The sequence below is a fragment of the Anopheles merus genome, chromosome 2L, assembly GCF_017562075.2.
Source record: "Anopheles merus strain MAF chromosome 2L, AmerM5.1, whole genome shotgun sequence".
Classification (NCBI taxonomy): domain Eukaryota; kingdom Metazoa; phylum Arthropoda; class Insecta; order Diptera; family Culicidae; genus Anopheles; species Anopheles merus.
Genome location: NC_054083.1, coordinates 40,018,964 through 40,306,252, shown reverse-complemented (window position 1 = coordinate 40,306,252; position 287,289 = coordinate 40,018,964). Strand labels below are relative to the sequence as shown.

Sequence of the window (287,289 nt, the reverse complement as noted above, 5' to 3'; positions counted from 1 at the left end):
GGTTTTATGTGTTAGAGCAATTGGCATCAAATTAATAGCTGTTGTAGCGTTATGGCTGAGAATTACATGTATAAAAAGTGGATTTTTATAGTTCTCCACACTTTTACAGCAAAACAATCATCATCTCGAGCGCATTATGGTGAGGTGAATGTGACAAAATGTTTCAAACAACCTATCACCGCCAACCTCCGCCAGCACTGCTCTCGGTGCTCTGTGCGCGCGCTAGAGCGAGACAGCGAGCGGCGGGCGAGAAACGTGCGCGTTCCGCGAGAGCGTAAACTGCTCGAAACCGGTCGGTGCGAGAGCCGCTCGATTCGGGGCGGGCTCCCTTCGGAAACGGTTTGCTTCGTGCGGTGCGGCGCGATTCTTCCATTCATTTTGAATTTATCTCTTCATCACGGCGGACACGGAACGCACCGTTCGTGCGCGTTGTGTGTTGTGTGTGTAGTAGACGCGCGCTCGTTCCGTGTAAACTAAAGCAAAAAAATTGATTGTGACCAGTACGGCCACGACTCCGGCCACCATCGTTGCCGCCTGCAAAAGGGGTAGGCCAACCGAACCGAACCGAACATCGATTTTCTTTGCGTCGAAAGCTTTCGTTTGAGAACGCGGGTGGGTGAAACTGTTCAACACCGTCCCTGTAAAGTGAAAAGCTGTGTAATGGAGGCGTAGTGTTTTTGTTTTGATTCCTTTCAAACCGGTGATGGCACTGGCTCGATAGCTTTAAGGACGCCGACGGTGGTAAACATTGCGTAGCGTCGGTGGGAAAGATTGGATAATGCAGCAGTTGGTGTGATGGTTTCGTGTTGATATTGAAGCGTTTAATTAACAGTGGCGCTTTCCTTAACAAGTGAGCTGAAATAGATACTTTAAAAAATAATCAAACATTTCGCTGATAGGACGGGCAAAGCCTATCCCAGCGCCGGACACGAAAGCTGCACGCAATACGCGCACAGACCTGTTTGCGCCAATCGACCTGCCAAGCCCTGCAGGCCTTCCCTTGTGTTTTTCTTCTCTCGCTCCCCACTCGGGCGGCTCCGTGAAGGGGTGTTACTTTTTCCACCCTTTCACAATCACTCACACACGTGATCGCGAGGTTTCGAAGTTCGTTCGGCGCTAAGTGTTGCGTGAGTACTGCTAGTGTTTGTGCGTGTGTGTTTGTGAGTGCGTCTGTGTGCTAAGGTGATCTTTCACAGCCTCGACAAGCAACTGCTCCAATATCGGTTCGTTGGTAGGAAGTAAACTTAACCGCCTTTTTTCCCCCAATCGACCCATCGGAAGATCTAAACGAGGTCTCTTCGTTGGTCCACTGAAGCCTGGAACTTGCGTTCGGTGCCTTGTGAGAGGCAAATCAATTGCCAGCAGCCAGTCAGCAAACGGGCCCCAGAAGGAAGCCCAAACCGGCCAAATGCTTGGGGGTTGCTTGGGGTGGGGTTGCTCGCTTTAATGAAGAGTGACGTTTATTGACAGCCCGAATCCGTCCGGCCTGCCCGTAATTTTGATTGATTCTGCCCTGAATCTCTCCCTCCCGCCCCCTGCCGGTTAGCTCCACCGATCCGGGGTCATCAGGCGACGAACGGACAATTGGTTTGCGAGCTGCACGATTCGATTCGAGCAAGTGGGCAAAAGACGTTATAGTATACCTATTTAATGTATCTTCTATGTTTTCATGTTTCCAGCCGGTTACACACAGTGTGTGATCTTGCGCTTTTTGTCAGTAGTGAAGTTATTGTAGTTGCTGATTGTGCTCCCCTGTCCCGTGTGTAAATTTGTGTATTTTTTGCGTGCGTGCGTGCGCGTAAATGGGGAGATATAAGTGTAAGTGTGCTAGTGTGTAAAAACGAGTGTTTGTGCGTGTGCGTGTGTGCGTGTGTGTGTGTGAAAATCTACAAGTGATCGATTGTGCAGTGTTTGCAGCGGCAGCGAGTTCTCTCTATCAAGCTGCGGCCGCCGCCGCCGGTTGACTGCAGGTGATTCGGTTTTGCATCGCCGAGATCGCATCTGTAGTCTACCGGAACGATCCCTCGTACCGTACCCGGTTTATGTTTCTTCGTCCATCGTCTTCGCTCGAACGCTCTCGTCAACCGAAACCAAAGGTAAGTCACCCGAAAGGACGATTTGTGTTGGGTCATGTTTGACATGATGGTAATTGTAATCGTAGCGGCAGCTGAGGCACACAAACACTTCTGAGACCTTCGCATTAGAGCAAGGTGGAAGGAATGTATACCCTGTTGCAGTGAAGTAGGAGTGTGTGTGCGTCAGGTGCAATGGTATCCTTAAGTTGCTTTCCGGCTGCTCAATAGTACGCTCCGTTGTTCCCCGGGCGCGGGCGAACTTCATTGATTTGAAGGTGTTATACGTTAATTGGACGCTGGAACGCTGGAGGTACATCTTGCCAACACGAAGGGTACAGGTGTCTAGCTTTGCTCTGTTATCACACAGGTACTTGTTACAACTATTTCTGGTAAAGACTCAACTCCCAGGGACCTTGGTACCTGGTTCACACAAGAGCAGGTCACAGAACGGCAAATCCTTTTTCCCGTGATTTGTCTGTATGCTCCAAGCAGCAGAGCTGGTCGAGCAGTCTGTTGCGAAGTGCCTTCCCTGGACGGCTTAATTGCAGCAGGTGATCACGAGCAGCACGATCGACCTGCCACAATGGCTACGTGCGCGCGTGCGAGACCGCAAACGGCCCACCGATTGGCACAACCGCCCAGAGAACTGGGCAGCCCCTTACAAGGACTCGCGGGATCCCGCCCACCGTAGCGCTAGGGTCGCTGCCAACTGCTCCACCCCCTTTCAATCGAGGCGGGCCAATGCCGTTGGAGCAACTAGCTTTGCCGTGGTTTGCTTTCTGGGAGCGCGAGAGCTACCACCAGGACTCGGCGAAGACGGTAAGAAGCAAACAAAGTAAACAAAGCAAAAAAAGGCTCACAATTAGCTTCGCAAAGCACTGATAATACCTTACCATTGTCACGCACAAGTCATTCACTTGTTTGGAATATGATAACGAGCAAACAATACGGACAAAGGAAACAAACAAAAAACTAGTTTGACGCAACGATTTTTGGATTTTTGTCGCTTTTGAATCGTGTTGCGTTGATCGACCCGAGTTGCCGTCGGCTTTTCTGGCACTGACAATAGGCAGGTCATGCGAATTTGATAACACCGGCCCTGCCGGCCAGCTCATCTTCGATGGGTCACCCGCCCCAACTCAAAGCAGGGAAGGATGCCCTTCTTCCTGGTTGATTTATGTTTGTGGGGCGCACTGTAATCAACATCGTGGGCCAGTGCCCTTACCCGATTTCACAACCACCCAAAACCATTCAATGAATATGCCGCCTGAGGATGTGTGTGAGTGAGAGAGAGAGGCTTGGGTGATCTTGGCGCCCTCTGGATGCGATCGCCGCATCGAATGGTTTTTGAGGCGAACGCAAAAGATGAAAGCGTTGACCTATCCCTCCATCCTCTCCGAATAAGTGGTACGTACCTTAGAGAGTGGTGGAGGGTAGGGAGAGGAGATCTGACGGTCGTAAGGAGATGAAATATGGAAACAATCAATTTAGGTTCCATGGTGAACAAATTGTTTGGTGCTTCTTTGCGGGCGATTTGCGGGCCCGTTTGCAGTGATTTCGCCGTTCCGCAATCGGTGCGGTTTTTGGGTGCCCACTGACTGCCGCTGCTGCTGCTGCTCGTTGTTGGTTGGTGGAATTTTGTTTGTTTGTTTTTTTTTTGTGGGTGCTTACAGTTTCGTGATGTGTCGTTCGGTTTGCACTATCAAAACTGTGAAGCGTGTAACCGCAGTCAGGCCGAGCGTCAGGCAGGAGCCTTATCGCGGGCTTAATTTCTTTTCGCATATGACGAGGGAGACAAAACCGTCGAGATCGGTTGCTTGGGGGACACAAGATTTTGTGTGTGTATGTGTGTGTGTGTCCGCAAACGAGCTCCGATGTCCTCTGGAACAGCTGTTCGATGGCGTGGCTGTGGTATGACATGGGGACACAATTTATGCAAGCAAGACGGTCGCAAAATGAACGTTTGGCGAGGGTTGAGCGAAACGCGAGCGGGCAAAGGGTCCTTATCATGTGGAGGAACGCATCTGGACTTTCAATCTGCAGCTTCGAGAACATACGACGTTGAAGTATGATCGAGCAAATTGCTTGGTTTGGGATGATTTGAATGAGATTTCCGTGTGCCGTTGCGTTCCGTGAAGCGCCTAGCCTTAGAAGATGATTGTGCTGTCATTTTTGCGCTCCAAAACATGTGTCCACCGGGGAAACACTAACAGCTTACCCTTAATTTGGTGTATCGAAAAATGCCCCCATGGCTTCACCCAACTCCGGATATAATCGTGAAAATTATTCTCACACTCCAGAGCGAGTGAGAGAGAGAGAGAGAGGGGGAAAATAAAGAACCCGTTTAATCCTCACACGAACCACACCAAAAAATGCCCGGTCAAAAACGATCCCCCGCCCGTGTCTCTGATGTGTTATTCAACAAATAGAGCAAAGGATTAACGAACAACCCAGCCGACCCCGGAATTCATGTGGGACCACCGCTTTGTGGCTGGATTTGGCGTGGCGCTCAACGACCACACAACCTCCAGCCCGAGTCCCCCAGGGGCGTCAACGTGAAAAACGTGCCACGAGTTGCTAAGTGGTGGGACCGGCCACTCTCGGGAGCGTCACAACCGCTAGATGCGAAGTGAAACAAAAATGATAAAGAAAAAAAAAACCGGCTCAATTTCGGCGATGAGCACGACAACGCCCAGTGCGTACAAAGACGTTCTAATCAAATTAGTAAAGTGACCAAGCGTGAGCGTGGAGAATGTTTGTGCCGAAAACGAGTTGCCAGTCGCGGCACGGAAGCTGTGTGACAAATGCCTTGTGCAAGGCCCGTCCGGGTTGACAAGAAGAGGAGGGAGGGATTTCATTTTGGAGTGGGTTGGTTTTTTTCCACATTTCGCGTGTTTGTTGCGTTTACCCTTTTTAATTCGATTCCCAGCAAAATGGTGAACTCCTAAAGGGTCTCTCCGGGGGCACTAGCGAAACATGTTTATTCATGTTGCTCGGTGAGGGTTCTTTTTTGTAGTGAACTCTGCTGATTGTAGATGTAGTCTAGCTTTTGGATAGTGATAACGTAGCATTTGACAACAATAACAAAAGTTATGTGAGACTTTTTTAAGTTAACTGTCTATCGATGTAGAGCAAACATCCATATACTTCTTGAATATTTAAATGCATCCTTGAACCACAGACACATTACGGTCTTTACAACAGGAACTAAACATTTATACCTTTTGGATATTAAATTCTTTATTAATGAAAAACGTCCGCTATCATGTACATGACATGTATAGCTTACCAGGTTCGAGACATAAAGAATACAATTGAAAAATGGAACTATTTTCTCTTAAATTTGGATAAGTAATCCTCTTCTAACACATGTAATTTAAGCATTAAATGGTATTTAGAACTAACTAGATTGACTCTGAATGGCTTTTATTGCAATTGTAACTACATGCGTACCTGTGTGGTCTAGTGGTCTGTTTGATTGACGCGCCGGCACCTACAAGGCCGGACGGGATCAATACTCTCCAAGAGCATTGACTGTGTGTGTCTTTCCAGCTGTGGTGTGGTTCTAGGAAGGACTGTCTAGGACGACCATGATTTACGTAGGTCGTAAAGAAGTAGAAGAAGTCTATATTTGGCTAGTTTTAAAACTGCTCTCTTAATGTGTTACTGCTTTCTAAAGCCCCAGATGTCAACAGTGCAACAAAGATATTCACTCCAGAAATGATCAAAATTAATAAAGAAACCCCAAAAGCCCTACACAACTAGTATAACATACGCACACGGGGGCAGTCAATACCGGTTGACCGGTTCACGGTTCTAAACCAAGAACGGGGTGGACAGCAGGGTCCGTCCGTGATTTGTCTGCTTGTATGTGTGTGCTACTGCTGCTGCCGCTGATGGCCCTGTTTTCTCGCTCGTCCATTAATTGAAACTATTTCATTGTTAATTAGCGCCATCTCGATGCCGGAGTGAAATCAGTTCACCACATCCCAACATTTACCATGTCTGTGTGTGTGTGTGTCGTGCAATGTGCGCCATCCCTCAGTACACATGTACCACCATCCGAAGCGGGGGGAGATGTGGACGCCTCAATCGAATTGATTCACCATCTAACCATTAACGGAACGCGACACGCGAGAGAGTGTACCGGGTGCCTCCTGCCTTCCTATTCCGTTTCGCACCTCCTAATCGTGTCAGCCGCGCCAGCCGCGCATCTTCCCGACATGTTCTGGACGAGCGTGGCGTGTAAGAAGGGGGTTTGTTTGTTTATTTACTCATGTGTCACCGTGCGTTCCGTGTGCTTTGATTCTCGCATCTCGCAGCTCGTATTGTACTGGCTGAGTGGGGTGTGGTACGGCACACCAAGCCTCATGCCGGTGCCTGGTGCAGGCGGATCGAGATCGCTGGATCACATTGCACCCGCTTCACGCTGCCAGACGACGCTTCCTCGCGGTGGTGTTTATTTAATCGAACTGGTTCGATTGTCACGGACACGGATGATTCACCGTTCCAGGGGAGTTTTGCAAGATTGTAGAAAAGCCCTGGGTCGGTCTTCTCATCATGGATATTGAAATATTTGCGATTATGACTGCAAAGAGTGGCCCCCATTGGCAGTGCTTCGCAGCAAACATTCATGAAAGAGGATATCGCCCACATCCCACCCTCCTCGCCCCTCCTCTTGGTGCACAATGATAGCATTAGTATTTATATAACCCCTTATTAGCACGGCCAAGGGGACACATACATACACACACACACTGGATTCTTGTCACCCTAACTCCCCCGACGGCTGGGAGTCGATTCCACCGATTGGGAAGGACGGGGAGGTAGCAGAACCGGGCACTTAAAAGCTGTCACGCTGGTTGAGTTGGCGCCTGGCGCCAAACGTGAGTCCTACCGGATCCAGTTTGGAGAACTTTTGCCGGCGCGCGGTTTCATCTTCACCGCGACCATGGGGACGGCGGGGCCTGTCGGGAAGCGCCCCCCAGCGCATACAACAAAAAGCAAGCAACAACAACGTCAACAAAACCGCCGAGGGGGCGGTAGTGTGCTGGAATTGAGGTTGAAGCTTTTGTTTTGACAGTCGGACCCGATCCGGAATACTGGACAACTGGCGGGGAAGGTTAGGACGGTAGGATCGAGCTGGGATTAGGAAATCTAAACCCAACTCGTCTGCCGCCAGCGTTACGCGATGAAGCATTCTCTCTCTCTCTCTCTCTCTCTCTCTCTCTCTCTTTCTCACTCTCTGTGTATTTGAGTTTAAGACAGCCGCAAATGATGTCACGCGGGAACCCACCAGTGCTCCTAACCGCACAGGGCAGCGACTCGCAAGACGGCCGAAGATTGGAAAAGAATTCCAAAGCCAAGCCAAAGTTTAAAACAACTGTCTGTGTTGCCATCAGGGCACCGTTGTTGCTGTGTCGCTTTGTCCTGTGGCACTGCTGTTTGTTATGATTGTGTCTAGGCTTATTTATGTCCAAGTGTTTTCTGTAAATTCTCCTGAGCATCGTTGCACTTTTGCTTCTTTTTTGTTTGCAAAGTTTTGTCTTTCTTGTTGATTGTTTTAGGACGTGTCTTCCGGCCGTCTAACTTCCTAAAGATTAGCTTGGGGGCCTCTGAAAACGAACTTCTGTGAGATGCCCGAGAAGAGGTCCAGCTAACCACGGGGTAGAGCGCACTTAAAAAAAGCAACAAAGAACCTAAAAATCAAGACAAATCGTTCCAAATGATGATGCAGCAAGATCGTGTCCTCCCTGTTGATGGTTTTGCGTGGGCCACACAGCCTTGGGAAGCTTTTAGAGCAGGAAGATTTACATTACGCGAAGCTGCCGGCTTTTCCGTGTGCGTAGGCTTAGAGTTCCTAGGAAATAGGTTCTATTTTTGGAGCACTGGAGGGGCAGCAAACAGGAGCACACAGAGTGACCAGATGGTGTGCTTCCTTCCCAGCCGCTCGAGCTCGTTTATCATTCGCTTGTCAGTGGGATTTGTCGACTTGTGTGGTGGGGGGGGGGGGGGGGGCTACTCAATTCAGTAGCAAATCTTCCGAAAGGATGAGACATCCCTTTGCAATGCTAATCGTCAACAATGCTGAGAGCATTGCAGCAAAATTGCCTCCTCACGCAAACGAGGCGTGTGTGACGTCGTGCGCTGCCTACGCAGCGTCCATCAGTTCCGGTAGTAAACAACGGCCGTCATCAGTTTTCCACACAACTTGGAAGCTTGCTGCCCTGCTGAGGTGAAGGAATTCCCTTTTTGTGTGTGTTACGCTCGATTGAAGAAGTTTCGATGCTACCAATGAACATTTGGTGGCGCTCAAGAGGGTAACAAACGAAGCGAAGCAAAGAAAAAAGAAAACCCTCACTACAGGAAACTTTATCCAGCCGCGGGACTCAAATTACGGACTTTGTATTGTACCGACTGGCGGAGCGACTTCGCATGCCATCTTGGGGCCAGCCCGCTTCCGCGCGGGGGTTGCATTTTACACGCGCAAGTAATTGTGCTAACTTAAGGTTTTGTTGTGCGAAAAAGAAAACAAAAAAAAGCGCCCAATAAAGCGTTCGCCGTGGGTAAGAAGCAGGGTGACGTAAACTCGTACCGAGCGCTCAAATTACCATGAATTACGATTATGCGAGGGCTGGGGTCGGTTTTGGGTGGGTGCGAGAGAGGTGAGTCCTTTAGTTGCCCGATCGCTTCATTTTCGCTGGTTTAGATCGTTCAAATTGGAAAGTGATTTGGATCAGCTGTATTCTGAAGTCAGTCTCGTTTTGAATCTTGGGGCTCTTCCTTCTTGTTCCCTGTGCCACCTAATTGGAACAATTCGGAAGATATGCCTCAAACGTCCCAGCGCACAGCTCAAATGTCTGACGTAGTCTGGCGTCCTCGTGCGCTAGTTCCGATTTCCAAGTCAGCCAGCTCCAGCTGCGCTCTCCAGCTGATCGGTGCAGTTTTTCTGGCCCCCGGCTCCCGGACAGCAGCAGCAGTCACATCCGTAAACTTGATCGGTCCGCCAGTAACAAATTACACCACACCGCAGCAAATGTTACCGGATCTGGCACACGCACACTGTCGCCGCGCGTCATGCCCTCCCTCCGCGCAACGCGACGGGAGCATAATTGCACCCATGCGCACCAGGCTGCCGGCCGATTAGCACAGCTGATTTGCCGTCTCCCCGTCTGTCGTCCCGTGTTGTTGGCAACGGTCGAGGCAGAATGATCGAGAGCACCGAAATTGGGGTACCAAGCTTTGCTCGCTTGGTCGGAGAATTACACCGAGCGGGGTGAAAGGTTAATCATGGCAATGTGAACACAAACGACAAAAAAGGGCACGGTGGAAGGAACAAAACCAAATCCCGCGTGGCTTGAATGGCAAGCAAATTAAAACATGTGAAATAAAGCAAAACAACAAACACCACACATGCTCCGCGCTTTTACGCGCTCTCTGGAATGCCGCGCAAATCATCCGCACTGCGCAAGCTGCTGTGCCGGCGGTGGGAAACGGCGAACAGCCGATAGATGTCCGCCCCGAAGCGGTAAATAACGCTCATTAATCAGGGCCGGGCGGAGGGAACCGCACTCGAGTGCTGGCAAATTCAGAGCATTAATCCAGGCGAAGTGATTACACGCGGCAGTGAACACCATGCGTCGGATCCGCGTTGCGTCACAGCCTGTCCAAAAGAGCTCGCGTCCCGTCCCGTGGGGTGGTTCCAAAACCGGGTGCCGGGAGACCGTTTGAATTTTTATCGCTTCATTGTTTCTCGCGTGGTGGGTGAATTTTGTCACCTAACCGAATGCTTCCTCGATCGAACCGAAAACGTGCCATCGAAAGGGGGGTTGATGCGACAGGAGCAGTGCTCAAGATCCGTGCGTGTACGTGATCGGGCTGCTAATTGGATAGCGGGGCGGCAATAGAGCACCAGCTTGCCAGAGTGGTGAACAATTAGGCAGGCCGACTATCGACAGCTCACACCGATTTTGGATTCGGAGTTCTCGTGACCAGAACTTGCGTGCCGGGAGGTACTTCGTAAAGCACGATCAAACGTTTCTGTGTGCGTGTGTGTCTGCTGTATGATCAATTAACTAAATCAATAGTGTGCTTTGAATTGACCACATGCTAGACATTGTCACGAAATCGCACTTCCAATGGTACGTGCTTCGTGCGCGAGAGCTCTGTACAAACTCAAAATCATAAGCATAATTTCCCTTAGAAATAATTTCTTGCTCCTGAAAACATTAACAAGGACAGCATATTAACAGACCTACCTTATCGTATCAGGCCTTTGCTTTTTGGTTGATTAATTACCATTTGACTGGAATCTGAATTCTCTGCTTTTTGTTGAAGTTGGTGCTTCGTTTTGACGCTTTGTCGATCTTGCCTTTCTCCCCCCAAAAAACGCTTATCAGTACGCCCCGGGGGAGAGTTTTGTTTGCAATTAAACTGAAACATGAGCTGGTGTAGAGGGACTCAGTTGCCCTCCGTTCGCCAAACTCATCAACCACGCTCAAGTGCTGCCACAGGAAACGTCCACAGATATCGACTATCGACAGGATGGAATACATCGCTAATCGGTTCATAATTAAGTCACTGTCTTGTGTTGGGTTCATAAATTTTTCCACACTCAATGGCAATTATCGTTTTTCAAACCACAGCTTGCACACACGCCGACGAATGGAAATTTATGAATTCTCAATCTCAAACTGTGTGTGTGTGTGTGTGTGTGTGTGTGTGATGAAAAAACACGAAAAAAAACGAGGCACTACTAAATAAAGCGGTTAACCCTTATGAGGAGCAATCTTGAAGGGGCGTGCGGGTGAGTTTGTTATGGGGTTTGAGTTTCACACCTTCGTCCGTCAAATGTTGAGCATAAATTGGATGAAGAAAAAAAAAACACACACACACATCCACACGTACACTCTCTTAGACACACAAACATAACCGTTGCGTTGCAGCGTCCGATCGCGCGTAACCTGCCGGTTGCAGCAAATGTGGGTAATATAGCAATGTGTGGTCGATCAGGTGCCCTTGATCGGGGGAATACGCGATCTGTTCGAACAAAAAAAGCCGTCGGTTTCGCCGAGCGAAGAATCGTAAACAATCGTACCCTTCCTCCCTTGTTGGCTAACCGAGGTAGTGTATCCGCTGGCGTCAACGATGACGATGGATGGCTGGCGGACGACTGCGGCGACGACGACGACGACGACGACGCAGTTCGGCGGCTCGGGTCTGGTTTTGCTTGATGCGCGCACGGCAGAATAAATTAGTAACTGATCTAGAGAAAATAAATATCACTAATTGCGTTTGAAGTGAGACGATGCCGCGTCGGGCCGCTTTACGGATCCGCAGGTTCGAGCTCTCGCTGGTGGGAACGGGAATCTTTTGGGGGGAGCGAACGGAGTTTGGACCGTTTAGCGCTCTTGATCGGCTCCCTTTTGGTTGCCGCAGTCGATAGGAGTTGTTGTTGTGTTTGTTGCTAGTTTTCGCAGATATTCGTCACAGTGACGTTCGAGGGCCGGTTGGAGTTATTTTTTGAAAGTGATTACGTGACATCTGACAAGGGGTTAGACTTCTTTTATGATGTTACAAGCACTTTATGCGCGGATAAACTATTGCCATATAGGTGTTGTTACATCCAAAAGTCATCAGCCGTAATAGCGGCTGTAATAATTCAACCCCCCCCCCCCTTTACATAATGCAAAACATTAAATATATTTTATCGACCTCGTGCTAAAATTCCCTCCGCTCGGTCAACTGCAAGCGCAGGTGAAGTTTTTTTTTTATTGCGCGCCTCCCGGAGCAGATTGACTGCTCAAGGAGAAGAGCTCGAGGTAAATCTTCAGCCAGCTGTCCCAGGGAAGACGGAGAGCCCGAAGCGATCGTAATGGTAAATTGATACAACCACCACTTCCTGGTGCTATTTGCTTGTGGCTGGCGGGTGAAACACGGTTACTCGATCGTAGCTATTTTTGCTCCCTTTCTGCTCCGATCAAACCCCGTAAATCGTCGATTGATCAATTGCATCCATTGCTTGTCTCGTCCCCCCCCCATTAGCCTAGCGAACGTACCACTGCCACGGATCAGATCTGATCAGATCGTAGCTTTAGCTGTAGAGCTGTGTGAACGATAAAAAGTGAACGAGAGCAAAAATGATCAAAGGTGTACCGGAGCCACACGTTGGCCGGTACGTTCGAAAGTGTGTAGCGATTGAGATCAACTGTGTAAACCCACCGGGAGGGAGATCGAACGAACGGTTGGCCCCAGCATCATCAGGTGCACTTGCACCGTCAGCTCGCCCGACGCGAACGACGTCCCTTTGGCGCAGAGGGCAGGCTCGAGACTCAGCTTTCGACTGTCCAACGCTTGATGGGAAACACATCTTGGGTAGAGACCACGGTTTTTTTTGTTCGGTTTATTTACTCGATAAATTTCCCTCGCCTCAGCTGGACTATAATGTATTTGCTCTCTTTTTACTCCACGTTTGCTCTCTCTCTCTCTCTCTTCCTCCTCCTGCCAAAACTGCCATATCTCATCGGTGTGGTGCACGTGTGGTGCACCGCGTGCACACCGGGCCCTCCCTATATTGCGTTTTATAAAGTGTGATTATTTGAGTTCGAGAAAAGGGGGAAGTAAAAGCACAAGACTCAATTGCGCGCCGGTTTTGTGTGCAGAAAAGACCGAGAAGGTATGTTACGGGGGTTGTCAAGACACTTGAGCACTTACGAAGCGTGAGCGCGCGCCCGACGCGACCAGCGCACCAGAGGATGGATAATCGTCCGGAGCCGCGTGTACGTTCAGTGGACTTCTCTAATGCACTACTAATTTAATGGTGTAAACAAGCAATTAGAAGTGATTTACAAAAGTTCCGCCCTCGCGGGGTTTTGGCCCCGAGACACCCCCCCTCCCATCCAGATTTGGCTGGTTAGCGTTAGCTTCCCTTGCTGTGCGTACTCAGCGTGGCGTGTAATGGCGGTGCTGTTTACACGTGAGAAAGTTTTCTTACTACGAAACGGTAAACGGGGCGCTGTCCCCCGGGTGCACGGTGTGTGTGTGTGTGTTTCTATTTCGATTGTTCCGAGTATTTTATCGGCTTTTCGTAGGGCGAGTTCGGCAGAAAAGCCAACTGGTTTCCCGGTAGTGTGGCGGGATAGTTTATGTTGCTCTCTGTTGTGGTGTTGGTAGCAGGTTTTATTTTGGGTCGTTCGGACAGTGACGTCACAAGACAGTGCAATTCATTGGCAGTGGGGTAACACACCACGCAGCTCGGTCAAACATCCTTTGCGATTGGTAGAGCGTACGTTAGGTTGAGAAATGATGGGGAAGTTTTGTTTTAATGATTTCCTAGCAATTCTACACTCCCTGATGTATGGGTGGAGTTGGAGCTCCAACAACAAAGGATGTCTTTTTTTTGTGGGAATCGGTGGAATGTTTGTGTGCATAACATAATTCAGCAGTATCGCAAATTAAATGTCACACAGCTGCATGCATATATGCAAACAATAATCGATAAGAGGGTTCATGTCTAGTCTGGTATGTCCCAAAGTATGCCACCGTCTACCAAGCAAGAGGACTCTGTTCTCATAAAAAGATTTCTAATCTTAATCGAACAATATATCATGCGAATGTGAACCAAACAAATGCTCTTATCTTGCACAAAGTTGCACTCCAGAGCATTCCGGAGCCGAAGATATGCTGATGCGCTATTTCAAGCCAATGTTCAAACGCACCCCTCCACCCAAAGAGCAAACTGAATGTTACCATTTTCACCGTACAGCAAGTACGAAATAAAGAAACAGACACGCACACTTGTGCAAGCCACACAGACTAACGGCACAGGCAAAAACAATTCACTCCTCTGCACCGTTCGGGTCCGGCATTAGATAATTTCCATTTTATCTAAACATTTACACTATGCAGATAGGCAAAGCCCGGGCGCCAAAAATTGAATTCGCACCCGGGCGTGGTTCGCCCGCCGATCCGGACAGCCACTGCTGCATCCTGGGGGCCGTGTATCCAACTGCGCGATAACCTGTAAGGGAAAGATCAAATGGGAATGTGGGGGGAGGTTGGCAAAATAATAAGCAAAAAAAAAAAAACACTCACATACACACACAGAGCACAGAATTACAGTACTGGTGAAACCGGTGTGTAACGTAGGCGACCGTTGCAGACTTTGTTGCGATACACAATGTGTTTTCGCGTGGCCATGGTTTCGCCCCGTGAAGGTGTTAATCTGATACCATTAGGGCAGATGGGGGAGGAAACTAAAATAAACACAAGGCCTAGTGCAAATAGCAATCGGGAGCGGGAGCTCATATAAAGGTCATACTAGATGGGGTTGGTTCCCAGGTAACGCTAGGCGTAACTCTAGCGCACACTTGACCTCGGGCGATGCTCGGTGCGCTAATGGGGTTTGTTCTGGTTTGAATGGTCCGACTAGAGTTACTGCTCATTATCGGCAAGGCTTTACTTTGTAAGAGTTAGTGCCACAAGAAGGACAACCGGAGCAGGCGAGGTGTCATTGCTTTTGTACTCGATGCACGTTCTTGAATGTCCCGGGCAGTGCGGGTTTTGATGGTTTGGTGATATCCTTTTCACCTGCCCAGAGTTGCTTCCTATCAAACGGGATTGGTTTTGCGGTTTTTTGTCAATTCAGACAGCAGGAGCAACTCTCCAGTAGCAACCGGTGCCGGTGATGTACTAAAACCAGCTCGGTCCATGGTCTGCGGTTCGATGAAACATTACAAATGTTTCCCATCGCAACATCTCGCCTGCTGGAAGATGATCGGTTTTGATGGCCGGCACGAAGCTATGGTAACACGGTACTGGTTGTATTGAATTCCAACTCCACTCAGCAACGTCACGCTGTTGTGTAGTTACAAAGTAAAAGAGGCACTCTATGGGGCTAGGTTCAGGTGATACTGTCCTAGCAATGCGAAAGAAGCATTGCCCCACTAATGTGTCCCGAAGTCAGAACAGCGCATTGAAAAAGTCGTAGAAACATGCTTCACTGCTATCGATCACGGGCAGAAAGTCAACGTTTATCTTTACAAAGTGGCTGATGGCTGGTGTCTATGGATGGTGTGGTCCAACGAGTAGCGTGTCGCCCCTCCTTTTTGCCAAAGCTCCATAAATAATGTAAAGATAGTGCACAGCTCTGGTATTGGTGAAAAAAGGGACTCCGATGCGCTTGTAGTGATACTTTTTTTTTTGGTTCGAACGACGTACGTTTCAATTTACGAGCTAGCCCAACGGTTGACTACTTTGTACCGGGATGGCAGTGGACAAGGCTCAGCCAGCGGGCCAGCCAGTGCCAGCGGAATATGTCGTGTGGAATGTGTTTGCACCCAGAACGCGTAATTTATGGAACGGGCAAATGCATGCTGAAAGCGCAATTTATGAGCGCCAGTTCGGGTCGGTAGCGATTGTTCTGCGATTCGTTATCGACTGTGGAGGGGACTCCAGTTTTTTTTTTATATACTGGAATTGGTAACTATCGTAACCACCATTAACGACCGGTGACTTATATATATATATATATATATATATATATATATATATATATATATATATATATATATATATATATATATATATATATATATATATATATCGATAGTATTTTTGAGGTCCCAAATGCTCCGAAACAGTGCACTGCTTCTCCCCAACTTTCCGGATGTCTCACGTCCATTGACCCGATTGGAAGGTTCGGAGTGTGTGTGTCTGGTCATTTATCAGTGATGCGGTGCAGCGAAATGGGCGAAAAAGTTTCACCATCAATCTCGGGTCGGGGTCGATTATGGAGTTTTAGTACTCTTTGCAGGCACTGGCAAACAGCACGTGAGCACTGGTCCGGAGAGTGAGTTGTGTGTGACGATAAAAGTCTGATAAAAAGGACGCCAAACTAGTCGGTAGTAAACTGTGCGCGGTCAGATTTATAGCTATATCAAAGCTATAGTGGTGATGCGTAAATTTGGCCATTAAAAGATGTTTCCTCGGCCACAAACGACTGTCTCGACCGGAAGAGTTGGGGACTGACTTAACATGACCGAGACTGAGACAGGGTTGCTAGATGGCATGGCAGTGCACGCGGAATAACCTAACCGCGGAGCTACAACACTTCAAACGCGGATGTACCACGTCTACCACCTTGTTTTGGCGAAAGCCATGGGGATGGGCAGCTCGTGTTTCGGTACCTAATTAAGCGTAAGCAAATTGGACCGACTGGCTGAGTGAAGTGCTGCACTATTGCCTGCTGCCAGTGGGAGATCCACTCTTCGCGCAGTTGTTGCGAATTAGCAGCCAGAAGTAGGTAAGCCAGCCGCATTCTAAACACCGCCGTGTACCCCCATACTCAGCCCGATGATGTGTGTTGGGGTGCGCATCTTCACACACAGACACACACACACACACTCGTGTTCTCCAAATAAACATTGACCTTCTGCGGTTTGCCGGTGCCGGTGCTACTAGCTCAGCATCCGTCACGTACCGCACCGCAAAGGGGGCAACAGTGTGGCACTTGTTGGTCCGGTTTGAAGGATGGTAGGCACGGGTCTTTTCAATGTCTCTGGAGAGTACACTTTTCTAGCGTGTGGTAGAGTCTTTTTTCGACACAGGGGGAGCTCACGATAGCAGCAGTCACAATGTTGACCCCGTTGCGACGGTCGTCGCAACTCGCCTCGAGCTCGCACTGACCTCGACGGCACCGGCTACGCACTGTCTGCCGCGGTCTGTGCCACAGCAAGCTCGCCTATATCTAGCACCATCCTAACGTGCTGCGAAACGTGTTGGCCGAAGGACGTGGACAGCTCCGGATGGTGGCGTGAGCCGGAGTGCAGTGGCCGGGAGGAACCGCAACGACTGCTGCGACGTGGAATAATTAACAGGTGTATAAATATTTACTTCCTCATAATTCCTGCAGCCCAACTGTGTGCTCTGAGTGTGTGTGTGTGTGAGCGCAAAGGGAAGGAGATCGTGTTAGCGCTAGTGTGTTTGGATGCAGGGGTTCAGCTGCTGAAGAGGACGCGCGCTCGGTGCGATGATTCGCACGGTCAGGTGTTCTGCCGCGTCGTCTCGAGTGGTTACTGTTGCCTCTCTCTCTCGCTCTATCTCTCTCTCATTTCGCGCGCGCGCTCTATTCCCGATGATGAATGATCCTGTTTGCGTTGCGCTCGTTTCGTGCAGAGGTGACGTCGTGTCGTCTGCGTCTTAACGTGGCCGATGCGACCCTTTTACGACCGTGGTGCGTACAGCGTACAACAGTAGCACACACAGATGGCAAGCTAAATATCATCCGGCAGAATTAACTCCCCCCACCCCTCTCTCCCTTTAGTGTCACAAACTGGTGAGGATACGTTCGTTAAATATCGTTCTGGCTGGTGGATGGTTTTGCGAGCCGGCACTGATTTACCGTGGCCACGACGCACGACGCATTTATTTCACGCGCGCACGCTATTCGGTGGTATCATAAAACTGAAACCGGCATAAGTTATGATTCGATTTGATATTTCCTGATCGTTGCATGACCGCGATGAAGGAGGAGGAGGAGGCTGAGATTGTTGGGAAATGTGCGGTATCATCTTTTCATCTGCGCGATACGAGACGACACGAGCATGATGTAAAACCGATGCGAAAACATGGACCCAAGCGTATGTGCGTGTGTGTGTGTGTGTGTCTGCGTGTGTCTAATACACGCAGAGTCACCAACCCGGGCCGTGTTTTATCTGAATTTTAATGCAAGATGATCAGCCGCCTCGTGGCTGGCGGGCTGGCGGTTTTTGCGGGGAGCTACGTTTTGCTAATCGGTTAGATACGCCACCGAGGAGGACCGCACGGCTACGCTAAGCAGAGCTGACGGTTAATCAATGTAAATGATTTAGGGAGGGAACATTTAATGTGCTGTGAAGCGCAAACTTTTAGTGTTTTGTGGTATAGCACCGGCTGTGTTTGTTTTCATTGTGCACGAGTACGAGAGGAAAGAGTGTATTGATTTTCGCTTCTGGCGGAAGAGGCATCTTTGAATTAAAAAGGCAGAGAGAGAAGTAAGAATCAATAAACCGTGATGAAGCAATCAGTCTTCTCTGTTTCGTCGCGTTTGAATGCTCCAAAACCTGCAAGTCACCGGTTCTGATGATTGATCAGGCAAGTGTTCTAACAAGTGTTGTCAAATTAAGCATGCCCCTCGTGAGAGTGGTGGCTTAAAACAATCCACCTCGCGACCACGGCGTCTTCCTGTTCGTCCACAACGGGGCACAATTTATTACGTAGCGTGAGTGAGAAAATGAAGAAAATATGTGAAACATCAGCATCATCCCCCGTCGCCCACCGTACTTTCTCGCGGTCCCGGAAGATCACGATCAGGAAAAGAAAAGAATGGTGTGTGAAAAATGTGTACACACCGCCAGCAAAATAAAACCTCGCCTTGTTCGATGACTCCGTCAAAGCGCGCAAGCAAACGGTGGCCTTTCGCGGCAGTGCGGCGATGATGAACCGCCATGTGAAAAAAGGGCCGATGCCACTGGCCCAGGAAAATAAGGCCGCATACAAACTTATCAAAACGCTAATGCGTCGGGGTGGCTTGAGGAAGGTGTGGAACGTGTCGCCTGTGCCAAACCGAGACAGACTGCGAGACGGCGGTGTGCAGAGAAATGCCCGGGCCGTTTTAGCATTGCACTGTAGGGCAGCTATAGTAAAACCGCAGAACCCGTGGGCCAGTGAGTAAAAAACAGAAGGGAGGTTTTCTTTTGGGGTCCCAGCCGTAATCGCTCGTACAGCGACCGTGGATGGATGGATGGATGGATGGTGCGTCTCGACCCGGTTCAACCCCAAAACGGCAATTAAGATGATGCTTCAGAGACGAGATACATTTATGCATGCACACTCGTTCGCATTTAATGTCTTAATTAACGACCCCGACAAGCCCCGGTCGGTGAAGATGCGTGGTGAAGCGCGAGTTTGCGTTAGGAGAGTGAAGTGCTGCCGGCTGATGGCATGGATGGGAGAAATGGAAGCGAACCAGAGACGAAGCAGAGATTTTAATGCTAATTGTTATTTTTATTGTTACTACTGGCCACTATTGGTAATATGTTTTCCGCTCGTTGCACACGCGGCAGCATTCCATTCGCCCGTTGGTGGGGTAAGACATTCCCGGGCGTGGTAATCAGCTAAAGCAATACTTTCTTCACCGGCAGCTGCTGCTGCTCGAAAGCGTGGTGTTTTTTTTTGTTACGGTGGTGTGTGTCTGGAATGCTATTGCGTTTACGTTGGGAAGATTAGGAAATCTAATCCACTGTTCGGACGGTGGGCCGGTGAGCAATTTGTGTGTTTCATGGGACGGTAGGGAAAGAAAACTGATTTCCAGATCGACCGAAATCTGGGATGCCATAATCGTAGAAATTAATTCTTATTCTGTTACGATACATCTCCCTTGCAAGGCAACAATGCTGGTTGGGTTGGAATTCGTTGGAATCAATCTAGCGTTATTTTGTTTCAATGTTGTAGTACCAATTTAAGACTAAATTTAAGTCGTCTTCATGTCCATGTGTCTAAGGCTCGTCTGGGGAAGTCCTCAAGATGATACTGAAGAATACAGTGAACTCATTAGGAGGTGATCCTCGAATGCATCACCCGTTAAGAGCGGCTAACTCTACGTGTTGCTATGGAGCATCCAAGTAACCGAGTGTTTAAATATGACCTCTTTTGATCATAGAATGAAAGAATTCTTTAACGAATCGCATGTGCAACTTACAAGAGCTTATCTAGAAGAATAAATTAGAGCGACTTCACTGGCAATTCCCAATTTACCAAGATATCCCGTGTTTAATGGCACAAGGCACTAGTGTTACTGTTCAATGGGTCTTGTTGCTTACAGTATGCACCTTGTGGAAGCGACCACTTGCACAGCGTTGCGTTAGCTATTGGCCGTAGAACATTAGCAACACTTAATGTCCCATGCACATTCACCCAACAGAGGACCCAAGACAAAGGACATTAACCGAGCGTCGTCCGCAGCCCGCGGGGCATCGACGTGCCTTCCGAGCAAAACAGTGTCTTAAATAGCGTTCGTTGTTCAGCGCCACCCACCTCAACGCTCAGTTCCTCCCAGTCATTTGCTTGTAATTACCCTCCGGGCCACTTATCTGAAATGGTGTTTAGTCTACGATGCGCGCCTTTTAACACACGCGGAGCTCTCGAGACTAGAGGGAAAGAGAGTGGGTGTGTGCTGTGTGTGTATGTTTCGTTCTTTGTGCCCCAGTCGGGCTTTGAAACGATCTCTAATCTGTGCGCCGTGTGTGCGCCCCCATGCAGTTTGGTGTGTGTGTGTGTTCTTGTGTGCGCACTCGGTTTTGATGAGATAGTTGATTTGCTCGCGAGACTGTATGACTTCAGACATTGTGACCATGGCGCAGAAGGAGGACGGAGGATGATCGCGCAAAGAACACCCGGGGGGGAGGACACATGGCGCTGGTGGTTCGGGAGTATGGTTTCCTGTCCCGGAGATTAGTAGTCCGTGTCCGGGGCTCCCACGCTTTGCAGGCTGGCGAACGGACGACGCAAACGATGGTATGGTGTAGCGTGCGCAAGAGCCGCGTCTCCATTCCGGTGTTTCGAGCCGTGCGGTTCGTCGCTTAATAGCACGCTGAAACTGAGCCAGCACTGGGCAATCAAGGCTTAATTTGGCCATTGAGTTTGAGAGCCGCTTTTGTTTCCAAGCGAAGCATTCACCTGTTCGGGAAGGAGTTTGACTCTGCTTTCCTCCCAATCCCATCAGCTCGCATCGTTTCCATCAACCGGATATTTCGAGTCGTTGCCGATCGGCAATCACCGGCCAACTCGGTACGGCGGTAGTTTCAGGGCTCGCCAACCGTAATTGATTTGATTATTGGAACACCGATTGAGAAGGGGGAGGGCTAGACGATGGTCTTAGATTTTCCAACCCCCGCTGCTGCGCCCGCATCCGCATCGTCTAATCGTCGGCGATTTATTGGTCATCATCTTGAAAATAGGGTATGGGGAAGGCCTCGCGGTAAGCAAGAACAGTGTCGACAGAGGGAAAACAACACCTCGCGGCAGCCGGGTTTTTTTTGTGTGTGTGTGTGGCTTAATGCGCACCCTGCCTCTCTCATACCTCCCTCCGAACTGTGTTAATGCTCGCGTAGGGAAGAAACGCGTGTGAACGTAGAATTGGTCGGTGAGACTTGAGATTTGCCTGCCGAAACGGTTAGAACCACGGCTTGTAATACCGTGGCAGTGTAAAACCGAACCGTCGCGGTACGGTTTCTTCATCAAACACACACACGCACGCGGTGTAATAAATTTCAAGTGAAACAAGATTTCTTTTCCCATGTTCCCGTGTGTGTGTGTGTGTGTTGGCACCGCACACCGACTCCGCACGGGGTCTGCTGGAGCTGGAAATCGCTACTAATCGTTGCTTTCTGTGTGCCGACCGCCGACCGCGTGTGCACTGCAGCTCGTTTTGCGTTAGTAAACGATGCCTACTGGATGCTTACTACTACCTGCAGTGCAGTGCAGAAGTCACCTTTCGAGCCTACGGAATCGGTGGGCTTGAGAGATTATGTAAGAGGAGAGAGATTATTAGCAAATCCAACGGAAAGACAACGTGCTCGCTGCTAATTGCTTTTACGCTCAGTGTGGTATGTGTCGTGGATGTAACTTTGCCTGGTTAGAGACGAATGCATCATAATTCTCATGTACTCAAGCTACTTTGTACGTATAGTGCGTTGGACATTACTCTTTTACCTTTATTTCTCCTGCTGGTGATCGTGTGCGTGTGCATTCTCTTACCCTTGATCGGTGGCAGGTTTACAGCCATCCACACGTTTGATTGATTTTCCCATTCTAGGCGGCAATGGTAGCCTTTTTATTGGCACTGGTGGCACAGGTGTTTCCTCGTCCAACTCTTCGAAAGGTCGCGTAGCGTGTTCTCGCTTACGTAGGGTTGCGTTCGTTTCCATTAGAAGGGTTTTAGAGAACGGTGCAACGGACAACTTCAATACGCCAATTTTTGTGCGGTTTATTTCACTTGTTATCGCTGCGCCTTGACACTGATACGTCAATATGGTTCGAGGGCTGTACCGGCGGGCACTGTGAGCGGCTCAAGAGGTTTCTACGGCCTCAGGGCGGTACGGCATGTTTCGGTTACGGCCTATTAATCATCTATCGTTTCGATGTTGGCGTTCGGTTTCGGCAGCCAAATTAGACGGCCGCCGTTTGTGTGAAGCGGAAATAAAACACGGGGAAACAGGTCCGACGAAGACGACGGAGACGTTGTTGGAAAGAGGGTACCGAAGCCAACCAACCTCAAGAACCCAACGTCGATGGTCGGTTGGAGTGTTTGCGTTCGAAAAGTCACTCGAAAATCCTCGACACCCGCCCAGCGTTTGCTGACATCCGGTAGATCGGATGGTGGAAAAACCCCAAACAACCCGGCAACCAGCCGGCAACCGAAATCTCGATGAGTTCCTCCGTCTCAACCTCTGGCCACTTCAGAATCGAAGGCAGGCAAAAGGGGGGTTTGGTGGGAGCGCTTTTTTTTGGAGGATTTGTTTTGAATTCCAGGTTGTAAGTGCGCCCATAACGGCAAAGCGGGGCTGTTGTGGGGCCTGGATGGTACTTCTCGGCACGGTGCCGGCTCATCAGCCTCTGGCTCAAGCGTGCTCAATCTTCATTGACGGCGATGAAAAGTCAGATTTATGTAATTGTTTTTTGGGTTTTTTTTCTCTTGTTCGCTTGACGATGATGATGCTTGCCAGTTCTCGGACCGTGTTTGATGTCCAGAGGGAATTGCATGCAGTACGATGGCGGCATATAAAGAAGGCATACGGGGGGATAACTTCCGCTAATTAATGAAAAGAACAAGAACCGAAAAGGTGAACTAATCATTCCCGTTTTCTGCTCTATCTCTCTCTCTCTCTCCCACAGTGCGACGAGACGGCTACGACGACGGAACAACGGGTCATTAATTTCCAGCGTGACACGGCACACGGGCCGTGCAACGAGTGGCAACGAATAATTCGACCAGCGGCCACAAAAAACCAACACCCCTCTATAGCACCATGCGTCCGGTCGACGCATCCCGAAACAGTCGCATCCTGCTCGGTGCGATCGTGATCCTCGCGATCTCGATGCGACAAGCCACTGCCAGCGCTTCGTTGTGTAAGTATTTTGTGGGTTTTTTTTCTGTTTTTTACGGGAAGTTTTTGGGATCAAAAGACCCTTCGCTTGTGGTACCTGTTACAGTTGACAGTAATTTCCTTTTGGGCCCAAACGACAGACGGCGAACGGCGGAAGTAAACATTGAGACAAAAAATCCAAAGAAATCGAGACACGCGTTGCATTCCTTTCACTGCCTTGCATTGGAAATGCGCGAAAGTTTCAACAAGTGCATGAAAGTTAATAAGGTGAAAGAGAAGGGGAGAGTGAGAGAAGGAGAAAGATTGGAGGGGGGGGGGGGTTGAAAAAACATCATCTAAAAATATAAATAAAACTCCTTAATGACGTCTCCACGGACACAGGTACAGGTTCGTCGATGGATGTCGGTGACTCCCCATCCGAAGCGTAGTGTATGAGGGAAGAGGAACGAACCCGGAGTTGAAGGAGAATTGGGGAACCCGAAATTGAGCCCCTTGGCGGACAGTTGACGACAGTTTGTAGGTTTTTTTTGTTGTGCTGGATCCTGAAACCAAAGCCATTCGAGCACAACGCGATTTCGATATAACTTCGATGTTGGTGTGGAGTGTGGTTGGGTGCGGGGATTTGGAGAAAATATTGCCCTCACATACACACAGACACATACACACAGACACACACACACACACACACACACACACACACACACACACACACACACACACACACACACACACACACACACCACACACACACACACACACACACACACACACACACACACACACACACACACACGGATATATCCTCAAACAGGATCCTGTTGCTGCCAGCGGCCATTCGCTTCTCCGTAACCAGTACCTGGGTGCAGTTTTGTTGCCGAAGTCTGAGCGCAAGCGATTGCATGTTGCCTTTCTATCCTGGTGACAAGCGAACGATTGCGCACACCGTGAATCGCGCATGATGGTCCAATAATGTGTACGACAACAAGCGCAGCAACAAAACGAAGAAAAAAAAAACAAAGAAATGTACGAAACTGCGTCGGAACTACCCCCGAAAAAAAAAAAAACTCGTCCCGGATGAGATTCTCTCGTTGCCCGGGAACACACCGCTCCGGCATCGCGGGGCATCGTCATCGGCTGAAGAATGTGGTTTCTTACGCTCCTACGGTTACTGTGAATGCGCTTGTGGTGCAGCTGTTGTGCTGTGCATGAACACACCTGTGCCGTGTGGAGGACGCATTTGGAAGGAAAAAAGGACGCTTAAATTAATCACTGAAGAGGAAGCTGTACTTCGAAGTACCTTTCGTGGCTAGATGGAGGAGTCCGGAGAGATGACTATTGAAGAGAACTTTTGTTGGGATAGTTTTGGAGGAAGTTTGATGAGTCACGGCTTGCTCTAAATTGTCGTTGGTACGTTAAGATATGATGAATTAGTATGAGGTTACAATTCCAAGAAAATGTTTGCACTTCTGAAGTGATGAATCCGCTGTTTCAGTTTCTCACTACTAGAGAAACCTCTAGCGCCCAGTGCCACCAACTGGCTGCCTTATCCGTTGCAGCATCTTATCGCGAGCTGCATCCATCCGACGACCCGTAATGTGTCGTGTACGTGTATTTCAGCCCGTTTTTGTTGGCCGACTCATCCCGCCTCATTGGGAACCTGTGCGGAAACTACACGTAACCGCCGTAAAGATGGTTAATGTTTTTTGATTAAAAAAAAGGTACTGTACCTCGAGGGTTTTTGTGTCTGTGTGTGTGTGTGTTGTTTTTGTCGCCCTGATGGTAGGTGATGATGGAAGGCTACTTTTAATGACCGTTTGCAGTGTTGCATGTTGTGCGGGGTCTCGCTGGAGCTCGTTGTGCCTTTCTGCCAAAACCACATTTCGCATGTCCCGCTGACGCCCGTTTTCACCAGTTGCTGCAGGTCCTGCGGGCTGGACGGGAAACTTGGCAATTAACTTGCCAATGAGGTGTGTTTCCCCTTGTGCGGAGAGATGGCGAGATCGGGCAGTGATGATAAACAAGTACGAGTAGGTGCTGGATACTAGGATGTTGTTGCAAAACCCCCGCCGGGGTTGGTGTCGTCCGCGATGCTTATCTTGGGGTCCAACTAGCCGTAATTCAGTGTCTTTCGGTCGCTCTGCACATCTGCACCGGTGCATCGGTGACAGTCCATTGCACTTTGCCCAGTTCGTGTAGAAAAAAAGGGAGAAGACGATGATGCCACCCTATCACGATTTTCTTGCCAGCGATCGTGCACTATCGCAGGTGTGCGATCTGGTGTCTTCTGTGCCCTAGATGGCGCTGCACAAACGAGCATCGAACAGAAGCATTTTCTCACCACCTCCGGTGGATGAGCTCGTGACGATAAACGTGACCATTGACACGGATCAAACCGCGGCAAACATGTGCAAACTTCCGGCGCACGTTTGTTTGGGTCCTGCTTCCGGTTTGCGTCTTGGTAGACGTCCCGGTGTGTGGGAAAAAAGAAGCGGCCCTTGCCGGAGCTGCTTTTAAGCGCTCCTAAACCCCTTTCCCCGCTTAATAGGAAGCGTAGCAAGAAGCGGCCTGCAAAGAGGATGTAAATATTTGCCAAAAATGCCGCCAGTTTCTTGCTGACGACGCTGATGGGAGGCGGTGGTTCGGACGATGAGATCGCGCTTTACGGCGATGTGTGACCGACGTCCTCCGGCCAACGTCATCCACCGTCCCGTGAGTCACCACAGCGGCGCGATGTGTTGTTGCGCGTTATTTCACACAGCTACAACCAGAGTGTGTGTGAGTGTGTGGTTGTTATTATTGTGGCCGCGTTACTATTTGCCTGCCTTCACGCGTGTCCTCCCCTGGCCCCTCGACCGGGTTGTAGTCATCGCTTGGTGGGTTTTGTTTACTCCCCGAAACGTTGCTTGTACACCGACGACGACGACGACGACGACGTGCCGGTCGGTAAACATGGCGCTCTCTGTAGGTGTGTATTGACACATACATACACACAGAGAAAGAGGTAGTAGAGGAATGAAGGGGTGAGCGTTGGCGTCACCGGAACCGGAATTGAGGATGTCGCCCGGTTCATTCATTCATCTGCTGCACTTTGTTGCACGAATGACGTCGCTAATTCGCTGGGAAGTATGACCAGAGCGAAGAGATAGGTATGTTTAAGGGAGGTTCGTTATCAGAGGATTCAACTTCCGACCCAGTATAAGTATATCCCTCCCCCCCCCCCACCCGTTTTGCAGTGCGTTCCACCCGAAGTGTGAACAACAAATATGTGCACAAATGTCTTCTGGTGCGAACCATTGCTTCTTCCCGAACCGGGTCGGTGGCGTCTACCGAGGAGAATCCCGCCGGTTGAGGATAATCTTGTTTGCCATCGCTATCGCATCGCGCTGCTGGGCGTGCGTGCGTGATAGTGAATTTCTCGTACGGGTTTGAGTGGAGGGAGTGGGGGAGGGGGAGGAGGGGGGGGGGGGCAAACGTAGACCCGACCGCAAACAGGCATGCCGTACCGGTGGCGTCAAAGCTGTGACGAACCTTGTTGTGTTTTGTGTGTGACGTCAGCAGACAATAGGCAAACGGAATTGGCAAAACGGGTTAAACGTCCGGGAGTGTGGGATTACGCTCTTCCTGTGGGCTTGTAAACATTCCACCCCCCCGCCCCCTCTTCTTATTCCCCTCTGGAGACTGATTTTTAAGTAATCTTTCAAGAAACAAAAGTCCGTACGTGTAGCGAGCGTGAACGGCGTGAACTCAATCGACCCACTCCATGTATCGAAGAATGCAGAAGAAAGCAACAAACAAGCCGGCGAGGGAGGCACAAACTCGCAACAAAAAAAAAAAAAAAAGAACAGCAACCATAACGTCAGCAAACTGGCCACCTCCGCCCTCCGCCGTTCTCCCTATTCGAAAATGGAAACTAAACGCTGTATCATGCGCTAAAAATATCGACCACGGAGAATTAAAAATAAATACATTGATTTATTTTCGGAAAGCCGAAATATCATCGTCATCGGCCGCGGTTGGAATATGGCGAGAAGGCAGGTGAACCCAGGCCTACCTTTCACCACTCCACTACCACCACCACCACCACCGTTTGGTCTGACTTGTCGTGACAGCCCGTCACCAAAACCCGTACTGTGCGCTCCAACATGGGCGAGAAGTTGACAAATGGTCTCGACAGTACATCCATAACAGGGAACGCTGACCGCATGGGGATGGGAATATGGCATCGGGTCGTGTGTTTTTTGTTGTTGTTGATCTTCCTTGGATGCTGTGTGCTGTGGCCAAAACCGTCCAGCTGGGCCCGATGACGCCCAAACGGATTGAACTTAAACCCGATCACGATTGGACGACTCGGCTGGAGCAACCACACCTTGCAGACTCTCGGGGACGGTGATGACTTCATGGCGGGATGGGCCATCCGCTACCGATGCATTCCAATTCCACTCCAGTTGACGTGTTTGGCCAGGAGTTTTTGTTTTCGGCCGCAAAATGTGCTAACTAATACGCTAATACGCGGGTGCAGCTCGGGCGGCATTCGCTTTTTGAAGTCTGAACTCGGTCATTTGGTCACTGTCAGGTTGAAGTGGCTTTCGGTAGGATTGTCTGCAAATACGGAGCAAATTCGGAATTGATCCCCATGCTGTCAGCAATCATTTGCGGCGAAGGCGAATCGGGTGTGTTGCAGAGCGTGTGCTAATGTGCTAATGTGCGCACGCCCGTCTAATGCTCCGTGTCTACTTAGCGGCTCTGTGTAAGACCGGCTTTTGTGGCCAGGAGCACGGCTCTGTTACATTGTTGCGGCAGGCAGCTTTATTCAGAATTTTGAACCACGGCACGGTCAACAGTGAAGCTTTCGCTACGGTGCAAATCGTTCGTTGGTATGACGGAATTGTAGCGATAATTTACGAGTCGGCGTTTCGGGTTTTGATGCCTATTGTCGAAAGCAGACCTACCTTTTTTATGAATGAAGCATTGATAGTTCAGTACAAAAAAGTGCCCTCTGCCAACTCCGGTAGGAACGTCTTTGTTGATTCAAGTCTGTTTTTCTCCCTCGTTTAGGTTTGTTTATTGAATGTCCCAAGGGTTTATTTTTTTCGGGAATAGTTAGGATGTTTTCTAATGTCTTCGTTTGCTTTTGTTTCTCCCTTTCTTTCACAGCTGGATATCGGGAACCGTGCACAAACGAGGGCGAAGAGGTTAGGATCAGCATGCCGTGCTTCAAGTGTATCTGCAAGGTAAGTCTGGATGGCCGCCAGTGTTGATTTAACCATTTTTCCCGATTCGTTCCGGTTCGAGAGACAGAAAGAGAGAGAAAGAGGATTTCTCGGTAATTGCCAAAGTCAAGTGGAAAGTCCGCTGCTACTTACGTCGCATCGGGCAGGTTGTTGTTGTCCTGCTGTGCTTTTATTAGCTTAAGGACTTTCGAGACGATCGGTGTGTGACAGGTAGAGAGAAGACAAAAAGGATTCGCCTCAGGACGTCTCAGCGGGTGGCGTTTAGGACGGGGTTTTGTTTGCTGACGCCAGCACCCGCTGGTCACCAGGTCTCGATCAGCTTCGGCGCCAGCATCTTAATGACCGAAACCTTTCCTGCCTGTGGTCCTTCTCGCAAGGGCGTGTTTCCCTTCATTCTGTCCATTTCATTGATAACTGGCAGATTCGGACGGAACAGTTATCCCATTATTACCTGTGCCGACGGACGGCGCTGAGACGACGCTCAGCTGTGGAAACTCATGCCTCATGTGTTGAGTTGTTGATTTTTCTCCTTCCTAAATCTTCTCCTCTATCCCAAGAAGAAACTGTTTACTACTTGCACACCGCTGCAGCTGATCGAACCGATCGCAACCAAGCCCCGATCCGTTGGGCGCCATCTCCGTTTCGTTATTGTTTTCCATCCTTTTGAAATAGCGCGATGCGCCCGGGGACCCTCCACAGTGGCCACGTTCTGCGGCGAGGGCCACAGTGGCGTTGCCGCTTGTTGACAAACGCAAACGCGCAGACAAACCGGGTACACACGGACACGGACCACCGCGCGGAGCAGGAGCAACCGCACGGTAAATATGGGCAATGCATGACGCGCCAGCCAGACACACACACACACACACACACACACACACACACACACACACACACACACACACACAAACCGACCGGTTCGGGGACGGTAGTGTGTTAACTTTTTCCTTTTGCCACTTGTGTCGAACAAATAACCTAAATGAAAAGCTAACAACAGTCCGAACGCGTTGGGCGGTAGCACACCGATGCGGTTCCCTTCCAACGCCCCGGTTGTTGGTTGTAGGCAAACTCCCCTTCCTGCCGTTGTTTTTACGTTGCAGGTAGATGCAGCGTTGAGCTAGTGTGTTTCAGTGTGGACCTGTCACACGAAAGAAGGAACGGCATTTGGGCATCTCTCTGCTCGATGATATGTGTTGGAATTGTATTACAATTTAAAGAATAAATGACAAATAATAATAAAAGGGAGATTTAATTACATTTGAGTTACTTATGACAGGTTATTCTTATTGGATATTTAAAGATCCAAGGTTCTTAAGTTGATCATTACCTTAAAATCTTATTAAATATTAACTAGTTTTTTTTTGCCCTAGATTCTGAGACTGTTTTATTACCGGACAACTGTTCCTAAACTCTTCATGGGATTGACCTTGAACTCATTATGGTACTATACCTATACCTATACCCTATATCAATCTTGGAACAGATGTCCAATCCATACCAACCCTCAAACTGAGCCTGAACCCATTGTCCTTGGATCTTATAAAGAACTCATACCAATCCTGGAACAGGTCCCAAATCCTTACCGTTCTAGAAACTACTAAACTCATACTTCTCCCCTGGAAGTGATTCTCAATTCATATATCGCCTCTGAAACTGCTCTTGACCTTCATAGACCCGGAAACTGAAACCCAGCCCCCATATGTCGGTATGTAACTTATTTTGATATCCCATACTTTTTCTGGAAATCATTCTAAACCCGTACCGGTTTTGGAACTTCTCTCGAAACAATTGAAACTAATATCATACACCTATAATACCATGTGGATGTAGTATCTAGTTCAGAGTTGAGATTTGATCGCATGCCCACCTTCTTACTAAAACGGAGAGCTGCCATCTTTGCTACGGAGCAGCTCGGATCTCAATGCGTTACATTCCGGTTGCATGCAGAGATACTAAGCACACACGTTTCTCATTATAAGCGTCTCAACTCAATCATTGCCAATAGGTCTAGGTACACGTTACTACGATAAGCGATTCCTCTGTGTGCCTCTTGCAAACCGATCGCTGCCTTCGTTGGACATGCATTCCAATCCAGCTCCAATGTTTACGCGCCCGTGTTCTCACCGATGTCTTGGGAGAGATTCTTGATCGGCAATCATGCAGAAAAGATTCCCCGACCCTCGACGGTAGTAACGGCAAGAGTATCAGGTCGTGTGTGTGTGTGTGTGTCCGTCCGTCCGTCCGCCTTCAGTAGCGCTCTCTTGATCTTGATGCGCGGTACGACGAGCGCAAGAATGTACGATCGTGCTCCGGGGGCAGCCCCAAACCTTGCCTCCCTGTGTGTCGCAGGGCATCAGCATCATCAGCTGGCCCACGGTCCCAACCGGTCGAAAAGAAAAGCCAGCATCCAGATCATGTGACTAACCAACCGTGTATTGGAGGAGGTGTTCGGCCAGCTGTTTCGCCCTCCCCGATGTGTGTGAGAGAGAGAGAGCGTGGGTGAGGGCCGCTTGAGGTAGAGAATGTTCTTTTTATCGCTGTGTCCGCGCATCGCGCTACCCAATCGCTTGGGGGAAGAATGGGGGAGGGAGAATTAAAATCTTTGCATACATTTAAAAAAACACACACACACTCACACATTAGTATTCATCGGGTGGAATGTTCCGCGTGCGTGCCATGATTCCCGTCCCGTTCCGGCGATAGTTTCGCTCGCTTCCTGTGCTCGGCTGCTGGCTGCTGCTTCTCGTTAGCACACCGACATACACACAAACACTCCTTCTGCGTGTGTATGTTTGTGTGTGGCCGGCTGGGTTTGCCGGCAGCCGCTTACGGTGAAACTCCGCACGCAAAGCCGGATTTTGCGAGGGAGCCAAAACCGTTCGGGCGGCCGGCTAGTCCAGTCCAGGTCTCACACATTGTTACTACCGACGACGAAGAAGAATGTTGCTCCACGCTATTTAGCAGATTGGGAATGTGTGTTTTTTTTTTTCGTCGGCGAGCAGGGGGAGGGGAATAAGGAGGAAATTAAGCCGTATCGTGCGTGTTGTTTTTTGAAGAGAAAGATGTTTCTCCCTGCGTAACGTGTAGGAGACAAGGCGACCAAAAAGTAGAAAAAAGCGTGATAGTGTCAAGGGGATAAACGCACAGCAGCAGCAAAAACAACAACAACAACAACAACAGGAGCCAAAACATCCGCGATCCACCTGCGGGGTTTCGAGATCGCTTCGGTCCCATCATCCTCATCATCGTCCGTTCACCATGTGTGTGCTCTTGAAAGGAAAAAAAAGACGCTTCAGAGGCACAGGTGTCTCGCGGGATTTTTATTCCACCCCGCTCTATTCCCTTTCTCCTACTATCCCCGTCCCGTATTTCGATAAAGCGAAGCGCGCCGGCATGCAGATGATGATCGTTTCGGATAGGTTTTATTTATTTATTTATGTTTATGCGGCTCGGAATTGTTTCGAATCACGGCTCCCCACGGGCCGCCGTCCTGTTCCCCCATACATTTCCATTCTTCTGCTACCGTGTGTATGTGTGTGCGTGCGTGTGTGCTTTTTCTGCCTGGCAACACTGGCCACCGGCAGGCAGCGACTAGGAAAATGTCATAGTCACCCTCCTGCTGGCGGGTTCGAAAACAAGCGCGCGCGCGCGCGCGCTCGAAGCGGTCCTATAAAGCCGATAAAGGTTTTACGATCGCTCGGGACCGTCCACTATCGTGTCGTTCGACAAGACGGGCGTCTTTCGCACGCGATTATCATACGCAGGACAGGGCACAGGGTGGCCGCGACTTTGCATCAGCGTCTGCATCGAATCATCCGCAAATTGGGCGAACAAACCTCGCGAACTCGGGTCGGGTCGGGAGGATGATAATGCAATCTGCAATCGACGGGGGCGATAAAGATCAGCCATCAGAGGGGGGGGGGGGGGGGGCGTGTGTACGGTTGGAATGCGAAATAGCACAGGACCTAGCGAAGGGGGAGGGAAACAACAGCAGCAACAACAGAGGGCCGCGCAAGATAAGCTGGACGGGGCGAATCTGCGAAACAGGTGCCTCGGCATCCCGGCGAACCGGCGAAGAGAAAGGTTTTATGGCTGCATGCTGTGTGTGTGTGTGTCGCTAGTAGACGGCGAGGGCTTTAACCGAAACCACCAACAAGGGATGCACGCAGGGAGCGGGCGGCGGGGTGCGACGGTAGTGACATTAAGCGCAAACGAGCGTCGCGAGCGGGACACCGCGATCGCAATGGCCACGTGCGCGACAGTGTAGAGCTACTAGCCCCCATCTCTGCTTTCCCTCTCCCTCTCTCTTTGACTCTTGCTGTACGACTTGACCACCCCGTTCACCTCCCCCCTTGTAAGGTAAGGTTAACCCCCTTCCCGGAGCGACGCTGCACATAGGTGCAAAGCAAAAAAAAAAACCGGTCCATAACACCCCAAACCCCAACGCACAAGCTGGTCGGAAGGGCTGGACCAAGCGGGGCGGCAGAGCGTAGAAGTAGAAGAAGGCAGCAAAAGAGAAACACACATAAAAATATGGCCGAGTGTTATTATACAATGAACAAGGTCGATAAAGGCCGTTCGAGCGCGCGCGCAGACACACACTACTCCACGCTGTGCCATTCCGTTTGGGGTCGGTCGTGGTGGTTGTGTGGTGGTTGCGTATTTTTTTCCCTCTTCTCTTCTTTTCACTTCTGCAGAGGGGTGAAAACAACACCCCCTGGTGGGGGGGGGGGGGAAGGGAAGGCACTGGTGGCGGAGCACATGCGAAAGGCATGCAACACATTTCCCTTGCCCGCCTTTGGTCGCCCGGGGACTGGGGACCGTCTCGCTTTCATCTTAGCAAAGCGGGCCTTCTTCCCCAATCGCACACACAGGTGGCTCATCTGCAAGGTGTGTGTGAGTGTGATCAACCTTCTCCAAGATCATGCTGTGGATGGGTTGAAATGCCGGGGGAGTTAAACTAGGCCGATTAAGACTAGCCCCCGCTGCTTATTGGGCGAACGGGATTGATAAAGATGTTGTGATTGGTAAAGGGGCTCTAAATATTTTATTTTCCTTTTGCATCCAGCACATGGTTTTATTTGTTTGCGTTGAGCTACACTTGCTCTTAATGGGGCCTATGTGCGCCATTTTTCATCCCCCCGACCTTCCTTTGGGTTACATATTCCACCCGATCGAGCCATGCTGGTGCCACACTCTTTCCCGTGGGGCTACATCGCTTTGCTCGTTTGCTGCGTTCTGTGCCACCGATCTACTGCCCCTCCAGACACCCCCTGCCGTCCCTGCTAGTGGTGCTGGAGAATCAAGTGATCAAGTCAAAGCGGAGCGAGAATGTGGGTCATCGAATTTTCGGGTTCGGGCCCCTACCCGTGTGTGTGCGGTTTTGTTTTGAATGTTGCTGTGCTTCGTTTTAATGCTTTTCGTTTTTCGGTTTTGCCATACCGTGCCGTGCCGGGACAGTGCATACTTCTGGTGTGATCGTTTCATACTAAGCGGTCCACCGCTGATAAGGGGAAAGGGTAGCGCATTCCATTTCACTTCACTGTTGCGTTTAACTCCCGCGGCTAGTTGCCGGCTGTGGTTGATGCTGTGATTGCGTTTCTCGATCGCAATCCCTTCACAGACGAGCTTTGCGTTTGCCATTTGTGTGTGTGTGTGTAGTTGCTTTTTATTATTTAATGTAATGAACATAAACTTACAGAAAAAAAACATATTTATTTGCGGTAACAAGACCATTTTTTCTTCGGGGGGGGGGCACCCCAGTCCTTGACGTTCGTGAACGTTCACCACTCAAAAATGGCACAATGCACAAAATCGAATGGCTGAACAATTGCTATTCATTTACATGTATTACCTCCTTCCATTTCTCCTGTGCCAGCGAAACACTGGCGGACCACATTTCGGCTAGATGGACACTCTTTCAGCGCGTCTCACATCTCACAGGCTGAGTAACGCTGCCATGTTTGTGTTTTCGTTGTGGGGCTTCGCTCGCCATCCTTTCCTGTCCACAGACAAAAAAAAAGCCGGCCAAAGCTGCCCCACAAAATGTCACCTCTGTGGGGTGGAGAGGGAGCGGCACGGAACGGGGGCAGATTATGCTAGGCATATGATGCATGTGTAAGCCACCGCGCTCACGTCGACGCGCAAAGCACGGCGGCCTCGAGCCGGCCACGATCGGTCCCCGACGTAACGATTAATGATTGACGTTGATGAATATTGTATGAAAATAAATAAATTTCGTAGAAAGTCATTTGCATATCATGATTTCCAAGCCCCAGCCCCTTTGGACGAGTTATGCCGTGCTGTCTCGCGCGCGCGCGCTAAACAGAGAGAGAGAGCGAAGGCTGGCCTGACGGTAGGTCAGCATAAATACACAGACAACCCATACAGCCATGCACGCATATGAATAGATATAAGATGGGGAGGGCGCAAAACGAGTGTGTGTGTGTGTGTGTGTGTGTGTGTGTGTGTGTGTGTGTGTGTGTGTGTGTGTGTGTGTGTGTGTGTGTGTGTGTGTGTGTGTGTGTGTGTGTGGTGTGTGTGTGTGGTGTGTGTGTGTGTGTGTGTGTGGTGTGTGTGTGTGTGTGTGTGTGTGTGTATGTATGTGTGTGTGTGTGCTTGCAAGGGCAAAATAAGCCCGCTGGAAGATGATGGAGCATCGAGCTTACCACCAATCGGTTGGCAAGATCCGGTCTCTCTTGCCTGCCGGCGATGGTCCGCTGTTGTTGTGGCCTTGTCGTGGAAGATAAAGAGCTGCGGGGGACAGTGGAAGGAGGAGGGAGAGGATAGCTAGTGAGATAGACAAGACGGATAGACGGTGTGCACACACACACACAAACAAGCAGTTATTGCAGCTGATTGGCAGATGAGCGAGAGCTGCAGCGATGCTGCAAGACAGAGGATTATTTTTAGCCAGCCACGAGCGAAACTTTCCTTTTCCTTTCCGGTGCTTCCGGTACCAGTGGTTCAGCGGACTGCCTTTGGATCGATGTTTGATAGCAATGCATCTGATAGAATGTCGATAGCGTGTTCGATAGCCGTCTGAAAAGCCTGTCTGTGTCTGGCGACTTTTTGCTCGAGCTGCCAGCGCCGAAAGGAGAAAGGCGTTCTTGCCAAGAATTCATTCCATTTCGCACGAGAGTCTGGCTGATACAGATCCCTGACGCCTCCCTGTGTGTCTGTATCGAGCAATTGTTGTAAGTCGATTATCACAACCGGGCTCATTATTAAATGGCGACGGTTTCGCACACCTTCAGTTTCGTGAAATGCCACCAGGCAGCAGCAGCAGCAGCAGCACCCTTTTTATAAAATTACGAGACACTTTAGCGGGCACCACTTCATTGGCACCTGTAATTTCGCGCTCCGCAGAGAAATGGCTCAGGCCTGACATTTAAGCTTCGTCGGTGCAGACGTGTTGAGAGCTTTTGATTGCGCGTTGCACCCGCCCGCTCGCTCGCTGATGAATAGAGGTGTCTTGTTGATCGATGGGCTGGGAGGGGAGGAAATTCACTACACCCTACACCCTACGAGTGGCATATGAAACGTGTGGGGGAAGGTGCTTGTGTGCCGGAAAGAATGCTACAGCAAGCAGCGAGACGACGTCAGGCGCAAACGTCTGGAGCCGCGACGCTTGAACCGTTCGCCCGCCGGCCGAGCGGTATTGTCTCGTATGGGGAGCACGTTGGGTGGGTGGGTGGTTGGTTGGGTTGAGGTGAAGCCGGTGTGCAACATACAGATGCGGGTTGCATTCGGTTGCAGCAGTGATTGCAGCGCGCTGACGGAAGCGGCATTGGCGTCACGTTTTTTAGCGGTTTAGCCGATATTGCGCAGGTGTGTTGATACAGGAAGTGCGAAGTTTGCTTTGCGGTTGATTGTATCGCTTGAAAGAATGTGCAAGAGGTAGAGTTTAGTAAGCAATGTCTGAATAAAGCATAATATGTAATAATTGAAAGTGATAAAAAGAAAAAAACAAGCAAAGTATGCAATAACACTTCATAAAGAAAGGAATAAAAAAACACTTTTTTTGTAATGAAACGTAGCTGAAATTGAGGTTTCAAATGCTAGTAAATGTTTTTAAATACACTGTATCAAAAAAATACATCGATTCATGCGAAAAACCCGATTTACTTAGAAGCATTCTTGCGTTTTTAAATCTTCAAAAGAGCTCCATGGAGACGCATGGTAGATTTCATGAAACTTAAAAAAATAGGAAAATTCTACTCCATTTTGTCATTTTAAATTCCCATCAAGTGACTAGTAAACCTTCGTTGGTTAAGAATTTGCCAGGAGTTTCTATAAAAACGACTCAACCACTTGCGAAAAGCTCCACCGGGACCATTCTATTTACAGTCTTAAAACTGTAATTTTAGAAATGGATCACAAGAAGGCTCGATTTTCCCCGAAGGACACACTGTGACCAAACGAAATCCTTCACCCTCCCTGGAGCTGGCGAGCTGGACATGTCGGAAGTGTACGGGTTTTTCGGTGCATAAATCATCAGCAAACCCCATCTGGGTCACTGCTCACCCAGGCGCAGCGAATCGAAACGGACGGGGCTGTTGCGCGATGCTCCTGTATGGGGCCTCGAAATGCCGGTTGCCGGATGCAACATGCACTGCGTCATAAAGTGGTGCCCCGAAGAAACGGGGCAAACCCATCCACCATCGAAGGGCAGTAAAGTTCTTTGCACGCTTGTGCTCCATTGCCACTGGGGCAGAGCGGTCCGTGCGTTCCCGTGCAGAGTTGGCACCGAAGACAAACTCTGCCTCCCCCCCCCCCCCATCGAAGGACAAAAGGCTGCGCTCCCGAAGGCTGCGCATTTCCGGGTAAAATTTAAATCCATTTTACAACACATAAATATCGCCCGTCTTCTTCGCGTATTAGGGATGTGGCCGGAGTGGGAGAAGGATAAGAAGAAAAAAAAAAACGGTTCCACCGAAAGCACTTTACCCTCGTCCCGGGGGGTTTGGTCCTGCTGGTTTTCCCAAGAACATAACACTTAGCATTAGTGCACTCGTAGTTTAGCCCGAGCTTCCGGTGGAGCTTCTTGGCAGTGCGGGAAGAACTGTGGACCAGCAAAGGACGAGCTGGGTGGATTCCTTTTATCGAGAATTCGTAGTTTAAGTGATCTTGCTGGCTGTAGAGGGAATGAAGTTTTGCTGGAAAAATAAACACACACACAAATCGAATCTGTATCGTGTGTTCGCTTCTTCCATAGAATATTTACGACAACATTAAGCGTATTTATTGTAGCACTGGCGTTATGGCGCTCGTGTTTTGGTCCCGTGTCCTTCTTAGAAAAAACGCGGGCAAAGCGATTTGCACCACCAGCAGCAGCTCATTCTAGTCGAACAAGGTTAGGCGACAGGGTGACAGCAACAACAACAACAGCAGCAGTGAAAAAGAAAATAAACGACAAACTTCTCTCGGTGGCCCAGTGCGGTGAAATATTGCCGATTTTAATATGCCATTACAACCGCCGCTAGATTAATATCGGTTTTGCGCTAGCAGGCAATTGAATAGCAAATCGACAAATGTCGCTTTCAATCAATGGGACAAACGTTCGACAGCAAAATGAATAATTCCACTCCATTCCACACCATGGCTGACTGCCCCGTACCGTACCGCTTTGCTGCGGTCCCCCTTCGGTCTGTGCTGTGTACGATGCAGCACCACACGCCTGCACCGTGCACGGACGTGGGGCCTGCTGCAATGTTGCATTTGATTGCCCGCAGATGAGTTACGTGAGCGAGGTGTATAATTTGTAACCTCTTCTTCTTATTCTTTTTCTTCTTTATCTTCTTCTTCTTCGTGAGCGTGCGTTTGTAGGGTGCACTCTCCCGGGGGGCGCGCGCGCGAGCGGTGCTTTCGGTAGTCAGTTTCGAGGAACGTGCGGGCAATTAACATATTTAATTCCACGGATGTCAATCAAAGCACCGATGGAATGTGTGTGCGTGCGGGCGTGCGTGTGTGTGTTTGTTCGGGTGATTACTGGATGAGCGGGAATTGCTTGAACGCGGGCTGCAGTGAAGTGCATCGTGCACTCAGGCCACTCTATCGTTAATGGCTACTTTATAGAAATTAGTTTGACAGGACATGAACAAGTTGATGTTTTGGGGGGGGGGGGGGGGGGAGGGGGGGCGGTTAGGGGTTCGTAGCAACTGCAGAAAATGATTTATCATTTGAAAAGGTGTTTGTTGTTAGGAGCTAATAAATTCAAAGCAGTAGAATAATTCAAAAGATTCAATTTAAAACAAAACCTAATCGGATTAACATGAAAACTTATATCTTTTTTAAGAGATGAAGCAAAACAAAGGATGAACGTAAGAAAATACATTTTTAAAATATAAACAATCAGTTAAAACTAATAACAAACTAATAAGTGGTCTCAACATTTTGAAAACTATTTAAAAACAATTAAAAAACATACTGACAAAGAAACATACAATATTAGTTGATGTAAACATCATTAAAATTACACAATCGAAAAACAAATCTAATAAAGGGGAGTTTTACGATACTAGCCAGACTTTTTTTATATGGAGTTTGACAGTTGGTGGCTGCACTCACGTCAACACTGTCACACCTTTGGGGGTCATCATATCAGTATAGCATCATTTTAAAACCGTTAACTAAACCTTTCCGTAAACGAAACATAGCAAATAGAACATAATTCATGGTGGTAATGAATATTTTTTTAATTTTTATTGATTTCATCGGAAAATTGAGTTAAATTAATGAGATATTCTATGATTTTTATCGTGACGTCAAGTCTAAAATAAATCAGATAGGAATACTAAGTTCATTTAAACCGTCTCGATCAAGATAGCTCATACAAATTTAAATGTACACATATATTTTATATAAACATATTTTGCCATGGGTTCAAGCCCGGAATGGACCTCCATACATAGGACTGACTATCTTGCTATTTGTAAGTAAGTCACTGAAAGCCAGTAGTACAGGCAGGCCTTGACCAACAACTGTTGCTGTCCCAAAGAAGAAGAAGGTACATATTCGGTCAAGAAAGGTTTCAAATGGTTTGAATCGATATTTTTAAATTTATCAAAAGTACTTTAACCCACTCCGTAAAGAAAAAAAAGGTAAACAAAACGATTTTTAAATTGAATTTCACCATCGTTTGTAAACAACGCATTTGTCAATTTGATGCACCCTAGAAGATTAATATTCCACTGCTAGCAGAGTCAAAATGGGTTTAAATTAGTTAATTCATATATTTTCGATACAAAGTGCATCAATTGAATAGAAAATTGAATTTATTTTCAATCAAAATATTTCCTCCCACTGCCAGTTGAATGAAGCACCACCGCTTTGCAAATTACCCAGTACACGTCTGCTTATGCACGGGCAACAGCAGCAGCAAAACACATAACCGACCACTGCCGCGTGTGTGTGTGTGTTGATTGTGTGGTGCATTACTAACACGTCGCCGAGCCAATTATGGGTTTCCCTTTCGAATTGCGTATTGTGTTCGCGTATTAGTCTCACGGCTTGGCGCCACCACCCGCGCACACACACGAGGAGACGAGTAAGGGTTGAAACGGCGGGGGGAGAAAATGGCCGTTCAACGAGCGTGTATTTAACGGGCCTGTGCTAGCACCTCGCGCCACGATTGTTTCATCCAACCAGAGGTGGGAAGGGAAAAGGGCAACCAGCAGGTCCATTTTTTACCCCTTGCCAGCCGATGTTGAATTTGACCGAGCGTTGCATTACCACCACGGCGTGATAGCATTGGAATGATCGGCCTGTCTATCTCTACCACCCTCCGCGCCCACCTCCTTGTCACTAATCATACTCGCTCTCGGTTTAGTTTTATTTTTGTCCCGTCTCTGCGCGCATTTTTTCCCGCTTCACTGTTTGCCTTTCCGACCCGACCCGTAATGAGATGGCAAAGATAGCAATGGATAGCACAGGCGTGAGTGAGCGGGATAGGGCTGGGGAAGGATGAAGGGGGGGTAAGTACTTACACCCCCGACCCCCGTCCCCACCGGGAACCCCGATATATGATCTGCATTGGAATGACGCTAATGTACAGTTTCCGCGCGAAACGGCGACGACACGATTAGTTTCGCACGGTAGCACCCGCGTTAATCGCAAAGCCCGGCGTCAAATATGTGCTTCTGTATGTGTGTGTGCGAAGTGTGTGCTGGGTTTATACGTGTGTGTGTACAGGGAAAATGGAAGAAGGGCTTGACCAAACCCCCTTTCGTTCTCGAGGTCCCATTTGATCCGAGCTGGTGGCCTGTCTGTCGGTGTCAGGCTCGTCATCCCTACCTTCACACACCCTAAACCCGCCACCAAGGCAGGGCGACCGGTGACTATGGTGCCGGTAGTGACGACGAACTTGGCTCTTGGCACATTGACGACGACAGCGACTACGACGACGGCGACGACGATGAAAACGTTGATAATATTATTAATGGGCGCGATATCGAACGGTCGATCATGCGTTTTCTAGGAGCGGTTTGTGGTTTAAAAAAAAGGGACTGCATTACCATCTCCTACCTCGCTCTCTCTCTCCCTACCACCTCCTTGGATGCTGTTGGCGATAATGATAATGATGATGTTATTGATGCCGACCCAATGATCGTCATCCTGTAGCGGAGTTGTCGGCGCTGCTGCTGATGATGATGATATACATGTACGATTAAGCGCAGCTTAAAGTGACGGCTTAATAGGTACCACCCGTTGGCCGCACATCATCCCCCCCCCTCCCACTCTCCGCAGCGATTCAGCTTCCCTTCCAGCGTGGCGCCGTGGCGTTCCCTCGATCGTTTCTTCCGAAGTGGATTAGATTGCCATTTCGGACTGCATTAAGCTGCACAGTTGGTGCAAGGATCGGGGAATCGTTGCTGCTTGCAACAACACATAGGGGTTCATAAAGATTGTGTTGTTTGTAATTAAAATCGCTCGTAATTGCTCCTACCGGTAAGTAATCATAACGTGGTAGTGGCTGCCGCCGCCGCCGCCGGGAGGCTACTTGTGAAGCACATCATACACAGTCTCGGCACAACAGAAGGAAAAAATGTTGTAATATAAATTACTAAACACACCCGATCGTGCGAAGGTGTGCGCGAGGTGGGTGCGGGTTAAGGATTCACATAAATTTTGCAATTAGACACACACAGACACACAAAGCACTTGATCATGATCATCGTGGTGCGGCAACACCATCGCCGTCCCGACGAACCGTCCAAGATCCGTCGGATCGATAATGCGCGTTTGTTGTGGTGATTAGAGGGAAATTAAGCGGTGTTTCATGGGCGAAAGCGAATGTTTAGTCAACAAAAGTCGCATTTGATGGATTTATGGTGCATTGGAGTTTGGTTAATAGCAATGCACTGCCCGCAGTCGTTCCGTTCGCTGTCTTCCACGTGCTGCATGGTTGCCCCTTTTTATCTACAATGTACATGCCTGCATCGGGTCATGCCTTTCGACCCATCGCACGCCTGCAAAACGACGTCATGATAACGCACCACACCACCACCGGCGGCGGCGGCTAGCAAAAATGGCGCCATCCCGTTTTGTGTCGCACATTTGCGAGGGTGGCTTGGTTTGTTCTTCTCTTCTGAAAGGCAAAGCATATAGTAAGGCCTTTGCTACCCCCCTCGGTTAACGACGGGTCAAGTTTAAATGCTTTACTGGATCGGACCGGACGCTTATCAGTGCTAAAAAGGGAGTAGAAGAACTTCATGCTTTCAGAAAAAAGCGAAAGAAACTTCCGATTGCAGATTGGCACGGTGGATGGTGTGTTGGGTGTTGCGTTTGGATAAGCTTTTGCAGTGTGGCACGTTCCGCCGTTTGGACTGCCACTTTATGGTTCATTATCACTCAGCACAAGAGGCCAAGAACACTCACAATACGGATGGACCGGGGCTGTAGAAGAAAAATTAATCGAAAAACCTTGAAATTGATGCTTCTCAGCACGGGTGTCTTCCTGCTTCTTGCTCCCCATTTTGTGTCTGGATGGTGTCCGTTCGGACTTAATGCGCTCTCCGTCTTATAGTCGTGGGAGCGGTTGGGTACGAGCGAGCCCTCGAAAGGATTGTGATTTAGGCAGAGAAATTGCACGTGCTGCGAATACGAAAGGATAGGATAGGAGCGTAATAAAACAAAACATCTATTCCAATATCATCCCTCTCCACACTTTGTCCTTCGGACTTGGTCCGTTCCGCACGATTAAAGACGAACTCGAAGTTGGGCTCAGTGAAGTAGAAATAATAGAAAAATAGCCAAAAAAAAAAGGGGTGAAGAGCAGATCGGGGAGAAAAGTGGAGGGAAAGAGAATATTCTAATGCAAAACAATAATGCCTTCTGGCAGAACGAGATTTTATGTCGCGAAGCGTACGAAGCGGTTATGCTGGCCTTCATAACAGTCCTAGCGGCGGCGGCGGCGTTGGCCAGTTGGTCCGGAAAGTGTTTCGCAATTACGGATGCGGCAATGCGTGCGGAATGACAATGCGAGCGTGTGTGGGAGAGGCCAGTGTTGGTTGCCTTTTATTGCCCCCCCCGTAAGAGCAAAGTCTTTTGAGTTTTGCCGCCTGCCGATTCGAAGCGGACACGACACAGTGCAGGACAAAAGTTGGAGCAGGAGCTTTTGAAACGTTGGCGCAATTTTGGGGGAAAATGTTCTTGCTTGCTTCAATTAAATCGAGACAAAATATACGATTTAATGACGGTAATAGCATTTTAATTGTTATTCAAAAAATTGAACAATAAAACTGGTTCGAAAATTAATGCCATGAACAATGGAACTCTCAACTGTCGTCTGTGTTCGTTTGTAATTCCTTCCGGCAAAGATTCGGGCAAAAGTTCGGAGCAGTTTGCGGGCCACATCTGGGATAATGCTCACTGACCTGGGAAGCAGTAAAATAATCATAAAGCAGCAAGTTCAATCAAACATTCACAGCTTACAGCTCGCTGATGTGGAAATATCGCAATCGCAGGGCACAAAAAGTGTCGAAAAATGTGTTTTTTTTTGTTCACCGGAAGTTCGTTGCCAGAGGAACGCTACAAACAGTGGATTCGATTTGCTGATGCAAATGAATTCAAAACTTTTGAGCGGCGAGCATTAAATGGATTCAAAGTTTAAATTTACTTTGCATGCTCCCAACAATCGATGAGAAAGGCGTGAAGCCCTATTAGCTGTTAGATACACGGACGCTCCTGTGACCCAGTAACTTGCTTAAGCATGAGCAGGAACAGCAAACCTGTCAACGTACCGTACCGCTGCTACCGTAACCGTAGAAAGGGATGATTTACGGACTCGGCACACATGACTACGTCCCATTGATTATACTGCAGCACTGTCAGTGAGTTTCGATCCGAACGGAAGCTGTCACAGAATTGGAGGGGTAGAAAGCAAAACGGATAAACTTGCGAGATAAACCTCGTGTATGTGCTGCAAAAGGAGGGATAGCACTGCTTGAAAGTGTGCCAGTCGTTCTTACGGGGAAAAATGTACATTCCCCATGAAAGCATGCGGCCCTAGGAGCCCTAGGAGTTGGCAGCAGGAGTCCAATTTCGCTACTGGAATACTCGGACTGGCTCAGTGCGTCTCCAGCCATGCGATGCAATGTGGCAGTAATGGTAGTACTGGGAGGCGACGCATTGTCATGGTGATGCGCTTAATTACTGCAAGCTGTCGCCAGCAATAAAAGAGTTTACAAACGCGCTTGGAGCGCGGCAGTGAAAGAAACATATCTTTTATAGTACTTAGATTCTTGTAAGCACAAGCAAGTGCAGCAAAAAAGAAAAAAAACCATTCCGGCACGCGGAAAAGCAAACAAATCATTAAACAATATGACAGCAAATTTTCATCCCTTTCTTTCGCACTTTTTGTTTCTTCTCTTTACCGCAGAACGGCTTCGTGGAGTGTGAGCAGGAAAGCTGCCCGGCGGTGGACGATTGCTACATCTACAAAAAGAAAGGTCCGGATGAATGCTGCGACAAGTGTATCGGTAAGTTAGCTCACCATGGGGCAATCTAGAGACACACGCTGTAAAAAAAACCATAAAATTCGCTAACACCCTTTCTTTTCGGCGTTTTCGGCTCTTGCTCTTCCTTCAAACGGCAGGATGTTTATACGAGGGCCGCCACATCGACAGCGGTACCGAGTGGACCGATCCGGACGATCCCTGCATGCACTACAAATGCGTTTCCGGTGTGGTAACGCGCTCGGAGATGAAATGTTACGCACCGTGCTCGGATCCGAGTCCGCCGCGCAAAGGCCAGTGCTGTCCGACCTGTTTAGGTGAGTTGCAGAAATTTCCTGCCAGAACATCATATTTCGTGTGTGCGTTCCCGGTCCAGAAGGTCAGGAGCGTTCGTTCCTGCTGGGTGGTCTAGTGTGCGCTCATTATCACGTCGGCTGCCCAAATGCACCGGAAAAGTGAGGGGGGGGGGGAGGACTTCGGCGTTGCTCGGTAGGGGTCATTACGCACATCGATTAGCTGGTCGTCGTGCTGGTCGCCGCGTAAAGATCTTGCTGATGGATGGATCACTCTGGCGGAAGGGCCCCAGGGGAATGTTCCGCTGGGGTGAGAATGGATCATAAGCATAACACAAGCGCCATCAGAATGGGAATAGTTTCTTCATGTTCTTCGGTGCTGTCCGTGACGATGCTGGGGAAGAATGGACTTTGGAAGAAAGGGGCAGATAAAGCGTAAAAGCATCAATAAAACCAAAACCGTGGAATGGAATTTTGTTCTTGTTAATCTAGAACAAGCTAGAAACACCTGGGGGGGAAAGAAATGCGGAGGACGCTCGAGAAGACACTCTAATACCCTTTTCCAGGCTGTGTCTTCTTTGGGACGACGTTCTGGAATGTTTTGGTGGGAGAAGAGGGCAAAGCTTTCCAAATCCTTGGTCCCGAGTCACGAGTCGATGATTTATTAACCAATCTGCTCTAATCAGCCTCTCGCAGCCTCCCGTTCTCTGGTGTCCCCGAGTGATCCTCCTAAACGACCTCCGAGAGACGCAGGAAGCACCCATGGAGACCCGCGTTTGATGATTGATGTACGCGAGCAAGCCGCCCGATCGGTTGGTCGGTTTACCTTTAAAAGAAGGTATTTCGATGGCATTTGGCCGAACCGTCGTTATCGGCTACGAGAACTACACGAGAGCTTTCGATTTTATGACCACGCAGCTTGCCATGGGAAAGTCTGTCGACCCGGTGGGGTCGAAGAAGATTTATGAAGTAAGCGGTCGAAGAAGAAGAAGTAGCGAGCGATCGCACGCCCCAGCTGCCCGCCGACCCACTCCAACGTTCCGGCAGGGTCGGCAGAAATTAGCAAACAAACCGCTCCGCGTACGCTTGAACGCCGCTGGGGTGATGAGTGTTGCCAGTTACCGGTCTCCCCTAAGGGTCACACAGCACACACACAGCACACAGCGCTAAGCAGCAACTTCCGCAGCAAACGGTATCGCGCCTTTAGCGGGCAAACCGCTGCAACAGTTTGTATGGCGTTTGTTGTTTTTATGTTGATAATTTTTCGATTTGAACCTGGCGCGCGCTGGGTGGTCCAGCAGCCGTTGGCGCATTGTTTTCAAACTGCGCGCAGCTCATCAACGCCACCGTTGCTGGCCGGGCTCTCTATCGCCTGCAATGAGGTGATGATTAAGCGACTGGAGGGAATGGCAAAAAAAAAACGTAGAGAAAGAGCGAACAAATCACGCGCATCATCTCGCGCCGGTTAGCCCCGCGTGACAGCTGAAGGCCTTTCGCCGTTCCTGCGAGCTGACAGCACGACGGAAAGCACGTGCGCGGTGGTGGTGGGGTCAGTGCTTACGCACATGATGAGATGAGCGATCGGGCGATTTGCCATTACCTTGGAGCGTTATTTCCCATAAAGAAGTTACATTGAAAGGGAACTCTTTCTTTGCAAAAGAAATTTGTAACATTTTTTATTCTGTAACATTATGCATTAGCAGCTTTGTAACAATGTTTCGCAGCGCGTAGAGTGTAGCTTCAATAAATTCAATACCTGTCCAGCGATAAATTAACGGGCTACAGTGCTACAGCAAGATCAATGCAAGATGTAATCTCTGCAGCCTCTCCTCGCTCTCGGTGTGCCGCTTAAGACCGCGGAATAAATTGTGAACTTTACCACCTTGGTCTTGGTCGCGAACGGAACGATCACAACCGTGCTGACCATGCTGGCCGATAAGATCGAAATGCAAAACCTTTGGCGTACAAAACGCGCGCGTGTGTGCGAGAGTAATCCATATAATGCGGTAATTTATTGCTTCGTTGAAGAGTGCCCATTACACGACGGACTATAAATTAAAATAATAAAGAAAAAAAAAAACTCCCCACAGCACACCGTTCTATTACACACCTCGATCTTGGTGACACGATCGGCAGGTGTGGGGGGTGTATCTTTAGGCTGTGCGCGCCCGGTAGATAATTATTCCCGCTCGCACTTGTTCGAAGAAGTAATTATCCACACTTACTATGCTAATCGCAACGCGGCCGGAGCAAAACGGTCGCAGCAAACACAGGGTGTAGAATATGTTTTATTTGATCACTCTGCTCGGCCTAGGCCCGTTGGAGGTGAGCAAGAGATCGATTTGTGATAAATTAAATCAACACCTTTTGTCCGAACGCCTGCGCGGGAGAGACTCTGGTGATGGCGGAGAGAAGAGGACCGATCGATCGAGTTCGTCGCTTGCAACCTTCGTCGATCGTTAAGTGTTTTGCTCGTTGATCGTTTGGTGATATCTCATTGCATTCCCTCTCTAGGACATCCCAAGCTGAAAGGATATTGATTATTTCCTCGGTTCTTCGATCAGAGAGTTCTTAGCCTGCCTTCGCAGCGCCCTCTAACCCGCATCAGCACGTCTTCCCATTGCTGAGGCTGTAAATTTTTATCGCAATCACCAATTGGAGCTCGGGTATGGCTTCTTCGAAGCCTCAAACTCGTTCGCGCGCTTCTCGCTGACCTGCGCAACCATTAACAAACCGTCCCCCAACCCGAGCGTGGAATTCATATCCCCCAGCTTGGGATATATTAGGTCGGTGCGCGCGGGCAATAAGATGGTAAAATTTACGATAGCGCTCCGCTGCCTTTGAGATCGCGCTATAAAAATGTCGTATTTACATAAGAAATATCTTTCTGCGATAAAATATTTCCTATCGCGAACTGTACAGCGCGAATAGTGGAAGGGGGTTCGGCGCGCATGATAATCTCCCTTGGTTTCGTGCGTACGACGGCGTTGGGTTGGTTCGTTGCGATCGGTTTGCTTCTTCGCTTCTTGTTTCATTTCTTCATTTTTGACGGTTTTGCGCTTGGCAGCAGTTGTTCACACTTTCACCCCGGCACTGTTCGGGCCCACCCAAGTAAAGTGCGTGACAATCTCGTGAGACAATCCCTTAAGATGATTCTTCCCTCTTCTTCTCGGTGTCGATTCACCAGGCTCTCTGATTCTGATAGTTCTTTGTGGCGGTGTGTGGCGTTGTTGTAAATGAATAGGTTGGCGAGAGCAGGTTTGATAGTGTGTCAGCATTGCGGGTTAGTTATCGCGTATGCGGTTGTCTGATAAATGTCTGTCTTTGAAGATCTGCGTGGGTTTGTACAGGGCGACCCTGTAGTGGTCCTGCACACACTGACGCACGCAATAAAACGAATACCCCTAGAGACGTTCTGCAAACGTCAAGATTTCTTCCTCATAGCGTGCTCGTGCAATGACAAGTGTCTGGTCTAGTGATGATCACGCTATATTGCTAATAGCTATGGAACAGGGATGAAAAAATGCACGAAATTCAGAACCTTCAGTGGAATGGCAAACCGCTTTCGATGGGGTTAACAATTGCTGACCCTGCGAAATGTCACGCCACACAGGCCGCGATTCGCAAGATCACACACGACTCGCAATAAAAACACATACACACACTCAGGCACACAACCAATTCCTCGTGGCTTCCAATTTGTCAACGCATTTGTCTGGTAACACACAAAAACGACACCAATGGGTGAAGAGCAGGAAGAAAACAAACGCGTCTACCAAATCGCCTTCGCCTTTGACAGACACGGACGCGCCCGTTACGACCGTGAATTTCATAAAACACGCGCCCCGTCCTTCACCGAACGAAATTGATTCATCAATTCATTTCTGGAGGCTCTGGAAGCTTGAGCTTTTCGGTGCGGTACGCCCGAAATTGAGATAGAACCTTGCGGAGTTTCAGGTTGGTTCAGTAGTGTTGAACTGTTCCGGCTCCTCCAACCTTCGAGAGCTCAATTTGTCTTCTGCCAGCGCGGGATCGCGGGTGCGGCTCCGGCACAAGAAGAAGCAGTGCTTCCCATCATCATGTTAACGATGGCCACCCTTTACTGTCGGGAGCAGCTAGGAGCCTACCCGTTCTTCTACCCAAGAATCTCCAGGGTGTGTTCTACGCTCCCTGGGTTATCATTAATTTTCGTTTGATTGTATCGCTGGCCGAATGTTGGGGTCTCCCGGATCGCCGATACCTGCAACTGCTAGATCTTACGTTGTCTTCATCTCTTTCGGTATCTCAATTTCTAGTGTTTCTTTATCTTGCTGCCTACCTGCCCGATTGCGCCTCGGGCTTTGTCAAGCTGTCAGGCTAATTTGACTATGATTGGTGCTGCGCGTGTGTTCTTGCCCGGGCGCTCGGACATTCCAACAAGCAGCAGGGACCTCCCGTTGACGAGCGGCGAGATGCCTGATACCTGGAATCTATCCAAGGTTTAGTGAAAAAACAAACGATGCAAGCTTTTGTTGCACCGAAACGATCGGGAGATCATGGAGAATTCCATTCGAACTTCTATTCCCCCGTCCCGGGAATAGTTTAGTTCGTCCCCATTCTCCAGCCGGCTGTGAAATGAATGGTTCGCTGCGCTTGCTCTACAAATCGTTCCTCGACAGCATCTTCCGTTTTCTCGGAATTGATTTTTATCTCCCGAGCGAGATCTTAATTATATCCTTAATCTATAATTAACAAGCGCATTAATATACGATTCGGGGTCCGGCCGCGCATGCCGCCCGAGCTAGTGTGTCGAGGGCCTAGGCCCCTTTTCAAGTTCCGTTCTCGTACCGACCGCGTTGCACAACCGTTGTTGATCCCCTTTGCTTTCCCTTCATCTCCAGCGACTGGAACGTCGAAACAACAAAAGGACATACACAGAGACACTCTGACCGGAGCAGCGGGATAGATTCCTCATAAATGTTTGACATTTATTTATCGATTTATTTACTGTCGACAGCCGGACGGACACGGGTGATCTGCAATATTAATCGATTTCGGAGTCAGGGTTTTCAACGCACCCTCTCCGATCGGGACAGCCCCGTTGATAGATTCGTGACAAACGGGGGAGGCTGGTTTGCTGTTGCTGTTGCTGTTGTGCGCAGCATGGGAGAATGCTTTGTTCGAGAATAGACAAAACGTTCAGCAAGTCGCTTGATGATTCAATCTAATCGCGCAACTGCGCCTTGGTGGATTTGTGTTGTGCTTCCAGCAGCGTACAAACACAAACACACATTACGCTTGATTTATCACTTAACATTTCGCGTCTGACAGATAGAAATGAAATGCTGTGCTTTGGGTAAAAGGGGGACAGCAACATGGCGCATGGATTTGTCCTGCCTTTTTCTACGCGATCGTGTGCCCTCTACGATCAACCAGTGATCACATCGATATTGAGATATTGTTAGAGAGTGTGCCCAAAAGCATCAGGGATGGAAAGCAAAACAGCAACAATCACACAAACACGCAAACGATCGCTTAAGAATGTCCGCGGAGGCGTGGAGTGTTTAGAAACGAGGTGTGATGAATTTGTGCGACCTTGGCGGCTCGTACGGAATTCCGCACGCTAATTTATGCGCACCACTCTGCGGATTCGGTGGGGATAGCCCATCTGGGCCCCGTTTGTGCTGGGTTGGAGTTGAGGTGGAGTAAGAGGTGTGGGAAAAACAAAACTCTGTTAAATCCGGAATTCCGATACTGGCGTGTAATAAACACCTAGGGACAAATATGGAAATCATCATGATTTTGTGTGTGTGTGTGTGTGCCGATAGCCTTCGCCTTTTTGGCACAATATTACCTAATGCTAGTTTATGTGGCTGTTAAACGGTGTCTTTTTTTGTGGCCACACTTTAGCCAGGCTGCAATAATTCCACGCGATGTTGCTCCGAGGCTGCTCCAACTCGGAATGTGAAGGAGATGAGAAGTTCTGTATGCATGTGTAGCTCCTTTTTGGCGTTTGCTCTTCCCTCTATTGCATTTTTTCCCCATTTTCTCATCGTTTCTTTGCCGGAGGGGGCGGTCCCAATTCCCGAGCTCTTGATTTTAATTGAAATAAACGCACCGAACATAATTGGATCATAACTACCAATAAGTGAGTTACAGCTTCTGCCTGCTGTTGATTGAAAGCAACCACCATCATCGCGATTCGCGTAATGATGATGAGAATGATGAGCATGATTTGTTTGATTTCTCCCCCCCCCCCCCTCTGGTCTCCTGGCCCTCCCTGTACTCCACTGCAAGAACAACCACGAGGGGAAGATGTTCTTCCCGATTGAACAAAATAAGGATCTGATTAATGCAATCGACAAGATGGACAAGGCGAGCGACAAGGGGTACGGCGCGCACCGAAAGCAAATAAACACGCACACGCACCATGTAATATAATCGACGTGAAGCGGTGAAATCAGAGGCAAATCAGCGAAGCGAGGCTGAGGTATGATTATGAGCTCCGGGGCATGGGCTCTCGCCGGTCCCATATCCTTCAAGTCATCCTGGGCGGTCCGAAATTGGCTGCGCGGTCGGTCCGTTTGTTTGCTTTGGGCCGTTCTTTTGTGGTTGCTCTTTAGATCATTATGTGCTTCTTTCCTTTTTTTGGGGTATGGTTTTGTTTTGGGAAAGGCTGCCCACCGGTGGTCAGCTCGGCAATCCGTCATGTTGGGTCGTGTGCAGATGAAAACATTAAAAGGCCATTCTTGGGGTTCCGCGTGTCCAATGGGTTTGCCGCTCGGGGGATGCTGTAGCGCGGAAAGTATTTTAACATTTTTGCATCGATGGGTCCGAAGTTCCTTTTCGGGCCTGTCCATCCTCCTCGATGACTGTTGAGGAGATTGAGATACCAGATTGTAAGGGAAGCAGCAGCCGGGTTGACCTGCGTGAACCACGCGATTGGACGAGGGATGTTGGGGTTTTGGGGTTTTTTTGAAAGACAACACGTTTGATCGTATCCTGCACAAACAAGACAAACACAACCACTGTTCGGGTTGAGTTAGGAAACAGTCTGGAGGATTGGCAAATCCTCAATGGAGCAGCAGCTGCTGTCGTTTGCTGTCTGCTCCATCTACCCGCAAAGGACACCGCACAGCTACAACGCAACAACCCTCAATTATTGCTCATTTTGGCAAATAGAAATGTTAATAATAAACCGATCGGGCATCTCCAAACCACCAAGGGCTGATCTTGCATGGAAACGAACCATTTTTTTGGATGCGCTTTTGCCTCTCTTTCCGTCCCGTATTCGACCGGACCGAAAACCGGAACGAAGACGCTTTTTGTTGGGATCTTTTTGGACTGCTTTTGTTTCGTCCAACCTGTGTCGGATGCCCTTTTCGGCCGGGAGGGGGCGCTACGAATCGATTTTCTGGTTGCTGTCCGCCTGCCGGCCCGCTTGTTACGACAAGCGGGTGGGTCGGTCGGTTGGCAGGTCCCGATGCAGGATGAATCATGCGTCATTCTTAGGGCGCACGAACAGCGGGGTGAAGTGATTGTTTGATTGTGGAGAAAATTATGGGAGTCGTAAAACAAATGCACATGGTTGGCGCTTAGCAGTGGAAGACGCAGGGAAAGGGGGCATTCTCAAGCAGGGTCGTTTCGGGGCTGCCGCGGCGAGATGAGACCGACCCGAGCGGACGGTCGGTGTGGTCTTAAGTGGCAGTGTTCGAATGAGCGGTTTTGGAGGACCCGCTGAAGAAGTCATTAACTAATTTCGATTGTATCTGCGGCGAGGCTTTTGTGGTGCGGTTTTGGTAAATTATAAGGAGAGGAATACTTCAACGCGAACAGGACAGGAGTTTTTCTTTTGCGTTTGGTAATGTTTTTTTTTATTTGTTGGTTTTGCTTTGAGGTTTAGATGATTTTTTTGTGATATTTCTTAACCATCTGTCTTTATTGTAATAATTTTTGCATAATTTCATGATTGCAGCTTCCGTTGATGACTTTTAATCTTTTCAATGTATTGTTGCTCTCTTTTATTTACTATTCTTTAACTTGATTTAAAAATATGACATTCAATATCTTATCTCAAATCATATTTTGTTCAAACTTTCGTTGATTTTTTGGTCGTTGTTTGTTGATTCAGCAGGAAATACAATTACTCATTTAAAAGGATGTTTGTTACTTGTGAAATAATAAAACGTTCCTTTTCATTGAAAAATGTACAAATTAATAAGAAACATTAAAATCATTAAATATAAAAAGGTTTGAAATTTATGTTATTATTTATTGTTATTGTTATTATTTATGCTGGTGAAATATGTTCTAATAATTGAAAAATAAATAATATGTTACAATGTTTATAGGACGAAAAGAAAAGAACATCATCATAATGATGCCAAAGTGAATGACAAATTATTGAATTAAAAGGAAAATAATGAATTACGGAGTATGCTATCCTTAAAAGTTGAAAGCCTGTCGATTTATTTAATATCTCTTCTACTTTACTTTACTTTGTAGATCATTGTGAAATAAAAAGTTGATCTTGAAAACTTTTTCATAGTTTCTATACAAACTCTGTAGCACAATTTAATCAAGAGAGCACCCAGTATTGCACGCCTTGTGCGCCAGAGCATTTAAAAACACACATTACAATTTTATTACACTCACCAAACGGTATTATTATGTTTATTTTTTAAACCACTTTACGGCCGATTTCCATACCGGCAAGTACGCACCCTCTTACCCTTACCGTCCATCGCTGTCGCGTACTGATAGTGCACAGCTTCCTGCGACCGATTGATCGAGCGAGCGCGCACCGATCGATCGTTTGAATGCGATCGTAAAACTGTAACCCAATAAACGGCAAATGCCATTTGCGCGGGTGCCGATATTCGTGCATATCCTTCCCGGCAATCTTACACTGCATTCCTTTCGACCAATGGCAAACGTTGCAGTGCGCTCGCAACGGATTATCATTTATTACCCCCCCCCCCCGTCCCCCCGTCCCCCAGCGGGCTCTGCGGGGTTTGGCAGCTTATCGAGTCGCCATTGGCAGGGACTCTGCGGACCGAAAGGGAAAGAATTAACGATCACAGGCCCGCGGGTTGACCTTAGCAGCATAGTTTCCGCATTCCGCCTGGGCGCAATCCCAGTGCATCCAGTGCGCGTAATCAGTTTTGAAGGATTCTCGCAGCTCTCAATCTAAATTGAATACAAATTACCCGATTTATTGACGTACGAGCTCGGTGGGTGAAGTGGGAAAAGCTTTATCGCGATTTACTGCCGACTGGGTGCAAAACAAAAATAAAAAAAAAATCAATATCCCGAGTGATCCATTAGCCCGCCGCCGACGGGAACGTGTGGTCCCTGTGGGTCCATCATTTGTTTTTGCCCTTAATGAATGCAAATACCATTCGAGGTAGTTTTTCTGTCTTTTTTGTTGCTTCGCTCTCTCCATTTGGCAGCCTCCTTGGGTGAAACTTTTCGCTGCAAAGCGAAAGGCTTTTGATGCTAATAATGGGAAGCTTATGGGGCCGCGTAGGAAACCGCGTTCCGAGCTGTCGGTTTGTCTGGTTGGTTTTGTCTCGTTTCGCGTGTTTTTTTGGTTGTTGCTAGCTCGCTTGTTCAAACGATGCGTTTTTCATGTTTAGCGTATTTAATCCGATGATATTAATTTGTTTTGGCGTAGTTTTTGTAGCTTCTGGAATTTGATTTTCGTTTGCTTACGGCGAAGCCTCCTTAGCGTGCGCTTTTTTTGTTTTCTTCTTCGTTGCTTCCCGTTTTGGTTTATGCTTGGAAGAGATTGATGAATTTCCAATCAGGTTGAACCATGGAGAGTTAAGAAAAGCAACAAAAAAAGCCGCAAAAGTTTCTTGTTTGTTTTGTGTGCGGTAATCTTTTTAAGTTGAGAAATTAAGCTCGCTGTGGTATTTTTGTGCTGCTTTTGCACCTACACACACACACATAAACATATACATATACAGAGAGACACATACAGGCAGCAAAAATGTGAAGAGCAGCTAATGGTTTTTTGTGTTTTGGTGCTTGTTTTTATTGAAAAAAATCCCTCAAAAAATGGTTGGAACATCTCCACTTCCATCTCTTTCTATCTCTTTCTTTCTTTATTTTATAAGAAAAAAAGCGCACCATAAGACCACCAATGCCGATTTTTAACAGCGAATTTGCGGTCGTTTCAAAACCGATAAACGATCCGGTTTTGGCGCGAAAACCCATAAGCTCTCGGGTGCTTGAATTGTACCGCGCCCGCGCATGGCAAAGCGGCAGGGGGAGGTGGGGAGAGGGTTCGGGAGAAGAAGGCCCGGACAAGACAGCACAGCAAAATAACACATTACCAGCCAGGCACCGGGGACCGCTGGGCGCGCGCGCTCGCGCTCATAAAGCTTGATGAACATGTTGATCTTTTTTTTTTCTTTTCGTTGGTGGTGAAATTTATTGAAATCCATTCGGAAAAGCTCTCTCGAGCGCAGACGACAACAACGGAGCGCTCGGACGAGCCTGCCAAAAATGTCGCCCGCTCCAATGGATGTAAGGGTGAGAGCGGGACCGCATTCCGCGCGAAGCCATCCTAACGGGCTGTTGTAGCTTGTTTGGTCGTTAATTCTCTCGTACCGGACACAGATGTGGCATCCTTTAGGGGCGGTCCGCTCGCATAACATCCTCCCAAAGGTCTGGTAATCCTCCGTTGGGTGGAAATAGCCCCCCCCCCCCGCTCACCAATTAGCTGGAAATCGTTCATCGAAATCTTACCTCGAGTTTGTGGTGTCCGCAGCAGGCCCCTGGGATGGTCTCGCTCCAACGAGAAACGCTAATTTCTCCTGACATCTGACGGGCAGCCCAAGAACAGTAACAGCAACAACAACCGTCAAAGGCGGGCGTTATCTTTCCACTTGACGAAACCCGGGACGAAACCCGGCACAGGCATAGTTGGCGTACCCGCGACTGTCAGACAGCGCGACTGCGGCAACGGCTCGGGGCACCACAAGTTTACTGAGTCCACCCCGTGGGGGTTGATAAGCCGTAGGAGTTTTGCTCCCCCCCCCCCATTTTTCCTGCTAGCTCGAGGGGGCACTCATGTGTATTTATATGTGTGCGCTGTCTCCCAGTTGGCTGGCTCCGTTGGCTCTAGCCATCATCCCCATGACGACCACGGGGCGGCGAAGCGAATTATGAATTTATAATTTATACGCTTTTAATGAGGCCGAACCGGTTGGCGGGGCGGAGGAAGTGGAGGAGGTTAGTGGTGGGGGAGGGGAGGGGGGGATTTGATTCGAATGTTTGCTGAACCCGAATTACCGCACACTTGCGCGTAGAGGGTGGCCACCAAAACGGCTGGCTGAGTGATAAAATAAGGCGCATACCAGCTCACCACACACGCACGCACAGGTTGGTGGTACGGGCCGAGTGGGCCGAACAGGTGGCCCGTTAGACGAGGGAGGGGGAGGGAGGGGAGGTTTACCGGCGGTTTGTCATCGTCGTTAGATGGTGTCGTTAGCTGTTTTGTTTGGATTCGGTTAAGCACTGATTTGAATCTGTTTGATGCAATGAAGTGTGGTGTTTGGAAATGTTGTAAGATAAGGTCGTTTCTTGGTCTCTTAGCTTGGCATTCCTGAAAAAAAGAAATAAATCCAAACGAATGCTAGCGTTTAATGTGTTGATATTGATTCTGGAAGATGGTACAGTGAAATCTCTTTGAGGTGATTCTTCAAGGGACCGTCAGCTTTGAGAGATACTCATGTTCAGAAAAACTAATTAAGGTGTTGCTGTGAAGTATCCCAGAATCCAAGGGCAAAACATGCCATCCTTAGACGAATAATTTTATGAACTATCATCAAAAAATTCAATAGAGAGACATTGCTGTATACAGATTTCGAGCAAATGAAGCAAACACTTATAACGGGGCCCTTTCCGTTTGAAGTTCGTAGGCTGAAATTTCAGCCTGTCAGCTGTTTGCATTATATAGCAGTTTTCAAGCAGCTATTTATGTGAGTATAATATACAGGTGGCCCAGGGTGTATAAATTTAGAAGGCTGATTTTTACCGCTTCTGCTTCTGAATAAAAAATTTAAGCGTGATTTGTGTATTCGTCAAGCCTGTTTGAGCAAAAAATTTCACCCAAATTTGATTATTAAATACAGCCTATGAGACCACCTGGACTACATACACTTTGATTCCAGATTCCACCACCTGATCTCCTTAATGCACCTTGGGATAAATGTAAACAACACCGTGTTTTCGAGCAGGTACTCGAATCTAATTCTAGCTTTGTGGCTAGAATAATCTAGACTGAAAATTGCAGGCTAGTTTTTTGTGTGGTTTTGTATGGAGTGTTTACATGATTTCAGCCTCCAACTGTCAAACTCCATACAAAAAACTAACTAGAATCGTGAAGGCTCCCAATATCTGCTGTTAGTATTATGATTTTCAGCAAGAATTTAAGGGTAAAATGAAATATTCATAAATTAATATAAATTTGTTGTTTTATAATTCTATTCACATGATCTATTTAGTGTTCTTTTTACACAAAAAATGTTATGTGCAAATTTATGTGCAGATTTTACCCTTGTGAGTGATTTTTCTTCAAAATTCACAAAAATCTGAGGGAAAATATAAAAAAAAAAAAACATTGAAAGAGAAAGCCTGTAATAAAAATTAATGAATTTATTGTTATTGCTCTACTTGTGCGTTCAACTGAATGAATTCTATTTAATGTTATGAACGAGTTTTGTATGATTTTTGAATCGCACCCAACGACCACCTCGATATGAATCGCACTTTTGCTTGTGTCTGCGCGATGTTTTGCAAACAATCATGCTCACAAGTTATTTATGTTTCCTAATGATTTATTATGTTGCACTGCCCATACAAAAAAGCACACACACACACATACACACACAAACAAACAAACATTAATTTCGCATCGCTGTTTATTGCTCCACTGGTTCGATGGGCCAAGGGGCAGAAGTACCGGCAGATGCGTTTGATGGATTGGCCGGTCATCTTCGTCCGCACAGGCTCACAGGCAGGACCCACCGCTAACACACATGTTACTTGTGCAGTGTACGTGATTGTACTCCCCGTTTTGCACAGAAACAAACAGTGCAGCAGATTCAACGATTCCCCTCACTTTTGGGCAAACCATTGGGGGGGGGGGCTTTTTGGTCTCAACATTGTATGCGCTGGTTTTGGTGATCGATTTTATGCCCTTTTATGAGGTGGTTACTGCTTTCGCTGCTGCCTTTGTCTTTTGGCATTCAAGAAGGAGCGCAAAGGAGATTCACAGGGTTTCTCGATCACAATACTAAAAGTAATTCAATTGTAATGCATTTGACGATCAAATGATCTGCGATCTGCGGTTACTTCTGGATCTGCATGCAGCAAACAGTATACAATGTTGACGATAACCATTTGCCGAGGTTGGGCAGAGAACCCCTGCAAATATCTGCTGTGCTGCAATTGGCACTATGTGTCGTTGGTGCACTTTTGCAAGCACGCGTTGCATCATCGATCATGTGGAGGGGACGGATGAACGCTTCCAAAACGATGGCATAATAAGGCACGAAACTAATTTCTTCCTCCTTCCACTCGAGCCAAAGGGGAAAAGAAACAAAAAAAAAACAAAACACAATAATAAAATAAGTGCTGCTCAGAATTATTATTTCACAAAATTCCAGCGTCCTTCTCATTCTCTTGATCTCTCACTCTCTCTTTCTTTAACTTCTTCATCATCCGGAGGGAATTGTTTTCTCGGGCGCAAGCAAATCCCTGTGGCACGGGATCCTTCCCAAACCCAATGACATTTCCAAACAAACTCAAAAAGCGCTCTCTGATAGAGCGAAAGTGTTTTCAGCTGTTTTTCGTCGTCTGTGTTGGCTGTGGCTGTTGATTCCTTTTTTTTGCATTCCAAGCTTATCGTTTCGTCTCACACACACATGAGCACATTTATTCTACTCTAGTGCTCGCCTCGGAGTGGAATGATAAATTTTGGCACATAAATTAGAGAACAAAATTTCGCTCTAAAGGTAGAAGACACACACGGGCAGCATTTTTTGTTGCTGTTGTTTTTCGCCGGTTTGCCGCCATCCACCAGGAGCGTTGGTGACATTTCCATGTGCGCTGTTGCCATGCGACGTGGGGTCAGCCGGCCGGTTGTGGCCGGTTGTTACCGGACTCTCGGCTGGGAGATCGCCAACCGTCTGCAAGTAATACAAAATAGAACCAAAATCCAGCAGCCGAGAGCAGCCCGTGTGTTTCGTGCGTCCGGGTGTGTTCGGAGTTTGTGTGTTGGAATTCCGTGGAAGGACGGGGTGCGGTAAGGTGGAAACGGGAAAACTCACGACCCCACCGGTCACCGGTGAAATGAGACTATTTTTCGTTGCCGACACCTTGCCGACGCACCCTTGGAACACGTTACGGTGGCGGAAAGTGGCAAAGGCGGGACGAAAACCCAAAACCAGCGAGTGATAATATTTTATCGTTAACGAGCTTCCCGAGCACTCGCGTGCACGTTCTGTGTTTTGTGTCCCCTCCCCCCCCCCCCTCCCCCCTCCCCTCCACTCCCCTCGAGCCCGTGTAGTGATGATGAAGAAAACAAACCGCGCGATCGCGCGCCGATAGACAGGAATGAGCTTTGGCTGGCTGACTGTGCAGACTGATGTGCAGAGCGGGAGAGTGTGGCAACAGAACCACATTCCGAGCAACCATTGGGCGGTTTTGGAGCGCTCCGGTTCCAGCTCGGTTGCGGCAGATGATTTAACGATGACACGATGTGGGCCTAGCGCGTGCCGAATGCAATATTTTCATAAAAAAATAAAGGCCGCGATCACGACGACGACGTAGCGGGGCGCGAAAAATTATTGCAAATATGACAAACAAATCAGGAGCCGGCAAGCCTACACGTGTGACACTACTGGCGGATGTGTACAATGTGTGTGTGTGCGTGGAGTGGAGTTGGAGAGATTTATCACACCATACACCCCCCTCCATACACCTAAACCACCCCTTCGGGGCAAGTATTCTTCCGGCTCCGGGAGGGTGTCGGTGGTTGTCACCTTCCCAACGATCATCGGTTTTGTTTTTATGTTTTTTTTTTGGGTTGCCATTTCGTGAGTGAGTATTTTATGATTATGTTTTAACTTCCACACTGTTGTGGTTGTGATGTTGCTAATGTCCGCCTGCCCGCGCTCGTGCGGCCCGTGCGGGTGTAGATTGCCGTGTAGCTTCGACCGCACTCTCGGACTCGGCTAATTTATGATAAACATCTCCATAAAAGCGATAAAAAATCGAATATCTCTTGCACACCCGTCCGTACCGGTTTTGTCGGAGGCAGGCAGGCAGGCAGACGGTGGAGGAAGACGACGTGTTATTCAATAAGCTGTTTTTTTTTGGAGAAGGAAGAATTCCCGCCTTATCAGTGAAGGTGGAGTAGCATTCCTGTGCAAATTAGCGCTAGCCTTAATCGGATCGAGCGACCTTTTGACCCCGTAAAAAGGCCAATTTATGCTAGTTCCAGCAGCGATATAAAGGATACATCCGACAGGTGTGTTTGTGACGCTTTGGACAATGGACAGTTTGAACCTCTCAGTACGATCCTCGCTGATCACTCGAACTGGTGATTGACTGATTATAAAATCATTACCACAATATTTCCATTACGCGATTATTGGCATTCAAAATCGAGGCAAACGGGTGCAGGCTTCTCTGGGTCGTTAATTTTATTTTAAGTTGTAAAAATAACCCCCGCTTCCCGCTTGCTAAAAAGCTGATCCTTTAAGTAGATTGAGACTTTTATATAGTTTGCATCTTTTTTCTTGTTGTTGTTGTTAAGAAGTTTGCCGCATTCTTTTGGCCGTTTTGCTGCACGAAGTTTGTTGCACGATCGATTCGCAGATGCCGCTTTATTGTTGGGTTTTCTTTTTTCCTTTTTTTGGTAGAGCCTTAAATTCCTAAATACCATTTCCACCCCCAAACGGTCGTGTCCTGCGCTCCCTTGGCTCCGTTGGCTGGGCAGTTTTGGGTGGATTTATTTTTTATGTTTTTCATATTTAATCAGCATATCAAATCAATGCGCGCCGATTTGTGTCTGCAGACCCCGGTGTCTTCGAGCACCGTGTGCGGTCGTGGTAGGGAAACCGCACCGACAGAAGACTCGAATCGTCCAGGCTAGCTGCCCTGGAACGAGCCTCCATCGCAGATCGAAGTTGTGGTTTTGTAATGGGGGGTTTTTTTGCTTTGCGGTGGGTGCTTTTAAGTCCGGGGAATTGCCCGCAAGCGGGTAGGATGTTGTTACATTTTATGTTATTTGTTTTGCTTTGCTGCTCACTCCCTAAGTAGATTAAGTGGGCAGTGTGGTCGTGAAGCGAAGGAGGGGGCGACCATGGAGCGACACGCAAATAGAGCCATCAGCTGAAGGTCGTTGCGCTGTGCCGGGCCCAACTGGAATGGGATAGAGATGTCTTAAGGGATGATTTTGAAGTTGATCTTCATGATCTTCTTCAGTTCAGAAGTTTAAGGGTTAGTTGTGAAGTTTTAAGGGAATTTTTATAATATTTGTGAAATATATTCACTAAAGTGCTGGATTGTGATATTAGCTTAGTATAAATTGATGAGAATGAGAAGAGTGCACCTTAATCGCCGGTCTGTTTGCAACTGTGTATTCGTTTGTCCCATAGTTCATTACATAATTCATTACAAAGTTCATTCTTGTAGTTCGAGCAGTTCATTTCATGCAGTCCAAATTAGTCTAGTAGTTTTATCTATATCCTATGGTTTAGTTCCTTCTAATTCGTATGTGTTTTCTTATTTGAATTCATATTCGAAATATTAATGTTAAGCCAAAATCCAACAATATTTTTAACAAAACAACTGATAATTGGCTATAAAACAAAAGTAATATTTACTACATTGCATCCTGATTAACCACCCTCAGTTTTTACAGTCAGCAAAGTCTCATCCTCAGTATCCCTTGGCAGTGATCTTATCAATACCCATACATTGTATGAAAGGTTCGATCCACTCACGGTTGGAAAATTGTGCTCATCGGCGCACTGATTACAGTCATATTGAAGCGAACGTGCCCCCACCACTGAAAGCTCTTCCTTCCGTATTATCGTGGTTGGATTATCCGAAACGCCCCATGGTCCACCATCAGCTACAGTCCCACCGATTCCGATGGTCCATTGTGAAAGCCGGTCCGCTTGGCGCTCCCCTTGGGGGAAGCACCACTGTGAGTGGTGGTCGAACGTGAAACATGCAATTAAGATATAAAGTAAAATCTCTTTCTGTTCTGCCTCCTCCTGTTTCCTCCTGCTTCCCCACCTGGTACGGGGCCGTGTCGAGACCCAGGTGGAATGTTTCTTCACTGTATTTCCTCCCTCCACTCTGCTCCCTTCCTGCGAGGGGTGGGTAACAGATTGAAAGGGCAGACTCCGTAATAGAGCCCTCTTCCACCCTTCTCCTCTCCTCAGCCGTCATCCCTTAGCCACACAATGCCACATAATAAAATAAGCGCAGCTCGAGCAGAACGAATAAAACAAACGGTTTGGAAAAGCATGTAACTAACCGTTTTCTTTAGCCAACTTTGGCCGGGCCGGGGGTTTGATGGTGGCGTTTTGTTTCTTGTTTTTTTTTTTTTGGTTTGTTTGTTTGTTGCCTGTACTTTGCCTGTGTCGTCCGTTCCGAGTGTCCGTTGCTGGACGTAGAACACCCCACCCGGTACTGACAGTTCACGTGTGTTGTTTGCCGTTTGCGCCCTTCCTTTAATGGCGCTGGCTCCTCGTGTGTGCTAGCCTCCCCCAGGAAGAAGAAGGGGGTGGGGAAGGGACAGAACACAAGGGAACAGAACATGGGAAGGGACAGAACAAAATCCGCAGTCTGCGCTGTCGGTGGTCTGCGCTGATGCGTTACTCACGACATCTCGTCCTGCGTTTCACCGCCTGAACTGCCTGAACTGCCCACCGAAAAGGTTCGAAGAGACAGGTTGACCGGGTACGACGGTGGGACTTGTTTCGTTCGGGTGCAACCACTGCCCTCACTTCCCTCCACTTCCCTGGTTTGTCGCTGGATGTCGGTCGGTGAAATGTTCCCGGGAAGAGCTCGCCTTCCCGCTTCTTGATTGGGAGTCCATTCATTTCGGCAGGCTCGTGGGGCCCACGGATGGGCTTCAATGTTCTCCGGGGGTTTGTTTTTTTTGTTGTTAGTGTTTCACTCTATTGTTTTAAGCAGTCAATAAAATACCGAAAACGGTTGACCTACCGCCTCGTTTTGGCCAGTGGAAGAGGGAAGCAAAGGATTAAAGCAACAATCCACGAGCAACGAAAACGGAAGAAAAAAGACAGCTTAGCGCACATGAAACATATTTCAAAGTGTTCGCATGCAACGGTTCGCCAGATCGAACACGGGGATGGGGAATCCGCCACACGCGTAAAGGCAGTTTCAGGTGGTCTTGTTGAAAGGAATTGAAATAGTTTTTATTTGCCTTTTCCTGTTGTGGGGTTTTTTTGTGTGTACCGTTTTGTTTGAGATTCGCTTTGTGCAATTCTTCCAGAATGCCTCCCTGGAAGGCTGGTAGGTCCGATCGCGACACCGCCCTTTTGCATCCGATCGGTGATCCTCAATGGTTTGTGTTGATCTCTTCAATATTTGCACGCTGCTGTAGGTAGAATCTGCAATGTTTGGAAGGTTTTAGGTGTATTCTACACACATTTCTTGCGTGGAGTACCTTCGGAAGCCTTTGGTAGACCGGAAAGATGGCGTCAGTTGGGCCAAAATACGTGAGGATCCAACTTCATGATCATAGACCTTAACCTACTAATTGCAATTCTTGCAAACTTATTGAAAACTTGCAAACTAAAAGTTCAATTTGCTCACTTCCTGCAGAATACTTCCGAATGCCATGCTTGGTGGGTCCTTTCTCAAGACCGCTTTTTGCGTCGATCGGTGACCGTCAATTACTGTTTTGAAGGTGTCACTTGAGCCAAAACGCTTGAAGAACCAACTCCAACATCACAGACATGAAGTCAGGTTTTGCCCTTGTTTTGAGCAATTATTGCATTTCCTTCAGAATTTCTCAGAATGGCTCATTGGTAGTCTAGTAGGTGCTTTCTTGAGACCACTGTTTGCGTCAATTGGTGATCCTCAATGTTACAGAGATCATATTGTGAAGATCACATCAACATCTGTGGACTGTTCGAAGGTAGAATTTGCAATTTTGCAAAAGATTTTCGAGCATTCTGCACAGATTTTCTATGTGGAGTAGCTTAGGAAGTGTCATTTGTTAGCCAAAGCACTTGAAGATCCAACTCCAAGATCACATACCGTATCCCACTAAGTCAAACCCAAACAAGGGGAAGGCATTCGAAAAGTTCAAGTCCACATCCCGCGCAACAATGTAGCGCGCTCTTGAACCAGCCGTGTCGTGATCTTGTGCGACATAATCCCCCTAGTTTGGTAGTCTTAAGGAAGTCCGCCGGTTTCGGAGCAGGTTGGAAGTACTTGCAGCAGCAGCAGCAGCAGCAGCAGCAGCAAACACATTCCTCCAGTGTGGCCTGGCTTTCTCCAAATCCCGACCCGCGGGCGGGCAGTTGTAATACCACCAACGACCGTGTGCGTACTTGTGTGTAGGCTGGTAGTTATGGGCCCGTAGACTTCCTGCTTGTAGGCAAAATGTCAAATTGTTTCGTCTCGAAATTCCAGCCCCGGAATCGCCTCGCCATTACCTTGACCAAATCTGTCAGCACGCGTTACCAACGCGCTCGGAAACGGGGGAGGGCGGATTCAAGTGCGCGCCACCGGCGTCGATTATAAAATCGATTTAAATTAGATGAAGATTGATTAACTGCTCTCCGGTGCTTTGGTGCGGGGCCGGCTCTGGCATCTGTGACACCTACGCAACGATCCTGAGACGCGCCAGGCGCGCGCGCGCACAGACACTCAATAACAACTTGAAGCCGGAGACGTCGACGGCGGGTTAGATGTTTAGCATATTTTCTGATTCAATTCCGTGTGACATTGAACTTGTCGGTCCAGAAGGGGAGGAGAGCAACACTCCATCCAAGCAACACGTGCCCCTTCTTTTCCCACTGTTCCCCTATTAACGGTGACCTTTTTTTGCTTGCTTGCTTGCTTGCGCGGGGCACAGACACACAAGGCCTACTTCGTTGTAGGTCGATCCCGTACCGTTCGTTTTGTGTCGAGTCGAGTTTCATGCTTTAGCCTTCCCTTTTCTTCTCTCTCTCTCTATTTGCAGGTTGCCGACTGAACGGACAGAAGGTGCTTGGGGAGGCGACACTCAGCGAGGATCCGTGCGTGAAGTGTACGTGCAGCGGGCACAAGCTGACCTGCACGAAGCGCTCCTGTCCGGTGCTGCAGTGCCCACTGTCCAAGCAGATCCGCACGCCGGGCGAATGCTGTCCGCGGTGTAACGACCGGCGGGAGGAAATCCATCGCGGCTCGCCGATGTGCATCCTTGGCAAGGCGGTTCACTTCCCGGGCAAACCGTACCATGGAGATCAGTGCTCGAACTGTACCTGCCAGAATGGGACGTCCGTGTGCGAGAAGAGCACCTGCCCGATACTGGAGTGTGCGCTGGAGGATCAGCAACGGGAGCCGGGCGAATGCTGCCCGTCCTGTCCGATGCCGGCCGAGTTCCGGAGCACTTGTGCTGCGGCAGGGAAGGTTTACCAGGTGAGTGACAGTGGAGTGGAGATGAATCAGCAAGACACTTTACTCACTTTGAATTCTCAAATTTCTCTTCCCCGAACAACCGCTCCAGAACAACGAAACCTGGAGCCTGAACGCGTGCACGTCCTGCGAGTGCCGGGCGGGCGAGGTCCGCTGCGCCAACATCCAGTGTCCGAAGAAAAAGTGTGGCCCGAACGAGACGCTCCTCTCCGTGTCGGGCGAATGCTGCCCGCGGTGCGTCGAAAGCCCGGCCGTCTGTACCGTGTTCGGCGATCCGCACTACAAAACGTTCGACGGGAACTTTTACAGCTTCCAGGGCTCGTGCAAGTACCAGCTGACGGCGGACTGCGTCGGCCACACGTTCTCGATACGCGTCACGAACGACGCGCGGCTGACGAAGTACTCCTCCTGGACGAAGACGGTCACGCTCAAGCTGGAGGGCGTGAAGGTGAACCTGGGCCATCGGATGCGCGTGAAGGTGAACGGGACGCGGGTCGAGCCACCGTACCGGTTGAACCAAACGCTCGACATCCATCGCAGCGCGGACGGCACGGAGGTGATCGTGGAGACGGCGCTGGGCGTGAAGCTGTCCTGGGACGGGCTAAACTTCATCCAGGTGCAGGTGCCGACCGCGTACAAGGGCAAACTGTGCGGGCTGTGCGGTAACTACAACAGCATCTTCCGGGACGATCTGTTCACCCGGGCCGGCCTCAACATGACGCACAACGTGTGGCGCTTTGCCCGATCGTGGGCCGTCGGCGGCCCGAAGGCGTGTACGCGCCAGCGCAAGAAGGAGCTGGCCGCCCGCCATCCGCAGTGCAAAACGAAGAAGCTGTACCCGCTGTGCAAGCCGCTCCGGACGGCGGAAGTGTTCGGCCGGTGCAACTCGCTGCTCAACCCGGACAACTACTTCGCGTCCTGCAAGTTCGACATGTGCGAGTGTCCGCATCGGCAGTGCTACTGCGACAGTATGGCGGCGTACGCGCACGAGTGCGTCCGGCAGGGCGTCCAGCTGCCCGACTGGCGCACGCTGACCGGGTGCAGCCGCAATGCGTCCGGTTTGCTGCCACCGGCAGCCCGAGCAGGCGGTGGACCATTGCTGCTGCTCGAGCCGAACGCGATCGATGCCGGCATCTTGCAGCAGCTGCCGGGTGGCAACAGCATACGGCGCCATCCGAAGCGATTGCGCCGGCCGAAGCTGATCGAGCCGAGGGAGCAGCAGGGGCTGGAGCTGGATCTGCCGCTACATCTCACGCACGACCGGAAGCATCACAAGCTGCTGCATCATCCACTGTACCGGAAGCAGCAGTTGCAGCAGCAGCAGCAGCAGCAGCAGCAAAAGCAACAGCAAAACAACATCCCATTGCAACCGATCAGTGGCAATCGTCGGACACCGCCACCACTGCAGCGTTAAGGTCCCTCCCTAGAGTGCATCCTTGGGTCGTCTCCCTTCCTGAACTTCACCCTCCCCTCGGTTTGCTCTGGAAGCGAACACAGGGTGGTCAATCTGATCTGCAACAACTCCTCATGCCATACATCAACCCCAGTATATTCCACCCCATCCATTCATCCCTCATTCTATCTCTCTCTCTCTCTCTCTGTCTCTGTCTCTCTCTCTACTCACATTGCCGAAGCAGAAGAAAATGCTCCCTCCCCCCTCTCCTCCCCCCCGCAATTCTCGCTTGTGTTGTATTGCACCTTTACTTTAATACTGTGTAGCAGGATCGTTTAGGATTATTTGTTTGCTTGCTAAGGTCCGTAGGTTAATTTCCGTCAGGCACACCCGGCCTCTTCTGGGGGTGTTTTTTGTACATATTAGTTAACTGCAGGGGAAAATGTGTTGTTGTGTGTGTGAAAAATCTGGCCCCCGGCCCCGTTTTGCTCTCCTCTCCCTCCCCGCAGTGTTTTACACCGAAGAAAGTAGAAGAAAATGGGGGAAAATAATAGGACGATGATGAATCTGCGCGAGTAACATGTATAATCTCACTTAACAAAACAGAACGAAAAAAGGGAATTAATGTGTGTGTGTGTGTGTGTGTGTGTGTGTGTGTGTGTGTGTGTGTGTGTGTGTGTGTGTGTGTGTGTGTGTGTGTTTGTATGAATGTTTGTATGTATGGAAGAGTGCAACGACCAAAACCAATCCAAGCAAACACAGTCCTTAACCGGCCTCAAACAGGCAACCTACAAAACGGTTGCCAGAGCAACCCAAAAAAGGGGAGCATTTAGGGAGCTTATTCGTCCCTTTTTTACTTTTTTTAATTTTCGTATTGATTAGTGGAAAAAAGGGAATGGAGAGGAAATACGGAGAGTGTAGGAAGCGGGGGCTGGAAGTCTTCTATTTTTAAGTACAAAAAAAAGTCACCGACCGCTGCGAGGTGGTGATTTAGAATGGTTTTGCCTTTCTGGTTCGGAATTACACCACTTTAAATCTTTTTTTTGTAATGGTTTTTATTCTATATTCTGGAAACATTCTATATAGAAGCCTCTTTTTATGGTTTTTCATAATTAGTAGCATTTTTCAGTTTGTCCTTGTGCCTTCCAACCTTTGTTTTATCTTCTTCTTCGAATCGCGCCTAGCTTAGTAATTTTATTATCTTAGTATGTAATTGTATTTTATTTCATATTAAACTCATCCTAGCGAAACATTCAGCCCCAAGTTTTGTGAAAGGTTGCTAAGCGCCTATTACTACGATTAAGAATGCTAACTTGTAAACTTCTTATTCTCGTGACAGTTCATCAGTATTTATTTTTTGCTTGTTTTTAAACTGTCCATACACACACATACACATAACCGTTACGTTCATCGCTCAACATCCTTTTATCTTGGCTCGTCTCGCTTTTCCGACGATATTGCTATGATTTTGGAAAAGTTAATTTCACCTTAACTCCCTTCCTTCGCCACCCTGCACCCAGCACACCTGCATTGTGTTTATCGCTTGCGTACGTGTTTAGTCTGGCCATTATTTGGCACCGGAAGTTTATCTTGTCCCCTTGAGGCGGGCCACTCCTCCTCCTCGTAGAAAGAATCGACCGCATCAAGCGCCCGCATGCTGGGAAGGAAATGTTTAGCCAGCGATTTTGGAATAGCGAGAGCTACTTGGATGCGAAAATGAGGTGTGCGCGTGTGAAAAAAAAAGGAAAAAAAATCTCAACATTCCATCATTGACCGTTGCCATGGGATTTTTTTTCTCTTGCATTTTCTGTAGTGTTTTGGTTTTGCTTTGTGCCAACACAATCCTTTGCTGATACTTAATTTGATACTTAATTTGCTGCGCTGCGCATCATGCTTTTGCGTAAAGGGCGTTGAGTTTGACGAGGCGCAAAAAATGATTACTTAAGCCAATCTCGCTGAGCTAGTGGGGGCCGAGCTGAAAGGATGCTGAAAGGATGAACGGGCCGGTTAGAAGTAGTTAAGGTACGACTTTATTAAACTAAAATTAAAGAAACAATAAATAAACACAAACAAGGCCACAAACCAACTCTCCAGTGAAAATGATACTAAACTGTTCTAGGTGTAAACTGCTTTAGGTAAGGAGGTTTAAGGAAGGATGAAGAAGGCAAGAGCAAAGAAGATACAATAGAAAGATAGAAGCGAAAGGGAGCGTGAAAAAAGGTAAAAGCTAGAGGTGAATGCTGGCAATGAAGCGGAGCGTGAAAAAATATGTGATCTCGTGAGTGAATTAGTTAATTGAATTTGAACAAAACCGTGGCGTGCGAAAGATGGGTGAACGAAATGGGTGAAATGCAACAAAAAAAAAAAATCGAATGAGAATGTGTTGCGTACGTGTGTTGTGGGTTGTAAGGGAGAAAATGGTTATTAAAAGGATTTCGAAAAAAAAACGAAGTTACTCAAATTTTCATGCGTAGGTAATGGTGTTAAAATTGGCAAAATGTAGGGAAGAGACGAGTGAGTTCGATTTAAAAAGAAAAATTAAATGAGAAGAGCAAACATGTTAAACGTGCAACGCACAAATACACGCACCCATAAATGCAAAACTTTTACAACGATTGAACTGGTGATCGATGATTTGTTTTTAAAGTATCTCTAATGGTTCCTACATACATACCAACATTGCACACCGAAACACACACACACAAACACACACACAAACACGGAGCCAAGCGGCGGCTACAAGCGCGTAGGAGCAACACTACACACATCGATACACATTCATGCTTACACTCAAAAATCAAAAAGTTACGGAACAAAAACTAGGCTTAAGAAGCGAGCAGTGTAAGCAGGTTAAGCCTAATGAACTAATGGAAAAAAACACACATACAAATGCGTAAAGATTAATCTAATTTATTGTACAGACTCGAAGTTAGCGAAGAAGCTAAATTTAATGAAACAGTCTCCTTCCCTCCCCCCCTCCCCCCTCCAAATCACCGTTGATCCGGTATTTGTTTCCTCGTGTTTTGCCAAAACCAGCATAGGAAAATGCTGCCCCGAGGCAATGATAAACTGCCCCGACACCGAGGAGGGCGCTCTTGTGCGTGTTGTGAGTGAAAATGACCAACCAGTAATAAAATACAGTGTATGTGACAAAATCATGTTTGTTGTTGTATTATCTATGCTTTTTTTTATTTTTGTATTTATATCACATTTTTCCCACGTAATATAAATTACACATACTGACTAGCATCCTTTCAATTCTGCTCAAACGAAAAGAAAGAGCTCGTACCTTATGCTGCATGGGCACAAACGTCTCATTCAAATGAAACGAAGTTAGCGCCATCTATGAGTGAGAATGTGAGAATGTAGCCGCACGTCATCTATCTTTCGCTTTCGCTACTACTCTGTGACTATGCAATGAAATGCTTTAGCGCCTGGTGGTATGCAATTTTTATAACAAACTCAAATGTATGTTTTTAACCAACATCTTACCCAGTGAATTACAAAAAAATTAACCATTTATCATGAAGAAATACTTACTTATTTGCATTATTAAATCAATATTTCTTTCTTAATACCAGGTACACACAAAAAGAAAACCTTTCAATGTTCATTCTCCTCCTGTGGTTCATTTTATTTTTTCTTCTGCATTTTTTTCCCTCTTTCTCGTTTCCACCGTACAGTTGATAGCAGTTTTTAGTAATAGTATTCTTTACATAACTACGAAGACGAGATATGAGATATGTATGGGTTTGCTTGCAATTTGTTTCCTTTTACTTTACTGTTTTCTGATACTTTCGCTAGAATGTTTCGTGTATGCTTTCCTTCACTTCTTTCCTGCTTCTGTATATGATGTGATCATCGGTTGAGTAAGGTAATGAGGAGATGTACCGAAAGCATGCGTTCGAATCGCTATAGGATGGAAGAAATGAATGTTCGCATCGCAATAGGTTGTTGAAACTATTTTACAGTTTTCATACAGGCATTGTCGAATACTTTGCTCACTGTTTTTGTTTGTTTTGTTTTTTTTGTGCTGTACACGGGTTCTGCAGTTATTTGCGTTCGGGCTTGTTAATGCTTAACAGGTGTTGTTTTTTTAGTTTTCATTAAACAACTTCGAAGCAAAACCATAAAGTGAAACACGAAGGTTTGGAGAGTATAGCGTTTCGGTATCGTTCCTTCTTCTAGCTTTGCCATTTGGTTTTGAATTTTCATTTTCCTTCCTTTTGATTCACGACAACGAGTAAAGAGACAAGAAGTTAAGCTTAAGTTAGCAGTCAGAAGTCAATCTGTGTGTGTGTGTGTGTCTATGGGTTCGTGTTTAATCTCGTTTGAAACGGTCAAGCGTTCGTCCAAGTGCTCTTTTAAACTTTTGTACACCAAAACAGCACAATTAACGCCTCAATTAACGGAACTAATATGAGAGGGGTAAATATAAGGGGAAACTCTGTATATTCTATTGAAAAATACGACTTAAAAACATATGTTTTAAAATACATTGTAGCATCCATTAGAACGACTCATATACTCTTCTAACCCGCGAACGAAATTCAAGCAAACAGGTAAATAGAATGGCTTTCATACATCTAAAAAAACCCAACCAACGCCCCAAGCTGTCGGTTTGGTAGTGATTGTAACAAGTGATTGAACAAGTACAGAGCATACGCACAGAGCAAACGAAAGCAAAACGCTTCACTGTGTATGGAGTGTGTGATTTCTCGCTTCTCATTCCGCGCGTTGCCGGTTTAACGGGCCTCATTTTGCTTATAAATTATGTATCCACCACCACATGCACCTGATATGTACTGATTTTATAAACTCAACGCCATTAACCATCATCTCACAACGTGTGTTAATTAATCTGTTTGTTAGTATGCTTCTCTCTCTTTCTTTTTTGTCTACAAACAAACGCCTTAACGCAACAATATATTTAAATCCAACAGGATATGCTTTGGACCTCCAGAAACAGAACATGCATTCACCAGACGCGGGATTTTGTTCTCCCTTTTTTTTTTTGTTTACTGCTTGCTTGGTTTCGTTTTTCGTTAAAGATTTGATTTCTTTTTGTTGTAAAAATTGTGCTATTCATTGCTTTTCCATTGCATTTTATTGGGTACGCCGTAATTGAAAAATTCCTAATTCTGATAAAGGGGCGGGGGGGGGGGAGAGGTTTCACGGAAACATGCCTTATTGCTGAAACTGAAACACAACGCGGTGTTTGGGCTTTTTAGTTTCTATTGGTTTTTTGCTCTTCTATCGTCTTTTTATCGTTACTCCCCGTTTGCCCCCTTGTTTGTTTTACTTAAAGCATACTTGCTTAACGTTTTGTTCAATTTTGCAATAAACCAACGCCTACTTGTACAGTGTAGTGAGTGTTCCGCTGCCAATCGGTTCCAATCTTACACACACACACACACACTATCGCACACCACCACCATCACCCTTTTGGCCCTAATTATATTCAATATGAATATGAATTCAATCACAATAATGTACAAAAAGGTGTGTTGCATCACATTTCAACATTCGCTGAAGCTGATGTGTCCTGTCATGTCGGTGTGTGTTTGTTTGTGTTTGTTTGGTTGATTGGTTTTTCGTCATTTCTTTTTGTTCGTCTTATGCTTTCTCTTCTGTTTTATATTGTTTCCGTTTTTCTTTTTCAAACACATTTCCACGCATTTAACAGATATCGTTCAACTTTGTGTGTCTGTGGTCTTTAGTCGTTTTTTGGTTGTTTTTGTTTGCGTTCTAATTTTTTCTATTAAATTTCTCTTCTTACAATACCAACGAAACAATCAAACATGTTCATTTTTCTATTACCATTCTCTGTCCTTCCTTGTTTTCTCTCGTTCTCACAGTTTTTAACCCTAACTACTGATCAGTTTTCCATTTTGCTTGCTTTCTTCATCGTCTCCATCGCTTGAATGTGAGCTTAAATAAATCGTTACACTAAACGCTAACGTGTCATTCATGCGGTTGTTTTTTCTTCTCTTTTCTCTTCTTTTCTTAAGCTATACATCGATTTTCTCTTTGTCTGAACAAGCTTAAACGTTTAACAAACGTTAAACGCACGACACTTCTTATGGCTCAATACTGTGTTATAGTGTGTATATATACTTATATGTGTATATGTACAGGCGTTTTCTTCTTTCCATTTGATAGAAAGCTAAATCATTTGGTTTGGTTTTGATATGTCTGTGTTGTTTGTTTTGTTTTGTTTTGTTCGTTCGTTTGCCGCTATTTGGTTTGCTTTATGATATGTTTTCGTTTCCATTTTTGAAAGTTTTCTTTTCCTTTTCTTTTTCTTCCTCTTCTTCTTCCTCCAATCATTTTCAGATATAGTATCACCTGCAACGAATCATCTTTTGGATCCGTTTTCTACGATTTCTCTGAATGATATGTATTACAAGGTTGCACGTTGTTTGCTTTGGAACTTTCACAAAACAAAAGTCATTTCATGCGAATTCCGAACCACATCTGCACATCTAGTCTTGTCTTATAATCCTAAAGCGATTTCTTAAAGTTTAGTGATAGTAGGTTAAATTTTCGGTTGCTTGACGTCTTTCTTTTTTTTTGTTTTGTTTTGTTGGGAGGGAATTTCGAAACAACGCGCTTGTATCTTTTGCATCATTGCGGCCACACTATCATTACTAGCACAGTGAAAGTTTTGTGAAAATGTTTGAAGAGTTACATCAGTTAATTACAACATCCAAAAATAGCGTTTATCGTGTTTTAGTTTTTGTTTCGTTTTTTTTTACAGCTCCACCATCGTAACAGCAGCAACAAAGCAGATAATTGTGGTGATTGTTTTGCTTCCGAAATTCAATGGAAAATAAATGATGCTCTACGGTTAACCGCTAAAACAGTGATTGCACGGAAAGGAACAGTGTTCTAGAAGGTTTGGCAAAATGTGGAGGCAGAAAGTATGCTGAAAGCTTCTATTAATCTAAAAATTAAATCCAGTAAACTAAAACCCTTCTTTAAGGCTCCCAAAACAGCGAAATCTTTGACAAATCGTTAACAATTAAAATAATTAAAGGGAAACAAAATAAAACCAACTGGAGCGTTGGATAAGCCGCCAAGGGACCTGGGGGGACAAAGGGGACGCCTTATGTTGACTTAAACGCTAACGATATCCATTTGTAGGAACTCTGATTGCTGGCCTTCTGCTTTCTCTAGGCTGGCGTTTGCTAACTCATGCTTTCAATGGGCCTACGCGATTATACGATTGAATCTTCTTCGAAAAAAAAATGAGAAAAAAAAGAGAAACAATAGAAGGGTTATCTCTGCCTTTGAGTTGAGCTGTCTGTCTCACAAACAGAATGCTTTATGGTTGCTGATAACGAAGACGACGAAGCCATTGAGTATGAATAATGACTTTTCGTGATCAGTGTGTCAGTTTCAGGACAAACCCCCCATCCCAAACAGTGCTCAACAAAAACAGTTTAATGAAACAACAAAACTAGCGATGGATGGGTTGGTGCCCTTTCCAAAGGCCATTTCTTTGGAATGATTTTGAGCGACTTTGAATGCTAACTACTTGAAGGAAGAAGAAAAAAACAAGCGAAGCGCAGCTGCAAAGAAATATTACGCCTAAAAAGCTTGGAAAATGGATAATAAATGGCAATAATGAAACAGAAAAAACCGAACACGAATGAAGATCGCACGCTTCGATCGAACACGATCTACTTACACACTAAAGGCTGCTGCCGGTGGCTTACCAGCTAACAACACTGAAATCCATTGCAATGAACACGGATCCACTTCCTTATTATTTCTAAAACTGGCATCAAGTTACACTTTTTCGTTTTTGCTTTGATAACCCCCCACTCTGTTGCCAACCGTCCTCCTTTACACAAGTTTTTTTTGTTTTATTTATCGCCTAATATAATATCGCGTAATAATGCCTCAATGCCGCTACACGCTAATTACACCGTTTCCAAATGCTTCTATTGCTCACATGTTTCGAACCTTCACAACAACCGAAAGCTGTTACTTTTCCGTTCGTATTTCCTTTCTAACACTTAGTGTACGAGTGTGTGAGTGTGTTTTTGTATCTGTGCTCTCCCATTTGACTCCATCTTTCCCGCCATGTTTAATCTTTTATCATTCTCCAACCAGTATCATTTGCCGAGGGAAGGAAGCAAAAAATTGAAACTCAAAATTTAGGCTTTGCTGTGCACTGTCTCATTTTCCGTTCGTTTTCTAATAGCTTTTGCCGTTTGATATGTATATTTTGTTGCTGTTACTCAACATCGTAATTTCTTTTGAAGCGCCCAACAGAGCAAGAGCAGCGGCAGCGGCAGCAGCAGGCCCCAAAAATCAGTCGCTGAGAAGGTGGAAGGTGCTTTTTAAGGGTGAAATTAACTGTGGGATGTATTTTTTTCACCTTTCTTTCGAACGCATTTTTTTTTAAATGTACAATTTACTTCCGCCGGAAGATCTTTGAACATTTCAAATCTATGTACGATTTAACGAGCAGGAATGTAAAGTGGCAAGATGCGATGTTAAAGATGGGATGTAAGGTATTAGAAGGAAAATGTTAAAAGAAAAAACCCTCCACAGGATGAAGGAGCCACTTAAACGTGACGGAATGTGGCCCCACTGCCACGGGAGCCCTAAGTAAATGGAGTAATCGAGTGAGGTGCTGTGGGAGGGGGAGCCAAACTGAAGCGTGTGACTTCAAACGCCTTCAAATGTGCGGAGACGGTCAACGCGGACGCTGCCTGCTGAAGTAGGTTGGCCCGGGTTTCTTTTGATTTAAACGGGCACCGTGAGGTGTGTCCTTTTCCCCCTTCTTTTCACCCCCACCCCACCCCTATGCGCAATGCATTTTTCATATCTTTACATCTTTGCCACGCTTTGCCCTTTGCTGTTGATTTAACTGATTTTGTTACACTTCCGGGCTTCAAACGAAACTCCAAAGGATCGAGAGATAAAATAAACATGATGCCGTACCAGGTTTCCAGGTTATGTTTTTGCTTTTTTTTTTGCTCATCCACACATTTTCCACATTAACTGGGGTTTGAAGGCGAGTGTCACCTTTGCTTCGTTCTTTTTTTTTTTGTTTTTTTTGATAGAAGGTTGGCACAATTAGGAAGAAAGGAATAAAATTATACCGTAATGAGAGTCTCAAAAGGGAATAAGAAATAAAAGCCGCAAGCTTTACGATCAAACAGCGCAGCTTTCAGAAGGCGCAGATCAAATCCAATAGATACAGACCAAGTTGAGGGAACCGTTCTTAATGGAATTAAAGGCAGCGAAAGCGAAATGCTGCTGCTGCTGCTGTACGCGTAAAGGAAGACACGCGACGGGGTGGGTTTTTCTCGAGTACACGATGACAGTAGGGGACAGCACACGCGGAAGAAAAAAATCTTGTTCCACTCAATCCAATTTTCAGCTAACCAGAGGCACCACCAGGCACCTAGTAAACGCAACGTTCCGTAGGGAAATGGAAGCTTTCACCTATTGCGGCCGGCCACGTTCGGTAAGGTGAAGTTTGATCTTCAAGATGGGTTTCAGCCCTCAAGCTTGAGCAGGTTTCAGTTTTGACTCTACTTTGTGTTATACGCTTGTGTGTGTGTTTTATATCAATTTTTGAACGAATAATATTAATGGCTTGGTAACTGAATTTCCACAGAAAGCGAGAGTTTTATAGGAGGAAAACATTCAATTTGTGTCTGTGCAAGGGGTTTTGTTTGTAAAATTCACCAAATAATAACAGATTGTCAAGCACGGAAAAATTGCCACAGCAAAATTAACAATTTTAAGTTCAGCAGCTCAACTTCGCTAATTTACACAAACATCCATAAAACAAACCGTTTTCACATTCGCCCGCCGACCAGGTAAGCCCGCACCCGACACAGGTTGAAATATTTACTTAAAGTTTGAATAAACAGACAAAAATCGGCCCCCTACCGAATGCGTTACCGGTGTATAGGGGAGGGGAAAGCGGGGCAAAATGGGCATGTTAAGCAGTTTTGTACATATTCGTTTGAATTGGCCAAAAAACGCTATTCTTCTTATATAATGATATGCATATACCATTTATCGATGGATTCAAATTGCAACATGGCCTTAAAATAACGTAAACATATGAAAAAAACGTGTAACATAAAAGTTGATGTTTCACGAGACGGTTTCAAAGGTCAAAGCTTTTGCGCACGTTGCGTGAAATGTATTCTTTTCCTATCTTTTGTTTTGCTGTTTAGGATAGCAATTTAAATGTATCCAAAAATACATTATGAAAATTAAAACTCTTTTTACTCGTTCAAATAAACGAAATAGATTCTTTTGAATCTGTGACTGTAAACATCATTGTGTCAAATGTGGTAAATACAACACCATAGCCTCACTAAGCGCCATGTGTCGAAAAGCATTTGACCATTTTACCCCACGTGAAGCATCTTAATATTTTTTTTTAAATAAAAAATACCCATTCAATTGCCTTGGAATTTATACATGCTGTGAAATAATGCTTAAATTAACGGGTGCTCATTTTGCCCCGTTCACCCCTACCGGCTTCCCGAGCGTTGAAAACAACCGCTCCGTTCGAATGAATATATGCCCGGCCGAGGCAAACTTTTGCCCCGAAACTGGTCTCGCTTACCACGTTTTTAAAACGTCCCCTCTCGAACGCATTGTTTTGAAAGTGTGTGCGGCCGACGAAAAACAATCCGAATCTGCAGGCGAAAGGCGAGTTGATGGTAAAAGGTAGCCCAAACCGAAAAAGAAAAAAAAAACGCCTCTAACACAGCCAGCCATGTTAGTTTAGGGTGCTGTTCGTGGAAAGGTAGCTTTGGAGCTTGCTTTGTTTTTTTTTTGCTGCTGCTGCTGCTGCTGCGTTCAAGCAGCATATAACTAAAGCATAAACGCATCGTGGCGATGATCAAAACAAGAGGGTAAGCGGCCACTAGCGAAAATAACGAACGAAAACAGCAAAAACAAACACACACACACTTAAAGAAGATGGGGAGGGAAAGCTCCATCGTATTCATTTCGGGAGGTTGGGAGTTGTTTTTTTTTTGTTTTTTTTTCTGGTTTTTGTTCGAAACTTTCACCCCCACTCCAAGCATCGCCCGGTCCCGGTTTTTTTTCCACCTTTTCAATCGGGCTTTCGGACGGTTTTTTTTAACCATTTCTCGGAAAGCGGCGTTTACGTTACATCACGTAAATATCCATCGACGGGCGAAACGGAAAATGAGCCTCCCCACCATTCAATAGCACCAAACAGCAAAAAAAAACAAAACCGAAACTCACACTACAACCCTTACACCTACAAAACTACCAACAAACGAATCGAATTTTACTAAAGGGCGAAAGAATAAAACGGAAAAAAGGAAAGCAAGAAAGCTTTCCCCAGCACCGTTCGTTGTTCCTTTTTACGATCGACGACGGTCTGGAGGACGGATCGTTTCCGGGTTATGGGGGCGTGTGGGGGCGAATAGTGTTTCGCTTTACCTCCAGCTCAAAGCTACCATTTTTATTGCGGGTGCCTTTTGTTTTTTCCTCCCGGGAAGAGGAGCCGTGGGGGGCAAAAATCGTGATCATTCCGTTCCGTTTTCCGTGTGCGCTTTTTGGTGCACACCGAACGATGGTGATTGGCGGCAGAAGGAAACACTCCAACACGGCACTGGGAGGTGGCGGTGTGTGTTCGTGTGTTTATCGGACTACTGTTGAAGTTGCACGTAGTGTAGCTTAAAGCTCAATACAAGCGGTGGAATACAAGGCAGCGGGATAAGTGGCAGTTGAAGTAGTTTTTCGGCAAAAGTATCTCGCAATGAGAGGTTGCTTTAGTAGGAGGGTACATTTAAAACCAAATGCGATTTAAAATTACAAAAAAATCTAAAATATATTAAAACAGCTAGAGAATTTGAGGTGAAAATCGGCTCCCAAATGGCCAATTGCCTCGAAGCATCGAAGCAAACAAAAGCGAGTGTGTAAGGTGGTGCGAATTCGCTGTTTTTCGCTCCAGTTTGTAATGTACCTTAAGAGATGGGGTCATCCAACCCCCCAGAAACAGTGCAGCATGGCAAGGCAAGGGTTCCACAAAGGTTAGTTGGAAATAAAATATATTTCCAGCACCCCCCCCCCCCCCCCCTTATCCGAATGGGGAAGGGGGTGGCCTTGCACACAAACCCGGAACAAACAGTAATAACAAGAGAGGGCAGCCGACAAAAGGACCGCGTTACTTCTTCGATTTGGATCGCTCTGTTTTGACGTTGGCCATTTTCTCTCTGTGTGTTTGTGTGTGTGTGTGTTTTTGTCGATGACTTTCACCCCAAAAACACAGAACGGGATGTGGAAGGAGGGGCGAGGGAGGGGAGTTAGTGTATTGAGGTGGGTTATAAATTATTTACGATACTGTCGGCAAGGCGAAATATGTGCAAAGTTTCCGCATTTCCCGCCCAAACTTTTCGGGGCCCTCTCACTGTACACTGTGCACTAGAGTAAGGGCTAGTGTGTGAGAGGGAGAGCCACTTCAGACAGTTCCTTGTCTGACGGCCCCCGTCCCGTTCACTTCGCTTGCTCCGTGATAAGAAATGGTTGGGAAAATGGGAATGATTGTATGTGTTTGAAGGCGAACGATGCGAAAGTTAATCGTTTCCCGTATTTTCCGTTCCGTATTCGAAACGAGTCGGTCGTTATCCCTTTTTAACCGTTTCGCGCTCACAAGTCTCAAACTCTTGCTACCAGTCGACGACGACGACTACAAGGAGCGGCAAAATTAAAGCACCTGCCCGCAAGCGAAACGACAATCTCGATTTGGTTTTGACGGGGTTTTGTGCACCGAAAAAAAAAGGATATTAATCTGTTTCACTTGCTCCACTTGCGCCGCGATCGGAGGCACGGGCGATTCCTTTCGATTTCGGGGTTCCGGATCGGACGCCGATTACGAACTGTTTGGGGTAAGAGCAAACTTTTTGCGCCTGATGTATGGTAGAGGGTGGAAACAGCATGCCCGGTCCCGTACCCGTCGCCCGAAGGAAATTAATTCCTTGCCCTGTCTGTCGACTGTCGGTGGAGCTTGAGTGTGCTTTACTGCCAAAGTTTGTCACACAAACAGGCTTGCAGATCGTATCATTTGGTTGCTCTTTAAATGTGCTTAAGTTTGTGGAAGCAAATAAAGCATTTGTAGAAAGAATTTGAGAACCTTTGGCAAGACCATAAATTTGAATTAATTTTAGAATGGGAAGTTACAGCAAAAATATAGCAAAACATTTTGTGGATGAAAATTAAATTGAAGCAGTTTAAATTACTCGTAAATTTTCTAAATAAAAGTTCTCTTTATACAAGTTGTTTGATCAATAATTAATTGTGCTTTCTAGAGCAATTGAAAAATAATTTCTACCTGCAATTTAAGCTTTAAAAGACTGACAGTAAAATAACCTTAAAACACCCACCAATTATACTAGAACCGTTTGCCCCACAATCAATTACAGTTATTATATCCCCTCCTTGTTTTTAGATCATTCGAGTTTTAGTCGCTTTAAAATAAATGCCCCGGACAGCACCAAGCGGCGTCCAATTAATTGTGAAACCACGCAAGGCTTAAACTCACGAAAAGCTTCCACCTTAAAACACTGCTGCAATGAATTAGCATTCATCGCTCGCATTGAACCGGGCGCGGGCAGACGGGCAAGCACTCCAAGCATTCTGTAGTGGCAGTGGGGTTTCTTTTGGCATAACTTTTCGATAATTGGAAAGCTTGCCTCTTATCCGGAAATTACATCACATCCGAGCGGCGTGGCCGTAGCCAAGCTCTTGCTCTTGCAGCGCACCGAATGTAGCCGTTGCCAGCACCACCTAGCCCGATAAGATCGGATCGGAAAGTCAAATTCTGTAAAGCCGGGCGCTGACTAGAAACAAACCTCTGATGGTAGTGGTGGCGGTGGTGGTGGTAGTGAAGGGCATGCAAATATTGACATCATTTTGCCATCTCTACGCCAACATGTCACTTAAGGTTTTTTTTGCTGTTTCTTTTGCTTCTCGTGCTTCTTCGGCGTTTGCTGACGTTTCCAAAGTTTAGCTCACGACCGTTGGCTGCACGAAGAGGTCCCGCGTCACGTACCTGGTCGCGGGGTATTGGGTACTTCCGGAAGATGCTTGTCCAGCGGGGGTAGGGCAGGGACGAAGAAAATAAAATAAATTGAGTTTCCACATCAAAACCACGCAGCGCCGGTACGCGCCAGCGCTGGGATAAGCATCTGGTACCGTCGGCAGCGGCAGATAAGGGCGCCAGGGCCAGGGCCCCAAACCCAATCCCGAATTATTATCGATTGCGGATTGTGGGCTGCTGTTTGTTTGTTTGTTTGTTTATTTTAATAAGTGTGCGTGGTGGAACGTTTTTCGGCTTTTATTTGTGCGGCTGCGGACGCTTAAATCAACAAAACAGAACACGGCACGTGTCTTTAATCGATCGCATGGCCGGCGATCTTGTTAAAACCGTTTGCATTTCGCTGTTCAGCCACCGAACAGGCCACTGGAATCCGTTTGATATTGGTGGTAGAGAATTGGTGGGTTAGAGATTTTCTTGAGGTACGGCTACACTACACGAAACGATTTAAGGGAGTTTTTTAGTGGTCGAAATTGATAATAGACATAGCAAGGGCATGTACAAACGCCATCAATAAATTAAGCAATGATAAACGCCTTAAGTTATGCAATAGTTTCTATTATTATTGGGAGCTTTTACGATATCAGCCAGCTGTGTTATATGGATTTTGACAGTTGGCGGCAGAAATAATGTCAACACTCCATACAAATCCCCACAAAAAACTCAGCTCGGTCTGAAAAATATGTAAACAAACGCCTATTCGTCGCGGGCGCCATCGGGTAAGCTCTGGAAGGATTGATATTTTCTTTGTTAAACGATAAATATTTTGTCAAGATTTCTTAAATCCAATATGGCGGACAGTAACTGTCACATGGATACAACCCGTATGAAGAATATTGTTCCACTGGCTAGCTGAAAATTTCATCACTCTGGCTTAAAATATCGAACGGGCCATTACTTTCCGATTTGATATAAAAATATTAAAATTAAAAATAAAAGAAAATGTCAAACTTTTAATGTATCAATTAAAGCGACAAAATCGGCAAAGAGCATAGAGAAATAACTTTATCTTGCAGCATTTTGAAAAGAGCCTTAAAAGATACATAATATAACCCAAAAAAAAAGCTCAAAATCGACTGTTGACATCATCAGCTTGTGCTGCGCAAATTCAAGCAGTGTAAACGCACCCTAACGCTAGCCATCATCATTAAGGATATGTCCGTTTGCGTACCGAGAAATATATAATGGGCCGATCAAGCTTTCCGCCTCACGATATTACCCCGAAGCGTCTTACAACATGTTAATCATTCCCTTTTGCGTTTTTTTAGAACTTTGAAACAGATTTCCCTCCCCAAAACGGTCGATCAATTACGACGAAAACATGATTGATGACCTGTTGCATACAGCCCACTTCAATCACGGTCCCCGAAAAAAAAAACACTGGCTTTACCTGTAAGCCCACTGCGTAGGCCCTCCCGTTCGGTGAATCCAGGGGCACACAGAAACTAAGCCACTTCACCCCTAGTAATAGCAATAGCTAGCTAGTAGTAGTGTGGGAAACGTTAACGTTAAAGCTGTTTCAAACCCGAAGCCCGCTTGTGCAAAACCTCAGCCCCGGCAATTTATTTCACATTAGAGAGAGAGAGAGAGCCAGCTCCCCGTGTCCAACTATTATGCTGGTACGGACCCGTATTCTTCGACCCTTTTTGAGCGGGCACTGCACAAGGATGTAATTTTGTGTGCAGCAGTACAAAGTAGGGCATCTGTAGCTCGACTGTGAGCGCGATTTAAACAGGAGCAAAACTGTTGGCCCCATCACCCAGGCTGACCTGGAAATGTATGCCTGAGCTGTGTCAGTGGGTAACGGGGCAGAAATCGGCCAAATCCCGGTGACTTGTTTTAGCACTCGGGAGTTCATTGTACACCTTTCACCGTGGAATGGCTGTTCGTTGGGCGGACAAAAGTGGGCTACACCGAAGCGGCAAAGCAACAAGATAAACCCATCTACTAACAGTGCTGTGCATCACCACCACCACCACCACCAGGTAACGGTGTGCAGCATCCATTCGATTGCTGGAGTTCCCAAGCGCGGAAGGAGAAATTTATGTTCCCTACTTCCCGTATCGAAATCGAAATCAGTATTCACCGGGGGTAGATGCTGGGCTGTGTGAATTGTTTTGCAGTAATTATGTTGGATTACTGGCTTCGATCCCACTGTGTGCAGCACCATACACACCGCACCGCGAAGCTTAGAACGAGCTTTTCCAGTGCAGAACCACCAATTTTTTCGCCCCATTTTGTCTATTGTCTCTTTTCGTTGCGGCGCGGTAGTAAAAGTGTGGTTAAACGTCTCTTTCCTAACCACCATCCTCACCATCCATTACAAATCCTGTTTTTGAAACACGGATTTTCGATAAAATCGAGCACAGGGATGTAATGTTCATAAATATTTCCGTTGGCTTTCGATTATCCGTTCTGTTACGCTCGCGTAAACTCACTGGAGGGCTATGGGGAGCGAGGTATTCACAGTGCTCCGGTGCTCGGGGACATGAATCATACGCCGCTTTTTCTTTTTTTTCGGTTACTTTGCCTCTCTGTACTCGGTGGATTACAGCGGGTACGCTTCAGGCTCGTTCCCGCCACACACAGTGGCACGGTGGTTCCTAAATTACATCGCCATACGCTGCACCTACCCAGACAGCTGCGTATGGCGAAGTAGGTAGGTAGGTAGTAGCATGGATGGGAAGAAATAATGTGTAAAATTCGTTTAAAATTTCCATCCACATACATATACACACACTTTTGCTATGGGAAGGTTTGGCTGCCGCTCGCTCCACTCAAAATGCAAATCCACTTCACTCCAAACCTCGCAGCTACGAGCTACGAAGCTACGCGACCATACGCGAGGCACGTAAAAATGTGGCGCCATTGCTTTTTTGCGTATGTTTTCTTTTTCCCCTGTACCATATCGTTTGGCAAAAAAAAAAAAAAAACAAAACCAGGAGGAATGATAATATATTTGCAGCATTAATCTTCCGCACTTCTTTTGTCATCGCGTTGAGCTTTTTGCAGTTTTGCAGCATTTTTTTCCATTTAGAGCTGCAACCAGTGTCGTTTGTCCATCAGCGTGTTCGTAAAATAGCAGCAGCATCAGCCTTACGCACACACACGCATGGGTGTTGAGGTTTTAAAATTGTACCATAAATTGTTAGGATGGGTTTTGGGTGTTGGACTGGCTCCCATTTTTTTGTTTTGCTATTAATTCTTCTGTGCTACATTCTGCAGAGTAGGGCCGTATTTTACGACCCCAAACAGCGGTGGGACTCACACATGTCGTTCCGGTCACGCAAGGTGGGATTTGACGGTGCACTGTGTGCAGGTATGGGACGGGGCTAGGCTCCACTGGGAGATAGCTGTCCGCTGGTGGAAGAAGAGGAATCGCTGTGTTCGTTTTTTTGCAATTGTTTTTTTTTTTAGCAAAAATCGATATCAAATTTATATTAGTGTAGTTTAATTTTGAGCTTCTTTTGTTTCATTTTGAAATCGAATTTAAAACAAAAAATGGACACTAATAACACAGTTTCCAAAGTTTTTAAGCGCCTAAATGTATGCACTAACAGCACCACCATCCAATGCATGGCGACAGAACCGCGTTTCTTTTCCCATTCGCATCGCACAGAGCGTTGCTTGTGCTTCGTTGCTCATCAAAGTTTAACGCCCTCTTTCGCATATGGTTACCGGCCACAATCCCACAATCCGAGCACTTCAAACTGGTGCAACTCGTCTGCGCGAGCGAGCGAGCGAGCGGGAACAAGCAAACCCTTTTATGCAACAGTAAAAATAGGCAGCATCAACCTACTCACAAAGAACGAGAGAAACAAACAGCAAGCATCCGAAAAGCACTGACAGTATGTCGCCTGCAATCCCGTTCCGTGCATAGGCAAACACGAAACACGTGACAGTTATGACGCATCACGCTGAAAGGCAGCAAAGCTTGAGCCGCTTGAGTTAAGCAGATTAAAGCGTAAACGGGTGAAACGGTCGTACGGCTGGGATGGTGTAAGGGAACAAAAAGGGAAGAAAAAAAACCGAACTTTTACTCGCTTTTCCTTGCTACAGGGGCAATGGTAAACGTGGGGCACCATCGCACACAGTCCGTTCCGGGTGGGAACTGTATCTCTGTGCGCCTGAATGTATGCAGGTAGGGCTTTTTTCTTTCATTTCTTTTGTACGCAAATGTCATTCCGCTCTCTTTCTCTCTCTCTCTCTCTTTTTTTGAAAGGAAGTAAAATGGACGCATCACATGCAAAGCGTCTTTTGTCGGAGGTCGTGGGTTTTAATTCGGTGGAGTTGCTATCAGCTTGTGCTGTCCCTCGTGGTTGAATCTTGCATCTGCGAGATGCTCAGTTGGTGTCTGTGTGGTTGACCGAAACAGCTTTGTTAGTACGTTTCCGCAGAGCAAGGATGTTTCAGTAAATGGGTTAAGTATTGTAATTGCACTGCCACTCGGCTAAGGGATGAAGTTAAAAGAAATTATGTTCGATTGAAGAGCAGACTCTTTAAAATTCTAATTCAAAAAGCGCCTAAATGGAAGCTAATCCTAAACATGATGTGGCGATCAATTGCATCGCTTGCATCAATAACTGAACAACTGTTTAAGAGAACCTTTCAGCGCTGCTTCAAATATTGAAAACCATGCCTTCCTTAAAAATCGCTCTATTAAACGATTTCACTTCCAAGCATCGAGCCTGGCTACCCTCCCCCAAACCGGATACATTCCAAATCAAGATAATGCCGGCAAGCCAAAACCCCACTCAACATTACGGGGTGAGAGGTATGGGGGGGGGGGAGTTAAGGGGAAAGGAACGGGGGGAGCAATGAAAGCCCCGAAACCAGCTAAAGCAACCTATCAACCACTCATGACAAGAGCGACAGCAACACGAGCTTCCGAGATCCGATCGATGTCGAATAAAACCTTCCCCCACTTTTCTCCTCATTCTCTTCCTTCCTCTTCCCCCTTCTTTGCCCCTTTGCATACGAGCGCTCAAGCACTGTAGATTTGGTGACGGTATTGGACCGAACCGTTCGCCGCCGCCACCGCCCTGTTGGGGCACATTATGCAAATGGTTCTAATTATTTGATTTCCAAACAGGAAACTTTCCCCGTTAGCCAAAAACCTTGGGGCTATCTTCCGGGAAGGGCGGGGAGGGCAGGGGACGTCTTTCTTTGCCACTCGCATTCCCGGACGCTGGATGGATGGGCCCGGTACCCATTCACTGTTACGTGATTCGGTTGTTCGGCCAGTCGATCATAGCCAAAGGAAAAGCGACACGAAAAACACACGAAGTGGAGTGACTTTTGTCGAGTGGTTCTGTAGTTTTTTTTTTGTTCGCAGCATTTTTCTTCGAAGCGGCAAAGGGCGATAAAAATGAACCCGGGTCCTGGAAGACCCGGGTCTTATCAAAGTGAATCGTGGCGAGAAGAGAAAATGGCGAGAGAGAGAAAAAAGTTGATGCAATCCAACGCTCATTACACGATAGTATTCGATCAGTTGGTGAGTGCAAAAGAAACACTTTCGGTACTTTGTCGTTCGGATTCGGCCAGATAGACCAGGAAGCGCACTTTTTTATCCGTCCAGTTGTGTCCAGTTGTGTGTGTGTGTGCAGCTGGACATCGCGTGGCGTGATGCAACAATTTTGTTCCGATTTCAATCTCTTCCCGGAATGGAGAAAGAACCCGTGTGGTGCTCCTCCGCCGACACCGAACGGGGTCAACTTATCGGCTAGCTGCACGCGATACCCACATCCCACACACACACAAACACGCATGTGTTCTGAGCAGTTGGAAGAAGGCCTTCTACCCGTGGACATGAAATCGAAATGACCTTTGCGGTGTGCGGATGTAAATTTAAGAGCTTTAAGCAGCGCCTGGACCCGGACGCTTTTGGTGAAGAAGTTGTAATGGATTTTTCATTACCCATCCCATTGGTGTACGCGGGCGGGTTTTGGTTCCACGAAGTGGAAGAATCATTGAAACAGTCTCCCGGAATCGAGGCTCATTATGCACGTACACGTTTACGTGCGGTGTCGGCACACCGGGCAACAAGGCACGATAAGGCCACTCACGGTGGCCGAGCTCTGAAGGTGTTGTTGCCGGGAATTTCTGACCGCTGGCAGCGAGGAGTAGGATAGTTTTTCACCTCACGCTCTTCGAGCTGGAAAGTCCTGGAGTGTTTCACCGGAAGTTTCATCAACTGATTTCAAGCGGAGGTCCACTTTCGTGCTAACACTGTTTGATATTAATGAAAGAACCATTTCTCTGAACGCATGGTTTTCATCTTCCCTTCTGCAAACTGCACTCTAAAGCAGAGAACACAACGGTTTTAAAACAATCCTTTTCAAACAATCTGCTTTTTGTAAAAAAAAATCTGCTGCGTAGCTCTTTGGTACAATCGATTTATTGCTCGTCCAACAAACGCGGCACTCTCTCTTTTTTGCGATTGCAACTCTCTTAAAAAAGAAAGAAAGAAAAACCCCTTCACCTTGCACAAAGCAAAACAAACAATAATCTTCTTGCATGTTGCACGTCGGATGCAAAAATTTGTCAACAAAACGCTAACGAATTGGCTTCGGTCGTTTGGCCGTGACAGCTGCAATATGGAAGCGCGCCTGGGCACTTTTTTATTAATCCCAAACAACCCCTTGCTGGGGTGTTGTGGGTGACCGTGGCCACACGGTGATGGTGGCCAGCTCCGGTTGAAAAATGGGAAAGAATGACGCTGCAACAGAGAGGAGGAGAGAGAGAGAGGAAGGATGCAAATAGGATTAGTCAGCGGTAGCGCAGCCAGCAGCATCTTGTGTGCGCGTTTCGCTTCTCTGCCGATGGAGACGCATGGTGCCCTGTACGGGTTGCGGATTAATTCACTCACACACACACACCCGAAGATGGAGCGGAACAAAGGGGAGAGTAAAAAAGCGGTTGGAACAGCTACGTGTCACTCATAGTTCTTTGTTGAGTGGAATATAAGGTTTTTAGGGGACGGTATGTGAGCAATAATTGATATTGCGTTTACGTTGCAAGGTTAGTGTACACATTTTAAGTTGAAATATTTGAGTTGTAAGGTCAAATAGTCATTTCCATTCTTGCATTACTTAACCTTCTAATTGCAAAAATATGTAACAAGATGAAAAGTTGCACTTATGCGATACGATCGGTGAAAATGTATTGTTTTGACACAGCTCAAAATAAACGCATCCGAATGGATGAAATCCATATTTACTTAACATTCCTTCCATTTCACAACCCAATCAATCTCCTTTTCTTTCTCACTCTCTCTCTCTCTCTCTCTCTCTCTCTCTCTCTCTCTCTCTCTTCCCCACGCACACAAAACATACGCTACCCGGTTGAGTGTCAAAATCGAAAAGTCGCCCCACAAAAAAAGGGATGTGTGCGTTTTTCGATTGCGATTGCCAGCAATGCCCCAATTCGCACCCCATTTGAAACACCCTGCTACCGCATTCCCAAATCCCCCCACCTTCCTCTTGCAACACCCAAACGGGAGAATGGGATTTTTTGTTTGGTTTTGTTTGCTCGCCAAATAAACTAGACCATACGCTTCGTGATCCTAACGATGGCCGCCGGTTTTTATCACGATTCACAACTCGTTTTGGGTGTGTGTTTTTTCCCTCCCCGCCGTTCGTCGCTTGCTGTCTGCAGCATCACCAACTCACACTCTGCCTGATAGTGGAGATAGCTCACCACAACCACAACCTCGCCCGTAGCACCACCACATTCCATCATCAGCGCAGGAGCTTTCTTCTGTCCCACAAACGGGGGGCGCAAAATGAACGAACGAGAAGCGCTTTGCGCGTTTGTTTAGCCACCTTCGCCTGCCGCTTCCCACGGCGCAATTGCTCTTACCCGACGCGGGTGGGTGGGTGGGTCGGTGGGCACTCGCAAAAGTCACGTACACTTGCGCTCACACACGTGCGACCTCGATGAATTTTGGGTACGAAAACTTAATCCATCCTTCTCCACTTTTCATACAAACCGGGCAACGGCAAAATCCGTGCTGGGACGGCAAATGCAAGCGCGAATGTGTGTGTGTGTGTGGGAAATGGCGAGGAATGGCAAATTCACCATCGAATGGACTTTGCGATGAGCTCGGATTTTCGGCTTCGTTCCTCCCCCCCGGGGCGATTCCAAACCCCCTGGGCGAAACGATTCACGAGCTGGAAGACGAAACCACCGCCAACGGCAAGCACGCCGCAGACATCTCAGCCTCACCAGCGGCGCACGTTTCACTCGCGGCAGCACATGTCGCCGTTCACATGCGTCGCCTGAAGATGACTCAGCCCGTTTTGTTGGATGTGAGCTCCTAGGGCTAGGGAAGATGCATCCTGGAATGACCGTATGGGAAAGCGAGACCGCTTGTGCAGAGAGTGCATTCGCCGAGCAAGTGCAATGGCCGTCGGAGGCGAACACATTTCAGCTCAATTTGTCCCGCGCAAACGACCGATTATTTTCAACTTTCAACCAGTCCGAAGGCAAACGGGCAGTGGGGCCTGGGAAATGGGGTGGAACAAGTGAGCTTTCCCCTTTCTCCACCCTCTCTCTTGCTCTCTTCCAAGCGATTACATTACACCCGGCTGCTGGGTGAATGGGTTTACTGCCTCTCCACAGGTCTTGGGAAATGGATAGTGTGTCCGAACGTTATGTTCGGACTCGAGAAACCGGAGCAAAATTGGGGACTCATGAAATATTTCCACATGCCACATTTGCCAACGTGGGCACGTGCACGGGTTTACGGGTGCTGCGATAGGGCGATGCGATGGGGGGGGGAATGTAATCGGGAAAGCATATTTATAGCACGGTAAGGTTCGCCTGAGCACTAACCTTACCTTAACCGGGACCGGGACCGAATGATTATGTACCAGAACTGGTCAGTACACGGACGGACTTGGCTCGGTTATCATTAAATGATTTGGAAGTAACGCGCTTATCCTTGGGTGGAGCGAGAACGAGATAGATCTTTTTTGTTTTTGGCAAGGGGATTGGTTGGTTGATGGCAGTTGTTAAATAAATACGAATTCTTGATTATGTTGTGCAAGAGTAAACAAGGCGAAAGCAAAGCGAGCTGTTTAGAAATTGCTTCTTTGTTCTTTAGAACCTTTTGATGCATTGAAACACTTCTCGTGTTGAAATACTTTATAGGGGGTTTTCAACATTTGCAAATCGCTGTACAAAGTATGATATTAATTGGTTCAGCAATAATGCAGTATATGCCAGTGTTAATTAACAATTTGTACTTGTGTTTGTCTCTAAACAACCAATTTCGCAAAGAGTGCATTGAATTTTGATTTTAAGTATCATTTGTACGATATTATGGATCAATCTGTGCGTCTAATGCACCTCTTGAAGAAATCAAAACAGATTTCAATATCAGCCAGCTATTATACATGGAATTTGATAGTTAGCGGCTGAAATCATGTCAATACTCAATACAAAACCACGGGCAAAACTAGTCTCTGTATTTCAGCCTGAAAAATATGTAATCAAACGCCTATTCGTTGCGGGCCCGATCAGGTTAGCTCATGAAGGATGACATTTTTTTGTTAATGAATAAATATTGTGCCAAAAAAGGTTAAAAATTGTTAGAATCGTTTTTTTTTAAGTTTCATAAAAGCACCATAATTCATTTCAAACAATAACTCATTTCAAAAGTATTGTGACAGCCCAAACAGAAGAAAAGATAACAACAAACTGCATCCTTGATTGTACACTGTATAATTGATGAAATTCAATATGGTGGATCGTAACTGTCACATGGATAGAACTCGGAATATTGTTCCACTGATAGGCTGGCTCGTGGTACAATTGTCAACACGTACGACTTAACAACATGCCCATCATGTGTTCAAGCCCCAAATGGACCAAGCCCCCATATGTAGGACTGACTATTCTGCTATGGGGGGAAATCAATTAGTCACTGAAAGCCAAGTGGTACAGGCAGGACTTGACCGACAACGATTGTTGAGCCAAAAGAAGAAGACAGGCTGGAATCGCAGCTCATTGGCTAGGAAAAGAAAAGGCCTGAATATTGATGCTCTTTCACACCGGACGAATATGACAATTCGCACGTTCGACGAACGTAGCTCAGTCCGGCTGTAGCTCAATATAACGCAATAGGCACGAACTCTCGACGCACTCGCGAACTTGACAGTTCAAATGATTTGTGACCAAACAAGAATGTTAAAATATATTAAATACAATTGTTAACTCGTGTTAAAAACGTTTTGATGGACCAAAACAGTTTACAATAGGTTTTTTACGAAGTGTTTGATTTTTACTTTGAACGCATAACCGACAAATTAGACATTATTTATATGGTGTTTGAGCTGATTTTAGGATAATTTATTCCCCAATTTAGAGGCAAAATTCGAGACATTATGTCAAAATATGGTGTTTTGGGTAGAAAAATAGGGAACTTAGAGACACATTTTATCCTCATTGACTGTAAACCAACGAGTTGCTGGGTCAAAAAAGTTGGAGAGGCATTTAATTCCGTGAAAGAGTCGGTTGAACAATGTTTAAATTGAACGAAAAGTATTTGAAATGTAGAGTTCATTAAAACCAAAAACACATCTTCCTTCCCTTCTCATCGACGGCAGTTTAGCTCCACCCTGCACACGTTTTGCTGCCAGCAACAATGGAGGCAAATGTTTTAATTAATTCCTATCTAATGTGTGTTTGCAGAATGTTTTGAGCAGCGAACAAAAGCCACGCGTACACTAACGCAACAAAACAACTTGTTCTGACTTTGCTTGCGAGCCTGTTTCCTCCCCTCATCTCAGCGAACCATTGCACTGTTGCAAACTTTGGCCGCAGATCGAACCTATCGAACGGCAGGAAAGTAACACAAATAACACTCTCCCCCCCCCCGCAAACAGCTGCAGCTGCATTCCCGTTGCACCACCCGGTTGATGGATGGACGGGAGGGCGATGGGTTGAAATCGAAGTAAATTGGCCGCAACTTTCCCCCTCGATCCGGCTCCAGCCCATCCTTCGCTTACCTGCCGCCGCCGGTGTTCCGCTTCCGCACCGATTCAGTCTCACATGTTTAGTTGTGTATGCGTGTTTGTTGTTTGTTGTATACTCAGCCACTTGTCCGATTGGTTTTTTTTTTGTTCTGCTTTCCCTCTGTTGCAGCGGATGTGCATCCTCTCGGCAAGCACACCCACCCACACACACACACACACTCGGCACCACCGCCGGCCTACTCTTCCGGCCAGCCGAGATCCTCGCCGACGAGCTCGTAGAATTTTTGATTGTGTTCCACGAAGAACTTACGCAACTTCGATATCACAACCGGATCGACGCGCGGGTGCTTCCGGCCCTTCGTCTCCCGCAGACACTTGTCGCCCGTCTCGTTCCGCAGGCAGTAGAAGCCTTTCGTTTCGTTGAAGTAAAAGTTATTGCTACCGATCCGTGGCTCGATGCCTGTGGAGAAGAGATTGAGAAAAGGAGTTAGTAGAAAAATAGAGGGCAGGGGGAGAACCCGCTACACAACTTGCAACATGGACTGCAACACCGTTACTACTACCGCACAATGTATGACTTGTTACACACATACACACGCGCAACCTAACTGAATGTAGCAAGTATGATGAACAACAAAATACGCTAGGGCGAAAATTAAGCACAAATTTCACTGGAAAACTCTCTTTCTCTCTGCCCAGCCCCCCAGGGAATGTAGGTAAAGAGCAGTTTCCTGGGAAGGCGTGTTGTTTGCCGCTTCCGAAAACTTTCACAAACACTCGACAATGTTTCAAAAACGCTCCTCATATGCCGTGTGCTCTTTTAAGAGATGGAATGGAAAAATATTTATTTGAGAGCTTTCCAAATGCTACTTTTATATGAAATGAGGACTCACACACACACTCTCTCTCTCTCTTGCTCTCTCTTTCCACCAAAAGAGCCATATTTAATTCGATCAGTGTCCTTGTTTTACCCATCGGCTCATTAAAATAACGGGCAAATATTTCAATAATAATTGGTGCACTTTCTTCTCTGCAAAAGACACTCCTGTACTACTGGGAAAGCAAAATGAACGTCAATTAGGACAGCGATGGTTGCTGCGACGGAAGGAAGCGCGCTGCTCTCAACGCTGCTTTCCTATCTGTGAGCCGTTTGAAGTGGGCGGCCTCTTGCCCAGCGTCAACAAGAAGCAACACGATTTCTGTCACAATTATTCCTTTTCCGAAGTGTGTTGCTCCGCTCGCGTTTTGGGCTGGGGATGAGCTACCATCGTTGTTTTTTTTTCACTCCCAATTTGACCCGTTTGACGTACAGCGTCTGGGCGTCAACTTTTGGAAACTTGTTGACCCAGTTGCGAGTGCGAGCGCGTTGGGAGTGTAGCTATCGCAACTATGTTTTTTGTGGTGCCATCAAATAAAAAGAACGCCCATCAAACCAACCTTTTCCCGTAATGTGATAAGTTTCATTATTCAACTCGATTACCCGTCGTGCAGTGTGCCTCTCCCTTTTAGCTCTCTTTCTCTCTGCGTGCCCACGCGGTACGTATCGAATTATTAATCGGATCGGGAAACGATTCGTTGCACTATCGACGGGCTAGCATCTGTTAATTATCCTTCAACTCGTTATAAAAATATATCACCCACCCGGATCGCCCATAAGGCCCACACACACACACACACACTTAGTCGGCTCGTAATGCTCTTTGGGTGGAAAATCAATAACAGTGAAATGTCAAACGCGTGGGCCGGCGTAGGCTGTGTTGAAGCTTCCAGTGCTGCCCAGATAAGGCCGAGACTAATGCGCTCCGAAATAAATCAAAACTCCCTCGAGTGTGCTTCGATCGGCTCCACGGAGCTTTACAATCACTTATTGTGCGTCCCTAATCTCTGTCCGAGCTTTACGTAGCAAGCTGCCGGGAAGATGTGTTTCGGCTAGTGAATGCAATTGAAATTGATTACAGGGGAAAAACGTGCTATTTTGAAAACGTTTGTGCTGCCCTAATAATGACTTACACCATCTACACCGCAACCGCTTTGATTGTGTTGGGGGACGTATTTATCTTTCCAACATCTAACATCGAAAACCTCCAAAACCTCTGCCGCACGCCCAAGCACACATGTCTCCTGTGCCGACATGCCGGCAGAATAAATGCAATTTCAAAATGAGCATCAGCAGCAGCAGCCCGGCCATAGGGAGGCGCGGTCGGAGCGAAAAGTTTTCTAATTACTGAAGATGGCAGGTCTGTTTGGCATGTGTCTGGGGTTTCCTTTTACACTGTCACCGCTTCCTGGCTTTTCGTGTCGCGGCACAAGAAAAAGACAAACATCCATCCAACATTACATTACACCGCCGAACGTTTGTGTGTGTGCCTGCAAGTGCAAGTGAAGCAAACGAAGAGTGATTGTTTTCGTTCATATTGGTTGAGGTTGAAATTGAAAAGCCGATCGCATGCTTTTTCACCAGTTTCGGAACGCTGCACGACGCAGGAGTTGCGTCCTGGCTGGTAGTTTAATAATTTCCCCGTATAACTATGGTGGCGTTGTTTACTCATGTTTTGGTACTCTTTTATTCTTGCTCCTCATGTTTGTAAAGGCTGTTTGTGAGCTTCCATAATAGGCACAAGTATAAGCGCGCACCACATAGTAGCATGGTGTGTGAGTGTATTTCTTTGGAACCAATTTTAAATGACTGATGCTTCCGATACGCCATCGACTGCAAATGATTGATTGCTCATCGGTTCCGTTGGGCGTTCAATGCAACCATCCAGCAGCGGGACTACGGGCAAATAATCCACCAGCCACGGGGCGCCTCTGGCCGTGGCGACGCGAGGTTAATTAAAAGATGATTACAATTCCGATCCGAATGGATTAGACGGAGCACGCTGCAAATGAACTTCAATTGCACTTAGAAGAGCACGCGAGAGTCTTGTGGATTGTGGATGTGGATGTGGATTTTATAGTAGCATTTGATGAGTTTCGTAGCACAAGAGCCACACAACACTGTGTGCTTTAGTGTCCGGGAATCATAGGCAACGGGTGGGTGTAATAACTAACCTCACGAAGAGAAGGAAACAATGTTACACCCTCCATTGATGTGTTCGCTGGCGTTACTTGGCAAAGGGTCAATATTAGCTCTGTTGCCTTCATCAGGCTCGAATTGTGTCACGGGAAAATAATTACCGGCGCCTTGGGTATTTCTACTGTTTTCAATGTCATTTATGCATTGCTTAGTGGTGGAAGCAATCATTAGGCACATTTAGAAATATTGTCTGTGGTAGTAAAAAGCCAGAATCATCATTCAGGGTCGGGTAGGTTTGATAGATATCAACTGCAAGGTCTTAAATGTATTACAATGTAATGTATTCATTTATATCAGAAAAAATCAAATTTTCAACAAAAAGTTGATTGAAAGTGGCGCTCATAATAATGAGCTTTTTGGGAGACTTTGGTACGATTGATCAATAAAGTCAGAAGTCGATTTACGATATGCACGATATGGAAATTCTCCTAATATCTTCTTCTTCTATTTTTTCTTTTGCACAACGACCGGAGCTGGTCAAGGACTGCTGTCTGAACCACTAGCGGGCTTGGGTTTCTTCAGTGACTTTCAGTGGAATTCATTATGGGCCTTTTGTTAAGTCGTGCGAGTTGACGACTGTACCACGAGACCGGTCTCCTGATATAAACTCCTGAGCAAGCTGAAGATATCAATACCAACTTGAAAACAGATTAAATGTGGTTCAAAACTCCTCCAAAATTGGATCCGGATTGGGATCAATCAATGATTCGGTTGATGGAAGTATAAGCGCTGATGACTATGTAACAAAATAATTTTTTTTAATTAAATTAATAAGATGAACTTTTGCATTGACCTGATGGGTTCAATATTAATCGCAACAAACCGGTTTAACGGGTCGGCTTTAAATTGGCCTCCTAATCGAAGTATGGCTGTGGTCGAAGAAACTGCCTGAGGCAATACACCGTTCGAATTTTGAAGGTTAAATTGTAATGTTCTCTGCTACTTTCTCCTGGATTAGAGCACAACATTGAAGAATTAGTAGCGTTGTTGAAATTTCCCTGAAAGCTCTCGGGGATTAGCTGTTAGTAAATTATTGGAAGTTATTGAACTTTGAACTTAGAAATGGTGCTGGTGTATAGACGGCACCATTGTTAGCTAAACATTGCCTGATACCGTAGTCGATGGTACACCAAATGGCAACTCTACTTTCGAAGAATCCAAGAATTTCCAAGAAACGATAAAAACACAACCTTTAAAGAAAGCAAAAGCTCAACACAACACAAAAGCGGTCATCCATGTTTTCAACCGAACCTGAAATTCCAAACAAACTCCAAAAAGCTTAATCTCTTAATGTATTCATTTGCCCGACGGTGCCCCCATCAAACGGTGCAAATGGTTGCAATTAATCCCGCCAGCGAATAAAAACGCACAAACGGACACTCACACTTCTTCTCTCTTTCAAACACACACACACATACACAGATTACTTACACGGCCATCCAAGAGCGGGGGGAGGAAACAACTTACCTAAAAAATCCTCTATTCGGCGCAGCTGCGAAACCGGATCGTCGATAAGCTGGTCACCGTTGACGACCAGTAATTGCTCGCGGGGGAACACCTCCAGCCACCGGTGCACGTGCACGTGATACTGCGAGATGGCTAGCGGTCGGTACGCCTCGTTGACCGTACCGTTCGGCAGAAGGGCCAGCTCCTCAAACGACCTGTCTCCCGGGGACCACGACGACCACGACGAGAACGCGTCGCGCGAATGAAAGAAAGAAAGAAAGACACAAATATTCAAACAACAATTGAAGTGGAGGAGGGAGCGTACAGATGGGCAGAGTAACAGGAAGGGGCGGGATGATACCAGTTCGCATTAAAAGTTTACCATCGTTCGAAGTGACCATGGCACAGGGGCACTGAATGGCATGAGCCATGCAGGATGAGGCATCCGCAAGACGCAGCTTACAAGCAACAGACAAGAAAAAGCATTCCCCTTTCCAAGGTCGCTCGCTCGGTGGAAAAGTAAGTCGGTAACAAAAATTAAAACAAAATTACCAACAAATTAGACCCACGTGAGACCGATGATTAGTGACTTTCTCCGTTGGCGCTTACGTTTCTTTTTGGTATAAAAGAAGAAGAAAGAAAGCAGACAAATCGTTCCCGCATCTATCGTTTTAACCTCCTTTTTTCTCGTCCGGTGAACCAAAACGATTGGTTTCAAGCGAAAAATGGAAAAAAACACTTGCTCCGATGGTACACGTGTGTGTGTGGAGAATTCTTCTGCACGAGGCAGAAGCTTCCAATACTCTTCTCCATTTGTAAATAATTTTCTTCCCAATTTCCGATTCTTTTGAAGTGGGCTGAGCGTATGTGCCCGTGCCGTGAGTGTTCGGTTATTTGTTTTACCAACAGCAGCAGCTTTCGGTATTTTTAAGCATTTTTCCCCCTAACATTATACCATTTCCTGCCGCTGGAGAAGAGAGTGTATCAAAATACTTGCACACTTGCGACCGGTGTTTTTGCATTCGGGGTAAAACTTTTCCCTCGCTTCCACCGGAACGCTTCGACACATTTCAATACTGCTCACCATCAACCGCCGCTGCTGCTGCTGCTTAAAACCTCCGGTCGATTGGGCAAAAATTGTCAGATGCAGCGGGCTCTTTTGCTCAATCTGCTGGCGGGCGTTTTCTTACACCATGCCCGCACAAACGGAGCGGATAAGAAAGGACGGCCGGTTGCGTCGGTTCGCGTTTGCCGCTTCTCGGAAGTAATCCGAAACTCAACACGCGAACACCACCAACCACTGGGTGCTTTTGTGCCCACTTTTGTTCCCACTTCGTTTCCGTTCCATGCGCAGCAAGCACTTGTTTATATGTTGCTTTGTACATATCTGTCAACTAACTTGTTTTTTTTTTCTTGTTGCTTGCCTGGTCTTGAGTCGCTGGGCAGCAAGCTTAGGCAGGGAGGGGCAAGAAAAACCACAGCCCAGGGAAAGCTGCGAAGCTACAAACACGTGAACCGGTTCGTCCCAGCGGAACCAACAGCCATCGCGTGTGTGTTTTGTATTTTGCCTTCTTGTACCGAATACAAGCTGGAAAGGAGTCGCCATGCAGAAGGCTTTCGGAAATGGGGGGAAAGAAGACAGTGTTGTCACCACAACAGGTTACAAATGTGTGTCGTGGGCTGATGAAATTCCCCAACCGGCGGATGGAGCTGCGGCTTGCGGTGTATTGGAAATGGGTTAAAAAAAGTTTAAGTGAAAAGTAGGTTTGAGGGGAGTTCAGGCGTGTGTTTGATTTGGGATGCACCAGAGAGGGGGGCAGCAGTATGTGTATTAGGTAAGAGCCGCTTTTAATTCAATTCACCATTAAAGCAACATACTTTTACCAACCGATAAAGTATTCATCAAAATCTGGTCTCACAGTTCGGCTCATTAAAAATTGTTTCTTTCCCAGTGTTTCTGCCGTTTCTTTTTGGTTCGTCTTCCGGCCGCGCGCTTTAAATTCGTTTACACCCACCGCACTCGGTACACTTACCTCGACAGAGGCGAAGTTGACGAGAGGCTCTGCTGCTGGGGTAGTGTTGCCGTTGCTGCGTGACTTCGAAGCTGTGTGTAATCGGATATTGCTCTCGTTACGGGTTCCCTTACAATTAGCAGCAGCTTGATGGACGCATTCATCGCTCGGACCCGCTCTGGAACCTGTTGGGTGGGAGGGGAGGGAAAGGGAAGAGCAACAGATAATTAAGCACACGAGCGATCGTTAGCGGCACTGCCGCGGTGTGGTGACGGTGAGGAAGAAAATTACGCTGAAATGTTGGAAACCACTGCTGCGAGAGGCTGGATGATGTGCTGGGCTTTACTGAACTGTTCAGCTCGTTTAAAGTAGACATTTTGTTTCTTTGCAATATTAAATTGTTGAAGATGAAACATAATTAAACAATTACATGTTATAGATCCGCTCGAGAAACAATATCGAAAACGCCTAAATGTAGGCAATTTCTAAGCAATAATTAAGAGACAACATTTTTAAGAAACGAATTCATACTTAAATCATTGTAATTGTTATACAACCAACATATGAATAAAAGAGTCAATTCAAATTTCACTCTTTAAACCTATAAGATTAGTCAGGACGCTTAAAAGCGCCTAAAGGTAGGCTATTTGTGAGCTTCAAGTACAAACACACTTTTTAAAGGCACAAGTAACGAATGTTTGGCAGTTTGAAGAATTATTAAGGTTTGAAATGAATAAGGCTTGAAATATGTATCAATCATATTCGCTTTAAACTTACAATTTTGAGCTTTAAAAATTTAAACTGACATCAAACGAAATCCAATTATTCCCAAAAGATGGTTACTGAACTTGTGCATTGAACCATTTGAACCATCACAAAGAAAGCAAACAGACAAAGCAGGTTCATTATCATCGACGTTCGTAGTATCATCCCGTTCTTTCAGCGACTTTAATTAAGCGGCACCAAAAAACAACAACGAAAACCCCGTTGTGCATCGTCTGCCAAACACTGGCTGGAGTAGAAGTTGAACCCCTCGCCGTCGTCCTGAGCAAGCAGATCACATCCACCCCGAAACCATCAAAGCTAAAACGCTTTCACGAGCGCTTACCCGAGCGCTGTCCATCACAGTGAACTTTCCCAGTGCTCCGTTTTCTCAGCCAACGCTCGCGCTGCCAGCGAAGCGATCGATCGCTTCAGTTCACCGGCAACGACCTAGGTCAAACGAATGTCCTTTGGCAAAGGGTCCCCAATCCCAATCCTGCACACGTCGAAACCACGTTGGACAGGGTCAGGTGTGCAGTTCGCTTTCGTGGGATTGTGTGTGTGTGTGTGTGTGTGTGTGTGTGTGTGTGTGTGTGTGTGTGTGTGTGTGTGTGTGATTGTAATCTTGCCTTCTCACGCTAAACCTTGTCACTTGAAATTGATTCATTTACTGCTACAGTCGCGGGCAGCCATTATTTAGCGTGCAGGCAGCATGGTTTTGAGGGCACGGTGCGCTTTTCGATGTCATCCCTCGGGTTGGCCTTGCCCGAGAGAACCACCCCACTGCACCCCACTCCGCTTGCAGGTCCTGGGGGTTTGACTTTGTGGTGGATGAAAATTTCACTTTTGCAATACCACTCCGTTACATCGCTTCTGTGGCTGTGTGTCTGTGTGTTTGTGTGCCACAGCTGGTGGTTTGCACTTGCTCCACACCCTCGCATGCCTCCCGATGCAGTTCGACAATCTTGTACCAGTGGCCCGAGGGTGGGGAGGACGAGAAAGAGCAAAAGAAAAAGTTAGGGAAAAAGTAGCAGTTCGCTCCGATCCGACGCAAACAAGGTTACCGTGGGGGTTTTTTTTTAACAAAGTTGTTGCTTTTTGCGAGGGCAAGTATTCTGCTCTCTGGGTGTGAATCTGTGTGTGTGTGTGTTCGCTATCTATCGTTCGTTAGTTGTCATACTTTTCAGCAGACACAGTGTCCGGTCGCTCGAAGCAAAATGCGAACGCCCGGGAGCGGCCGCCGCATCGCCAACACTCTCACGGCTCATTTAGGGGGCACACAGCTGCGAAATAATGTTATTTATGTTGTTTGCTGCAAATTTGCGACAGCTCGTGATGTTCGTGTTTCTTTGAGCTTTTGGTTGCTTCATTCGTACCCATCTCGCCGTGCAAGCAACACAAACTAGCGGCAAGTTTTACTCCGAGGTGAATCTAGGTGAAATAAATTATATGTCTTTTTTTTTGGTTTCAGTTTTTTGGCTACCAAAACCTACTTTGTGCAGCACGGAGATGCGCGCGGAGCGCTAAAAATGAAAGAGCAGCTTACAACCGTTCAAACCAACAAATAAATATTAGCCGGATCGACCTTGTTTGGCCGCTTGGTCTATCGTAGCGTAGGGCTTCACCCCGTACAAATGGACCGGCAAGGGAAGTGTTTGTTGCGCGCAATAAATATAAGTGGATAAATTTATTTTACCACCCAGCTCTTACATTGACAGTAGCAGCGTCCATACACACTAATCGGGTACTGTGTGCCTTTGTATGTGTGTGTGTGTGTGTGTGTGTGTGTGTGTGTGTGTGTGTGTGTGTGTGTGTGTGTGTGTGTGTGTGTGTGTGTGTGTGTGTGTGTGTGTGTGTGTGTGTGTGTGTTTGACCTTTTCGTTATCTATTGCTGACGCTTTCGAATTTAATGCCGCGTGCTACGTTGGCAATGCAAGCGATTGGAGAGCGACTTTACTTATTTATTTACTATGAATTAATACAATGTAAGTGGAGCAGAATCTTCACTAACACGACGCCTAAAGTAATGTAATAAAAAAATGGTAGAAACATTCTGCGTGTCAGCTATTTATACAAATTTATGTAGTAATTTGGACTTGAAATTTAAAAAAAATCTTCAGCTGGTGTTAATCAACGCTCTTTTATGTTTTGCCCATGTTTCATCAGAGTTTTGCCCTTTAAAAGTATTTTCTTGCATACATTTAGGCGTACTCTATGATGCTTTATGGTTTTAGCTATGGTTTGAGCATTGAAACCAATTCTATCAAATACTAACCTCAAATCCTCTAGAATTTTCTTCCATCACCCTATGCCGATGTTAATCAACGCTCTTTTATATTTTGTGCATGTTTCATCAGAACTTTGCCCTGCACCACTACGTTTTTGCATACATTTAGGCGTTAGCCCGGATCATGCTTTATAGTTGTAGCTATGGTTAGCGCATTAAAACCAATTCCATCCAAAACTAGCCCCCAAAACTTCTATTAGCGCGTGCCGTAGCGACAGAATGAATACCGTCTAACTATATGCCATCGTTACAACTTTATCATCCTTTGCTCCAAAATGGTGCACCTCGTTATCGATTCATCGCCTCACTGATGTGTCATCTGCCACTAGGGTTGCACTGGCACTATCGCTACAAAAACAAACACACGCACAGCGAAGCATCTAACGCTACCGATCACCGTGGTGGCGGTGGATGAAAATGGAAATGCAAACAGATGCTTCATTAAATTCATGACAGTTTGCGTTCGTCTGATGAGCATCACACGATGGCGCCGGTGTGCCGGAGCACACGCTGCCACGATGATATAATTATTCTTATGTCCTCTTTCTCTCTCTCTCTCTCTCTCTCTCTCTCTCTCTCTCTCTATCTATCTGCCATGCGTTCGTCACCCTCAAAACGGTGAAACTTTTTTGTCCCCAGTTGCATTAAAATTATGAAAATTTACCACACCAACCAACACCACGACGCGCGCACGAGTGTGTTTGCGTTTTTGGGGAGCAAAGGGGGTTCACCCAAAGCACACATACACACACACACACACACACACACACACACACACACACACACACACACATCTAGCAGCAGCGCTCAGGGTCATGGAGACGGTGATGCCAGACACGCTAGCACGCACACACTTACCTCGGGTGTCACGAAATAGCTGGGGCTCTTCTCGATCGTTATCTGGCCACGGAAGGAGTGTGGCATCTTCTTCCGGTACCACTCGAGCCCCCTCAGGTAGTTTTCGTCGCGATCGAAAAAATGCACCTCGCCGGCGGCCTTCTGTATCCTTGGATGCAAGTACAGCATCTCGAGCAGGGCGCGTGTGCCACACTTTCTCACTCCGATTATTAAACACTGGGAAACGAGAGCCAAGAAGAAAGGGAAAAAAAAGAGCAAGCAGTGAAGGATCGTTAGGCAATGAATGAATATAAATAAGCAAAAGGGGCAAAGCAGCTCGAGCCGACTTACTTGTGGTAACCTACGGCTAGTTTTGGGAAAGTGTATTCGGTTCGGAAACACGACGGGTTGATTGATCACCGGTGGATTGGGTATGTGATTTGTTAGGATGGAAATTTTGTTCTCCGAAATTGCAGTTGCCGCCTGTGAAGAAGCGAGCGGAGCGGGTTATTAATATGCATTCGATGAATATTTATTAATCGCCGTCCCCTGTACCTGTATGCTGTACACCGCACTGTCGTACAGGATGTGAAACGTGAGAAAGAGCGACAGCAGCATCACCGAGAGAAAGAGCGCTGCCAGCTTAGGCCTCGATACGCCTACCACGAGGACGCAGTCGGAGTGTGAAGAATCTGGCCCGAAGGGCCTCATAGCCGCTTTGGGTAACCATCTAGGAAAGAGAGGGAGAGAGAGAGAATATATAGTTAAATTAATATGACACAACTGTTTGCAAACATTTCCACCGTCCCATTAGCATTGATATTGACATGCGAAGTTGGGGTTTGAGATTGAATGACTGTCCTCAGTACAACCCAAACTTATTTTAAACCATCCCTCGCAACTTTCAGCACAAATAAATAGGCAACAACATTTATCTGCTAGTCAATTACATTGTGAAACACTGGGAAACCATTGCCGTATCAGTCGTTGCGGGCGTTTGCGCTTATGCAAACAGTCACAGAGAGCAAGATGATGGCAGCAGCAGTATTAAAAGCTTTCGGAGAAATTAAATTTCGAAAACTCCGATCGAAACGCAACGAAAGGATGCGGTGGTGGTGTGCGTTGGTTTTATCACATCAATTAAAAAGAAAAGCCCCCGCTGGTATGAGAGCAAATATTGGTACTGGAGATTGTTGGTGCGCGCTCGACGTGATTGATTGGCTGGAAGTGTAAAAAAGGACAAATAATATCTGTTTAAAAAAAATACTACAACACGCACATGGATGGGGGAAAATTAGGAGAAAAAAAGTAATAACTTTGTGTCGCTATTTTAAGGCTACCAAACATCAAAGTACATAAATAATTATGCATAAACCGAAAAAGATATCGCGGTGTCGTACTTCTTCCACGAATTTACAGCCAATTATCTGTACAAACAAACTGCCCCAAAGAAAGTTGCTTCGAGGTCTGGCCGCATCCTTCGCACATCAACTGTGTTGATCCTTTTCTTTCCCTCCCTATTCCGAGAAAGTGACGAACGATTTGCTTATCTCGTTCGGCCTTATTACCAGTTTGCGCACGGAAAACGATTTGCCGCTCTGCGACAGGCACACGGCCGCGGTGAAACCCCTTTAGAGCAAACGCACAACAACAAACAACAGCAAAAAAGCGAACTGGCCATGAAATTTATCTAGCCGAAACATTGTCTTTAATTGGCGGAGCCCTTTTTTTGAAACCCGCCACAACCATCACCACCACCACCAGTAACCACAAAACGGAGGTAAAGTTTGCAGTCGTGGGAGCCGTGGGTGCAACAATTCGTGACCGGAAGGACCAGCACCATTAAATCGCTTCACCCCCGGCGCGCATTAGCGTTTATGAGCGATCTGACCCCGCGTGGTGCGGCCGAAATTCAGGGAGGGAGGGGGGTGGAGGGTTGGTGATAAAATAATTATTTCGAAAATAAATTTATTCATAAGCATAAACGCTCCCAGCCCGTTGCGCTGTTTGTTTCGCGGGCGGACGTCTGCTACAAGATCCGCCGATCGTTTAGCGTTCTTTTGTGGGATGCAAAATATAGTTCGGAAACTTTTATTTTATGATCATGGTGCGTCGAAGAAAACAAAAGAAAAAAAACACGGCTGTATCAGACAAGACTTCAAATGCCATGACCGACGTCGACGTCTATTAAAACACGCGCAAAGCGAATGGCACAGTGTTGCACCATTAAAGTCACCTGGCTACGCTTTAAAAATAGGTTCCAGCAAAAGCCACAGACACACACACGCAGTAACAAAAACAAAAAAAACAAAGGACAAGTGAAAAAAAAGCAAACAACAAAGAAACATAGAACAAACTTCCACCGCTTTCTTGGACAAATCAAAACTCGCAAATCATAACATGCAATATCGATCAATTCGGAGAAGCGAAAAAGCCCCCTTAATTTGATTTACGAGAAACCAAATCGAGCACACACACACACACACACACACAAACGTACGGTCCCGGACGCTTTCAGTCTTTCACGACCGGTCGGATTTTATGTTCGGTTTGACTGTTTGTTGCCTTCGCCGTGTATTTTTTTTTTTTTTGTGGTCAATTTTTGTTTTACGCGGGCAGCAGAAGAATCCACCCAAATCGCAACCTGTTGAAAGTAACATGTATGTGTGTGTGTGTGTTTTGAGAGAACACTAAACGACGTACCGATGGGGAACGCAACGGAGGGGAGTTGAGGAAGAAAAACCTTGTCAAATGTACACGGCTCTACGTAAAAGTCATATTTTCGCGTGGAAGGTTGTAGCTTCCCTTTCCCCGTCGGATGGTTGATGAAAATGTACGACCCACCGGAGAGTGTGGAATGCATTTCATTTCGTTCCGTGTGTTTTACAAGAACACAGCCTTTACTAGCGACACAAACGGTAACACATCGACGGGTAGGTAGGTTGCAGCCATGTCTGGGGAATTTCGAAGCTTTTCTCCCGTACCGTCGTTATCATATTGTCAATAAAATCACGATTAATATATGGCTTGTCGTGAACTAAAAGGTCATTTGTTTAACATTCAAACCCCCCTCGCTCTGGTAACGTTGAACGGACACATTCAAATTGTGGCTCACATGTGCGTTGTGCTGCTGCGGGCATTGCAGCCCACCCAGACTCCAGAGAAACTCCAATTGATACCGTCCAAAGAATCACTTTTCATCATTTACGTCGACCGTGTCGCCGGGCACCTTAATCCTCGATAATGTGATAAGTATTAGCCATCCACTGTCAGGTACTGCTAGCCGGAATCAATTCAATTCGGAAGGCCACCAAGCCAGCCGAACCCACCGTTTTTCAAACAAATGCCATCATCAAAATGCCCCGGAAAGGGACACACATCTAGACAGTGTGCTTGATTGCTGGATGACAATTCCCGAGAAATTTGGGAAGCACCTTTTGAAGATACGAGAGCCATCAAACACACAAACACAAAAGCACCCTCATTATCACTGTGTGCAGGGGGGGGGGGGTTTGAGGTTCATTGTTTCCCTGGGTTCGAATTCCGAAACGCTCCAAAATGGTTTGGAGATCGAGATTTGGACGGCTTTCGGGCATCCTTTTTTCCATAACAAAAAGACCTCCAAAACGTTCCGGACACAATTCAAAGGAAGACAAACGTATCAAAATAATATCGATCAATAACTAATTCATTACGTATTTACGAAACCTAGGCTGCTGCTGCTGCTGGGCGAGTGGTTTTTCTCCGGCCCGAAGCCAGTTGACGGCGGCATATCGATATGATGGAGGTTTGGGGGAAGGTTTTTGCTGGGATTTCGTTCGCACGAAACGCCGAAACACACACACACACACACATACACACATACACAATGGAAATGGGGATTTTATGGAACTAATTCCAATTCGAACGACCCTCGAGACAGAAAGCAAGGAAGCGTATCGTAGCGCATGACGATCATCTATAATTTAATTATCAGCTCAGCGTTTGATTGAGGGCGAAAGTGGAGCGTCTTGCGCCTGACGTCTCCGGTGGCGTCATCCGTCCGCCGACGTACTTAATGAAGGTCAATCAAATGATACGGCTTCCAACGCCCGCGAAAATGCGGCTGGTAGCGAACGAACCAATCATCCAGGTGGCCGGCCCGTATCGAAAATCTTGCCCAATGGAGCTTTTCTAGTACGCTGCAAAAGGAAGGGGCCATTTCACTGCTAGGAGTGTTACCGAGATCGTTACTATGTGCAAAGCAAAGCAGAAAAAAAAGCCTTTGCACCCACACTCAATTTATGTGCTTCCGCTCTGGCCAGAAGGTTCCAGGGTTACTTAATGGGCGTTTTACATCGCTCGTAAACTCGTTACGCCCGGAAGTCAGTTTACAGCCTCGGAAGAGAGATTGCTTGCGTTGCTGTTCACCGAGCGAGCGGCGAGACGCGCCAGGAGCCAGGAGAGACAGGTGAAGAAGGCAAAGAAAGTAGCTGCTAATATGGCTTAAATCGAACGGAAGTGGGTGTCCCTTTCCGTACCGGCTGCTTGCATCGGAAGGGTGCGTGAAGGGAACGTGTGGGGGAAGGGGACACCACAACGGCTGGAATGCCGTACCGTCACGACACACTGCAACAATCACATGTCGCTGATTATTACTACATTCATATGCAAATAGGCAAAGTTGTTCCGGAGGACTGAGGACACCGCTTGATAGACTTGGAGCTAACGAGAAAAAGAGTGAGCGAGGAAGAGACAGAGGTAACCACAAACACACTCTAACATCGGGAATCCGGGCAGGAAAAGAAGGGAATACGAAGAGGAGGCATATAATTACTATGGACATTTAATGGCCTCACTACAGCAAAACATTGTTGCCGCTTTTGTTGTACGCAATGTGACGATTTTAGCTCACCTTCCCTGGTTCCAACAAAAAAAAAAGGGCTGGAAGAAATTACTGGAATGACACAGGCGCAGGGAAGGCCAAGTGGGAGGAGAGAAAAAAACTCACATCACACCACAAAAGCAAGGTTCATTGCAGTAGGTAAAGAGTTGTATCGTATGCGTTTAGCCACGGTTTCTGTCCTCGGCCTTAGTTCCTAGGAAGTCACTGCAACAGGCCTCAGACGAGGAACTGCGTTTCTAAGGGCACGAAATCAATGCTAACCGTAAGCCTCCGGGACGATTAGGGAGTGGGGGGTGGGTTGTCCAGGAAACCCCAATGGGTGGTGCATGAGTGCATGAATACAAACATGACAACTTCCGGATGCAAGTGCACCGTACACGCTTTGCGCCCGACCTCGCATTCTTCCTCCCAGGCAAGCTCTACTTAATGCCAGCTGCTGCAAACTCGAGAAGGTGACTGTATGCGTGTGTGTATGTGGTTTGAAAACCAAAATATTCAAACCAACCGTTCCACATCATAGAAAAAAACACACACACACGCACGCACAGACTAAGGCAAACCCCCTTCCAGTGTAAAGAGGGTTGCTCCCCCGGATGCATTGGTGCATTGGACGGACGGTGTGTAAAGTAGGCTAAAGGTAAGCATTTAGTAGCTGGCTTATAAAAGCGGCCCTATAGCACGGCCCACATGTTGCTGCACACCTTGAATAGATTTCCTTTTCGATATTCATTTCCTGCACGCTTGGTTTTTATAGTGTCGGGTAGGAGAGTTCCCACAAGCACGGGGGTTAGCTTGAAGCATTAGCAACGCAACGTACGTAAATTGTTGCTTGCAGTCAAGGTTTGGAAACTTTGTCGGTACTTGGGAGGGAACCGTACTGCACCTTTGGGAGTGCTTTGCTGCTTGTGGGGGAGCGCCAGAAACAAAGAAGAAGCAAAAACAACTTTAGCAAATGTTAGACTCCACAGCTCTGACAGCTGCTTGATTAGCGCACTAGCTACGACACTGGGCGGAAACAACTGGGTCGTGTGGTATCGGAATGATTCGGAACCACTCAAGCAGGTCAAGCGAGTCATGGGTTAGCAAACGTTAGCTCGTACCTCATCCCATGACTGTTGCGCTTTTCGCAAAGATTTTTCACTGCTGTCACCAGTTAAAAAAAAAGGATTTCCCACAATACCCTTAGACCTTCAGTCCAGGTTCCGCACACTTTCTTGAGTGCACTGTCACGGCGCTGGGGTGGCATAATCTGGCCCTATTTATGCCACGCCATGATGTGTCGTGACGCGTCGTCAAAGTGACTGTGAGCAAGACTGTGCCAACTGTTCCCGGACAAAACGGAAAGCAATCCAGTGTTCGGGGTGTACAAAATGTCAACCCAGCAGCGCTAAAAGCATCCGCACACGAGATCTGTCAAAATAAACGTATTTGAATTCCCCCCCCCCCCTCCCCCCCTCCCCCCCCCCCTCTAACCCAGGCAGGAGCGCGCAAATTGTAGCACTTCTTCAGCAAAATTGAAAATGTTCTTCAGGAAAAGAAGAGAGGGAAATTGTTACGCCACGTCAGCAACATCAAAAACAAATCGTCTTTTTCCCCCCGGGCAGCTACGATATACAAACTTCCTCACACACACACACACACACACAAGCCGTAACAAAAAAGCCCGCAAGAGATCTCCCATTCCCGGAATGGCAGAGCAGAGGCGGCAGCAAATAATTAAATTGAGAGCTTCATTCGCTGGAAAGCATCAATCTTCCGTTGCACGAGCACACGGGGTAGAAGGGAGGGCACAAGCACACAAGGATATCATCATGTCATGTGCTCCGGTTTGTCGACATTCTGACAACCCTTATACACACCTGTGCGCCACAGCCACAGCCACATATACATATACAAAGACCCAACACACACACACACACATCTACACACTACAATTGTACCACGACCCGGTCGGTCTCGTCCGTCCAAGGATCCGAGCTATTGATTTTTCCGCTTTTGCCAATCTCCATCCAGTCCATTGTAAATTATTCGGTATCCTAATTCCATTATCATTTCGTGATTTCAATTTCCTGACACGAATGGCTGGCTCTGTGTCTGTGTGTGTGTGTGTGTGTGAGTGTTTGAGAAGGTGAGCAACGGCTTAACGGCGAAAGGGCGCCGTGGTGCGTGGAAGGGAATGGAAATTCGAATCATCACACACCCCAGATGGAACCCGTTGGGCTGTGCTGGGTTGGGTGAGCATATAAACGATGCTTTCGTTTTTCACTGCACATCAGTCACATTTGCAAGGCTGGCTGGAGGAGGGCTGCTGGAGACGTGGGAGCCGATTGCAATAGTACTCGCAGTCATGTGATGAGTGTATTGATTACTATCTTCGCCTCAGATGCTATTCGATCTGCTGCCGCAGCAAGGTAAGGCTGGTGGCGTTACCAATTGCACTCAGCTAAAGATATTGCCAGCGCCACTTGTCACTGTTGTTCATCGCTTGCAGTGTACCAGCTAGCGCGATTCAGGCGCTTCCATTCACTTATTGATGAGTTAGGGCATGCTGCTATACTTTTAAAAGGAATTGAAATAACATATGATTATAACTTAAAGGGAGAGATCTTTTTTAACTCTATGTTTACCTACAGGTCCTTTTGATCGCTCAGGAATCCGGTAGGGATAAAAATTTTGGGTTGCAAATATGAACGCTTCTGGCTCTTGACGAACATGCTACTAACTTTTTCTAAGGATCGATTACCAAGAACATCAAAATCCAAGGGCACATTCATTCGTGTAAAGCCGCAATGAATGTTCCAAAGAGCTATGGCCATTAATTTTTAGTTTTGCCATTAATCCCTTTGGAAAATGGTTTTCTAATTGTATGCTCTAAGAACTATGGCCATTAATTATTAGTTTTGCCATTAATCACATTGGAAAATGGTTTTCAAATTGTATGTTCTACAACAAGAATAGCTAAAATACCAAACATATAAGAAAATCAAATGAAAAATATTAGAAAGAGTTTTCATCATCATCATCATCATCATCATCATCATCATCATCATCATCATCATCATCATCATCACCTGTATAAAACATAGCATGAAGATTATAAAAAAAAATATTGAATTTATCTTTAATTCACATCAAAACTCAAGTAATTTGCAAAACTAAAACATACAGTTCCAGGCCATATCAATTTAATTTTCAAATCCTGACACAATTATGAAGTAATTATTGCTCGCCATCAACTCCGTTCATCGGAATGCCTAAAACCAATCACCACTGGATCGGATACACCGACCGGTATCAGTTCACTATTGCCACTCTAAGCTGCACCAAGAGCACCGGGGTCAACATTCATCTCCGGTTTGCACTATAAACCATCATCACCATCATCATCATCATCATATCGCCCATTTCCCCCTCCCAATTTTTCCCAATCCAGCCGACCGTTCGAGCTAATGAAACGAATATTGAGTTACGGGGTGGGGCGGACCACTTACAGAATATCCAATGGTAAGGTGACGGAACAATCCCTCAATTGGTCGCCGCGTCGTTTCGTGGGCATCGGTGCGGGCGATGGTGCGAACGGCGACGGCACCGACCCGACGGTGCCGCCCGGTGACAGCAAAATCGATCTTCTATTATTTCCGTTTCCGACAGTGCCATCTGCTGCCGTCGTGATGCATGAGGTGCAGCGGCATCGCGCGTTACCGCTACCCGGATGGCCCGGGGGGTGGGAGGAGGAGGTGTTCGTTTGGTTTGCTGGGGTTGGTGGGTGTGTTGGCTGGCAGGAAGGGCTCCAAAATTGTTCCCCGGGTTTGCTGTAGTTCAGCCGTTTGTTGTCGGGGCTTCACCGCGCGTGTCGTCCGGTTTGTCAAGCACGTATCGCCACTAAACCGGATGGCACAGTAACACCTTTTGCTGTGCAAATTGCATACGCACAGGGGTTTAACGAGTAGAAACGCTTAACTGGTTATCGTTTTTTTTTTTTCACTTGGACGCTTCACGCTCACTTTGATTTTGATATGTATGAGATCTTTGATTTACTACGAACTTTACTTTCATGCTTTCATATAACCGCTCACTTACACTAATATTTTGTAAAGCTTTCTTGTGGTTTAGGGGGTGTACACTATTTACTTATCAAAAAACGGATTTGCTCACTACCGACGCTATAGTGTACAGTTTACTGTGGTTACCACGAGGCAATTTGCTGATATGCATTTGTTGCGGATGATGCGCACACTTCCCTTCACTTCATTCTCAGACTTTTACATGATATGTATCGTTGAAGGTTAGGCTACCTGCAAAAAAAGAAATAGAGGAGAGAGAGAGTGAAAAAAACGAGTTTTAACATTTTATAGTCAAATTAAAATAAATTATTTAAATGTACAATTTGCAAAACCACACAGACACAAAAAATAAAGGCAAAACGCTACAGTAAGCTCCTCTGCTCCCGAGCACGATCTTTTGTAAGCGTTCCCGGTCGTCGCCAGCGGAACGAATACACCATTAAAACCACTCCGGCCAGTCGAAACTAACTGGTGGGTAACAAATTTACTGCAAACCGCACCTGGGTACTGCGACTCGCCTCGTTGACCGTTCGCTCTGTTTGATAACGTTTTCAGCGGAAGCTCATTTGAATGCGGTGTCATTAAGGGCATCACTACACTACGGCTACCACGCCTGCGTCCCTGCTCCATCATCATCATCTCGAAAGCTCTACGCTTCAAAAGCAATTGCAATGCGAATTTGTAAGTAGAACGGTGCCAGATAGTGTGTAGAATTAAAATCGGACATTACAACCCCTCACTGGCAATACCGGAAGCTTTCTCTGTCTCTCTTTCTCTCTCTCTATCTCTTGTGATATTTTACCCCACTTTTCACAGCACAATGGTGTGAATCGAATGTTGCACCAACAAAGCACCAAAACCTACCCCAATGCGGATGGAGGGCAAAATTACGCTGTTTCTATTTTCCCCCCTTGGCCCGCGACGGCAACCGGCAAAAGGAAGCCGAAAATTTCCAACCAAATTACGCTTCGGGTGAATGTCAACCTGCTTCACCGCACCCCGTCGGTAAATAATACAAACGCTACCGAGAGCACTTTGCAGGGACACCCCGAACACCACTGCGCTGAGGCGCCAAACAGGTGCAGGTGAAGGAGCGTGGTGTAATTAACGGGTAAATGACATTTATTTCTTTCCTCTACGGCACACCGGGCAACCGCGGACCGCGCGTTGTCGGTGAGAGAAATGCAAATGCAAAACGTCCTTGGCACTCACTCAGTGCAGTAACACACACACACACACACACACACACACACACACACACACACACACACACACACACACACACACACACACACACCACACACACACACACACACACCACACACACACACACACCACACACACACACACACACACACACACACACACACACACACACACACACACACCACACACACACACCACACACACACACACACACACACACACACACACACACACACACACACACACACACACACACACCACACACACACACACACACACACACACACACAACACCACACACACACCACACACACACACACACACACACACACACACACACACACACACACCACACACACACACACACACACACACACACACCACACACACACCACACACACACACACACACACACACACACACACACACACACACACACACCACACACACACACACACACACCACACACACACACACACACACACACACACACACACACACACACACACCACACACACACACACACACACACACACACACCACACACACACACACACACACACACACACCACACACACACACACACACACACACACACACCACACACACACACACACACACCACACACACACACACACACACACACACACACCACACACACCACACACACACACACACACACACACACACACACACACACACACACACCACACACACACACCACACACACACACACACACACCACACACACACACACACACCACACACCACACACACACACACCACACACACACACACACACACACACACACACACACACACCACACCACACACACACCACACACACCACACACACACACACACACACACACACACACACCACACACACACACACACACACACACACACACACACACACACACACACACACACACACCACACACACACACACACACACACACACACACACACACCACACACACACACACACACACACACACACACACACCACACACACACACACACACACCACACACACACACACACACACACACACACACACACACACACAACACACACACACACACACACACACCACACACACACACCACACACACACACCACACACACACACACCACACACACCACACACACACACACACACACACACACACACACCACACACACACACACACACACACACACACACACACACACACACACACACACACACTGGTGGCGAGCGTGTCACCCGAGTCAACCACGCCTTTTCTTTGCGAGGACAACCTGACCGGACCGGGACAAGTAAATACGAAGCGAGTCGCTCAGGGTACGACGCCTTACGATGGCCTTGCGCTGGACTGGCTGATGGATCCAACCCGACAGAGGTTCTGTTGAGGATGGCTGATTAGAGGAAATACATCAGAGAACGGCTTGCCTCTAATTCAATCCCCGGGATGGCCGAGGGGTTCCCGTACTGTGGCGCCTTTTTGAAGCGACAGTGATCAGCACGCAGGGGCGGCTGCTTATCGGGAAAATGCACGAACCACTGCTTCCTCCTCCTCCTCCTGCTGTACAATTATGATAATGTAAATTACACTTTTTCCCTAATTTGAGACAATTAATATCCATTTTGCTTCCACCGTCGGGCGGTACCATGCCAAGGATGCGGCAAGGATGAGGCAATTGCTGTTGACGATGGGATGGTAGATTGGTAGCTTGTTTTTATGTGTTCTCTTCCTACTGCTTACTTTGGGGTGGTGGTGCTCCACTTTTTAATTCAATGACCTTTTTTTCGCTGCTAAAGGCAGGTTTCAACGTGCACAGGCTTAGGGGTGATGGAATTTCCCCCATACTTAGTAGCAACTGTGTTGCATTGCATGGCTGGGTGAATTGTAGCACGTCTGTTACATTTTATTTTCAATTGTGTGGATGGGTGTTCAAATGGATTTTGTTACCTTTAACATAAGTAAAGGGCAAGATCGACAATATTATGTAAATGATTTGACAATGTTTATGTTTTCGTTTCGTATCGTAGAGGGAGTAGACAGAATGGCTGGCAGTCGTCTCTTTACTTTCCTTATTAAATGAATAATTCTTCTATTTGGCTTAACGTCCTAAGTGGCCAACCCATACGCGGCTTATTAAAGACTAATTCAGTACCACGCAGCCGGATAGTCAGTCCTTGCTACGGGGATAAGACTTTGTTTGCTCTCTGTTCTACTATTAGTTTGAATTTTATAAATTATTTGTTCTAGTTTGTGTAGTTCACTTGCATTTGCTACGACGCATGAACGTTTGCATTAAAAAAAATGGACAAAAATAGTCAATGTTTCATGGGTTCATCTACTCCCAGGTTATTAACAAAACGTCAATTACACTTTCAATAATAGTATCCCATGAGTCAGCAGCTTAAATTGGACACCTATATAAGTTAAACTATAACCATGATGGCCAAAAAACTGAAGCAACTGTGTTTAGAAGCATGCACGATCGAAAAACTGTATCCCGTGGTGTCTAAAACGGGCTCCGTGGGTCAGATTGTCGACGTCGTATAAGCCTGTTCCGGTATCTACAACATCTTAGCACTATTAGACATCAATCAGAGCATCGAAAGAAAGTCCACTTCCGAATGGCCAACGTCCTGAACGACAAGAACCTGTACAAGAAGATGAAAAGACCGAGGGAAATGTCGCTACTAAGCTGCGTTCGCTTAGCCGGGAGGTCGATGCAACCGACTAAACAGTGAAATAGTACCTGGGGAACATGTACAAACATATCAGGAAGCAAAAATCGTGTCCACTCGCTTCGCAGCGGCAAACAATGACGCCAAAACTCTATGCGATCATTTCAGGCGAATTTCGGATGAATTTTTATATGACACCCTAGTCCACGAACCAGTCCAACATCCCGCAGCTACGTTTCATCGATTTTTTTTGGACCAACATGATGCAAAATCTCTACTCCAACAATTTTGTCGCGAAAACTAAGGAGGAATTGATAGAAATCGAAGGTAGATCTTATAACATCTCTACACGCATGTCTTCGTCCGCCATGGCGAAAGTTCTGGATAGCTGACTCGTAGATTTATTCTTATATGCACTAATATCGTTAAATATTCCCAATGTTATGTTTGAAAACAATGTGCAATTCCAAAGAGAAACTGTACAAGAGATCATAGAAATTTTCGCTTCCACATTTGACCCTTTCACTTTCCCGAAAAACCGAAAACTGTACATTTGACACACAACTTCAAAAAACCCCGTCAGCTAGTCAATATCTTTAGTCACAATTTTCCCTTAAATCGATATAGCAAGATTGATTCCTGCAGGATCGTGCATATCCACTCCTCAAACCACTCTTCATCTTGCCTGCTTTTGCTTCTCACCTTCCCTCTGCAGCACTCTCCCAAGCCAAAGCTAAACGACGCGTAAAAGTGATCGACTTTAAAGCCTAAATCAAATTGCTCCACATCTTCTTCTCCGGCGTATCGGCCGACTGGCACATTGGAAAAAAGAATGCCTGGTGCGCACCAAAACGCCCCTCCCCTAAAACCCCGAAGCATCTCGTCGCAAAAGCTCGGAAAGTGTTTGAGGTGAAATATTCAATTAAGATATTATTTGATTTACGGTCGCTAGATTGACTTCGATCGGGCGGGCGCAGGTGCCGGCGCGCGTTTGGGATAAAAATAAGGTGCCCTCCCCCCACCGCCGTGCCACTTTTTTTTTTACCCCGGCCAGCAGAAAAGCACGTGTGGGGTTTTGGTTCAAAAATAGCATCACGGCCCATCACTGCTGCTGGATGGGGAGTCCCAGTGAACGTGTCTGTGGCTGAGTGGGTGTATGTGTGTGACCACGGGTGTGCCGGATTGCCTGAATAGCAGCACGGTGCTTAGGATTAAAGAGAGGAGGGGAGAGGGGGCAGCGCCCACCAGGGGCGAGCCAATGTGCTAGCAGCTAGAACTTGTACCGGCCGCTGGCTTGCCTTTCGTATCTTCCCAGCGGCGGTCTCCTGCCTGCGTTTTAGCTTTTGGACTGCTCACGCCGCGTGAATTGGCGTACGAAATGCCAATAAAAAAGCGGCATCCGGAGTAGATTGGATGTTGGCCAAATACGTTGCGCGAGGAGTGGGAAGGGAGCTTTCCACTCCACACCAAAGAATGCTTTGCCGGCGTTGCGACGCCCGACGGGCGCTGAAAATTTTCCAACAGCGCCACAGAAAGAATGATTCCCTTTTGCGCTCCCGCGGGGGCCGCATGGCGGGCGTGGGTTGACTGGCCGGCACGAGCACGTTCTAAGCAGCGAACGGATGCTTCTTCCGGTGTGGGCGAACGAGCGCGCGTGTTTGTACAACCTCTGTGTGTGTGTGTGTATCATGTGCCATATGTAATTTGTCGCCTCCGGGAATGGGAAGGCACGAAAGCGCTTCTGTGCATTGGTATTCCGAAATCCTGCCAATCTAAACATTTCTAGGGGGAAGGGGAAGGATTTTTTTTTGCGCTCGCCTTACCGTTACTGGTGTGTGCGGTACGGGTGTTTTGGTATTTACAGTTTTAGAAAACGGATTCGGACGATGTTAAACGAGGGGGTGCTTTTTTGGTAAATTTGAACGCTTAAGGCAATACCGGTCCTGAAGCAATGTAGTGAGAATTGTGAGTGTGGGTTTTTTGGTTCCACAAAAGACAAAGAAATTGATAACAAAAAGCTTTTGTATGCAAAAAGATGGTATAAAGTGCATTAAGGAACTGTATTATTAAGCGTCACAGCATTTTCACTATTATCTTTTTCTTAACCCGACTAAACGTTCAAATAACATTATGAGACAAGACATTGCACCTCACTGTTCAACTACTTAGTCCAACGAAATCATAATCAACACAAAGAGAATCCAAATTATTGGTTCAGATTCATTGGGAAGAAAAGTTTTTGAGAGACGGATAAAGCGAGGGAAAGACATATTAAAAACTTTATATTTAGAACTTATGGTAAAAAGTACCCAAAAGAACTGTTATTAGTGGCGGTCTAGAACAGATGTTAAATCTCAAAGGTTATTACTGATCAATTATTATCATTGATTAGGGTACAAACATAAAATTTCAGCTTGATTTCTAGTTAATATAAGTTTCATACTACCTCTAAACTATGACTAAATGAAAAAAAGTAATAGCTGTGTGCAATACAACTGGATTGATAAGAATTTCAGTCATAAAAGTCCTTTTACCAGTTCTGCAAAATGTCACTGCCAATGTCATAAAACAATCTGACTGAAACAAAATCAAAAAATTAAATGTTCAAAAGTCAATTCTGTAAAATGTCACTGAGATAGTCATGCAAAATTCCGGATGAAACAAAATCATGTCAGCGTCACAAGCTTACGGTGATGATCAGAGGTGAATCTCAAACAGTTGGTGCGACCATCACATGCTTGGTGACATTTTGTGCAACCAACTCTTGGTTAGTCACTTGGTCGTGACATTTTCTGTCGGTGATCATCACGATAGTCATGGGACATATGCGATGCGTGCGAGTGGTTCCAAGAAATAAAATGAGCATGTTTTCTTGCTCTGTTTGACCCCACAGACCATCAAAGCAGACAAAGCGAGAAAGAATGCTTATTTTGTTGCTTGGAACTACACGCCAAGTATATTCCAACAATGTCGTGATTATCACCAACAGAAAATGTAGTGACCAAGTGAGTGATAAAAAAATGCTAAACAAAATGTCACCAAGCATGTGATTGGTCCAACAACTGCTTGAGTCTCACCTCTGATCACCTCAGTTGTGTAAGGGATTTGATGTGAGCTTCTTTGCAGTCATGAGTGTTGGTGACTGAAACAGTGGCTTTTGGAAGCACTGTTCACAGCCTGAAAAAAATCATGATTATGCTTGCGTCGGCATTAAACTCAGCTTGTCAGTCAGAGTATAGCGTTGAACACACGCATTCGCATGTCACGTTCGGCATGCCATGACGCTCTTTCATTGAGTATCAGCAGTGAGCATCAAGCTACCACGAATATGTTCATTGTTTTCGTTGGTGAACGTGATGCTCATGGGATTTTGCAGCACTGCTTTTTACTATAAGAATTCGAATATAGAGCAAAAATTATGTGATTTTGAAAGAATAAGAACTTACATTAATTCCACAAAATTTACACCAATGTAATTATTTAATCACACACATCCCTAAATGAAGGCTACATACATCTCATCTTTAAATTTACACATACTCAAATATTATTTTATGCTATCTAAACAGCTCTGTAAACAATCCTTCCTATCTGCAAAACCTCTTATTGCCAGATTTGAGCTTTTTTCATGAAACTTAAACTTTACTTTAACATCTCTAATAGCGTGTCGGTTGTGTGTGTGTGTGTGTGTGAAGTGTTTTCAATTTCCGTCTTTCTCGAAAACATTCACTCATTGCAGCCTGCCCCGTTCCGAACGATGCACGTACTGCTCTTAAAGCGGGAGTGGCAAGAAACGAGTGACTTTTCGATGTTGTTGCCCATTTTGCCAAACCAAACCAAAGAAGTAAAATATCCCTTAGAAAAGTATTCCTACTTTCACCCCCCGGGTCTGTACGAACCTGCTTTTACCCATTTTCTATCCTCGTTTTTTTCTACTTCAGTTTGAATCTCCTTCGCTGCGACAAGAGGTCGTTGAAGCATAGAAAACTATACCAGTTGGGGGTGAGGTGAGAAAGCGTCATCCACGTACCTACACACCAATGCAAGAGTACGTATAGGGCACCACAGTACGTGCGGAAAACGTATCGCTTAGCCGGTCCGGGGGTAAAAGCCACATGGCCAGCGAAAAAGCGCACTAATTAGTTGGAACACGTTGGTGTCGTAAAACCAAAAAAAAAAAACCAGCTTATTTCGGTACGCGTTTCATGGGGCAGACGAAAAAAGTTTAACAGCAGCAGTGACAGCAGCAAAAGGCAGGCGGACAGGGCAGGCTTGGGCAGGGCGATAGAAGAAAGTTTAGTGCTTGGAGCAATTTTATTTTTTCGCAATTTCTTTCCTTGTGTTTTCCGGGACCCCGGCCCGGGCCATGGTTAATCAATATCGGTCGGCCTGCAGCGCGTGTGTGTGTGTGTGCGTGCGTGTGTGGGCATGAGTAAGAAATAAACAAAAATCAATTGATGTTGCTTTCGTCGCTCTTTCGTAGCGGGGAAGGTTTTGTGCCGACCTAAATCACCCACACGCGTGATCGGGCAGAGGACGATTTTTTGCACGATTTTTTCGTACACATTGCAAACACACGCTTCACGTAGCCACCAAAACGTTAAGCGAGTTAAAGGTTGAGGCCAGCTTCTCTCATCCCTTTCTTCTGCATTTTTCTTTGTTTTGTTTTCTGGTCCCACCTGACTATAACCTTCTTCACATCATCTTGAGCCACAAATTTAAGCCCTGCATCAGTTTTGGCTCAAACAGCGAAAGCTTTAGTCAACACCTTCTCTGCCCATTTGTAAAGAAAGCCGTTTTTATCGACAACCAACCAAGATTGGCTTCCGACATCTGGAAGAACAAAAACTCTCTTGATTCTACTGATGAATATGCCACTTAAAGTGACGTGCTGTTGCAATCATGCGTTTTTTTTTGTTAGCATACATCAGAGAGAGAGAGAGGGAGAGAGGGAGCGCTCTTTCATTCGTCTTATATAATCTGCACCGAAAAAAAAGAAAGGAGGTACAACGTGGCAGGAAATGGAGACAGCCAGCGTTGAACAGAAAAACCTAATTAATTAAATTAAGCTTTTGCCCTTCCGGTCGGCCGACTTGTTATCGTGTGAGGCCGAGAAGCGAGCCTTTAGACTTGCCTTTCTCCTCCAAAAGAAATAAGAAAAAAAACACACACGCACAGGCACATCGTCAAGGTATAACCGATAAAGGGGATAAAGTTTTGGCAGGCTGAAGCGGTGAAGAAAATGCGAACCCAACGGCAGCAGGATGTGATCGAACCGGAACCGGAGAAGTGCTGCCATCGAATATAAATCGAGCCAAAGTTGACCTAAGCCGGCTGTGTGCGTTCGGCACACGTGAGAAGTGTTCGATCGGCCCCGGCAATGGCTCCCGGTCCGGTGGTCTTAACATAAATTAGTAAGGATCATATCTACGGCTCTGGCCGGATCACCCCGGGAACAACGCGCTGCAATCAACTGCGGCAAAGAAGGCGCGGGGAAGCATGTAGAGTGAAAGCAATTCCTACAAATAGCATCAGGACAAATCTTTTCCTTCCGCGAAGATCCGTACCGCTGGAAGGACCGGAATTTGGAGTTCGGGGGAGGAAGCCCAATACAATTTTCTTTGCACGAAAAAGGGATCGTAAACGAGAGAGACTGAGAGGGCGAAACGGAACGAGTCAGTGTTTCCAATCGAAAGGAGTTGATCCGGTTTGATTCGAGCCCTAACCGGTGAAGCTTAGCCGGGCTTAGCTCTGTTAGCTCTGTGCAATTAAATTGATCATTACGGTACAGGCCGATACGCTGCCCCATGGCTGACCCTGGCTGCCCGCCCTGTAAGTGCTTATTTCCGTGTCTACATCTGTCAGAATGCATACGTGACGAGTCACCAAACCCAGTGTGTCCCTTTCAGTCATCGCGCTCGAAAATTGATGTCAACATTGAACTTTGGAGCGCCGAGATTTGTTTGATGTTAGGCTGCGAGCAGCCAGCAGGAGCCACCACTGCCAGCTGTGTGGTCTGGGTTTATTAATTATTAGGCAGCTCAGCCCATCAACCTGTGCCCGGTGTGCGCCGGTGTCGGTTCAGGACAAACCTGCAGAGGCCCCGTAGTACATCTGGTGTGTTCTGCCGGGATTGCATTTACGGGTCGGAAGAAGGTAGCAATGAAAGAAGGGACAAAAAAGCAGCACACCACCACGTTACCTATTTGCCGGACACGCGAAATCGGTGCATTCGGTGCTATCATCTCTGCACTGCGCCAGTTGATATTGACATTCGGTGCTAGAGGGCAGAAGTGAACCCGGGCCACGCTCTGACGCTGGGGGTGAGTTATTGAAATCAAATCGAAAAGAAAGGCCAACCGTTGAGGTCGAACTGTTAGGCTGTTTAAAAAGCACCGGAAATCAGGACGGACACAGGTGGGAATGGAAATTGCAATTCGTAGCACATTACTGGGAAAGAAAAATTGGAGAACTTTTGGCACTTTTGTGACTTATGACTTTTTCCCGTAGCTACCCGCTACAGAGAAACGGTCCTTGGGTGAAAAAAGACTGGTGTCCGTTCGACGCCTGATGCTTTCAGAAACAAAAAATGTTATTATGTGGCCATAATCTGCTATCAAGATACCGATTTCACTCTTGTAAAAATAATTGTTGGGTTAAATGTGAAAAAGCTATTTATTATCGTGATGCCTAAAATGTGTAGGACACTATTTTTTTTTAAATTTTAAATCGTATATCATGGTATAAATCACGACAATAGTCTTCCAAGTCTTCCACCAAAACTTATTTTGTGATATTGTTTTAACTCAAATATAGTATTAATAAGTTCACTGCAGATGAATAATCATATAAATACTATTGAATATGTTAAATTAATAGTGTTAAATGTCTGTTTTCTATCAGAAGTTTTGTTAATAGCTACGCATATTATTATTATTATTATTATTATTATTATTATTATTATTATTATTATTATTATTATTATTATTATTATTATTATTATTATTATTATTATTATTATTATTATTATTATTATTATTATTATTATTATTATTATTATTATTATTATTATTATTATTATTATTATTATTATTATTATTATTATTATTATTATTATTATTATTATTATTATTATTATTATCACAATTCATAGAGTGCTTTTTCTGAGAGAAAGTCATAAAAGACTGCGTTGATGTTGATGAAACTGAGCTTGCAAATCGCTGCTATCCTACACTACTGCTCTAAGCAAAATGGTAAGGGATCCCAAACATCTTGGAAACTCATTTTAAACGGTTGATATTTAACAAACGGAAGTCGCCAGGACCGAAATAATGAAGCACAAATGTTGTAAAATGTTCATATTGGAAGTGAAAAATCCATCCGTGGTTGTAGAAAGCAATTAGACTGTTTTAGAGCGAAAGTATTGTTCGTTATAGCCATAGTTGGTACACTTACGCAACTTGAACAATTACATCTTTTCATAAATAGTTTTTTTTCAGCTTTATCTTTAAAAACATCTGTAACCCATAGATTTTGCTTCGATTACTACTACAAATGAGGACAAACAACTCATTCTTTGGTAGTGCAAACAAACGATTTAAATGCAACAATACATCCACCGTACAATACAACGCAACAGTACAACGTCCAGTGCGATCAGTGTGCTATTGCATCGCTTGTTACGATACGCCAGTATTATTCAGCGTTACCCTCACAAGCCACCAATGCCGCTACAATGGCAACCCGAACCCTCAATCGTGCGACGAACGTTATCGAACGTTTCGATGAGAATTTAATGGACTGATAAAAAAACGAACCCGTCCATAGAGAGCCGTCCTTCGGCATGACGGTATGACCATTTTATCGCTCCGAAACCGAACAAAACGGGGTAAACTGTCAACTGCTTTTTTTTTTTTGCAACGGTCAACCAGGCGTCTCCATCTCAGCAAGCGGCGAACCTCGCCTGTCCACTGCACTGCCTGTCCAGCGTCCTACTACCACCGCCATGACGGACAATTCGTTTAACCGTTTTCTATTCAACAGAAAGTATACCACTTTCCTGCAAACCCCTTCTTTGTGCCCCATCGTCTACCCCCGTCGAACGTTTTTTTGAAAGAGTTTCCCCCTTCCCTCCCGTAAACTCGTTTTTTTCGCTCTTTCTTCTTCACAACTTTCCAGCGTCACACACCGATGCATTGGCGATGCTATTGTGAAGTGTCAGCCAAGTAGATAGGTGACACTGCCGGCCGAGACTGCTCACGAAGCGTTTGTGGAGCGTGGAGAGCGATAAAAAAAGAGGAAAGGCGCATTAGAAGGAGAAGAAAGAAAAAAGAAGTGACGCTATTTTATTGAAACTTGTTTCGGGCGGACAATGGCGCCCAACTTTACCAATGGCGCCCGCGGTTTGTGTTGGACAGAGAAGTGAGGAAAGAAAAAGTAAAAGCTCAACCCTACTAGCGAATAGCAATGATTTGGTTTCATTCGCTTGCAATCATCGTATGAGTTGGAGGGCCAGCGCAAACAAACGCGCGTTCTGTGTGGTTAGGGTCCCACGCCGTTTCCACCGATCGAATCGATTGCACATGGTGAAGAAATGGTTGACATAGAGAAAAAAGCCCGTTGACATAACTTTTGAAACGAGAGGCGAAGCATAAAATGCTTCCTTTATATTTCAATCGTTCAACAGCACACCAGTTCAAGCACCGTGCTTGGCCTTTTGCGCATTTGACTCTTTGTCAGCACAGGCTGACCATTGGATGGCCACTCTCTTTAGGCTTGCATGTGGCGCACGTGTCCACACACGGCTTGGAAAACTGGGCAAAGGCAAGCAAAATATATCGTGAAGCATGTTTTTTTTAATGTGTAAGCTTAAGAAAAACAAACGTAAAAGCGATGGAGTGGACGCGGCAGCAAATAATCGAATGCAATCATGTCACACCGTCTGTCACTGTGTGGTCAATCATCCTGAGGGTAGGGCAAACCTGTTCAACCTTCGATTGATTGCCCATTGATGCACCGCTGGTATTGATTCTGTTTTGCTATTATTATAAATAAAAGCTTTTTTATTCAAAAAAAAAAAAGGCGAGCCTGGATTTGTGCACTTGCCAAACAAATATTTATAATAATTCGCATGAATAATTAATCCGTGTGCGTTTGTTTGCACCACGGAAAAAAGGAGATAAAACGTACCATAACCGATGCTATTTATCATACAACAAAACCAAACACGGACGATCAATTTCACTCCACACCCTGCTTCTATGACGCAAACAAAACGCCCGAACAAATCGCACATCTCCTGCCGACGAGGAGAACAAACCGCTGCCACCACCACCGCCTTGTGAAAAATGGTCCGGGCTCCAGTCGCTGCATTCGTTATGCGGTGCAGTTCTTTGTTATCGGGCTGCAGTCCACCCCCCGGCCACCCAGCCCCCTCCCCCCGGGCCCTTCCTTTTGCTGTGCACGTGACTGATGCGATTCAATTCCGTTTTTCGCGCACCATGCATGCAGCACGAGCGGCGTCAAATGGAACGATAAAATGCAACAATTTATTTATGACAGCTATCAATTCATCTCGCCACTGTGGTGCGGCGGCGGGGGTTTGATGGAACCGTGTTGGCAGAAACCTAGCAGCAACATATGCTTATTAATCGGGGCGGACAAGCAATAATGAAAGGTGAACGGCGGACGTTCCTATACAAACAGAAAACACATAGACGGGGATTTGCTATTGTTCCTGTTGCTTCTTCCTTTCTGAAAAAAAACGGCAAATGGCGGACAGACAGGGGGGGGCGTAAATGGGTTACGTGTTGCTTTGAGCCTTTTCACACTTTTTACCTGTTTTTAGAAATTTTCAAAATTAAAATAAATATCTAATGTACGACAAATTATGCTTCAATATTGAAATAAAAAGAATATCAAGCGAATAGCGTCGAGATATACAATTCAACTGAGTTTTACCTGAATTGTAATATTGCTCGAAACGATTGTGATTTTAATTGGAATTGTAAAATTCTGAACAGTGTTTCATCCTTGAAAAATACCTTTAAAACCCTTCCAACTGCATTTTTTATGATTGTTGTTCCCTATTTCGCAATATTATGTGGGAAATTCTAAAAACTAGCTAACAGTCTTGTATCTCACACAAATGAGAACAGTCCGGCATTGTTTGCTTTATTGCAAACCTCCATTTTAGCATCACAACAAGCGCACAACACCGCCGTTTCTGTCCGTTTGCTCCCATATCGTATGTGCGTTGTAAAACTGGGTCAAAATCCCATTGGAAGCCGTAACATGAACATCGCCCATGTTAGTATCACGATAAACCACGTTTGCCGTTTTCACTGCTGGTACTGTTCGCTGCTGAGCGTATTATGTGTGCGCGCTTCTACCCTGCCAGACGCCTTCCAATCCAGCTTAAACTCATCCGCACGCTAACCCAACAAAAGGCTTACTGATCCCGTCTCCTACAATACAGAAAAAAAGAACCTCCTGTGTGTAATCGTTTAAGCGTGCAGCGTTGCTTCTTGGCACTTACAACACCCTCACCAACATCCCCGTAGCATCTTGTGGCATCGCGGTGGGAAGCGAAAGTGTGGCTTGCCCGTTTTAATCTTCCCACAAATGGATCGAAAAATCTTCCCTCGCTTGCACAAACAAAAACGCCAATTTTTTTTTGCGAGCAGCTCTCCCCTTCGCTTCATTTATGGATAATGTCTTTGGCTCGTTGGTTGTGTCTGATTGCCTGATCCTGTCGGAGGGTTTTCTTTTTTGCCGCCTTCTTCTCAGTTCGCTAACTGCTGATTATTATTTTTCCACACCTTCACGTTTGTGACGCCTGCCGAACAAATTGCGCTTTCCAATTCCGCCCGCGAACGTTGCGCGTACTCTATTTCTATTCCCTCTCGCCCTACCAACCCACACACACACACACACCCGCGCACGATAATGTGGCGGCAAACAAACAAAGGATTCACGCCCCTACTCCCTCCCACACTTCCCACCACGGGCGCGGTGCAATCACGCTTGGGCTGGGGAAATGGGGGTGGATAGTGGGCAGGATCGGTACGCGATACGCTTGTCTCTCGGTGCTGTCCAATTTTCTCTTCCCCCTTCGACCTCACACAGTCCCACCCCGTAACGGAAGCCGCACGTTCCGGATGCCAAAACCGATTTACTGGCATTCGCGCGTGCCCTTGGCTGCCACCCACCCCCCCCCCCCCCCCCCCCCTGTGCCGTCATCGCAAGGACAAACGACGAGCGAACCTTAACACTTCTCCCAACCACCCCCAGAAAGCCTCTGTTGTGGGGATGGTGATTGTGAGAAACAAAAACAAAGGGAGAAAAATTACGCGAGCGAGAGAGAGAGAGAGAGAGAGAGAGCGAGAGAGAAAAAGAAGTATAAAGACAAAGAAAGGGAAGGAAAGAGAGTGTGGGGGTGGGGGAGAAAACACGACCAAAGCAAGAAGTCGAACGATGCGTTCTGCGACGGCAAAGCGCACACACACACACACATACACGGAAACCGCGAGAAGGGAAGCGTGAGAACTTCTCGATTTGTGGGAAAAACACTCCCCATCGTCCACTTTCATACCTTCACCCCCTCGAAGTGAGTTGGGATATGTGTATATGCCGCGAACTCGCCTACTCTTTGCCACACACTCACACACATACACACAAGCAGCCCGCCTGTATGCATACACATACACACACTCTGCGGTTGTTCGGTTGAAGTGAGCTGATCGGAAAGGCTACTACCACACAGTGGGATTTTTGCTCGACAACAATCCAACAAAAAAAACAATCACAGTTTACAGAAGCGCGTTGTTGGCTGATTAAATCTTTCAAGATTTTCAACAAACAAAGGATTGCAATACAATTTTTGGTATAATTTTTAGAACTTCTATACATTAAATATACACGTTTTCATAGACATGGATGAACGTTTGTATGGCATGGATTTATTGGATTGGAAACAGTCGCAAAAAACGTGGGACGAATTCAACAGTAAACCACGATGAAGGCTCCGTTTACGCCTAAATCTATGCAATGACAATTTTTAATTATTAATTTAAGCTATAATTGTTATATTGAAATAAATTCAAAGAACTCAAGAGAAACAAAACTGTAATTTTCCACGACAGCTTTAAGTTTTGGGCCAATGGGCTTTTCTAATAGTGCGTTATAGAATACTTTTGAAAGGACTTATAGAATACTTTTTAAATGACTGCCCTAATTGCGCCTAAATGTATGCAAAGTCAAGTAATAATTAGACATGGATAGTTCATTAGATTAATTGGCAATTACTGAACAAGATTATACGAGAAATAATGCAATGAATTAAGGCTTTCCGATGGACAACAAAGTAGGTTAAACTCTATTTACTTTCCCGATAACAATTGTGAAACTATTTGTGGACATTTTTCGAAATTCCTGCATCATACCGTGCCGTTTATATCCTTAACGATGCCTGCTGGATGACTGTTTTTTATGTGCTTTGGCTCTATTCCTTCACTATACACTCCACTACTACGCACGGTTTGTGAGCAAGCAAACGGCTTTTCAAAATACTACTGTATGGTCACACACACACACACACACAAAAGTGTATGTCCTCAGCCAGAAGGGAACTGTTTCTCCATGGCATTCTCCAAACCCCGGGTGCGGGTAAAGGCCTACGATTGTCTACCATCGAAATGAATCACAAGACACACACGTTTTCGCTTTGCGCAATCCTATGCTTCCATGCCCGTGGAAAACGAAACTCTCCCACACACGCAAACGAAACACTAGTTTGCTAGAAAAGAGAAATCCAACCACGAAAGGACGGACGCGAAGCAACGAACGCACGCGACGACTACGGCTGTAACCGAACAATCCGGTTCAGTGCCTGATTCTCGCAACACGCAACGAACGAACGAAGGTCCGCTCCACCGAGGACTAACTTTAGCTACTTTACCCTCACACTAACACCGCGATACACACACAAACACACACACACACAGAGACAAAAGGCCGAGAGCGCACGGTTACACAGCTACAGGGAAGGAGCGGTTTCATTCGTTATCAGTGCTTCCGCTTGCCACGGGGACGATTCGTTCGAGTAGTTTTGCCACAGTTCCGTGAGCAGCGCACAGAGACTGCGGCTGTTTGACATTTCTATTCCAAGCGGTGGAGGCGCCTCACAGATTGAAAGGAAACGGGTGGGGTGGGCAAAAAAAGGGTTTCCCAGTAGCTTTTTTAGAGATTGTTCTATAGTAACAGTAGTTTTTAATGTATCGTTTTGCAACAGAACCATTAAATTTAAATTCATTTTGGATAGTTTAACATGAAAGTTGACCATATTTACCTTCGGTTTGTTCTTTTATAAGCCCTTGCAATGTTTGTTAGGGGGCTTTAATTCCATCGCCAGTCGGGTTGATGCTATTTGATGCTCATTTTGGCTTTCTTGACCTTATTCTAACGGACGATTCCTTTCGCACGGTGCACAAAATAATGCTGGAAAGGTGCTCGCTTGACGGCAACATGATATGTTTCGTTGATTTGTGCTTAAACCGCTAAGTGTACACTATTTTGATGATGTATTTTACACCATTAAAAAAGGGTAAGAAGATACACTTCTCACGAGATTGTTTAAGCAGAAACAGAATTAGTAACAGATTTTTCCAACGCTAAGCTCCGCGAAAACTCTTTGCTGTGCGAGCTAATCTCACCATCGTATTACTCGGCAGCCCTCTTTCTTGCCGCGCTTGATTGACCTGTTCCGATGACAGGCTGCCTTTCACCAGCGAATTGTCACCGTTTCACCAACAACTGCTCACCACCACCACCAACCTAACCTAACGTGTGTGGGTTCACGGTCAACGGCATACCTTTCCTTGGCAATGGTATTGGTTGTGCTGCGCGTCAAGTTGGTTTCACTTTAAAGAGTTGCCCGAAGGACGGGCAAGAAAAAGGGCCCCTTCCGGAACAACAACAACAACAACAAAATCACTCTCACACACCCACACACTCTGGTCACGAAAAGCGGAAACACACACACACACACACACACGAGCGAGACGCTCAATTCAACACGTCCGACACGGGGACGACTTTTGTGCGACCTCCACAGCCACAGAAACCGAAACGGCTGCCAGCGCCAGCGATGATGTCCGCCGCGAAGGAAGATGTTTCCACGGGGAAGCAGGGGGAATCGCGAGCAGCACCTGGCAAGTGAAGCTTGGGGCTTTACAGTGGAGGGGAGAAACAAGGATTTCTGCTCTCCCCACAGCTCTCATGCAACATACGCGCGCACTACGCTCTTTCTCTCTCTCGCACACACGCTCACTGCTGGGGCGCCGCGGGCTGGTCGATTTCTTTCCGCAAAAGCGCTTTAAGGGATGCTTTTGGGCGCTTCTACCCCTTCACTTTTCTTCTGCCTTGCCACTGTGTTGTGTTTAGGAAGGAAGATGGAACATCATAGAGGGGTGAAAAAACACGGTCACCGCACAACTGGACACCATTGTCACTCGTTCAGTGTTTGGCGACGCAAGGAAGGCTCCGTTTTCACGCGGACACCTCTTTAAGGGGGCCGACTGACTTCAACCACTTTTCACTGGTGAAAATCCAGTACAAGAAAGAAAACGGCGACGGCCACTCACGCATACGCTCCTGGGCACGGCACTGGTAGGCCTTGCGCCGCCCCAACGAAGGCCCGAACGTGGGAGCACATTGCCACTGCCTACTACGTTTTTTATGTAATACACAGTCACACACACACACACGGCACACGTCGTCATGCACGCACTACCACCCTCCTCGTCGGTCGCACATCTTCAGTGCCGCGGATTGTTGCGTTTTGCTCGAACAGCAGGCTCTTGTTTGGCGCGGTGACGCGTCGCCGTGTTTTGACGTTGTCAGAGCCCCTGGGTCAGCCTTTGTTTGCTTGCTTGGTTTTCACTCCTCACCCTCTTCCCCCCCCCTTCTCGCTTCGTCTCACTCCTCACTGTGAGGCACGTTTCACACACGAGCACACGAGCACGAGTGCCACGATAAGGGACCGGAAATGGGCGCCGTGGTCCTGCCAGCGCCAGTGTTCATCCGTTTCTGAGCGACGCCACCAACTGGAAGGTGTCTAATATAGAACAATACAGAGAGAGAGAGAGAGAGAGAGCACAGGCGCGCAAAAGCTGTTGGGAAGCTCCGTGAAGCAGAAACTCCCAGTGGCCGGAGGCATCACTCTCCACACAAACACACCGTCTCGCTCTCGGTGGGAAAAGCTTGGTGTTGGTTGTGGAAGAATCGCTCCAAAATTGGAGCCTTCTTTGCCGCTCTGCAGAGTAGCCAGCTTTGCCCACCACCACTACTACTACACGTGCTTACTCTCTCTCCCTCTCTCTCTTTCTCAGATACATTAAAGCAATGGCTCCTAGGAAACGGGAAGCCTACGCCAGTGAACGGGTCTGGACTGGAAGGATGAACCGCGCGTGAATGCTACACCAAAAAATGCGCAAAGTACATTTCGGTGAAGATTGTATGTGTGTGTGCGTTTGTTTTTTGCTCCCATTTGCGCGGGATTGATTTTGGCGGGCGTTTTTTTGGGGAATGCCTTACGTGCGCGTGTTTCGAACGCGATTCACCCGAAGTGGTGACAATGAAACCACGGTTTACAGGCTTCGGGACGGCAAAAGGGTGGCTGCGTGCAGGGGTGAAGGTTAAGGCGATGGCTCCGAAACGGTGGTAGCCCCGTTGGCTACACTGTGGAGCGGCTTGCTGTCATGATTCATGATTCATTTGTTGAACTTCTCCTTTTTGGGTTTTTTGTTGCTGTTGTTTTTCGGGATTTTTATCAATAATGTTTGTAGGTTAGAATTTACCAATAGAAAAAGGGTAAGTCTATTGTTTTTGTATTATAAAAATGGTAGTTTCGCTTGCAAAAAATATTAATAAAACATTTCCCACAAAAATGATGGAGACGCCTAGTCTTTCGTGAAATCGGCTGACTTTTGGAAAATGCAAAAAGTCAACGGTTTTGTTCGCTCTAAAAACTACACCATCCAAGTAACCAAACAGAGCGGAGAACAGTTGTTTTTTTACCACTCCGGCCTTAATATGAAGCTAACGGAACAGGATCTCCATCTTTTGGAGTTCGCTTCCTACGACGACTACCTCAACTCGCTGATCGATGGCAAAAGTCTCCAATATTTCGGTAATCGGGAAAATTTAATCAGTCTTTACCGGACGGGCTACAGGTAAGCTGTCAGAAGCAGCGTAGTTGCCCAAATACTTTACGTCCTTCCCTATTGCAGAGCACTCACGAAGGAAGCTTTCGACGCCCAGCGAACGTTTCTGGAGGTGACGAAGGATCCGAACACACTGTTCAGCCGTCACATTGCACCGAAGGATCGATTCCTGCAAGAGATCGCTAAACGTGAGCGTCCAAATCGGTTGGGTTTGCTTTCGGTAGGGCAGACAAAGCAAACATTATTAGTCTTTTGCGCCATTTTCATCCCCCCTTTTGTGCCACCAGACCATCATCTACATGCGGTACGTGAAGAAAGCGACCGAAATCTCGGGCTACATCGACTACGAGGAGGCGCTGCGCCGGGTGCACCAGGACCAGCAGTACTCGAACGATTGGCGCGCGATCTTTGCGGAGGAGAAGGTGCTCTACCCGACGCCCGCCGACCTGCTGTACTACAACGCCAAGACGGGCCGCAGCACGCGGAACAACACGCGCAACTATCAGATCCTGTGCGACCCGGCCCGGGGCATCATCTTTCGCAACATGTACGACCGGAAGGACATCTATCCGGACCCGGTGGCCCGCTCGTACGGTACCAACACGAGCCGGATCGAGCTGGCGAGCGATCTGTACGAGCAGGTCGTGCTGTACGATCATGTCGTGCGGAAGAACTACTGAGCCGGAAGGAAGCTAATCCGCGCTGTGAGTAAGTAGTGCGTGTGCGTGTGTGTGAGAACACATTCACACGGGTGAATCAATACACGTTCAAGGATGTTAGGCGTCCTTCCCGTACGGTCGCTTTCACTAAGGAATGTTTCGTGTTTTTTTTTGTTTCGTTGTTCCCCACGAACAGTCTAGCGAGACACAACGACACACTTGGTCGCCATTTTCCAACGGCTGCGCACTAGCATGGAACGCTTTATGCTCCAGCAAAGCTACGCTCTCTCTCTCTCTCTCTCTCTCTCTCTCTCTCTCTCTCTCTCTCTCTCTCTCTCTCTCTCTCTCTCTCTCTCTCTCTCTCTCTCTCTCTCTCTCTCTCTCTCTCTCTCTCTCTCTCTCTCATGCTCGAGCTCACCAACACACACACGCTTAGCGTCATTCAGACGCTGGGTGGAAAATGCACCAAAAGGCGCGGAACGAACGAAACCATTTGTTCTCTCCATTCCCTGTTTTTTTCCTTATTGGGATGCGCGGGAACGAATGCACTTTACCGTTGGTGCCATTTTACGCGCACCAAGTAGTGTGTGTGTGTGTCCGTGTATGAGTTGCAGAGCATCTCCAATAGTACAGCAGCCAAGTAGTGTAGGGGGGAGCCTTCACTCTGTATCCTTTTCCAAAAGCCAGGTGTGTGTGTGCGCGTAGTCGTCGTGCCGTCGTTGTGGCGGAGCGTAAATTTTACGATTACTATCCCGAACGTCATCATACCGGGGAGGGAGGGGGGGTGATGGTGATGGTGAAAGTACTCCACTCTCCATCCACTCCACTTTGAACTCACCAGCCAACCAATCGAGGATCGGGAAACGGGGGCTGATGACGCTCTAACGCTGCGACCCTGGGAAATGGTTGGCCTTGTTTTTATACGCGTCACATGCAAACGATGCAACCTATCTCTCTCTAGGTGTGTGTGTGTGTGTGGGTGGGTTTGTGCCCCTTTTTTGCATAGCAAAACGCAACAGGACCACCAGAGGTATACCAGGTACGCGACTTTCAAGTGGGCAAGGTCATGACATTTCTAGCGCACAACACACATCGCAACGGCTCGAATGCAACAGAATTAGCATCAACTTCGATTCACGTGTGGGTCGTTCCCCGCTCCCCAATGCCAATCAAAGCCCGGCGGTTGTGGTTTCTGTAACTAGCTAATAGCTAATCTTGAGTGGGACCAATCAGTGCCTCATCTCTTTATTGTTCTATCGGTGCTGTCCCATTCCTCCGGTCACTGCTTGCTATCATGCGTAGCGGACACCTGCCGGAACTGGAGGAACTTTTCCGAGAACCGCATTCCCACATTTAACCCATGTACGGGCGTAAGCGTGGGCGTGGGAAACGCTCATCGTAGACTCGCTCATTCATTTACCTCTACCGCCCACCGACCCACCAATACCTGGACTGGAACAAAAGGTCTCGCAAAAAAAAACCCCCTCTTTGGTTTGGTGGCCTTTGCCGATGCGTAGGCGTACGCGTGAAAGTTCCTGTCCTCGAGCACATCTCCCACGCGCCAGCGTAACAAACGGGCATCGTAATCGAGACTCCTTTCCCATCCGACGATGACGTCACGCTGCAAGCACACACTGTGAATGCTCTTCTTTGTCTTTGCCGAAAAGCCCCGGGAGAGAATCTACCAGATCTGAGGCGAGATCCCAGCGCCTTTCGTTCGTGTCATGCGGTAATTTTCGGGGTTCGGTTTGCTTGTCTGATGTTGGGTTTTTCGCAAGCGGACACAGGCGCTTGGTGCGTTGTCCCACAGCCTCATGCACAATCGGTCCCTTTTGCTTCCTCTTGCCTCTTCCGCCTCTTCTTCTCCACGCCAAAGGGAATCATAAACCACGAGGCGTACGTTGGCGTAATGCATGGATTGCCTCGTCCCAGGAGCACACAGGCTCAATCATTTCGCAAACAGTTTTATTTCACACATTGTTTTTCACTTTGTGCGACAGGCAGCTGCAGCTCGGAGGAGGGGGATGGTGACCCCACCCACCGATGAGTGGTGTGGGTGGTGCGCAGGTGAATGCCGCTTTTGTGGACCGAATTTGTGCGGGGCCCCGCGGGGAAGCACGAGACACAGCCACTGATGCAAACGAGGCCGTTAGCTTATTTATAATACGATCAGGTTAAGGGTTTTTTTTTTGTGATTTGTTCTTTCTGCGATTGTTTTGGGAAATGGTAACCATAGAAGGGTTGTGTGAGATAGTGCTGGGGTAGGCGCATGGCCCTACCACGCCGTGATAACAGCTACCGGGGATGTATGGGCGGGCATGTAACGATGAAATAAATTGCCCAAAAAATTAGATTAACGAGTCCGGCACATGGCATGCAATCGTTGAAACCGAATGCTCCGTAACGTAGTGTGTATGTGTGTAAGCGCACGTACATAAATAGGATGAGTCGAGCACGCTAGGGAGATATTTGCCGGATTCATTGCACTTGCCGGATATCGGAAGAATTAATAATAATAATAGATTAGGACAATCCACCCGTGGTACTCAACAGTGTAGCGACAATTTCCTACTGTTAGAGTTGTCTACAACTTTCATTTTAAGCCATTACAAAATAGCCCTCTTACCTAGACACTGTTGATCTTGCTGGTTTTGCTCAGGGCATGATGATGTCACACACATTCAACAAACTACGCACGCGGATGACCTTTTTCGTTATCAATATTTTACGGCAATTGGAATCGCCCGCGCCTAGCATCAATCTCAAACTTCAGTGCCAGCAGTGCCTGGGTATTTTTTTTTTCTGTTCAACATTCGATTGGTTTCACTGCACCAAACTTCTACCAGATCAAACTGATACACTGAAGCTATTCTATCGCTGCTGGAATGTTTCACTCATGCACTGATTTGTTATGACTAATTATTTAATTAATCTAAAACTGTACAACACGCTGCTTCCTACTGGGATGATAGATGCTAGAAGTAAACAACTTTACTTTACACGTTCTCGGACCGAAGTGATAAGCAACTCTGGTATGGGGCATGATCGACGTTTACGTCGATATTGTTCTTATAGAAAGAGTGAAAAAGATGCAGTATTACACAATTTATTTTTTGCATGCTTAAGGTTTTTGCTTCATATACTGAGCTCTTTAAATTGGACCTAAATGACGTTTAAATTATAATCTGATTAATATATGTATTGCCTGATGAAAGAAATAATTGAAATTTGTTTTTTTTTTCTTCTGCAAATTACGTCTTCTATTAATACCGATTTAGTGAAAAATCGCAAATAAATCTGGAGCCTAAATAGAACTTGTACTAATTCTAGCACTGATTCTAAACTCATACCGTTCGAGGATAACTGGTACAGATTCCGCTCTATAAATTACTTAAAGCTGGAATAAGAGGTCATTCTGTTTTACTCCTAATTATTGAACATTTCAGTACTTACATCACCGACAAACCGACGTGACACTTCGAACAAAATGGGCTTCAAAAGTTGTCTCCTTATTTCAAATGAAAATACGTTAAACACTAGCGCCATCTCTATAATGATTCGCTTACTACACTGACACAGAGAAGAAACTGCTAAATCCCCTTTTTGTTTTTCTTCGCAAATTCCAATGCCTATTGTTTTATGTACTTCCCACATCTTTTGCATTGATTTGGAAACTTATAAAATGATTTTCCTGGGTATTTTGTCCAATAATTCTCACAAAATCTTGCCTCACACTTCCTTCGCCATTTGTATTTATAAAAGTTGTTTACATCGAAGCAGCAGTGAATAGAGCTTACTTTGACAGAAGTGTTCGCCTCACTGGTAAATGACAGTACTTTCGTGTGGGACACTTTTGTAACGTCAGTGTCATGTCGGTTTGTCGGTGCTTACATCATAATTAGTACAGGTCCCCGAGATACGCGGACCTTTGTTCAATATCAACTCAAATAATTTATTTAGTGACTATTAGTTCTCATAAGTTCTCACAGGGGCAGTCCCGTGGTACAGTCATCAACTCGAACGACTCAATGACATGCCCGTCATGGGTTCAAGCCCAGAATGGACCGTCCCCCCGTAGCAAGGATTAGGCCGGCAAGTCCACGTACGACGTTAAGCCAAATAGAAGAAGAAGTTCTCTTTAAATGCAACATTGCACGAACATTTGCTATACTTTGACTGAAAACTGCGTGATTTGACTTCCAAAATTATAGATACCTGGTTTCTCTCGACCCTTATTAATAGCGTATCTCGGGGACAGCCTCTACTTTCAACCAATCAAATCCCTATCGAAACCCCTTTCGAATCCCAATCCCAATCGATTCCCAATAAAATCCCAATCGCAAAGGAATCTTTTAGGGATTCAAATCCTACAAACGGGATCCGGTCCGATCGAATATTTCTAGGGATTGAATCTTCGAATCTTCCGATCCTAGCATCAATCTCAAACTTCAGTGCCAGCAGTGCCTGGGTATTTTTTTTTTCTGTTCAACATTCGATTGGTTTCACTGCACCAAACTTCTACCAGATCAAACTGATACACTGAAGCTATTCTATCGCTGCTGGAATGTTTCACTCATGCACTGATTTGTTATGACTAATTATTTAATTAATCTAAAACTGTACAACACGCTGCTTCCTACTGGGATGATAGATGCTAGAAGTAAACAACTTTACTTTACACGTTCTCGGACCGAAGTGATAAGCAACTCTGGTATGGGGCATGATCGACGTTTACGTCGATATTGTTCTTATAGAAAGAGTGAAAAAGATGCAGTATTACACAATTTATTTTTTGCATGCTTAAGGTTTTTGCTTCATATACTGAGCTCTTTAAATTGGACCTAAATGACGTTTAAATTATAATCTGATTAATATATGTATTGCCTGATGAAAGAAATAATTGAAATTTGTTTTTTTTTTCTTCTGCAAATTACGTCTTCTATTAATACCGATTTAGTGAAAAATCGCAAATAAATCTGGAGCCTAAATAGAACTTGTACTAATTCTAGCACTGATTCTAAACTCATACCGTTCGAGGATAACTGGTACAGATTCCGCTCTATAAATTACTTAAAGCTGGAATAAGAGGTCATTCTGTTTTACTCCTAATTATTGAACATTTCAGTACTTACATCACCGACAAACCGACGTGACACTTCGAACAAAATGGGCTTCAAAAGTTGTCTCCTTATTTCAAATGAAAATACGTTAAACACTAGCGCCATCTCTATAATGATTCGCTTACTACACTGACACAGAGAAGAAACTGCTAAATCCCCTTTTTGTTTTTCTTCGCAAATTCCAATGCCTATTGTTTTATGTACTTCCCACATCTTTTGCATTGATTTGGAAACTTATAAAATGATTTTCCTGGGTATTTTGTCCAATAATTCTCACAAAATCTTGCCTCACACTTCCTTCGCCATTTGTATTTATAAAAGTTGTTTACATCGAAGCAGCAGTGAATAGAGCTTACTTTGACAGAAGTGTTCGCCTCACTGGTAAATGACAGTACTTTCGTGTGGGACACTTTTGTAACGTCAGTGTCATGTCGGTTTGTCGGTGCTTACATCATAATTAGTACAGGTCCCCGAGATACGCGGACCTTTGTTCAATATCAACTCAAATAATTTATTTAGTGACTATTAGTTCTCATAAGTTCTCACAGGGGCAGTCCCGTGGTACAGTCATCAACTCGAACGACTCAATGACATGCCCGTCATGGGTTCAAGCCCAGAATGGACCGTCCCCCCGTAGCAAGGATTAGGCCGGCAAGTCCACGTACGACGTTAAGCCAAATAGAAGAAGAAGTTCTCTTTAAATGCAACATTGCACGAACATTTGCTATACTTTGACTGAAAACTGCGTGATTTGACTTCCAAAATTATAGATACCTGGTTTCTCTCGACCCTTATTAATAGCGTATCTCGGGGACAGCCTCTACTTTCAACCAATCAAATCCCTATCGAAACCCCTTTCGAATCCCAATCCCAATCGATTCCCAATAAAATCCCAATCGCAAAGGAATCTTTTAGGGATTCAAATCCTACAAACGGGATCCGGTCCGATCGAATATTTCTAGGGATTGAATCTTCGAATCTTCCGAATCCTGAATCCTCCCAACACTGGTCTGTACCAGTTCTAGATTGCATTCGGCATATCTATCCCAGTCCATGAAGCATTACATTATCTACTCCGATCCAGTAACTGATTCCGCTATCATATTACCCAAGCGCCACGGATTCAACTTTTCTGGGTTTACTCAATAGATGGCGTTTTACAACTCATCATTATATTGCTTTCCTTTTCTTGCAATTTGTTTGGCGGCCTAGCTTCATCTAATCATGACCTATACACCCTTCTATCTTTCCGAGCAAAAATCTATATAGTTGGGGTTGTGTGGTTAAGATACCCGTGTACCAACACCTTCAACGATTGCTCAAATCTCACTTGCTTCAGTGCTGGTGTATTACATTGGAGTTTAGTATTCAAAACAATAGTATCGCCGTTCTAGTTCTAGCGATGCATCACTTCAATGCGAAGCCATACAACCAGTACAGAAAGAAGCAGAAAGCTTTAAAAGCGAGGAGAGCTCCATTGTGTGGATATCCCACCAACAGATGGCGCCACCAGCTTTTTTGCTATTTTTAGAATACATCAGTTGTTCACCATCTGCTAAACTAAGTCTTTTTAGATTCCTTTTAGGTTGAGAGCTTGAGTCGTTTGGAGCCCGTTTAGTGGTGGTTTAGTGGATCTGTGACACTTGGGTAGTCAATGCAGTATTCCTGACATTCCAGTTGTTTGTGAAAAATTAGACTTAGACACTCAGAATAGAAATTTACCCAAGCATCCAAGAATTAACGAATCTCATATCTAAAATGTGATAATCATCTACAACATAACTTCATGATACAACTGTTCCAGCGGCCCCTTTGAATTACATTCGAGTGCTTGCGCACATACGTCAAAACTATCGAGCTGTCAAGCTGTCAACCGATGCTGCCACGCCGATGGACCAACCTGCTATCCACCCAGCAAATAGCCGCATTTTAATCACTTTTGCTTGTAAAATTCGCCCGCAAACTAGTGCAATTAGTGTGCGCCTAAGCAAACCTCCGCCCAAAACCCACCCTTTCCTATTCGCGACGCTAAACTTACCCGCTAACGTAAAACAAGCGCCGCCCGTGCTTGCAGGGATGCGTCAAACGCGCTCTACCCTTCAAACGCGTCAGTGTGTGACATGCGTCGGTGCGCGAGTGTGAGAGCAAAAGCAAGCTGAAAAAATTGCCGGGAAGTGTGGTCCGCGTTTTCTTGCACGAGTGTGTTGCTGGCTTCGCAAACGGGAAACGCACGGCGAAATACACGGACGCGCGGCTACCGCACACGGGCGCACCTTGTCGTGAAGCCAAATACTGTCTAGTTGTGGAGTGGTCCAGCGACCGGGAGTTGGTTTTTTTTTGTCGAGGGAATTGCATCCGCTCGTACCGGAATAATCGTGTCCAGCGCACACACTCACACACGCACACGGTCTCTGGAAAAAGCAAGCTGCCCTGAGCGCAGTGTAGCAACGCCTATACCTTCCGGGGCGGTTTTACGTGCGTGTCTGCTGTGTTGTGCATTCGGGAAAGTGCACAAACGTTCCGCTAGCCGGAAGTGGCCACGGGCCGGTTTATCTTCAGCCAGCTCCAGGCGGCAACACCGTCTTTCGGGCAGGGAGAAACCATTGCTGTTTCGCGTGCGTGTGTGTGTTTGTGTGTGTTGTATCTGCGTGTGTGCATCCGGCGGGCAGAACTGAAAACAGCGAATTGCCTTCCCCCTGTCGCCCTGCCCTCTCCCCCATGTTGGTCTGGCGTGACAGCAACCTTTTAGTGGCGCGTGGTGCCAAACAATAATAACAATAAAAGCCGGCTTGTGTGTGTGTGTGAAGCGGATTTGTGTTTGTTTGCTGGAGGAACACGGTACGCGCGCCGCCAAAACATCCCATTATTGCGACTGGTGTCCGATAAGTTGCCGTTTGGGTGTGCATACACACACAGAGATAAACAAACGGACACGCGCTTCGGTTTGCAGCAGCAGCGGAAAAGGCAGCAACGATGGGCGCCTACCTTTCCGAACCCCTGACGACGAAGGATTCGAGCGATGAGTCGAACGAGTACTTGGCGTCCGGTTCCAGCTCGATGCAGGGCTGGCGAATCAGCCAGGAGGTACGGTGCATTGTTGGGGGTAGGGAGGGGCGCAAAGCAAATCTGCTGACTCGGCTAAACGGTGCCCGCGCGCATGGGTTTACCCCCCATATCGAGTGTGCATTGCTTTTGTTTTTAAATTCTGCTCTCTCTCTCTCTTTTTTTTATCGCACACAGGATGCACACAACTGCATACTAAACTTCGACGACCAGTGCTCGTTCTTCGCGGTGTACGATGGGCACGGTGGGGCGGAGGTGGCCCAGTACTGCAGCCTCCATCTGCCCACCTTTCTCAAGACAGTCGAGGCGTACGGGCGGAAAGAGTTTGAAAAGGCGCTGAAGGAAGCGTTCCTCGGCTTCGACGCGACCCTGCTGCAGGAGAAGGTGATCGAGGAGCTGAAGGTACTGTCCGACAAAACGAACGGCGAGGACGAGGCGGACGAGGAGGTGGAGGAGGAGGAGGAGGACGACAATGTGGAGGATCTGTGCAAGGAGGCGGTCATGCCGCTGAACGAGGTGCTGCAGAAGTACCGCAAGGACACGAAGCCCGGCGAAGCGAAAATCCAGCGGGTGGCCGCCATCAAGGAGGGCAGCTGCTCGAAACCGGTCTCGCCGTACCTGAAGGGGAAGAGGCGGGCGGCGGCGGCGGGCAACGATGCCGGAGCCGGTGGGTCGAGCGAGAAGCGGCCGGTTAAGATGGAGGGTGGCAGCAGCGGCGACAGTGCGGGATCCGATGCGGAGGCCGATCCGGTGGACAAAAAGCAGCAACCCCAGCCGAAGCAACAGAAGGAGGAGAAGGAGGAGGAAGAGACGGTGCCGGGTGCGGCCGATTCCACCGTGAGCAGCTCGAGCAATAAAGCGGTCGAGCGGGTGAAGGAAGCGACACCGCAGCCCGAACCGTCCTCGTCGTCCTCGTCGTCGTCGTCCGCTGGCAAAGTTTCGCCGGGCAAGAGTGATCCAGTGGCGGACGGTGGAGAGGTTGCCGCAGCGGGCAGCAAGAAGGCGGAACAGAGCGACGAGATCAGCGATACGGCCGGCAACGTGGCGGCTGGCAAATCGACAGATGCTGCCGAGCCGGGAAAGGACAACTGTGCACCGGACAGCTCGTCGTCGGACGGTAGCAAGGCGAGCAAGCTGAACGGAGACGTTGGTAAAGTGGGCTCCTCGGGGGCCGTCTCGTCCTCGTCGTCGTCCGGTTCGGCCGGTCCAGAGAATGGTAGCTGTGACAGTGGCAGTGGTGGAAGTGGTGCTGGTGTTGCAGCCGCCCCCAGTGCATCGCCGGCGGCCAAAGTACACAGCAGCTCGGCCAAACCGTCGCCGAAGAATGGCCCTCCCCCGGCGGACGTGTCGATGAGCATGGACGATACGGACGACGACGATGACGATGATGAGAGCGATTCGGACGAGGAGTTCCCGCACGCGGAAGAACCGGCCGACGATACGTCCAGCACGGACGAAGGGGAGGAAGATGCGTACGGGTAAGTGTGTTGTGCTTTTTGGTGGCGTTTGTTTGTATTAAAATGTAAAAAAAACGTCCGTTTTATGCAACAGGGAGGAAGGTAGCGCTGAGGAGGAGGAGGAAGAACCGGACGAGTATGCCGATATGGGCGAGTACATCAACGAGGAGGATGCCGCGTTCATGAAAACCATCACCGACGAGCCGGGCAAGGACAGTGGCTGTACGGCGGTCGTTGCGCTGCTGCACGGAAAGGATCTTTACGTCGCGAACGCCGGTATGTGAAGGAAGGGAGAAAGGGGTGTGCCGAAGGATACTGATAATATTGGCGTCACTTTTTTTTTTGCGCAGGAGACTCCCGGTGCGTCGTTTGCCGGAATGGGAAGGCGCTCGAGATGAGCTACGACCACAAGCCGGAGGACACGGTCGAGTACCAGCGGATAGAGAAGGCGGGCGGTCGCGTCACGCTGGACGGTCGGGTGAATGGAGGGTTGAATCTGTCGCGAGCCATCGGTGACCATGGTTACAAAATGGTATATATGACTTGCACTGTGTTACAGTGAACCCTCTCTTATTTGACGCCTCTCCAATTAGAAAAACCTTTCTTATTTGAACATTTTCCACAGTCCCTTCATTACCAGTACATTTTTGTCCCTCTGATTTGGAATACCTCTGAAATCTGTATCCATCTCATTTGTGTATGGTGTTGCATGGTTATTGAATGATGTATGCAGTTTCCTATAGCAACAGTTAAGGCCACATACTAAATGTTCTGTCTCTTTTTTGTTTTTATGGACCGTTCATTCAACCTCTGTAATGTGAAAACCCCTCTTATTCGTCAGTCTCATCGCCTCTCAAAGAAGAGAGCGTTGACTGTATTTCTTTCTCATTTTGCTAACCCCAAAAACGCTGCTCCTTTGCAGAACAAATCGCTTCCAGCGGAAGAGCAGATGATATCGGCCCTGCCGGACATCGAGAAGATCACGGTCGGGCCGGAGGACGAGTTTATGGTGCTGGCGTGCGACGGCATCTGGAACTTTATGACCAGCGAGCAGGTCGTGCAGTTTGTGCAGGAACGGATCAACAAGCCCGGCATGAAGCTGTCCAAAATTTGCGAAGAGGTAATCGGATCGTTGTCGGTAGCGCCGCTGCGTCCATCCTAGTAAGCGCTGACCCTTGTTGTTTTCCTCCCGTTTGCTCAGCTCTTCGATCACTGCTTAGCGCCACACACCCGGGGCGATGGTACCGGTTGCGACAACATGACCGCCATCATCGTACAGTTCAAGCCGAACTTTACCGGTGCCGGGTCGCGGAAACGTACCGCCTCGAACTCGGTGGCGAGCGCGGTGGACGGGACCGATGATGCGGATGCCGTCTCGTCCGCCACGAAGAAGGTTAAAACCGACGGCGATGATGCTTCCTCCACCACGGAAGTGACCGACGGCAGCAATGGCGTGGGCAAGGAGGCGGATGCAACGGAAGCGGCCGCCGCAGTTGCTTCGATTGCGGACGACGACAGCACCACCACCACGACGACGTCGACGGCAGCGGCTGCCTCGTCCGAGGCGGCTTCCTCTTCGACGTGAACGAACCACCATGGGACCACGGTACACACACACACACACGCGGAATGAGAGTGTCGGTGGGGGGAGAGCGCCACACCCAATGGCCAAAAGAAGTAGGGGAGGGGGTTTTTAGAGGTGGACAGTGCGCAGTGTAAGGGGCATCATCCGTACCGGAGCCTCTAAAGGAAGGTTTTTTCTGGTCCAGTACATAGTAATTTGTAATACATTCATTTTTCATACACTCATCAACTTTCCACTCCCTCTCTCTATCTTTCTGGTTGAAGTAATATCCCTGTGTATGAGTGTGGTTGTTTTTTTTTTGTTTTTGTCAGTGTGCAAAGATTGGTGTGTCAAGCATTAGCGGAGCTAAATCACACTTATTACTGAAGGGGATAAGTTGAAAGATAGATAGAGCGAGGCAGAGATAGGGAGATTACAGGCTTTTACCTCATGAAGAAGGAATTACTCGTTTTCGTACTTTTCGTCCAACGATTGGCACCATCGCAACACAGTATTTTCCAGCAAAAAGAAAGCAATTGAGGTAATCGCAGTCCAGTAGAGCCAGGACGAAGAAGAACGAGGTTTGCTAGGTCGTTGTAATTGATAATTTTCCGTTTTTTTATATGCCAATATCTCCTGTCGAGGGGGAAGCCGTAAGAGATGAAAACAAGCCAGGTGCAAATGATAAGTAGAGAGAAAAGATAAAGCAAAAACATTGGAACCAGTTTGCAAGTTGTAAAACCCAACGGGTTCGAAAGTAAAGAAAGCACTGGAAAAGCAACACACCCCATCCCACTATTTTTAGCCGTGAAAATTAATTATCACTTTTTTCATCGTCTATACATACACATGAGTGGTTTGTAATGTGCAAAACAAAATGAAAATACAGAAGAAGGGGAGTGAAGAGGATAAAGGAGGGAGCAGCAAAAACGCAAACCGCAAAACGGAACATGTAGCAACAAAACGTAAGGACGAAGGGAGAACGAGAATGCATTAAATGATTGTAACAACCACTAGAGGGATGTGTTTTTAGAAGTACGATCGAGGTACGATCAATGTCAACAAGCCCAGCTAGGTTAGTAGTGTGGCACGAGAGCGATCGCAAACACAGAGTACAGAGTTAAACAATGGCAAACCATAGCAGAGGGTTGTTGTTGAAATAAATGAACCCCATTTAAGTGTAACCACAACCGAAATCGGCACTGTATGTACTTGCATGTAGATGGAAGCTTAAGCCGTGTATTTTCAGCCCTGGGGGGACTGTCTTCCACTGGGTAAGTTGGTGTAAGTAAGTAAGAAAACCGCCGAATGTCGTTTCGCTTTGGGGACATGCTTTACTCCTGACGTTTACTCCGGTGTTGCCATGGTAACTGCCCTAAACAAACAGCTATGCTTCGGTCGATGCTTTGGCGTGGCGTACATTTTGTAAATTTCTTCGTGGAAAACGCACGCAAAACAGCATGGGTGAAGAGTTTGGCAAATCCGGCCTGTACATTGACGATCTGTACACGCTGCGCGTGATCGATCCGGAGGTAGCGAACGAAACGAACGAGCTGAAGGATGAGTGTGAACGGTTCACCGAGAGTGAGTCGCGTCGCGTGTGGTGGTGGTCCACGATCGAGCGGGGCCAGCAAACTAACAATGCTTTTTCTTGCCGGAATCCGCCCTTTTCCCAGAGCTGACCGATTTTCGCCGGATCATCGATCAGTTTGCCAACATTGTCGAGGTGTTTGCGGCGGAAGTCGACCAGGAGAAGATGCGTGCGGTGGGCGTGCAGAACATGCTGAAAACGTTCTCCAAGCAGCGTGAATCGGAACAGCAGCAGATACAGGTGAGTACGGGAGGGAGAAGCGATTTTTTCCTTCCGTGAATTTACATCCCGTTTCCTGTTTTGCAGAGCGAAATAATCGAGAAAATGGTCGAGCTGGACAAGCTGAAGATCGAGTACCAGTATCTGCAGCGGATCGAGTCGGAGCAGCAGGAAATGATCGACAATTTCTACCAGAACCAATGAAAAACGTGATTTGCAGTGTTTAAATTTAATTGAATGTTTTTTTTAAATTATTTATTATTATTTTTACTATGCGTGGTTTTAAAGTTAATGCCTTTAGAGCTTCATGGAGATATTGTGTATGTGTGTATAGAGTTATGCCTTTTTTTTCTGCCACTTTATGCTTCTTTCGCTACAATCCAGTTCTGAGTGAGTTGAATTAATTGTAAAATTGAATTACCGTGTTTTTTTTTTACTTTTTCCACGGAGCGTAAAGGCTCTCCCCACCGTAATGTTCAATCCATTGCTCAATCTTCCTTTGGTGTTAGCGCAGGATTGCTCCCAGACTGGAGAGGGGGGAAGAGAAGTTAATATTTATACGATTCGGTTTAGGATTGACCCTCCAGAAAGGAGGGAGGTGAACGCGTTCTTAATTTTAACTTGTTTCTCTCATAGCTATTTCCATTTTGTTCATTTTGCGTCATTGCTCACAAGCACACACGGCCCTCGAGTTGGTTTAGACGTGAGCGGGGGGGGGCCCGGGGGCAAACGGTTCAGTTCCTCTTTGGCAACAGCTTCCGCTTCAGCACTAGCTGATGTGTGAATCATGTAGGATTGTTCTGCTTGTTCGACCGTAACCTGGCCAGCCCGGTCCGCTCCTCCTCCTCGTCGCTTGTGTACGAGCTGATGCCGCCGACCGCACCGCGCAGCGACGTCGCCTGCATCAGCTCCTGGTCCGGGGCGTTCTTGTTCTCGTACAGCAGTATGTTAAGCGTTTCCTCGAAGATCCTCGCCTCCGGGAACTCCACCTTCGTGTGCTTCTTGTCCGTGGCGTACACGATCGAGGTGCAGCACACTTCCGCCACCTTCTTGCCGTTGCCGTAGAACGACCAGCAGCAGATCTCGCTCGAACCGATCACATCCTTGATGAAGAACACGCGCCCACTGAAGCGCAACGAAAGCTTATCGAACAGCTCAATGTTCTTCAGCAGATTGTCGTCGGACGTGTTCGTGTACGAGTACTTGTTGTTGTGCCGGTTGATCAGCAGCTTCACTACCGGCTTGGTGGCCGTGCTGATCAGATACTGTTCCTCCTTTTGCGACGTAATCAGCGGCACCCGGCAGATCGGTTCCGATTCGCGCTCCTTCTTCGCCAGCACCTTCTCGCACGCCTCGATCAGCTCCTCGATGCAGTAGTACTTCGATTCGGCCAGCAGCTCCGCGATGCCTTTGGTCGTTTCCGGCAGCGCCACGCTACCGTCCCGCAGGAAGTTCAGTATCGTGCCAAAGTGTGTACCGCAGCGATCGATCAGAATCCAACCTATGGGAAGAGAGAGAGAGAAAGCATTAAACCTGCTTGCCCTGCTGTGACACATCGATGCAGTGTACCTTCCGAGTCGGTGAGCACCTCCAGCCGCCCACTGAACATGGCACGCAGCATCGTGTCCTGCTTGCAGAGCGTCCCGATCGTGGTGTAGTGCAGGCAGCCGCCAATGTTCAGCTTCACGTACTGGGACGGATTGCCCTTGATGAGGGTTTTCTGATCACCCGACATCCTGGCAGCTGCTCCGTCGGGCTCAATCTTGGCCGCTGGGTTCTGTCGCGTACGCTCAACCTACGTACGCAGCGCTGGGACCACACTGGGGGGCAACCACTTGGCGGGGGCCTTCGTCCCGGACCGAACTCCCGGGCTGCTGGTGGTGGGCGTAACGCGAGCGTTTCCGGGGGACGCAACCTGGCGGCGGTCCCTTTTACCGGTGGGTCGCGTGGAGCGTCGGAAACAAGCAAGCCAACGGTAACGGTAAATGAGTCACGCGAACAAGCACACGGTGGGACACAGGAGCAATTATTTTGGGAGGTGCAGATTGGAAATTTGCTTGCTGTTTGCTGTGTATTTTGATAAAACTGACAGGCAAGAGGGGCAAACGTCAGTGCGCTTTGCGCTATGACAGTTCTGGGAAGCGCGCTGCTGTCAACGCTGCTTCGTTCGAGGGCGTTTAAAAAATACGTTGAGATTTGCCATTTTCTTTGATTTGTAACTTGAATTTAGAAAAAAGGTATTTAAATTGAAGCTTTAAATGTTTGTAATCATTAAAATAATAAGTTTACCCGTAAATAACTGTCTTAATTTTACTACAATCAATTATGGTGTTCTTTTCCTGTGTTGCTATGGTAACGAACTACGTAGCTCGTTTCGCTCAGTTTGATCAATAGCATTTGTACACAACATTTAACGCTATGGCGGATTTCGAATATTCAGGCAAGTTATTTTAGGAAAAAAAACTATTTTATTCGTGTATTTAAAATATTCTTCTTGCTTCTTCAGACATCAATCCGGCCAACGAGCTGGAGAAAAGGGTTGCGGACGCGTTTTTAATTTTTGACCATCACGGCAATAAAACGGTAGACGTTCGTGAGATTGGAACCATTCTTCGCTTTCTGGGCTGTGTGCCGACCGAGGCCGACGTGAACGAAGTCATTTCGGCGACTGAATTTGAGGATTCGAACGGCACAGTGCATCTGTCCAAATTTCTTCCCTACGTTAGTCAGCTGATTGCGGAGCATAAGTAAGTATGCCGTGGAAAGACCGGATCGGAAAAGCGCTCAATCGTTACCTCTGTCTCAAACAGAATGGAACCAGCGCCACCGGAAAAGCTGCTCAAAGCGTTCCGCGTGCTCGACCAGGAGGGAAAAGGGTTCGTGGACAAGGAGTACATGACCAAACTGATCACCGAGGAGGGCGAACCGTTCACGGTGGAAGAGCTGGAAGAGATGATGGCAGTGGCCGTCGACATGGCAACGGACAAGATTGCGTACGAGCTGTACCTTAACCAGCTGCTGGTAATATTTGCACCGTTTCCACCACCAACTTGCCGCTCTATTCCTGCCGTCCTCATTTCCCTGCCAGCACGAACCACCCGACTCTATCTATGCGCTTGCCGAACAGCTCCGCAATCGAAACATTCGCTGATGATCATTTTCTTTCTTCTTTTTCCATTTCACCGCAGGTCGATTTTTGAACGACAAGCATTGGCAAATAAATTCCCAACTGGTGTGCCTTTTTACCCCCTTCTCAGCAAATGATTCGTTTTATTGATTCCACATTCGCCTTGTAACATTTGAAGCTACACAGCGGAATGTTGGTGCGCGAGCAGTTGTACCGCTTGATGTTGGTGCAGTTCGGGACTGCACACAGCGTCGGCTTGGGCGGATCCCGGGGTGGCTGTTTGGCGAGCGGAAATTCTACCTCCGGCGGCAGCGAGATCGATCCACCCTCGGCACTATTGATGTACGTGATCATCGGTACCTTCTCCTTCACCGGTCGGTTTTTGATCGCTTTTACCGATTTCGAGTCCTGCTTTTTGAGCAGCCGTTCCATCGTTTTCTTTTTGTCCTTTTCTCGCTTCTCGTCCGCCATCTGTTTGCGCTTCTGCGACTTTAGCTGCGCCTTCTGGATGGCTTCCTCCGTCATGACCTTTTCCTTGTACCCGGTCGGCAGGGACATGAGCAGCTCCACCCCGGGGGCCGCTTCCTTGTCCGTGCCGCGCTCGTACATTGCCCGCTGGCGGGCCGTCATCAGCCGCGGGTCCTTTGGTTTGATCTTCTTCAGCTCATCGTCCACCTCCTCCAGCTTGCCGGACTCGATCGCATCGAGCCAGCGCTCCTCCTCGCTGGAGGTGCCACTCTCTCGGCCCCGTTTGCGGCCTTTCTTCTGTGCCGCTTTGTTCATGGCGGCGAGCGATTTCCCCGGGGACAGTGCTTTCTGCTGCTGGGACAGTTGCGAGTCGTTCAGCAGGTCGTGCTGGGAGGCGTTCGAATCGATTGTTGTTTGCAGTTCCGTTTCCACTTCCGACACTATTTCCGGCTCGGGATCGGCTTCCATGTATTCGATTTCTTCCACCACCTCCATGGTTTCGTCGAGCGCTTGCTGCTCCTCGACCAACTCGTAGGTGGGTTCCGGCTGGGCACGGGCTCGTTTGTGTTTTTTGTGCTTCTTGTGCTTCCGCGCGTGCGATGGTTCGGGGGGAATTTCGACTACAAAACAGACAACAAATACAATAGCAAATAAAGAAATGCGGGAAGAGTTGAAAAATAAAGCCACATACCATCTTTTTCGACATTAGTATCTCTTCTTTTCCCCATTTTTGGTCGCGAAAGACTGAGTTTTGCTGCGAAGCGCGGCTGTTTGTTTACCTCGGTCGCGTTTGTTTACGATTGGAGATGACGGCCCGCCGTGCAAATTGCTATTGCTGTCATGAAAGCCTGCCCGGTGAAAAATGTACCACAAATGAAATCGTTTGAAAGTAGTTCGAATAAGCAACACCATTATTCAAAGTGGCGCTGCATTGCATTGCATACAAAATTGATTGCACGCTGCTGCTGGCGGTAATGGTGATGGAGACGCCTGGTATTATGAAAGGAATTAGATAATAAATGGCAGCAATAAGAGAAGAATTTTTTTTTACCTTTTTATGCTATTTTCACAACAAAATTCTTCTTATCTTTTCTTTAGTCAAATGGCTCCCTATAAATTATTTTATAGTCAGTATTATAAGAAGTGTACGAGAAGGCGTGTTTTTCATACGAGATTGTTGTAATAGCCATAATTTTCTCATGCTGTTCCTAAATACCGAGAATAATCACGTAACCGCAAAACCACAATTCCAATATTTCGGATGGCTTAAAACGTTTGCCACGGAAGCAAAAAATAAAAAAAAACACGAAAACACAAGTTTTATTCTTCTCTTCTCACTGTTCGTATTAGAGTTTATTTATTGGCTGAACATGGTTTCGTTTTTTTTCTTTCTTGTTTGCTTTTCTTTTCTCTCTTTTTCTTGCTCCATTTTACATTCTTACGCTAGTGTGGTACAGTAGTGTCGAGAGAGAGAGAGAGAGAGAGAGGGGCGAGTTTTGCCCATCTTCCTTCTTTTAAATGTTACTTCCACTTAGTTTGCCCTTTTCGGCATCCCTCTGCCTGTACCTGAATTCACGACTTCTAACGCATTACAAAACACAAAAGAAAACGAAAAAAAAAAACAAAACACAAAACTACACAGGAAAGGAAGCATTTTCCCACCATAATTCCCACAAGCGCCATAAGAAAAAAAAAACGCATATCTTTTTCCGTCGTGCGCTTACAGGGGCGCAAAACAAAGTCAAAAGCATATAAATACACAACCAGATATTGGTAGATGCGCGAAAAGGTGTACACAGGGCCCAGACAGTACCATACACTTCCCGTTTGAGCAGTGCGAAAATGAAAAAGAAATCCAGCAGCATCGTTGTGAAAGTCGAGCCTAGCCGGGAGCTCTACGCTTGGCGAAACGACCTTTGACCCAAGCGCAAAGTACGCAGCCCGCACGGTATGGTGGGGCTATCGGGTATCGTAACGCCACGTGGTGGTGGTGGTGGGGAGGAGCTTGCTAAACCAAATTGAAATATGGCTCCAGGGGCAATATTTTATCCAGCTTAAATTGAGCACATTTTAGCACCTTTGGTGGTGGGAGGTTTGCCAGGTGGAAGCAATACAAGTTCCGTTTTCCAATTCCTCCTGACCCTCCTGAGTCGATCGCGTTCTTTGGTGGTGCAGTGGTGAGGGGCAAATGTCGAACCGCTTGAAGAGTCGAGTGTTCGAGAGCGTAAGCGTATAAAATCATAAAAACTGATTCGTTCGCGGTTATAGTTCGTGGGTTTGGGGAGGTTCGGACAGATACGAGAGAGAGAGACACGACTTAAATGTAGGATGTGTTTAGATGGAACCGGCGTTTAGCAGCGTGGCCTGATGGGTTATGGGGGAGGAGAAGCCTCTAGCGAGGGGATGAATCGCAAAAACACTAAGCATAAAGTACATTTATCCTAACTACAGCGCACTGTGGCAAGAAATGGCTCTACCATCGTTCAAGAAGAGGGAAGGGGCCCACCACCTGGCTGGCTGGAAGACTGCTGAGCGTACGGGATGGATCACTGATGCACACGATATACGGGTTTGTTATTTCCTTATCCTAATGAACATTCCGCACTCGCAGCACGCACGGGAGCCTTCCCTTAAAGCCTGCAAACCGATGGAAGCGCCGTGTGTAGCAATGGTGGGCTGGAAGGCTGGAACATTTCACGCAGTTTTGTTGCTTTAGCGACACATACGAGTCTTCACAGGAATGGTTGATGTACTACTAACGCTACGCAGCTTGCTCTACTAGTTATACTTTATAGGAGGTATGTGGTTGCCACATCGGGGGAAGTTCGGTGGCACCGGCGGTAGGTCAGCGTGGGTACCGATATGCACCACCAGATTCATACCGATCACTATGTGGAACTGGAAGTGACAGTGGAACAGCCAGTATCCTGTTTCAGAGGGTGTGTGAGAGAGAGAGAGAGAGAGAGCATTCATTAGTACACTATTCAAATGGGAAACGTTACCGTTAGCGTTAGCCGTTACTTACCGGGATTATCTGCCCGGAATCGCAGCACCACGTAGCCATTGTTCGGGACGGCGATCGTGTCCTTGAGCGGCGGCAGGTTGAACTGTCGATTGAGCAGACCTCGTCGATCCAGGTCGAGTGTGTGGCGGAGATTGATCTTCTTCACCGTGCTGTCCGGCGAGCGGCCCATACCGATCACGTGGAAGGCATGACCGTGCAGATGGAACGGATGGCTCAGGTTTTCTTGTTGTACTGCGGGAAAATGGAAAATAGGGCCCAAAGTTTGATAGTGAAGACTTAAACTTATTGGAATCCTGCACGGAAGCTTACCTTCATCAACGAGCACTACCTCCACGATGGCGTTGAGCGGAATGTCCACCTTGTGCGTGCACATGCAGTTCGGGCCACAGTCTGGCGGGCGGTTGTCACCGTTGCAGAACTGCTCCGGGGGGATGTCGTTGATCTGCGACAGCATCGGGGACGGTGGCGATACGTACGAGATTTCATCGATGAGCGAAATTAAATGATCTCCACCGGGTGCAACTGTGTTAAGGTGAAGTGGGATGAATAAGCAAGGAGAGAGATTATTATTGACGTCGCTTGATGTGGGTCTGATTGTAGAGCAGATTCCAAGGTTTCCCATCAACTTGGAGGAGCATGCGAAAGGAAACTGCTCCTGGAGCTGATACTGAACTTATCCTGACGATGGGACTAACTCCAATGCCCTATTCTATACTGAAACTGAAGTTGATGTTGAAGTATTTCAGAAGCCATTCAAGTTTTGGACCTGTTCAGATTATGAAACTGATTCCGAGCACCTACCAGTTCTGGGTTCGATCCTAACGGAAAGTTGGAGCTGGAGATCCTGAACCTATCCCGGACCTGTAACTGATATCAAACTAATACAGATTCTATGCCTGATTCGAACGTTCATCGCTCTGGGAACTGATTTTGATCCGGAATCTGAACACAAACTGAAATCAGATCTGGAACATATTCTGGGTCGATTTCTCTAATAAAAGTGATCTTCAATCTATACCAGTCAGATAACTGATTATGCCTTCATATCAGTTCAGAACCTGATTCCGTATCCAAAACTAACCGTGGGAAAAATCATACCAGTCCTGGAAGGGTTCAAGGGTCATCATACTGGTGTTGAGACTAATCTGAACCAATAACGAGTTTGGAACCGACTTCAAATCTTTACTCCTTACGTTTCCAGGAATTGATCCAGCAATTCAGGAAGATACCTAAAGTGGAATCTTAACCTATCCTGGAATTCTTAGGTCCTGGAATTGATACCTTGCGTTCGCCGACTAGCAAACTGATCCTGCGTCTATCCTAGGTTTGAAACCTATCCCCGGCTTGGAACTCGGATCCTGAACCTAGCAGGAGTCTGAACCATAAAAACACATAAATCTCGTCGGCATTGTCCCACATGCAACCGGTGTCATCAAATGCTATCCCAAGTGTCCCAAACCATCAAAGTAGACCGATTTAATGTATGTTGAATGCTGCCCATCAAAGTAGACCGATTGATAGTATGTTGGACACAGCTCATCATAGTAGACACTGGCAGTATTTTCTCGCTATAAAAGAGCGAATTGCAATGTACAGTCAGTCAGTCTGCAATAAACCGTTCTATTGTGATCTAATAAACTGTGTGAAACTACAGTCCGGTAGTTTCGGAACAGCAAATCTCATTTTGAAGCTAGATAAAACAGTGCTCCCACGCATTGCCACACTCAACGAGGAAGTGAGGGCCTCCTATATCCTCTTTGCAACAAACCAGCACCGCCATACATTGAAACAAAGTGCACCGGCTCATACATTGAAGTAACCATTGGCAACATTGTAGCGCAGCTCGCCGCTGAATCAACCCGGCATGAGAGATAGTAAAGCTTCAACAATTACCAGTTCGTTAGGGAAAGGGCATCCCAGGTTCTCCCCGGGTCGACACCCTGTGCAGACTGAAAATAAGACTCAAATTCTTACCTACCGGCTGCAGCTCCGCCGGCTCAGATAAAGCCATTTTCATTACAGGTAAAGTTTTATCTTCGATTTTTCCGCGCCTCCCCTTGGCTCAACGGAAACGTTCCCAAGTCCACCAGACAAGAATGACAGTGCGCTTGCAAAGCCAACACGGTCGGCTGAAAATAGCACCGCAGTGGCTGTACATTGCCCGTGTCCCCTGTCGTTCGCAAGACCAAAAATCATCCTGCACATCATAGTACACCTTGGAATGGTAATATCCTTAGCCCGAGGTTTGTAGTGTGCTGTGCTTTTGTGCAGGTGAGTGTGCAGTGCTGTCTCCCGGTGTCGGTTGTCGGATCATAAAGGAGCGCAACTCAGTGTGTTTTAGAAGCTGCATTCTCTTACTTGCCATCGTCGTTCCGGCCATCCGGCGGGAGCGTCGTCGGGAGGGACCACTGCCGCCGGTGAGTGGTATTTTATTTCATTTCCCGTGCTACAACGTTTTAAAACCCCCGGGAACCCGTGATACCAACCAGGGAAGGAGACGGCAGGCAAGCGAAAGCCAATGTTTGTGTTCGCCGTGCGTCGTCTCCAGCACAGGCGGCTTCCTTCTTTTCAAAACAATCCACCAGCGCGCGCCAGGTAATTGTTTCAACCTTTCGCTCTGTTTGTGGTAGAAGGAAGGGCAAAAAGGAAGAGAAAAAAACAGGGAGGAAGTCCTCCACCACAGGTGGCATGTGGAAATGTGCGCTCCGTTGATGGTTATTTTTGTCGACTTTTCTTTTTCCCTTTTTCCACCCTCCATCCAGCGAAAGAAGCCACTTATTCTCGTTTGGACAACCGACGAGCAAACATGGGTTTTTACTTTCCGCAGTATCGCAACAGTCGCCAAGGTAGCGAGCGAACTGACCATCCTTCCGGGGGGTACCGGTACGGTTCAGTATCACAGGATCGGCCATCCGGATGCACAATGGGCATTTGCCGGGATGAAATTCAAAAAATCAACTTTGTAATAGCGCCATTCCAAATAATAGGTTATAATACTAAGGGTTAAACTAAGAAAAATACCAAATATGAGCTCTTTATCTTTTCTGGTTCTCTAGAAAAGACCTTTCAAAGTCGAGATTTGTTAAAAAAACGCAGAAAATTTTTCACTTTTTTGGAAAACTTTGAACCTTTGTAACTTTTTCAAATATAAACCGATTTTGATAAGTTTAGACATTTTAAAAAGGATATTTAGTCAGCTTTAAAAATACATTAAAGATTTTGAGTTAAGTTAATTTTATGCAAAAATAAACGATAATAACTGAAGAAACTTCCTAAAAAATTTCATCATTTTAATTTTTGACATGATGCCATTATTGAAGTGGCGTAGAGTGGCGTTGTCTCATATATGTCACATAATAGTGTAATATATATACTATCAATCTGTGAAGAAATATTCTGCGAAAGTTTGCGAACGCGAATTTTATTGAAGTTTTTTCACATCAACTTTTTCTAAAAACAGACACATGCGCAACTAGGCGGCTCCATAGGAGCCTAGTGTAGCGTATTTAGTGTATTCTACAAAACTATATTCTACGTGATTTTAATTTCCATTACGAAGCTGTGTATCTTAGTTTCAGCTCATGTACTTATCTAATATGTAAATTTCTATTCTAACCTAACTTTATTATTAAATATAATGAAGCAAATTAGAATCAAATAACTTTTGGTCCTACTCCAGATTATAGACGGATGTAAGGAAAATAATTCTGAAATTATACGCATAACAGGAAAACGTTATGAATGCACCAGCATCTATTGGCGCTTTGGGAGAAGAACTCCCAAAAGTCATGACAAACTAAATATAAGGATATAGGGGAGTATGCTACAAATAATATTTTACAAGAAAGAAAATGCATCCAGAAGGACATTTTGTATAATGAGCTGTATTCCTCTGATTCGTTAACCAATTCAATATCAGTAGCTACACGCACTAAAACAAAGACAGAGTTTAACTTTACTAATGAAGTAAATACTTTGTTTGTAGCTATCGTTGAACTCTGCTTTTTCGGATAGTTGTAAAACCAAGAACATACAATTTTTAGTTTTATTACCCCTTCTGAAGGCAGTACAGGACTTGGAAAAGTATAGGATGAATATTCAAAGACTAACAATATGAGCTGCTTTTCATGACGAATTTGGGAACTACTTTATTTCAATGTACCTGCTCTACCGAATTATTTAAATGCCTTTATTCATGTCTCTAGAAATGTGAACAAGACGTCAGAAGCTTGTAATAGCATCCACCTAAGTTGTGTATGTAAAATTTTAATATTTGTACTACCTGTGAGTAAAAGTGATGAAAATTAGCTACAATTGTCCTATACAAAACAGAAAATATTATCTTATTCAAAATTATTATGTTTTGTTCATATATTATAAAACATTACAATATATTTTAATATGGTTTATACTGTTAGAAACAACAAATACAAGAAAAAAAAACACACAAAATTAATAAAATTAAGCAAAGGTCCCTTAAAACACTATTTTATGTAGCGCCACCTGGTGGTATGGATGCGAACTACATATAAAATGTTATTTACTATCATAACTCTTTACTACAAACGATAAAAACAAACAATTTCTGCAAAAATAATTTTATCCCGAAATTTGTTCTAAACTGCCCATTGTGGGATGTGGTGCGAGAAAAAAATGCAATTTCTCTATTCGCTGTATGCCTTTCGATGAAAATGGCGTTTTACAATCGTTCACCATATTCACTTCATCCCGTACTGTGTGAGGGTCAAACCATTGAAGATGAGAGGATATTTTTAGCACTCTCGTTTGGGACCGAGTATGTGTGTGTGTAGAGAGGATTTTGTGTAGTGTTTTTTTTTCCTCTGCCTGCTGTGTTACCTGTCTTATCAGCCTCTCAGCCTTTGCATTGCCGAGGGAAGGACTGTCACTAGAAACGGAAGCAGGGAGCTTGGAAAAGTAGTGAAATCCTTACGGCACCGTGTATGCAATCATTACTCATTCATTTGAAAGCGAAAATAGCTCATGCTTGCCTTATTGGCTGGCTCTTTGCCCTCTCTGCTGGTTCCATTTTCATGGCAAGCTTGGGCTTTTCGTTTTGCTTGGTTTAGTGACAGCTGCAAGCAGAAAGGCCATGCCACACAATAGGGTTCGGAAGCGTGTGCTCTAGGTACTTCAAAGTAGCTTCATTTCCCCCTTCCGTCGTGATAGGCGAACAAAGTTCATGGAATGATAAAACCTCACAAACCGCAAATGATGGCGAGAACAGTTTTTACTTCGAATAGAGCAAATGAAAAACCCTTCGACTAGGGACACGGATTTTTGCCACCGATAGCCATTCTCCCTTTTTTAGTACAACTTTCACCAGCTTTTGTCCATTGACACCTACTGTCAATTGCAGCAGGTCAAAGTCATTTACTTATTTGAACGCTTTTTCGTCGCTACCTACCCAAAAACTTATTGTACGTGTTCGGCGTGAACAGCTCCTCGACGCGGTAGAAGTAGAACCGGAAGGGAAGGAAAATCTTCACGTCGGGCCGCTCGGACAGCACTGCCTTGTCCGCCTTCTTGGCGTTGCGCAGATTGCTCACGCACACCGCATCCGGCCGCGGCACGTTGCAGACGGCATCGAGCGGGTTCATCACCTGGTAATTGAAAAAAAGGAATTCCAAGGTATTATGGCAGGTCGCAATATTTGCTAGATTTGGGTGGACGGTGAAGGCTCTGCTGGTGCTCTCGGTGTTGGTTGAAGAAAATGGTTCCGGTGGAGGAAGAACTTACGACTCTGTACAATAGAAGGTGCTTTGTAGCTGTGGTGGTGGTGGTGAAAGGAGTTGGGTTTGAAGAAGATGATAGAAAATGAAAGATGTCCTCGGTGGATGTGGATAGAACCGAGAAAGAACAGTTGCATATGAAACACATTGTGGTACATATATAAGCTACAGAAAATAAAACAGATATTTAATATATACAGAAGGGAGAAACATGAAACAAGTTGATGGTAATTTACAAACATGAATTTATGCAAGATTGTGTCTTGTTTTCAAACTACAAAATGTGTAAGAAAAAAAAATAAATAAAAAAAAAACGAAGCACAAAAATGAACAGCTTCTTCTGTTGCAACGTTCGTGTTACACCCGGAGCAAGCGAAATTTTCGCGGGGACCCGTACTGTCCGTGTTAAACTTTTAACAATGTTGACCACTTTATTCTTGCATTCTTTTGTGCCCGGCGTGACGAAACCGTTTGTGGCAAGACAGTGAAGAAACTTCTTTCGCAACAACCATTTGCTGCTTTTAGTTGGTAACTTTTGTGTGTACTCTTGTTTTGGAAAGCACAAAAACTGCACTTTGTTGCGCTTGCTGTACTTCCATCGCTAACACTAATGTGCAATTTATTTTGTGATTTTTTTTTTTTAATGAAACAGCCCCACTTAAAGCACACAAAAATGTGCTCGGCAACGAAAACTTTCGTTTTGTACCGAGGATTCCGCTGGGAATGAAACACAAAAATTTAACTCTTTATAGCTCACTCTGCGTGGGAGTGTGTAGCTACAATTTCCTCCCATTTTCCGGGCATGTGCTGCACAGGCACCAGCAAATGAATAATAAAAAAAAAGAGCACATTAATAAACCTCTTCCTCCTTAACCCTACTTACGGCTTAACGGGCACTGTAATTAGCTCGAATGTGTAGCCCGGGAGCAGGAGCACAGGAGCAGGTTAAATTTTCCGCACGGGGGGTTGTTTTTTTTTCTCTCTTCTTCTGCTGCTCCCGGGCGTTCGTGTATATTTAATTAATTTGGCATCACTTTGGCAGCAGTTTTGCATCAGCTTTAATTATTGATTTTTCGTTTGCTGTACTTCTTACTTACCTTGTGCTGAAAAAGTGGCATTGAGTGGTGCTACACACACACACACACACGCTGAGGTGCGAAAAAAGCGACCGGGTGGATAGCAAAAGTTTCAACATGATGGTGTGTTGGGTTTTTTTTTTGTGCTGGTGATGCAACTACACAGCAGCAGGGAAAAGCGGCAAGTTGAAAGCTAAACACGGTTAAGCGACACTGACACAGACAGGAAGCAAAGTAAAGGAAAGTTCCAGCGGATTTGAGGGGGGAGGCTTGCTATGCTGCTGTGTTAGTAGGTAGCTTAACTATCTACTAATGTCTTGCTCTCTCTATCTCTCTCTCTATCTCTCTCTCTCTCTTTCTCTCTGTGCGATCAGTGTGTCGCTGAAAGGTAAAGTTGAAAGTTGAAGGTGAACATGAAACAGCTCTGTACAATTAGGGATTTAAAATGCAGAACGACCGAAAGAGCGTGAGAGAGAAGAGAGGAGAAGGATATTTGCGATAGAAATAGAAGTATAAAAAGCATTTAAGAGAGAGAGAGAGAGTGTGTTAGTAGTATGTGGACTAAATACAAACGAAACTACACGAACCTAACTTAAAACTTAAAAGCTAAATATAAAAAAGAAACGAAACAAAACACAAATATATATACATATTTTTTACAAAAAAAACTTTCTTTAATAGTTGGCAGATCGTGCTATGCTTTAGTTGGTTTTACTCGCGCCGGGTGTGTTTTCCACAAATGCGCTTTAGGGGGGAGGAGGAGGAGGAGGGTTGGACGGTGTAGCAGGTTGTGTTTGAACTTTTCATTAACAGTAGATTTATTTTAATTTTATTTAATATATAATCCATTGTATACGATAGCGTGTGTGGGTGCGGGCTGCCGTTTTTGTGGCTTTGTCTGTCCAAGTAATGGTGGAAAATGATAGGAGGAGGTGTGTGGTGGCATACACACATATATGTATCCAGTGTTGGGCTGTGAAAATCGCACCATGATAGGGGTTTTTTGCATAGCGATTGAGTGTGACGTTCTTCTCATCACTTCACTCACGGGTGATAGAGAGGGAAAGCGAAAAGTTTAAACAAATCAAAATATGTGTACAAAAAAAAAAATCGTGGATGAAATCCTGAAGAGAAAAACATTTATAATACATAGGGAAATTTAGATGGTCAACGGAGGGGGAGTAGTGGTATGATATATGTGTGGGTGCGCGTATAGCGTCTGCTAACACAGGCCGAGGCTATGAGTATTTACAATGTAATGTTAAACTTTACCCTTCGTTTTATTATTCTTGTTTGTTTTGGAGTGGAGCGAAAGGGTGGAGAGGAGCAGAATGTATGCCATTATGATTCGTTGTAACGGGGGAGGAAAATGTAACGGATTGTACTGCATGAGTTTGGTGGATGCACGACGACGGGGATTGTATGATGCAGGCCGAACCGCACTTTATCGTTCGCTTCTAAGCCGCAGAGTATTTTGTTGTGTTTTTGTTTTTTTTTTTTATCAAATATTTACAAACTAACCATCGAATCCTTGTGAACGAGGGGTGGTAAGGAGAGGAGTAGGGGGGGTGTTGTTCTTATCTTTCTTTTTTTTTGTAACCATTCTCTGTACCGCACCTGGGAGTCGAGAGGAAGAAGTGCCAACATTTACCCGTGCAAGGCTCTTGTTTGTTTCATTTGCTATGGTAAAATTGTTTAGAAATAGAAAAAAAGAAACAGATTTTGTAGAAAAAAAGTAATAGAGTATAACAGAAAAGTCAATAGCAAATCGATATTAAAAAGTAAAGTAAAAAAGAACTACAGAAGAAACCAAAAAATGATGAAAAAAAACAAACAAAAATATAAAAAATAGTAAAATGTGAACAAGAGAGAGATAAACAGATGATACAAGAAAAAAACAGAAACAAACAATCGGTAACAACAATCAACAATAGCAAACAAATATGGCAACAAACGAAACCTTTGCAGCAGGAAATGTGTTGGTGTTGTTGTTTACTACTTCTTCTCCTTCCTGTAATTCTTGCTTGCCGGTTATTATTAATGTGTCGGCTGTGTTTTTGCGCTGCATGTTTTTAATGGCGCTTGACTCCCAATCCGACCCCCGTGTTGAAATGCAATCAAACATTCAGAAAAACTAGCATTGTTTCTGCTTACTTGTCTCTGCCCCATTTGACTTCCTTTGAACCAGCGCCTCGGAGGAGCGCGCAGAGTGATGAGAGTGCAGCAGGGCACGAGAACTCTGCCTACCTCATCACTCTGCACTTCGCCCCACACACGCGGGCCACCTCGTTTTCACTTTCTCTCTCTCTCCCTCTCTGTTCTATTTCTATCTACAATTAATTTACTTAAACACTGGAAAGCTTGGCGCTATAAATTACAACATGAAAAATAAAACTCTCGTACGTGAAAAAAGTAGTAGGCGCGCATTCAAGTATGGAGTACGTAGTCGAAGTACACAAAAAGAAAACATAGGGATAATAATGATTCTGTCCCCACCTTGTGTAGGGCGATCGAGGCAGCACGACAACGCGTGTCCCACCGCCTGCGTCCGCCATTGTTTGGTGGGTGACAGAGAGTATTTTCATGGTTTTTTTTTTGTTCAAAGGAAGCGGAAGAAATTGTGCCATTCTTCGCTCCCAGAGGCAGTTAAGCTGTTCAAGATAAGGGAATGGCTTAGAATGGGCGGGGGAAAAAAAGGTACAACCATGCCCCTGTTGTGGTTTGTACGTACAAGACGACACGACGAAGGAAGAGAATAATATTAAAGAAAGGCGATCGGGTCGCGTCGAACAAGGGACACGGGCGTTCCCCGTTTCGCACGCTTTACGAAAAGCGAATTAAAAAAAAAAACGATATGAGCTTATTAACGTGGTTTGAATTCCCTGTGGTATGTTGTGTGGTTATTTCTTTCGTTGCGTCAGACAGTGCGAGAGAGAATGAGGGGTTCGTCTCCTACTGTCCTACGCCTGGCCGATGACGGCGAGGGCCTCAGTTGATCGGTGGTAAATGGTCACCGCACGTGGGGAAGTTCGGTGGCACCGGCGGAAGGTCGGCATGGGTGCCGACCTGCAGGATCAGGTTCATTCCTATCACGATGTGGAACAGGAAGTGACAGTGGAACAGCCAGAATCCTGCACGGGGAGAGATGGAAATGTGGAAGCGATGGAGGAAAGGAAAAACGCAGCGTTAGAAAGGCAAACAGTACAAGTGCGAAAAGAAAGAGATATTTCTCTCTATCTCTATATATCTCCTTCTTCCTATCTTCCTGTATCTCTCTCTTCATATATCTTTGTATTTTACTCTTTATTCTTCTCTCTGTGTTTCTCTCTATTTATGCCTCTCTCTCTATCTCTCTCTCTCTCTCTCTCTCTCTCTCTCTCTATACCTCTCTCTCTCTATCTCTATTTCTCTCTATCTCTCTATCTTTCTATCTCTCTATCTCTCTATCTCTCTATCTCTCTATCTCTATATCTCTATATCTCTCTATCTCTCTATCTCTCTATCTCTCTATCTGTCTATCTCTCTATCTCTCTATCTCTCTATCTTTCTATCTCTCTATCTCTCTATCTCTCTATCTCTCTATCTCTCTATCTCTCTATCTCTCTATCTCTCTATCTCTCTATCTCTCTATCTCTCTATCTCTCTATCTCTCTATCTCTCTATCTCTCTATCTCTCTATCTCTCTATCTCTCTATCTCTCTATCTCTCTATCTCTCTATCTCTCTATCTCTCTATCTCTCTATCTCTCTATCTCTCTATCTCTCTATCTCTCTATCTCTCTATCTCTCTATCTCTCTATCTCTCTATCTCTCTATCTCTCTATCTCTCTATCTCTCTATCTCTCTATCTCTATATCTCTCTATCTCTCTATCTCTCTATCTCTCTATCTCTCTATCTCTATATCTCTATATCTCTCTATCTCTCTATCTCTATATCTCTATATCTCTCTATCTCTCTATCTCTCTATCTCTCGCTCTATTCATCTATCTATCTCTCTATCTCTCTATCTCTCTATCTCTCTATCTCTCTATCTCTCTATCTCTCTCTCTCTCTCTCTCTCTCTCTATACCTCTCTCTCTATATCTCTCTATCTCACTATCTCTCTATCTCTCTATCTCTCTATCTCTCTATCTCTCTCTCTATACCTCTCTCTCTATATCTCTCTATCTCACTATCTCTCTATCTCTCTATCTCTCTATCTCTCTATCTCTCTATCTCTCTATCTCTCTCTCTATCTCTCTAACTATCTCTCTCTCTATCTCTCTATCTCTCTATCTCTCTATCTCTCTATCTCTCTATCTCTCTATCTCTCTATCTCTCTATCTCTCTATCTCTCTATCTCTCTATCTCTCTATCTCTCTATCTCTCTATCTCTCTATCTCTCTATCTCTCTATCTCTCTATCTCTCTATCTCTCTATCTCTCTATCTCTCTATCTCTCTATCTCTCTATCTCTCTATCTCTCTATCGCTCTATCTCTTTAGCTCTATATCCCTCTATCCCTCTCGACCTGCTATCTCTTTATATATCTCTCTATCTATACACTCTCTATATGGTTCGCTCTATCTCTCTGCCTATCTCGCTCTATTCATCTATCTATCCTTTTATCTCTCGCTCTATTCATCTATCTATCCTTTTATCTCTTGCTCTCTCTCTCCTTCCTTCTCTCTGTACCTTACCTGGATTGTCGGCACGGAATCGCAGCACGACGTATCCGTTGTTCGGCACGGCAATGGTGTCCTTGAGCGGGGGCAGATTGTACTGCCGGTGGAGCAGACCGCGCCGATCGAGGTCGAGCGCGTGCTTCAGGTTGATCTTCTTGACGTTCGAGTCCGGTGAGCGGCCAATACCGATCACGTTGTACGCGTAACCGTGCAGATGGAACGGATGGCTCAGATTCGGTTGTTGGACTGTTGGAGAGGCAGTAATAGAGCAGGTCAGATGAGTTTCTGGGGATGATGCCGTACGTGCGTGCTGCAATGCGTACCTTCGTCGACAAGAACGACCTCCACGATGGCGTTGAGCGGAATGTCGACCTTGTGCGTGCACATGCAGTTGGCACCGCAGTCGGCCGGCCGGTTGTCACCGTTGCAGAACTGCTCCGGGTTAATGTCGTCGTACTGGGACAGCAGTGGGGCCGGCGCGGACAGGTACGAAATTTCGTCAATCAGCGAAATGACATGATCTCCGGTCGGGGCGACTGTTGGAGCGACAAATAGAGTGAAATTATAGTTACAGTTTTTGGGGCAGCATTAAGGCCTAGACAACGAACGCGGCGTTTGCAAAACTCACCCAGGAAACGGTTGTACGTGTTCGGCTGGAACAGTTCCTCCGGGCGGTAGAGGTAGAAGCGGAACGGCAGGAAAATCTTCACGTCCGGCTTCTCCTGCAGCAGCGCCCGGTCAATCTCCTTGGCGTTCTTCAGCTGGCTCACACAGATGGCATCGTCCCGCTGGACGTTGCACTGAGCGTCGAGCGGATTCATGACCTGCCCGACGACGACGACGACGTTGATGGTGCGCAATTTGTTTGTTTTTTTGTTTTGTTTGTTCATTTCATTTTGCAATCACACAGAGCAGAGGGTGTTGGAGATTTTGTACAAACGAGTGCGGGATTTGAGACAGGTTTTTTGTGTGTATGATGATGTTTTATGTACATAAAGGAAGAGAAAAGCCAGTCGATTAAGATACGGATCCGGGATTTAGAGAGGGGTTCTGTTTGTTGCATGAGTGACATGAGGTCAATGTTTGGGGTGAGAGGTGGTGGCGACAACGACGACTACTGACTGGAATGAAGGTTCCGAGGTGAAAAGGGACGACGACGACAACGATAAAGATTGAAAGATAGCCGAGAGCCCCTAGCTATCGAGGTCAGCAGCCCAAGAAGGGCTTGTTTGTTTGCTACAAAAGAGCCTTCCTTCTGCTCCGTTTTATATTCGTTGGGTCAAAGAAAGGAAGTTTTAAAACAATAATTGCTTGTTCGTTGTGTGTGTGTGTATTTTTTTTTTCAAAACATCAAGCACAGCTTATAATGCTTCCTTCACGCAACACAACGCGTTGCGTTTAATCCAAAAACCAGAAAAAACAAACACTCACCTCACCAAGCGCACATAATAAATTTCGTCGGAAATTTTCTCGCCCCGTATCGCTTCCGGGAAGGATCCTTCTGGGTGGTGTTGGATTAACGGATATATCCGCTTTAGGGGGTTTGCTTACTCGACCGAAACCGGACTCGGGCCATATGCCAGACACGAGGCCCTACAAAGGAGGAGGCTCTATCGGCTTTAATAATCGGAAGTATGTGTATTTGTTTTTAGGGTGTCGTTTCACATGCACACGACCGCCTAATGGAACAATGGAGCGACGTTGTGTTGGGTACAAACGGCACCGATTAATTAGCTGTCAACTGGTCACACTGAAGTGTTCCGGCTGCCGTGTGCCGTCTTTGGAGGTAAATGGTGCCGTCCAGTAGGGAAACAAAGGAGTTCAATCCGCTACCTCTGGTTGGTTGGGGTGTGTCGTGTGTTGCCCACTGGAGCGAAGTTAATCTCTGGATCGCTCAAAGTCGCGTTTGGCGGTCCGAAAACAGGACACAAACAAATCGATCCTTGGGGCAATCGCGCGAGGGTAGCACGGAATTTCCTTTTTGCACAAACGTAATAATTAATTCACAATCACTTACCGACTCGCTCGCTTCGTTTTTTTTTGCTTCCGCGTGCAACAAGGCGCGTGTGTTTGCTCGAGAAGGAAACCTTCTGCTTTCTTTGCTTGAAAGAGTGTGTTCTGGAAGTTTTTTGTTTTCTTGTTTCAAGATCAAAGAGGATAAGATGTGGCGCTACTGGTGCGTAATATCCTTAAGACGCGTTGGCTTTTGCCAATGTTTGTTGGTGCTGCCGTGAACGGTCGCTGCTGTAGAATCATTATTTTGTTTGCTGGAGAGTTGGAGCAAGAATCATGATAGATTTGTACAGACTAAAAGTTATGCTGCCTATTTTACAAAATAATTTACATACTTTTTTTTCTACAATATGGTACAGATATATGAACGAAAACGGAAAAGAAAAGAGGTGATCATTTGTTTTCTTTGTACAAACAGTGCACTTTGGTTTGTCTACAAGCGCGTTTATATATCTACAAAAGAAAACGACGAACAAGGGAAATGTTTCAAATATCATACACAAAACGACACCTCGGAGACAGACAGACAAACTCTCAGCGTGGACACTTTAGCGCCCTGGAGGGACGGTTTAAGTGGTAAAGGATTATTTACAGCCACTTTCGGTGATCGCACTGCAATATCTTTCCCGCCCGTGGGGATTAGATTGCCTTTTAAAAGGGGGGGGGGGGGGCAGAGCTTGGTGACTGTCTTCGTGTGCGGAAGGGAACTGGTGGACGGTTGATAACGCAAATAGACAACGATAAGGATATCTCGTACATCGAAAAAAAGCAGAAAGTGAGAGAGAGTGGAATAGCACCAACTCAAGCGGGTCGTGTAATAAAACATTTACAAAACACAAATGACACCAGGAAGAAGAAGTAGAAGTGGGTTGGTAGCGATATCAAAGGAAAACAGCGCGAAGGAGAGAAAAGAGAGGGTGTGTGGGAAATGAAACACAAATGATGAACCATGGGGCGAACAGAAGGGATAGAGTGGTAGCGAAACAAACACTTGGCTCGGTTCTGTACAAACAGTGAAATATTTACAGGAGAAGCACAAAAGGTCAAGCCCCCATTGCTAGCGGCGTGGTGTGGTGGTTTTATGGTACGGGAAAAGAGGGTTTCCTTTTTTTTGTTGGGAAAGTGAAAAGATGGGTGAAAAAGTGTACAATAAAACACACACGCACGCGCATATAGGCACACAAAACACACATACCGCGAAGGAAGATGGATGAATGAGAGGATATATCTTTCCCCATCTTACCCCATCGTGATATGGCATTGTGCGTGATAAGTCCCTACGGACTTACCGGGACGGCAAGATACTTGGGGACGAACAGTGAGAGGGCTGTGTGTGTGTGTATGTGTGTGCGTGTTGAGGCAGTTTTTATGGTGATTGATGGTGTGTGGCTACTTACGACGCCCTGCGGAAGTCCAACGTCGTAGGTTGGGGGCGGCGAGGCCGGCTGGTAGGGGCCGCGAGCATAGCGCAGGATGGCCAGCTGCTGGGCACGCTTGATGCCGCACTCGCCGAGTCCTCGCAGCTGGATCCAGTACGCACCGACCGGCTGGTCAGCGGTGATGACGAAATCGTAACGTTCGCCTAAAGTTTTGGGAGTAAATAGGGGGGGAGAATGCATTAGGGCACTGTATGTGTGTGTGTACACAGCACGGTGTGTAGGTGCGAGATGAAATCAAAAGCGGCATGACAACGCGATGAGTTGAGATCTCTTCCCGATAAGTGGCCCAGTTACTCTGATTTGCTTACTGTTGAGCTATTTGTTGCTCGCATTTAATGTGACGGATGATATCTTTTATGAAACTATAATCGCTCAGTAAACGAGGTCATATCTATTTCTATTTGATTGCTGCGTGGAATATGTTAAGCCATAAAAATGTGGGAATTTGGGATTATTGTTGTCTACAGTGAAGTGCTCAAATCTTCATGAGGTGAACCTCGAAGGGGACTGATAGCTACCAGAGATATTAAACTTCGAGAATCAAACTAAGTGTGATTCAAGGAACCGAGCATTAAAGTTCTCTTTTAAATGAAGAATACACTATTTCTGTAAATTGGCTCTCAAAGACTCAAAGACAGCAATCATGTCTGCCAAATCAGTAGCCAATTCTTGTTGAAATTAGAAGTTATATGCTCCAAACATTGGATAATAGAATTTGCCTTCGCATGAATATAATATTGGATTAAAATAAACTCTATTTATGAGGTTAACATTTACATTGACTTCGATGTTTTCACACAAACCATCATGTGGTATGGTATAAATTAAAGAAATCTATAAAACATAATTTCACTTAAAATCATATTTATCTTTTGGTGAATTGTTGAAGTATAATAGGGAATTTTATCCTCATGTAGTAATTTCAACTCACAAATCCAAATATTTTTTTTCAATATCAATCTATTAGCTTTGATTAACGTACACCACAAGTTCAACGACTCTCGTTAGCTCATTTTAATCTGCTATCAAGCAAAACAAAACTCCACACCGCACTTGTTGCTAGTAGGACGCAACGGTATCTTCCCCCTACATAAAGCAGGTGAAACTATTTATTGGCTTTTATTAAATTGCATCACGTCTGTCGATTGCCGTCTTCGTTTGACCATCCTCAAACCAACACCGAGCGGGAGGGAAAGGGACTCCTGTATGCTCTGTAATCAAATAAAAGACCAAAGGAAAAGCTGCTTCTACCTGCGCTGTTGTGTGATTACAACCGCACACTGTAAAACAATCCGATATCAAAAACTTTCCAGACGTGGTGCGCAAAAACGACGCCCTTACACCCTCTCTGTGGGTTGTGCTGGTTGGTTTGTTGCACCCCGTAATAGAAATAAATTCTCCCTTCCTAACAAATAGGATCGGCATGGAGCTTCTCGGTACTCTTCTGGGGTACATCAAACGAAAACCGGACATTGGACTGTACTGCACTTGGAGCTGGGTGCAAGAAGACACTACTCTGCTCGCCGCACACCTTGGCATCCTTGGTCCGGTTACGGGCGTCTCGTTCTGCATGCCAATGAGACCTTGATGATGGCGGTGGTTTAGTTTTTCCAATGCGGTGCGTTGCGATGCATCGGACAACCCGACTAGTTTCCCTTTCGTTTTCGAGTTTCTAAATGCATCACTTTGTGTGCAGCAGTGTAGTGCAATTGTGCTGTTGCTGTTGTGCATCGCAAGAGGCGATCAAATTGAATCCGATCCGTGTGCCTGATTTTGTATTCCGCACACAACAGACACACCAACACCGCACAACGAATGTGGGAGTTTATTTATACGCAACGAATTGATTTCGATCGTACGGGCAGTTTTTGTGAAAATTTCGTGACTCACTCAAGAAACAAAAAATTAAATCGAAAAAAGGGCAAAAGTAGGAGTAAAATCTCTCAATCAGCACCAATAGCCAGGCGCTTGTGTTCAATTCGTAACGCACCCACTTTGCGGCGGTGGTGGCGGCGTCGTGTGGTTGTTGTAAAGGTCAAGACGCGTTCTCATCTCTGTTGCCTTGACAGTGACTCAATGAAAATTTCGAGGCCTGTGAATGAGCGCTTCGAAAGGTCCGTAAAGCAATCACGCACACACTTCGATGTGTAAAAGGGAGAAAAACAAGTAAAGTATCAATGTGTTCATGGTTTCGAGCAAATAAAAACACACACACACGGAAGTAGACCAATATGATACGCCCCATGACCCACTGCCCTTTTGTCCATAAAAATGGGGAAGTGCACGTAAAGTGGGAGTAAAATTTGACCGGGCGCGGCAACGGTAATTGATTACAAACAAAGCTCCAGCGAGAAATCATTGAAACCCTTGGCCTAGTCATTGTTAGTAGTGAATGGCGTGTAAATTACGCTGCGGACGCTGAGGGAGGGTTTAACACACCCCTCTCACACGGGGAGTTGTGAAATTCAATTAGCCAAGAAAAACATTCCCACGGGGCTTTGACGATGATATGGCTCCAAGACACGCGTAATTTAATTAGCAAGTTTGCGTGACAGATCAAAAGGAAGGCGATCCAATGAGATTCGAAATTCCTTTTCCAACTGGCGCCATCTAGTAGAAACAGCTTAAACCCAGGGCGTATACTTAATCGGTTTGAGAACTCAAGCACATTCGTCTTCCACAACCTCCTTTTGCAAATCGCAACTTACCTGAGAACGAGATGATGGTGTTGACTTGCACCGGATGCACCGGCTCGCCGTCGGTCGCAATCACCGTCAGCGCGTGTCCCTCGATCGTAACCTGGGCCGGGCAGACGGAAGCGAACGCGTTGATCATGCGGAACCGGTAGCGGCGCCCAGGCGTAATGGTGAAGATCTCCAGCGGCGTGTTGGTCATGAAGCCGGTGTTCGGGTCACGGAACTGGCCCTTGCCGTTGATCAGCAGCGATTCGGGATCCTGACCGGTGTTCACCGCCAGACGGCCCGGGTAGCGCTCAGCGGCGTCCTCGTGCAGCCAGTCACTCACCAGCATGATGTGCGTGGTCAGATCGAAGTCGTACAGGTGCGAGTTAGGGTCGCGCGACGGTGGCTGCCGAACGACGATGCTGCCGTACAGACCGTCCAGCTTCTGCAGACCGGTATGGGCATGCCAGAAGTGTGTTCCCGCATTTCCAGTCCATTGGTAACTGTTTTGCAAAGGACGACGAAAGAGTAGAGTGTAGAGTCGTGGGACTATAAGGAGCCTGTTTTGATGATGCTTACCGGAAGGTGTTGCCCTGCTGAATCGGACACTGCGTGACGAACGGTACGCCGTCGTAGTACTGCGTGCCGCGCTGCCAGATACCGTGCCAGTGGATCGTCAACTCCATACCCTCCATGTGGTTCTCCACGTCAATCACGACGCGATCGTTCTCGCACACCTGGATGGACGGTCCGGGGATCATACGGTTCACCGTGAGGATGCCGCGCTCGACACCATCGGCCAGTACGCACTGGCAGTGACTCCAGACGGTGTTGGTAGCGTTCGGTGTGCATACTTGGCAAGCGCTGTGGAGCGTTTGAAAGATGAAGATGAGTCGTTGGAGCTACCCAAAGATATCATATTGCTGGGTTTGTCTAACGGTCTAATACTTACGCTCCCAGTACGGTGTAGTACTCAACGGTGAAGTGGTAGTAGCAAATCCTTGGCGGCTCGCCCTCGCGGCACGCGCGCGCACACTCATCCGGGGCCGAGAGACTGGGATTGCGCCGAAGTTCGGCCGTCGCGCTGGTGCTGAAGTCGAGATGGCGAAACGGCGACCGCGGGTTCGGGTTGGCGATCGACGGAAAGCCACTGTTGAGGGCGGCCGCCGACGACACGGTCGGTGCTTTGCGCGAGCTGAGCGGCAGGGCGGACGGGCCCGGGGCGGCAGGCGCTCCCGCGACCGGCTTCAGGCTCGGCACGGACGGGTGCGTCTGCAGCAGTCCGTGCGTCGCCTGGTAGAAGTTCTTGCTCGGCGGCTCGGTCAGGTGTGAGCTCCACCAGGAGCCGGCCGGTGTCTGATCGTGTCCGAAGGATTCATCTGAATTGCAGAAGAAGACGAAGAAGAAGAAGAAGAAGAATGTTTAGTAATGGAGTACACATATGGGTAGATGACATGACAGTTCCTTCAATTTCGTAACGTTGCAGCACCGTTGCATTCAAATTCCACAACACAAATCCAACTTCGGAGTCAGTTTTGTGACCCAACAAAAGTGACTCCTTTCACACCCGGTCGGTCGGTCGGTCGCTTGGGTGCATGTGAATTTATTGATCAATATGTTTGTATGTACTGGGGGGGACCTGCATCCCACACACAGTGCAGCGCCGTCCGGGCTGGTACACCGATGAAAGATGTGAAGTTCCCACGTACATCTTAGCCCGTAAAAGCACTCGCATAAGCTGCAATTCGTATGCATAACGCCGGCTTCTGTCTTCCCCCTCCCCTTTCCTCCCCCCAACTCCCCCGTTGCACTCGTTGCACTGTTGCAGTTCCGTGTATGTGTGGCTAAAGAGATTCCCAGGCGTAATACTTGCTGAATGGAAACACAAATCCACCGTATTGAGCGTTTGCCATCTGCATAACAACAAACCATCCCCATTGCCAGTGGGAATTGGGAACAGACACGCTCATGCAAGCTCTAGAAATTGTAGTACCTTATTTGTGGCTGTCTATGTGTGTGTGTGTGTGTTTGTTCTCTGCCACTCGGTTGTTGTTGTGTGTGCCTCAGATGCAACAAGCAGCCGGCAGCACCGATTGAAATTGACATTTTGTCTGGGAGTGCCATTTGTGCGCGTCTGGGCCAATTCATCACCGTGGCAACGCTGTGATGTGTGTTGCTGCTGTGTGAAGGCCTTGACATTGCGAAATCCTCCTGTGTTTCGTGAGTTCGTTTTGAAGAACTCGTTGTTCAACGAGTTGAATGCGTGTGCGTTTTTTTTGCAAAGTATGAAACCATTTCCTGGTCGTGAGATTGAGTAATTTTTATCTGTATTCTTGTGAAGAGGACGTGTTAGTGTCTTGTGATGTTTCTTTAACAATATATCAATGTCCTCCTTGTAGTTTTATAGTTTAGTTTTAAATATCCACTCTTGTTCTAATCTTTTAATTATTATTTCTCTATAGTTAACATATCTAAACGTTTTTATAGAAACGGATAGGCTCCATAATATAACATAGAACAACTTCAGAAAAATGTTTACCTAAATTCTTCACATTTTAAGGAGCTCCTTCAACGCAACGACTTAAAAACAATATACAAAGCAACACCAACAACACTTTCTGATCAAACGACAGCATAATCGCCCTTCGGTCCTATTAAAGCAATTGCCCATTTTCGTGTAGCAACAGTGATGTTACAAAGCGCTCCAAAGAGCAAAGCTCGCCTCCCCGAACTACCCAAAACCCCCCTTAGAAACAACCCCAAAAAAGGCAACGGAACTCGCCAGCACGCGAAAGGTCAGATGCTGCTGGATGGTGGGATTCATTTTTCATCCAATCAATGGTCAACGTTTGAGCGAATTTCCCGTGCCCCGTCAGCGTGAATCCCTGAACCCAGCAGCTACAACCAAAAAAAAAAGGGTGTAACACAACCGGCCAGTAACCGTAAAAAGTTCCTCTAAATGAATTCGATTCGATTACGGATACCCGCCGTAGTCGTGTCGTAGTCGTGGTTCCTGTTCGCGCTACATGGCGCCCAAAGGTGTACCAAAGGTTTTGGCAATCCAGGGTTAGGAGACGATAAATTATACTGTTTGCCCTGCCCCAACTGGTGTTTCAAGGGCGCAAGGATCGGAGATGGAAGAAGTGCGGTGCAGAAATGGGCTTAGGTGTTGGCGTACGCGCAAAATCGGTCCGGATCAACGCAAACGGGCGGAGTGCACGATATCCATTTTAAAAAAGGGAATGGAAGGAAATCGAGCCAGCAGCAGCAGCAGCAGCAGCACGGGTTGGAAAATGTCAATGTTTGCCATTGAAATAGCAACCGCCACCCGGGCGTCCCGGGCGTGCCTTTTGGCCACCCTGGAATGTTACATTGCCAGTCCATTGCGGAACGAGTTGGCTGTAAAAGTGGCAAGAGCAGGGGCAGAATTGATGAAATTTCAAACGTTTGGCAAAACGGGGCCAAAAGAGCTTCAATACCTGGTACTGCGCGGCAACGGTGAAAAACACAGCCATCACGCAACGTTGGCGTTTTACTGGCTGGGGAACTGGCTCGATATATGGGCGGTGATATAGGGAAGGAATGGCACCGGTTCGGGTGTCATTCTCGCACAAAATAAATTGCACAATATGCACGACCTTTTCTGGGCCACAAACCGTTCGGTCGGCGGGACCTCCGGTTTGTTGACGTAAGTGATACCTTTTCAGCTCGGCGAGAGAGAGAGACCGCCGCTGTTTTTGTGGTGGGTTGTCATGATCTTTTTTGTTGCATTGATTCTATACTAGATCACGTTCACACAACCAGTTTCCGATATTATTTATGCTAACGATTTCTTGTCTTTTTTTTTTCAATTCGCAAGATGCGTAGGTTCTATGCAATCAAATTTGTGGATTCTAGGGAAACACTGCAGCACCAACAAACCCTGCTACTAATCAGCTTAGTTTTGGTTTGCCAATATGGAAAGCGCTCATTTTTTCAAACCCAAAATCTGTACAATCCCTTCGATGGAGTCTGCACACCAAAGCTGTATGTGTACAGCGCACCCGTAGCGAGAGAACTTTTCGTTGCGGAGCTGATCAATATTTCACCTGCAAAGCTCTGCTCTGTGTTGCCTGCTCTTGCTCCATTTCCGGCATGCAACAGATGCAACTTTTTGGCAGCCATTTCATCGTGCTGCAGAACTTTGCCGAAGTGGCGCGTAGATTCAGATTCAGATCCCGACGGCTGCGGGCTTCGTCATCATCCTCTGCCCGGAAGCAAAGGTCAGGCGCAATCACACAATGGATGGATGGTTTGTGAGTTGAGATTGATTTTTGCGAAGCATAGCCCCTCTCCCGGAAGATAAATTGACACTCCCGGCACACGGGGTAACCAGAGGTAGCGAGAGTTGGGAGCTTCCCGGGGATAACTTGCCGGTAGCAGTTATTACCCCGGTTAGTTGTTTGCGCATTTTGCCGCAAAAGTTTTACCACTCTGATAGTGAAACTTTAACTCTCTCTCTCGCTCTACTTTGCGCGCTGCGACGATAAAGTTTGGTCCGAAATGGGTCGTTCGGTGAGGAAGCTCCAAGAAGTGCTGATTTACGACCTTTTTGTATGCGGATAGTCGTCAATCGAGTCAGCGAGCATTTATTTATCATAAATGTTGAGGGGGAGAGTTTGGGAGGGGCAGTCTCCCCCCTGTTAATGCGTGCGTGACCGACGCAAATGTGCCAACTTGCAAATGGTTCCTTCGCATGAGCGATTCTAAGCGGCTCTGGAGCATTTTAAAGTTGCTGAAGTGTATGCAAAATAGTTTTTTGTTGTTGAGAATTTTGATGACATGTTGGGTGTGTCCTCCAATGCAAGTTAATTGAAAAAGAAAAAAAACTGTTCATCCAAACCATTTTTGGAGTTGATTGGTTAGTTCCGGGTACAAGTTCAAAGCATTTTCAAGCTAATTATTTTTTGTGTCTTCAAATTTGTTGTCAATAATGAACGAATTTGTTACAAACTTGCAGTCAGTTTTGTTTTGAGTTGAAATCAAGTTGGTTTTTTTCAGTTTTACAAAAAATGAAATATTTATCCATGTCAATTCTTTGTATTCAACAACAAAGCAGGAAGGAATAAACTGTTTTCTCGCCAAACGTAAGCATAAATTAAAAAGAAAATGCTTTATTTGCTACTACGCCTTTGTATAACATCAAGTAAATATTTGGCTTAAATAACAAAAATGTTAACATGCAAAAGGTAAACATTAAGCTTGCGTTTCATCGTCACAACAATTTAGTCTTCAAAAGTATGTTTCTTTACCGATAAAATGTCCATTATTTTGTAAACAGCTCATCGTAAGGTACGTTGACACTCCGTCCAGCGCTAATTGTGCATGGAACGAGTCGGATGCACACAGCACATCAAACCAGCTGGAAGTAAATTAAACACCTTTGCTACGGCGCTGGCCACTCTTTCAAGTGAAATCGATCCACTCCAGGGGCCACCGAATGCACCGATAAAGGCAACGGTGAGCTAGGTCTGTTTAGTGATCGCATCGCGTCACCAAACGCTGACACCGAACAAAACTCACCCCGGCTTAATACATCCCGTCCACAGGAGGGGGTAAAGTAAGAAGAGGGAAAAGGGGAAGAAATATAGAAATATCACATTCCTTCCCCGGTTCGTCGTCTGCGCGCGGTGCCTCAAACATCAAAGCCACCAGAGCACCTCCAGTGTGTTGAGGTGAAGTAATCGGACGGTAATTACAGGAAATTGAATTAATTGGTCGCCCGACCAGCGCGCTGTACGATTGAATGTGATCGCGCCGGTGTGCACTGCCGTCGTCATCGTGTAGCGTTTGTGTCTGTGGGTCAGCTGATTATGCGCACGACATGTCCCTTTTTTGTGCTCATATACCATCATTACCCGCCCCGGAATGAAAGGGAGGAAGGCGCTTCAACTCAAAGCTCGCTTTGCTTTTTATTTTCTATTCCCCACATCCGGGTGATGTTTTTTTTTGTGTGATCGCAGCAAACGATGCAACTGCAGCACATTTTTTTGTGTCATTATTTTCTTGTATTTGTTTGCCTCCCCCCCACCCCCCCCCCACCCCAATTGATTTGAATAATCGGATGCGGCAATCGTGCAACGAAAGGCAAGAAGCCGCGCGCCCCGTAATTGATACGTACGAATTGGAAATGATCCAATTTGAGGTCATAAATTGAATTCCCTTTTGCGGCCCGCGCCAGTTCGGACACAAATTGCCCACATGGTGCAGCTCGTTTCAGCTGGCGCAGGCGCGTCGTGTGAGCGTCGTGTTAAATTATGCGCGGGTGAATAGAATCCAGCGCCGAGGAGGAAGACCAGGGGCAAAAATAACATACATCGGGTGCCCCCGTGAGTGAGCTGAAAAATGAAATATGTCGATCCGTGTGTCTGTGCCCGAAGAGAGGGCAGAGGCGCGGTACAATCACCTATCAGCCCAACGCCCCTTATGACGCTGCTGCCCTGACGGGGGGTACGTACGTCATTCATTGGCACGTTTTTTTCTATTTATTTTCTTTCAAAGTGTACCGAGCAAGAAGTCACTAAGCCTCGCTGTCAAACGTAAATCAATCCAATCCAGCCGCGCAGATTTTGATCGAGAAGTACGTCGAACTGTTCCGTCTCAAGTGCACTCGATCACTGCCTTGCTCCAGGTCGGTTGCACCGGAAAACAGCCTGCCGAAGGGGGGAGGGTGTCTTCAAAGGGTTGTCTCCTAATTAGAGCTATGGGCTCCGAGCGAGTGAGAGTGGCTGAATAGATTTCTTCCTGGTGGCCCAGGGTCACTGGGGTCGCTCAGGTGCAAGTGGTTTCAGTTTCCTGCTGGTGCGCTGCACTAATTGAGAGTGATTGAGTGCCGCACACAGGGTGTGATGGATGCAGCAAGGATAAGGTTTTGCTCCGTAAGTCTTCCGGCTGGAGGAGAAAAAATCTAGAGCGCTACATATGCGCGACCTCCACCATGGTGTGCTCGGATCAGAGAAGAAAGGAGAGGTTATGTAAAGCTGCAATGCCCCCGGAAAGTGGGCAGGATTAACCGAGCACAGCAGCAGCAGCAGCTGCAGAGGGTATCGGGCAACAATTTGCACACATTGTAGTTGGCGTAGTTTGCGAAACGGATTCGATGCTACAGTCCGATTACACGGAGGAGGATGAAGTGCTCTTAAGTGTGCGTTAAAAAAAAGATCGTGTTTTTTGTTGCTAACGTCTTGTGTGAATGATTTCAATCGCTGTGCAAACACTACTTAAACTACAGCAAGTAATGGTGTGGAGTGCTTGTTTAATTAACGAGTTCTTTTTTTGGCGCTGGTGGTTAAAATTGAGCATTCCGCACACCAAAAAACGGCCCACCCGCTAGCACTCGTGTAGTAATTAATGAGTTTCGCGATCGAACGCCGTAATTAAATTTCGATCTACATTTGATGTGTTATGACCGACCCGCCCGGGTGATTGGTAAACCGACCGCGTTGAATAATCCCGGCGTTGAGTTTGTGTGCACAAAAAAATTACCAAAACACACCTCGTAACATGCATTTTTGCGAGGAAGAGGGTGGCTCCGGAATGGACCGCAGCAGCCGTCTGTGTCGTGTGATGTTCGGTATTGGAAATTGGAGCGGCTCGGTATCGAAAAACCGAACGATTCGCAAGAAATAGCACCTCTCAATCATAACCAATCTGACCGCAAATGAAATATGGTAACAGAAAAAAAAAATCACCTCAACCATGTGATGATGCCGCTGACCGCTTTTCCGTTCGGTAAATGGAGACGGCCAACGGCAGAGAGAGTTATGGCTGTTATGGTGACCCTCACCGACGGGCCCATCAACATTATTGCCACAAGAACCACTGTCACTCATCCCGCTGGAACAAATGTGCTTTTTTATATGTATGTTTGTAGCTCAGTGTGTGTGTGTGTCGGCAGTGTGGGCAGCAATAGAAAAGTGTCCTTTTGTCAAGGATTGCGTTTCCATCGATTTCCAAACAGCGCCATTTCTACCTTAATCCCACCCCGAGTGCATCGACTTGTGGCAATGGATTCGATTGAGTGAAATTGCGCACCACTCCCACCGTGTGCCGGGCCATCGAGTGGGTTGGGAAAAAGGGGGAAAAAACTGCGTGTTGGAAAATTAAATTTATTTATGGATTCGCGCCGAGCGAGAGGCTCGCGTGTGGTGCGGCACAGGAGAGGTTGTAAGAGCAGGGGGATTACGATTGTGTGAACACGGTTGTGTGTTTATTACGATTTTGGCAGGTGTGTATTTGCAATCAACGAAAATTGGGTGGTGCATTGCAAAAATTGAACAATAAAAACTGGAATGATGGAAAAATATTCAGCCATTCTTTGCTTCTTGCATTGACAACCAAATAATGTTGTAAAACGAAACCGATCGTTTGCACAATAAGATTCATTGCAATTTATTTGCTTATTGGTTTATTTGCCGAACTTTCCAATTGGGAAATGTAATGAATACGCTATTATTTTGCTTGTTTTTCTTCTTTTTTGAAGATAATAATTGGAGAGAAATCGACCTGCGAAAGTATTTTATTTATGGTTTTCATTCTCATTCAATTCTCGCTCGTTTTAATAGTTTGCAAAGGCGTTGTTTGAAGCAAAATCACAAAATAGTTACCCAAAACGCAATTTAATTTTTAATCCTTTTCCATACTTACGAAATGAAATGTTTGATTGAACTGGCACATCGATCCACGATTCAATTAACCTGAAGGCGGTTGCTACGATAGCAAAAACATAATTCATACACGCTACGTGAGACAAACTCCCACCAGCGTGCGGCCTAAACTTCGTTAATTTTGATTTTTGTTTGCCCGTTCAGGTGCAGCTCGAGCGACGTGAAATAGAGATAGAGCGAGCGACAGAGGGAGCTACTGCAGTGCTTTTTATTTAATTGCTCGCTGTCAGTATGCACACGGCTGGGCGCGCTTGTCAGCAGCACCCGGCCGGGGGGTCCCTGACGACGATGATTGATGTAATTAAACGCGCGTCCCATGCGGCCCAGCCTCCGTTCGGGGTGGGTATGACTGTGTAAGGGGGTGTACAGCGACGGTAAATTCGCAAAAAGAGGTAAAACATTCCAATGTTTGCATGGATGAACATACAAAAAAACCTATAAAAACGGAGTGGTGTGCTCTGGGTGGCGTTTGTTCCACATTCCACAGCATCGCCAGGCTCGTGACTGTCTAATGGCGTCGCCTCGATTTTGACACTGCGATCAATTGTCAGGGGAAAGCTTCCACGCTTTTCCCGCTAGAGGAAGGGAGGACTCGCGTGTGATGCTGTTTATTAGTATCGGTCAATTAGCGTGCTTCGGTGGCAAGCATCGTATGCCATTAGTAGGTAGCTAAGATACAGGCTACAATGAAAATAAAAAAAAAACACAAACATTCACAATAAAAAGGCTGTTTTTTGCGGTGCAGTAAGATTGTTTTTCGTTGTTTTTTTTTTGCTTTTTCTTGCTTCCACATACTCATGCCGCCACTAAGCGAGATGTGTGGCAAACGTCAAGTGTTGTCTATGGGACGTTTTCATTTCTTCCCAAACAACTATTCCCGCAACGGTTGCGTAGGCAAGTCCACTGCTGTTGTTAGTTTTTCTCTCTCTCTCTCTCTGCAACTCGTGCACCTAATGGCCGTGTGCACCTCCCAGTGGTATGGTGGCTTAGTGGTGCTGTAGTAAATGGTTTTATGTGTGCACTAACAAAGCCAAACAGCGAGAGAGAGAGAGAGAGAGACAGAAACTGGAGCAATAGTGTGTGAATGTGTTGCGCCAGTTTAACGAGTGTGCATAATTACCTACTTAGTGAACGGGGAGGGTAGCTTGGTTTTGAAATCGGTGGTTGGTTTTTTCCTCCTTTCATTGACTTCATTTATCGCCACACGCATACTGCGGCTGTGTGAGCACACGATGATGTGTGAGCTCATGTAACGCAGTAATGGGGGAGTGCGTGTGAGCTCTTACTCTGTCATATAAAGTAGTAATTTAATTTCTTGGTCTTGGATTTGATTGGAAATCTCATGCTGTGTAAAGTCTCATAAATGTTGTTTGAGGGTAGGATTTATTGTTGGAGAATTAGCACGTTGAGTTTCGGCTGCCACGCACTCTACAGACTACATGGACCCTTTCGCACGCACACGTGTGAAATGATAAGCTTCTCGCTAATGAGGCGGAGGCTTTGGGCCGATTACAGCGCCGAGATATGATTGCTCGAGATGAAGAACAGGCTTAACGAAAGCTTTACGTGTGCACGGAAAGCCTCAAATCGCATTACGGCTGAGGTTCCATATTCAATCTGCTCCAGGAAGTCGCGATTGAAGCAACAAGACGGAACAGTCTCTTTAGTGTAGTTGTTTATTGATGCATTGCTGTTATTACGACTATTTTTGGTGTGTGTTGCATAAATAATGATTCTTTTGATATTTGTGTTATGTTACAAAAAATCGTAACGAATCCAGTGTGTCCGTGTGTAAAATCTCACACTAAACGAGCATTAACAAAAATTCAATAAATGTATTCGAAATATTTTTGAAAGAATTTCCGACACATATATAGTTCTCTCCGTATGCGTTCATGAATATGAAAAAAGCTCGAATGTGCAGTCGTGTTGCGCACTGTATTAACCCCTCGAACTGAATAAATTCACACACATATCATTTTTACGCGTAGAACGCGTTTATGCCCTTCCGCCACTTTGCCGCTGGACAGTTTTAATGTAATGTTTAAATCACATTACACGATGCTTAATGATGATTTATGGTCTACCGAGATAGTGGCAGCGCGACAAAGAGCGAGAAGCGGGTGGTAGAATAATTTATGCGTATTTCTTTTGTCGGCGCGGTGCTGCAAGTGTTTCTTACGGTTTCTACCGGAAGCCATCGGAACGTTGGTCTCACCTGTAAAGAAAAGCAAAATAGATCCAGATTAGATCTCCATATAAATTAACAAGTCTCGAGAGCTGTTGAAAGATGTGTCGAATTTGAAAAAAAAAAAATGTGTTTTATGGGTTGGAAAATTAGATAAAAATGGGTTTTCATGTTTGGTGTGAAGTTAAGTTTTTGAATATTGACGCTCTTTATTTTGTAATTCTAAGAGCGTAGGCATATTCAAGATTGAGTTGAGCGGCAAAAAAGGTATTTACGACCGGAAACATAGTTTTTTCCTCAATCATGGGTACAAAAACGTGTCTGATAAGATATTAAAGCTTGATACATGTACTGTTGATGGCTTCTTAATTTGTGGTTTGATGGTAAATCATTATTTTTGTAGCGCTGTAAATTTGCATCAGTAGTTTTAAAGCATCATCTTTCATTTACACTTAAAAATCCGCTTATATAATCAACATTTTTTGATCGAATGAAAAAGATGTAAGGTTGTGTAAAAAAAAAAAAAACAAAAAACCGCCAGCCAAAACATGACCACTAGGCGCATTATTTCGCCATGTTTGCAAAGAAGGCCTTTAGCCCATTACTGCCAACCAGTCCCTGTTGCCAACGAACGAACGAACAACAACCAAAGGTGTGTTGTTGTAGTTGTTTTTTGGGGTGTCGACCCAAAACATTTCACTGCCGCGAACCGTGCTGCATATGCTCCTTGCTGTCCTTAAATGCAAAATGCACCACCATTACTGCACGCCATGCGCCAGGCCAGCGCGTGTCGCGGCGTACGTTTTAGGATCATTTAAAGACAAAGGTGTTGATGCCCAATGCTCGCTTCTCTCGCTTGCCTAGTTGGCGAAATGAGGCCACAAGCCTCGGCTCCAGTGGAAAGGGCTCTTGCAAGCGTGGAGATTCGGTGGTACGGGTGCACTAATTACCGCAAATGAGCACATAGCACGGTGTGACGATTTCCAGTGCTTGTGTTGTTAAGCTAGTGGAGGGAAGAGTGCTTTTTGTGTGTGTGTGTCGTTTTGTTGTTTCATGTCGTAATTAAAGCTATTAAAATTAGTCAAAACATTGCCTTAATACGTTGGTATTTTAAAGTGAAGTTGGTATACGAAACGTGATGGAGATTTGCTTCTAGAACGACCATAGTTCGACCATAGGACAACTCTGACTGGTGTGGTGAACTTTTTTCACCATATCTCCCTTAGTTCTGAGTAAATGATTGACATTTTTACAAAACATCTACAACACGTCATCGAACCAAAGCTCCGGCAATGGGACAATTAATGTCGAGCATAAGCTCCTTCTGAACGATCGTTTATGCCCACCGCTCGCTTCATCGTCCGTCCGCTAAGTAGTCATCCAAGCCACCAAGCTAATGTTAATTGAATTGTACCAGTAGCTAGACTCGATAATGCAGCAGTGTGTGTGTGTGTGTGTGTGTGTGTGTGTGAGCAATTGCTATATAATTTCTTGCCCATTGCACATTTCCTGCACCTCTGATGACATTCTCGAGACCCGCAAATCGGAATATGATTGATAAATCACAGCCCCGAGAGTCAATGGCGCGCCTCGGTACTGGGTGGGGTGGGCGAAGGGTGATGCTGCCTGCTTAAGATGAGTAATGGCGACATGGTGGATGCACGATAAGTGGGTTTCCCTTTCGCCAGCTGAAGCCATCGTTCGGCTGCTGTGAAACCCTACCGGTATCACAACAAAACCGAACCATCCATCCGATCCGAGATCCCCGTGAGTGACAGTCGAGTGTCGGGCATAGTGTCTCCGGAGTGTCTCAGTGTCGCATGGAAGGAAGAGGGGGATACACGGCGGCGACGGGTGAGATTTGCGCGAAGAGCGGGTGATGATTTGTTGTAAAGTTGAAACTCCCCTTTTTTGTGAGTGGGTTTGTGCGCTGAATGATACGGGTTTGGAGGTCGAGAGCAGGCGGAAATTTTCAATCACTCATCTGTCCGGCGACGAGAGGCGTTCGTGCGCTGACTAATTGCTTCCCATTTGTTTCGAGACCCGGATTGATTGACAGTGTCGATGTGCGTTTGGTGCCTTGCAGCAGCAGCAGCAACCTTTTGGTTCTGTTTTTTGCTCGCTGCGGAAGCTTCGAAACCAACCCGCCTGTTGTAGCCCGTTTTGGGGGGGTGGGAAAATCAATTATTTCTGCAGCTTCAATAGAATGAGCTTTGGAATCAATTAATGTTGAAAATCATGGACTCGGTTTGCTTTGCTGGGGTTTTTTGTGTGTGTTGAGTTTGAGAGATAGGTAAAAATATGGTTATTAATTGATAAAAAATATTGATGTGGAAAAAAAACTAACAAATGAAGCGTTAAAATTGAAGATTATGAAGCTTCAAAGATAACAAAAAATACTACAACGGAGATAAGATTTAGAAATCAGGAGACCAACTTAAAAAAATTCTGTAATAAAGTCTTATGGTTAAAACTATCACTGAGAGTTTGATAGACAATTGCTTGACGTTAGCTCGTACAATAAGCATAAGAAGAAACAAAATTGCCTTAAAGTACATACAGCAGATTTAAAAGCTTTAATGGCTACTGGTGATTTTTTTTGGTAATTTTTAATTATAATGCAATTTCTCTTTCTTTATGTCAATTTGTCGATTTGTAAGCGCCAGCTAAAGTGGAAACCAGAATTCGATTAATTTAAACCCCCTTTTCCAATGCCAATTTTCTCCCGCAAGATCGCAAAACCAAAAGCAAATCATCAAATGGCAACTAAAAAAACAAGAAAAAAAAACAACGCACGCAAAGTCTCTAACATAACTCATCCAATTACCGGACTAAACGATCAGATTAAGGCGTGTACTGTAGCTGCTCGAAAAGAAAGCAGAATGCAGCTTCGTCCACAACACGCTGGTTCGCCGGTTTTCCCCAATGCTTTTTTTTCTGCCCGCAGTACACTACACTTGTACCCCATCATCAATTAAGCAGCTTGGCTGACTGGCAACATAAAACCGGCTTACACACCCACCCCACCCATCACGAGGAGAGTGTAATCGCTCAGCAAACCTGCAACGATCCGGCTTATCCTTAACCATGAAAAGCGATATTTTCTTCATTTTCTCTCTCTCTCTCTCTCTGTGTGTTTGATTCGTTGCGCTGAATCTGGCCATTTCGATACGTCTGTCATTCTTTCTTGCTGCCATGTTTTCCACCGCTCTCAGGCAAAACACCATTGGCCTTCCACTGGGTGTGTGTGCTCATTGACCAGCTGTTATCTATTCGCGCCCCGCGGTGGAGAAGCCCTTGTTTGCCTGCTTCCAACTGCCGGCCATTCGAACGGAGCGGCACACACACAATCAGAGACCGATCAGGAGTCAGGCAATTTCTGTTCAACATCTTTTCACTGCTTTCGACGCTTTTAGAGCTCAACTCACAGCAGCGGGGTGGGCCCGAGCGGTTGGAAAAAGCGTACCAAACACGCACCACCACCCGGCAGGCCTTCGCGGCTTTTACGGGCGGCGCTGGAGGCTGCTGCTTCGGCTGCTTGTTTCACTGACCTACACCTTGAATTAACGATTTCAATGCAAAATTCGTTTTCAATGTTGCTGTGCGTGTACAATCGTGTGCTACGACTCGCTTTGTTGCAGCACGCGCGATCTTCCTCGTTGGAAGGCAAATATCATCACGCATCGAGCATCAAAGAGAGAGAGAGAGAGAAAAAACAAAAAGCAAAACAAATTTCTCATGCAACAAGCTAACGCATATGCACAACAGCGCTCGATGCTTTCTATGCAGCTCATTTGCAACCGCATTCGCAGCCACTGTCGTCGCCTTCGCCCACCCACCCTTACCCACCGCCCAACACTCTTCCATTAATTTATGGCCTTATTTTTATGCACTTCACACACTCAACGGTGTTGCTGCTCGGGCGAATTTTCTTTCCAGCCGGCTGTACACACTAAAGATTGTTTGTGCTTTGCCCGCTTTGCATAGGTTTCCACGCCGCTGCGGCTTTCGTTTTGCGTGCTTTCGCTCACGCAAGGCCGCTACGGCGGGATGGCAACTAAATAGCTACGCGCACGACTTTTCTTGGGTGTGTGATTGATCGATTCGGGGTGGTAGTAGCTTGAAGCCGTTGACGTGTGCGTGAAGCTTTTTGCTTGCAAATTCGGTCCAGCCTGGGGTGAGATTGTGATGAACGTCCTATCGAGAATGACCTTTTTAAAAGCAAGGGCGTGGGCTGGTGCGCTTGAAGGTGCGATAACGCTTTAGAAAATTGAAGTGTAATTTTCAAATTTAAATAAAATTTGCCTTATAACCTGTTTATTGGTCGAATTATTGTCATTATTTGTGCAGAAAATCAACTACTGGTTGTCACGTGACATTTGTTTCAGAAAGTATGCCTGTTTGCCTAAAAACTAAAACAAATGAAATAACATAAATTAATCATAACATCGTGCCGCTTGCGCACCAATCAACTTCACATACAATAATTAACACTATTTTTCAATAATTGTCCGCATCGCGTTGGGACGCCAAAAAAAAAAACCGTCCCGAGACGAGACAAGAAACGCGTTCGTTGATTGGCATTGGCCGGCCGGGTCTAGTCTAGGCCTTAACGGTTAATTAACTGTAAAAGCATGCTCTCATAACGAGCCGGTCAGGAGGTGAAGAAAGAAATCTGTAAAGCTCCACAGATGGGCATGGGCAAGTGTGCTCGACGCAACGAATCATTTTGGCAGCATCCCCATAATGTGCAATCGTGCTCCAAAACTGTCCCTGATACTGCACCGGATTGCGCTTGCGCTGTACGCTTTTGGTCGTCGCCGCAACTAATTACCAGCGCCGAAGAGAGTTTCACAGCGCAAAGGAGTAATGCGTTGGGGAGGAACGGAAAAAAAACTCTGTTCCGTTTTGTGCCTGATGACGAATGCAACCGGATGACCGGTCGACACCACACTGCTATATGGGCGGTGAAGACGAAGATTGACGTGGGGACTCGATGTTTTTTTCCTGTCTAAGTCTGTGCGGTTTTTTAGTTCCTATCTGAGTTGAGCCGATCGAATCGATCCGGCACGAAACTTGGTGCAGGAAGAAGGATGGTTGGTTGGTCCGTTACACCCCATCAATGTGTGGCGGATGAGCATTGCTGGAGATGTTTCAGGCTTTTTGTTTGTGGTACACTGAATTTTGCTTTAACACGTGGTGTGTTGCATTACAGGTTCGTGCGTTATGTGTGATGCAAGTCTCTTGGGCAAAAAAGCTGGCAAAAAAAGAAATAAAAAGCGGCCGCAACTTATTAACGTAAAACACGAGATAATGTAACGTTCGCAGGGGCAGTTGGGCTTCAGTGAGGCAACCCGACGTATGTGTCTACGTATTTAAGAGGAAATTAATACAGCTAACGACGACGGCCAAGAAGTCTCATTAACGACAAACCTTCTCAACCGATGCCGCGCTTGTGTGTAACATTCTTCTTGTCTTGTCAACGTTCCGGCATAGCTCCAGCATGTCAAGAATGTATGGGAAAAAAAATCAAACGAAGCCCGTGCTTATCAGCCCGCCCAGACAGACGCTATGACACACAGACGACATAGAACCGAAAGAGGACCGATCAACATTCTTTAGCCGGAGCTAAACGCGGAAAGTGGTTTCCCAAGGTAATGGGCGCTTTTCACGCAACTTCCCATTAACGTTCGGAAAAAGGTGGGGAACTGTTTGTCCGTCAACGTCGGTTTCGTGTGACATGACAGTTCTAATGCCCCGCGAGCGTTATTCTACTGCCCGCATTGCAGCAAACAGAGTAACGTCCCCTTTCGCTTAGCGTCTTGGGACACACACAGAGACTGCTTCACTGACTGAGGAAATCAGCCTCTTTAAAAAAAACCCTTCATTGGTCGTTGGGACACTATCTAAGCATCCCGCGGTGGCTTTTAATTGTGGGTCCAACATGTCCACAACACCCTTCCCCATCGAGACCGGAAGGTGGAATAACTAATCGGACAACCTTTTGCTTCCTCGCTGGGGCGGTGGTTTATTGCGTACAACAGCAAAAAACACGCAGCAAGAAACAGTATCAATTAGGAATGCTGAATGCAATTCGCTTCCCATTCGGACGTCCTTGAAGGACCGCCATCATCACCGCCCCTTTGGTGTTAAAAGACACCCTTACCGAAACGAAAGGGAATCGCACATGCAAATCGATGTAGTGTGTAACGGTTTGCGGACCGGTTTTCGATTCGTTCAGTCAACCGTTTGCCATGGGCAAATTGAAGGGGAACTGCCCGTGTGGATATGCGTTGTCTATTCTCATTCCCACCTCACTAGTAATGATTCATGACGGAAACGGGTTGGGGCGTTGTAACGTTAAACGTAATCGACGATTCTAGATATTGCATAAAGAAGAAGAAAAAAATAGATCCTTAAATAACTTCTCGATTAAATGGCGGAGTAAAAATACCTCACTCGTCCGGTAATTGAAGCTCCCGCTCCTGGGTGGAGCTGTTCAGCAAACGGAGCAGAGCAGAGGAGAAGGGCAAAGTAGCACTTTAAACACTCTATCTAGAGCGTAAATCGGTTCGAGTTTCTTTCCTTTGCAGCGGGCGGCAGCAGCAGCAGCAAATGGGAAAAAAAGGAACTCGAGTGTATTCTAATTACTGATCGATTAGTACAATGTAGGCAGGTACGACCCGAGCGGCCCCCAAAGTGGGTCAATTTAGGGGGCTCAATAAGCGTTCAGGGGAAAATTGCTCTGGTGGTGTTCGTGCCTGGAAATACTTTACCCACCGGGACGGGCATTTTTCTCCGCAGCACGGCACGGTTTTTTTTGCGTGCAAATGACGTTCTATTCTCGTCCGCCGGACGATTGTGATGTGCGGCGATGGTGAAGACTATTTAGTATCTGAGAGCTATAATTTTGGCTTATCATAGTTGCCGCTCGAATGTGCTATTTTGTTTCGCCGAGTGAGCAGACATTATGAAGCATATAAAATGTAATGTCTGTAGTTAAAAACAATACGCCGAGAACACGGTAAAGTGAACACTGTCGTAAGGTTCTGTACAAACACGTGCGCGCCCATTGATTTAGGGAAAGAGAACGACCTTAAACGCGTGCTCTGGTGCGTGTACTAATAATAAGGCACGCCGGACAAATAAAGCCATTCGCGGGGCGGCGTGCAATTGGAAACCAATTAAAGTTCGCTTTTGGAAAGCTGTGTGTGCACAAGAAATTGCATAGTACCTACACACACACACTGAGTGAGCGTTTCGTTTTGAATTAAGCGAGGTTAAGTTAAATTGGCCGTTGGCGCGTGTGTTTTTGTGACTTCGTGAGCTCGTTGTTGCAGCCCATTTGTCGCCCGAACACACAGAAACAAATGGCTAACGAGGCTGCACCAGCCGTTTAGTCAACCAACGGTTCCGTTCGTAGATTTTGTAAGAAAATTAAGCAAAAAAACTCACACACACACATGCAGAATGTACGCAGAGCTGTTTAAGCGCAGTTGTCCACAGGAAAGGCGCATTAAATGATTAGCAGGAATGTTGCAGCTCAAAATTGCAACTCAATAATAATGGCTGCCGTGCACGGTACAAGGGTTGCTTGTGACAGCTGCAAAGATACACACACGCACACACACATAGTCACTTTCACAAGACTTAGACGAGCTCGTGGAAAAGGAGTCGCACGTCGTCGCAGCCACCCTGGCTAATTGAGCCAATTCTCATTAGCTGCAGACATTTTAATTAATCAAAGAGACATGAGAAGAAAAAAAACATTCATGCATTCCTGCATGCTGGTGACATTTTCATGTAAGCACCGAAATAGTAAATCGTGCTTCCCGCCCCTCACCCAGTGCTTGGCCGTACTCATTTCAACCCTGCTACGAAAGGACCGCTGCCAAAGGGGTGCAATTGAGGTGTTGCCAAGATGCCATTCAAGTGTTCGATTCGTAGCTTTGCGTACCACGAAATCGAAACGCTGGTGCGCAATCATGCTGGATTTTTTCTCTCACCTTATGCACACCGACACACACACACTGTCTGAAGGGTAGTTCGTGCTTGATTGTGAAATGATAACCACAAAAATGGCACAAATTTATCCATCAATTAAAGTTTATTAACTGTCGCTTTGGCATCGATGACATGCGGCCATCGTTCTCCTTCCCTGCCGCCACGTCGATGTGGTGAAAGGGACAGTTCTTTTGCACCCCACCACCCTCTACTAACCGAGAAAAAATAAGAAAAAAAACTGGTAGAGGTCCATAAATTTTCAATCACTCCCACGGCAAATGCTGCCGTCGCCTTTGGTCGCCAACATGTTGATTATCACCTGTCAGAAAGAGGGAGCATAATCGTTGCAGCATAGTTGTCGCCCTGCTGGGGCATGCGATTCAAAAAGGGCTGTTTTTTTTTCTGTAACATTTTTTCCCCAAAGACACGAAGAAAAGCTCTAGCAGGATTTATTTCATTTCACGGTGGTTCGATTGGTGGGTCGATACGGCCAGCTCCACCGGCAACCGTGTGCTCCACCAAAGCGTTGAACGATCGGTCTGATCTTTGGATAATGATAGACGTGCCATGTTTATCGCACCTCAATAGCCCGCTAACTACACGTTTAGGGAGAAATATGACCATTTGTGAGAATGTGTCATTTAACCGATGCAAGTGATAAGCGCGATCGTGGTAGAAGTGGTTTTATGTCCACGTTGCTACCAAGCGGCCCAGCTTGTTGAGCATTTCTGTGGTGAGCATTATGCAATCTATGATGTTGTGAGCTCTGCCACGTTACATTCCAAAGTTCCAGGATTTTGGGGAAATTTAAAGTATAACGTTTGCATTAAAAGATTCGACGATTTTTTGTGTTTAATTTTACCAGAGTATCCCATGAGTCAGTAGACATAATTTGACACCTCTATCAGTCGTATCCTAACTATGATGGCCAAAAAGTTAAGTAACTTCTTTTCGAAGTGTGCAAGATCAAAGAACGGCACTCCGCAGCGTCTAAAACGGACTTCGTGCGGTACTTTGTGGACGTCGGATAAGCCTGTTTCGACATCTAAAACATCTTGACAATATCAGACGACAATTTGAGCATCGAAAGAACGCCCTTGTTCCAAATAACCGACGACCCTGAGCGACAAGAAGCCCCAAATGATGCTGAAAATGAAGCAATGACGTCAGTACTCAATGCAATCATTTCAGGCAAATTTCGGCAGAGCTACCAAGTCCGTGAACCGATCCAACATCCCCTAGCGAGGTGTGGACATCACATCGACATTTTTCTGGCTCAACATTATGCAAAACCTCTTCTTCACCAATTTCGTCGCGAAAACTGAGGAGGAATTGTTAAAAATTAAAGGTAGATCTTATCCTTTGGCATGATGAAACCTCCAGATAACTTCCGAAAGACGACTCCCAAGGTCGTAGATTTATTTTCGCAAGAATGATTAAATAATAACTTTTCAAAGAATTATAATTCTAATTCAGATTGAATTTTTCAATTTTTCAATTTTCAATTTTTCATTGTTAATTCAAATTCAGATTGAATTTGTATTACGATTCTACCATTTTATGGGTTTAAATACAATTTCTATCTTCCTAGAAGGACCTAAACTGAAAGACAATATCGAACGAGAAAGTGTGAGATGGATAGCTCGTTTTATACTTGCACTTCCTGGTTCTGTTGCTTCCAACCAGGCCACCACGAACATCCAATCAAAGTAAATATTTATTTATGTTTTACCTGTCGAGTAGAAGAGAAGAAAAACAAAATTAGATAAAAGTGGACAAAAAATAAACAACAGACAGAACAATTTATCTTGCTAAAGCCGAGATTGGAACGCATAAAAACACGCTAACGCTATTACATCGCTCATTCGCTTCCTTTCCCGGCAATGCGGATATTGCTAAACAATGTAAGGAAGGGAGAGAGAGAGAGAAAGAGCGAGAGAAGGCCATGGACATAAATCAATCAACCAAATGTGTTGTGTGTCGGTGGTCGCAAGCAGGACAAAGTTTTTTGTTGCTCCTTGCGCCGCTTCCAAAGAGCATCCGACAGTGCATGAACCTGCCTCTGCGGGTCAAGGAAGAGGAGCCTCCTTATGTTTGTTATTTTGGATGTAATTGTTTGTGTGTGTGTGTGTGTGTGTACACGAAGAAAGACAAGCAGCAGTTGTTTGGTGTTTGTTTGAAGGAAATGACCTCTGCTGCAAATCGTTTCACATTTACGCACTCGCTTCCCACCGCGCAAAGGTCGGGATCATCATCCCATGCTGCTCGTGCTGTTTGTTTTCCAAACAATAACGTAATTATAAATCACTTTTGCCCGTCCGTTACGTGCACCCCAGTGGGTGGTGGAAAGGTGGGTGTCCCAGGGAAAGCAGCATAGCCCTGCGTGGGTCACGACCAATGGATGTTGTCACCACCTGCCCGCGGAAAGCGATTTCACGCGGCCCGTTTGTATGTCGGCGCGTGTTCCCAACCGTCCTCCGGGGTCGTTGCTGTGTCCAGAATGAAAGGGCCGAACAATTCCGGTGAAATCATTAAGCGTTGGGTGGGTGGGCGCACTCCTGGGAAATGGGTGGTGGTGGGCGTCCAAAGCGTGAACTAATCACCTAGGGCCGGCTCGGGATGCAGCACTCCGAGCCCAAAAGCCGTCGATGTGCAGTGACCACGCCGGCAAGTCCCTCGTGACAGGAAGTGATCTGATTAATCAAACCAGTGCCCCGGAGTGTTTGTGGTCAAGACAGAGAGAGAGAGAGAGGTAGAGCTAGTAAGAGAGCTGATTAGCCGAGGAACCTGCGGGTTCACGAGCACCACCTTCGTGAGAACCGTTGCACCGTGGACTTTAAATGTGGAGGGAGAACAAATTAGACTTATTTGACGATTTTGACCGTAAAGAGCTAAGTGGACAGATATTTATTTTGTAAAGCGGCTTTACCACACGTGTGTCGGTAGGTGGGAGAGCAACCAGCGGTGCAGCGATTTGTCGTGAAAGCGATTTTAATTTGCCTATAATCTGGCAGAAAATAGGAGGTTTTCTTTCTCTCCCGCTACGTGGCCGCGCTGTGTGTCGCTTGCCTGCATGTCGAATGGGAAATATTGGACGTTGGTCTGGCGTGTCTCCCAGCAGCCGCTGGTGGGAAAGCGGGAATGAAAGCGAAAGTTTTGCATTTATATCTGCTGGTGCTGCTCTTGATGGGGGGTTGATTAGAGCTGCTTTGTTTGCAGTGAGAAAGATTGTGGTGGTTTGTGTTTGACGCGCATAATCGAAGTGTCCCGCCGGGCAAGAGCGAACGGAGGTGGTTTCGGTTTTTTTTTTGGTGGTGTCATTTATCTTCGTCAACCTCTGCCTGGCTCCTTAATGTGTGTTTATCATGTAATGCACGCGACGCACAGCATTTTACGCGTGTTTAAACAGAGTTATTAATGACCCCGAGGCAAACAGCGGGAAAGGGTTCATTATTTAATCAGTCAGCTTCAGCTTCAGCGACCAACATTGTGGGCTTCTTTTTCTTGCTCTGTCTGTGACATTTATTACATATGTTTTTTTTATATATTGCTTGCATGATGGTCGTGTGCAGTATGCGTCATAACAGAGACAAGATTGTCGTTCATAGACATTTGTGAGAAAAACTGTGTCCTTAATAAAAATAGACACTCTAACTTGTTTTTATTTTGTAAATAGTGTGAGCTTTAATTCCAATCGTTCTTATTCAAACACGTTTCTTATTGGAAACGTTCTTATTTCTGTTCCAATTTTCCAGCAAACGACCGGTCATCAAACTCTAACAACCCCATCGCCACCATAATGACGTATGAATTGCAACACTGTTTTCCCTTTTCTATCCATGGGAAAGTGTTTCCTTTTGCTCCTTTTCTGTTCGTCTCTTTCTACTTTGATTGAAAGTGTGTGTGTGTGTGTACAATGGAGAAGGGCACGATGCGGTCCGATCGGTGGCCGTTGGGGAATCCCATTAAAACTCTGTCCACATAGTAAATCTAATGAAAACGTGCGGCAACAGCCCCCGTGGCAGCCGAGGCAACGGTTCGCACCGTGGGCAGGGAAAAATCTGCATTTTAATACACAATTCCCAGCGCATTTCGTTCGTGACCGTGACCACCGGCACCGGAGAGCGGCGTTTTCTCCCCTGCTGCCCGCGCTAAAACAGCCCGGACACTCCCCGGGACCCTTGCTGTGTGAGTGATTGGGAGGAGGAAAAAGGGATAAGGGCACGGAAAGTGAGAGCTTCGAGCAAAAACAAAAAAAAACAAAAGCTCGATGTTGCTTCAGACTTTCCGATCACGTTGCTCTGAGGTGATTCTAGACGCTTTTCCGTAGCACGCTACTGGAGGAGATGCTCGGTGTGTTGAGGGGCTTGGGAATTGTGAAGCACTGAGTTTCCTGGCTCCGAGCTGGGTTTTTGTGCCGCCGGGATGAATGGGTTTTTTAGGGCAGAGGTTTTCCTAAGCACAAAAAGCGCGCCCGTTTGGCCACGAAATGGGTCAACAAAAAAACTCTCTCTCTCTCTCTCTCTCTTTCTCCGGAGGCCACGATTTTCATTGATGAAGTCTTGATGAATCGTGACAAACTCGTCGGTAGGTGCAATTAGCGGAAGGTTCAGCACGCTCTAGGGGAAAGGATGGTTATGTAGTTGATTGAGCAATGTTTGAACCATTTCTCTGATGTAATTGTTTTAGCTTTTTTTCGTTTTTCCGGAGCGAAAATAATAGATTGTTTGGGAGTTTGACGAAATACTGGAGTGGAGCGGTCATTTGGCGGCAGCTGAAACGTAGAATGAAAAAAGGTTCTTTTGGCTTTTGCGACGGTGTTGGGAAATTTTCTCCAACATTTGCTGCCATGCGATCTGGTTCGGTTCAAGTTTATTCATCAATCATTCACTTGTAGCTCTGCTACGATGCCCTTACTCTTGCATAACACTCTGCCCCCAATGACTTTGCCGATCCTCACACGTAGAGAATGCAGTTTTCATCCCCGCAGACGCTTCGATTCGAAACCGCATCACCGCCACATGTGAATCGGAATACGTGACTGAAATAAATCCAACAGCGGAGGCAAAATTTTTTCGCCCACCCGTACGCAGTTGGGTTGGCGAATTCCACGTGCCGATTCAGGTCGATCCCGCCAACCGAGCGAATCGGGCGGATAAAAACTAAAACAAACACACGCGCGCGTTTCGAGTTCAGGAGGTTTATTTTTTGTTGTGCATTTGGAGGATTGTATTTCAAACCGCGCGCTCGCTTGTAGTTCAATTCTGGCGCGTCTGGACGGCTGGTGGGACCATGGGGACAACGTGCAAAAACGCGTGACCAGCGCAGTTGCACAAGCAATCGCGAACGCGGTGCAAATACAACAAGTGTTCATTGATTTGCCCGTTGTTGACAAAATGAGTGAGTTGCATCATTGATTCACGCACGCAGGAGCGTCACGCGCGAGGAGGCTTGGCCCACAAGAATGCAATCTGGGACAGAGCTCGGAGGACGCAATGAAAAATGGAACATTTTGACCAGTTGGTATGAAATGAAGAGAGAATTGAAAGGCACTGAATGCTGCGACAAGTTCTTTTTATATTTATTTGGGTCGTTTGTTTATATGTCATCGTTTCATAAATTACTGTTCATTATCTTTATGCGCTCTTTTCAGAATTTTATTTTTATCTTGACACAATGTAGCCGTAATATAGGTTTATAATTAGGTCAACAATGAGGTTAAAATCGTTTATTGACCTAAAAGTAAACCGGTTGCGGGTTGTGGTATGTTCTCCTTTCTCGAAAAAAAAGAAGTTCATTCACAAACAAACCAGCTTGGGCACTGAGGCTTTTAACACACCCTTGTTATACCCATACATTGCTTCTCTCGTTCGCTCCTACTCGTTTCTGAGATCACTACAAATACCACGCAGGTGACGGCAAGTATGCTTTCAATTATGTGAAACAAGGGACAACACGCTCTGTCGTGTGTGTGTGTGTACTAGACCGATGTGGTAAAAGTTTTAATTGCGCGAAACAATCCAAACGCGGCCGGCAGAAATCGACTTCTCGATCAAAATGTAAATCATACCACCACCACTGTGTTTCTGGCTCATAATGGACCATTGAGTGGTTTTTTACTCTCTCTCTCTCTCTCTCTCTCTCTCTCTCTCTCTCTCTTTCCTCACCTTCACTTTCCTTTCGAGGACACGCGATCACGCGGTGGTGTCAACATCTTGCGAAGGAGAGACGAAAGGTGGACACCTGAACTGATCGCTGGCTGACTGATTAGTGGCTGGCAATGTTTCGAAGGAATGTTCCTTCTGCGCCTAACCGTCGTACCAACTGGGGAGGGAGGCACTCCCAGGTTGACCCAGTTCCCCAGCCCGAGTTCGATTCATAATTTCTAGCAGCAGGTGCTAGAAATTGAAAAAAAAAAAGAAAGACACGCATTCATTTCGTTCGACAGCTGTGATTATCTAACAAACCTCCTACGAAAACTGACGCATTAGATGACGTGTGAATAGATGGAGCGCGGGGGGTAGTTGTAGGCTTCAATTTCGAAATCTTCCTTTGCTACCTCCCTTTTGCGACGGGGGTTGCCGCTGTCTCGCGCCAACTGAGCAAAGATGCACTCCGAAACGACGCGGCTTTTGCCAAGCGCGCGGTGACAGATTAAGTGGGCTTGCGTGTACACGAAAAGTGCGGTAAAAATTGCTCGCGAGACATTATCTTGTCTCCGGGGCGATGTACTGCTGCCCACGTGCTCATAAAAAAGCGCGCGTGTGTGAGCGGTTTGAAATTGAAAACAACAAGAAACGGCAGAAAGCGCTCTCCCTGTTTAGTGTTTGGGATCATATCGGCAGAAGGCAAAATAATAACCTGTTCACCCGCGCGGACCGTGAAAAGTGGATGATGATGATGATGATGAGTGGAGGAGAACCTCCTTCCTAGCTTGCTACACAATTGTGGTCGGAAGAAATGGGGGCCCGTGTTTTCGCTCTACTCTACCTGCGCTATGAGCAAGTGTATAACCTTCGCGGTGCTTTTTCCTGCGTGTACGTCCGTACGTCATCATAAAAATTGCGTTTCGCGCTAAAGTAACTCAATTATGGGTACGCGCACACGGGTTTTCGGTACGGTTATTCGACGGTGCTTGGCACGTCTGATGAACGCGTTTCCGAACGCGCTTGTGTTTCGTCGCGAATGGTTAGCAAATGGTTTGCACAAACCACCACGCGTTTGTGTAACTTTCTAGTGGGTACAATTTTGGCATTAATATTTTACTGATATGTTTTACGGAACGGTTTTTTGCTGTGCCAGTTTTATATTTTGCTCTCCTTAGCTCTCTCTCTCCGTCCTGTATGGATCATTTAGTATTATTGCTAGACAATTGCCCAATTTGGGTTGCGGTTCCAATTATTTGCGATATGGGGTATGAAAGTGCAAAGGAATGCTTTTCCCGGCTGAAAATGGTAGAATTTAAGTGCTCTAATTTAAATTGGGGCTTTTGAAACGATATACAGGCGCTCCGTACAAATGCTAGCTAGAGGTTAAATTGGTATTCTTACCGCCACACATTGGACGCAGTATATAGATCATTCGGTAAGAGCGCGGCGTCATGAACTGCCGGTAGATGGTTCGATTCTAATCCGAGTCATCTTGTTTTGTTAGCTAGCAGGTAATATTGCAGACATTTTTTAAGTTAGATATTATGGTGTTTTATTTAAATATGCTGTTATAAATCATGAGTGGAATTTGGAAAATGAAGCTTTAATCCCACAACTACTGCCAAGTGGGGGACTTCGTTTACTATTTCCTATGGCGAACTTGTTGGAAATATAGCAAAAAATCCAATTAATCATGTCTACCTAACCTAAACCACAGGTGATTGGTCCCGACGCACTGTGGCAACCATCAACAATGTGCTCCAGGGCAGAGAAGGGTTTCACACTACACCACCACACACAACAATGATTGAGTGCACTTGTGTGAACAGGTTGAGAAGGGAAAATAATCACCACTCAATCGTTTGACACCTTTTTTTCCTCAGCCAATTTTCTCCCCGTCTCCCCAGTAGTGGTAGTAGCGGCGGCAAAAGGCTGCATCTCTCTAGCCTCCTCCACGTACTAATCGCACCTCCCAGCTTTAGTCTTCACTAGGTGCCGGAGGTGTCTCATCATCCCTTCCACGTTCGGCAGTTAATTAGCATGACCCACCTGCCCTCGGATGCCTTCTCCATGTATGAGTATCTGCATGCATCAGGCGAAACGAGAGCGAAAGCCACACTGCATTGAGTGCATTTTCCAAGCCTAGCACACGACTCTCCCGATATACTTGATTACATTTTCCGTCGGCTTGCGATCCCGGCTGGAGATGGCATGCAAAATAATGGAATGAATAAAATTTGAACAATCTTCCAGTGAAAGCGAAACTGTGGCAAAAGCATTTGATCGAATGCTTGCACCAGGGAGAGAGGTGTTGATGGAAAAAAAAGATAAGCAACGCGCGCGGCTGCACACAACAAACAACCCAAGCGCCTTTCCGCCCGGTACAAAGTCAGGTTCACCGTTACCACCCCGGTCACGGGACGAACGATGAAGAATGTAAACAAAAGGCAGACCACATCCCAACCACCGACTACCGCATTGTTGCTTTCCTGCTGGGAAATAAATTTTCGTATTTTGTAGCGTGGAAATGGGGCGCTTTTCATGTCCTGCCCGTGTGCTCGCTTTTTGTGCTCCCAAAGCTCTCCATCACACCAAAGCCATCAATCTTTCCATTGATCTCCCGCCCTTCCACTTCGTTCGGGCCCACCCACCCTGTTGCACTTTGCGCGGGCCCGCACCGGGGGTTGATGTTTTGCTATCGAAATAATATCAACAGTTGTATCATTTTGTCAGACCCAAACGTCAGCCCCGAAAGCCACATCGTGCAGAAGCGAAGGGGGATGAAAGAGAGCCAGACCAGACGTGTGGGGGACAGCTCATGCTGTAATGCGACGGCTCTGAACCGAGCTGCCGCTGCTCTTCTGCCTGGTGAATCTTGCGGTTCGGCAGAGTCACCGATCGAAGAAAGGTTGGCCGGCTGCTGGCCGGGGTGGGAAAATAGCGACGCGACCCGCATTGGCCTCCTAGCGCAGAGGAGCGCTTCTTGCTGGTCGAGTGCCATGCTGGAGGGGGGGGGGGGGAGTGCGGTAGAGCGTGTTGATGAAGATTGATTTCGTTGCAGGAAGGCAACAAGAAAAGAAACGCAAGTGCTGTTGCCGCTACTGCTGCTTGGAACACGACACGATGCTTTTGACGCTCGCCGAGGCATCTTTGGCATTGGCGAGAAAGGCGAAAGCAACGCAACACGAATAAAAAGCTCTCTGAAGTGTGATAGAAGGAAAAAAAACAGTAAAACAAGAACACTTCTGCCACGTGTTATGCGTCTGTGTCTACGGGTGTTACGTTGGGCCTCCGGAGGTAGTCGAGGTGTCTATGGGATGACGGCAGGGTAAGAAGCCGTAAATTGAGTTCTCTGATCGGTTGACAGGGCTGGGGAGTGTTGGTAGGCGATGGAAAGTAATATTTGTTGCCTGATGTTATCAGTTTGATGTTTGCTTTTTTTTTGGGAGGGGTTTCAGCACTTTAGGGACTCCCCTCTACCACCAACAGCACAAATAGTTGTGATAGTTTGCATTCGTTTATTTGTTAAACAAACTTTTGATGTTTTTTGCGAGCAATTCGTAGCCGACATGACGTAATTTGTTGTCGTCTCGTTAGTATACTGTCACGCAACACAAAAGCAAACGTCAAGCGAATGTTTGTTTACGGCTGGAATCGAATTGGAGCTTACTATTTTCAATTAACCGTGCCTACGTCAATAATTGTTTACATGCCAGCCAGATATCGAATAAACAGGGCCAGTTATTGTGGTGTGCTTTGATTTGCAATTCCATTCCCTGTTCCAGACTCGGTCCCTAACGATGTGCGCTTAAATTATTGGCATGGACATGTGGTGTGTTGAGTGGACATGAGATGCAGAAATCGAAAACATCGACTATCGCCAAAGCCATAGCTGGAAAGCGATGTGGTGTTCATTATGGCCAATTGTGTTTTCGGTCATGTTGCCAGCAGCCTACGTCCAAAACTCTTTTCCCCGTGTCCAGACAGGGAAGGGCTTTCTAACAACAAGAAAGGAGATCCTTTCGGCCTAATTTGCATACCGGCGCCACTCCTGGTTTAATGAAGTTATTCAAACCCATCGATACCACCGGGTGTTGTAGGCGAAGACATGACACGCCAACGACGACGTCCCACACGGTACGCCCTTCTGGGCGACGCTTTTCTCGTCGTCGATCGAAATTGTCCGTATGGTTTTCTTTTTATCCAATCTTTCATCCATTTTGATAGGTGTACCCGCCATACGGGGTTGTCAGTTGAAAGAGCTCCAGCGAAGAAGGAGGGATGGCAAGAGGGCTTACCCCCATGTCTTCAGGTGCTGATCGGAGTGGAAAATTGATAAGATTAGCATGTTAGTTTAATGGCGCGGCCGAACCGGTTACGTCCACGCGGCTCCCCGACGGTAGCGAAATTTCACCCGATCGATATCAGCGAACTGTCAGCGCGGAGTGGATGGGTGCGCTTCCCTCTCCCGCGTTGTTTGTATCTCCCGTAATCATAAAGGTGGCATGTCGGCTGAGATGGTGCCTTCGACTCGATAGAGCAAGCATCTCAGTACCGTTCCACCGCCCGCTTGTGGGTTTTCGTTCGCTTCTGCTTCTTCTCCTCTCACTGCTCTCAAGCACTTCAACTTTATCGCCATTGATGATGGGGTTTTGATGGGTTCGTAAACTGCAGCTCGTTGGTAACCGTGGGTCGCTGTGGACTAATCTCACGATTCCGGATGAGGTTCCATAGAGAGTGGAAGATAAATTACAGGCTGAGTGATGTTTATGCACCTTGTGAAGGGCTCATTTTCTAACCCTGCTCGGGTGTCTGGGTAATGCCGAAGTACGCGGGCCTATTATGAGATGGGAGCGAGGGTCTGCTAATAATGCTACCGGTACAGAAGTCATCGCGTCGCATAAGACACCCCGGAAGAAAGTTTTTATTGTTCATGGCTTGAAGCAGTGTGTTTATGTTTCCTTGTAAAGCAAAAACCTGAAGAATTATAGCTCCAATTGCGTTAGGATTTTAAGGCATTGCATGACGTTAGAGTGCTAGAATATAGGGACATAGCTCTTAGGAATTTGTGTCTGTATTCCAGACAGATCGATCAAAGTCAACAAGAAATCTTAAGATTCCTTCTATTTAGTGACACCAGAACTCCACATGCAGTCCTTCGAAACTAGTGAAGCAAGGAACTCTGTAGTGTCCACCATTCCAAACAGATCGATCATAGTACGTACGAAGTAATCATGAGATCTTAATCATTTGGCAGAGAGGCTTATTTCTAATCCAAACCATTTAAGGCATTTAAGATCCTGCCCGATAAATCCTAATGCGCTGTACCGGCATACGAGAAGCGAAGGAATGCTTTTCACATCGAGTGTGTCTAATCATTCATCGAACCCCCAGTAGCCGTTGGTCGAATGTGACGGCAATTACTTTGCCAAAATGTGCTCTACTCGCTGTAATAGCCTATTGCGATGGTGATCGAATGGAGGCTTTCAAGTAGGATTGTGACTGTTCGCACGACTTATCACGTCAGACCAATCTCCAAATTCAAATCGTACCAATTAGCGATCTTAAGGCCACCATCTGGTTCAATCGTGTGATTTCCGATCCGATCGCGGGCTAGATCTGCCGCTAAAAGACCGCCAGATTGGTGTCTCGCACCTCATTAACTCTGGCATTCGCGTGATATGCCGGGCCCCGTCATCGTGTCGCGCACCGTATGTGTGACATCGGGTGTCAGCTCACTTTTGAGCCGGCTGAGAACGGTTTAAAAAGCGGTCCAGCGTTGTCAATCGCTGGACCGCTTTTTAAACCGTTCTCAGCCGGCTCAAAAGTGAGCTGACACCCGAGGCACCCAGCACCCGCCAGACAGTTGGGTGAAGGCTCTTCAGTAAGTTGACCCTGGATCGGAAGCAGCAACAGTGTGTAGGGAGTTTTGCTCAAGAATCGACGATGACAACGACGGTGCAAGCTAAGGTCGCACAGCACCTTTCAGGATAGACAACTTGAATGAAGCGAGCGGGTTGCACTTTTGTTGATTAGTTGTGTCTGAGAGTGGCCCAGAAAATTGGTCTCTTTTTTGTTCGGTGTGTCGGCAAGGCACTCTACGTACTCGCCAATGGCTATCGATTTAGGTTCAATCGATTGCCTGCGCCCGATAGTTTGTGGTGATGGCGTTGTAGCCTAAATGCGTTGTTTGCATTCCATGGCATAACGCCGCCTAGGTCTTGTACCTGTGGTAAATGCGCGTTTACTTCATGCTTCTCTAGAGTTTCTCGCTTGAGCTCGAGTAATTTTGGCCACGGTGTTTCAATTGGTGTGGCGACGGCGGTGGCTGCATGACACGGTCTGGGAAAACCTTCGCGAAATAAACGTTTATCCTCCACCGAAATCAAGCTCAAAGTCAATGGCAGAAACGGTGAAGAAGCCCAACGAGGGTGAGTGGCTTAGGCCCATGCGAGAGCGTTAGTAACCGTGTGAGGTAAGGTTATGGGCGTGAACTTGTCCTTGAAGCTTCAGCGCAGTGCATGGGGATGCCATTCGCCCAAAGGGGTGAGAGGTTGTGTCTGTCGAGCCAGTCGAGGGAAAGCCATTTCACGGGCTACATGCATTGACAGGAAAGCACCGCAATAAGCGTCTCGAAGCAATTTCCGTCTGCAAAGTACACAGGAAAGCTTTACGTAAGCTTGCAATTGGCATCATTTTGCGTGCGGTTTATCCACATATCCACAGACATAATTGTACCCTGGTGGATTTTTTTTTAATTCGAAAGGGAACAAGTTTGTGCGTACTTCTAATGCACTCTGCAGCTGGTAGGAGCAGGTTGATGTTTGTGTGGATAGTGCAAAAAACACACACAGAAACCATGCACTCCACCGTTACCGTCAGTTATCTCTGGAGACCACCAACGCGTTGGAGACGCGTTTGTGGTTGAGTTTCTCCGCCGGTGTAAAGTATCGTGATAATTTACTTTTTACAACCATGATCTTTCTCCCTGGTCAGGTGCTGGGTAGTAGGTATTGATAGTGCCGACTCGGTGAGCTCGGCAGATATGCATATGCGCAACGGGCTTTGCGGATACAACCGTTTTCCATCGCGTCGCCTAACCGCGACAGCCGTTAACATAACGGCCCAAGATCAAGTTTGGCCAGTTTTCCAATTGGTGGCGGTGCTATGCGACCGCTTTTACCTCGCACCACATTGCAGACACGCAACACGGTAAATGATGCTCAAGAGTCCAAACAGTAAAGAGTTGTGGTCGTCGTCGCGGAGTACAAGGTGCGTTCGATCATCGGACGTCGGTGTCGGACGTGGTTTCAAACGATGGTTTTTAAGTGGCGTTGCATGTGACATCATCTGTACGGATGGCATCATGATTTCCCCCCCATGGGAGAGTGCATTTGCAAACATCCAGGGTCACAGACACATACCGGACTGAGATGGAAATGGAAGGCGATGGAACATACCAGGATGATTATGCAGTGGTCCGTGGTCAACGCCGGTACCGTTTGTTTTTTGCACCGCGAGCGCGACTTTGGAAATTATAAACTTTCTCATCGCATTAGAGTGCAGAAAGAAAGTGTTTTCCTCCCATTCCCCGCCCAGCCGATGGCTGATGGCCGATCGGCCCCGGTGCCTTGAGGATGGTTTTCATCTCACCTTGTCTTGCCTGCTGGCAGTTCTGCTGCCGCTGTTTGCTCGATAATTGCGCGAGATGGCGATCCTGTTCTCTTTGGCCACTATTGATGGTCTTTTTGCTCGTGCGCTTGCGTTCGTATTTGCATAATGTTTGCGCTGGTAGATTAATTAATAATTTACCGATATTCAGAGTACGGATGCTCTTCGATGGAAGCTTGGCGAACGAAGACCTTCGCCTAATGCTGTCAAGGTTTTGGTCATCAGTGAGTCATCGTCCGAATTTCGGACAACTTGTCAAGGTGGGTTGGCAGTGCAACCACCGTTTGCGAGAGTCTGTGGCACCGATGACGTGTGCTGCGGATGTCGGCAACGGATACTCCAAACTTTCCCATTGCTAAATCTTGCATTTCAAAACTCGACCGCTCCCCGACTGCCGTTGCTCTCAAGCTGGTTGGAGCTGGTAGGAGCGCTCGCCGGAACTGGTTACCAATTTTGTATCAATTGGTGTGAGTAAGAAACATTCGGCCTGGCAGTATGCCACAATCTGGTTTACCTTAATTATGCACATCCCGTTAGAGAAGGGGAGAGAGAGAGAGAGAGCCAGGTATCGATTTAATGTAATTATGAGAAATAAGTCTGAAAGCTGTTCCAGAAGCGGCCTTTGTGCCTCGGAAATCGAGTTTACCAGCTGTGTTGTCTACAGCCCGTGTGCGAAGGTGTTTTCATCGCCGATAAGAGAAGCTGCGCAGCACAAAGCAACATGGAATGGGTGGCTACACTAAAACCAAGCTGTTGAAAACCTAGCTTCGGCTTCCATTGTTGTTTGCGATGTTCATATGTCTAAGGCTCCCTCCCTTCCCGCGCCAAACACCACGAAGCTGGTAAGTGTGAAAAACATTTGAGCAAAGGAGTGCTAACTTCATTACAGCACAAACCGCACGTTATCGCCTTGGTACACACGGTGGAAGATATCGCACTCGCACCTGGCACCTGGTAAGAAAACACTGCCTACGGCTGTGTTTCGGGGGTGGGAAGTGTACCTCTTCACCAGCAAAATGGTAGCCGTCCGTATGTAAACACCATTACTCCGGTGTCTGAGCTCGCTAGCCAGAATGTTTCTGTGGGCATTACCGACGGTATTTAGAAGGTTTCTCAGTGCCTGGTTGCTCTGGTTGATGCTCCCAGTGGAAAAAAAACCACCGTACCTTCCATGGGGGAGGGATTTGCTTTCACAAGGTGTAAAGCGTGGAGTCGTTTTGGTGGTTTTCGCAAGCACCCCGCCCACTGCGTCGTTTCCCGCGTGATAGTGGCGTATTAATTGCGGTGCAATTGAATTAATAGTGAGTGTGGAAAACTGGGTCACTTGGATGGGCAGCAGTAGCAGCAGGCAAGAGCGTCGGCAAGAAGCTTCTGCTAGCAAGCCCCGTGTTGTGTGTTCTAGGCAACTTTCCCGTTCGGTAGCGCTTGCCGTGCCGCAGAAAAATGAGCAACGTATCCTCCTGCCCCGAACGCTCGGTTGGGTTAACTTGTTGCGTTTTTTTCGGGGCGGTCGTCTAGCGTCTTAGCCCGTGGCCGTCACGGGTGGTTCGTGTAAGAAATTATTATGGAAATGTGGCTTTTCTTCTGGCTGTGGCCGGCCGGGAGGCGCTGTGGAATGAAAGCTTGGATGGAATGAAAATTGCAAAAGTTTTTCACTTTCCTACTGGTGTGCTGGGCAGCTGTCATGATTTCTTTTTTTCCCGTGTGTAAGTCCAATGAAAAGGAGGTAAAAGGAGGTTGAAAACTATTTGCGCTGGAGGTGTGGAACGTTATGCAACAGGAGAAACACCCAACAGATGGGATGTAGCAGTAAATGTCTGCTCGAGTTTAAGAACTAGTTTAATGATTTCTTCTTTGTTTTGCACCACTCGTCTTGGAATTCAGCACAAATGAAAAGATCTTACTGAATGATATGATTTATGCCAACGAAGTGTGAGTTTGGGTCTTCCGATGCATACCTGGAATGAAAGAAAGAAATTATGAGTTTAGTGGAAATAATCTTTGCCATAATGTGTTATATAGTGAAGAGTGGATGCGTTTTTAACGCTTCCTTCACTTTGGACGAACGATGAAGGACAATCATCGACTTTTCTTTTAGTTGTTGTGGTAATTATTAATTGATAAACTGCATTGATTGAGGGAGTGACATTTTATGATTGTAAATACTTGGATAAAATATAGACTAAATTGTCTTTAAAACTATAACAATAAACTTTGAAGCCATGTTTTCTAGCATGTTGCCAGGCAGGTGAAAGGGATTTTCCTTTCCGTCCCGTGTTGCTAATTCAATTATCAGCATTAATGACAATAATAAGCGTCCCACGCCTGTCACACGTCCAATTCTCCCGGGCTGCTTCGGGCTCGTTTCTATGCCCGCTGGTCCGCTGACAGCCGCGCGAACGGTAGAGAAATTTAATCTATTTTCAATTATGCTCCAAACAATATAATTCAATCCCACCACAAACCTCCGGCATATGGCCAAGGTGCACTGACACACTCACAAACAGGTGGTCCGTTTAATGCGGAAATCCGTCCGCTGGTGGAAAAAAGGGGGTTGCTTCGCTTCCCTGCGACGCAAAGTGCGCACGTTCCGGCGATGACAAGCTTTCTCGAAGACGGCATCAAGTCACCATCCGCTATTGTAGTCCGGCGGACGGGATTGTCTTCCGTCGAACACAAAAAAACGGAACGCGAGATTTACGAGTATGTGTGTGTGTGTGTGTGTGTGTATCTCGGGAGCAAAACGAAGTCACACAACTTGGGTGATAATCGGAGCATCGTTCGCTTCGCCTCGATCTAATCGGATGGGTTGTACCAAAAAACGGCTGAAATGGGGGATTGTTTGTTTCTCGGTTTTCGAAATAATTTGATGGTCAATGTCCGACCAGTTTCAAAGGCATCGAAATCGAAAAGATCTCGGAAGCTAAACAACCCGCTTTCCGGGGTTTGTTTTTGTGCTGTTTTACACAATTTCGCGGAATGCCCTGGGTTGAATTTTGTCTGTTTTCTACCGGTTTTTTTGGTCCCAACCAGTTGGATCGTACCGAGCCGCAGCCAATGATCGTAAACCCTTTTACTAATGACATCGAGCCCACCACCATTGCCCTCGGCTGCCCCGGGGGCAGGAAGACTTCAATCGGGAAACGGTCGCGCCTCGCGGGTAATGTGCATTGGCGCTAACGGGGAGAAAACTTTCGTCGTATTGAGTGTTAAATTGTAGCAATTAATCATGATAGCGGTTAAAGGCAGTACCGGTCGAAGCTGTTTTACGGTTGGTATTTTGGTGTGTGGATTTTTTTCTTCTTCTATTGCCTCCTTCGAATGATATTAACACAGATGGTCAAAAGGTAGAGCAGGAAGGGATTCTCTCTGCGGTACTTTTAGGGCTTCGGCGCTTTCGCTATCCTACCGTGGCTAATGATGTAAATATAGATACACCAGAGAAAGCTTTTCGGTTTGATTACTCGCTGGGCGCTGGGGAAGAATATCGGGCAACCGAAATAGAGTGTTTTTGCGAAAACAGAACCCCTAAACAAGCGATTCCATTTTAATGATACCCTCAAGGAGAATTGTGAGATATAAATTCAAAGTGGTGTTATTAAGCTATGAAGAAAGCTGTCAAACCATGGAAATAAGATAAACGCTAACAACAATTAAATCACTTGCCCCAAATGAAGCTATCGGCTCGTAATTTGTAAGCTTTTCTCCTGGTCGGATTAACACGAATCATCATGGCGGAGATTTGATCGCACATGACGGCAGTCCAGTCCAGTTACCAAAAGCGCTTGGAGAAAGGTGCACGGATGCTTATGCAATATCAAAAAGTTACTTTTTCCCAAAAAATTACTCTCCCGCTTGAGACGTAATCCACATAAAATGTGTTTCCAGTTGGTCGCGTAGGTTTCGTTGATATTTTTTTAAATTATTCCACTTTACTTTCCCTTCACTTTATTGCTGCTGATGCAGAAGCGTGGAGATTTGAAGCGATAAGGTCACATAAATGATGTTCGCATCGCGGAGTACATGGACACACTGACAATATGTTAAAATCAACAGAGTAATTGTTTTTTTTAATTCACTGCAAAATAAATCGCTTTTTCTTTCGGTGAGAATCAACGAGCAAGCTTCATGAGCAAGTGATTTAAACATGAAGCAGCTATAAGCCTTTCTTTTAAGCAGCTTATAAGCTTTCCCTTGTGAATCCTTTGCTGCCGAAGCTCATTTCCACCGGAGAAATGCGCTTTGAAGTGGGAATGGGGGTTTCCGGCGCCCAACGTGCTCGTGTTGATGACACCTTTTTGAGTCCTTTCTTTTCCATGTTTTTTTAAATGGAAAATTCAATCCTCAAAATGTCTGCACCTTGTTAGCCGTTAAGCGCAGACGGACACGTGAAAACCACTTCCCCTTTGACTTGATGAAAAGTGATATTGTTGGACGTTCTGGCACATAGCCATAACGTCGGACACAGGAGCGTGACACCAAATTGTGATAAAAACCCCTGAACTCAGCGCTCTGATGTGTTAGTTAACAGGCCTTCCGCCGGGATAGCCGTCAGAAGGCGCACCCGTTCTTGTTCCTGGAGCTACTGGTTGCAAAGTTTTCAGCGTTTCCGCCAGCAGAGAAAACACTTCTCATTAGGTTGTTTTCCCCTGTGTCCCCTGGTCCCGGGGCCCGTCTGCACAAAGCCCTCGAGGGACTTTCGAGTGGTTCGGTGAATGGAACGTAAATTCAGTGCAACTTCAGAGTCTTTCGGGTTGGTTGGTAACTCCCTTTTTTTTGGTTCTGTTTATTGTCGTCCATTTTCTGTTGCTCAGTCCCATTCTCTGCACAAGCACACACATTGCAGAGGCAAAAAAATGGCAACTCTTTCGCATCACCCGGTCACCTACTTCTGTGTTGCGGCGTGGTGCCACAAGCGAAAACCCCGGGCCCAGAACTTGATGCGGAAAAGGGTACACAAAAGGGACTCCAGCGTGTGTGTGTGGGCATAAAATCGACCAAAATAACTGGTCCAACAAGTTATGTAAAAAGTCCCGAAGTGTCGGGCTGCTGCTGCTACTGCTGCTGGGGTTTGTACTTTCGCTTTTTTTGGGGTGTCTGCGGGTTGTTTGATTTCACATCCACCAGGATGTGGTTGTGGAGGTCCTTTCTCTTTCCCTCTCTTACACACACACACACACACACACACACACACACACACACACACACACACACACACACACACACACACACACACACACACACACACACACACACACACACACACACACACACACACACACACACACACACACACACACACACACACACACACACACACACACACACACACACACACACACACACACACACACACACACACACACACACACACACACACACACACACACACACACACACACACACACACACACACACACACACACACACACACACACACACACACACACACACACACACACACACACACACACACATACACACATTTTCGCCTCCTGTCCTGATGATCGTGTATTGCATCAGCATCATCCGAAGGTCACTCCGGAGGGGATTTATTTCGCTACTTTCGGCTACTTTCGGCTGGTGAGATTGTGTGTCCCTTTGCATGAACGACTACAAATCATTGTCTCAGGGAGTTAACTTTAATTAAAATTCAAGCACAATCCATCACACTATGCACAGAAACACACACACACGCACAAGGACGTAGCTGTTGTCCCTGGGGAATGGAAGATTTATACGGTGAGTGAAATTTACAAGAAATAAACCACCTGAACGTCGCTCCAACACGCGTCCCCGTGCGGCAGGCGATGGTTGGGCCAAAGAACGGTGGGCACAGCACTCGTAAATAAATAATTTATTTAAAAAGCTCTCCTATTCAAACGACGGGGGAACGTTGACTGCGGTAATCTTTCCCGTGGAGAGAGTGTATTAATGATTTTGTTGCCAGTGCTGTTGTTGCTGCTCCTATTCCAGATTTTTTGTTTGACAAATTAAAATGCGGGAGCTCATAATGGAATGGCCGATCGCGTTTTTTCTGCTCCTTCCTCTCCTGCGAGGGACGCAGTTGGAAAATTATGTGCCAGATCAATGCACAACACACACACACACCGCGGGTGGTCGGGATTTCTTTGCTAAGTTGTTTTTTATTGAGTTTTTTGTTTCCTTTTCGAGCTCAAGAGTCAGAGGCTAAAGTCAGGTATTAGTGCGAAGGGGGCCACTCTAATCTGCCAAAACCTACTACAGCTCCGAAAAATCTTTGTTAGGGCGTCGTCGGTGAACGGAGAAAGGCGCCCCGTGAGGGAGAACATTAATTAGCAAACGAGGGAAGACAAATGTCAGCACTCCGGCGCTATGTTTCCCTGTGTGCCTGTTGTGATGTAATTAAATTGATTTGTTTTTCCACCGATCTCCTCTTATCGTTTTCAAGAGGGAAGTTTGTGAGTGTGTGTGCCTGTTTAGGTGGCAGTAGAAGTAAAGGACATTTTAATGGCAGGAAATCGTTTAAGATAAAGCTCCACCGTGGCTTTAATAGTCTCTTTTCGTAGCACACCATAGACACTGTTAGGAATGAATTATAGCGTTTCCTTTGGGCGTGCTCTACACAAACAGAAATCGAAACTTACGAGCACAATTATACACTTTTTCATTGTACAAGCGTGTGTAGGCGCACTGCCACAGCACAAATCCCTGCACTGCAACGCGCTCGTCACGGCTTGTCGGGTCGCATTTTCCACACACTAACATTCCGCGTGCTTAACAACCGTTTGAAATGAATGCTAATATTGACTTTTGTCTAGCCACTCGATCAAAACGGCATCGGTGGTGCTGTAGCGGGGCTCTCTACCGCAGCCCGTATCGGGGGACAGTTCCGTGCCGTTTGCATAAGGTTATCCCTTCTACAGGTACACACGCGGTAGTGCGCGATTCGGTTTTCGCCCAGGATTGGCTGTGGCTCGAGCCGCACGCACAACAGTTGCGCATGGACCTGGGTGAGAATGACCGAGTAACCGAGTGAGCATAACGATAGTGTGACATGCCAGCTGAAATTGCTCATCGCGCTGTGCGATTGTATATTGTCTACGACATTGCGTTCGAGTGTGACAAGCGTTTCTTTTTTGCCCTCCATTTCCACCCCTGGGCGGGTAACTGATGTGATGCAAAAAGTATGATTAAACACAAAAATCCCGTCTCGTCTTTTCCGTGCGCAGAGCGGGCAGGCGGTTAAGGGCCAAAGCCTAAAAGTCATAGCGATTATTGGCCGGTCTTTTCCGGTTACAGGTTGGTGCCGTGTTCAATTTCATAACGTGGAAAGTGGTGGAAAAACTTATTTTCTTGCCCCCCCCCCCTTTTTCGTGGGCGGAACCAGATAGGGCTCGCGTGAGCATCATGAGATTTTTGGTGATTTGGTGGTGCTGGTTTTCGCCTTTGGCCCTCGTTGCGTTGGGCCATGCGTAATCTAATCCACTTGTGCATCGCACGGAAATGTTGCGATTGCGTACGCGGTTTTGTAATTGTATAATGCTTCCCATATCATTTCCCACCACCAGCTCGTTGTGGGCCATAATTGGGGGCCCCGAGACGGTTATGAGCAGGCGAAGAATAGTAGTAACAAAAAAAAATACCGACAGAGTTTATTGTTTTGTGGGAAACGGCGTTAACATTGTATTTGAAATCAATTGCACCTGATTGTGCACCAATTAGCTCTCTGCTGTGTGGGGTGGCTTTGTGGGTAATGGATTTTTCTTGGGTGAGAGAGTGAGAGACAAACAACCAAAGCCTACGGTGCGAGTTGGAGTTGGAGTTTTGATGAAAATCGGAGTCGTATATCAATCTTGCAAGGCAAGGCGATCGGTGGGTAAGGTCAAATAAACTAAATACAGGTGCTTCATGGAGCCATGACCATTTTCAAACACTTTTATAGCTTTATAGCTGCTATTCTTCGAGTTGGGAAGTATTTTTTATGTAATTTTCTATATTTACTTATTTATAAAAGCATCAATCATGTTGGAACAATGTGTTCTGCAAACAGCCTCCAATACGTAACAATCGATTCATATCACCAGGCGCGATAAGATTGCACACCCATCTTGCACTATCTACTGAAGGCAACCGACTCCAATTGCTAGTAGGGTAGCCCATTAATACCGTGTTACCATCATAAACCCCGTGACACGTGGAATTTGCCGTGCAGCTGCTGCTGCTGCCCTAGTTTGTCGCACATTGTGTGTGTTCCAATTGTGGGGTTTTGCAAAAAAGGAAAGCACTACTTGCCGCTGCAATCGGCCTCACAAACAAGGCTCAAAAATTGTCCTGCATTGTGGTGCTGCTGTAAGTGAGCCACACGCCACACGCTACTTTGCGATTGCGTAATGTGGCCCTCGCCCCGCATCTCTAGGCCTGTGTGACAATGGGGTGTACCACCGCACGACAACAAGTTCTGCACAGCGTCGTCAACAACTATTACCTTTCTTCGGTGTTGTGCGGTCGCACCGCTAAGCGGAGTGGAGTGCTGCGCGATTCAAACGCGATTCAAATCACAATCGAACCTCTGGGCCGGTGGAGGAGTCCGCGTGGAGAGGAGTCCAACGGGTGACATACTCGAGAGCGCATTGAATCGAATCATCGTGTAGGGCGCGAAGGGTTTTGGGGGAAGGAAAACCGCCAGCCGGCGGGGGGACTGTTTATGTTGGGTCATTTACGCCAACAATGTGTACATGTCTCAGGCGAATGAGAACGAAGGGTGGAGAGAGAGAGAGAGCCCTTAAGCCCGCCCGGTAAGCCGCAGTGGAAAACCACCTGATCCTCGCAGCCTTTCGATTGTTTGCTACGATTAAAACGAAATAAAAACCGTAATAAATCGTTCGGCCGTATTGCCTCAGCCATCCACCCACAGACCCGCAGCAAGAGAGCATAAAATGTTGTCCCTTCCCCTTTTTCCCGTTCCCCCCCGCGGCTCAAAAACAATGGTGCAATGTTAGTGCCGAGTGTGCGGTTTGTTGTTTGTCGTCCCTGTTAATGGTGATGGCGGCATCTGTGGGCACTTTTCAGCCTCGGCCTCCTCGCTCGGGGCTATCGGGGGTGACCCTTTTGTGCCCGGTGCTGGTTTCGCTATGGGACGCAAGGGAAATAGAGGGTTGCTTTGCTGTGGAATTTGCCTTTTTTTCTCCTCTGTGTCCATTGCAATCGCTTAGAACCGAATTAAGATCGATTTTGGGAGTGAAAATGGCTTTCGAATGATGTTAGGAAAAGGGCTTTCATTCGACATTTCATTTGACAACACCCCCTTCAGCACTGTGAAGCTGACATTGGTTTGCCAATGGGGAGAAGCAGTTTGTGCCATTTTTTTTTGTAATCTCCGATGCGCCCCATTTCGAGGTGACCTTTTTCCTCAGCTCGTTGGGCGGAAAATGCAAACGTTAATGACATTCATTGTACGACGCCGTTTTCTTCCAGTTTACTTTCCTTTCGGGACGGCTGGGATGGTGCTTTGAAGCATCATCGACGGTGGGACAATCATGTTCAATGCTGCAAAATTGCTTTGCTGTTGATTGTATTGAACCGTTTCTTAAAAAAGGTGGAATATTTCGGTCAGCACGAAACGAAAGTACACGGCCACATACTTTGGTAAGCAAATTAACCATCCCCGGTGGGCGCTTTATTCGTCCCGTCGTTTGATGCGCTGCTGCAAAAAGGTTGACACGATAATTTGACAATAAATGCCCACCCCCGGAGGGAAAAGGTGTCGATAACCGCGTGCACGATTTCGTCTCTACCCTATGAATGTGAGGACGACGGAGGACGGTACACGATACTGATTGACAGGAGAGAGGAGGGTGGCTTTGCTCAAACAAACCTGTCATTTGAAGGGCAACTTCGACCCGTAACGGAGACACACACACACACCGCGGAAAATGATGATTAATTCGCTCCGGGAGTCACGCACGTGTGCTTGCTTTTCGGTCGGAAAATGGAAGCGAATGGAAACTCGTATTCATGTAATTTTTGGTTTTAAAATTATTATCATCAATATTCATGTCTACGCCCTGGAGTATCAAAATTTTGAAGCTGACGTTTACCTACGCGGTGATGGCGCGCCCAGTTCACGAGAGAGAAAACGAAATTAAGTACAACAAAGTTAACCTTTGCTTTATTTACATAAGAAATAAATAAAAGAAAATGAATCAGTACACAAAGAAAGGTTCGCTTTGGTTGAGTGAACGATTTTCATCGCATATTTGATATTCGTGAAAGTGTCAGAAACGGAGGAACGAAAGAAAGGGTACAACCTTTCGCCCAGCCTGCCCAAACCGTGCCGGAAATTGACGGAAGTGGGCTTCCAAAAACAAACCACCAAATCCAAACTGTATACGAGCTGGGATGAATAAATTTAAAACAATAGCCCTGTGCGTACGGCAATTAATGGGCTTGGCGTAAAATTGAGAAGCTAGCGGGTAAAAAAATAGATAAATAAAAGGAATTGTTTCGCACATAACACCGTGTGTAGTGTATATGAGATGCGGTGCTGATCCTGCTCTACTTGCCTGCCGGTGAAAGATGATGACCGTGGACACAAAGGCCTTCCTCCGCTCGGCAATTCGGGTGAAAGTTTTCGCAAAGCAACGCGCCACCGCTTATGCAATGGAGAGGAGTTTATGCAGCCCGCGATCGATTCCGCTCGATTTGGGAATGGTAAAATGGTGCGCGAGAATGGTGGCGGATGTGCCCCCATGTCGCACAGGCGCGGGGCACACCTTCGAGTTTTGATCTCGATTCGATCGACTCGAGCGCGGGGAGATCCGGGGACTTCAGGAGTTTGACGTACGTCAAGCCCAATTTCGGCATTACCGATCACCTGTGAATCAGCGATCTGTTAAATCCGCGGGGTCGGTCGCAAAGCACAAACCAAGGGGCAGCCGTTCCATCGACGCCCCTGTGTAGCACTGGGTGCCCTGGGGGCGTTAAAATAATGAGTAAAAATCGATTTCGCAAAGCTGAGCTGGAGTCAGAAACAGGTGAAGCAGGCTGTAAAAAGGGGAAAGAGAGCAGCCCTCGTTTGTTGACAGGTTGGTGGCGGCACTCGTATGGGTTGTGACGGGTCGCGACCTGGGCAAACCGATAAAAATCAATCAAATCACATTTGGGTTGCTGCCAATTATTTGCCAACCACCTTAGATGGCCTCCATCTGGAAGCTCGCTGGACGCAGACGTGTGTCGTGTCAAAGTTGTAGGGTTGAAGTACAGCACCTTTGGTAGTGTCTCTCCAGTCTCAAAACCCTGGTGTCAATGCCGAGTGAGCACGAACGGTTAGTTTAGTCTGACTTTGGTCATAAAACTCTGATTCGTGCTGATCTGGCCTAAGTATGTTGGATACTCGGAAGGAATGATTCCGTCAGGTCGAAGCATTGGATAGGGACAGAAGAACTAGAGATCTGAGCTGCATGATACACAGCTGGAGAGTAGACAAACCGCTGTGAGAAGGGTAGCGCTATTGCGGCATCACATACACACACTGACCTAAATCGTCTGCAAGTTCGTGCCATCTTTGCTTCCCCCGGCTGTAACCCATCGTGAGACCCAGCAGCAGTTTGGGCTCGTGCATTGTCGACTCTATCTAGCGGCGAGATTGGCAGGTTACCTCCTGCTCATTACGCCTGCGAATGCGGCTGGGGCTGATCGGCGACTGATCGACAGCATAATATTAGCTCCATTTGTAGACTTTTTCCCTTCGTTGGATGATACAGTTTGCTTCTTCTTCGTGTGTACTTTGCATCAAGTTGGGCCTACCAGGTCGTGGAGCACACATAGGGAGAAACACAACCATTACGCAATAAATCAACAGCACAAACAGGCGGAAGCTACGGGAAGAAATAGAAGGTGGTAGGTGTCCTAGGCACTCCTCCTTCCTTGAGTAACGGCGGGAATTCTGGGCCCGCCGGTTTCGGACCCCAGACAGACAAATGAGCCGCAAACCGCAATGGAGAACGATTGATTTGACTGCACATCGCGTTACCCAATTATGGGCTCATAAATAAAACATAATAATGCTTGGAGAAAGAGCAGCAGCCTTTCGTCGGATCGGGGATTGGGGAGCGAGACCGAAAAAAAGGCGAACTCTCGACACATTTCCCCGGAGGGCATATTTTTGGGGCGGGATTGGCACTTCTGCAGGTTTATAAAAGTAAAGAGCGGTCGACAGGTCGACGTAATAAGGTGCTCTGGCAAGATGAAAGTGGAGTACGTGATGAAGTTGGGTTGGTCGTCAGCTGATTAGGGTTTTTGGTTTTTGAGCAGTTCCAAAGAAAAAAAAACAGACAGGCCTGTGGAATGTAAAAACAAGGTTCGGATTGGAGCAACAAAAAAGTCTGAAGAATTCCAGAAGAGTTATTTAATCAGGCTTATGGATACCTTTCAAAATTTACAACCACTTCTAGTGAATTGGAGTTGTGCTGCAAGAATTCCAATAGGTTGTCTTCTTTTTGTGACACTTTATTTCCTTAGAAGGCGGAAACTGTTGTGTGAACTTTATGTCCCGAAGTATCGCTATGAACGCCCAAGGTAAAGCAAACACATCAAGACATCGCTCAAACAAACCAGATTAAATTGTAGTTTACAGTGATTTAAGAGGTTTTGGTTGACTGATGTATCTGCACCCTGGTTCCAATCGAAACCACACGCAGCGTAGCGACCATTCGCTCAAGTTGAAGGCTATGTGGCGAATAAGTTTCGCACACTAGCGGAAGTGAAAAGACCTTCCCTATTCAACGTGCTAACCTGCAGCGAATTCAATAAAAAACAAACCTTATGGTGTTTTAAGATATCAATTCTCGAGTAGGTGTAGCGGAACAGCGGCATGGAAGGTTGTGCTATAATATAATTACTATAGCCACTGCAGCGCCACTATTCGCAAAACAATTCCAGTGGAGCAAAAACAAAAAAGCGCAACCGGCAGTTTCGAAGTGAATGGTGATTGTTCCTGTCAAATGAACCGTTTGAATGCCATTGATGCCGGATTTAGAAATTGTCCCCGCGGGGCCCCAGGGTTGTGCGGGTAATGGGTTCTGTTGTGTGACTTCTCGACTGTAATATTTGCCCACCCTTCGATGCAATAATTTATAGCATCCGCTACATGAGGGTCCTGTTGTGTACTATTGTTACACTCAGAGTCTGCGGGTGTGGTGCCGGACCGGTCCATTCCGGATTCGTTATGTCCAATTAATTGATAAATGTAGAATCGAATCTCCGGTAGGCAGGTCGTCGTCGTCGTCGTTAGTTACAGCTCCAATCGAGGGACAATTGGTGTATGGGAACATCATCATCATCATCAACATCGTCGGCCATTCGGCGCGCGGTCAGGCGACGAATCGGACATTACAGTACCAATTAAAAGCTCCGGCACCGTTGTTGCTTTTTTTTTCTTCTCCACCATTCCGTAACATTAGGACCTGGCTCCGGAGTTGGCTGTGCTGGATCGTGCTGAACTAATTCTACGAATATGGCGCTGAAGTTCAGGCAATAAAAACCGGTTCGCCGCTTCGTTCACCCATTTGGTGGGCTTTAATGATCACAGCCGAAGCCTGCACGCGTGTATCCGTCCGCCCTGGGTCCGTTCTTGCAGGCTGGCCAGAGACTCTTGGAACTGTCGGTGGCGGTTGGGCTGCGGTCACTAGCCTTCAGGGTGTTGCTGCAATCTGGTCGTAGATCTAGCTCTGTCTTTCTCTCTCTCGCTATCTCGCTTCTCCCCGTGAGATGCGGATACCTGCCAAAGCCATTGACCATCAACGCCGGTGGAACCGTGGAATCGTACACAAATCAAGTACTTTCATTTTTCTTTCCAAGGGTCTCAAGTGCTCGAATGTTTTGCTGTTGCCTCGAACGGATCCGTTAAGTTTCAATGCCATTTTGCACCGGAGGTTGGCACCACAGCCTCCCCTGTGTGTTGCCAAGGAGGCTGCTCTCAAAGGTAAATAGGTTTGTCTGTTTGTGCTGCGAAAGAATTGGATCATTTGGTTTGTTCACTGATCAGCTAGATCAGTCAGGCCTCAAAAAAAAATGGGTCTCTTCAATTTCTTATCGCCCTCACCAAATCTTACGACCCGCACACAAAGCACAATTTGCATCACACGAACACACACGCACGGGTCCTTCAATTCTCTGTTCGCACGACCTCAGACAATCATTGGAAAATGGACTTTGGTGCATGGGACGAAAAGAACACGAGAGAAGGAGAGACACCTCGCTAACTAGTGACGTCCAGGTGGCTTTGTCCGTGGTGTTGAAATGAAGTAATTACTCCCGCATTGCTTGATCTTAAATTCGCGTGTCCCCAGATGTCCATTGCTTAACGGCCGATTCGTGAGAGTTTGCAGTTTGTATTTCCGGCGAGGGGGAAAAAAGCACAGAAAACAACACTCGCAAGGGTGCCTTCTGAGGCTGAGAATGGTTTGACCTAAAAACCGCGCTGGGTCCACCAAATCCGTCCGCGCGGTGTTGAGCGTTCTTGAAGCCGGCTGGCAGCAGTATTTGCTGAGCTCATTACTCGAGCCCGCGCTACTACTGTTCGCGCTAACCGATGACTGGCGAAACTGTTTAAAGAAATCGCACCCGCGTGCAGGAGAACCCATAAATCGAGTGTCTCCATTATGAAGCTGACAAGCGATTAAAAAGCTATTTAGCAGCAGCCGTTTAATCTCCCCCGGTCCGTGGTGCCCGGCGTAAGATATAATTTATTTCATCGGCCGTTGCGTTTTGCTTCCGAAGCGAGGCGTTGAATCTATCTCGGTGGACGTTTGTATCGCACTCAGAGATTAAAAGATTTCTTTGAAGTTGACCAACGGCGTGCTCCTCTTTGGAGATTTACCAGGAGTAATTGCGATTTAAAGAGATTTTCAAAAATTGCCATAAGACTACTGAAACTCGTAAAATAGATACATCTCTGTTGACAGATTTGTTTGAGTGCTTTATTTAAGATTTGTTCCGTTCGTATTGCGATAACACGACCTCCAGTGTAAAAGAAAGATGATGCAAGATCTCATCACGTTGTCGGATCATTAATAACAGCGTAACAGCATTTCTTTTTTCCTTTAATACATGAATTATGCAGCGCCAGTTATGTGATTTAAAATGTAATTTCTCCAAAAGAAATAAAAATAACTCGCTCCTCTTACCACAAACTGTAGCTGTCCAACAGTCACCTCATAGAATTTCAAAAAACCAGCATAATAAATATGCGTTCGGAACCGGTGAGTGGTACGGTGAGCGGTTTCTTCCGTTTTCAAATTCCGCCCGGCCGATCGCTGTCAGCAAACACCAGCACGAGGGTCGTTTTGCGGTTCGTTGGTGGGTTAATTAAGTTCTCTTTTACTTATACAACCCGGCTCGAACTCGGTGAAGAAACGCTTCGCCGGAATAGTGCAGTAGAGCAGAGGGAAACTTAATCGAATTTCACCCGAAATTCTTCTCCACATTCTTCGTGTGTGCGCTGGAGTTTTGATTCGAGGGGCGATGGAGGTAGATTCCCTGGGGGGATTTGCTGAAAAATTGTTAACTTCATCTGCGCGCACACTTTCTTCTGCTGCGGTGCAGTGTGCTCTGTGGTGCACTGGAGGAAGTATTCCGGATCTCCCGCATCTCGTGCGATCAGTATCTTTGCGGGGTCGGCGATGCGTTCCAATGTGCGGGTGGAACATTGTTTTAAATAAATTCACTAACGAAGCGATTTCACGGTCCGATGGGTCACTGGGTAACGCGAGAGGAAAGCTTTATTGACTCGGTAAGTGCTGTCGGAGATATTCGCAACGCAACGACTTGGTGCGGGACGGTGCTCCGATCTTGCATTCAGACGATCATAGCTTGAATGCTTGATACTGCCGAATCGGAACCGAGACGACCACCAAATTTCCAACCTTAGACTAGAGTGAAACTCTCGCTGGGTTGGAAAGCTCTTCATCAAACGACAGCAAAGAAGCATGTAAAGTTTACAGCTACTTGAGATGGGGTATTCGGTTTACTTTATGCCTCGCCGTTTTTTGTGGTTGTAGTTGTTACAGTGGAGAACTGCTACGAAGTGCTTACACCCGCTTTAGCATTTAACTGCTAGAGTAAATGATGTAATCGGTCCAAGCTTTTTTTTTGTCTTCACTCTCTTCTCTCCAATGAATCAGTTTCTGTGTCGGTGGAAAAGTGAAAGTTTCTGGAGGTTCCGCGTCATCTCGTGACATTATGGGAGTGTTGTAACTGGTGCAGTCGAAGCTGGTGTACTTACATTAGCCCACCGTCTTGAGTTCTTTCTTCCAGTAATGACCGGAAGGATCACAGGGAGCGTTAGCGGTACTATGGCTGAGCCTACCTTTAAAGAGATCGCGCTTGACATTTCATTCGCCAGTTGCATTTGGTAGTAGGGTCTTTGTGGGGAAAGAATAAGATCCACTCGCACATCAACGCAATGCCGCTGTCACTGAAGAACCCCGGCAGGTTCCGTGATTGGCCAAAAATGGTATTGAACTCGCTAATGAAGTTTCGACGTCGTTGTGCCGGTCTTTCCATTGGCCAAACGTCCCACATTCAGTACCGTGGCGTGCCGTTGTGTACGTTTGTGCGAGGATTTTTTTTTAATTCCTTTTGAACAGAAAAGCGTGCCCGACCTGTGAACTGTGGCGGCCCGTGAAACGTGATCACGTGGCATTAAATGCATGAATTATGTGTGTGTGAGTGTGCATGTGCACGTTATGGTGTAAAAATTTGCACTCATTTGCGTTGCGCAATTATTACGCAAAGCACGAGCCGATTTCGTTGACCCCTTCGCGCTGAAACGGTTTGTTCTGGCAAAAACAACCGTTCTGCTGGAGTGGAGAGTTTGATTGCCGCCACGGCACCGGACGACGTTCGTGTGTCCTTGCCAATGGGTATCAGCGACAGCCGCTTTCGAGCGCTTTGCAGGCCGCAAAAAAACAGGCGGCTACTTTCGAAAATTGAAACGGTGGAAAGCACCGATCGAGCTACGGAAAGTGTGTATTAGCTTGTTGGATTTATTTTGTTTTGGGATTGTTGTCCATCCTTCTTTTGAAGCTTAAACCTTCTGTGGTGATTGTAGAGCATGTGTTTGGTCCATTTGGGCGGGTGTGAATGAATTCGAAGGATTTTGTTGAGTGAGTTGACTCTCACCAACAGGTATGCGTTGTTTAGTGCCGGACGGAAACTTGATTCTTTATTACGGCACCAAATTTGGAACAGTTGTTATCTGAGCTTGATTGTAGTGTGAAAATATGTCTAGAATTTTCAAGAAAACGAAAGTATTAAGAGCTTTACTTTTTTGTCAACAATAAACCCATCAGGAATGATATCCTTGTCAAACCATAGTAAAGACTCAAAGTCTCGCAATTGGATCAGGCAAGCGTTAAAATGGCTCCCGTGATATGCAACAGCAACACGCAATTGTGGAGGCGACACAATTGGAAGTTTGGATTGAAAATTTCCTTCCCCTATCCGGAACATACGCTTCCAGTGTGACATTTAGGGCGGTAGAAGTCACCGACGCAGAAAATGCCTACGGTTGTTTCAAAGTTTTCTCGCAGCAGAGTTGATTCGGGAAGTTTACTTACACATTTTTTGCCTCCTCTCGGTACGCTGTTGACGATTTGTTTACTGTCGTCAAACAAAACCGCACCGAGAAGTGAAATCAAAGCATCGCGCGGGTGTTGTGATTTAAGGTTAAAAACGCGCCAGATGAGAGTATACTCTTCTTACCTGAAATGGAACGAAAAATAAAATGGTGAGATTAAAAATTGTGTTAATTTTGGTTTTATAACGTGAAGAATTCAGTAAATGCAACCCAGAAGAGCCTGTCTGAAGCAAACTGCAAAAGTTGAACAACTCGTATGTACTCTTAATACACATAACCATAATCGGCGTTTCAATTTGGAAACGTTGGAATTGAAGTTGACAATGGCCGTCTCAAGAAACCTGCTTTAGTTCAATGTGCAACGAGCCCCAAAACTGGTGGGTCGTAAAGTAGTCAACAAACACATGTAAGACACGACCCACCGGAGTCGATGAATCGATACAGATTTGGCTACAGAGGGAGTAGCAGTCGAAAAAATTCGGTCAGTTCCGCTCGATGAGTTCCCAACAAGCGCAGCACACTGATGACTCCATCATGCGGAGGAGTGAAAGGAAGGCATAGAGAGAGAAAGAGACAGAGGAAAAAAGCGAAAGTATTCTTTTTGAACAGCCACCAATCGGCCGGACCCAGCGACGTGGGAGAATCAATGGACCGTGAGTTGGTGTTATGTCAGCGGTGTGACAACTGTTTATTGTTTTGGGCGAGCTCCGTGACGCTCTCGGGAAGCATTCAGACTCGGACGGTTGGAAGCAAATTCCATTGGTGTTGCCGGAATTGGAGGCTTCGTGAGGTATCATTCTGGTAGCTTACTTTGGAGATGGAGCTTATTCTTGCTGAAAGTCAACGTGTAGTGACAACTAGGTCCAATATCTTGCTTGATTGAACTCTTTTCACTGGGAAATATAGAGTCATAGATTCTGTGTGCAAAAGCACTATCGTGCATTCGGAGAACGTTAAATCTATCACTTTTGGGTCTATTTCCAGCAGTCTGTGCAATGTTCCAACCCCTAACACAGTCATCCACAGGCAAAACTGGGTCCTGAGTCGCTCACGCTAGCTCGGGAATCGTGTGCAATAAATTCAGCCCACCCTCTCCCTGAATAGGACACAAATGGGGGAGGTGTACATTCGCCTTCTAAGGGAGAGTGTACGCGTTCGCTTACATCGTTTACAGAGGTTTGTGCACTGCAACCACAAAACCGATGCCGCCCTCAAGTGCGTCGGTTTGGTGCAAAGCGGTTCCGTCCTGTGCGACGTCAGTCACACCCACGAAATCAATGACACGAACGGAGCAGTGCGCGTCTACCGCGTATGTTTGAGCTTTTCGGTTATGGGCTTTGTTGACCCGGTTGGTTGAAATGCTAAACATGCGGGAACTTCACCAGAGATCAAAAGGGTTCGAGGCCGTGTCCGTTGTGCCTACTTTCAGTGGGTGTTGGGAAGAGATGGAGAGCCGTTTGCCCACAGATTGATGGCGTGATAGCTTGCAAAGTACTTCCAAAGTGTGGTCCGATGCTATCACTGGCGACATCTGCCATCAACAACTCGTCATCAAGTTTGTTGTGGGGAGAGACAACCTGTGACCTGGACATAGATGCATGGGGCAGTACCGAACGGTCGTTATGTTTCACTAGTGCCATCCGGCTTCGAAAGCCTATTTCTCCCGCCCACAGTGCTGTTAGTGAAATTATTTAACCAAAACCCGAAAATCGATCGAACAACAGTTCCACCAATCCCAACACGATTTAGATGCCGAGCAACAAAGGTACACAACACTGGCTGCTCTGGGTAGGTACACGTGGTGTTCGACGTGGCGCGAAGGTGCGATTAGACCCGGCAATTAACCTTCCGATTTCCCTAACCTAGGCCAAGCCGAGCCGCACTCCGGGGTCTACGGGCGGCTTAGACTGTGTGTGTGTGTGTTAGCTTAACCAGCAGCAACGCACGATTGCGGCTGGTTGCATTAATAAATATTTATGCTCTCGCCGGTCCAGCCTCCCGGCGGCCTCTGTCCGAACGCCTCCTTCCCAGCCCACCGCACACACTCATGGTCAGCATTGGCGAAGCACAAAAGCCACCGGGGGTGTGGGACGTGCAAATTCTACCGTAATGGCGATTATGCAGCTAGCACGGGAGGAGGGCAGTGTGCGATTGAGCTTTAATCTTCGCTACCATTTGCTACCACCAGCGCTACTCGGGTAGCTTTACCTTTTGCGCCGCCTCACGGCAAACGACGTGTGTGCGCACCGTGTCTCAAAAATGCCCCCGGGGAAATATCTGGCCGAGGGCTTGTTGGTGCCTTCCACCGGCCGTACCACCGGCATAATAATCATAATAATCATCATTTAAATAAACTCAATGTGAGTGAAATGAGCAGACGGGGAGGTTTTGGTGCTACTACTAATACGAGAAGCTAGCAAGTCGTGTTCTGGCTGGTACGCACACCGACCGATAATGATGATGTTGTGTGTTAAAAAGCACGCCGTAGCATTATCCCAAAACTGCTGCCGGTAACTGCTTTCTCGAGCTTCTGTTTCGTAACTTTTGAACGCTAACGATGAAATATTATTAGACCGGGAAGCTTGTTACAATTTCATGCCAGCGGCCATTCAAAAGCAGCAGCGGACCTTATCTGCTGCTCGAGGCGTGAAGCAGGCAGCTCAGCGAGCCCACTCTACAGCGGTGGGAGTGATATTAGGATGAGTGAAAATGAATTGGAATATAAATTGCCGGCTTTGTCCTTCGCGCGCCGTAATTATAAATGTAAGTGCTTTAGCTGGTGCGATTTATAATTCATCCGAATGGGGCAGACAGTATGGTAACGCTCTAGAGTACGTTCTTGGTAGCTAAAAATACTCGACAAAACTTACGCTTGCAACGGAGTTAATGGTTATTAATGTTATTGATTGCTTGCAGGCCTGTTTCGCGAAGTTTCAAATGCCTTTAAAGCCAAAATCTTTTTGCCGACTTGCTCAAAGGCATGTCTGTACCCCCCCAAAAAAATATCGTTCATAGACATAAAATATACGATTTTCCGCTTATTACAAGCTGAGCACAGGCACCTTCCCCCTACTTCATGTATCTTGCTTGTTTCGTTAACGATCGCATACGGTGCAGAAAAAAAGTGAGATACAATCGATGTCAAACAGCGATAACTCCTTCTTGGTCGGCTCGAAGCTTGTTACGATTTTTTGTATACCTTTTCTACCCGAAATGTAATTCAATCGCTGGGTTCGTTTTCAAAGTGTGCTTTTTTTTCTCAAACAGACTTTATTTTCGCTTGTTTAATGTCATTTTGCGTTTCGCAAAACGCTTGTTCGCGGTGTGCACTGGGAAGTCCTGGCAGGTGAGTAGCGGTGGAGCACAGGTTCACCCCCAAAGGTGAACCGACGGCGAGCGAACAAACAAAACACCGCAAACGCGAGTAACGCCAAGCCGTGTGTGTTTGTTTGCCCCTACACACAGGCATTGCGAAATAGTTATTGAATTTAAATTAGATTGTGCAACTGGGTGCACATAAACAAACACACTTGCCGTTGTGCGCGCACCGAGGAACCGTTAAAGGAAATCGAATCCCTGCAGGCATGTGCCCGAGCCCGGGGTCGAGATGTATTCCACGTCGTGGCAGGAATTCCCAACACGCGCGCATATGGAAGTGTGGCCTTTGGAGGACACGACAAACCTCCGCATGGCTCCCAACGTCTCTAGTTGGAGTTGCTGCAGGAACTAGCATTCTTTGCGCTGGCCGTTGCTCGGTTTTAATGTCAGTGTGCTCTCCGAGGGGGGGGGGGGGGTGGGGGATGCTGGATGTTGATCTCATTTGAAAGTGCGCGATCGTTGGTGTAGATTGAATGTACAAGGAATTTCCTTGATTTCACCGATGACAACCTACGGCAACCTGCTCGTGTTCTAGGATGCCCGGGGCAATTCTACCATGCTGCGTGAGTACCCACGGGTCAGCACACAATCACTGCGGCAAATGGAAAATGGTAGCTGGAACGCCAGCCGGAATATGGTCCATGGTGCAATCGAACAACACAACCCGCGTGACGGTTGATTACAAACGGCCACAGAGTCCTCCAGCGGGCTGGAATCGAAACCCTCGAATCGGCACTCGAATCTGGTTCAAGGTTGCACGCCGTGTAGTGTAAACGCGCGGCCACAAACCAGCAGCAGCAGTATGTGGCAGCTAGAGCGTGAAAGTTGTCCCCGCGAGCCTTTCGGACGTGGTGATACGCCACGGTGCGACGAGGTCCTGGGTCGTGTTCGCGCTACGGTTAAGTAACAGCAACGGCCAACCGACAGATCAATGCGACAGGCAGTGGGGCAACCAGCACAGGCCAAAGGGTAATAAGCGCAAGCCTTTCCTGGGCTTCTACCAAGGGCCCAGACATTAATGGTTCGTTTAGAGCGGGTGTGTGCACGAAAACACACACACACACGTCGCTTAAAGAAAAACACTTTGGCACGCGATTCATTGAGCATGTTAGATTTGATTTAATCGTTAACTTTAGGGCATTACTGGCACGACTAGTTGGGGGTTTGGTGGGCAGCGCCAAAGAACGCCGCCAAATGGAGCCGAGCGTGGTGCGGAATTCTTATTGTCAGCATGCAATAAACGATAGGGCGAGGGCATTTACCAAGCGGCTTGGTATCATAAAGTGCAGGTGAAATATTTCATAACACCATCGGTCCCGTTAAACTTTCATTTTAAGTTGCTTTGCATGTTCCCGTGAATGGAATGCAAGCACAATCATATCATGCTGCAGTTTGAAACAATCGAACGCGATTGTACCGAACAGCGAGTTCAGCGGAATCGTTCATAAACTTCACACCCTAAAAACCAATAAAATCTCGTTAATTTGACCAGGGAAGGTGCTGGTTGAACTGGTTTGTTGCTAAGGGGCAACCGCACGAATTAGAGAGCAGCGATTCAAGCTTAATCGATTACTGCTCAAATTTCGTGCGCATAACAATGGCTAAATCGGCGGTAGTGTGTGTGTGTGGGTGGAAATGCAGTTCATCGTTGGCGTCGTTATGCAAATGTGAGCAGATGAGGTTTTTTCGGGAAAGCTTTTTATGACCCACTCCGTGTGGGTCGCCGCTGGTTAATTATGATTAGCGTGGGGTAGTAGTTTAGCGGCTGCTGCTAACACTGCACGAGATTGGAAGAGATCAATTTGTGCCACCAGTTCGCTAATGGGGTGTTAAGAGCAATTAAATGTTAGCGATGAAGAGAAATTCATTACGCCAGAGCACGGGGTGTTGGCGTAACAGTGCAGATCTGTTACGTTTGTACGTGAAGATGCGTGCTCCATTCCCCAAACCAAAGCAAAGCCAGGTAAGTAATGCTGTGATTGCTTTGTTTTTGACCCGTTCTTAATGTCTCTGCCGCAATTTAGCAGCTAATGGTTAGGTGTGAGCGAAATTTGCAACCCGCACAAATGACAAACGAAGGCTGTTTGGAATCAATTTAGGCAATTTAAATGCGCATAAAGGCGTTTTGGCACGACTAATAACGGAGCACATGGGTCGAACACGGGGCGGAAAAAGTTTATGCAAAACTAATAGCCCACTAATGGGTGGCAAATGTTTCACAATTTATTTCGATGTTCAAAACCCTGCGAAATGTTACTTATGGTTAATTGTGCAATAATAAACATCTTTTTTTTCTTTTCGGGGCATAATAACAGTGTTTAGTGAGTTTGGTTCTTAATGTTTTGGTTGTTTGGTTACTTCAGATGCATTCAAGTTTAATTAGTTTTTGAAGATGCAGCAGGTTTTTGGAGCTCACGACACACTCGAGAGAGTTTTGGAGTTCAAATTAGGAGTTTATTGAAAATTACCAACAATTTGCGTTCAGATTCAATATCCACGTGTCCTAATCCAGTCGTGTTGAGTGCCAACAACATAACATTAACGGCTTTTCGCAAAGACATTGCATGTTTTACACCATCAGGATTAGGTACTTCTGCTTGGGCACACTTGCTTGCTAAACTTGATGCGGTGATCGAACCGTGCAGCGCAGGAGGCAGGGACTTGTAGGCAAATATGCGTCGGATGTAGTCAATTAACGATCGGTGGCTGCTTGGCTCTGTTGGTGATCAACCGTGTAGCATAGTTTCGATCGAACCGGATGTTGCCACTGCACACCTCGTCTGCAGAGCAAACGCGAGTGCACGCGCCATGGAGAGTGGTTTTGTGATGGATCTAGTTTGCTGGAGCGACTGTGTCGTTGCTGGCCAGCAATCAGGGAATCGATGCGGAACCGGAGTGCCCAGTTTCACTCGAACCCTGGACTAATGCACACACACAAGTTTTTACAGTTCCTTTCCATCCCTGAGTGCGTGTGCCTTACAACGGTTCAGCTAATCTAATAAATGGACCAACAAAAATGGAACTTGGTACGGGTGCTAGTGTCCCCCATCCCCTTACTTTAATAGTCCACAGACAGTGGAGCAATTAGGGGTCTGAAAACATTCGTTTCTCCTAGTAACAGCCCACTTAACTGTACACCCGGTGAACGATTGTAAAATTCATGACACTCTAAGTCCAGATACACCTGAAGCTTTTATCTTCTCTTTCGGGGGACCCATTACCGAGTGAGAAATCTCAACATGTCTGCCTATTCATATACGTTCCAAGACAAAAAACGAACAAGGCGGCACAAGGACCTTACAAATTCGGCTCCCCTCCAGATAAAAAAAGATAATACCGCCGCTGGCCGTACACGGGCACACCGGGCATGATAAAACTGGAGCTACTTTTTAATGACTGTTCGATGGGCAGTGCGAACTGGTTCGCCACAAGGAAAACAACACTGCCAATTTGTTTCGCATGTGTGTGTGTGTGCACGCCGGTTTTTAGGCTTTGTACAGTGTGTGTGTTTTATGTTGTTACCTTTTTAACCCCTTTTTACCTCCGATGCTCCCCTCCGAATACCTGGGCCGATGTGTAATGGACCTTGGTGTGGACGGTTTCAGTTCGGAGCGGTGCAGGGAAGCACAAAAAGACCCGGAGGGGAAAGCCTCATAAATCGGATGGCCTAGAAAGAGTGCTATGGCAAACGGGGGAAAAAATGCCCCAGTACGGGTTTCGGGTCTCGGGTGACTAGCGAAAATCATGCACATGGCGGGAGGAGAAGTAAACAGCGAGAGCAGCAAAGAAAGCAGAAGTCAATCCCGTGTGCGTACCCTGATTTATGGCGGTGTGATTGTGCGGAAAGCCGTTGCGCGATGGGAAGAAGATGAGTTAATTCAGCAGGCCGAGTCTGAAATTAAGCAATCAGTTCATACGCTCTATTTGTTGTGCTACATTTTACAGTCCAAAAGGGGGACTCGGTTCTGCTAAGCTGGCCAAGGCTAATTGGGTGCTAACTTCAAAGGCCCTGCCGGATATGCACGAGGTATAGTAAATCAATTGTCGACTTCAGTTGGCACTAGCACACATTCCTGAAACAACTCACACACGCCCGGATATTGCTCTCAAGTTCCTTCCCGATCAGACTGCGCAAACAATTGGAATACATTGTAGGACATACATTGTTGCAGTCCGGTGCAAATATTTAATCCAGCAAGTCAGTCCAGATTCTTGGCACCACCTCAGACTCCGACTAGGTTGAAGTACGGGATTTTGCATGTCTTTTTTTTCTTCGACTCGTTCCGTTTTGAAAAACCGGTCAAGTTCAACGGCAACGGCTTCGCGCCGTGACAGCACGCCATGCTGAGGACCTGAACCTGACTACCAGTATGACGACGACCCGCAGAGCCTGAACCAGGAACAAACAGCGTGTCAGCGAGAGCACACTTTTCGGGAACGTGAACGTACTGCATCGACCGTATACAGTTAGAATTTGACATCCGAGCAAGAAGAGGAGAACTACGTTAGGGACACGCTTTTCACGCTCCGAAATGGCAGTGATTCCATTTTGATGGCGTGCTTCACCACGTCAAAAAGTGATGGATACACAGGCGAGAGGTCCGTTTTTGTTTTTCTTTCCAACCACTGTCAGGCGTTCGTCAGAACTGCAGTTGAACGGGACGCCGGCTTCTGTTGAGCCGGGCACAGACTGTTCCATTTTTGACCTAACTCAATAACGGCCGGGTTGACAAACATCGGGGAACGTCTAAATGAAATAAATTCCACGGGCGCTCGCACCCGTCAAATGTCAGCTGCCCGTCTGTGTCCATCGCCGCCGTGCAGGTGTTGTGGTGGGCGAATGCTGGTACGACGACACACTCAACACGTAGAACCAGCGGGAGTAGAAGGAAGGCTGGAAAAGTCCCACTGACACAATTAACGTTTTGGGACCGTGTTAGTCGGTGTCTGTTTCGGTCCATATTTCGAGCGGCAGAGACGCGCGACTCGGCAAGTCGTTTGCGGAACCGGTTTCTTTTTACGTCTGGACGCAGACGACGAACGCTCAGAACATGTGCGGATTTTAGTATGGAGCGGCGAGTGTAATGGAATCGATGCTGTGTTGATGAACATATTCAGCTCCGGGGAGGGATGCTTGGAAGAGTGTCTAGGTGTTTTTGTTTGGTTTGTTTTTACTGGACATGGAATGGAATTTGTGGCCCAAGGTGTGCAAGGGCGGCGTCCATTTTAGCGTCCAGCGGTCCCTCGAGCAAGCACGCATGCGTTTGCTGGGTGAAAAGAACCGTTACCAATTGAAGGGAATTGGTACGTTTGTTGGGATAAAACAGCACCCGGCGTAGAATTCCGTGCAAGGGATGGAAAGTGAGACAGAGGAACGGTGAGCAAGAACTGTACTTTAGATGCACTGCGGAGAGGCAGGAAGCGCTAAAGAAGAGCGTTAATGCGTTTAAGTTTGAAGCATCTTTCTTTGTGTTTTTATTCGTTCATTCACCGGTTTGTTTGTTTAATGTAGGCTCATTAAGAGCGCTATTGATTGCATCCTCTTCAGGTGTCGATCGATGATGAGCGTGGAAGCGCGGACAAATAAAACCCTCGAGTGAGTTTCCTGCCCCGTCTGTGAAATACACATACACACACAGACACATGCCATAAGGATGGTGCCGGTGTCATCTCATGCATATTTATGATTCGAAACCTGGCTGCTCGCAGCTGGTAGCATCAAAACCGGAGAAACAGTTTGGCAAACAGACCACCAGACAGGTGTGGAGATGCGCAGCCCCGTGATCTCTTGTACATATCGCTGCGGGCTCTCCTGCCGTGTGCCGTTTGTGATGCGCCAACAAATTATGGCGTGACTAATGGGCAAAAATCAACAACAGTGTGTTGTTTGCAGCCAGCAAGAGAGAGAGAGAGAGAGAGAGAGAGAGAGAGAGAGAGAGACATGACAGGTATGGGAACAGCTAATCATTCATACGTAAAACGGTTTGTTGAACATTAGAAAAACAAAATTGGATTGTCAACTTGGGGTGAGTGAAATTTGCCATTGGGATGGATTCATGAGTAAACACTTTCTTTTGCATCACGCTGCCAAAAAATATGATGAAAATTATATTAAATGTTCTTGTTTGAATCATAAATCTTTTCCAACCAATCGACCATAAAGAAGAAATCCATTTCAAACTGCTTGCGTTAGATAACCGGTATCGCCGTGCATTAGCATCATAATAACTTATTTTCTGGTGGGATATCGTAACAATAACTCTCCCCGTAAAGTAGAAGGGAAAAGCAGCGTAAAACTTTCATTGAAATAGCATCCTCCACAAGCACGCGTCGTTAAAGGGACGGTAAACGGTTTTTTTGTGTGTTGCTTTCAACCATTCCATTCCATTGCTGCTTTTCACTTTTCCCGCAAGAATTATAACCCTTCGTCTGTCATATTTAACGCATCTGCCGCCCTCCTGCACCTTCTGCATTGCATGCTACTACAGTTACCAGCGGCAGGTGCAAGGCTGCCAGAGATAAATTCCGCACAACGTTTCCATCGAATACCGTCAGAACAACGGACCGTCGGAGCTGAAGCAACGCTCAGCGCGCTGCACACAGTGCACGACGGTGTACGCGCGTGCGACCTGCCACAGCTGATGGTTTCGCTGTGCTGCAGCCCCGTAGCGGATCTTCCGGACTTCCAATTATGGTGCGCGCCGTGTGCACCGGATGGAATTTCAGCCTTCCGGAATGTCCGTAAGCGAACCGGCAGAGATTGCCGCCGAGCATTCGAGATTTCCCCCGGAGGGCGGGCGTCTAAGGGGAGGGTCGAAATCAGGCTCCGCGGGGGATACGGAAAATGGATGGAATGGTAGGAGAAATGGCTGACGGCAGCTCACGTTTATCGCATTGCAACGTTTAATGAGATTATGTCGTTGGTTTTGCGTCCGAAATCTTAGGAACGCTTTCCACGGGAGAAAGGGAAGCAATGGGTAGTGAGTGGGTTATGCAATGGGAAAAAAGAGTCTGTGCATCGTTGTACGTGCTTTACAGAACGATAAAATTGTTGGGGGAAACAGTACGCTGTCCTTCAGAATTTCCAACGATAACTTACGTACTCAAGATTTCAGTGCATCAAACTTCATCAAGGCACAAGAATTATGTTTCAAATTACCTGCAAGAATGAAAAGAACAAAGAATAACAATTAGTCATTCGTCTAATGATTATGAAACAAATTGTATGCCCCTCTACCTCGCCCTGTTATTAGCTGGCGAGGGGACTTTACGAAGCAGTAAATTCAGTTCTCAAGTGGATCAATTTCCTACCCAGGCGCTTTACGCTCATTAGAGCTGTCCCGCTTGTCGTTAATCCTCGCCCTACACATATATACATAAAACACCGAGGCAAAACTGGGGCACTAACAATAGACCCATATCATGCAAATTATTATGACCCTTTTGCGCAAATTGACCACCCCGCAGCTGAAAAGCAACGCCCAAAACCCGTCCATTCGTCCTAACGACATATATATTGACGCCGGGGTTTCTGCCGCCGGTTTTGGAGCGGTGACCACGCTCTACATTGCTTAGCTCTGTTCCTGTTCCCAGGGCCCAGTGAACGAAAAAGGAAACAAACAACCGTTTCTTTCACACCCGGACTTGAGGGTTGTCGCTAAAGCGAGCGCTGCATGCAACGGTTAAGCATTATTGCTTTTTAAATAATTAAATTACAATCTGTGCAGCGCACTTGGGTTTTTTGCAGCAAGCCGCAGAATGTGTCCGTGCTTGACAGATGACGATTGGGAACCCAAATTCCAAACCTTGCAACGTGTCCGCTGACTGCTCTGGGAGCAATCACGGTTGCGGTTTTTCTGTTCTAATGAGCACTGTGAGCACTGCGGCCACGTTCTCTCCGCTATCTCCCACGGTTGGTTCAGCCTCGCTAACGATACACGGGGCGGCGGACAGTGCTATGGCTACCGATATGGTACCGCCGCCGGGACGGTCTGTGCTGTCTTGCAACAGGGCGCTTGAGCTGTGTAATCTTGGCACTAATCCGAGGTATCCGTTGATTGCCAATCCGGATGGCGAGCGAATAGGGGGGGGGGGGGGGGGGAAGGTAAGCGATCCGTGCGAAGTGACTATTTGTGACGGTGGAACCTGTTGACAGGCGCGAGAATTCTCATGCTCCGGTATCTACCGAGTAGGTGCTGACAGAGGACAAAGCGGGGAGTGTTAGGTTCCTTTCTAGATCGTCCAGATGCCCAGCGCAAGCCGTCTTAAGCCGTCCCAACCAAACCCGGTGCGCCGAGATCCATAACAAATGAGGTACAAGAAAACGTGAGGTCACAGTCAAGAGCTGCACTTGCGGTGCACTACACTACCGGATCACACTAGATCTTGGTGTGTGTGTGTGTGTGTGGAACAGTTTTTGCTCCCAGATGTCAAATCGTGTGGAACCATACTTCCCAGGTGGCTGCTTCCATATGCTGCTGCCGTTGGGTGTATCGAACGGTGAGCCATGCTACCTAAGATCAGCAGCCAAGCGTGCTGGGGCACGGATCAATAAAAAAGGGCAACAAAACCCCGCGCTTCCCAGGTCCACGTTCGTCCCTTACGGTGCTTAGTTTTAACGTGGGCCCACTCGCGAAGGCGTTCTATGTCACGACATTTTATTATTTTATTATATAGCGTATAATTGTGGCGTAGCACCAGCTGCTGCTGCTGCTGGCATTGCTGCCTGTTTAAGCTTAAAGCTCAATCGTGGACGCCTTTCGATTGTTCAATAGTGTAGTTTTTGTTTTTTTCTTCGCCCATTGGCCCGTTCTCCAAGCACCAAGCAATACACATTAGCGGTAGCGTTTAGCGTTTGTTTTAGTTCACTCGCCAAGATCTCGGTTCTCGGGGCAAAATACAAAAAAAAAACCCGAGTGCGCTCCACTCCACCGGGTGCGAGAAGGAAGTCGACAAGGTTGGCAGTGAAGCGGTCGTAAAATTATAGCTGCCCCAACCCGAGTGGCTACCCAACTAGCGGCTCTGAAGAAACACTTTAAGCAGCGTTCTAATCGCCTCGCTGGACACAGAGCTTGTGGTCAATTCTGCACGACTTTTAGGGGGAGAACCCGCAACTACTGCACATACTCTCCGCACGAGACGAAAAGAAGAAAAACCTTTCTCTAGTTTATGTCCACCTTAATGTAGCGTTTTTATAAGCCTGCACTTTATGCTTTAAAAGGCGGAAAAAAAGCTGCACTCTTACCGTAATTGCACCGTAACAGCTAGGAAATGGGAGAAAAAATGGCAGCAAAGGGAAATATACTCCCATAATGTCTTCATTTGTTCTGCCACAACACACAGAGCCTGTAGGTGAGTGTGTCTTTGCCCAGGCCCGGAGTAAGTGAATTGACCGTCTGCCAAAGACCACCCAACCGGAGCCCCGGGAATGTGGAAACAAATGGTTTAATAAAGTTTGTCATTTTTCCGGCCCGACTGTGTATGTGTGCTGTGTGGCGGCGGTGCGCTCTGGAGAGCTGTTTTTTTGTGTGCCGTACGCAGCGAGTCTTTCGTGCTGGGAGTTTGGACCAGGCAGCCCATTCGGGGCGGGGGAAATAACTTTTTTTTTGTTGCTGTTGTCCACCGCTTGTCTGGCAAATGCAACATGCTGCTAGAAGCAGGCAGCACAACGACACACCGGAAGCAGCAGCAGCAGCCCCGGGTGGATGGGAAAGAAACTCGGGCACAATATATTTCCTTTTTGCTGTGCGCCTTTTTCTCCGCGTTCTCTCTATTGTTGCTTGCCTGTTGATCGATAAATCTGTACCGCGTAAGTTATGGACACGACGCCGATGGCTCCGCCGGTGGCCCCGGCACCAAGACGTCGACGATGGGAACGAAAATTTCGCTTGACAATTCGCTACACGTTTGCACCACCGCCCGGGGGAGCCTGTCGAAAGGCAAAATATGTACGCATTTTTGCGGAAAATAAACATTGAGCCGCCTGTTTTTACGGCTTGGAAGTGAACCGGGCAATCACCACCACCATCCCGGGCGCTGGTAAAGGAAAAGGGAAAGGGGATAGCAGCAAAAAAAAAAAAACAACAACACTCAAAATATAAAACATCTGTCACACGTACGGCGCGGTATTGGCGTTTAAGTGCACGATGGGACCGGAATGCTAAATGGGCGGCGGCGGCGGCGGCAGATCGAACGGAACATAACGTAACGAAAGCACACAACACACAGCAAACGTAGTAAGCCCTGTGCGTCCGGCTCCCCTTGGCACGGCGTATTGTTGTTTGGTGCGCCATGAAAGGACATGAAAATGACAGTGCGACGGCAAACAATTTGTTCCAAACATCTATAATTGTCGATCGGCTGGGGCGGTTGTTTTTTCTTTCTTTCTTTTTCTCCGCTTCCCTCTCACACCAATCACCTGTACCGAATCGTACGCCCGCGGAAAAGGAAAATGAAAGTGAAACGAGGTGTCAACAGACACACACACACCTCTTCAATCTCTTCGCTCTTGTAGCCATGTATCATCCAAAGGTTTGTAGTGTCAATAGTGTGAAGCTGGGCTTAGCGAGCGAGGGAAATAATTCAAACTGAAAGCAAAAATGGAAGCGAAATTGGTACGCAACTACTTCGCTGAAAAATATCGCATCATAACACCTTGAATTTCTGAAACTTTGGAAACGACGGAAGTCGGAGTGGGGAAGTCGTAATAATTTAGTAAGGCGACGGAAAGCAAAACATGGCGAAAACAGCAACATTTCGATAGAATCGCTTGCTTCTCAATTATCGATCGGTATCGGGAACGAAAAACACATCTCTCCAACATCGTAACGGAACGAAATTATGAAGTTGTTTTCCTTCCTCCACCGGTACCGGGAAAGCTTTTACGTGTCCCAGCAGCGTGTAAACCAGGGTGGAGCATAATTTCGAGTGTAGAATGCTCGAACCGGTCGAAGTTGTGTCGATGATACGAGCGAATAAAATCGAAATTCTCTTGCTCGCTGCTAGGAAGGCATTTTCAAATGGTTCCCTCGGCGCGCACTTCGCGCCAGCCTTCCAAAGTTGTTTGTGCAGTGTTGTTTTCGATACCGTAATTCATTTGCACTCTGTGCTGTATCGCTCGTTGAAGTGGAAGGTAAACAAGCGATGTGTCACGAGCGAGAGGGAGATATAGCATCACTTTGGGAGTACTTCTAATGGGAATACGGCTCGTATGTTTCTGTTTCTGCTAGAGGACACTAAAACATTAGCCGGAGCAGCATGATGAACGATGCTTGTGGAATTTGATTCCAATTTGCGGGCAGAGGATGAGTGTAGCAATTCAGTGGAAATGTGAAAAGACATTCCTCACATCATCAGCATTTAACTGTTTGCTAGAATGTTGCGGTTTGAAGAATGATAACGTTTTCATTTCCTCGTCAACGACATTAACGTTTATCTAACCAATTTCCTGGATGTTATTGAACTGCTGAAATAATGCTTAACTCAACAACGGCACACACACACATTGGCTTTCTGCTTCATTCAAAAAACAAATGCAATTTTTGTAGCAACAACAAACTGCACCAATCATCATTTCGTTGTTTGCTGTCTGTCTCGTATGCTCGATAAAAAAGCGCCCATTTCCCTTGTCCACCTTAAACAGCGAAACCCAAACACACACACGCATACACACAAACACAGAACGGTTCGCTGTGCTCGATAAAGTTGTCCGGAAAATTTAATGTCAGCAATTCAGTTCGCTCCATTCATGGTGCGTTTCGCTGTTGGCGAGCGAAACAAAACGTAGCAGTGGAAACGAACAAAAACAAGACTCGAATCGAAAATGCAAGAGTGCAGCTCGCTGCATCAGTTCCGGTCGGTACACCTTGAATCCGAAGGCAAAAGAGGGGCCAAACAGAGGCCGAGCCCCGTGGAGTTCGTTGCGTGACGTCCCGGAGCGGAGCGACCTCACGCCGGGGTTCGTTCTGTTCTGGGCGTTTTTCGCTCTGCTTTTCTTCCGATATGCTGGCTGTGCGAAGGCTGCACAGCAAATGCAGCGGCCTGCCGTGTGTACAAGAACGCAGCAAATCGTCGCAGCCCAAGTCACAGCGACCCCGCGGACACACCGACACACTTTGCGCGCTCGCGTCCAGGAGGCTTCGTTGGCTCGAGGCGGCACCCCTTTAATTGCGCACCAGAATCGGGCAAACGATCGTGGACACCGTGCAACGGTCGTTGCTCTCACACCAGGGCAGGGCACGGCTGAAGGGGGGCAGCAAGGCTCGATTTTATTGGGTCGCGAGATAAAGCGAAAACAGGAACAGGAGAAGCAAAGAAAACAGAAGAAAAAACACAAACGGTGGAAGAAAAATGCTCACAGCACAGGCGATTGCACCGTTGCACCGGGGCGTTAATGGGACATACACATAACCCACATTTTTATGCTCCCTCCCTCCCACTGGTCTCAGCCTGCTTGGGAGCTGAGTCAGGTGAGCGAGGGGTGCATCAGAAATTGCATAATAGCCGTACGGGCGCTGCAAAGTTTTGCAAAACCGTTCTTCGTTCTTGGCGTTGTTGGTCGGGCAACACAGCTCCACGCGGGTTTGGTGTGGCCCCACGATATGCACGAGCGCCTTTGTATTGTGGGCTCGGTACGGGGCGACGGTACACTAAGGTCCTCGCAGGCACCCTACCGCGTCGGTGACCTTTCCCCCTCGTCGCTTGTCCGGGTCCGGAGAGAACGCAAAAAAAGGTGCCACACTTTACCCCGTGTGGCACTCGGCACTTTAGCGTTATTTATTTGTGTGGAAGGTTTCCGATGCAAAACGCACACACTTTAAGGTACGAACACACTGTTTCTGGAGGCATAATTTCACACCAAGTTCACATGTTTGGGGTTGACAGGGGGAGCTCACCTTTGAATCTTCTGGACGTGTGTTGCTGTACACGGACGCCATCCGCTGCCACGGCAAGCGCCAACAGTATCCCGAGGGATAGTACACGATTTCGCCAGTCTATGGCCATGGCTAGGAATTAGGAAGGCAACGATGTGTTGGGACACCGTTCTACTCAACACGAACACAGCACAGCTTTTCCGAAAGCAAAAGAAAAAAAAAAAACGCAGAAAATTCTATTTGTCACTCCGACCACCGAGCCGGGAGCGAGCCTTCGCGGGTTGTTTGTGTAGCGTTTCCACACGCGCTTTCCGTTTTTGGAACAATCTCAATCAACGACTGCCGTTGGTCACTGCTGCCCTGCTGGAATTGCGAGCACTTTAGGGACGCTTACACACGCACGCATACACACACACACACACGCACAGTCGGTCGGATTGCCACTCGACCACTTCACTGCACACCACTAACTACTAGCGACCCTACTGGCTCCGCACCAACAACCGACACACGAGTCGCGTCTGTGTTCACCAAAAAGAAAGAGCTTCCGGGCAAACCACCGCGCTTGGGACGGAAGCTTACGCCAACGCTTACTGCTCGGGCGAACGGATCGAGTGGAACTGCGCAAAATAATTCGCAAACGGTCGGTAGTCACCTTCGGGGCCCCGGCCGATCGCGCGCGGGATCAAGCTCGCAACCGTGTGCGGGCTTTCGCTTTTTTCGCACCGCGCTCGGGAAGGGGTAGGACGCTGTCGCTGCTGCTGTGCGTTTTTCCACTCTGCCGTTTTCCGCTTACTTCTTTCCGCCCTGCTCGAGAGCACACGTGGGAGGGGGGAAAAACTCGGGTGCTGCGTGTGTAGTCTGGTGCGCGCGCGCCGACGGTCCGCTAGGCAATGAAAGCTAACCGTGCCGAGTGGCGCATTATTGAAGGAAACGGTAATCTTTCAATTTCTTTCACCCACCCCGAAAAACCCGGCGAACCGGCTCGCTGATCTGCCCCGAAACTAGTCCGGGGAAGGGGGTGATCGTTGGGAGCCGACCAAGAAACCAAGCGGGAAGAAAACCGTACCATGACTGCAACGAGAGCGGCTGAATTTTGAGCAAAGGGAGGAGGAAAAAGGAAGGCAATACATAGGTAGGTTGTTTTTTTGGTGGGTCGCCAAAAATTTGGAGTGACTCCTGGGTGTAAGAAGCGATCATGATCGGTAAGGAGGTTTGCGAAGGTTCGTCGCTTGCGCTTGCAAATTTGTGCAGACCGGTCAGTTTTTTAGTTTGTACTTTGAAACATGATACTTCTTTATTTGTAAAATCATGCGGCAACTTTTTTGAGTGCTCGGAGAACCAAGAAAAATATTACTGCTTGTTTTATGTAAAGTTTAAGTTAAATCCGCATGTTTAAACGATCATCAAGAGTGTTGGAATGGGTTTCGTTTTCATACAAAAAATGACTTTACATAAAAATGTTTTCATATGCCGCTGAACATACTGCAAATGTTCGTGTTTAACATTGAATATAATGCATCGCATGCTTTTGTACCCCATTTGCTCAGTACTTAATGTTGAGTGATCGTGATCGTGATTTTTGAGTTCCACGTTGTGCGGGTTCGTCGCTTCGTGCGCTCATTCTCGCTGAGGTCTCTTGTTCGGCTTGCGGTTCGACCATATGGAAGGGATGCCGTTAGGAATCGGCTCAGCGTACAAGCATCGGTGTGAGTGTGTGTGTGTGTGCTCTAAAGAGAGGGTTGATCGAGAGCTTTAAGCTTTCCGTGAGCACCTCCCCCCAATCGTCGCCATTCACTCAACGGGCGATGTGGGATCGGTCGATCTTAGCGCACGATCGCTGACCCCACCACCGTGGCAGCTGATCGAGCTTTACCATCCAGTCGGTTTTCCCTTTACGTGCACGTGTATGAGTACCTGCGTGCGTGTGTGTATGCTAGCCATTGTGTGGGCATGTGTGGTACCGTACGGCGAACGAGATTGAAAGTGATTTCTTGTTGTTGTTGCACTGCTGCGCGCTTGTTGTTTTAACGGTCGGTGTTCGGTCTCCCTTCCGCGCCATTCTCCAATGCGTGCGTTCTCGTTCTCGCGCCGGCAATACCTTCGTTCACGTGCTTTGGCTCTCCAACGATCCCGTACGATCGAGCCCTTTTCCGAGTCTCCCAAGGCTTTCGGAGCGATCTCTCAGGTGCCGTAGCGCGGCCCAGCAGTACATGGCTTTGCGGTTCGCGGCTGTGTCTGCTGCTTGTGTAAACGCTGCGGTGCGGTTTGTGTGTGTGTGTGTCCATCCCGTAAGATGATGAAATCGGTCACCCAAAACGGTTCAGAATGTTTGATCAGCAGGATTTTTGGTTAGTTTTTGGGTTTTATGCCGCAAGTGTGAATGAAATTGAATCACCTTAAAAAAACGTTTTGAATTGTTTAAAATAGGCACTATGTGCTGTTAGCTTGCATTAGTTAATTTCAAAATATGGATTATTTGTGGATAAAAATGAAAAATAAATTTTGTGAAATTGTGTTACATGTTTTATTTACAAGATTTGAAGTTCGTTCCTTGCAACGTATATTTTTGGTCTTGTTTGTTCAAGATCATTATAGTAATGTGTTTCGAAACATGGCTCTTACTCATTAAACAAAAAATAATAATTTATGATAAAAAAGTAACTTGTCATGTTTTTTGTTCACCAAAAAGTTTAAAATATTATGCAACTTTATGCAATAGTCTCTACAGCGTTCCGAGAGGCTTTAATCAACTCCATTTACAAGACAAATTGGAACTTTATGCAACTATTCGCGAATATAATTTAGATAAATTAACCAAATATATGTTCAGACCGGACGTTGCGAGCGGAGTATTTATTCTGATTTATTTGTACTAAACACCGCATGAGAATGTGCCGGCGATTGGTCCACCACCAAAACGCCACCAACAGCGTTAATTATAGTCCGCCCCGTATCGGGCCGGCAACGGTCATTCCCTCTGCCAAACAACGACCCGCTATCCCATAAGTGCATAAATCATAAGGCGTTCACAAACATACACCCAAAATTAAACCCTTGCGGGGCCCACCCGTGTTCCAATGACAGCGACCGGCCCGGTCAGCTCCGGCTCAGACGGAAATGGTCCATTTGGGGGGCCGCCAGGCGGTTCGGCGTTATGCGTCCGTATTATCCGCCCCAAAGTCGGGTGGCAGTGTTTTGACATGACGAAAAATTGCACAGCTTGACTGGCCGTTTCGTTTGGCAAATGGTGAGCTTTTTTTTTTTTGATTCCCATCCAAAATCATATGTTACCATCTGGCGTGGTGACTTGGACGGCTCTCTGACCCGGCCCGGTTGATCGGATTGCGGTGATAAAGTCCGGGAAGCGGGCGGTGTTTCGAAAGTGTTAAACGGACATATGTCTTATCGGGTTTGGACCATCGGGCTCGGCAAGGGTTGAGCGACACGCGTAAACACTGCAATTTTGAACGGTGAAATTTCGCGGAATGATATGCGTTTTTATTTTTTGGCTGTGTGTTCGGAGTCGTCTGTCTGCAGTGTTCGGTCGTTTGGCTATAAAATATGGCTTGGCCGTTGCCGCCTGACGCCACGTAACCACCGTGGACGTGGACTCGGTGACAGAATGCACACGGTATGACTTCTATTTACATAATCTTGCGTCAAGCGAACCGAACACGCTGTGTGACCGGAATCCACCGATCGTGACGACTACAAAGACTCCACAAAGACTTCCCCAGAGCCCTTTGTCGGGAGAGACCTTCGCCATGGTCGAGACCAGCTTCGCGTGCGCTGCTCCAGAATGAATCGAGCACTCGAAATCCGGTTTCCATGGTAAGGCTGAGGGTGACCTTAATTAGCCGTATCCTGGAATGAAGCGAACAGACGCGTGCGGTGTATGTGTTTATGGCTTCCCCGCCAAAGACCGCTGGAATCTTGAGTTATACACTCCCGCACAAAGGGAGTTGTGTTTTTCGTCCCGAAATGGGAGCATGGTTATCCGGTGTTCTTTCAGCGTAGAAACAAAAAACACACAGTATCTAACAAAAGCCCAATATCGATTTTGCAGTTCCGTTTCGATCGGAATTAGCTTTACTCGATCCGTCATTGTTGAATCATGCTAATGGAGCGGTTCGAACAAAATGGGGAAGAAAAATAAAATAAAGCATACACCCTACATTAAATAGAATTGAGCCTCATTTGAAACTGGAAGGTCCCCCGGGGACCCAACCCATGAACATGGATCGGAATTAAATTCTAATAAATCATGATCGAGCGACCGTGCGCTGCGTTCCACTTTGGCACAAGTTTGTGTGGAGCCTGTGTGTGTGTGTATGTTGAGGTTGAGTAAATCACTTCCCGCTAGTAGCACTACTCTTGATGGTGGTGTCTTGATTCGAAAGAATGATGCGATTGATTGCCTACGATTTTTGCCGGTTGGTTTTCGACTGCTGAGACTTATGGTTCATTGACTCGGACTTTTTTTTGGAAGTGAACGTTTTTATCCGGAGATCCTTTTAAAATTTTATTAGAGCTGCTAATGGCTGTGTCCAATGAGTGGAGCGTTTTTATGCCTATTCTTAGTTTTGCTCTCAAAATTTTTGAATTTTTTGATTGTTTTTCAATTTTCTATGACTTTTTTTAAATTTTAAATTTGTTTGTACTTTTCTTCAGAATTTTGTATTTCTATTACTTCTTTTTGTGTTGTTGCTTTTTTGTCAATTTCTGTCATATATTTATGTATAATTTGATATTTGTTTTGCAAAGCTAATGTATGCATTACTTCATCTACTTGAGATATGTGTGGATATATGGATATTTGTGGATATTTGCATTTGTTCCCTCAGATGTCGTGGTCTTCTTTTGAATTTTACATTTTTACTATTTTGAAATACAGCAATCTATTGCAACAGTTTATCTCCTTTTCGCATATCTTTACCAGAAAAGGATAAAAAGTACTCTGCTACAAATTATACGCCTACGTTCTATTGCTTCACTAAATTCGATTTTATTTCACAATTAATTCGCAACAATTTTCTCACATTGGGGGAGCAGCGTCCGATGCCCACGAATTCCTCTCCCAGCCCCGAACGGTTCCGATAGCTTTAATTCATTAATTTTAACCTCAACAGGCCCCATCGCAACGACCTCCTCCGAGTCACCCGGTACTGGCTCAAGCCGAAGACTTCAGTCACACACCCCGCGTCGCGAATACTTGCGGTGCGATCAACCTTGCGGCGGGCGGGGATGGTGGACACACCACTTCAATGCATAGCGCACATAGTGGGTCTGTTTTTTTGTGTGTGTGTGTGGAACTGTTTGCTTCGAAATTTGCCATTGCTGTTGCGCTTGGCCACGGCTTTCGCTTTCGGCGGAATGGGTGGTGTTTTTTTGTGTGTTTCGGCGATCTCTCAAGGCTACTCCGAGATCGGCTGGCCGCCCCAGCCTGCTTGCAGAAATTGTAAGGCTGAGAATATCAGAACACTTCCCCGAGCGGCGCGGCAGCTACTCCCCAAGGTGGGAAAGGACGGACGCGGTTCGAGAGCGAATAAAATGGATTCGGACTTTTGCTTCGCTCTTTGCATTTGTATCCTTCTTTTCCCTCCGGGCAGCCAGTGCGGCTCTTTTCAACGATTCTCTTTACTTCTTTTTCGGTACGGCACTAATTATGCTGGTCCTCCTGGTAGGTCCGGGTTTTCGGTGAAGGGAACGCGCGCCGGTGTGGACGAACCCCTTGTATCCGCCTGTAGCGCGGCGTGGCCCCGGAATGACGTATTTGGAGCGCATGTCACTGGCCGCTGATGGGCCGCACCTCGTCCGAAATGGTTTTTGTGTGAAGCTTTTTGTTCTCCCAATCCGATCAGGCCAATGGGCCGTGGCTTGGAATGTGTAGGGTTTAGAGATGTGAAATCCGAAACATTAGCTCGATTATTAGACACGATTGCGCTGCTAGAACTGTCCAGTTAGGGGTGATCGTTTCTTAAAAGGATTATCAGAAACACCCCGTGTCCGATACAGATCCTTATCCTACCGGTTCCAATCCATCGCAGCAATCCATAACGCCACCTGTTCACTCAAATCAATCATTCCGATATCTGCCATCGCTGGGGGGCAGCAGTTTAGTTTTTACTGTCCCCGCTGCTTGATGATATCTGATTGTTGCGGAACGCGTAGAATTAAGCCAATAATTAATAACGCCCCAATAAGGAAATTGTGTTTGCGATGCGGGCCTTGCTGGAAGAAGCTGTAATCTGGTCGGGTCTGGCACCACGGAGCTACGGTTACGGTAGCAGTAGGTTGGGTGTGTAATTAAAGTTTACCATTAGCGTACTCTGGAGCCAGTGCGGGTAGAGAGACAGCGCGAGAGGTTTTATTTCTTTATTGAACCGTATACCAAGCCGGATGTTAGTGATCGTATTATGGGAAAAGAAAACGGTTTCTTGAATGATGTTGTTTTGTATCGTTTCGTATGCTTTAGTGGTTCAATTACCTGGTTGGATTTTATCTGAGCTTTGCTGTAAGAATTTCGCACATGCCTGATGTTTGAGCTGCTTGGTGTAATTGGATAAGGCATCAGTTTTTTGTAACTAGATAGTCCAAATGTCTCAAGGTTTAGTAACATGTGTCGAAGGTATTGAAGTAAATGTATGCGAATCAGACCCTGAAGGCAGTTTCGATATTCTTCTCTGTATTATCTTTTTCGTATCTACTAGATACTTTTTCTATAAACTACTTCTGGCACCTTTGTACAGGCTTTAAATCTTAATCTATAAGAGATCATAATGCAAATAAATCACCTTAGTAATCCTTCGGCTAGTTTTCTGTACGAAGGTTATTTAGTACCAGTTGTGTGAGATCAGATCTTAAGACAAGTTTGATGAAAATTACCTTGAGACAAGTCCCCACAACATACACCACTATGTTTGGTTTCATAGATTAATTAATGTTACGTATATGAGCCGTGTCATGGTACAGTCGTCAACTCGTACGACTTAACAACATGCCCGTCATGGGTTCAAGCCCCAAATAGACCGTGCCGCCATACGTAGGACTGACTATCCTGCTATGGGGGGAAATCAATAAGTCACTGAAAGCCAACCCCACAAGTGGGTTGGCAGGCCTTGACCGGCATCGGTTGTTGAGCCAAAGAAGAAGAAGAAGAAGATATGAGCCGTGTAGAAGTCTCTCAAGCATTCATCTTCTTGTATGAACTTCAAAGCAGGGCAGAAGCATACTGGCTTTCTAGAATTGAAAACTTTGAGTATCATAATATTAAATCATTGCTATGGTGAGAGAGGGGGGACAAATGACCTCTAAAATAAGATATTGAAGAATTGGAAGAATGTTGTTTTGTGAATAGTGAATAGGTATGGCTAAAAAGTTTGGAGAATTACTGAGAATTACATAAATGTTAAGTGTTTTTAAACATTTGTGCTAAGTAAGCTAATCGATTTGTAGCAAACAATGAAGCATGGCTCAAAACGATGCACATTAGTCGGAAATTATGGAAAACCTAGAAGCTATTACATCATCATGTACCAGCAATACTTCATTAAAGTTGTCTAGGTACAATATTTGGTATTTAATCTTTAATTATACATTGAACTGTATCGCTGATTTGTGATATGACAATGTCATATACTAATCTTGGGTAAGGAGATTTAATAAGCATGAATGTTTTAGCTGAAACGTAAGATCTGCTCGTTAAATGCCTTTTATATGCCTCGAATGCCTTATGAAATCGTTTGACAGGTGATACACATTTCAATCAGATACATTGGTTTAGTTGAACCTGTCAATGTCGGACGTGTATCGCTAACAATGTGACAAAAAGCCAAATGCATTCGCCCGTTTGCATTAATGCGGATAATCATTTATTATCGAGCACTACTGCCCTCAATCGGCTAACAAACTCCCGCGATGGCATATCAGTGCGAGAGCAGTGCGGGGGTTTTTATTTTTGCGGCACACTACAAACGGCACAGTTTAATCCCGTGGTGCCTGTGTACGATTGGCACCCAAAGCCACCTCATAACGGCGGGTGAATTAGCATTTCCCCCGGGCGAGAGGCCCACCTGATGACCTTCCGCAATCCGTTCCAATCTGTTCGGGCTCGCCACCGTCCTACCATAATAGGGGGCTCGCATAATATCGCATAAATGCGTTCGACACTTTCTTGTCACACTGCGTCACACGCCACGGCGATAGCTCTGCGCGACCTTCGTGGCGCGACCTTGTGGCATATGCTGTTATTTTAGTCTCTTTCTCCAACAGCAACACCTACAACAGCCGCAGGCACAGCGCATTCAGTGTCGAACACACTTTGCACACCCAGCGAGCGTGGTAGAAGTGCTCCGGTGTCGCGCAAAAATGCGCATTTGGGTTGGGTTGCCCTAGAAAATGGACACTCCAAATGGCTCACGGGTGCCGAAATGGATGGTGAGTGCGGTGTCCTCAAGACGGTCTCGGGCTGTGCGGCGTTCAGCTGCCCAATTGGAAATGGTTTAGGTGATCGTGACTCCCGTAACCTCCACAGTTGCAGGATTGCTGCTGGAGGCTGGGGCTGCACGAGGAGGATGGCGGTCATGCGGGCGCTCAACTACTCGGCAACCTGTGGCAGCAATCTTATCGCCGTGGTGATGTTGGGGTGACACCTGGGTCAAGCTAGCGCCAGTGACCCAGTGCAGCCATGACGCGATTCGTCTAGAAGTTATGGCAGGAGAAAAATGTTGCCCGTAATGATCATGTTTATGGATGGGATATTAACCCTTGGATGGGAGAGCAATGTTCAGGTTCTGTTGTTTCGGTAGATAATAACGATCCAAAGATGTCTGGAGATGTCTTCTGACGTTTAAAGCTGAAGATATATTTAATTTCTGATGTAAAACGATATTTTTGTAGAAACTCAAAATGCCCTCCAAGTTGCATCATTCAGTAAGGGTTCAACGTTAACAGATTATTGTACCTCATGCATCGTATCGAATATCTCCATCATGTAGCACATGTCGTTCGCTGCTCGCCTTAACATGCAAGTGCGTGCAGACAACCAACGCACTTCCACCGAAGACTACGCGCAGACCGCCGTCTAGTGCAAGCCTAATTGCTTATCCTTCGACAGTAGATTAAGCCTGCGTCACTCAACGATCACTCCACACAACTAACCCTCCAACCTGCGATAAGTGGATCGGTGACCTCAGCTATGAGCATTTATGTTTTATAGTCAGGTTTTTTTTTTGTCGCTGTTGTTGTGGTGGTCTCACCCGGCACGACACCTAGACACAGCCAGGCTTTGCCCGGTGCACCCCAAGTGCACCCGCCAGCACTGCATCAGTCTTCAATCACCGATCACCGATCAAGAACGTAACGAATCGGATGTTGTGCGCAAAAACCACACCCCTCAGTTAACCGTCCACCGCCTGTCGAGGAGCAGAAGGAGCGTTCCAATTCCTTGCAATCGATCACAGAATCGATCGGAAATTAATTTTACGATTTAACTACAATTTAGATTTTGCGCTCTCCCGGTAAGGTTGCCGCCCCGTTCTTTTTCTCGCTCTTCTGCAACGAGCCTACGTTACCATTACCCCTGGTTGGTGGGTTGGCTTATGATTTGTGAATGGAATTCCTGCCCGCTGCCCGCCGGAATATGCTCCAGTTGTGATTTTTATTAAAACCGCACACACCTATGCCGCCGAATAGGTGGTCGATGTGGTACGGCTGATAACTATGGCCGCCGATTAGCATTGCCCCCTATCCCCGGATTGCGGCAAAAGGCGCGAAAACTCGCTACTCGCGGGTGGGTTTTGCAGTCTCTCGATATCGATTATTCAGCTGACCTTCCCCACGCCGGGCTAGCCCGCACAGCACGGAGCGGGCTGTTAACCTTCGGGGGTGGTTCAGGTGGTCATGTTTGTGTGTGTGTGTTCGCACAGGAAACAATGTGTGTAGTTGTCGGGTTGTAGTCAGCATTACATTGTTGCTTCGAGTGGCCTAAGGCGGGTTTAGTTTTGCCTAGTAGCTGCAAACTACAAAACTTCAACTTCTCACGTCTACAGTCTTGGGCAGAACGGGACGGTCAAAGGTAGGCTTGTGGCCGGGAGTTGGAATTCCATTTCAGACGCTATTTGTACCGGTCATGTCTGTGAGTGATCGCTGTGGGTGCAGTGTTTTGGCGCATGATAACTGTATCACGAGACGTGATTCACGATGGGTGGTCAGTCAGGATTAACTTTGTTGCGGCCAGCCGATCGGTCAGGCCGATCGTACGGACACTGACAGGCGACCTAGAAGGGACCTCAAAATTCCTGCCAATATTAGCAAATGTTTGGCGAGAAAGGGCATGTACTCGACGTTCGACGTTGCTAAACAGCTCTAATTCTGCTCGCAATAACCACACTTAATTATGTTTTTCAAATGACCTTTCAAATCGAACATGAATTCGCCAACAAGCAATGGCTCACCTCAATCCTCAAACGCGATCGGAATCGACGCACCAGACATTGGGATATTAAAAAATGACTCATTTCCAGGTCATAAAGTGCGTCACAATCGGCGGTGCGAACGTTTTGCATCAACCCCAGGTTTCGATCCCCTGGGGCGATTCGTGAAAAGAGAACACTCATCACACGCTCCCTCTCTGTCTCTCGCTCTCTGCAGGACACTCGTTTCGATCGGCGGTTGGTAATTAATCAAAATGGATCCTTTATTTGCCGTGCGATAGCAAACAAGCCAATACTGTGTGCTCCTTTGTGTTTTCACCTGCCACCATTGCACGATTAAATTCCCCCGTCTTTTGGCGTCCGACAATTGGAGTGAGTACCGACAGTGTGATCTGATTTACAGAACGTCAATTAAAGCGCCGTGGCCCAGTTGATTTCGAGCCGGGCGCAAGGACTCGCCACATTATCGAATCGTCGGCTAGACTCGCGTATCCTTTGGCCTGTTTATTGCTTCGCTGCAATTATACACTGAAACCATGCTAAATGCGGGTGGAAGGTAGTACAGCGTCGACTGGAGTTGTTGTTGCTGTAGTTATTTCTTCTTTTCATTACATCGGTACAGCGGACCTAAACGTTCTGAATAAATAATACCACTGCTGTCTTGCTCCCCTCCCTTTCTGGTGGCGTGCGTGCGGGTGGCATAATTAACTTTACGTAGTGCCCTCGGAATGTTGCACGAGGTTGTGTCTGTATCCGTGCGCATTCCTCACAAGCACTGCGAAGTCCTATAGCCCGAGAAGTATGCTTTTGGTGCAAAGAGCGCAGCGCATAGGTAAGTGCATCTCTGGGGTGCTTCTGGGAGGCGGAATACGCGGGTGCGCACGCGGACAACTCGCGTACCGCGTGCGCGGCTGATGTTTTGCCTTCGTGTAAATAATAAATTATCTCCACCAGTCCTCGGCGGGTGCATTCGTGGAAATTGCTGCTAATTGTGCTGCTTGTTCGCGGGTCGGGCAAAGGAGCATAAATTATGAAATGAAATGATAAAGTAAGGCATCGAGGTAGACGGGCCCCTGAATGGAGGATGGAACGGGGGGTAGAATTCGTTCAATGTTGGGAATAAAAGCGAATTCATTGCCACGGTGGTTCATTTTCAGTCGTGTAAAAGAAATTTTTAGAATGAAAAAGGGTAAATTGAAATATTCCGCACCGTATTTCTTGTGTTCTTTTGGAGTGAATGTGTTAAACCAGAGCTGTATGTGCCTGATGTAACATTTCAAAGTACCATTTAGCGAGTTATTTTCCTAGTGAGATTCGTAGTGTAGTGTGGTAAGCGCACCACGTTCTACAAACTCAAGCTTCAATGCTCTAAAGAAGCAACTCTTTCTCTCATCATTGTGATTTCTTTCTAGAGCTTTTGAATAAATCGTTTAGTAACAAAAAAGGCTCTCATTCAAAAGAAGTTGAACAAGTTTAAATACACGAGACACATGTCTAGGTTGCAGACAAATAAACCAATTACTGTAGATCAAATTCAAGAATGTTTGAAAGTGGTCCAACGACATCGGAGCTATATATGGTGCAATCAATTAAAAACATAACAAGATCAGGTTCCTTGCTCGCCCCAGAACGGCACAGCGTTGCTTTGATAAGGAAGTATCACTCAACGTTCTGCTCGGAAAACAAATTCACTCAACCATCAAACAACCTTCCATCATCGTCGAGATTGATTGGTGCGCTCCAAATAACCATATTCCACTTTTATTATCGATTACATCAAATTAAGCAGCAGTTGCAGCCCGTCTTATTAATATTTTTATTTCTCAATTCTCCGCCTATCACGGACAAGGTCGTTGGGCGGCGCGGTTTAACTCGACCCGAGCACAGGCTCCAATTTCAGGTTATTAAAATGCTCTAAAACCAGTGCACCAGCCAGTGCGTGGAGCCGTGGTCAAGAATGTCGTTTCGCGTGTCCGGGCCTGGCTCGGGTTAATCCGTGGCCAGAAGAGCAAGCAGCAAGTACCGTTCGGTGCAGGACATAGGGGGAAGCTGTCTTAACGATTGGCCCTTTGGCGAACGGTTTTCCTAAAACGGGTCCGAGACTCGGTCTTCGGCCCACTCGTCGAAACTGGTCGACATTGCCGACCCTGCGCTTTTAGATGTCCTCCCAGTGCGCAAGATCACTCCTCCCCCCCCCCCCCCAACAGAGAGGCGTTCAAACTCCACCGTACATAGGAAGGCGATCTTGCACGTTTGCTCTCAAGTGCTCCAACACCACAGCCCCCGTGATGACTTCTCCCCCCGAGGCTCCAGCGTGTTGTTTTCGGCACTGATGTTTCGAAAGTTGTAACCCTCCCGCTACCGGTACGGCGTTTGAGCACTTATCCGGGTGTTCCTACTTCTGCATCCTGCACCTGTCACAGCATATACCATGGTGGCCTTGTCAGAGGCATGATTATCAGTGGCATGGAAACGAGTTCGGGTCCGCGGGTGTTACGAGCATATTTACGAGCTGCTGTGATTTCGAGCGACACACTGCGAGACATCGGCCAAGCTAGACTTCCTTTTTATCGGGTTTTCTGTTGGTACTCTGCAGGTCTGCAGGCCTCCCCTATCGGTCCGTGTTGAGAGGGCTTGTTTTTGTTTTTAGTAGATGATATGTCTTTTTTTATTTTTGGGTGGTAAAAGTTGTCACACCGGGCGCACAGTTGCTAGCTGCCGAAACGCCCGATCAAGGCCGACTCCGAGCGGCTGAATTCCTTTCAGCTCCGGCAACACACCGGCAACTGTGGCGGGATAACCATGTAGCAACGGCAGTGCAACGACTGTGCCCGTGTTGTGTGAAAGATTATGACGAATGATGAAATGGTGTTGGCGGATCCTATCTGCTGACACGAATCACGTCCTTCAGCACGGCGCGTCACTATCTGAGGCTGATTCTCGAATCTAAATTTCTTTCGTAAGTTGTCTAACACCTCGGATTATGGGACGCTGGACGATATGGTGGACTCAAGTGGTTAGATTGCTGCAGGCTATGTTGCTCAACGCTACCCCTCCCGTGAGTCATTCCCGTATGTCCTACGCACGTGTGGGAAACGGAAAGCAACAAAACAGAGTGGCAAAGTGTCCAGCCATGCCTTGGAGAGCGAAACGATGACGGAACTTGAAGCAGGAGTAAAGATAAAACACGCTGTGGAAGAAAACTAGCATGAAATTAAAATTCACATTACAACTTACCACACGAGTTCTGTGTGCTGTGGACGATCGTTTTGAGCCACATTTTGACATTGACTTTCGCAATCGCTTGACATTGTCCCTGACGGTATGAGCATTATACGCCGTTGTTGATAGGGAAATATGTGGTTTTTTTTCGCAGCGGTAACCGAACCGAACCCTCCCAAAACATCCGGCTAGGAGAGGTACAATCGCAAAAGCAATCAAACCACCACACAGTCCAGAATTAATTTGCCGAAACCACCGGCACAAGTCAACCACTCACATGCCTGCCAACTTCCATGAGCGTGCCGAAAAGTGATTTGGGAGCTTACGGTACAGTTGTTTTTGTGTGTGTGTGTGTGTGTGTGTGTGTGTGTGTGTGTGTGTGTGTGTGTGTGTGTGTGTGTGTGTGTGTGTGTGTGTGTGTGTGTTTTGGCCACCACCGTGTAAAACACTGCTAGGAGCAGGTGCTCTGGTTGCTCTCCCGAGTTGACTTCCGCGTCGAGTGTGGCTGTTTGGTTTAGTTTTAACCGCCACCGGTTGAACAAAAACGGCATCGAAACTGAAAGGCAGCCGCTGTAGAGACCGGGAACGCGGTTCGATCATGAGCGCGTTTGACATTTCGATCCGGTGGCTTGGGTGGCGTGGTGAGGTAGAATCTCACGCGATTATGATCACATCGTTGGCCACACCTCGACCTCGGCCGAGGACAAAGAACAGTGCCGAAGGTGTAGGCTGCGGCTCTTCATTGCGCTGCTGCTTGCGTCGTGCGGAGCGTAGTCTCCCCGAGACGTGAGACTTCCATTATGATTAATACGGCCAGTATTGTACAGTAGGGTGGGGAACGTGTTTTTCTTCTTCTTTTTCTTGGCGTTGTAATTGCGTACGAAACCAACTCCCGGAAGGGCGTACGAGTTGGTAGCATTGATCCACTGTACCGTTAGCGAGCAGCTCCAAATCGTTTATCTTACCATCATCGATTGCCGGTGTAACGATTTGACAGGTTGCTTTTTTTAAGGTAGCGCGTTACGCTCCTTTTAAAGTAGCGATGAAAGAAAAAAAAAACTAAGACGCATTTTATCCCTGTTGCCAAAAATGTCAAACATGTTTTTGGGAACTTTTGTGCTAAGCTTTGGTGCATTAAAATCAAAAGAATAGGCTAGTTGCTTTTGCAACCGCTAGAATTGCGCCCGGTTGGCATAATGAGACGAGGGTCTGACAGTTGTTCCTTGCGGCAAAAGGGTTTCCTGCCAGAAGAACGGGTTAGGGCCCTCCTAGAGCTATAGTATTGGTAGACTAGGTTAGGTTTCACACGACGTCCAATTATAGCATATTTGAGGAGAAAGGTGCGCGAAGGCGTTGGTGTCATAACCAATGTTTTGGGCATAAAACCCACGTCCCTTATTTTATGATTGCTCTATAATGTCACCAACAAAAGCGAGGGTTTCAGGTTCTTGTTGCGTATCTTGTCGCGCCCTTTGACAATAAATGTATGCTAATTAAAAGAGTAGCGGCTCCTTGGTAGATATACAGTTTGGAAGATTTACTTAGCGATTTGCTGTTTTATGGAGATATTTTTCGAGACTTGCTTCTTGGTTTGGAACAAGCATTAATTATGATTGTTTAAAGATAAGGTTTGATGTGGTATTGAACTACTTGGAGGACTTCCTGGGGATGTATTGTTTCACAAAGGATTTATTACAGAATATGCTAAGATATCTTCAAAATGTTAGAAACTATAGAAACCATGTTAATTTCGATGTTGAAATTGATTCCTCTATTCAAAAGATTCATAACATGAATCATCACGGTAGGCATCATTCATTTCAAGGATCGATGAACGATAATGATAACAATCTACACCAGAAACATCAGCAACAACAGCTGTCCGAGGCCATGTAAAACAGAGCCAAATGTCAATACCGTGCAGCCCTCAGAGGCGAAGCGAATTAATTTTTAATTGCCCATCAAAAGCCACCTTAAACAAATGTGAAGCAAGCAGATTTTATCGTCTCTACCGCATACCCAATTTCAGTGATCGAGATGTCTTCATCTCCACCGAAAGCCTCCACACACTGCTCGTGTTCCGAACGCCGAAACACACTCTCCCCAATGAGCCTTCATTTCAAACGTCGCCGGTGCCCGGGACGACCGTTTGTCTGCCAAGTTAATCGATATCACTTGATCACGATGCGTGACAAATCAATTAGTGACGGAATCGGATGGATCGGCCGGGTTTTGCAAGGGCTCGTAGCTGCGTGGTGGTAGGTCCTAGTGTGTGTTGTGTCTCCCCGAAATGGAATTTGTCAACGCAATGGCTTCTAGGGTCTCGGTGTTTGAACTCGATTCAGGTCCTCTTCTTGCCACCGCTCGCTTATGATCTTTGGAGTGTTATTTTCCCACCTCCAGATCTCTATCTTGCAAGTGAACGAACAGCAGTGTTGCTGTGACTGCTTTTTTTTTGTTTACGACCGGATATCATTTGCCTCCGTCCACCTGCCAAGTGGACGGAGGCTGTGCAGGGGCACACTTTAATCGTGGCTGCTTAAATTAATGGTACTGCGGTGGTGCCTAATCGATCTACCGATGGAGAAAGGAAGTCCACCGCGCGAGTAAATTGTGCTTGGTGGCAGGTGTTCTAATCATTCACGGCCTCCACCATCTCCGGTCTTTACTGGAGTGCCTCTCTGTATTGAAGGTGTAAGAGCTTAGCTTTAGAATGGTTTGTCTTCTAGCAGCGATGTTTAAAGCCAATAAACTCCAGCTTCAAGATAAAGTCTATCAATGGGCGTTCTACCATCAATCCGTACACGATTTGCATCTTTCGAGACGGAAGCATATTAATCGCCTTGCTTCTCGATTGCAAGTTTCGCACAAAAAAATAGGGAGATTTGTTTTGATCGACCCAGGCCGCCATGTCACGGTCATAATTGGCCAGCAGAGATTAGCAAAGCTTCCCAAAGTGGGCTTCGGACCCCATTCACTGGGCCACACTTTAGCTCGCGCTTAACAATGTGCTCTCCATCCTTCTTCAGGTACTGCAGTTTGTGACAACAGGCGCGCGCGCGCGCCCAGACCCCGTGAGAAACCGGACGGTTTGTATCCGGACGCTGCGGCAACGCGCTTATGCGCTTATGCAAGCGACCAACTGTCCGTGACGGCCACCGGATGACGGTTTTGGGGATATCACAATAACTCAAGCAGCGCGCCGGGCGAAAGTAATTTGTGTACGGCCGGGCACCGCCTGCATTTAACGACGTTTCATAAGCGAAAACCGAAACACAAACCAACCAGTGGCCCCGGTGGTACATAATAAAGTTGGTCTTGTTAGGCATTTTTTTTTTGTTTGCTTTTTGGTGGACATTTTCAGTAAACGATACCGTGCGTGGTAATCTGGGCTAAAAAGGGGTCTTTCTATCAAAAATGAGAAATGAGAGGTGGCTTGCAGGTTCACATACTTTCGACGCTTTGGAAAAAGGGGTTTGGATAAAACTTCTTGCGACCCTGGCGGGTTCGTTCGTGCTAGAAACGGATCTGAAATAGCCCATAATCGCTAGTCGCTGATAATGCGTGCCGGCAAAAAATAAGGCAAAACTAGTGTAGCCAACAACTCTTAAGTGCAGCGTTTGTGCGCAGGTGGTGCACTACTCGCGGTGCTGTAAATGGTCAGCAGTAACAGCAACAAAAAAACAACAAGAAAGAGAAGCAAAAAGTGCCCTTCCTACTCCTTGGCAGCAGGTTTCTGTAGCCCGGTAGCCCATGATTACACTAATTAAGGCAGTGTCGTGAGCTGAGATTAATCTAATCAGTGACACGTTTTTTCCCCTCTCCTTCTCGGCTTTCGAAAACATATGTTTGCACCTGTTGTAGATCTGTCTTTGCCCTACATCACGCGGCGTACGTCCCCGGTGTGTTTGTCTTCTGCAGGTGCATTGTTCGAAGCCGGCCCGGGGGTGGGAAGAGTCGTTCGCATGGTGCGATGCGAAGTGTGGTGATATTTGCAAACCCTTCGTGCGCGGGCTACTTGCCACGGAAAATGTCGCCATTTTCGTACGTATTGTTTCGTAGCTCCGTGGTAAAGGTATTAGGAGCTGTGGGGGTCGAACGGACGGACGGAGGCACGATAACTGTAGCAATTCAGGTGGAAATAATAGCAAATCGCTCGGCAGGTTCCATTCAAGAACTGCCGAGCCGAAGAATTGTTCTACTATCGCTGATGAGCTCGTTTCGTCACACCAGCGCCATTAGTGTGTCGTTCAATTGCTACCATGCCACCCTCTAGTGACATGAATGGATGGCCAGTATGTGTGTGTATGTGTGTTTGCCTGGAAATGGCCAAACCGGGGACCACTGCCCCGGCGGCTAGCAATGAAGTTGTTGATTTAATTGCATTTTGATTGATTGCCTTGGTGGCGCGTTTTGTTAAGGCAGCTCCAGCCCAGCCCTAGTTGCGCGTACTAGCTCCCCGGCAAACGATTAAGCAGGGCAGTATCAATTTCATAATGCACTTAATTAAACGGAAAAAGAAAAGAAAAAACAACGCAAAACCTCATCTTCCCGCTGCGTTTTTCACCTTTCCGGCATCACAACACGCTTTACGTAAAAGAAAAAAACCACGCCACACCACGCAGTTTTCCCTCATTCGGAGTTTATGTTTAATGCTGCACGAGGAAAGGGTGCGCAAAAGGCCTGCATAAAAGGTGCGTGCGTGCGGATTATTACCACATTCTCGCGGCAGCCAAATGAATTTCAGTGAGGCAACGGTTTTGTGCAGGGCGGATGTTATAAAATATGTTAAATTAAATTTGGAATTTTCGACTGGCTTGAAATTGAGCCCCGTGTTGATGAAGCGATGAAACGTAAAACATAATCATTTGTAACAGGGGAGGAAAAAAGGCGCTCACACAGCCACACATATATATTCGGCTGCTATGTGTGAGAGAACGTATGGTTGGTAACGATTAAAGGAAAACGCCACCCCGAAGCTCCGTTACAAAAGATGCCCGATCAAGGATGCCCCTGAACAAGGCTAGAGGAAAGCGGGAAAGACACTCCGTGCGTGTGTGCTGCGACCGCACGAAAGTCCGTGGTCGGTCGGTGACTGTGGTGCAAGAGCCGCCTAGCATCGTCGGGGTGCGTTGCATCGTGCGCTCCAGTCGGCCAGCATTCACCAGCGTTGGTCTCTCGAGAGCCGGTCACGGAATGCAAGGTCACATCTGGTTCAGTTCCGCTGGGTTGTCTTGCGGGGGGTAGGTTTGAAGTCGTGGGCACATTTTTTTCTATATTCGAGTCGCCTTTGCCTGCCAGGCTCTACACCGTATGACAAGTGCGTGTGTGTGTGAGAGCGGGAGAGCGATTTGTTAAACCGACAGCGAAATGATTGCCAAACGGGGTTTTTGGGGTGAAAATGTACCACTTTTAAAATTTCTAACCAAGAGGAGGTTTGCTAGACAACGGCTGCCAATGCTCCTTCGCCGCCTCAGCTCAGCAGCAACTGCTGCTCCAAAATGAAGTCGTTTAAACGTTGCGTTGCTAAACTCGACTGCCGACCGACCACCGACGCGGGGCCCAAATAATTCATTCGTGCCATGGCGAACCGATTTGGCAATTGCAGCCCAGACACTCTGTTCCTTCTGCGCAGATCGATCGCTGATCTGCGCCAAAATCGTGAGTTAATCAAAGCCGCGCACACTCGCTCACTGCCTCGTTCGATCGATTTCGAACGCAGCTCAGCTTTGATCGATCATGCGTTCTTTTATGAGCATTATTTACGTTTTTGGTAAGGGAAAATTTCGTCCTCACGATCGCCACTCATAGGTCTGGCGAAGCAGCATGGAAACTAGGCAGGCCAGGCACACCGAGGTCCGAGGTCATTATCAAATGGTTACGATCGATGCTAAAAATTAGCAAACTCGAAACCCTCTGGCAGAGCATAAAAGCTGCGGCCTGCCTACATAAATGAGTTTTTTTTTACGGTGCACGATTTGTTAAGTAATGCGTTTTATATCGTACACAGCAATTGACCGGTTCGCACTTCTCCCCAGGATTGGTACGGAATTTACTGGGTGGTAGAAACTACCTGTTTGCACCTGCACGTACCGATTGGCAGCAGTGCATGTTCTAGGTTTGCTTTGCGTGTGCGAAGGTGTTTGCACCTTCGCGAAGACTAGACAAAAAATGTCAATAATGTGAGCACTCCTTGACGATTCGGGCGGCTGGCTAATTACGGTACTAACCCCGCCGTAGACACACACACACACACACGTTCGCTGACACACTCTTGTCCAAGAAACCGGTGGTGGGGGGTTTCTTCAACCGTTTGGCGGCAGTGATAGTAAACATATGCTGCAGGGCCTACAACGGTGAGAATGGTTATTAGCACCACGCACCACCGGCGGAGGAGATAAACCTTTTTTAAAACGAAATCGTTTATTGGCAATTAGAAAAAAGGACAGCAAATCAGCGTTGTTTACTGCTTGCTCACAATTTTACTACTGTGGGTGGGTGGGAATCGGCCGCAGGGGGAAACGCGCCGTGTCCGGAAGGTGGGTCCGTGGGTGGGTTGGGTTTTGGAAGTCGTGATTTTGTCGTGAACTGCAGTTTAATTAGCGTGCGGCAGAACGGGTCGCCGCACGTTTTGTGCATTGCCTCGAGGGGAGAGCGGCAAGTTTTCAAGTTTGGTTGCGGCGGAGAACGGTAATGCTATCGGGCTGCTGTTATGCTTTTGCGGGAGGCAATGGGGAAGCCTGGGTAGATAAGTGTGTTGGAAGTTTGCTTTTACAAAGTGTTACAGCTTTGTTAGGGCGTACTGTGAGCTCAAGACAATGACACGACACGACAGGATTGCTTAAGAGAATCAGGAATTTTTAAAAGAGGTCTTTGACAACCTATTGTGGTTGTCAAACTCTAAGCTAATAGTCGTATGAAATATTAAGTTACAAAATTCATGCCTTTTTTCAAAAATGATTAGAGGATTCTTGATGTCAAAACCTCAAAATTCTCTTTAAATGTAATTAGATTAACAATTAACAATGTCTATGCAGGAACATTGGAAGAGTCGGTACAATTGTAGTGCATTTTAAGATATCACTATCGAACAGAGAATCAAACACTTTTGCATAGATCATTTGAACATCCTTCGATGAATGTTGAGGTCGATTCTACCAATAAACAACGACACTGCAGACGAGATAGTAGACATGGTTATGTCCGAGGTTGGTATGATCTGTGCGCAACAGACTGAGTACATCTATAGTGTCTGCTGGACAAGAATGCCTATGTGAGCTTGCATTATGTCTCATTGATCTGAAATATTCAGAATTCTCTATTTGTTTGTTAGTGAGTAGGATTCTGGAGCGCATCCACATAAGGTGTTGAATTGTGGCTCACTCTTACGAAGACACTCCTACGAAGCCACTCTTACGAAGACACTCTTACGAAGACACTCTTACGAAGACACTCTTATGAAGACACCATGGAATATATTGAGGAACCTCAAAAAAAGTGTTTGATTGGAGAAGGTTTTTCTTCTTGCATTTTTCGATATGGCAATCGCTTGAAACTTTACAACTACATTGGTCCTACCATGAACAAATATCCACAGCTATATTTTATTTTTTTTAAGAGAATTAGACACTAAAAAAACCCTTAAAACTTTATCACTATAGAAACTTTACTAATACTTAAACAACATCAAATTTCGATAATTATTTTCCGTCACTAAAATGGTAACCTTTTGCGGTAACCGGTAGAATGGTAACCTCATTTGGGTTACAAACACTCAACAGCACTTATTACTGTTAATATTTTTCATCATTATAGAACACTTCAAAATTGCCCTTTTTCACACGCTTATCCGAGTTCATTTCACGATACAGCAGAAGAATGATTGTACTGGCAAATGTAAGTACCACTGAAAAGACAAACAAAAAAACCCCGATCACTTCAACTGCTTACTTTCTCGGGATCGAACAATCAACACTCACGCGTGGCAAAGATGAACGCAAAAATCCCAAACTGTCGCTCGCCCGTACCGGCCTCGAAAAGCATCCAATCGATATGGGCATGCCCCAGGAACCCGGTGGCAGCAACGAGAAAGCACAGAAAGGGCAGCAGATATTTGGCTTTTTCCTGCCAAATGCCCCAGAAAAATGCTCCCCCAATAACGAGATAGATGATGGACAGGATGACCACGAGCGTTATCTCCAGATTGTACGCTGGAAAAGGGATGGGAAGCCATTGAGAATGTAAAGTGAACCGTAACGAACCGTACACTTGCTCGGTATCTAAACTCACCACTGTTTTCCGAAAAGCAAGGACTAGTTTGGTCGGAAAAGCTCAGCGACCGGCCGGCCATAGTGAGCAGGTACAGGCTGCAGGCAGTCGTACCGCTTCCGGCCAGGTACGCAATCAGCTTCTTCTCCTCGTAGGAAATGTGCAACCAGGCGGGAACTTGCAGCGGCCGCATACTGAAAGGGACTGAGTGCAGTTTTTTTTTTTGTGTGTATGTTGCCGTTACCGTCGGCAATGTTTATGTCAATCAAGCGCGTGAGCACAATTTGATTAGAGATTATCAGTGGTTTGAGGCGCGGGTTCGCTTATCAATGCGAGACTCGCTACGGTTTGTTGGCAGAACTCAGGGTGTTGAGTCAGACAAAACACCGCTAATGTGTGTGTGTATGTTTGTATGAATGTTTTGGTGATGATTAGAACGATTTTACGCCGTACATTGAAGCTTTTACGCGTGCAAAACAATAAACAGCAATCAGGGGATTTTTCAATTAGATTCTACGACTCCAGAGAATGTTCAAATAAGATTATTTCTTCCATTTGATTTTGATTCCAATTCGAGCACAATATTGCGAAATAACGTTACGCACACTTTCTCTCGAACAAATGCATGCGAAACGCACGAGAAAGTAGCGCTCGCTATTGATTAGAAAGTGCATCTAGCGCAAACCCCCGGGAGCATACGGGGAATGACAATTATTGCCATTGCGCAATGATGCATCACATTTCGGCAGCTCGTTAAAATCGCAGCACCTTCCGGGAGAAATTAAACTTTTACGACCAGTTTGGCTAACTGCTGAGCTGCATCTTGGAGAAGAAACGGTCAAGAAAACTAGCTCAACGTTCGCTCCCAAAAGCGACATGCGACACGCTCCTATTGCGAGGTGCCATAAAATGGCATTTAAAACGGAATCTATCGGCAATTTTATGACACTGCCAAAACGGCACCCGCATCCCGGAGGATCCAGAGAGGAAAGCTTCACTTGCCCACGGGTCGTTACGGTTACGGTTTCGCACGTCGTTCCGTTTCTTCACCTCAGCGACTGTTTCGCTGCGATTATCTCATTGGCAGTAGCATAATCACAAAGTAAACAGACTGCAGTAACGCGATTGGGATCGAGCTCTTTGCCTTCCGCACACGGGTGTACCGATGATAATGAAGTTGAACAGCGACGGCCTACAGAAAGGCTGAACCAGAAACTATTCGACACAACAACAGGAGTTTCAATGCCGTAGCAGAGGCTAATGTGCCTACAATTCATGTCCAACGCCATTCGATTAATGATTTACGACTTTCCGCGCTCTGAACCGTGCGTTTCGGATGCACACCCCAAAATATATGAAACCTTCCCTCCAAAAAAAAAGGCGCCCCATCGTGAGGAGGGGTTCGAGTATCGAGGTTCTTTTTCTAGCGGTTGACACATGAATGGCCGCTCCTTTGGGCGATTGATTTACGATCGCTCGCTGGTCAAGTACAAGTCCCTCATGACTACCTCCGGGGCAGTCGCGTTTGGGAAGGTGGCGTCCACTCTCTAATTGTTGGTGTTATAATGAAGTTTGGGTGGTTTTCGGGGGAGTTCGAACCTATCTTTTTTTTTGGGCTATCGAACCTCGCCTGTGTGCCTCGAGCTTGAGGTCCTCCTCCTCCCCGTTCAAAGATATTATTAAAGTGATTAGTCACACATTGTGGGTTCTCACCCGGCACGGTTGCGCGTTGTTTGTTCTGGATAGGGTGTCCGCGTGTTGCCCTTTTAGTGCCCCACACAACTGGTAGCACACTTTTACGTGATTTATTTCTCAACACTAATTACTATTGTCTTCTACGGGAGACGTTTTCTGCTAGACAAAGTGGAGCACCAGGTGAATGTGTGTCTGTGCGATGCCTCTTTCACGCTCCATCTCGTCGCTATTGCCCAAGCAGGCTGGGCTTTTTTCCCTACTTTGCACAAAGTAACGATCGGCAGCACATTCCGCGCCAGTTATGGCCATTCGCGTCGCGCCAATGGGATCGGCCGATCGATGGACAGCTGATTTGCAAATCGTTATGACTTTCCCTTACGCATACGTGATCGCTCGGTATGGGGCGAGGGAGACAGAGGGAGTGATGAGGTAGCCAAAGAGAGTGTACAGTGGCCGGAGATCCAGTTGGTGCCATGTAGGGTTGTTTTAGATTAATCAAAATTTCTCACATTCTTGTCGTTGGCAGGCAAATGCAAGTACGGGGAGAAATTGGAACACTCTGTGACGCTCTCATCCGATTTGTCCCACTAGCCACCGCTTCGAGTGTATGTGTGTGTGTGTATATCACATGTAGAGAGAGAATAGGCAGATTAGTGACATAATAATGTCATGATTACATACTCCGTTACAGCGTCGTCGCTGCCCCTCAATCTTTGGTTTTGCAACGATCATCGAAGAGGAGAACGATCCGGATTGATCGGTAATCGGCTCGCCGATAGAATACCGTTCCAACAATACTGGGAAAAGAAAAGCACCAGCAAGCTCTGGTGCACGTAAGCCATCATCCAAGCGAGACACGTTTATGCTACTCCGTGGGCTTTTACCCGTACCCATCGGGTGCGCACCAGGCCCTGCACACAACAGTTCGGTTCCGGATCTTCGTACTTTGCGCGAACAGTCAATGATGCGTGGCAAGTGGGTCGGTTGGGCAGGCAAACTTTCCGGCAAGGGGTGTGTGTGTGTGCGTGAGTGAGAGGGTCCGGCCTCCTCTGGTATGTTAAGGTCACAGCGTCGATCGTCCGGCGGGGCTTTCGGTGCAGTCCGAAAGCATGTTTAAGGACGCTGCCAACAGCTAGCGGTCGGCTCGTTCGGTTGATACCGGGGGATTGGGACCGGAACCGAGGGTGTCCGTTGCACTTGAAAATTGAGTGAGATAAAAAAAAACCGTCGAAGAAGTTTGGTTTTGAATGCAAGTGCGGCAAGGCGTTTAAAGACTAGGTCACGCGTGAAAGACATTCATTGAATCTGAAGGTTACTGTTTTCTGTAATTTCTTTCGATCCGTTTCTTCAATGCCTATGATTCCTCGGCAGTATTTTGAATTCAATAAATGCTACCCCAAACCTTGGTTTCGGACAGTATGCATTAGAAGATTTCATGACTGAAGCAGAAATCAATGGTATCTTTGGGAAGTTTTTGACAAGAATTCGTCCTCCTTCATTTATATCCCCAAACACTTGATTTTTGTAATCAATTCTTCAGAGAATTCTGAGATATAGTACTTCAAAGTGGGAATTATATGTTAGATTAGCTCTCTGATATTCAGTCTGTTTTTGATGTTGAAAACTTTGAAGAAATAATACGAGTTGGTGTTAGAATTGTCATGGAAATTCAAGAAGCCGTTTAAAATTATGTGTACATGGCATAGCTATCCAAAATCTATAAATGGAATAAAATGTTAGATGCTATAGCCGAACAGTGAGTGTTCATATCTTCTACGTTTACATTTTAAGATAGTAATTGAATGAGACATGATAAGGTTAATGACGTCATGCATTCTTTTTCCTGAATTGTGGTATAGTCAGACCGTTCAAACGGGAATAGAAAGATATCGTGCTGCTTCTATTACCTCTATAACTGTAACTTGGAACTTGGAAGATACTGTGGATATCGATTGAGACCTCACGTTTGGTGCTTGTTTGAGCAAAGTACTTGTTTATTGATAACTTCCCATCTTCATGACCATAAACCTACAAGTAAATTGTCCTCAGAGGTTTGCCAAGTGAACAAGTTTGTATGATATCCGGTTTACAAAACATTAACATTCCGAGAGCAACAGTTGAATCACATCCAAACATATTTCTTCTGCATGCATCTACAACGAATTGGACTCAACTTTCACTACACCCTGAACTTAAAGATGGTACAGCTTGATTACAATAATGTGGTATCCCCCACATTGTCACCGTTTTATACAATATTTGCGTAATTTGTAGCCAATCAGCGCAATAAACCCATTAACAATTGCTCAAACAAACACGAACGACATAACTGTGTATCGAATATTTCACACCCTCCTAGGCGCACAGGAAACAGTTGCCACTTTGGAAACAGATATTGCACACGATCTAATCAAATCACACTTTCCAACGGTCCACCTCAACCTTGTCGTGAAATCGATTTTCCATTTTCAAGCCCGTCATCGCCAAGAACCGAACCGGGCCCGTTCTGGGCCCGGAGTTGCGGCAGGGTGACCATAATTTCCCCCTTCACCTAAGCCCAAAAAACCTCACCAACCACACACTGCGGATGTGGATTAAACGCGTGCCACATACACATACACAACATCCATACACGCACGCGTTCACATAATTAAACACACACTTTCAGGGCGCATTCTACACCTCATATCCGGGGTGTCGCTGCTGACGGTTGTTTCCCCCCAGCCGCCCGATGCCATCGAGTTCTGGCCCGCGAATTTCGAAAACGTACAAAAGGCCAACAAATAACTTAAAGTCAACAAGCGCGCTCGCGCGCACGCCCGTCCATTTTGTAGGAAGTGGTGGGTACCGCCTTCGGTTTGGCTACCGGTGGCAAAAGGCAAAAGGGAGTACACACCCCACAGAAATAGCGGCTAGTTTACTACGGTTCACTGAGAATTCGAATGCAGACATATACGTGGTATGCCTGTTTTTGGAGTTGCCGGCGGTGGGGTGGGTTAGGTGCACGGACCGCACGTACTTGCAGCACCTTTGTGGTCAGCGCGCTCGCGCGATCATACCGTCCGTGCGGCGTGCGGCGCAATCTATTGACCGTGTGTCCGTGTAAGAGCCCTTTTTCGACGACGATGACGACGTGCCAATAAAAGTTCCATTAGCGTACGGTGATATACGACCACCCCAGGATCGGCTTAATTAAGCCAATGACCCTGCGAGGGCGCACGCGTGGCTGTCTGTTGCCTTCTTTTTTTTTCTTTTCTTCAACGGGCGCGGATCGATCCGTAGCACCACCATCGATGGGATTTAGGGCGCCCCCAATAATCAGCTCGTAATTTGGGCGCGTGATAGACGGTGAGAATGTTCACGAAATGTGCGGTATCTCCTTCCGCCCTTTTTTTTTGCTTGCTTGTTGTACGGGGTGTGCGCGAGAATCGTGACAGCTAATGAAGACGGAGAGACTGTGATGAAATGAAAGAGTGTGTTGTACGACGATTTTGACATTCAAAGATTCAATTTGATGAAACGTGGCCAATGTGTATATACGATGTATCGTTACGATCGACAAAGCGTGACTAGTTGATTTCAAATAATCACACACAAAAAAGCCTTTCCTTTTCTAGGTTGTTCATTGAAGTTATAAAGTAGATTGCAGCAACTTTAAAGCACTGTACGCAAGCTCCGCCAAAGGGTTTTTGTACAGTAAGGTCGAGAACAAGATCATAAATGGAAAATAAATGGTTTATAAAAAAAACCCCACGACTCTATTACCGACGGCAATAATCTCCTAATGTTGCTTATGATCCCATTAAATATAAACTTTATTCCTCCGCCCGAGCGGCTCGATTGACTCGGCACGATGAGAATGCTGCTGCTGCTGCTGCTGCTGCCGGAAGTGCAGGATCCATAACCTGCAATCACACAAACGATATTATTCATCTTAATTAAAATCCCGTATAGTGGGAACGCAGGGCGGCTTCGGCTGCCCCGGAGGAATGCAGTTTACGTACGGTACTAGGAAACCATTTTCACTTCATGTGTGTCTAGCCAACGCCACCCTTCTGGCTGGCCCGCCATCATTCATCCATCCGTCCGTCCGTCCGACCGTGCACAAGTGCGTGTTAGGTACATGTTGCGCGCCGAAACCAATAACGCCGCCATCGCACGATACATATCCGATCGGTCGAGTACACGCGTTGAACATCGAACGGCAATTTCGAGTTGGGTTACGTTTCGATTGAACACACCGTCCCTTGTTGCTTTGAGGGGGAACAGTACAGGGTGTGCATGTTGGAAACAATCAACACCGAAATCCATCATGCAATGGCAAACATTTGGCGTGTTAGCTGTGGTGTCGTGTGAGAAGTTAAAGTATCTATTTTTTTTTAAGTTTGCAAAATTTGTAGATTTTCTTTAAATAAAACAAATTCCCATTTCTGAATGAAGTGTTCAAAAGGAGGTTATAAAGCGTGATTGTAAATATTAACAATAGTATCATGTTTGTTATACTCAATTGATAAAACGAACTCAGATTTAACGAACATAAATCAATCCTTTTTGTGAGAAATAATATGTCAAAGCGAGATTTGAACGCACAACATCTGTATTTGCAGCCCGTCAACTTGAAGATTATACCATGGTACCCGTCTACTATATGGCACGTAAAATGTCGTACAGATGATTCGTCAGGTCGTGTTTAGATTTTAAATATGACTATACTGTTTTACCTGTTATACCTAAAATAAATACAAAATACATAAAATACAAGAACTGAAATTAAAACTAGAAGGCGAACCCCGCATGAAAAGACGTGCAAAATATTATTCTACCATCAGATGTTACATAAATTGTACGCCAAAGCTTTAGTTTTCCGTTCCAACAGCTTTATGTGTGTTTGCCATGCAATTACATGCCTTTTTTACAATCCAATGACACGATTTACGGCGCACCACAAAAACCGTCTTACCGAACACTCTCCTTTCTTTCACCTCAACACTGATCGCTTATCGATCGTCGCTTCTGTTTACGCTCGCAACACATCGTAATCCTGTGCGGGAGAGCAACCGGGGACACATAAGTCAATGATCACGTCAAAAGTGTTGGCAAAATTTTCACATGACAATTGCTTTCTCCGCTTGTGTATCTTGCCGTGATCAAGATCAACGCGAAAGATACAAATATGGGGTGGGTAACAGATGCAAAGATGGTAAAATAAAGCGCAAAACCCTTCATTCCGTGACTGCTCACGGAGCAGCTCTAATTCTGTTTTCTTTCTGTGTGTTTTGCTGCATGTGAAATGTGAGCGCGGCGTCCCATCCTGATGCCGAAACCTTCTTTCCATTCCATCCACTGTCGCAGGAAGATTGTATCGCACCTTCCTCAGCGGCCGTGTCCCGGTTGTCCTGGTTGTGTTCAGCGAACGGTGGAGTGTTTGCGCTCCTACACAAATACATCGTCCCGCTTGGAACGCGTGTTAGACTTCATCTCTGTAGCGATTGTCCGTCATTCAGCGTGTGCCAAATTGGTTGGACGGAGAAGTTCGCTAATCCGACGCTCCCTGTGTAAAGAGGCAAAGAAAGCACACGGCCAAGAAGTTGGCGATCGATTATACAACGGCCACAATTGAAACGCACATAATTATAAGCTCCCTCTCGTAGCGGTGGTGCCCTTTTTTATTGGAAGTTGTTGGAACAAAGTTGTGCACATTAATTCGTATGACATGTGTTACCCCTCGCGCGCTCGCGGCACCCGGTGCACTCCGGCCACCGACCCGAGCATAATGGTTGGCACAGTTTTCGCATAACTCTTCGCATTCCGCGACCATCCACGATCACGCGCTAAGCACTTAGGGTGAAGCTGAGCCGGGGGGAAAAACTGAACCGACAGCGACATGGACTGCGCGCGCGATTAGAAACGATGTCACTTCATTTTTGCCTCACGACACTGTCGCCACGGTACACACACGAACACAAGCAGTGCGGTAACCGGGTTCGATTTTGGGCCACAAGATTGGCCTCCGTCGAAAATAATGGGTCGGCCGTGGCTCATGCCCAGAAGCAAAAAAAAAAAAACGGTTTGATGCCAGACTTGCGCCCGTGTGGTTTACTTATCATACGGTTCCTGGTCGCGCGTGTGTCTGTGGTATTCATTTTCGCCGCCCCAGCCTAGACTCTTCTTGCAACGAGGGCCTTGCGCTCTCTCTCTCTCTATTAGCTCAGGTCCGAATTTGTCCGATGACAGATCAATTACCCAATGTGCCTTGAAGGTGGAAATTCCACGCCCCGCACACGCAAACGCACACGCAGTGTTTTCCAGCGTCCGTGTGTAAGGCCCTTCTTGTTTGTAATGCGCTTGTAACAACGAGGCATTCGCTTGTCCCTTTCCCTGTCCGCACTAAAGGTCTCGTGCGTGTGTGTGTGTGTGTGTGTGTGGCGTCGGTCTATGACAGCGCCTAGTGACAGGGCCTTGCATGACACACTTCGGTTCGGTTCTATTTGGAAATGGGGCTGGCACTTGGCGTTCGGTACCGCGGTGTGTGTGTGTGAGGAAAGAAATATCGCCAACTCGCAACGCGGTGGAGAAAACTAGCTGGCCTGCCAGTTCCAAGAAGAAGGAGGCAACAAACAACTTCCAGCAAGCGATACGAAACGGTGATACGTGCCGTAGAAACTCGATATTGTTCTATCGGGGGTCGCTCGGTGTCATGGTGGGGCTGGCCACGGAAAAAGGGCGACTCGGTGACGATGGTTTGCACGAGAGCCCCCTTTGCGGTTTGATGTCGTCATTGCCGGTTGACGCACGACACGGTGCATGAAATGGAACCGTTTATGTTGTGCCGTGGTACTTTAATAAGGATACCTTACTATGTCGTACATTATTGATCATTTTTCATGATTGGTGTAGCTAAGGAACTGTCCGAGAGTTGATTGAAAGATATCAGACATTGAGTTTGATTTGGAAGAACAATTTAACTGTAATTTCTCAATATGTGCGCTCTTTTTATTCAAGAATCGTATGAAAAAGGTTATGCAATCCCAGCAGTGCTTAATGCAATGAAGTAACTTCATGTTCTTTTTTCCTGAATTAATATAGACATTCTTCAACTGCTCAACTATGCAGTCTAACTATAGGTCCTCATATCACAACACTTCTAGCAACTATTCTACAGCTCGACAAAGTTAGATCGAATCTCGCGAGAATGAATTTCGCTGTATGACAGCTCGTTTCCTCGCTTTTCGCGTAACTTTCTCATATCTAAATCGGAGCTAAACTATTTCAACTACCATTAGCGACTCTAAAACATTGTCTTTCGCCTCCTACGTCGTGCTAAGCAGCAGTCTAGCGTCCCTTAAAATTATCTTCCTCAAAGCCGACCGTCTAACGAGACAACCCGTCAAACTTCCACCTTCCCGAGCCGTATCCAAAACGCCCGTTCGGCATAGAAGAAAACGATACAGCCGGGCCGGGGTAGTATCAAGCTGCTTCGCGTGTGGCGAAACGTATTAGTACGGCCACAGGCCTAAAGACTGAGGGTGGGTGGCGGAGTTTGGAACAATTTAACTTACATAATGCATACGAGCACTAATGCCGACACATGACGCCGGGTGAGATGTGTCACCGCTGAACGGCACCGACACAGCGTGGCTTCCCTTTTCCCCCTGTGTGTTTGCGCTGGCTAGCAACCCGTAAGGAGCGTAAGGATTCCGACGACGATTACCTATAAATTTTCACTCCACATCTTTTAATGAGTCTTTGATTGGTGTCTCTGCACTGTCGCAAAGGCGAATTCGGTTCCCTCTCCAGCTTCTGATCTCGGCAGTGACCCTACCGAGGCCCCCAAACAGCTCTGCTGCTGGTGGTCCTGCAAAGGGTTTGAAGTTAGTTTATCGATAGCATCGAATGCATCGAATGTGCATCGTCGAGCTTTGATTGATGGTTGTACGGTGGTCGGTGTTTACATGTAGGGGCTGCTCTCTCCCTCTCTGCACTGTCGAGTGTACTGACGTACTGACAGCTAGCTGACAGTAGCCGACAATACGCCACGCCATTCACCGCCAAGATGGAACGCGCCTGCCAAGCGAAGGTGGAGTCCAATCAGGTGAAACCAAACGCGCTCGCACACACGACCGGCGACCAATTGTTGCAGGAAAGGAAACACTCTTGCCATCATCGCACTGCAGCTAATGATGAAACGACCGAAACGAAACCGCGCAGCTGCTGCTGCAGCCACTGCTCCCCTTGGAGCGACATTAGCCGGGACACGAACCGCGCTCATCAATCTTGAACCCGCTCCCCGCTTGGTAATGACGTTGAACTAACCAGACGCGCACGCCGGCAATCGTAACGAGATGGGAAATGGGCAAAAATGGAACGGTTGTAGCAGCCGGGCCGCCGCAGACGATGGCTTTAATTTACTTCGCCTTTTAATTGGTGAATTTGAATAATTAATCTTTTAATTGTGCCTCACCGGTAGACTGTTTGCTCTCGTGCGCTTGTCGCTGGCGCAGGTGCATTGGTAAACCTACATTGGAGGCTTTTTTCCATTGAGATACAATGCAACCGTGTGTGTGTGTGTGAGTTCTCTCTTTTACACACGTGCAAGATGCATTCTGAAAGCATAATCCAAATTCCATAACCCTTTAGCAATACCGGCTGCCCGCTGGAACCTGGTTGTTGGCACGAGCCACAAGATTGAAAGTGCATGCCGCGACAGCAGCAGCAGCAGCAGCAGGCCGGCCGGGCTTGTCGATGTGATGGAATCCATGCAAGCGCACACGTTCCGCGCTGCGTAATCTTGCGTGACCACCGCAGAAAAGTGGTAAGAAGTTTCCGTACCGGGCCGCTCGGGCCCGATCGTTTCGTGGGTTTGGGAGCGCTGACACACACGCTGGCTCCATTGTTTTGCGGGGCGTTTGCGTTTGCTTTACGCGGACGGTCGGTGGCATAATCTTCGGCGCGCAGGTGCTCTAATTTTTCTTTCTCTCTCTCTCTTTCTCTCTCTCTCTCTCTCTCTCTCTCTCTCGCTCTGTCTATCAGTGCTTTTTATTGATTTATGAATCGTGTGTGGCTAATGGAACAGGCGGTGAGATTTAGTGTCGAGCTCAAAGATAGCCGGAGTAGAGAAGTACACAAAGTAAGCTTGAAGAAATAAAAAGCTTGGGTTGAGATTTGCGTTCGTGTTGCGTGTATTTATTCCCAAGCAACATTTTACACGCGTCTTCAACAATGTGCATCAATTTTCATTATTTTAGCACCCTCAAGTGATGTTAGAAATGTTATTTGCAAAATATTGTTTGTCTCTCGTTTCGAAAAGGGTTTCAACTCTTTTCATTCACAGTAGAGATATTATATCAATTAATTTAAGACAAGCATGTAATGGTAGTTTAGTATTCATATGTTTCATCTGAAGTCTTAGAGCAGCTTAGATTCATAGAATTGTAATCTGATGTCATCAGTTTGCGTAAAAATTGACATTAGCCAAAATAAATCTAAGGCCTTGCGAGCTGACTTTCGTCAGTTATCCGGAATTTTCGCCATAGCGACGAAGACATGTTTTGCTATGTTTTTAAGAACTACCTTGATTTTAAACGATCCTCAGTTTTCGAGAAAAAAATGTTAGAGTAAAGCTTTTTCATCATGTTGATCCAGAAAAAAAAAATCGATGGGACACAGCTAGGGGATGTTTGACCAGTTCGCGGACTAGGATGTCATACCGAAACTCCCCCAAAATGATCGCATTGAGTTTTGGCGTCATTGCTCGCCACGGCGAAGCCAGTGGATGGGCTTTTGCTTCTGTTGATATGTTTGTTCATGTTTTCAAGGTGCTATTTCACTGCATGGCCGGTGGCATCGGCAGGAATTTAGCCACCGCTCCCTTAGTGTATGGAATATAGCGCAGGGACGTCAGCCATTCGGAAGCGGGCGTTCTTTCGATGCTCTGATTGTTGTCTAATAGTGCCAAGATGTTCTAATAGCACCGGCCTATCGGGACTTATCCTACGTCTACAAATTGCCGCACGAGGTCCGTTTTTGTAGAGGTGTGGTGCTTTTCTTTAACAGACAAATTTTGTCTTTTTTTTAAATGCAAACATTATGTTAAGTAACGTAAAAGTGTATAATTCAAATTATTAATCACATGAGGTAGTAACGGTTTAAGCTGCCAAACAGAGTAGCAGACGCACTTTAATCATTCAATAAGCCATTTTTCATAAGTATCCTTAAAACCTTTACTTTATTAAAAAAAATACATGTATTACCTATTTGATTGTTCAAGATTAAACAATTATTTTTCATCTATAATTATGAATTGAAATTTCCTACTGATCATTCCACCTAGAACTCGTTTATAGTATTCAGCCAATTCCAATGGCACACCTGTTAGCTTACAATTACTGAAACCATAAATCACGTAAGAAATTGTTATTTTACCCCGATAAGATGATTAGAAGCTGCATCGCGTTACCAAACATATTAATCATACGGAGCGTAGGAAATGGAATGAAAGGAGCGAAATCGAATCAATTTCAAGCACAGCATTCGTTTGTGAAAACGATGGATTTGGAAAGGATTAGTTTCGAACGCTTAATTTGCGGCGAAAACAAAAACAAAGTCAAAAACAACCCCAAAACAAAAAGCTTGTCAATCGGACGCTGTCAGTCGATGGTCACCGTCGTCCGCCGTTGTGACGGATGTTATTAATTTTGTCACTGCCATCACCGCTCGAACGCCCTCGCAAAAGGTGAGCATCGTGTGAAATTCTCGCCACGCGAAGGCTCTACCAGCACTACCAGCAGCAGGCCACGGTTTCAGGCGCGGTCCCCTGCGTACCACCGTCACGAACTGGGTGTGGAGCTGGGTGAGTGGCCAGCGCCGTGGCGGGGTTTGGGAATGGAAGTCGTCACGATGGTGAAGGTCAGGAAGCGAACCTTGAAAATTAGTTGTCGATTTTTTCACGTTTTTGTTTCAAACTCGCGCCGACACACACACACAACACAAAGTCCTCCGCCGACTCTGTGTGCTGGGAGACAATTTAGGCTGTTAGGTGGCGTCAATATTTTGTAGCGTACTAAATTGACCCTTTTGGAACCCCGGTGTGTGCGCGTCGATCATAAAAAACGACTCCAAAAGCGTCTAAAACGACCGATGGTTATCGTTCGGAGAGGAGAAATAAAAACAAAAAACCTTAAAAGGCGTTGGACGTGGTACTGGGCAGGCTGGTTCGGCTGAAGGACTAAGAAGTCAAACGAAACCATTCATCGCAATTAGCCATTAATCTCGCAAGAATCTTCCCATTCCTGGTGAATGGGTGGATTGAGTTTAATTTCATTCCTGCGCGTTGTTCGTGCACCACCCTCGTTCGCCCACTTAGGAGGCTCTAATCTCGTTAAATGGGCGCCCCCCCCGTTCTTGTTAAGTACACCTGCAGTGTATGACGCGCCGGGGCAGCAGCAGTACATTATGGTTCGGAAAGTGAGCGTTAATGTAACTATTTTGTTGTTCACTCTCTCTTTTCATTCCCTTCCCTTTGGGCTTCGGGGGAGTGTTTGATGGTGACGACGACCACGACGACGACTGGTCAAGATCTTGATCTTCTGGGCTTCCCCACTGCCCCCCCCCCCCACAGTTTGAAGTCACTTTGTCGTCGCCCAGACAAATGGATTGTGTTTTGATAGGCAAATTTGAAACGAACCGACCACTCCCAGCCAGCCTCTCGCCGGGGCGAAAGGGAAGCGTTCTTGACCGGACGGGGACGATCGGGCGGCATCATTTATCACGACCTCATAAATCATAACACATTCCGGGTGGAATCCAATACGAGAAACTGGGCCGGGCGTGATGCTCTCGGGGTGGCGTGGAAGCAGTTCTACGGGTTGGGCTCCGTTTGTGACCTTCCGCTTCACAAGCAATAGGGCTGAGTGGGTTTTTGGAATGGCTTTTTTGTTCAAACAAACAAAAAATGCACTACAAGAAAAAAAAGAGAACCAACGCCCCAGGCGTTTTGTTGGTGGGAATAGAAGGCAGAAAAAAGGGAGGGTGATTTTGAAGACCAGGGAGAAAAACAAACAGGGACAGTAAATTGAGCCTTATCACAAGGACATTCTAAGTGGTGGCTTTTCGGTGCTTAAGTGGCGTTTACAGATGGATAAAAAAGGAGTAGCAATTAGACACGAGCTACATGTGTTTTTTGTCGCTTCAGGGTAATTGTGTTCGGTGGGCATGTTTTTGGTAGTTTTGCTTCAATGTTTTGAGCCATATTTAATGTACCCTTAATCATGCCTTTTACAGATAGCATTGTAGTAGTACATTATAAAACAAAGCCGTTCTTCATTCCGTTTTAATGCTGCATACAAATCGGTCGGTTTTAAAACAGCTTTAATTTTGAGCAAATTCAAACTTCTTCTCATCTCAAAGTGAAATCTCCACTACAGCGTCCCACAACACAAAAAGACGCTTTTCGATCGCACGACGATTGCATAATCTTTATAATGCGTTAGGATCATTTTACCGTGCCCGTTTTGTAGGAGTTATGATCGGACCAATTGCACGCCGGCGTCTCCTACAATGCCGGCCCCCTCTGTCGCCTCGGGCCATTTGCACGATTCCACCAGCACCCCCCCCACAGGTCGTCGTCAGGTCAATCCGTGAGAGCTGACCATGAAATCGACATGAACTTGTGATTTTTGGACGAAATTTATGACGCATTTTGTTTTACATTTTACCGCCGCTATCGGTTCGCAGGTTGACCGCGCGCTGCTCGGTTGCACATAAGTTTGTCATCGATAGGGTTTTGTCTGTTTCGGTTCGAGCCCCGAATCGATGTTTGACGTGTCCCGTACGCTCGGTTGGAAGCCATTATCGGATGGGGAAAAAAGAGTTTTAACAATCTGACCCAGTTTCGCTGCAGCACTGCCGGTGACTGTCACCGCGTGCGCCATTTGCTTGTCAAACTTTTGCGAGGGATGATTTGTGAGCGTTTTTCGAATTTGCGGGAAGAAATGCAAGCCACCGGGCAAATAGCGTCCCAAAAATCGTGCCAACCCATTAGTGGCAGTTGTTCTTTTTTTTTCTTCTTCTTTAGGCAGACTATTTTAATTGAACGCGCTTGTGCAGATCGCGTGCGTGTGTCCCAGTTGTGGTGAAGAGTGTGTGCCAATTCTACTGTCTCTCTGCTTGATTGCGCAATCTCATTCCGTTGCCCCCTGGTCGAATGGCGCCTGATGAAGTCCCCATTTTGGGGGTCCATTTTGTCTCTACTCCCCCCCCTCCCTTTAGGTTTGTCTCGGAAGTGGGTTAAAGTTAGGCCGCACAAAAGAAAGAAGGAGTCGTTTGCCACCATACAGTACTACGGTTCATTATTTTCGTTCGCGTTCATTTTCCGCGCCGGCACACGAAGACGACGGTGGCGGTTCTTTTGCGTTACGGCTTAACAACGCAAACGATTAGCGCGATCGTGGAGCGTGGTGTGCGGTGATGGCGACCACGGTGCCCGGTGATTACGGGGTTGGCCGGTGGGCAGCCAAAAGGCACACACATACACACATTGGCAGTAGCTCCAAAGGATTCCAGGCTTATTCAATTAATAGCTGAACAAATCGGCATGCGCTTGCTCGGGCTGGATGATGGCGAAATAAGCGTCTCTCGCATACGTTTGCAGATGAGGTGCTTTTCTCAACGTCGCTTTTCATCAAATTCAGGCCCGTTGAACTGGTAGCAGCCAAAGTGGCTCGATCTGGAGGCGTCTGACAGCAGCCCTATGTGAGTGCGGGAATTGATTCTAGAGATTTAGATTAAAATCTTAACCGGTACTACGGGTTACAGCGGTTAAAGGGTTGAAGTGTGGAGAATGTTGAATCAAGCTTAGCCTTTTCCTGCCCGCCTAGAAGTATTAGATCGTCGCTCTGTGGTCAGCGAGCTGGACTGCGAGCCCATAAATCGAGGTATATTTGGAATGGTTTCGCTGCCGCGATGTTTGTTGCATGCAGCATGAAGGTGTCCACTAATGGGCTTTACCCTCCCATCCGTTGCTGCACCGTGCTGCCTCGTCGACAATTTTCGATCTGGTGATTGCATTTGCGAAAGGTGTTTGCAGCTACAGTAAGTCTGTTCTTTTTTTGCCGTGTGTATGTCTGCTTTCCTGCACCAAGTGTTGGGACCGTTTTTGGGGTGCCGTTTTTATTTGCATTCATTTCCGCTGACAGGTTATTGCAATTTGTTCAATCGTGTCAACACGCTCACGGGGCGGAGACAGTGCGCCAGGCACTGTAAAACGCGAACGCCGCCGGCGGAAACGATGTTGAAATAGGCGTCGTTTTGCTCTGCATATGTTCTGCGTTTGATGCAATTCTGGGAACGAAAAACCATCACAAAACCTGCCAAAAATAAACCTTGACATTAGCGACATGACAGTCGTAAAAGAAGAATTTTTCAAACTAGAAAGTGTTTTGACGGCATGTTTTTTTGTTATCTATGTTTATTTTCGCGGTGGTTCTAGTTCCCACATGGCTGGTAACATTCGCGCGCTAGCGGCTGCGGGGGTTTTACAACTTTTCAGCACTTCACTTGCTGTTTTTATCTCGCCAACGTGCCCTCGCGTGCTAATAATCAAAAAATCGCTCGCAAAACCAAAATGCAAAAACCCGGAACCTGGCCGCACTGCGCTCGGGTGCAGCCGTGTTGTTCGCTGGTTTTATGGGCATCGCTTGACGATCTGTCAAATCCGCGCTCGATTGTGTCCGGGTCGTTTATTGGAATTGTTGGCCCAAAAGTTGTTAGAATTTAATTGCCACTTTTATGGGATTTTTTAGCGGTGGTGGACGGCATTTGGCGTAGGATTTGCAAGCGGTGCACTCCGATGACAATGGTTTGCAGTTAATTCCGAAGGATCGTTTGGGGCACGTTAAATTGCCATAGTTTTTTGGTCATTTTAACGCTTTTTGTGGGTGGTTTTTTATTGCTTAAAATCGTATCAAGCTTATGGTGGATTTGTGTTTTATTCTCCAAGCTTGAATAATAATGGAGTAACACTGGATGAGGATTTGTTCATCAACCAAAAGCTATCAGATTAAGTCATTCGCTGTATGAGTTGCTCTGGAATTATTTGTGGAAATGTTCTTGGTTTGTATGGGCAGGTAGTGAAGAGGTGGAATTGATCGCTAGGTTAAATAATTTAGGATTAAAACTTAAAACTCTGTTTTTTTTTTAAATTCAGCCAATCTATCATATTCAATCCTATAAAAGCCGTCACCTTTATCGCTCGCATCATATCCATCACCCCGAAACGCCACAAAAATCACCTGCTGACATCAATCGGCACTAACTGTCAGCGGTCGGTGTAGCTCGCAAATCATTTTCCGCTCGTTTTGCAGCAGCAGCAGCAGCATTTATGCATTTTGCCATCGCAAATTATCTTATCGGGCCGGTTTTAATCAAAATCGGTGCTGGCACGGTGCAGGCGAAACTGGACGCACAGATCACCCACATCCCTTCTCCTGTCTTTCGTGCACGGCTCTCGGTTGTCAGACGGGGTAGACGTGCACTTCTGTGTGACAGACCAGACAGCAAGGCACACACGGGTGCACCAATTTTGCGCGCGCTCTCTCTCTCTCTCTCTCTCTCTCTCTCTCTCTCTCTCTCTCCTTCTCTCTCTCCTTCTCTCTCCCTCTGCCTTTTGTCCCAACGTTGCACTTTTCAACCTAGACGTACAGGTGGATAGAGTAGTGCAAGTGCAACGAAAGAGTGGCTCACCTTCCCTCTTTCTGTAGAGCGCAATTACCGATGCGACAAATGTGCACAAAATTTCCAACAAACGGTCGAGTGAAAACTTCCGGCAGTGGCAGGTGGTCGCAGGTCGCACGAAGCGGTCCATTCGGTGCTGGTCTCCCCGCTGACGACAGCTTGCCATCAGCGGCCATCGATCTTCGCGGTGGCTTTCGAGAGCCCTTCTTCTCCCAGCGAAGGCCTTATGCCCGCCGTTCGTGCCATGCTTGATCGTTAGACGAAGCCCGCACAACCTGTCACAGCCGGGTGTCAGCGTTTACTTTGTACGAGCAGCAGCAAAGGCTCACGAGAGGCGATTTTTGTAATGAAATCAATTCAACAATGCTTTCTCTGTTTATTTGATTTTAAATTTTCCTTCCACCAGTTTTATTGGCTCATAATTTTTCACCTTTCCAAGCTCGAGCCGCCTGCCAAGTGGTTGCTGCCTGCACGCGTTCGCATGCTCCGTAACCTGTCAGTATGGTTGCGGCTCGGTGTAAAGTTGCGATTGCTGGGAACGGGAGGGAGAGTTTTGTTTTGTCAGCTCCCTGCGTTCGGGGCGACTTTACCCCCATTTGCTCTGCTTCTCATCGCCATTGGATGGAAAATAATCAGCAATGGACAATTTCTCCCCATCGCCAGAGCAACAACGACGCACGAACGCACCCCTTCCCCACCGCGAAGTTTTGCTCGCGGTCTGACGTTTTGATGGTCTTGTTTGTCTCGTTTGTCTGATGCTGCACTGCACATGACACTCACGTCCCTTGGCGTGGAAACCGTGCAGGAAGGTGGGAGGAAGGGTATATCCGCACTGGCCGGAAACGAGTGCCGTTTGGAGTGGACAGGTCTTAACGCCTGTCTCATCTGGGCGGCAGGGAAGGGGTAGTGGGGGGAAGTTTTCCTTTCTCGCCTCCAGTTTTGCGAGCCCATTTCTCGTACGGAGGCGTCGCTCGAACGGAGTATTTTGCGCTCGGCGACGGGCCGCGCGTCAACCGAATGGAGGGAAAATTATAAGCTGCGCTTGGATAGAGCTGTTTGGCCATGCACTGCACCACACAGCGCAGCGCGAAGGAAAGCCGGACGCACGGTCAGCGTGGTGAAGAAATCCTCTGTGCCCCGGCCTCTGACGCCTGGAATTAGCGGGGGTCGGGGTATTAAATTTCAAAATAAAAATGAACCATTTGAGTTCAACATACTATAAAACGCGACTGACAAACGGTACTGCGGTCGGTGGTTGGTTGGCGCTGCTGCCTGGGCCTGGTTGACCGTTTTCGTTTTTATTTTGCTTTCGCCTGCTATTTTTGATAGTAAAAACCAGTTAATGGCAAAACGCGATGGTAATGTTTGGCTCGGTCTGTGGGCTTGGTTTGGCAGGGAAATGATGAAATGGTTCGACCTTCTACCCGTCGCATTTGAATGTTGTTACGTTGCGGTGTGTTGGTTGAAACGAGGTGTTAAGTTCAGCGGGTGATAAGTAACACCAAAAAATAAACTGAAACAATTGCTTAATAAATGCTTTCATTGTGCATTTTTAAAGAGTGCTGAAAACAGGCGCCAATAAAAAAGCATTTGCCCGTGGTATTTATTATTTCATTTTTGCCGTTTGCCATTTTTGCCGGAAAATGGGTCAATGGAGGTTTAATTACTCCGACGCAGCAGCAATTCCGGCATCGTAGCTGTGACGTACTGGTGTTTACGAAACGGAAATGTCTTGCCGTTGAAATGAGGTGGAGAATGAATTGGATTTATTGCACCATTTTGAGCACCAAGCAATTGAAAAAAAAGCTCGTATTAAATTAAAACAAATCAACACAGCATGCAGCATCCTAGAACCGCTCGTTAATTAAAAAAAAAAATCCCCGTATCAATGCTACTCTCCATATATTGCAGGTGAAAACTCTTCCCTTTTTTCTGAAGTGGCCAACCGATTGTTGAAAATTCAATCATCACGTCGAATGCAAAGCAAACGAAATTAATTTCACCGTCCGCGAGCGTTCGCGACACAATTAATTGCAAGCGGGATCAATCCCAATCTCACCGGTAAAACCCACCGGTGCTTTCGCTTTCAATGTTTTCGGTGTTTGAGCCGATATTGGACCTCTTGTCTCCCCCTTTTTTTGTATCTTGCACATGTAAACGACTTCATTTTTCACTCAGACCCAGGCGCGAAAGGGCTGGCGTGGCCGTTGGACACTGTGCCAACGGTAGCAGCAGCAGCAGCAGCAGCAGCAGCCACACTTAGGCAGCTGTCATTCAATCGCTTTCATTCATGCCGGTAGACGCACTCCGCGTTTTGCAACGCCCCGAGCCATACATACCTTACGCAATACGTGGGGACACGAGTGTGCGTGTGCGTGTGTGCGCGCGCGTGATCCTTCGCGCGTGAGCGTTGGCAATAGCGTAGGCTCAGGGATCTGCTCATTTCTTCGACTTCAATCGTCTGGACTTTGACGAACAGGACAGGACTTTGATGAACTACTACGTCTAATCAGCGTGTGTCTGTATGACAAAGTTTTCGGGTCCGGCTATGTCCCCGCCGTTCGTGAAGTTTTGAAGCAAATGTGTGTTCACCGGAGTGCTCAGAGACGGGTTAATCTTACGCTTGGACAATTATGATTTATTGACGACGCCTGTCCACGCGATACGCTTACGTGTGTGCGTGTGTCTGTTTTACGTAGTTGGAAAGTGGAACCTAACAAACTAGCGCGCGCGGTAAGAGAAATACTACACCGAAAACGTGCGGACCACCGTCGAGTAGCGTCGAGAGAACCCCCGTTTAATTGCCGTAACGCGCCGCGCGGGTTGTGAGTGAGGGGAGCTGGGTGGGAGGGGGGGGGGTTTGAGATTGGGTCCGAAATTCATGGATCAGGCGCCTCCGGTCTGGTAGGGAGGTAGGCGGGTAGGTGCCGGACGGGGGCAACATTAGCCGAAAGTTGAATTCCGTGTTCATGCGGATCACTTCCGGGACCGGCGTTTTATTGGAGCCGGCGGTGGTGTATCTCTTGGGAGACGGACCAGAACTAGATGAAGGAGCAGAAAAGGGGGTAAATTTGAGCAAGACTTAGAATGTATGGTTTAGCTCGGTCATGCTTTTGGGTGGAGGGAGAGCTTATATTATTTTCACAATGATGTGTAATTGCCTGTTGGCAGTGATGGAACTACGGGAAGCAAGCTTGTTAGAGTTTGACCCAAGAACGTTCCTGATTGGAGTTGGTTTTCAGGAGATTGCTCGGTAAAAGGCGTGTACAGTAAGACAGACCTTATTTTCTTAATTTTGCTAACATTAATCTGCCAACATCAACTGCATATCAAAATCTAGCAACTGCTCAATCTATTCATCTTTCGGCTGATCTGTGCAGGAAATCAACCAAAAAGCAAATAATCTACCCCCAATATCCGACAGCCATGCGGAAATAGGATGCCTTTTTCATTACTGCAAACCTCCGGTCTCTTATGTCTCCATTTTAAGTCTTTATTTCCGTTTGAAAGCAATCCAAACTCATTTCTACTGCAGTGGCAGCCTTCACTTTCTACCCCAGTTCAGTGCCAGCCCAAAACGCCATCTTCCAGTTGTCAAAAACTGTATCATTGTTGTGCACAACCCATGCGTTACTTCTCCCAAGGTAACGATCACTGGGAGGGAGGGGATGATGGGGCTTTATGACAGTTTTGTGAGACAGACCGTTTGATACAATAAATCAGTCGTCAGCTCCCGTGTCAGTCGGTTATCTTTATTTGAATCTTCCTCATTGGCAAACAATAAATGCACGTTGCGCCAGTAGAATCGCATGTGTGTATGGAGCGGGCTGGAAATAGCGCTGGGTAAAATAAAATAATGGAAAAGCAAACACGCTCATACTGGCAGTCAGGGTTGCACATTTTCCCAGGCCCCGATTGTTTTGGGGCCCACATATCATAAACGGGCAGAAAGTTGCGAACACCATTGTGCACCGTGCATCTGCAAAATTGCCATTTAATGGATGCAGCTGAGTTTCAGCAACACACATTTGTGTGCAATCTGTTGCAGGCGTATTTGTTTGTGGTTTTTTATGCTTTGCAAATATGTTGGAAAACTTAAATCAAACACTATTAGTCAAATGTTTTGTGTTAGCTGAAATAACTTCCAATCAAAGGCATTACAGTAAACTCATTCCACCGGCGAGTGATTCGCGTGGGTTGCGGACATCTCTCCACTGGCCGGTACTGGCTGCTGCAAAACGCGTATGCAAATGTAAAGCTGCACAAAATCTAGATCGCATACATAACCGACGGCCGAGCGTTTGAAAGCCCCCGTACAGCCCCCGGTACGCACGTCCGCACCGGGAAAGCGGATGTGTAGGGGCTCTGGACGAAACTCCTGAGAGAGAGAGAGAGAGTGAGCCGAGTGTGTCCGCTGAACCCTAAATGGTTCGTATTTATTTGATTAATTGGCTGCAGAATCCGAACCGGAGCAGGTATATGGTAATATGGAAATTCGATTCGCTGTGCATGCCATTGGCCAGTGCTCGGTCCTTGAACGATGCGACGTTGTCACGTACGCGGCACCGATGAGCGACGTTTCATGCGTTGATGTATGTACGCGGGCTATGCGCGGGTTCGGTGATATGTCACGGTGACAGCATGCTGTGTGTGTGTGTGTGTCCGTGTGGGTCACCCGAGCCCGGTCGCCAAGACCAGGTGTGCAAAAAGCGCACCCCTGCAACCGGAACCCTGAACTCGTGCGGCCCAGAAATACGCGCCCCAGACGCACACGGACACCAGCGCGATGCCGCCACATTAATTACCCCGTTATGCCCCGTTTATTTGCTGTCAATTGCAAATTTTCAACCGCTCGAGCCGCCTCAAATCCTAATCCGAATCGACCGCATCGAATCGTCATCGATTTTTGATCGGTCGAGGCTGCACGCAAAATATTCGCTAATCAATTTCCCACCGAGGTGTGTAGAGCATGAGGGCGCTGGCGGAGCGAAAATTGCATTAACCGAGCATCGTGGCAGTGCGTTATTGGCCAATGCCGCCGTTGAATGCAACGTCCTGGGAGCAAGGTCCCAACGCCCAGCGCGAGAAGATGAATTCGAAACCCATTTCACGCATCGTACAGTAGCGAGAGATGAGGCTAAAGAACCTCGTACACGTACCGCTTTTGGTATGTGGTTGTAAAATAAGGGCACACAAACCAGTGGGGTTAAGCGTGGAAGGCGCCTATCTTTCTCGGCAGGGCACACGCCACCTCCCCTGTTGTTGCTGCACGATGATGATGATGTTGCGAAAAAGGCTGTGCCAAAAGATATTCATGCCCCCCGTGCGTTACGGCAGAACACGTCTGGAGGTGGTGGCACGCATGGTGTGGAGGCTGTCAGCAGACAAGTTGCTCCAAATCGTATGACATGCTGCATGAAGGGGCAGGTCCAAATGTTTGCACACGTGTGCATAGAAATGAAGGCCGCTTTTGCATAAAATCGTCTTGAGTGTATGTTTCGAGGGAAATGAAAAGTAAGTTGAACATGACAGGTGTACGCTTATTAGTAGCGTTTGCATAACTGTGGATGAGACAGTTCACACCTTTAAAATGCAGGAATTGCAAGATAACGAGTTCGTGCTGTCGGCAATGGGCTGAGGTTTGGGTGTTCATAGACTCCAGTAGAACAAGGCAACACTTTATAAATTGGTATCTTGTGTTTCCTCATTTGTGAAGTTACACTCGAGAGACGTAGTTCCTAGAAGGCAACAACGGAGCTTGAATATCTGAGTTATCTCGAATTTACCATATTCAGATGACTAACATTTAAAATTATTAAATTATCTCATATATATACTCATTTGGTGTAATTTTGAGAAAATTTCCTGTTTTTGACTTGTCGCTACAATTCCTTGGGATTTCGTTTGAAGCTTTTTCAAAAATGTTATCCATCAAAAACGATAGCTGTTTAGATACTTTTCTCTTGAAAAATAATTTCTTTTCTCCAAGAACTGTCCAAATTCGGAAAAAGGCGTTTCTCCATATTCGTCTAGTTAATGAACCCTGTAACTCCAGACACTGTTATTGAATGTGGATCCTCATACAAGCATAATATGGAACAGATATGATGTTTCAAGAACATTTTACCAACTTATAATGTTTTCCTTCAATAATTGTCAACGATCTTGCCAGACTATCATTGAAATATTGATTATTCTTCTTTACAGATTTGCTTTTTGGGAGGTCTATGTTACTGATATATTTCATGTTGTTGGCGCTATTTCATGTATTATAAATGCGGTTCGTTTTTCAAACTCCAACAGTCATGCATAGCATTCCACCCAAATATGTACTCATTTATTACTACTTGAGTTGCAAAATAGACTGCGCAAGAACCAAATCCTTAGCTATATGCCTTGATTTCTATTGATGATCACGCCATCTACTGGCAACACAAAAAAGCAAAGTATAGTTGCAAGCAAAATCGTCCACTTAAAAGATGGTATCTTTAGTTTTATAAATATCTTCATTTACCAAACTACTTCACCGGTACCGGTACTCCGTTAGCTGCTGTCACTCGGGTGTCTCTGTTCACTCAAAACGCTCCCTGCACGAAACCTGCCAACAAAGACACCAACCCTTAAACGCTAACGATCTTATCCCGTGCTCAAACAAATCAGCCCTTAAATCAACTTACCTACCAAAGGGAGTGTGTGTGTCGGGTAGTTGGTGTGCTTTTGGGATGGAAGAATAAATTACCGAAACAGAAAACGTTACGTTACTAAAAGCACACACACACACACACATACTGGAGCTTACCCCTAAACGCTGTTCTTCGGAACAATGTCTTACGCGGGTTCTGCGAGTTAAACTCGAGTTGCCCTCGCGTATCGTGTTCCCTGCCACCACACACCGCACACACCAACCTTTCGAATGTATTTCGTGGAAGCGGACGGACAAAAAAGAAACTGCACTCCATTAATCCAACTACGGCTGAATATATTTAGGTTCCGCAAGGTTCTGGCTTCTCTCCCGGTCCGCTCCCGGTAGCTCCTAAACAGTTTCCGTGCTCGATTTACCGGCTGGATGGGTGTTCCGCTTTTATGTCGGTGTGGAAAAGGAGGAGGCTTCCCGGTATCATATCGGTCTGTCTGACTCTGTGCACCATAGTGGTATACAAATATGTGTGTGTGTGTATATGAATGCGTCCTTGCGCTGAATGCCACAGTCGGTGATGGGGTGTGGTTGTTTTACTTATTTTTTTGGTTCTTTTCTTTTCTTGTTTCTTACGAAAAGGAAATTACGAATGATAACCCACCGGCGGCCCATAGCCGCCATCCTGCTTTCCGAGGCTCTTGTTTTGTTTTTCTCCACCATTTTTGCGCCTGTCCTCTTGTCCCCATACGTTCACTCCACACTGCCATTCGTTCCAACGTGAAGACACACAGGTTGTATTATCCTAAAACGCATGAAATATTTATTTTCAGTTCAGTTGACCTCGCACAACGCAAAACGCGTGGTAAAGCGTGGTAAAGGCGTGGTGAAGCTGTGTAAGATATGATTTTGCGAGAATGAACATGAAACATTAGTGGCTAAGCCTTCGCCTATCCTGCTGCCGGTGGATGATTCACAGAAATGCGGCAGCGGAAAAACGAAACCACTCCAAAGTCTATTTCTCTCTCTCTTTCTCTCTGTCTCCCCTTGTGTGTCTTTGGTATACTAATTATCTAGTCTCTATGCTTGGCTTTGTCTCGGTAAGCATCTTAGTAAGCGTGCTCTTGATTTTCTACACTACAGACACACAAACACGGTCGTCCTGCCGGGCCCAACTGTTGTACTTGCACACGGTGGATGGATTGTTCTGCTAAAGCGTGTGTGTGTGTGTTAGCTGCACAGCATCAGTTTGCGTCGTCTACTCCAAATGCTGCACGTATGGGAGAAGGTGCTGGTTGCTGTGCGTCATCAGAGCGCTGGTGTTTCGTACGCGCTAGTTTGCAGCCACGCCAAGATATGCCCCATATGCCAGCGCAAGGTGTTTTACGCGTAGTAGTCGGCTAAAAAGCGCAGTAAAAAGCAGCCAGGTCACGGGGCGCAAGGGAACAAAAGCAAAATTAGTGCATATTTTCTATGTAAAGCGAAACACAGACAGACAGTCAAACAGACACGCAGGGGATGTGCATTGCTGTGTATGGAGTGTAGCGAGTGGTGGTGGGAAAGGAAGACGCATCTGCTAGAGGCAATTGGGAAAAGCAAAACATCGTGTGTAGGGCACACACACAAAAGGACGAAGTTAATTATGCCAGCCCGCAAGAAGTGGTGCACTTCTCGGAAGCGGCGAAAGTCGAGCGCAAGTGGTAGAAGAAAAGCATGCATTTGTGGCAATGACTTTGCTCACTTCTTCCCTTGTGAGTGTGTGTTTGTGTTTATGTTAGAAGACTTGCGTAATTAGTAACATTGCTGCACCGTGCACCGGTGCACCGAGGATGATGTTACTTGTTGTTTCGCGCTTACCTGTCATGACTTCCATAAACTCTGTTGTGTGGTGGTTGGAGGAGTTGGTTCATCCAGGCAGGCGGGCAGAAAAATAATAATTATTTTAGAAAAGGATTCTGCAACTGCAGATGGAAAGCGTGATGCCCTTACCCTCAAAGTCTACCGTGCCCGATCCGTCGGCATCAATCTCGTCAACGATGTCGTCCAGCTCCTCCTCCGGCACGGCACCGTCCAGCTCGCGCAGGATCGCCTTGAACTCTTCCACCGGGAGGTATCCCTTCGCTTTAAAGGGTTTAAGTTTGGTTGAAAATGAAATTTAGTTCCGTTTTTTTCTATTTTAATGCTAGCAAGTGTGTGTTGATGCAAATGAAATCTAATTTCCCCTTTCAATAAAACACGGCGCTCTGGTACAGAGTGGCAAAACGTGCAGAATCAATTCGGATTTAAATCACATCCAATTTATCATCCCCAGTTTTACCCCCGACCTTTATCCGACGCAGAACATGACAGAACACACACTCGGATCAGTGTCCTGCAAATTGCATTTGTGTGTATTTTTTTGTCTTTGTTTTTTTGTTCCTGCTGCAGATTCGTTTCACTTTCAAAAGGTGCAAAAAGTGCGGTTGAAACGAACCAGAAAGGTTGCATCGCAGATGGATGGCGAGTGCATTTTTCTTGTCACTCGGAGGGTTGTTTTTTGTCTGCTACCCCATCGTACCATCGGGTGCGAGCGACAAGCGAGAATAGCACAAACCGAATCTATTGGCCTTTTTGCCGATATGCTAAAAATAAGCTGACATAGATTGCGCCGAGAGTCGGCGCGCGAGTCGGATCGTCGGATTGGATTTAAATTAGTTTCGCTCCTCTACTGCAACAAACAGCAACAGGGTTGAAGGATTTTTTTCTTAAAAAAAGCAGTAAAAAAGAGGCGCTCCTAATCACTGATAGCCGCTATCTTTGAAACACAAAATATAGCTTTTTAGTCACCATTTTTTCAGCACTTCAAAATTCGCACCATTACACTTACCGTCCTTGTCGTACATCATGAACACCTCGCGCAGCTCCTTGCGCAGCGCCTCGTAGTCCTCCTCCGGCTCGACGTAGTTCGAGGCGAGCGCCACAAACTCCTCAAACTCCAGCTGGCCCGACTCGTCCTCGTCGTACTCCTCGATCACCTCGTCCAGCTCCTCCTCCGACAGCTTGTGGCCGAGCAGCTCGAGAATCGTGCCGACGACGTCGGTCGGGATGCTGCCCGTCTTCTCCTTATCGAACGCATTGAACGCATCACGCAGCACTGAGAGACGACAAAGTGTGATGGCACAGACAAGAAACAGTAAATAGAGATCCCAAAAATATCATACCCCGGGTGTACGGGCCACTATCAGCTCCGATTACTTGCCCCCCCCCCTACCCGCCGCACTGAAACTGGTGAAAAGCTTCGCATGAAAAATTCAATCCCATTCAAGCTGGAGACTTTCCAATTGAGGGTTGAAATTTTTTGGTTGGATTTAATTTTGATTTTTTTGCTCGCAATCACCATTTTCACGTGCGAATTTTCCAACCGTAACGCCCGTTTCTCGCTCCAACCTTCCGCAGCAAAAACTCACCTTTCAACTGATCTTTGCTCAGTTCCTGCGGTGCGGCGGTAGCACGAGTGAGAGTGTATCATATCGAATTAGAGCCAAAGGGGGCAGGTTTGCGTCCAGCACCAGGCCAGCACGGCCATGTATCGTCAACGTGGGTGGAGGTGGGAGGTGTGAAAATTAGGCGCCCCCAAACAATCACCATTAAGTAATTAATCGTCCAAAAGGAGCAGGAGCGGCCGAAAGAAAAAAAAACAAAGATAAAGAGAAAGAAAATAAGAGCGTAAGAAAAGCGTGCGGATGAAAATAAGCAATTGAATCTGCGCTGTTTGAACGGGGGGAATGAGGGGGGAGGGGGGATTTTTTTGGCGAATCGATCACAAAATTGCACTCCGGAAGGTGTCTGGGAAACGGAGCCAGAGTAAATCACCGCGTATAAGCGCGCTGCAACCAAACCCGTTACCTTTCCTGCGCCCGAGCTCGTACTTTCGCCCGCTTCCGACGCTGTGTCCGACATTGTATGGTGGCGGGGTGGTGGGGAGACAGTGACGACTGGAAAAGAAACGTTAATTGTTTTGCAACACAACGGCAGCACACCCGCGGCAGTCGAGCACGTGGAAGCGAATGAAACGCAAATCAATCGAGTGCGAATTAAATGCGTAGAGCACGTCTAATGGTGTCTAGCACCGAGCGCCACGAAATCGAATCGGTACGAAATTCCCGGCCAACTTCCTTCCCGGTGCTCGTCTTTACCGGTGCATCTCGCCCGGGTGGAGATCATCGTGCGGGAGACGCAAAGCAAAGCAAAGCAAAGCAAAAAAAAGAGACCGACAGCCTACGATCGATTACCAATCGAATGCAGTCGCTGCGTGTGAACGCTTTCACTTTCACCAGTGCCGTTGTTCAGCTGTTTTTCACGACGACCGGACGACGTGAGCGGTGTTGCAATCGGCTAGAACCCGATGAAAAATCATCCATCGACACCCGATGGTCGCGGTTCGGTGGCATTGGGGTGAGCCCTTCGAGGGTTCGCAAAGAGGAAGGCACTTGTTCGCAAGGTCGAACGCTCACGCACAATCAACGACGATCTCACGCAATCGCACGCGCCCAGCGGTGAAAGTGAATGTGTGTGTGGTGGTACAGCGGAAAAACAACAAAATCACACACTATCACGATCACAATTACGGCCGGGGGAAAAACGGGCAAACAGCATCAACTGCACCGGATCACACGCTTCGGGTCGAGTTTTCCTTCAATCACGCATTCGATTCGCTGGTATTGATTGGTAGGGAACGACACAGCAGAAGCAAAAACACACACACACCCACACACTTCAAACTCTTCAACTTACTTCCATTTAGCACCCGTTGCCCCCCAGGCTGATTTCCAAATGGCCACTGCTAGTGCACTGCGCTGTGGTTGTTCGAGCGAGGGGAGTCGGCTAGCTCGCACCTGGCGATCTGCACTGAATCTGCGGCAGCTCGTCAAATCAACACCCCCGGATCCGGGACACGCGCGCGCTTCCGAGCGGCGCAAAGAACATAGCCGACGAATGCTGCCGCGGGCAGTGCGCACCAAATCTATCAACCCCCGAAAAACCGGGCGGACTTCTGCTGCCTGCTGCCGGGAGCTTGGATTTTTCACGTGCGCGCGGCCTGGCGCACAAATGGCAATCTGCCGCCACCGTGTGGAGTGTGGAGCGTCGTGTGCTTGCTTCATTTGTGCCCGCTTATTGGGAACCCGCGTATAGGTTGCCAAGTTTGTTTTTTTATTTGGGGAGGAGCGGAAGCAGGGTGCTAACATTGTGCCACGGTTCATTGGCTTCGGTGGTCAGAATGCGGGCTGAGAGGAAATTTTGAGTGAGATTTTTCATGTCAAGCGATTAATGAATTATGTTTTTGGGTTGTTTTAGCTGTGTTTCTTCGTTTCTTTCATTTTATTTCGTGGCTTAAGCCCGCGCTAGAGCCCCAGTGAAATTGATCGTGAAATATTGGGGTTCGCTGCTATATTTGAAGAATTTTTTATCATAATGTGGCCTATAGTAAAC

General features: G+C 46.8%; 11 protein-coding genes across 17 annotated transcripts; 5 read left to right on the top strand and 6 right to left on the bottom strand.

The window, feature by feature from the left end:
• Positions 1 to 382: 382 nt before the first annotated feature.
• Positions 383 to 69,913, top strand: LOC121592512 (BMP-binding endothelial regulator protein). Of its 4 annotated transcripts, none has more exons than XM_041914010.1 (8): positions 383 to 545; positions 1,680 to 2,096; positions 23,007 to 23,240; positions 28,373 to 28,449; positions 44,330 to 44,429; positions 44,546 to 44,722; positions 64,929 to 65,365; positions 65,454 to 69,913. In XM_041914010.1, exons 3-8 carry the CDS (start codon positions 23,141 to 23,143, stop codon positions 66,774 to 66,776), a joined length of 2,214 nt encoding a protein of 737 aa, XP_041769944.1. In that variant the 5' UTR covers positions 383 to 545; positions 1,680 to 2,096; positions 23,007 to 23,140; the 3' UTR covers positions 66,777 to 69,913. The 4 variants fall into 4 exon arrangements, with proteins under 4 accessions (XP_041769944.1, XP_041769945.1, XP_041769948.1 ...); XM_041914011.1 differs by having other exon boundaries at positions 383 to 612; XM_041914014.1 differs by lacking the exon at positions 383 to 545 and adding an exon at positions 621 to 1,223.
• A 21,426-nt stretch (positions 69,914 to 91,339) lies between these two features.
• On the bottom strand, positions 91,340 to 130,193 carry LOC121591564 (heparan sulfate glucosamine 3-O-sulfotransferase 5). Its single transcript, XM_041912214.1, has 8 exons — positions 128,460 to 130,193; positions 110,647 to 111,450; positions 102,826 to 103,000; positions 102,622 to 102,753; positions 102,292 to 102,507; positions 98,406 to 98,569; positions 96,394 to 96,587; positions 91,340 to 92,310 (listed from the first exon to the last, which is right to left on the bottom strand). The coding sequence occupies exons 2-8, from the start codon at positions 110,709 to 110,711 to the stop codon at positions 92,087 to 92,089; spliced, it is 1,170 nt and encodes a 389-aa protein (XP_041768148.1). The 5' UTR covers positions 110,712 to 111,450; positions 128,460 to 130,193; the 3' UTR covers positions 91,340 to 92,086.
• Positions 130,194 to 131,140: 947 nt separating this feature from the next.
• Positions 131,141 to 132,142, top strand: LOC121591565 (cilia- and flagella-associated protein 299-like). The gene is made up of 3 exons (XM_041912215.1): positions 131,141 to 131,343; positions 131,401 to 131,554; positions 131,622 to 132,142. Exons 1-3 carry the CDS (start codon positions 131,204 to 131,206, stop codon positions 132,012 to 132,014), a joined length of 687 nt encoding a protein of 228 aa, XP_041768149.1. The 5' UTR covers positions 131,141 to 131,203; the 3' UTR covers positions 132,015 to 132,142.
• A 6,901-nt stretch (positions 132,143 to 139,043) lies between these two features.
• LOC121592084 (protein phosphatase 1G) lies at positions 139,044 to 144,381 on the top strand. The gene is made up of 6 exons (XM_041913359.1): positions 139,044 to 140,197; positions 140,354 to 141,654; positions 141,728 to 141,909; positions 141,984 to 142,165; positions 142,556 to 142,753; positions 142,835 to 144,381. The coding sequence occupies exons 1-6, from the start codon at positions 140,087 to 140,089 to the stop codon at positions 143,216 to 143,218; spliced, it is 2,358 nt and encodes a 785-aa protein (XP_041769293.1). The 5' UTR covers positions 139,044 to 140,086; the 3' UTR covers positions 143,219 to 144,381.
• Positions 144,382 to 144,572: 191 nt separating this feature from the next.
• Positions 144,573 to 145,278, top strand: LOC121592086 (intraflagellar transport protein 20 homolog). The gene is made up of 3 exons (XM_041913362.1): positions 144,573 to 144,781; positions 144,874 to 145,028; positions 145,095 to 145,278. Exons 1-3 carry the CDS (start codon positions 144,658 to 144,660, stop codon positions 145,209 to 145,211), a joined length of 396 nt encoding a protein of 131 aa, XP_041769296.1. The 5' UTR covers positions 144,573 to 144,657; the 3' UTR covers positions 145,212 to 145,278.
• Positions 145,277 to 147,101, bottom strand: LOC121592085 (BTB/POZ domain-containing adapter for CUL3-mediated RhoA degradation protein 3). The gene is made up of 2 exons (XM_041913360.1): positions 146,577 to 147,101; positions 145,277 to 146,508 (listed from the first exon to the last, which is right to left on the bottom strand). The coding sequence occupies exons 1-2, from the start codon at positions 146,740 to 146,742 to the stop codon at positions 145,793 to 145,795; spliced, it is 882 nt and encodes a 293-aa protein (XP_041769294.1). The 5' UTR covers positions 146,743 to 147,101; the 3' UTR covers positions 145,277 to 145,792.
• A 262-nt stretch (positions 147,102 to 147,363) lies between these two features.
• On the top strand, positions 147,364 to 148,268 carry LOC121594275 (dynein regulatory complex protein 8). 2 transcript variants are annotated; one of them, XM_041917349.1, is made up of 4 exons: positions 147,364 to 147,447; positions 147,514 to 147,754; positions 147,818 to 148,028; positions 148,196 to 148,268. In XM_041917349.1, the coding sequence occupies exons 1-4, from the start codon at positions 147,426 to 147,428 to the stop codon at positions 148,205 to 148,207; spliced, it is 486 nt and encodes a 161-aa protein (XP_041773283.1). In that variant the 5' UTR covers positions 147,364 to 147,425; the 3' UTR covers positions 148,208 to 148,268. The 2 variants fall into 2 exon arrangements, with proteins under 2 accessions (XP_041773283.1, XP_041773282.1); XM_041917348.1 differs by having other exon boundaries at positions 148,096 to 148,268.
• Positions 148,168 to 149,389, bottom strand: LOC121594274 (INO80 complex subunit B). Its single transcript, XM_041917347.1, has 2 exons — positions 149,294 to 149,389; positions 148,168 to 149,222 (listed from the first exon to the last, which is right to left on the bottom strand). The coding sequence occupies exons 1-2, from the start codon at positions 149,328 to 149,330 to the stop codon at positions 148,261 to 148,263; spliced, it is 999 nt and encodes a 332-aa protein (XP_041773281.1). The 5' UTR covers positions 149,331 to 149,389; the 3' UTR covers positions 148,168 to 148,260.
• Positions 149,390 to 159,099: 9,710 nt separating this feature from the next.
• LOC121592435 (laccase-4) lies at positions 159,100 to 236,742 on the bottom strand. The gene is made up of 9 exons (XM_041913863.1): positions 235,858 to 236,742; positions 170,202 to 170,628; positions 169,829 to 170,113; positions 169,277 to 169,752; positions 166,527 to 166,711; positions 163,745 to 163,940; positions 163,440 to 163,652; positions 163,132 to 163,362; positions 159,100 to 161,584 (listed from the first exon to the last, which is right to left on the bottom strand). The coding sequence occupies exons 1-9, from the start codon at positions 235,964 to 235,966 to the stop codon at positions 161,442 to 161,444; spliced, it is 2,265 nt and encodes a 754-aa protein (XP_041769797.1). The 5' UTR covers positions 235,967 to 236,742; the 3' UTR covers positions 159,100 to 161,441.
• Positions 236,743 to 257,096: 20,354 nt separating this feature from the next.
• Positions 257,097 to 257,994, bottom strand: LOC121592940. Its single transcript, XM_041914880.1, has 3 exons — positions 257,784 to 257,994; positions 257,474 to 257,704; positions 257,097 to 257,400 (listed from the first exon to the last, which is right to left on the bottom strand). Exons 1-3 carry the CDS (start codon positions 257,953 to 257,955, stop codon positions 257,288 to 257,290), a joined length of 516 nt encoding a protein of 171 aa, XP_041770814.1. The 5' UTR covers positions 257,956 to 257,994; the 3' UTR covers positions 257,097 to 257,287.
• A 24,150-nt stretch (positions 257,995 to 282,144) lies between these two features.
• LOC121593075 (troponin C, isoallergen Bla g 6.0101-like) lies at positions 282,145 to 286,882 on the bottom strand. Of its 3 annotated transcripts, none has more exons than XM_041915127.1 (6): positions 286,594 to 286,882; positions 285,267 to 285,291; positions 284,687 to 284,953; positions 283,810 to 283,941; positions 283,678 to 283,698; positions 282,145 to 283,220 (listed from the first exon to the last, which is right to left on the bottom strand). In XM_041915127.1, exons 1-6 carry the CDS (start codon positions 286,597 to 286,599, stop codon positions 283,204 to 283,206), a joined length of 468 nt encoding a protein of 155 aa, XP_041771061.1. In that variant the 5' UTR covers positions 286,600 to 286,882; the 3' UTR covers positions 282,145 to 283,203. The 3 variants fall into 3 exon arrangements, with proteins under 3 accessions (XP_041771061.1, XP_041771060.1, XP_041771059.1); XM_041915126.1 differs by lacking the exon at positions 286,594 to 286,882 and adding an exon at positions 285,706 to 285,920 and having other exon boundaries at positions 282,145 to 282,625; XM_041915125.1 differs by lacking the exon at positions 286,594 to 286,882 and adding an exon at positions 285,706 to 285,913.
• Positions 286,883 to 287,289: the final 407 nt, after the last annotated feature.

Bases quoted from the DNA above. Each gene is read 5' to 3' on its own strand.
- LOC121592512 (XM_041914010.1), top strand. From the start codon at position 23,141: ATGCGTCCGGTCGACGCATCCCGAAACAGTCGCATCCTGCTCGGTGCG. The intron at 23,241-28,372 runs GTAAGTATTTTG...TTTCTTTCACAG, and splicing joins CACTGCCAGCGCTTCGTTGT to CTGGATATCGGGAACCGTGC. The intron at 44,723-64,928 runs GTGAGTTGCAGA...CTCTATTTGCAG, and splicing joins GTGCTGTCCGACCTGTTTAG to GTTGCCGACTGAACGGACAG.
- LOC121591564 (XM_041912214.1), bottom strand. From the start codon at position 110,711: ATGCCCACGAAACGACGCGGCGACCAATTGAGGGATTGTTCCGTCACC. The intron at 103,001-110,646 runs GTAAGTGGTCCG...TCTCTTTCCTAG, and splicing joins ACCTTACCATTGGATATTCT to ATGGTTACCCAAAGCGGCTA. The intron at 98,570-102,291 runs GTAAGTGTGTGC...CCCACCCAACAG, and splicing joins GCTATTTCGTGACACCCGAG to GTTCCAGAGCGGGTCCGAGC.
- LOC121591565 (XM_041912215.1), top strand. From the start codon at position 131,204: ATGAAGCTAACGGAACAGGATCTCCATCTTTTGGAGTTCGCTTCCTAC. The intron at 131,344-131,400 runs GTAAGCTGTCAG...TCCCTATTGCAG, and splicing joins CTTTACCGGACGGGCTACAG to AGCACTCACGAAGGAAGCTT. The intron at 131,555-131,621 runs GTAGGGCAGACA...TTGTGCCACCAG, and splicing joins ATCGGTTGGGTTTGCTTTCG to ACCATCATCTACATGCGGTA.
- LOC121592084 (XM_041913359.1), top strand. From the start codon at position 140,087: ATGGGCGCCTACCTTTCCGAACCCCTGACGACGAAGGATTCGAGCGAT. The intron at 140,198-140,353 runs GTACGGTGCATT...TATCGCACACAG, and splicing joins GCTGGCGAATCAGCCAGGAG to GATGCACACAACTGCATACT. The intron at 141,910-141,983 runs GTATGTGAAGGA...TTTTTTGCGCAG, and splicing joins TCTTTACGTCGCGAACGCCG to GAGACTCCCGGTGCGTCGTT.
- LOC121592086 (XM_041913362.1), top strand. From the start codon at position 144,658: ATGGGTGAAGAGTTTGGCAAATCCGGCCTGTACATTGACGATCTGTAC. The intron at 144,782-144,873 runs GTGAGTCGCGTC...CCCTTTTCCCAG, and splicing joins GTGTGAACGGTTCACCGAGA to AGCTGACCGATTTTCGCCGG. The intron at 145,029-145,094 runs GTGAGTACGGGA...CCTGTTTTGCAG, and splicing joins CGGAACAGCAGCAGATACAG to AGCGAAATAATCGAGAAAAT.
- LOC121592085 (XM_041913360.1), bottom strand. From the start codon at position 146,742: ATGTCGGGTGATCAGAAAACCCTCATCAAGGGCAATCCGTCCCAGTAC. The intron at 146,509-146,576 runs GTACACTGCATC...CTCTTCCCATAG, and splicing joins GGTGCTCACCGACTCGGAAG to GTTGGATTCTGATCGATCGC.
- LOC121594275 (XM_041917348.1), top strand. From the start codon at position 147,426: ATGGCGGATTTCGAATATTCAG. The intron at 147,448-147,513 runs GCAAGTTATTTT...TTGCTTCTTCAG, and splicing joins GGCGGATTTCGAATATTCAG to ACATCAATCCGGCCAACGAG. The intron at 148,029-148,095 runs GTAATATTTGCA...TTTCCCTGCCAG, and splicing joins TGTACCTTAACCAGCTGCTG to CACGAACCACCCGACTCTAT.
- LOC121594274 (XM_041917347.1), bottom strand. From the start codon at position 149,330: ATGGGGAAAAGAAGAGATACTAATGTCGAAAAAGATG. The intron at 149,223-149,293 runs GTATGTGGCTTT...TCTGTTTTGTAG, and splicing joins TACTAATGTCGAAAAAGATG to TCGAAATTCCCCCCGAACCA.
- LOC121592435 (XM_041913863.1), bottom strand. From the start codon at position 235,966: ATGGCCATAGACTGGCGAAATCGTGTACTATCCCTCGGGATACTGTTG. The intron at 170,114-170,201 runs GTAAGTATTAGA...AACGCTCCACAG, and splicing joins TACTACACCGTACTGGGAGC to CGCTTGCCAAGTATGCACAC. The intron at 161,585-163,131 runs GTAAGGTACAGA...CTCCCCGTGCAG, and splicing joins ATTCCGTGCCGACAATCCAG to GATTCTGGCTGTTCCACTGT.
- LOC121592940 (XM_041914880.1), bottom strand. From the start codon at position 257,955: ATGCGGCCGCTGCAAGTTCCCGCCTGGTTGCACATTTCCTACGAGGAG. The intron at 257,705-257,783 runs GTGAGTTTAGAT...TCCCTTTTCCAG, and splicing joins TTGCTTTTCGGAAAACAGTG to CGTACAATCTGGAGATAACG. The intron at 257,401-257,473 runs GTGAGTGTTGAT...TTGTCTTTTCAG, and splicing joins TGCGTTCATCTTTGCCACGC to TGGTACTTACATTTGCCAGT.
- LOC121593075 (XM_041915125.1), bottom strand. From the start codon at position 285,759: ATGTCGGACACAGCGTCGGAAGCGGGCGAAAGTACGAGCTCGGGCGCA. The intron at 285,292-285,705 runs GTAACGGGTTTG...GCCGCACCGCAG, and splicing joins CGAGCTCGGGCGCAGGAAAG to GAACTGAGCAAAGATCAGTT. The intron at 283,699-283,809 runs GTAAGGGCATCA...ACCACACAACAG, and splicing joins GGGCACGGTAGACTTTGAGG to AGTTTATGGAAGTCATGACA.